At 39.6% G+C, this 262,426-nt stretch overlaps 2 protein-coding genes and 1 long non-coding RNA gene across 11 annotated transcripts; all 3 read left to right on the plus strand.

Moving 5' to 3' along the window:
- The first annotated feature begins 36,277 nt into the window (after positions 1 to 36,277).
- On the plus strand, positions 36,278 to 142,668 carry WWC3 (WWC family member 3). 7 transcript variants are annotated; one of them, XM_054082120.1, is made up of 23 exons: positions 36,278 to 36,678; positions 78,349 to 78,458; positions 83,734 to 83,937; positions 86,844 to 86,920; positions 89,508 to 89,587; positions 95,815 to 95,944; positions 101,439 to 101,588; positions 103,387 to 103,460; positions 112,746 to 112,988; positions 116,166 to 116,255; positions 117,376 to 117,950; positions 123,936 to 124,056; positions 124,815 to 124,889; positions 125,883 to 125,969; positions 128,363 to 128,555; positions 132,573 to 132,740; positions 133,356 to 133,519; positions 134,615 to 134,774; positions 135,907 to 136,071; positions 137,392 to 137,484; positions 138,537 to 138,767; positions 139,487 to 139,614; positions 141,022 to 142,668. In XM_054082120.1, the coding sequence occupies exons 1-23, from the start codon at positions 36,485 to 36,487 to the stop codon at positions 141,086 to 141,088; spliced, it is 3,579 nt and encodes a 1,192-aa protein (XP_053938095.1). In that variant the 5' UTR covers positions 36,278 to 36,484; the 3' UTR covers positions 141,089 to 142,668. The 7 variants fall into 7 exon arrangements, with proteins under 7 accessions (XP_053938095.1, XP_053938181.1, XP_053938423.1 ...); XM_054082206.1 differs by having other exon boundaries at positions 138,540 to 138,767; XM_054082448.1 differs by having other exon boundaries at positions 132,573 to 132,722.
- A 1,498-nt stretch (positions 142,669 to 144,166) lies between these two features.
- On the plus strand, positions 144,167 to 188,685 carry CLCN4 (chloride voltage-gated channel 4). 3 transcript variants are annotated; one of them, XM_054082863.1, is made up of 13 exons: positions 146,897 to 146,960; positions 152,844 to 153,900; positions 160,782 to 160,933; positions 161,244 to 161,343; positions 163,875 to 164,062; positions 169,497 to 169,619; positions 171,172 to 171,378; positions 171,471 to 171,551; positions 172,121 to 172,666; positions 174,955 to 175,141; positions 177,547 to 177,945; positions 183,075 to 183,291; positions 184,745 to 188,685. In XM_054082863.1, exons 3-13 carry the CDS (start codon positions 160,790 to 160,792, stop codon positions 184,833 to 184,835), a joined length of 2,283 nt encoding a protein of 760 aa, XP_053938838.1. In that variant the 5' UTR covers positions 146,897 to 146,960; positions 152,844 to 153,900; positions 160,782 to 160,789; the 3' UTR covers positions 184,836 to 188,685. The 3 variants fall into 3 exon arrangements, with proteins under 3 accessions (XP_053938686.1, XP_009554243.1, XP_053938838.1); XM_054082711.1 differs by lacking the exons at positions 146,897 to 146,960; positions 152,844 to 153,900 and adding an exon at positions 144,167 to 144,232; XM_009555948.2 differs by lacking the exon at positions 152,844 to 153,900 and having other exon boundaries at positions 146,812 to 146,960.
- A 3,415-nt stretch (positions 188,686 to 192,100) lies between these two features.
- LOC128849465 (uncharacterized) lies at positions 192,101 to 219,412 on the plus strand. The gene is made up of 3 exons (XR_008447402.1): positions 192,101 to 192,214; positions 217,010 to 217,073; positions 217,860 to 219,412. It is a non-coding gene; the product is annotated as an uncharacterized LOC128849465 (long non-coding RNA).
- The last annotated feature ends 43,014 nt before the right edge of the window (positions 219,413 to 262,426 follow it).

The following is a 262,426-nucleotide window of genomic DNA, read 5'->3' on the forward strand; positions in this document are numbered from 1 at the left end:
AAGAGCTTTATCTTTAATGCTTCTATTTTTCTTTCAAGCTATTTGCATTTTATGTTGCAACATGTTTGCCTGTGGGCAAGGTGTGCTCTTAGTTCCTCACTTATGCAGAGCCAAAAGTCTGCAAGTCTTTGCTTCTTCATCAGACACTACATCAAATCCAAAGGTATTGCAAAAGATAGAAGCAACTTCTACAAGTCATCACAAAACTGCTGCCAAAATCAGTGCTCTTAGTAATGAGGAATATTTAGTACAACTTTCAGACATCTATACCTAAACCAGTCACTTAGGGTTCCATTTATAGTCAATATAGAGACAAAGACAGTCTTTTTCTAAAACTGATGCCTACAATGGCTGGAAGATGACATTCTCCCTAAAATCCTGTTTATCTTAACCCAGTGTAATGGCTTTAATAACTATAGTTGCTAACTCTGGTGTACACAAGCAAACTTAACCTAAGCTAGATAAGTTAGGTGAAATGAATCTGTCATTTAAGTGGCATTTCACCTGTCAGTTTCATTAAAAAAAATAAATAAATGTCCCAAATGCTGCAATAATGGCAATTAAAAAACCAAAATGCTAGGAGAAACGAAGAAGCCGTTGACAAAATGATGACCTCTTGAAAAGAGATCCCTCAAAAAGTTATTACATTTAAAGAAATGCCTCAGGGATCTAAGTAATTTAGTTTTACTCTTTTAATTTACTTCATTTTCTAAAATACTTGTGGATTCAGAGAAAGAAGAAAAGAAAATGCAACAAAAATGTAACAATTCTTGTACATTACAAGAAGAAGGTAAAATGTCAGCAAACCATTTCTTATTGCTTATGGCTGTTACTACCTCAAGTTGTTCTAGTAGTCCATTTTTTTCTCCACATCTTCCACATGGTCTCAGCTTTGCTGTACCAACCATCTGCACAGAATCCCTACAACACCTTCATTTCCTCTCTTGTCTTCCAGTCTCTTCTGAAACAGCAGTTTATCTCATCATTCGCCATTTTTTCATCTGCTGCAAGGGTTTATCTTTTGACTGTTTACAATGCTGTAAAGCACTTTCAAGTGGTGTTTCAATGAAGGCAAGTGATTTAATAGCTTGTTTATTCTATATTGTTTATAGTTTGATTTCTGCTATACATCCTTTACAAAGTTGGTGGATATAATTTTTAAATGTGCAACTCAATAGAACTATTATCTTTTCCCACAGGGACTACAATATTATTAGATTATATCTTATTGCAGTTGTAAGGAAAAAAAAAAGAGCTATCCACATATTTATGCCAGCATTTCCCCACACTAATAAACCACCAATATTCTCTGGCAAGGAATTTGATCCTTACCAGAAAATAGCCCTCCAGAGGAGGGCTACAAAGATGATCAGAGAGCTGGAGCACCTCTGCCATAAGGATGGGCTGAGAGAGTTTGGGCTCTGCAGCCTGGAGAACAGAAGACTCTGGGGCAACCTTTTAAAGGCATTAAAGAACCTCAAGGGGCTACAAGAAAGCTGAGGAGGGACTTTTTACAAGGGCTTGAAGTGACAGGACAAGGAGGAATGGCTTTAAATTGGAGAGGAAAAGATTTAGACTAGGCATTAGGAAGAAATTCTTCACAAAGAGGGTGGTGAGACCCTGGCACAGGTTGCCCAGGGAAGCTGAGGATGCCCCATCCCTGCTCAAGGCCAGGCTGGATGGGGCCTTGGGCAGCCTGATGTAGTGGGACGTGTCCCTGCCCACGGCAGGGCGGTTGGAACTGATGACCTTTAAGGACCCTTCCAACCCAAACCATTCTATGATTCTATGACTGGTTCTTCAAATTATTTTTAATTCATGTATGCACAGAAGTGTCAGTAAATGCAACTATATTTCTTAGCTATATTTACTAAATGATGAGTTTCAATTTAAATTTATTCTTCTTGCCTAAAAGAAAAAGCAGCAACCAACATCAAACACATACCAGGTTTCTACATTGCTGCCACAGCTGTTTCCACCAGGGATTTTGTTGATCTGTCCTGATGTGTGGCTATAAAACACTGGTGGTGTGTCTGACATAGGCTAGACGGTGAGGAAATTCCCCATCTAAACAGTGGAATAGATCAACTGAGGAGATGTATCAAGTTTTAAAATAACATTTTGCCAGAAATAAGTTTAGAGAAGTAGTGCCATGAAGACTGTAGGCATGAGTGAGGCTGTCTCAGGACAGAGGGGGGATCTAGATGGAGCTTTTGACGTCTTTTCCCACTGTACCTCCTTGGTCTCTAACAAAGAAATCCATCAATAGTCACAAAGTCCAGATTATATGCTGCTATGTGATAAAATGTAATCTATCATCAAATATCAGGCTATGTTAAAACACCCAGTCCTTCCCTGAAGAAAAGATACGAGAAAAAAAATCTTAGCTTAAACCAAGAGAGAGACAAAACTTCCATTGATTTCAATGGAAGTGATCGAGCCTGTCTAATCTTGATCCCTCAGAGTTGTGTGATTCATTAAATTTTAATGTTTCTGTTCGTTCAGATTTTGGTATTGGAGGAAAGCAAAGCTCCTGTGCTTTTACTTTGCCAGGGAGAAGGCATAGTTTCCTTGTGCATATTTTTGCAACATATTTGTTTCAGAGTCTGGGAAGCTGTTACCTTCCAGTAGGTCAGTTTTGTTGCTATTTCAGTCATGCTTGTACAGCTACTTTTAGGGCTGTCTGCAAAATCAGGCAGCTGAAATTATTTCAATGTAAAACTCAAAAATATAAAACCTTTCTGGAAGGCTAATTTAAACCTACATTACTTTAGGAAGCTATGCTATAGCCTAGCCTTGCATTCATTTGTAGTAATACAGTTAAGGACTGGCAGTGAGCTGTAGCGCAAAGACAGGAGTAAGTGGTCAGAGCCTTGAAGTAAAGAGATAAGGGGCAAGAATTTCTTAAGCAAATTTCACCACTGAAAAGATCATATCGCTCAGCTCTGTCTCCAGCTTCATTTAAGACTGGGACCTGCTGCCCCCCTTGTGACAGCACTGCTTGTTTTGTGGGCTCCACCCTGTCTAGGAATGTCTCCACGCTGGCCTCAGTCTACACATAAACCAGTCTTGCTTTACATTTTCTGAACTGACAATAAACAAGTATCTTGTGATTCACTCACATGTCTGAATCCACTGCTAAGGGAATGATCTGAATACCAAGACTCCCTTTGAGTTCTGCTGATTATCTAGGCATAGCGGTAAGACAGTAATCTTTTAACTCCATAACATACTTCTTGACATTAATCTAGCACGTGATGTGTTTTGTTAACCTTATTCATGTGTGTAATCTACCTCACCTGTCCATTCATGGCTGCAGAACAAATTGTGTATGAATATATATCCAATATTCTTCTTAATGATAGAAGCTCAAATAGCAGATGGAACTGAAAAGTGCTTAATGGCAAAACAGGCCAACAACACAAAGTCTTCTGAGATTTTCTTCCCAAGTGAATACACAATTCTGAGCAACAGCATTTGTGACCAAGTAAAGGGAGAGGGAGGAACTGGAAATGTACTGCAGAGCAGGTCACCAAAGTATTAGAGTTAAGTCAGCAAACACTATTTTCATTCAAGTCAGCAGTTTTACATGAAGAGAATCTTAATTGTCAGTTGTAAGTCCTCTAGTTGATTAAAACCAACGCTAGTCTCAGAAAGAAATGTCTTTGTTGTCACATGGCTTATGGTATATTACAATGTTGAGAGGGAGGGTGGTTTTGGGGGATGAACTATTTTTAGATCTTGGACTATTTTTCCCTTAGAATGGAAAAACTGAAATGTCACAGGCAATTTCCTGCTTTTTAGGCCATTAAAATACTTCAGGAAAAAGAGTTTTTGCTAAAAAAAATGTAAGTCTGGCTGGCATAGTGCTTAACAGCAAATTATTTTCTTAAAATAGCAAACCAATGTACGTTAAATTAAAGGTTCCCAGAAGAGACATGTTCTCTGAAAAAAAAAATATACCTTTTTCAAAGCTGAACTGGGATTCCTTTCATTCTTGCCAACATCTGTATTGTCAGATCTGGTAATCGTTCATAAAAAAATATTTTCAACTGATATATTCCCTTTCTACTACTGAAATAATGTACTCTGTTTACTTTGCTTGAGAGAGACAAACTTGTTCAATTGTTAACATGGTGGTTTAGAGTGTATTGGTTCTCAATTATTGTGTCAAAACCAATGAAGCACCAATCAAGAAAATGTAAGTGAATCTCATCTCAGCATTATAAAACCAATAAATACTGGCTCATTTTGGGAATAGGGTACACTACACACTGTTAAGATCCAATTCAGAAAATGTCGTGTCACCCCCTTTCTCTTGGATATATGTGGAAAAGGCTGAGTATGAGGATAATTCCCAGAGAAGCATATGCATTATGGGCAGGATTTTATACCCATCACCATTCAAGGGTTCTGCACATGTAGGCTGGTTTCTGGCAGTTGAATAGGCAGACCCATTATGAATTAAATTGGTAAAGGTAAAAAAAAAGTAAGATCTTGCTGTGAATTAACATTGCTGGAATACTACCAGATACCTGAGATGAGATGATGAGAAGAATTTGTACCTGCCCAACCAGCCTGTGCTACGTGGCCTCAGGAAAGACATTGCAAGTAGGAGAGAAAGCACGTGGGAGCTGGGCAGCTAAAGGCATTGCATCCACTACATAAGCATATCACAGCTGGTGGTTGACTGAAATTGAGGCAGAAAAAAAATCCCTTGCACAACAGAAGTGCTTAAAAAACCTTGAGGGCTACAGAACTATAAATGAAACATTCACAACTTGAACATTCACAACTTGGGGAACAGATTTGAAATATCAGTGCTATTGTAGTTTGAAGGTATGGGAATAAAACGGCCCAATATGGAGATGTTTCAGCTATCTCCTACAGCCGTGGACCAAAAAAAAAAAAAAAGGACTAGACTTTGAGGTGAATTTAAATAACTTAAAACCAGGTTTATAGAGATTTGCCTGTGTAAAGACATAATCATCTACCTACTAGACTTTAAGAAGTCCTCCTGAACGCTTAAAGTGATCGTATGCAGCTTTCAAAATAATTATTGTCAGTGGACCTCACAGCCTTATTTACATCTGAGCTTTCTTATTATAAATATACAAATGTGCAAAGTCTGACTCGTAGTCTTTTCATGTGAGTTTCCCATTTGTAAAATATAATAGCAACTCACAAGAAGTTATGGTAATAAATCCATTAGACGTTAGTGTGATGGGAGCCACAGAAGGCACTGAAATAGAGCTGCTGAACCTCTAGGTTCAGCCATACTGAGGTATGCAGGAGTCCCTTGGGAGTGTGAAGATGCCTTGCTGTTACTAAAAGAATGGAGGCAGAAGAGGAATGGTGCCATTAAAGGGAAAGAGGGAGGGATGGGAAGAGAGACAGCAAGGGAAAAGAAGGAAGAAAAGGAGGGAATGAAAACAAAACAAGAAAAACTCCAGGATGTTACAAAATTATAAAATATTACCAGTATTTGGCATCATGACGATAAATATTTGATAAATAGTTCAACAACAGGCAGAAGAGCTGGCTAAGAAATGATGGGTCAAATATGGAAAAAAAGACAAGAAAGCAGGAATCCTGTGTTTTGAAGAGACGTGAAAGTGAAATGAAGAAAAGAAGAAGAAGAAACAAAAGGTAGATAAAACAGAAGACAATACTGCAAAAGTGTAGGAAGGGAGCCCACCACACTCCCATCTAACTGCATCAGCTACAGCAGAGCACTCTTTGATGGCAGTGACTCAGATGGAAACTGCATCTTTTTGCAGCACTGATGACACCAGGGACCTGAGAGACCAAGCACAGGTAGCAGCTGTGTGCTCTGAACCCCTCTGTGCTGCTCAAGACAGGCATTAAAATAATGTACTGTACTTTTTCTTCTTTTTCTCCCAATGCATCCATCCTGGGTTGTGCTTCCCTATGTCACGGCTGTGAAGATGCTTTGCTGTTACTAAAAGAGTGGAGGCAGAGGAGGAATGGTGTCTGGACTATGCCCTGTCTGGCACTACCTTCAGTTGATCAGCATCAGGTACGCTGGGCTGGATGCACAACCTTCTGAGCAGTGCAGAGCATGGCATACCAACACCTATATCGTCTCCTCCGCACTGTTCAGATGAGAACTGGGAAAGCTGAAGAGTCTGCAGGGACTTTCGAATAAAGGTCTGTCACAAAGTGACAGCGTCTCAGTGAAGACATCCCCCCTCCCCCCGAAACCCTTTTCGCTCAGATGCTTTCACTGGCTTCTATGATCCTGGAAGCACTAGGAAAAACCTACAAGATTTGCTCTAAGAAATATTTATAAGGGCTCAAAATCCGTGTATCAGCTTTTTTCTCAGCTGGGGGGGGGGGGTGGGTGTTGAAAAAGTTCACTGGCATAAGTCCGTTAATCCCTGTGAGCTGCAATTTCTGTTCTGCAGTGTAGAGTCACAGTATCTCATTTCCCTTTCTCCCCATGCCAGCCTGGAGCGCAGGAAGGCGGTGAGGCCTCTCCTACCGGGATCACAGCCCATGTCCTGCCGCTCGTGAGTGGGACCCTTTCTCTTTAACATAAACATACTATTGTGCTGGATGCCAAGGTTACGTCTGATAATACAGGCTTCAGATGCCTGTGAGAAATGTGAGGCTGAGCTAAAGTATAAACATAGCAACCCAGTGACTTCATCTGCTCAAGATGCTCTCTGGGTTCAACTGTGACTCTTCAGCGGCATTCATAATTTGATATCTGAATTCAGAGGAACAGAAATAAACTATGTGACAAATGCTTTTCACCCAAAGAATTATTTCTGTTAACTAACTCCGAAACACAGCTACACCTCAGTTGAGTAGCTGAGTTCACTTCAGAGTTGCTGATGAGTGTTATTTTTAAAGTGACCTTCTGCATAGGTGGACTGCATTTGGTTTGGTTTTCAGAGGTATGTAAATTCAATGTTCACTTAATTGAATTTTGCCTACTGTAATCAAGTGCTGTATCATAGTATCATAGTATAGTTCTTCTTTTCAGGGCTACTCCCAATGGAAGAGACCTTAAAGATCATCTAGTTCCAACACCCCTGCCATGGCCAGGTTCATCCCACTAAAGCAGGCTGCCCAAGGCCCCATCCAACCTGGCCTTGAACATCTCCAGGGATGGGGCATCCACAACCTCCCTGGGCAACCTGGTGTAGGACTCCAGCTCCAAGCAAGCTGCTCATTGATGGACTCCGGCTCCCAGTACTGGTGCTGTTGAAGGACTTCAGCTCTCAGCACACTGTGCGGAAAAGGGTTCCAGTGCAAGCATGCTGTGGGGTGACGCAAGCTCCCATCATGCCATTACATGAAGGGCTCCAGGTCCCAGCAAGGTGCAGGGTGATGTACTCCAGCTCCCAGCATGCTGTGGAGCAAAGAACTCACCTCCTAGCCTACAACTGGTTGAAAGACTCCACCTCCAGTATCTACGGGGTGAAGGACAGCAGCTCCCATCATGCCATGAGATGAAGGACTCCATCTCTCTGGATGCCATGGGTTGAAGGACACCAGCACACAGCCTGCTGTGAGGCAAAGGACTTCAACTCCCAGCATTATGTGAGATGAAGGACTTCTCACAGACGGAATTTGTAGAGATTTTGATTTGGCACCAATTTAGAATTTGTTGAAGTGGATCCAATGTTACAATAGGTAATGTCTACTAGCACTTAATCGCCAGTTGATTAACAAAATGTTTCAAAGTTATTCAACAAGATGTGCTGGAATTGAACCGATGACTCAGTTTCAGAGTCAAACACAACCAGGTTCACGGCTCTGGATCTTGTTCATCCTGCTGCTCAAGCCTTCCTTCTCCTTTGGAACTGCAGGAGCTCCTGCAGCAGATAAAAGAATTCCAGCAGCTTCTGGCATGGGAGTGGACAGGGCATAACCCTCCCTGCATGTGTTGGTGTTGGGCTCTGAGCCAGGGCTGAGGTGAAGAATGACATATTGGAGCAGCCATTCCTGCTTAGCGGTGCCCCATCTGCATCAGGATCCAGTTGTAGATCCATGGGCCATGAATTCTGGCACAGCCTTTCCCCCTGCTGATAAATTTCACCAGCCAGAAGTGGTCAGCATAGGGATCTTTGCAGACGAGGGGACCTCGTCACCTTGTAGCAGAGGAGAGAGGGTTCAGCGGGCGCTGAGGGGCTCCATCAGCATGAAGGCTGGCTCCTGCTCTCTCCCAGCAGCTCCAGAGGTCCACTCCCTGCACAGAAAAGCTCTGCTCCCGCACTGGAGCCAACAGAACCTAGTCTGGGAGAGGGCTGGGGGCCTGTAAGGCAGGGCTCTCTCTCCTCTCTGCCCATTGCCCCCAGATGTGGAGCAAAGGGATGTTCCAGGACTGGTACCTGGACCCACGGGCTGCCGAGAGCATGGGATTGGCTTTCTGGGCAACCTAAAGGATGCTTCTTTTAATAACATCATTTTAGAACTGACCTGTGCGAGTTCACACAGAGATCATAGCCTGCATTATGCAGGAGGACAGATGCAATATTTGCCATGGTTAAGTGTAGCTTTAAATATTTAAATATGTAAAATGGGGTTGTTGAAGGGATTGTACCTTTTAAAGGAAGAGTTTCAAAGTAACTCATATAATACCCCTGTGGCAGGAAGGTGCTCAGCACATGCCAGTCCACCTTATCTTCCTGTGAGCGCAGATCGTGAAAGCATACCCCATGAACCTATCAACGTGATTAGTTGCAATAGTGTTAATAACTTATCTTCTCGCTGCTGTTTCTCAAAAATATTTGTATCTGCTGAGACACCTCTCTATGAATAGCTTCATTTCCCTTGAAAACTCAGGAATTCTGAGACTTACATTAAGCAGCAGTATATAGTAAATGTTCTTGGTTTGCTTATAGTCCAGAACTCCCAGATGGACCTAGTGGTGTTCAAAGCCGATGCAGACAGTCATCAAAGTTGGTGGCAGTCTCCAGTCACTCCAGGGTCCTTGACACACTCAGTCCAGGCCTCTAACGTTGTTGTCAGGTGCTGCTCTTGCCTGTGAAAGGCTGGTCATCAGCCCAGTCAACGAATTCATTGACACCACCCACATTCTATGCCAGAAGGAGTTTTGTCCACATTTTTCACAAGCTTTGACACAAACATTTAAACAACTGTATGTCAAGATTGTAATCCTTGGTCAGAAAGACTTGCTTCTGACAAAAGCACTTCTTTCTTCTCAGAGACCTGGTAGTGCATCAGAAAATCTGTTGTGTTAGTAGAACCTTGTATTTACAGCAGCAAATACAAAGTTCTCTGGAGCAGGTATACCCAAAATAAGCCTGAGTGATAATGCAGGCTTTTAACATGAAAAGTGAGTCTTACAGGAATGTCATCATGAAAGTCAAAAGAAATTTAGCAAAGTACTCAACATCTCACAGGATTTCTCTTTAATTCTAGCCTAAAAAGGCTAAGCTCTGATATGGAATGTAACTGCCTAAGGACATGCTGTCACAACTTCTTGCTTTATGCTAAAGAAATACCACGTAGTTTGAAGAAAACTATCCAAAGTCCATACCACCTAAATTATGCCAGTATTCTATTTGCAAATCATGTTGTTTCTAGAAAATCTGACAAGGAACTCTAATTCTTTTTAAATTACCTAAATTAACCCCACTCTTATCATAAAGACCAGTCCAAAGCTTTGAGATGTAAAATATTTTTTTTTCTTGTCTAAACAACCAGTGCAAGCTAAAGACCAAGAATGAGAAAAAAGAACACACAAGCATATGAACATGAAGGACAAGCCATGGGAGGCAGAGAAGAGCAACACTGGAGAACTATATGAAAAGGGTTGTGAGGAGTAAAGGAGAAGAAAGTTGAGTGAGTCACTGAGAACAAAACAGAGAGGCAGGAAAATGTGAATGAAGAAGAGAGAAGCTGAAAGGGAAAGCAAGTGGAAGGTGATCTAACAAAGAAGGGGAAGAGAAGAGGATAAAATCTGTTTGGAGATTCAGAAAATTTTGCCTGTACAGAATTCAGCCTGGAATGGTCTTCTACTTAGAAAGTGAGAACAGACACTTCTACTTTAGGGATTCAGATGAAAGACAAAAAGAATGTTATACAGAGAAATAACATAACTGGCCTCTGGTTTCATGACTGACTGAAGGCCTAGCACTCAAATGCGGAGAGTTTAGAGTTGGTACATCTGGCAGTGTGGAATGCAAATTACTAAAGATTTATATAGCATATACAAAATACATTTTGCAGCACACATGAGTCTTTGCAGTTCTTCTCAATACTGGTATTCATCTGCCTAAGCCTTTTTCAGGAATTAACTTTTGGAGTTACAGCAGTTTGTAAATGGATGGCCAACATCTTATTTGGGTTGACCAACATCTTCATCCTAAGCAGATATATCCATGTTAGTTTCTCTGAAGTAATAACTTTGTCCATTCACTGCAGTCTGATGAATTATGCTGCAAGAGGAAGATTTAACGCCAAATCCAATTTAATCCACTATTTACATGAAACCTTAGAAATTGTGCTCAGTTATTGGAAAGCCAGCAGAGGAAGCCCATGTTAACATAGCTTTTTATAAATGCTCTCTCTGATGAATTCAGTGCTGGTGGGTAAACAAAGAAGCAGAAAGTCCCAAAGAAAAAGAGCTCTTGGTCTTTTAAAGCAGAAGCAGTTTACAATGGAATGGATAGACTTGATAAGAATAGCTTCGGCTTTCAAGCTTTTACAAACAACAGGAGTTTTTGTATCAGTCTGCTTTGGCAGATTGGTGTTGGTAACCAAAGTCTGGATTAGGAACCACAAAAATGCTGTAACCCAGCCCCTGTGGTAAGTGATCTAATTGCTGTGCGATGGCTAGACGCACCAGTGTTGGGAGATGCATTCATGTCTACAAACTACTCAGAAAATTGTTTGTAATGCTTAAACAACACCTGGACTGCCGAACTAGGGATTAGTGATTTAATACCATTGAGAGTGAGTAGTAAGTAAGTAGCTACAGATATTAGCTTGGTTTTAGGACAGGCTGCCTTTTTGCCAAATCTTCTCTGGGAAAAAGATTATCAGGCAACATCATGAAATGAAATCAATATCGATTGAGAAACTGGATCTTGTCCTATAATAGATGTAAACGAAGGCTAAATACGCTGAAAAACTCTATTAAGCTTAGTTCAGCCTTCTCAAAGTAATCACTTGGCGATAGGATTATGAAAAAAAAACCCCTGTGTTATTTGTGATGTCAGTGTTATTTGTGGTCATTATTTGCATTTCCTTCACTGATCACTTGTCAAATAACTTTTATTTGCATTTTATTTTTTTTTATTATAGATATTTCTGATGAGCTCAATTGTACTTCTTCAGACTGAAAGGCTGGAAGGTTATTATTGAGAGAAATAACTGATTTGAGCCTGGGGACCCTTGCAGAAGGCTATTGTAAAACCTAAAACTAGTTGAACTTTGAGAAACTCTATTCCCACAAAAGGCATGAAAGAAAGTTTCCTTCTTATGGATTTAGGCAAAATCATTAAAAGAGAAAGATTCTTCTTAAAATAATTTGGTCAAGTGTTTTAGATGACAGATGCAATTGCAGTGATGTTGACTTGCAACAGCCATTCATGGCTCCTTGACACATTTCCTTAATGGAAATCTACCTCTTCATACAATTTCAACATTGATTAACTACATTAGTTTATAATTTTCTGCTCAACTATCTACATAAAAATTTTAGGATAGTAATGTGAGGATTTTTTACAGATGCAGCCCACTAGAGCAAAGTCAAGCAATAATTTGTCATTGCTACAAGGTCCTGAAATTACACCATTGGCTTACCTACTGGAGACCTGGGCTGGGATAAGGAATGTGTTGGTGCCAATTCCAAAAAAAGTTTGGATGCTTACATCTTAACAAGTTCAAACACAGGAATTTTAGAAGCCCAGAAACTTCAGGTTTTACAGCTTTGTTCCCAGCTCAGTGAATGAGAATAAAAATATTTTTTTTCAGTCACATTTCAAAAAAAACCTTACCTTTAAACCCCATGCACAGAGCAAAGCATTATACAGAGTTAAATGTCTGGAAACTCTGGGGACACCTTAGTCCTCTATTCCTTCTGCTGAAACTGGGTCACCCAGCTGCAAAAAAAATGCAAGTCTTTGATCATACAGAAAAGCTTGGCTGCACAGCTGGGGGCTCAGCAGTGCTAACCACAGAACCTGTCTTGTTGCTTAAGATAAGGAAGGCCTTGAACCCAGGTCACCCACTTTTAAAAGTAATGTGCTCTTATGATAGAAAATGGTGGTTAAATTACTTGCAGTCATTACTTAAAGTAGCTGTCACTGCATGTTGTGAGGGGCTTGATCCACTTGATGAGAGTCAAATGTGTTACAGGGCTTTCCAGAGGTGTGGATAGATCACGTCCCTAGAGTCTAATGGGGGTTTAGTAGCAGTTACCTGCCTGCCCAGGCAAATCTTGGGCTCTTGCTTAATGCAGAACTTCAGGCATCATTAAAGCTTGGCAGGACACAAAAAGCACAACTTTAACTCTGGCTCAACCCGGAAATCAAGCCTTTCCTTCTGTAAACTCATACTCATCTTGTATGCTGTTTTTTTCCAGCGAATTATTAGTTTTCTTCACAACCAATATCACATGCAACAAAAATGTGACAACAGTGGATCACTTTAGGTTAAAAATTTCTCGTCCTTAATTTTTTACATCACTTAATTGGAATTGCTTTCTGTATGTTAGGGTGGGGACTGTGTATAGGATTTATGCTTCCTACAGAACAGATACTGTAGTATGCTGAGGACGTTACTTTCAGCTCATCTGTGGATGTTTTATGGTTCAGACTCTGGGAAAACACATATAATTTTAAAAAATTAATTATAATCTTTGTCTGGAAAGGGATTGGCTTAGAGTGGTTTTCTGCATTACTACTAAGATGCTGTTGTTTCTGTGGGGTTGCCTTGAACATGTGTGTGCGCAAAGAGGCTGCAGGAGAGGGCACAAGGAACCTTAGGCAGCACTCTTGTGAACCCATTGTACCCACCTTACTTCTTTTTGCAGCAAAGCCACAACCCTGATTTTTATAGTAAAGGAGAAAGAGACAGGTTTAGCAATCCATTCTCTTGCCTTTAACTGAACTTGCAAGCAGAGGTGCACACCTGCCAACAATTCACTGGAGAAAGCCAGCTGGGAGTTCAACAAGTGGGCACCAGGATGCATGAGTAATTACCCAGAACATGACAAACTTCATTGTAAATGTGCAGGTCAGTGCAAAGTCACACACATTGCAAATGACTAATTCCATTGTTTTGTATTGTAGAGAGGTTTTGGTAAGTGTGAACGTTCTTCATTTTTGAGAAAGCTAAATCAGAAAAGTCACTCTAAATATACACCAAATAAACCCAATATTTTCAGAGGCATTGCCTCTCTCTAATGGTATTGTTCTATTGGTGAAGGCTGTTGTGGCTTTTCAAAGGATTCATCCTTGTGGGCAGCCATGGAAAGCAAAAGCATCATGATGCCGCGAGTGTCTCCTCCTCCATTATCTGAACACAGAGCATTTGACTTTGAAACCACAGTTTTGCCTGCACTGACTGGTCACGCTGGTAGATATGGGTGGGGAGTTGCATTTCTCCAAAGGGCATAACTGTGCTTCAGAGCTCCCATCACCGTCTCATTCACTGACTTTTTCACTAGCTTCAAACCCTGTCACTCCAGCTAGCAGCCGGCAGTCTTAGCCATGCACTTCTTCATCTGAAAGTTCTGCACCTCCTCCTGGTTATTGCACATCCCAAGGGCAATGTGGTCCAAACATACTCTGGCGAAAAGCAGTTGCAGAGACAAATGTTTCCCAAAAGTCACTATTTGGGCCTTCCTCCTCAGACAAAAGGATACCTAGGAGAGTCAGTTAATTTCAGACCTCCCTCCAGAGTTTGCCTGGGAGCTCATGGTGGCAGTAAACTCACAGTTCCTTCCCTATGGCACTTCTGTAACTAGATTCAGAGTCACAAAAGGGTGTGGACTGTGCACCACACTCATTTGAGAACAAGCCAAAGAAGAAACAAGGCAGGAGTATCAGCATCAACAGAATTAAAGGTTGCTGACACATGCAAAGATTTACACAAGCAGTGGTGGCAGGAGCAACAATCTGGTAACATGAGTTGGAAAAGGCAGACACAAGGACTACACGGGGTACCCTAGGGCTGAGGAGTCTTCAGTTGAGAAAGCAAAGCTTTCCTTCAAATAGCTTCAAAGGATATATATGGTTAATAATTGGGATAGAATCATAGAATTATAGAATCATAGAACAGTTTGGGTTGGAAGGGACCTTAAGGATCATCTAGTTCCAATACCCCTGCCATGGGCAGGGACATCCCACTAGATCAGGCTGCCCAAGACTCCATCCAGCCTGGCCTTGAATACTTCCAGGGATGAGGCATCCACAACTTCCCTGGGCAACCTGTGCCAGTGCCTCACCACTCTCATGGGGAAGAAATTCTTCCTTAAATCAAGCCTAAATCTGCCCCTCACCAGTTTATACCCATTCCCCTGGGTCCTATCACCACAAACCTTTATGAATAGTCCCTCCCCAGCTTTCTTGTAGCCCCTTCAGACACTAGAAGGTCACTATAAGATCTCCTCGGAGCCTTCTCTTCTCCAGGCTGAACGAACCCAGCTCTCTCAGCCTGTCCTCGTAGGGAAGGTGCTCCAGCCCTCTGATCATCCTTGTAGTCCTCCTCTGGACCCGTTCCAACAGCTCCCTATCCTTCTTATGTTCAGGATTCCAGAACTGGACACAGTATTCCAGGTGGGATTTCACAATCGAGGAACAGAGGGGCAGAATCCCCTCCCTCACCCTGCTAGCCACACTTCTTTTGATGCAGCCCAGGATACAGTTGGCCTTCTGGGCTGCGAGCGCACATTGCCGGCTCGTGTTGAGCTTCTCATCGACCAGCACCCCCAAGTCCTTCTCTGCAGGGCTGCTCTCCATCACATTATCTCCCATCCTGTATCGAAAGCGTGGATTGCCCCGACCCAGGTGTAGAAGCTTGCACTTGGCCTTGAAGTCCAGGAAAAACAGGCAGGTCTGAGATAAAAGCCTACAAAAAATGTTGAAGTGTATGTGTCAGGGCTTCAGGGATGCTTGACACCCTCGGCTTCGATCAACAGTTCTCCTCCTGCCGAGCGCCATGGGCTTGGCGCTCCGACACTGCAGAGCTCTCTGGAGGAAGTACATGGCTTCCTTCCCTCCCCCTCTCCCTCCAGAGAAAGAAAACTGGAGACACGCTGCCCGCAGGATGCACGAGAGCACCGAGGGCGCCCCCGCCGGGAGCAGCGGAGCGGCGGCCGGCAGGGGGCGCGCGGGCGCAGCATCCCCGCCCCGCGGCCTTCGGACGGAACCCTGCGCGGGCAGCGCGCACCGCGGGGCGGGAAAGGGCCGGGCGTCAGCCAGGGGGACCTGAGCAGGCTGTGGAGAGGGGCTTTGCCAGCCTCATGAGGGTCAACAAGGCCAAGTGCAAGTCCTACAGCGGGTCGGGGTAATGCGGAGTTTTGATACAGGATGAGGGATGATGTGATGGAGAGCTGCCGTGCAGAGAAGGACTTGGGGGTGCTGGTCGATGAGAAGCTCGACATGAGCCGGCAATGTGCGCTCGCAGCCCAGAAGGCCAACTGTATCCTGCACTGCGTCGAAAGAAGCATGGCCGGCAGAGTGAGGGAGGGGATTCTGCACCTCTATTCCTCTCTTGTGAGACCTCATCTGGAATACTATGTCCAGTTCTGGAATCCTGAACATAAGAAGGATATGGAGCTGTTGGAATGGGTCCAGAGGAGGGCTACAAGGATGATCAGAGGGCTGGAGCACCTTCCCTACGAGGACAGGCTGAGAGAGCTGGGGTTGTTCAGCCTGGAGAAGAGAAGGCTCCGAGGAGATCTTATAGTGACCTTCTAGTGTCTGAAGGGGCTACAAGAAAGCTGGGGAGGGACTTTTTACAAGGGCTTGTAGTGACAGGATGAGGGGCAATGGCTTTAAATTGGAAGATGGAAGATTTAGATTAGCCATTAGGAAGAAGTTTTTCACTGTGAGAGTGGTGAGGCACTGGAACAGGTTACCCAGGGAAGTTGTGGATGCTCCCTCCTTGGAGGTGTTCAAGGCCAGGCTGGATAGGGCCTTTAGCAGCCTGGTTTGGTGGGAGTTGTCCCTGCCTATGGCAGGGTAGGGGCGTGGAACTGGATGATGTTTAAGGTCCCTCTTAACCCAAACCATTCTATGAATCTGTGATTCTACAATTCCTTTCTTCTGGCCGGCCGGAGAATGATTAAGGGATGCTAAATCCCAACCAGGCATATAGGTGAACTCTCAGCAGGCTCCAGCTGCTGGGGCTGCCTCTGGGTAACAACAGACAGAGCTGCTTCTTCCATAGGGAGAGCTTTGTCTGGAAGTCCTACCCCAAATTGTTTTCCTCAGAAGGCTGCCTCTCTTCACTGCCCACCATGTGGCGGGGGGAGATCAGAGAAGTTAGAATCATTAGGTTGGAAAAGACCGGTAAGATCATCCAGTCCAACCTTTGGCCAAACACCACGCCTACTAAACCATGCCCTGAAGTGCCACATCTACACACTTTTTGAACGCCTCCAGGAATGGAGACTCCACCACTTCCCTGGGCAGCCTGTTCCAGTGCTTGACTGCTCTTTTGATAAAGATTTTTTTTCTAATATCCAACCCATACCTCCCTTGTTCAGCTTGAGGCTTCTTGTCCTATCACTTGTTATTTGAGAGAAGAGACTAGCGCCCAGCTCGTGACAACCTCCTTTAAATTTGTCCAAAGAGATGAGGGTTTTAAGGTGACTAATTTTAACCCCCCACCAGACACTCATGGAGATGACGAGGCAAGGCAGCGTGTGAATGTGAATCACTGGCTGTGTCCAGGAGTGACTTTCAGAAATGTTTCTCAGGAGGTGCCTGGCCAAGGAGCTGGGGAACTGGTTTTGATGTAAGATAGATGTGATAAACCCTCTTCATCCCTTTAATCCCTTTCCTCATAATTCCAGTTATTTAATACTTTTCTTTTAAAAAAAATAAAATTCCTTATCACAGAATCACACAGAATCACAGAATCACAAGGTTGGAAAGGACCCATTGGATCATCGAGTCCAACCATTCCTAACACTCCCTAAACCATGTCCCTCAGCACTTCATCCACCCGTTCCTTAAACACCTCCAGGGAAGGCGACTCCACCACCTCCCTGGGCAGCCTGTTCCAGTACCCAATGACTCTTACTGTGAAGAATTTTTTTCTGATATCCAACCTGAACCTCCCCTGACGGAGCTTCAGGCCATTCCCTCTTGTCCTGTCCCCTGTCACTTGGGAGAAGAGGCCAGCTCCCTCCTCTCCACAACCTCCTTTCAGGTAGTTGTAGAGAGTAATAAGGTCTCTCCTCAGCCTCCTCTTCTCCAGGCTAAACAACCCCAGCTCTCTCAGCCGCTCCTCATAAGACTTGTTCTCCAGCCCCCTCACCAGCTTTGTTGCTCTTCTCTGGACACGCTCCAGAGCCTCAACATCCTTCTTGTGGTGAGGGGTCCAGAACTGAACACAGTATTCGAGGTGCGGTCTCACCAGTGCCGAGTACAGAGGGAGAATAACCTGTTGTTTCATTGAATATTTGCAGTATATGGTGCAAAGTATATTAGTTGTATTCATTCAGTAAAGTTTTTTTTCCCAAAAATAATACATAGTTCAACAAATTTGAGCTGTGTTTTTTCCCCTTGAACACAGTGACATTTTTTACTATTGCTGTTCACAAAGTGTTTCTTGAGGCCAAATTTAGAATTTGTGGGAAGGGGAATAAAGATGCCTCTGCTTCCTTAATATTTTTGTTCTCACCTATCAATACAATTTTGTCCTATTCCACTGACTTTGAAGTTCCAGTACTTCTAGAAAATCAATTTCAGAAATTCATCTGACTCCAGTTTACAGGACTGAGACCATGAAGCTTGTTGAACCATGCAATAGTGGCGTGCTGTATTGAGCTGGAGCCCTCCTAGGGCGCTTGCTCTGTTCCCACACTACACGATGCTACTCTGGTGTGGTAAAAAGATGTTAGTGTTACTTGAAAAATGTACGTTTCCATATTACAAGAGAAGGTACTGCTATGTTTATACCACAGGGCAGAATTAAATTTACATAAAACATTTCCAAGGTTCCACTTAGTTACACTGAGACTGAAGTGTAGAGGCACAGGTCTAGTACAGGAACAGCACTGTACTATAATGCTGGTTTAGTTCTAGAAAATGTGGATGAGTTTGGCAGCATTGCAGAGCACTGTGCCTACTACAGCCTGGGCTGAGACACCCACTTGCATAATAATTTATTGATGTAGCTGCAAAGGATATGTTTATTTTAAAGCAAATTTTTTTTTAATGACTAAACTTTCTTTTTCACTTTTTAAGGCAGGAAGATAATCTTTGTATTCTGAAGACCTCTGTTTCCTCCTGCTAAAGAGGCTTCTCTCCTTTCTCTCTTAATTTTCCTGGTGCTTGACATTGTTTGGTCATCTCCTGCCCATGATGCTGCCACACCACTGACAGTTCAGGAAAGAAGACATTACAGAAAAAGCATCCTGAAAAACACACTGTGTATCACGTGCCAAACTCTTATGAATGTTTCAGGTTGTTCACATTTTAATGTGGTAACTGTAGTGAATCTGGAGGAGGGCCTGGACAGATAGTGGTGCTTGGATTTAGTTTCAAGGCAAACCATCAAATGACACTTCTTATGCCAGTGAAAGGAAACCAACCTGAGAAGCCTTCTGGTAAAGACTTCCTTCCTTTAGAGAACTTATAGAAAGGAAAAAAAAAAAAAAAAAAAAGGTTTTTATTAAAAAATAACTTGTGGTTTTCTCACAGATGCAACTAGAAGGATCCTTGATCAGGTAGGAAATACCTGATTTTCAATATCCTCTCTACTTTTAAGTCTATCATTAAAGTATGTGGGTAGCAGAGTATGACAGCCTCTTTAAAGTATATGATAAATGTTGAGAAAGATTTATATAATTAGATATTGTGGAACTAAGATAACACAGCAGTGCAGAAATCTTACAGCTATTAGAGACAGCTAATAAACTGCCCTTTGCTCTATCATTTAAACACACACTGCTTGAGCTGGTGCCATTCTGCACTGATTTAAGGAAGGAGAGAGAGGAGGCTAGACGCATAGAATACCATATTCACATGCCGTTAGGGCTGGGGTTTTTCAAAAGATTTAAGGATGATTGGTGCTCAGCTGCTGTTGACCGGAAGCTTTCCTTTTTCTTCATCTGGAAGTCGGTATTGGACATCTAAGTTCTGTTCCAGGTTCCTTGGTATTGGACATCTAAGTTCTGTTCCAGGTTTCAGACTTTTATCTATATGAAAATTCATCTGGGATGGAACAGGGAAACTCCTTAGAGGGTAACATTGATAGGCAATAGAAGACTGAAGACAGAAGACAAAAAACTAGCTATGCAAGACTCGTACTGCCCCCAAAAATGAATGATGCTACACCTAATTTAACTCAGATGCTGTTATGACAGTTTTCATTGGATAAGCCTTACCCATAAATTGACTTTCTAATAAAGATCTAGAAAGCTGGAAAGAAATTGCAATATTGTGCAGCAAGAGGGAGTGTTTGCATGCACACAGGTATATATTGTGCCCTGGCTAATAGCGCAAACATTTTTCTGGCTGAAAATTTTCAGGCTTCGTCTGGATTCCAAAATAGATTGATACAGAAAGAAGGAACCTAAAGTATCTTTAATTCTGGGAAAAGATTTTAGACCTATATATAGGCAGCTTTCAGTAAATACAGTTATATGAAAAATGACAAAACATATAACATGAAATAATTAAAACAACAGTCAGAACAATGAAACAGGTAGAACTTATATTCTTTTCTAATAATTTTCAAATATGGGTTGGTCACCAAAATGCGTATGCCCTGCAAGTGAGTAGCTTCATGGATATGAACAAGTTCCTACAGAACAATTTGTAGGACTGTGACCAATATTGCAAACACATTCACAAGATTTTATTTTCTTACAACCAGGAAATAAAAACCCACCATCAATATTAGTAATTAAACTGGTTTGCTTTTAATTGGCATGTATACAGTGATAATAACCAATGCATTGTTTTTTACTTCAGTGCTTCCATAAGGATCTGCTTGGCTATTTAGCTTTCATCAAGACTTCTGAATGTTTCCTTGTAAAACAATTTCCTTTGAAAAGATGGCCTGTTTCTCTCACACCTACTGTGCTGGCTGTTAACCTGCAGTACCATGAGCAGGCAAACTGGAGGCTGTGATTTGTGAATCATACCTTTATCTCTGTCTCTGGCATTGTTTAGGTAGGAATGTGGAAAATCTGCTTCCCTCCAAACTAGAGGTGTCAGTTGAATGTAATGTGCTGCCTTGATTTTCATGTCAATGAAATATTCTTCCCTCTAAAAATGTGTGTTGTTCAGATGCTGTGTTTTGCATGTGTTTCACGGGAAGATTAGGAACAGTTTTCACCTTCTCCTCATGGAAGGTATTTATGGAAACATTTTTCAAAGACCAGTTGGAGGTGAACACGTGAGGCAGGAGGAATGTCATTATGTCTTTTTAGGCCTCTGCGCTTGGTCTGCTGCAAGCTGGAATTTCCATTCTCTTGTAAACAATGGAAGTATCTCCTTTCCTCCTCCTTTCTGCCTGCCCTCCATCTCAGCCAGGCAGGAAACCAGGTTTGCTCCTCCTCTAGGTACCCTGTAAGGCTTTGCATTGCTTACTTACAGCATCTTTCTCCTCTTTCTCCAATAACCTATGAAGTCTTCTGTTGAGATAAATCCTGCGATCACGCCACTTTGGCTATAAATCAATGGGGCACGATGCCAGCAGCTGGTTGCAGGAAGCTCTTTTGCCTCTGATCCTGTACATGCAGGTACTACTTGAGTAAGCTGCAAACAAATAAAGCTGATGGTTGGAAGTCACAGAAAGAAATCGTTTGTTTTTGCTAACCAGCTAACATTTGCAGGGATTTGGCAATGCGATTGCCAGCTGCTACAGCTTGCGATTGATGTCACCTTCTCTTTGTACATAAACATTAGTCATTTACTAAAGAATGTAAAAAACAGGTGTTCGGTGTTCACTAGTAAGCTGTTCTTTTAATGGGATGCTGTAAGAGAGCACCTGACATAGAAGAATTCCTTGTATGCTTGTTGTTATTAACATAAACACACTTGTACTGTTACTTATGCAGTGCCATTGGTATGTATCCTAAAGAAAAGATAAACAAAATGACAGATGCCTAAGCCAGATGAAATTACAATTAACTTAATGCCAGACAAAAATAAAGGAAGTGTGGCAGAAAAATGGGAAAGAACATAAAAATCACTGCAAGCCACACTTGCTAGCTTTTTTTTCCTTCTTTTTTAAAGAGGCAGGTCTGCATTTTGTGGCTAGTACAGGAAGTGAAGGTTGAAGCTGCAAACATTCGGAAGGAAATTTGGCTTCCAGACATGACTCTTTAAAATGATTTTGAAATGCAGGAGTGCTTTTCACACAGTATGAGAGAAGATACTGAAGATATTTGCATAGAAAAAACCACAGTGATTTGTGAGAAAAGGGAATTAAGCTATCACCCGAAAGCTGTGCCCTTCGGAGACCTTTAAACTCAACCTTCCTATCAGCTGTATAATGTAGCAGGACTTCTGATACCAATGCCCTGTCTCAACTCAAATGTGCAGTTTGTTCAAACTGCCAGGAACGGATTTCATTAGGTCATTTCAAATTTATGGGTACACGAGTCCAAAATTAAATTACAAAATCATTTAAATAAAATACAGTTAAATTAGAATGTATTAATAAAAAGTAATGATCCTTCTACAGTAGACTTTAAATTTCTCTAAATGGGGTACATATGAGCATTTACATTTAGCTGCTTTGGCGGAGCTACTAAATGAAATTCAGGCCTCCCTGCATTCAATTCGCAAACCCACCAAGTACCCACTGAGAATGTGGTCCAATGCTACTCCTCAGCTTGCCACTCGGGTCCTGCTCTCATAACCTACATGGAGCTGCCTGACTTTTGGTTCCCCACCTCACTCATGGGGTGCAAGGCAAAGAGAAGGGGGACCATGCAGCAGTGGGGAGTGTCACTTTTCTGCATGGTGTGGGCAGAGGGCTCTTGTTAGCAGGTGCTCCATTCAACGTGGCTTTGCTGGAGCTGGAGGTGAGCCTACTCGCTTTGGTTTGGATATAACAGCTGCGTTGAGGAGTGATTTGTTCAAGTTACATGTTCACATGACATGAAACATGCACATTTCACATCTGTTGACTGTACCCTAAAAACAGGCTGTCCTTTCTCATGGTAATTGTAGTGGAATGGCATGATTTATGTCACCATTGAAAAACAGCATGGCTCTAAACTAGAGACACCGTACCACTATTCTCCAAGGTGTAAAGGGGATGCTAAAAATGAGAATGAAGAAAATGATGTTGCTAATTGTGCTGATTATGGGCTAGCATTTAAGAATTATAGGATCTTGTTCTGCTGAAGGAGCTTGAAAAGTCAAGAAAGACACGTATAAGGGAAGTGCGATAAAGAATTGGTGTAATACTCAAGTCAGAACACTGGCAGTCTAACTGCAGTAAGATTTCTTGCAAATAACATTAAATTGTGTTTTGAGGACTAGTGGGGTAGCTTTGAAGATATTACTGAAGCCCTCCTCCTCAAGACAAGTTACACTGGGACGATACATGTTCAAAAAAACAATGATCCAAAGAGAAAGTAATCTCAATTTTCATTCATATATGGCAGTCACAACTACATTTTAATGCAGAAGATAGACAACTACCTAAAAGTGGCAAATTTTTAAAAAGGTTAAGTTCTTCCAAAAGAGTGCGAAATGCTCAGCTGCGAGTGAATAAGCAAGCAGCACACAGGCACAGCTAAAACATTTTTCTGCACTTGTGACAGCAGCTTTTTCTTTTTCTCACAAATTGTCGTAGCCTCACAGCCAAAATTATTGGAATTTTTTCCATTGTGCATGAAGCATTTTTACACAATAATTCCATCTATTCTTAGCAAGATGTTCTTTGGTCTGAATTCTATCTATTGTTAGAAAGTGCTTTTGCGAAAATATGATTCTATTCTTGTGGCTTTTTGCCTTGATATCAAGAGAGTTACTACCAAATATGCAGTCATATCTTTTGTTAATAAAACCAAGTTACAGGATCTATTAATAGAGTAGTAATAAATAATGGTGATGTTGGGGGGGAGGATTATGTGTCATTTAACTTCTAGTAAAATGATACTCCCAGAGGGTAATGATATGGGGAAAATTAGTGGCTATTAACCTAGTTCATATACAATCTGTCTCATAGAAAAAGAAGTAATGCATTGGAATAACCTCTGTGGAAAGGAAAATGTCATTTATAAGTTTTTCCAGGCAAAATCAAAACTATACTATTTCACCCCTAAAGCACACCACCGACATTTGCTTCAAGGGGCATATTTTGTACAGTGCAGCCCTAAAACTTCATCATAACGTTGACAGCCACAGCACAGGAAGAAACCACAGTCAGGAATCTCACAATGGAAAAGAGAATACCACCTGAAATGGTATTTCATTGCTCATTTTATAGACTTTCTTTTATTCTCAGAGTAGAATATAGGATGTCATAAATATGCTGACAAAAATCTCAGCTGGCCTAGTGGTTATAGAAAAACGCATATTAATAATGTGTGCCAGCTGCATGGCAACAGGAAGATCCAATGGACTATCGTAGTTTTCACGCACTTAATTATCATGTTCTGAATAGCAGTGTAAATTAATGCTTTCTTTCTTCTTTTTTTCCCTATGAGAATTCCTTATCGTTGTATCAGATCTGATCAAGAAATTAAATCAGCATAATTCATACTCTTCAGTTCAGGCATAGATTAAAATTACATTTCACCAGACTTAAGGCACATAGCACATACCGTTCGGTTTCAGGGTTTTTTTTGTTTGATTTTGTTTGTTTTTTGGGGCTGATTCAATTCCATGAAACATTTAATGGCTTGCAGACTTGTTTTCTTCCAGTCGTGCCAGTGACTGGCAGAAGCAGAGACCAACCAAGGGATAATTTAGTAAGCAGATCACCTCTTTAGGACAGCCAGGCCTGGAAGCTGGGCATGGCAGTCCCCTTTCCATCTTTCAACTGGATGTCTGCAGGACACTAGCAACTGCTGAAAGGAAAATGCAGCAGCGCCCCAACTTTCCCCCACAGAAATTTTCCTCTGGCAATCCCAGTGTCAGAGCTTATGAAGGAAACACGCAGCCTTTGGACCCACAAAGCCTAATGTCAGTGCACAGACCAGTGCTGTCCTGGTCATCCAGGAAAGTCTCTTCAGCTGCATACTCAGTGTTGTTTTAAACCTTTCAGCTTTAGTTTTGACAGAACTTTGCATTTTTCACTTTTGTGTCTCAAAAGCTGGAAGTGTTTAGTAAATGAGGCAAGACACTGAGTTAAGAGAAAGTCTGGTGATTTAAATCAGCTGTCTCCCAATCCTGGAGAACTGGGTTGCAGCCCTGCCTTTGCCACAACATTCTTCATTCTCTGTGATAATGGGCAGCCCATTATAGCAGATCTTACTAAAGCGTAGTATCTTCATTATCTGCTTCAGGCAATTCGAAGTGTGTAACTTAGACATAAAAATCCAGAGCTTCCAAAGCAAGATGCCTATATTGCTTGTAAAGACAATAGAGAGGAAGATACACTTACTTTTCTAGAGGGGCATGGAAAGGAATCTTGCTCTGCTTGGAGCTGGACCAAATCTTCAACGTTATATTGGCAGGAAACAAGGAGTAACACAGTACAGATCTCTCCAGCATCAAATTTTCTGAAGGTACTGACCTTGATGTAAGGGATTTTTGGTGCTGATGACGTATTAGATCAAGTAATGAATAAAAAAACTAGTTTTTAAACTTTGTGCCAGATTGTTCTGTTTAGTGACAGGCGCTCACTGCTGGATATGAATCTAATTCATTGAAGTGAGCTCAGCAGATACTTCTTCAACTCTATTATTGCTATACCAAGTATAGCAATATAGTTTTTACAATACTAGGCATTACAGAAACATGCAGATTTTCCTATAGTAAAGGTAAAATAAAGGAAAAGAGACTTCATTTTACAAGTTTGATTTTAAAGGGCTGAGAGATCTTAGAATTATTTTTTTTTATTATATTTACAGGTTTTTAAACACTGGAAAAAATTCTAAGCAGCCAACATGATAATTTAAACTTTCCTTAATGTTATATATGATCCACTGAGAATATTAATCCAATAATATCTAAAAAATAACCTCTTGAAGTCAGCTTAACTGTTAGTGTTAACTTAACAAGAGCTTGAGGATATCTGAACTTTAAAAACTTTCAGCACATAGAAGTCTTCTGCCTAGGTAATTTGTCTAAGTAATTTTGGTGAGACAACATTCACTAAGGGATGATGATGGACAAAAATTATGAAGAACAAGCATTAAACTACTTTTGCTTATTTTTATTTTGCTGTTTTGAACATTAGACATTAAAGAAATTAGACATTCTTTGCCTATACCCTGCTTCTAGCAATGATCTGTCACACCACTATAAATTATTGACTTGATTCTGAGGGTGATCTTAAAAGAACCATATACATCCAGCTGGGTTGGCAGTGCTGTCCAGGATAAATTAAAAAAAATAAAATAAAATAAAACCAAACAAAAAAAGAAAACATTAAAAATCCCTGAACAAATATCAATGACTGCTACAGAGGAACTGATTATGAAAATGATGCTCCTGTAACATTAACGTAATAGCACTAGGGCTGTGTTTTTCTGATCTGGACATACAGGGGAGTTCTGTAATGAATTGTCCTTTCCTGAACTGTTATAGCTTTTGGAGGTCCTGAGATTCAGCACCTCAGCACCAAAGACCAAAATAAACCATTGAATTGTATATTGGCCTTCATTTCAGAAAGGACAGACTAGTGAGGACTATTATCTAACCGTGTTTTCTAATTTGTTGGTCACTCATAGTGAATGAAGGGCAATGACCACTTCAGACCAAACTGAGTGAAATGAAGAGACTTCTTCCTCCATGAGGCTGGGAAGATCACAAAAATCACATCACGCCAAGGATGGAGGGGGAATATGATTCATATGTGTGGAAAAGACAGAGAATAATCACAGTTTCCTTTAGTACAACAGACAGGAGGCATCAACTGGTAATAGCTAATAAAAGGTTCAAAACAGAAGGTAATACTTCTCAAGGTGTATAGATAAAGAACTTTGCCACGTATGTTGAGGATGCTAAAACAGTTGGATGAATTCAATAAAGAAAATCCTTTGGCATCTGTTGAATACAAGGATAGCAGCTCTTGACCAGAATACCTTGAGCTGGAATTCGCTGGAGATGGGAAGATAGTGCTTGAAAAATGTCACTATATGTCTGATCTGTTCTTACAATTCTCTGAGCAGCTGATAGTGGCCACCATTAGAAACACATTGCTGGGCCGGATGGACTTTGTTTTGCCTTGACAGAATCATTCTCATGTTACAGAGGTTTTATAGAATATTTCCAGTATATGAATCACAACATACATTGCCAGTGTTATTCTTGTATTGCTGAATTGGAATGTATGCTTACTGGAACACATGTGAACTGGCATGTTTCTTTAGATTGAGATAAAAAAGGAGGTTGCGGGGGTGGGGGTTTGTTTTGTGTTGTTTCTTTCCCTAAGAGTATGCAGTACTACAGACAATACATCTCTGGATGAAAATGAAAAATGAACTGTAATAACGTGCTTTTGTAAAACAAAACTGGACGTATTCGGCACAGCAAACATCTTGTGTTGGAATAAATATCTCTCTGGTGATGTCAATTTGAGAACAAGCACTACAGTGTTGTTGAACTAATTGGGAGTCACTGACTGAACGTGCTGGGGAATCCTGCAGAAAGCCTATATATGGTAATTTATCTAGAAAGTTCTTTATTTCTCTTTTTTTAAAAAGCTTTATGTAGGAGAGTGAATAAACTGACCATCTTTCAAAGCAACACAAGGCACCTACCAGCGTTCAGGCCTTCTACCTAGCACCCTGTCCTATCAGTCAGCAGCAGCGGCAGCAGGGAGGGGACACCCTTGCTGTAGGTGGCACAGCACACATGCTGGCTCTGAGGGCAGGAGGCAGAACCTATGTCCCACTGGGGCTGAAATGCCGTGGGCTGTGGTCACTGGGCGTATAAAAGCAGGCTGGCATGAGAGGTTTCTCTGTAAAATCTAACAAGACAAATAACTCTCCTTTAGTTTAAGTATAAAATGAAACAAAACTCCGGAAGATAACTTTTTATCTCCAAGATTTAGTTAAATGAAATTTGAAAAAAATCAAGCTAACTTCAACAATTATTTTTTTAGAGAAGTTGCCTTACAGCAAATGACACAAGTAACACAAAGTTGTGATTGCAGTCACTGAAATTAGTATAATACAGGATAAACACAGTACAATAAGCCTTAAATTATAACCTGTCTGTTGAATTGTATTTTTGTATGCTAGTGTTCACAGTTTTCCCTGCTCATATCTCCACATGTTCTCCCCAGCACCCACCATATGGTCCTCCAGCTTTTGGGTACTCTAGGTTAGTTTCACCCTCTCTTCCACTATCCTGGTTTATTTTGGGCATATGACAAGTCTGAGCTCAGATGGAATCTGTTCCTCAACATTATTTTTTTTTCTAAAAATTAATAGCAGCATGAATAATGAGGCAAAAGGAATAATAACGTGCCAGTATACAATCATACTGCAAATGGTTTGAACCATTAAAGCGTTCCAGGTCCTCTGTGGCCAATTGCAAAGATCTGGATGGAGGAGGAAAAAACAATTGTATTCTGCCAGGAGAAGCTGTTAAATTCCTGTGAGTGAATGTGGTCCTGACTTAATTACCACTTCCAAGAGCCTATTTATAGTTGTCTGGGAAAGCACTTAAGTGGAATAGGCTTAAGTTTGCAAATAGAATAAGTGAGTGAGCATTCACAGTAAAGACAGAGATGAGAGAGAGGTGACTGTCAAGAAACCACCCCCCCAACCCTCCAAAGCCCTGTGGAGGGATGTTACAGCAGGAGTTTTATATTGACTGAATTAGCTTGATGACTCATGAGATCCCCACAGAGAATTTAAGAAATCTGAAATTTCAAATGTTGTGCAATTTATGCAGCACTTCATGATGAACTTCAGACTTGAAAGCTGACTGGGACAGAATGTACCACAGGAAGGCCCATGAAAAACTTCTGGTGTCTACATGAGAAATTTTTCTTTAAAAAATGCATAATTATAAACATCCTACTTTTCTTGACAGATAAAATGCTGAATCTGGGTATTTAAATGGTTGGCAAGGTAGAGTGTAGCATGAATAATGGGATTTATCCAAGGGAACATGGTCAGTGAGACTTCCTGAGTATGAGCATTTACACTGTTCTAAGCAAATACTACTGACAGCTGATAAATAAGTAGAGTGAAACATTATATTTGGAATGATAATGAGACATTCACATTGCCTTTACCCCAGGCCTTTTAGAGACAAATGAGTAGGTGCCATGAAACAGAGGATTAGAAAGGGATGTGAAATCTGGATGTAAGGAGGCCTGTGCACTCAGAGGAACTGATCTATATTTAAATGTATTGCTACAGTTATTTAATATCTAACTTCTGTATATTTCATAACTTTCCTGGTTGTAGCAGTCTTACTAAGCTGTGAAGCTTGGAGGAGCATTGTATCTTACTGTTTCTACATAATTTGGTTCCTTTAAAATCTTCTGTTCAATAATTCCACCTATACAGTGTCATAAATCAGTGTCATAAATGAAGATTTTTGGCCTGAAATGGAATTTCAAATGTACATTATAAAAGAAAGTTATATACATATTTCAATGTTTAATGGGCATAATTATATGAGAACAAACAGTTGTGTATTTGTTTCATTGCACTAAGCACTTGATTCACGTTAATTCAAAGGCTAACCACACCCTTAACGCTTGAACTAAAAATACTGTAAGGCAATATTCTCACGTGTCATCTATGTATGCTATGCCCTGTGGCAATGCAACTCTTTATGCCATTTCCCTATCAGGAAGTGAAACATCAAAAGATAGCTTGTTATTATTTCCTTTGCTGGATGTGGACCCAAAGACCTTCCACAGCCCATTTAATTGCAAGTACTATGAGGAAAAGAAGCAGGGGGATAAACATCAATGACTAGAAAAGCTTGTAGGAAGACTCCTTTTCTCAGATGGACTTGTTGCTGCAGAATGAAGAAATCTTCCCCTACGTTGACGCCTCATGAAAAACACCCTTCTTTATGAATTCAATTACACTTCATGTTAGATTCAGATTTCTCTGTTTTTTTTCCCGCTGATTTGGGATTTTCAGTCTATTTTCTGTGTGGATATGTTTTGCCTCAAGAAGAGTATCTTACCAGACCTGCTCAGCATGTAGAGAGAGATTTTCTTCCTTCACCTGTACACAGACACAGTTCCCTCCTCTGTCTCCCACTCTGAAAGCCCTCAGGGATTTTACATTTCTGCTCTCCATCTTGGCACTCCTCACACCTGTAGCTGAGCCAAGGAATGATCATTGACAGAACCCCTATTCCCAGAGTTCTCCTCTTGGCTGCTGACTTGAGGGTTTGCTACTCTACATTCTGTTGAAGTGGGTGTTGATCATGCTTCCTGCTATATACCTTGTCTCTCCGGGTTGCCTATTATGCTGTCCCTGAATCCCTATGTAATCCACAGCCATTGGTGCTCATCTGGTTCCCCTTCCATGTTGTCTTAATTGCTACTTTTATGGAAGGATAAATGTCCTACATTGCTTCATGTATTTAAACTCAAGATCCCAAAGATCTGTTCTTTGCCTACTGAGCCTCTGCAAGAACTTCAGACACCATGCCAGCCTGTGGCTGCAAAAGTGGGTCAGCCATCCCAGTTTCCGTCATGCTGGAGGCTGCTCCGTACAGCAATCCAAGACTAGTTTCTCAGCAGTAAAGCAATTCAACCAGATAACAGGTTGACATATGCAGCATGTAGATTTATTTGGTTTGGAGACACGTGTACATACACATATGTGTGTGCACATCTATCTCTATCTCTATCTCTATCTCTATCTCTATCTCTATCTCTATCTCTATCTCTATCTCATCTTATCTATCTTATATTTGCATTTATATCTATCTACTTATATCTATTCTATCTATATTTGCATTTATATCTATCTACTTATATCTATCTTGTCTATATTTGCATTTATATTTATACTTTTACATCCATGTGTGTGTGTTGAACAGAAGAGACCTGGAGGGGCAGAGCTAGTACAGTCTCTTATGAGTATTTTATTCTGTTGGATATGGGAGAAGTAGCGAGCCTCAGCTTACAGGATGAGTGGGATAACTGGCCATTGGAAGGACAAACATGACGAAGAAGCCTTCACTTGGCCATTCCAGGAGACATTTATGATCACAGAGAAGTGACATTTTTTTAGTTACATGTGAGGACAGTGTAAAGGTCCCACATAAGCTGGAAGATATGGAAAATGGGAAACAAATTGCAAATAAGTGCTCACAAGTAGAAAATGGGGATAGAGTTATTATATGCAATGAGGTAACAGTTCTGACTGGCTGCCATTTTCAAGCACTTGTGACAAAGAAGTGGAGTGCCAAAATAAGGCTGGGATTTTTATGCAGATTTAAGGCCTTTTCCTGTGGACAACAGGAGAATTGGAACTTGTTGTCTAAGTGGAAGTTTCAGTGGGAAATGTTACCCACATTTTCTATAGAATGTTTCTATAGAAAATGTGATATCAATTACAGACCTGGGTATAAGAGCATGTATAACTGAGAATCTGTGATCATAAACACCGAAGATAGCAAGGGAGGGTACATAAAGAAAAGCTACTCATTTAATTTTGAGTTAATGGGAATAGGTGAGGAATGAGTGAATGTGTAAGCAATATTTGTGGGTGGAAAAAAATGGAAGGAAAGGAAAACACGTGTGGAATGAAGATGTGTGAAATACATGAGAACTGAGATCTGTTTTATGTATAAATGGAAAAGACAAATGAGACAAGAGACTGATGTAAATTTACATAGGTGGGACTTACGTAAATTTACATAGATAGACCTTTATATGAAATACAATATATTGGCATTTGTGCAGATTGATTAAAACACGCACTGTATGTATTTAATTTCCTGTCGCAGGCTTCATAGAATCATAGAATGGTTTGGGTTGGAAGGGACCTTAAACAACACTCAGTTCCAAACTTCCCACTAGATCAGGTCGCTCAAAGCCTTGTCGAACCTGGCCTTGAACACTTCCAGGGATGGGGTATCCACAGCTTCCCTGGGCAACTGTGCTAGTACCTCACCACGCTCGTCATGAAGAATTTCTTCCTTATCTCCAATCCAAATCTACCCTCTTTCAATGTAAAGTCATTAACTCTTGTATTTATCACTACATGGTCTTGTAAAAAGTCCCTCTCCAGCTTTCTTGTAGGCCCCCTTTAGGTACTCAAAGCAGCTATAAGGTTTCTCTGGAGCTGTCTCTTCTCCAGGCTGAGTAAGCCCAACTCTCTCAGCCTGTCTTCATAGGAGAGGTGCTCCAGCACTCTGATCAACTTTATGACCCTTCACTTCAGTTTCTTCTAAGTCTATGTCTTTCATGTTACAACCTGTTCCATACTATGCAGATTGTCTTGTTTTGGTGGAGAGGTTTCTTTCTCCAGCTCAAGAGGGACACACTATGCTATGCCAATTTCTCCATCCCTCTCTTTCAATTTAGCCTAATGAAGTATAACAGACATGGAAAAGGAAGGAAAAGAAAAGGGAGGAAGCAGCAAGACAGGCTTGGGAGTGTTTTATTGTACGCTAAGTATGGCACAGAATGTATTGCAAATTAGTGCTTTGGCATGAAAACTACAGTGACTTTCAGGTTCTTCTCTTCTTGCCTTTTCATGTTACTCAAAAATAATCCTTGGCTCCTGAATGCTTTGTTAATTTCCTTCCAAGAAACAGGGAGAAGGATGAGGTAACATCCAAGGAAGGGTACCATTCTGGCCTGAAAAATAATTGAGGGTTCCTGCCTGGCATCTTGGCATGAGCATGCTGCAGACAGAGGGAGTTTCTATTCTTGTAAGGCAATTGCTAGCCTATCATTTCCTACTGGTTCCTGTAGGCAGATCTATGCATGGTCAGCTGGACTCTTGGAATCAGGTTTTTCAACACCTTTATTCATGAGCATTTAAGAACTTTCAGCTCCTAACTGAAGCTAATGACTTTTTCTAAACACAGAGAGTTTAAAAATTAAATCTGAAGTCCAGGACAATTTTAAATCTGACTTGTTTAGGATGTGTTCTCATGTTCAGCCTGCAAACTTTGCCAAGGCAGATCCTAAGGAATTTTTTCATGTTTGTTCAATATTTAGGGAGATGTAACCTATCAGTTCCCGAAGCAGCAATGGTGCACCTGAAAATCTTTGGCCTGTCCTTCAATAGCAGCAATAGGCATCCTCAACTGCATTTATAATGAATCCATGAGATCCAGGCTGCACTGGACATACAGCTCATATTTTACACGGAACATGTGCATCATAATTCTGCTTGAGAAACCACAGCCCAGCCAATTCATTTTCTGGCTCTAACCAGGAGAAATTTGCCAAAGTTGAGAATCGAGTTGAAAGGCTGTGAGCTGAATGAAATGTTCCACATTCAATCCCGTCATTTCCCCTCTTGCCTATTGCTGTGTTGAACTCCCCACTGCCATTTGAAATCTTTTTGCTGCCTCCCTGGTCAGTCCCACACTGTTTCTGCAGCCTCTGTCTGCAGGCTCTTCACTGAAGCTTGACCCTCTCTTGGGACTCTAGGGACCGATGAGGAAGAACCAGCCCGTGATGGAGAGCGATGCTGCACGTATCCTCAGCAGAGTTAATTAGTCTTGGTGGATTATTATAGCAACCTGGCTCTACTGCTTCCAGGTATTATGAACTAGTGCAGTGTCTTGGCATGGTGCTGTGCTGTGCAGACATTGTGCTAAGGTAATTACTGCAAGAATATTAAAAGCCATGAAGGGAGAGTTGTGCTGTGATGCACAGAGGACAGGGTTTTTCCTTTCTTTTCTTTTTTAAACAAGGAAATCCAGTGTCATAAAACAATGTTAACATAGACCTCAGCCATCTGAGAATGCCTGCCTCTTCTAAATAAAACCTCTGAAAATCTGGGAGACATCATTTAAATAACTTAAACTACAACCACTGAGAAATAGAGAGTTTCTACCATGCCTTAGCTCTGCCTTCTTTGAAATACGCCTCAAAAATATCCGTGACATGTGACCAGTCTAATATCTAGTGCTTGCTAAAGCAAAACCTCTGTTGAGATGAGCTGATCCAAACATAAGCTGTAGTGCTTCCACTTGCTAAATTTTACACCTTTACCGCATTTTAAATCTACTTTACCATTGCCCTCAGAGCTACATACACTGCTTTCCTTTCATTGGTAAACACACATATTACTCCCCTATCACACCTCCCTGCTGGCAACAGCCCTGGGAAGAGGACCCCAGACTACTACTGCTAAAATAACCTGTAAAACACAGGTAAAATGCCTGATCTGCCCTGTTATTCCTACTGCTTCTTTCATACACTGCTCTGTTCTTTGGTAACTAATAGTTTGGTGGCTCAAGACAGGGCAAAGGAAAGAGAGGCAGAGAAAGGCCTAAGAAGTCATGAGCAAAGGTCCTCTAATTTCCTGCATTTATAACCACACTGCAGCAATTAATGTTCATAGAGCTGTAACTTAAAACGGTGAATGCAAGTGGAACATAATTGGAATTGCAATATAATCCCTGGCAGGGTATTGCCAATTTCAAGCGGCTGAGTTAAGGTTGTTTGAGAATATATTGTTAACTCCTTTCCTAGTTTTCAGAATCTGAGCCTGCATTATCTTAGCTCTTTATTTCCAGATTTTCAAAGGTTTAGCTGAAGTCGGTGTCCTGGAAAGACATGGAATACCATAGGCCAGCTTTAACTCTGTTTTAAGTTTTGGGGAATTTGATTCTAGGTGCTAGCTGGAATTAAGTGTTGTGGTCCCCAGCAGGCTCAGGTCAAATCAGACATGGCTGCTTTCTGCTCTGTGGGATGAGGTTAAGGGAACAGGTTGAGATGTCAGGTGAGTTGGATGTATAATTTTCCGTCACCCATTGTCCAAGCAATGATACAGCATAGTTGCTGCAACTCATGTGGCCTCCAACATCTCTCCTCCACTGAGAGGAGCCCTGTGGAGAAGGACTTGGGGGTTCTGGTTGATAAGAAGCTCAACATGAGCCAGGAATGTGTGCATGCAGCCCAGAGGGCAAAATGTATTCTGGGCTGTATCAATAGAAGCATGGTCACCAGGTCAAGGGAGGTGATCCTCCCCCTCTGCTCTGCTCCTGTGAGGCCCCACCTGGAGTACTTGTCCCGTTTTGGAATTTCCAACATAAGAAGGATATGGAACTGTTGGAATGGGTCCAGAGGAGGGCCATGAAGATGATTAGAGGGCTGGAGCACCTCTGCTATGAGGACAGGCTGAGAGAGTTGTGGTTGTTCAGCCTGGAGAACAGAAGGCTCAAGGGAGCACCCTTATAGTCCCTGAAAGGGGGCTTACAGGAAAGCTGGGGAGAGACTTTTGATAAGGATGTATAGTGATGAAGGGCAATGTCTTTAAATTGGAAGAGGGAAGACTCAGATCAGACATTAGGAAGAAATTCTTCATGATGAGGCCGGTGTGGCATTGGAACAGGTTGCCCAGGGAAGTTGTGGATGCCCCATCCCTGGAAGTGTTCAAGGCTGGGTTGGATGGAGCCTTGAGCACCCTGGTCTGGTGGGAGGTGTCTCTGCCCATGGTGGGGAGTTTGGAACTGGATGATGTTTAAGGTGCCTTCCAACCCAAACCATTCTATGATTCTATGATCATCTGACCTCTGTCCCTTCCCTGTCCGCATCGAGACTGCTCAGCACCCTTGAGGCTTTTGGGTTGGGCACCATGGAATGCACGACTCAGGGCAGGGCTCTCCTTTCCCTTCACCCCCTGGGTCCCCAACAGGCTGTGTCAGCACACAGACCCTGGGGTGAGACAAGATGAGCCCTGGTGTGGCCTCAACCACCTTCTCTGGGCCCGGGCTGGAGGGTTGCTGCCCTACCTCACTCAAGAAAGACTTCTTGCTGCAAGAAGACATTGAGGTCCTGGAGCATGTTCAGAGAAGGGCAACAAAGCTGGTGAAGGGGTTGGAGCACAAGCCTCATGAGGAGCTGCTGAGGGAACGGGTTGTTTAGCCTGAAGAAGAGGAGCCTGAGAGGAGACCTTATTACTCTCCACAACTACATGAAAGGAGGTGGCAGAGACATGGGTGTTGGTCTCTTTGCCCAATTGATAAGTGATAAGATGAGCAGAAACAGTCTCAAGCTGCGCCAGGGGAGTTTCAGATTGGACATTAGGGGAAAATTCTTCACCAAAATGGCACTGGCAGAGGCTGCCCAAGGAGACGGTAGAGTCACTATACCAGGAGGCGTTTCAAAGATGGGCAGATGTAGTACTTAGGGACATGATGAAGTGCTTAGGGACTATAAAGGCTTGTAGTGACAGGACTAGGGGCAATGGGTATAAACTGGAGAGGGGCAGATTTAGGCTAGACATAAGGAGGAATTTCTTCCCCATGAGAGTGGTGAGGCAGTGGCACAGGTTGCCCAGGGAAGTTGCGGCTGCCCCATCTCTGGAGGTGTTCAAAGGCAGGTTGGATGAGTCCTTGGGCAGCCTGGTCTGGTGGGATGTGTCCCTGCCCATGGCAGAGGGGTTAGAACTGGATGACCTTTAAGGTCCCTTCCAACCCAAACTATTCTATGATTCAATGTTTCAATCTATGATTCTATGATTTAGCAGTGGACAGGTATGGTTTGACACGGTGATCTCAAAGGTCTTTCCCAACCAAGCAGTTCCAAGATTCTAAGGTTCTCATTCCACGATTCTATGATTCCATGACTGTACGACCGTAGGAGTCCATGATTCCCTCCGCAGCCGACGTGTCCGGGTTCGCCATCCGCCGCCTCTCTGCCCGCCGGGCCGGGGCGGGATAAGGAACGGGAGGGGGGGGGGTCTCCTCCAACCCCGTCCCGTCCCCCGTCGGCGTGGGAACGCGGTGCCGGGGCGTGCCGGGGGCGGGCGGCCGCGCGGGGCAGGCGCGGTGCGGGCGGGAGGCCGGGGCGCTGCCGGTCCCGGCTCGGCGCTGGGCAGGGCGGGGCCATCGGGCAGCGCGGCGGGGCCGGTCCCGGCGCGGCGCGGGATGAGCCCGGCGCGGCGCAGCTGCCCGAGTCCCGCTCCTTGCGGGGACGCCTCTTAGCGCTGGAGGAGGAGGAGGAGGAGGAGCGGGTGCCGGCGGGAGCGGGGCGGCGGAGCGCAGCGGCCATGCCGTGGCTGAGCGGCGGGCGGCGGCGGCGGCAGCAGCCCGGGGCGGCGGCGCAGGGCGGCGGGCAGCGGGGACGGGAGAGCTCGGAGCTCCCGCTGCCCGCCGGATGGGAGGAAGCCAGGGATTTCGACGGCAGGGTCTTTTACATCGACCACAACACCCGGCAGACCTCGTGGATCGACCCCCGGGATAGGTAAGGACGGGGGGAAGGAGCGCGGCTCGTCCTGGCCGCCGCCTTTCTCGTCTGCTTCTCCCGAGCTTCCTTCGCTGCTTTCCTTTCATCGCCTAAACGCGCACGTTGCTCGCCTATCGCACCTCCCCGCTGGCAGCAGCCCTGGGGAGAAGAACCCGATCTGCCGCCGCCGAAAGAACCTGGAAAAGGCAGCTAAAATGCCCGATCTGTCGGGCATTGATCCCATTTATCCCTGCCGCCTCGCTCCTTCTTTGATAACTCATGCCTTGGTGGTTCGGGGCGAGGGGAATCGAAGAAAGAGAGAGAAAGGCCTGCAAGAAGTCAGAAGTCCCCTGATTTCCTGCGTTTATAACCACGCTGCAGCGATTAATGTTCATGGAGCTGTGACTTAAAAAGGGCGAATGCGGGTGGAACGTGATTGGAATCGCAGTATATATCCCTGGCAGAGTATTTCCAGTTTCGAGGGGCTGAGTTAATGCTGTTTGAGAATAGAATACGTTGTTAACTTGGAATCAAATGGTTTGGGTTGGAAGGGAAATTAAACATCATCCAGTTCCATCCCCCCCTGCCACGGGCAGGAACACCTCCCACCAGACCAGGGTGCCCGAAGCCCCATCCAGCCTGGTCTTGAACACTTCCAGGGAGGAGAAGGGATCCACAGCTTCCCTGGGCAACCTGTGCCAGTGCCTCCCCACCCTTCCCAGTCCCGCTTTCCCTCTTCCCCCGGGGCCGGGGCTGGAACCGCTGGCGACATTTCCCTTCCCCCGCCCGGGAGGGTGTGGGCGGCGGGGCCGGCGGGGCTCTGCGCTCCCCTCCGAGGGCAGGAGGCGAGCGGGGGTCGGATGGGACCCTGTGGCACCCACTCTCCTCGGCTGAAGCCTGTGGGAGACCCGAGGGGCAGCCTCTGCCCCAGCCTCGGATGTATCCCTCCCTGGTGTTCATCTTAAATTAGGGTGTTTTTTTTCTTAAAAAACTGAAGAATTACGCTTCTTTTGCCCATGGTGGGTACTCAGACCACGCGTTGCCTCTCTGTATGTCGGGGGAGATGGGCAGACAAGGAACATCCCGCCTCTGGTTATCCCCCTCACTCACATTCTCTGCTCGCCCCGCTGTAGCCGGCTTGGCTCGGCCATCCTGATTTATTAGCCCGGCTGAACTAATTGGCAGCAGCAGGCTGGAGGCATGCTGAAGTAATTTGGTAGATTACCTCCTCATAAAAGATAACGCTGCGTGGAGGTAAGCAAACCGGTAAATTCCTGCAGTTAATTTGACAAATACGCGGTCTGCTATAAATTACTTGTCTGCTGCCTTGTTTCGGGATCGCGTTCTTGCGTCTCTCGGGCCTGGTAAGATGGGCTTAGGCCTTTTTATTCTCATTAGAATGAATAAATACAGAAAAGCTTTACATATTTCTATAGAATTGCGTTATAAGCAATATTTAAGTGTCATAGTCCGCGCTTATACCGATTTTCAGCTCTCCGTAGTGGGTACTGCCCGGTCCGTACACCCTCGCTGGAAAGCTTTTGGCTAAAAATTTCCACGCAGAGTTAGTTTGAACACAAGTGTCAGTATTCTAGGTGTCTGTGAAACAAGAAACATATGTCTCTGTGTATGCTTTTCTATATTAAACAATGTTTTTATAGTAAGTGAAAGTTGGACAAGGACAGTTTGAACCTCAGCCAGGGCTACCTTGCCAGAAGTATGCCTGGAATGTTAAGCAGGCCACAGAAACATTTAAACACAGTCTGGGTTAAAGATTGTAGTAATTTGAGCGATTCCTGTCGTCTTGCACAATGATACATAACTGTTTAAGTTGCCTAAATATTTACCTACCAGATCAGGATCTTTTGTCTCGTTATTTAGACATACTTCTGCATGCACATGTTTTTTTGCTGAGGCACTAGGTGTTTGTTAGTCTGCTTTAGATAGCACATTTTTCTACGACATGTACATGCATTATGATGTTGGCTTACGTGCAATACTCCATTTTAAAGGTAACCAGTGACAGAACAATGTGTCTGTGGCTTCTCTGCATGTCATCCTTTCCATTATATTTTGGAGGATATGCGGTTTTGCCTTCTGGAATATCTTGCACACAGACAGTGACAAAAAGTATTAAGCTCTTTACTGCAGTATTTAAGTTTGGTTCCAGTTCAACTCTAAATAGTATGGCTAAAATTATGACAGTGTTTTGAAGAAATAATTGACATGCGACACAATGCTTGAAAACGTATATAAATATTTCACACTAGTATTTAATCTCAGGTTTGTTTTTTGCGGTGTGTAAAAACAGGCCACAGAGCAGGAATCAAGGCATTTACATTGGGGCAGATAGTAAGGATGCAGTGTTTTCATGAGCATATATGAGTAGTTTCTACAGACTTGAAGCAGCAGAAGCTAGTTATGTGACTGCAGAGTTTCACTCTGGTTGAAAACAGACTACTGTTGTTACGTTAGTGAGATATCTGTATTCTTCTGCACGGCAGAAAATGACCCTCTTTTTGGATTTTATTGCAGCTATTCAGATTCCCATGAGCAGCAGCAAAGTAAGGAAGGGATCGGATTAGGTGTGTTCTGCCAAAGTTTGGGAAAGAAAGGTCAGAGCAGCAGGGAAATGGTGCTGAATCTGTGTTTCTGCAAACAGAAGTTAAAAAATGGAGGGCAGAATAATCTACTTGTACCTTAGCATTTTGAATTTGACATTAAGTGACAGAGATCAGCCGTGCATTTCTGTGTTTCAGTGGTTTTCTTTCTGTCCCAGAGGAACTGGAGAAAAACAATGGGACCTCAGGCCATGCTGCGCTTGATCAGGGCTTTTAGAATCAGCACCTCCAAGCTTTCCTGTGGGCAGTAGTCCCGTAAGCATCCCCACAGGCTCCTATTTCCCTGTAGCTAGGACTTAGTAGCTTTTTCTTTTCAGTGTTCCCTGAGATTTCTCACCCTTTTGTATAGTTTGGTTAATGAATTTAATGTGAAGCAGTTATTTGATTCAAGAAAACAAAACAAAATTCTCCTGTCTCCCAGCGTTTTTCACATTGATGCCAAGAGCAGAAGGAACTGCTAATAGAAGAAGTTGAGGAAGGAGAAATGTGCTCTGTAAAGGATTTTGGAGTTTGGGAAAGAGAAGGCGGTGAGGGCAAGGGAGGTAATTCAAAATAATACACAGAGTGAGAGGGGATAAAGTACTTGGAATTGGATAGATAGGGAAGATAGTTGGAAGATGAGATATAAGAGCCATATGTGAAATATGAGGATGGAGGTCAAGAAATGTGAGATGTCCTAGACAGGGACACTGATGAAATATTAGAATTGTAGAGATTGGAAATAAGCAGGAAAGGCTAATGGACTTGAAATAAGGATTCAAGGATATTGTATGATTTTGTATGGCAAGAAAAAAGAGGAATAAGTGAACTAAAAAAGAAGTAGAATTGTGGAAGAGTAATAAAGAGAGCAGATTTAAGAAACATCTTTGGTATCAAATCAATGGACAGGTTGGGGAAGATACTCTATTATGTGGATTGTGTCCAATGAATAGATTGCAGGTGGTTGTCTAGCAGATCCTGTGGATCTCAGAATGGAGACAGTGCGTGTTTTCATCTCGCAGTAGTTGTTGTGTTTTATCTTAACAGATTTTAAGTTTTTCAAGGCAGCAAACTGCCTTTTCATTTTGTGTTTTCACAGTAGTTGCTATATTGAGATTCTGGTCAATAACTGGGAATTGCAAATGATCTTATAAAGGACTGACTATGTTTGTGGTTGAAACTGATGATCCTTGTGGCACCAAGGATCTTATTACGGTTGCTATTTGTTATAAGACTCTGTTTTCAAGTGATTAGAGCTTAGCCAAAAATGCTCGATTTTGGCAAAAGCTTTCCAGGCTGGTGAGTCTTGTTAAGTTTCTTGTATATGGAAACTTCAGCTGAAATACAGTGGTATTTTTTTGGAACAGTGCTAGGGGAGAGGGAGTATTTTGTTCAGCTTCTTAATGTGAGTTGTCTTGTTTGTTTGGAGGTTTAAATAACCTTGTTTTGGAGTGAGGATTTGAAACTTCTAAGATGTAGCAGTGCTTTTGCGTGGAGAAATCATCCATATGAGCCAGTTTGGGAGGCACTGAAAAATTGGTATGGGCTGGGCAAATGCTTAGATTTTAACAGCTGTGTTTGCAGAAACTTCCTGCAGGCTGGATTGCTGGCACGCTAGTTGAAATCAGGGAGTTTTTCCATGCCGTGTCCTCATCAGCATCTTAATTCTGAGACCTAAAGCTGCTTCATTTGAGCACAGGAGAGGAACCCTGGCCTTGTAGAGGTGGTGGGTTTGAACAAGGAATAGAGGAACATGTAGAGTTGGCCTTGGAATTTATCAGGGTCAGGGAGAGGAAATTTCAGTAGGTTGTGGAAAGCAAAGCTATGGGGAGTTGAGGGTAGGGAGAAGGAGGATGGCACCTGAAGCCTGGGAAGAAAAAAGTTGAGGAACTGGACTGAAAACCAGTAGCGCAGGGAAAAACAGGCAGGAAGAAACCGGTCTGGTGAGGGTTCAGGGTGTGAGGGTGTCAGCTCTTTTCTTGGCTATACAGTGAACCCCGAGGGAAAAGGAGGACTGAGTTTGGATAAGGAATCTTCAGAGTCAGAAAATATGTATCCAAGGTAGGAGGCAAAGTCTAGGTGAAGAAGGGAAGATAGTTTGGAGATGAGATATAAGAGCCTTATGTGAAATACAAGGATGGAGGTCAAGAAATGGGAGATGTCCTAGTCAAGGAGACTGATGAAATGTCAGAATTGTAGAGATTGGAAATAAGCAGGAAAGGCTAATGGGCTTGAAACAAGGAGTCAACTTGAGGAAGTCACTAGGCAGGTGTTTGTGATAAGCGGCACAGAGCAGAAATGCTCAAGTGTGTAATGAGCAGAAAAGTACAGAAGTGCTGGCTGTTATTTTGCTGAACTATTTCAGGACTTCTCTTTCTCATCTTTTATTTGCTTTTAGCAAATGTCTGTATTACCCAGTTTGCTTCTTCTCTCCGTGGGGTGGGGCAGAGACAGTCCATTACCACTGTTAGTTCCTCTGTTATGGCAAGTGGCAAAGTGAGTGTCCAAACCTATGTGCCAGTGTGATGCTGCACAATGCAATCTCTCTTTCCCCAGTTTGATTTTATAAAGAAATAGGAGATTGCAAGTAAGGAGTTTAAATCAAGAGAATGTTCATGCCAGATATCTAAAGCTAGAAAATTCCAGACTTGACACAAAACAAATAGTTAAGCAACTTAAGAGAGCATTTTAGTCACAAACTGCTTTTTCATATCTTTTCTTGTCTTATTTGATAACATGGAGAGAAGCAGCTCTGAGATCAGATCAGAGGGCTGTGAAGTCGATGAGAACTGCTTCTGAAGCTTTTTGACAAAGTTGAAAGATGTGCCTCTCTCTAGAGAGGAGAAGGATCTTTTGGCATACCAGTGCGTGAAACAGAAAGGTAGTGGCCTCTTTGTCAAGGCAAGAGACTATTTCCCCCAGTACTGGAATGTATCTGTCCAGCTGATACTACTCAGGAGCACAAAGACTATCAGAAGAAGCACTTAAATAAAGATTTTTCACAAGTAGCATTTCTCTGGGCCTGATTTATGCTCCTGCACTGAGTGTTGCAGTTAGTGTCATTCAGTATTAGAATTCAGATACTTCAATTTCAAAGCATCAGAAAGATGGAGGCGATGGAACAGTTAGGACCACTGCCATTTTTGCAAGTTTTCTTCAAGTTCTTATGTGTTTTTAGACTTCTTGTGCCTACTTCCTTTTTGTTGTATTTTGATTATCAACTGTGCTAACTCACAGTTCTGTTTTGAACTAATGCTATTTGTGGAATGGAAAGAAAACAAAGTGGTTGTTGATTGTTATTGTAATGTTCTCTCTGAAAACATGATTATGACTGGACAGATTTAAATCACATGCCTTATTTGACTGTGATGCAAACTGTTAATGTGAAACATAAAATGTAGCCTGTAGGGTACAAAAATATGTTTTGGAAGTTATCCTTTGAAAATGTTTAAAGAGGAGCAGAACTACTGAAATATTAATTTGGTTCTGCTTTTATAAATTGGCTGTTTAGTCTGTCAGTGCCAAGCTCACCAGAGATGGAGATAATTGTAAAGGGAAAAAAAAAAATTGAATGAGTATAGATCTGGAAAATATGCTCTCTCATGAAAGCAAAAGAGCTGAATTTATTCAGCTGAAGAGGTGTTTAAGAAGTGGTTTGAGTACTGTTCATAAGAAGAGATAATACCAGAGACTTCAGAGCTCCTTTGTTTAGTAGATTTACAATAACATCTGATAGTCAGAAGTTGAAACCAGAAATACGATATGTTTTTAATAGTAAGAGATATTAAATGTCAGAGTATTAAATATCCACTCCCTTAGCCCTCTAGTTAAAATTGTCTAGTGCAATTTTTTTTTTCCTGAGTTAAGGCGAATCTAGTGCTTGAAGACCCATTGCCTCTGACCATCTATTTTTACTGTCTCCACTGCACGATATATTTGACTTTGTATATAATATATATAACTAAGTATATCTCTTAAAGATTGGCAGAGAAGCCGTCCTTTCATTAGAAAATGGAGAGTTTCTCCTATCTGATTGTTTCTCTCAACTCGGCAAGGAAGAGACAGTTTATCCCCATCGCTTGAGGCATCTGTGTCACTGCAGTTGCATCATTTGATTACCTGAAGTTAGCAGTAAATACAGTGGACTTGATAGAATTTATATAAAAACATTACATATAAGGTAATACTTGTAGTCCAGATGTTTTGAATTTTCTGTGTGAATGTCAAGCCTAGATGCAGCCACAGCGTGAATGGGAAAGCTGTGCAGCTGTGTGACTGTTCTCTTGGCATGTGACTGGAATACATGCTATAGCACATGGTATTGAGAAAGGACTGTGGTGCCCTAAGCCTCCCTGGTCAATCTGCGCATATTTGTACTTCAGTTCTTGTTCAGAATAATTCAGTAACATCATTAAAGGCATGCTGTAGCTGACCCTTGTTCTGAAAGTTACACATGACACATGCACACACTGTGATAAATCTGCTTTTCAGCCTTTCAGGAGGGAGATAGATTAATATTTTTTTTCATCCTGGCTGATAGGTCTTCAAACAGGCAGACATTTAACTTTATATTGTGAGTGATTTCCATGAAAGTGTTTATGAGTAAATATTAATGTAAGCACAAGCATCCTAGAATTAGTGTTAGTTGGTATTACATACCCTCTTCAAACCGAGTCTTTTGTTTGATTGGTAGATTCTGATAACAGGTGAATGTTAATCAGCTTATTCATGGTAAATGATTTAAAATTATTCCCCCCCCCCCTTGATCTCAGCTTTCTGGTTTAAATGTTTTAAAGTAGCTTTTAATTTCTTTTCAGAGTTATGCTGTTTGGGGAAAAAGGGATGCCTTTATGAAGTGAGCATTTGTGGTTTTTTGTAATTCGATGTTGCTAAAAATGAGCGCTACATCTCCAGCCATCGAGCATTATAAGTGTTTTTAGTAGCTTTTCAGTGTCTCAGCAAGTAGTGGTGGAAGGCAACTGCTTTTTCTTCCTAAAGGTGAAAGGTTTTCCTTGTAGTACAATAGTAGTGAATTCTGATTTATTTAATGGCTTTTCACTAGTCAAAATACTACTTTGAAAATCTAGCCTAGCAAGCATAAAACCACAAGACCTATTTCATGTGTACTAAAGCATCAAAACCCCTATCAAGCCACCTTAACCTCATTAACAAAAAGGTGCTCTTAAGTTTCTTAACTTTTTGTTAAAGGTGAAGGTTTTTTTGTGTGCCTGTGTAGTTTTTACCTCTAAATGGATGTATTGTCAGCAATTGGATAAAGAATGCAGACACCTGCCTTATTGTATTTGTGTGCATGCTAGAAAGTACTAAATTAGCACTTGTGACTTCAGTGTGTTACAGCAACGCGATGACAGATGTTATGAGGGCTTTTCTTTGAAGGGTTCTGTGAGATGGTATTGACTGCCTCACAAATGAGTTGGATCATATAAACTGGGAAGCTATGATCTGTGGGGTGTTGCTAGGGCTCAAAACTGTTGGAGAAGGAGCTTTCCTATTTCTTGTATGTATAAATCAACATATGCCTGAGTCCGTACAAGCATAATGGTCCTATTTGTTGTCATTAAACAGCACTGAGCATTGTTAAAAGAAATCTGGGTATTTGCATTAACATGTCTTCTAAAGGGTGTGGGGGGGAAGTGTCTGCTTTTCAGGATCTATAATCTGCCCATGTGAGAATGCAAGATTTGAAATGTCACAAGGCTAGGGCTGGGTTATAAGTTCTGTTATCTGGAGGAAAAAAAGAAAATTCCTATTAAGGCTTGGATTCTAGTGATAAGTTTAGTTTGAGTGATAACAACTTGGTGTTTCTAGTGAATGTAAATATAGTGACAGCACTGTGCAAACATAAGAACTAATGACTTGTAGGCAATAAAAAAAATCAGAAACTTATCTATGGCAAAGTCTTGTTAACAAGCTTCATGGAGGTGCCTGTTGAATGTAATGTTGGTTTATCTTTTTTTTTTATTTTTTTAACGGAAGGTAGAGCTTTGTAAAGTTGTGTGTGAGGCCAAACAGAATTATTTAGTTAAAATTTTGGTGGAACAAAGTAAAACTAATACTTTTTCTGCCTATGGTTAAAAATAGAACTTCCTGAATATCTTATCTGCTGCAGATGTGACAGTTCACATTCACCAGCAAAGCCAGCCAGTATCACAGCTTTTAAGTAATCTTCAACTTGTTTCTGCTTGAAAGAAGCTAGCTAAAGAAAACATGCTCTAGGTACTTTTTCCTACCTCTGCTTGCTGTGGCAGAGCAGTGTGCATGCTCAGCAAGCTTTTGCAATACAGCACCCTTGAGCTACTGGTTAGCTGCTGCCAAAAGCAGCAGTGTCCTTCTGGCTAGCCACATGGTCTCACCCCTCTCTTGCACTGGTACCCATGCTTATCTGACTACAGTAAGACGAATTAGGGAAAAATACCCCAGTGTGGTATTTCATTTGTCTCTTTTTGGGGAGTGTAATTTTCAGCCAGTTTAGTTCCCTAAGCTGACTTAACCTTCAGGGCAGATGGGTATTTAAGTGGCTTATGTCAATTAAGTTTCATTCAAAAAGAAATTGGCTTAGGCAAAAGTGATGAGTCAGGTTAAAACCTTCTTTGAGTGAATCCTCTTTGTGAATGGCAGTCCTGACTACTAATTTCTAAAATACCCCCGTAGTAAGACAACACATCTCCAAACAAGCTTTAAGTTATGTTTCAAAGGAAGGATTCACTTTTCAGATGCATGATGGATGTATAAAAGCCAACAGAATTCAATTAAATAGATGTCAGAGTCAGGTTTTTCTAGTCAAGTAGCAGCATTGAAATGCCTCCTCAGAAGTGAGAGGCCTACAAGGAGCAGAACTGATTTGGGGAGTTTGGGTTATCGGCGGCAGCTTGGAAACATTCCTGAATGTTTTGGTGAAGTCCCTGGTGAGCGTTGCCCTTGATGGCAGGGACTGAAGTTGGTGTGTGAGAGAATTGGATGTAGGACCAGATGGGTGTCTGAAGAAGTTATCAGCAGCGCAGTACCTTGAAGATGTGTGTGAGAGGAAGTTTGGTATAAGATCAGCTAGAAGCAGGGGGGATGTTGACAGTGGAGCGGCTCCAAGGAGGATCTTACTGTGGTGTGGAAGCATAGGGAGTAACCGGGGCAGGGTGGAATGTGAAAAGGTGTGTTAATAACAAAAACAACAGAGCAGCTATTGAGGGGCTTAGAAGGTGGCTTTATCATCAGCGTTTTGAGCTGTAATTCATCAAAAGATTGTGATAATGTGACTGGGGAATTTTTAAGGGACCTGGATGGGTCAGGACTGAAGTTGCCAGGTCACAGAGGAGGAGTTGTAATATTTGAACTGGTTGAACAAGGCTTTTGTCCCTCTGGTTATGGAGAGCAGCAGGGATGCTGATGTTGTCATTTTGCTTGCTTGCTACGACTCCTGAGCCTATTAAACGAAGATAAATCCCTTGGTTCTTAACTAACTAGTCGTTGATGGCAAGGGGGTGGGGTTGTAGGCTGTAGTCTGCCATGCTGCAAGGGTCGTGATTGTTTCTGGATTTTATTCCAGATAGGGAAATAAATTTGGGCTTAGTGCAATTAGGGTGTGCTAAAAGCATGGCGAGACATGATCTGTTGCTTTTAATGGCCCATTGAATCGTTTGAGTCAGTCATTTAATACAGCTGGCCGCCTAGCGAGGTTTGTTTTAGCTATACGTTGTGTGGTCAAGTAAGCTGGAGTATTTATTGGTTTGTTTCTCTCCCGGCCTTTTTGTGGGTGTTTGCTGGAGCAGGAAAGGCTCTTGCATCCAGTGATGAGCTTGGTCTCCCTGTGTTTTGCAGGATGGAGGTGGTTCTGTGCTGTACTGTTAGAACTCTTGCTTGGAGGAGTTGATTGCCATCAAAGGCTGAATTGGTGAATATCAAAAACTGAAGCGACTAATTTTTGTTTTCAGAGGCTTTTCTATTTCAGTATATATAATTGGCAATGGGACAAAAATGAAGTACAGTGGTATCAACACCCTTGAACCAGCAACAGAAACTCAAAGGCTATCTTTCATAGCTTTCTGAAAGAGTTATTTTCAAGATGAAATATCTATGGAGAATCTTGTTGAAATTATTTTGATTTATATTTAGCCCTGCTTAAGCTGAAGCTTTTTCACACACAGTCATGAGTATTCTTCATGGCAAAATGCAAAGTTTGGTATCAAACCTGAAAATGCATAATATTTCCAAATTGATTTATTTAATCTCAGGATATAGTTTAAATATCTAAAAAAGGACTTATTGAAAACCTTCATATACAACATGTTCTTAGAAAGAGTGGCTTATCCATGTTTGGGAAGGCAGCTGAAGTACAGCATAATTATCTAATTCTATAGCATAAACAAACTGTGACACTCCTCGAAGGAGGATACAGTCCAAAGTTACTTGACTTGAACAGCAATTCCATGCATGTTTAAAAGGCAATTTTGGAATAAAAAGTAAACTACCATTGGTAGTGTTTGTGGTTTTGGGGTTTTTTTTTTGGCAATATAGAGATAATTAGTAGATGGAGAGAGTATTGCATGTGTTTGGAAATTAGTGTTCAAATACTTTTGTGTCTTCTGCTTGCCCCAAATTAAATAGGGGTGAGGGTGAAGGTGAAGACCTTCCAGGACCTGAAGAGGGTCTACAAGAAAGCTGTGGAAGGACTTTTTACAAAGGCATATAGTGATAGGATAAGGGGGAATGACTTTAAATTGGAAGGCAGAAGGTTTATATTAGATATTAGGAAGGAGTTTTTCAGATGAGGGTGGTGAGGCACTGGCACAGGCTGCCCAGGGGAGCTGTGGCTGCCCCACCCCTGGAAGTGTTCAAGGCCAGGCTGGATGGGGCCTTGGGCAGCCTCATCTAGTCGGAGGTGTCCCTGCCTGTGACGGGGTGGTTGGAACTAGGTGATGTTTAAGGTCCCTTCTAACCCAAACCATTTGCTGATTCTGTGATCTTTTGGGTAAGACTAAGACTCACACTGTTAAAGATACGATACAGCACATAGGTGAAAATCCCCGAACCCGAAACTTCAGAATAAGTTAACCAAAAAACCCAAGAAAAATTAATTTAAAGACTATCATGGCTGTTGGATAATACATCATACTTGCTATTTTAGAGAAAGCATAATTGATCTCTCCTTTAAATAGTAAAAAAAAATCAGAAATGCATGTGAAAACTGGGAATGCAATAGATAATTTGTCAAAATTCAGTTAAAGAACATGTATGTTCATATTGCTTATTCCAACTGTGCAGTGTAGCCAAGGATGGCATTTAAAAAAATGTGTACTCTACTTTGTCTTGGTTTGAATGGTCTTATCTTTTTTTCAGTTTTTTTTGTGGTTTATTTTTGTGTGTTTTATTTTTTTTTGCCAGCTCATAGTTTATTAAGAGAAAAACGTAGCAGTGCTCTTGTGGTTATGCATATTGAGATGTGCGATAAATAGGCACCATGTGCTCAAGAATTCTGTGTTGAATGTCGCTGCTCAATTTAATGGGCCAATTAAATTATAGAACTATTTGTTTAGAAAAATGTTTACTGGTACCAGCTTGCAGAGCAGAAGATTAAAAATGCGGTCTAATTTCTCGCATGTCCCGAGATTCCTGTCAAATACAGTCTTTCTCTGAATACACCTGCACATGTGAGCTTCCAGTTTCTTCATTTGAGAGTGCTTCAGACAGTGAATTCTTTTAGAAGTACTTTGATAATCCATTGTAGCCTACTTCTTAGTGACAGTTTGATTTTGGTGCCTCTGTCTTGTCTGTATAGCAGAAGACCTTGTTCTGACTATATCTCCATGTTTCACATAGGTTTTTAAAATTTCTACCCAAAGGAAAAAGCAAAATAGTTTTAACTAAAAATGGTCAGGTGTTTTTAGATCAGCTTTATTTTGCATCTGAACTGTTTAGCCACAAATTTGTGTTGGCTCTAGGGGGACTTCAGGAGTAAATCTCATGTCATGAAGAGAAAAAACTGTCGTTGGAACGTCTTTTTTATTTCACTCAGTTCTCAATCCTTTGGAACTGTATCTCGATGCACACGTGGTCTAGCATTCTAATGTACTAGCCTTGACTTCAGAAAGAAGTAACTCTGCGGTTACCTGTATGAATCAGAAGTAGTTGCAAAATAAGTTATCTAGGAGTCCAAGAAATAACAGGTTTCTTAAGCCTTTTGCCTTAGTCAAGGGGAGCATGCACAGAGGCAGAGCAAGACATCCTAGGGCTCAGCCTGATCCTTCCTTTCACGTTGCTTATATGTAATAGTTTTCTACACTCTGAGATGCCTGTGTACCAGTGTTGATTTCTCATAATAGCATGTAGGGCACTGAATTTAAGAAGTACTGTTTTTGTCTTGATGAATAGGTAGCTTTAGGTAAGACCCATCAAATTGATCTGTGGCATGGAGCATGATTGCTGTTCTTGAAGTGTTAAATGTGTTCTGTTCGGGAACATGACGATATTGAGGGGAAAAAAATAACTGCTGAACCCTGCATACTTGACCTAAGCAGTGATAAAGTGGTTGTTTGGGATTTTTTTTTTGTTTGGGTTGTTTTTGTTGTGTGTTTTGGTTTGTTGTTTTTTAGTAGGCTATAGCTACATATTTTTTCCCAAGAAATTGTGAAAGAAACCTTTTAATTTTTGCTTTTAAAATAAATCTTTCCCTTTAGCCTGTTTTTTGGAGTAAAATGTCAAGGTATTTATGATCAGGCTGACTCTGGGGTTCTTGTTTGATTGATGGTACTAAGAAGATAGTGTATTTCGAGTTCCAGGAAATATTTTCCCATTGTAAAATAAGCTGCCTTGTAAATTCCTGGTTATCTTTTAAAATAGTTTTTGTTATGTGCTTATGTGAAGTTTTGGAGAAAAGTTACTAATTTCTTCAGTTAAACATGATAGAGGGCTTCCAGAGCAAAAAGCTCTTTTAGTCCATAGGCAGGTATCCCAACACAAATATATGGGAAGGAATATGTGGATGTTTTGTGCAATGTCATTTAATCATCTGAAATTCCAGGGAACTTAGCATCTACAAGTTTTCATACAGCAATAGCCTTGGTGCTTCTTTTGGTAGACATTACTCTGACTTTACAGTCGGGAAAGTTAGAGTTGAAAAATCTTAGTGGGAAGTGATCTGTGGAAGATCTGCTGAGCCATGATCAGGTTGGTTTTGTTTTTCCTTTTTTAAAAGGAAAAGTGCATTAGTATTGCCTTTCAGTGACTGTGAATGCCACTCAGAACCTCCTAATTCTTTGTGATGTTCTTAGTGTTTCAAGGGTGTCTTAGGGAATTACCGATTACCCTCATTTTTAAGGCACTTTCAGAAACAGCTTGTGGCACAAAATTTCATATCCTGACTTCTTCTCTTCTAGGAGTGTGTCATGCTTTAAAAAAGTCTTAAGTTTTCCCAGGAGGGCATTAAAAAAAACTTGAGTGTTTCATTGAGCTTAAATGTAAACCTGCTAAGCCAGGTTATAGGATGTCTTTATATGACTTTATAAAAGGCAATACACCAGATGGATAAAGATATATATATATATATATGCGCACACCTATATAAAATAAACGTTCATAAAATTTGTCACAATGTTCTGGAAATCTGACAGACCAGATAAAGATCCGCTGATTATGGAAAATAATCCATTTTTGTAAAGTCCTCCCTTCCACTTAAATATTAAGTGCTTTGTAAGTAGTGTTTGCTACAGGTCCAGAGTGAGCTTATTTGTACCAGAGTACACTGTAATATAGTGTTAGGCAAATTTCTTCTGGGAGTAATCTTGTAGATCTCTTCATGCCTGTTCAGAGCTTCTGTTCGGTAACAGGATGATGTAGCTGCTCTTGTTCTCTGGACATCTGCCTCTTCTGTTCTGTTTCGCAATATCTGCCAAACAGCTCTAAGGTGATAATACACTTTCACTATTATTGACTAGGACTTGGTTCACATCCTTGAGTTCAAGACACTCTTCTGCTAGTTTCTGTCTTGTACGAAGCTTTTTGGCCATTACCTGGTTCTTTTGGTAACAGTAACTGAAAGGCTATTATGATGTTTTTTCTTCTAACTCCTTACATGTAAGGAGTTCAGAATTTTTTAAAAGTTTTCTTTTCTTGTTTTAAAATACAGCTGCATCATTTTATTGGTAAAACTTACTGTAATAAATTTCTGGAATATCTCCTGTGTGTAATTATGTACGGTATGTGAACATCTGGGATTTTTGAAGTTTTGCACATATGACTCTTTGTCCACGCTGTTCTCCAGATACTTGTTTAGATCTTCCTGAGTACAGTTCATAAAGAAAATAATGTTTATTTTTTAACTTTATCACAACCCTAAGTTTCTTTTCTTTACATTTGGAATCTGGAACATTTTTATAAAAAACTTTTCTGTTCTCTTTGAAAAATAAATTACTCTGAGTTCTGAACTCTGGTTTCAATAGGAACACCTCAAAACCATGGATAGTATCCTGGCTGTGAATGTTCTCCCTGCCCTCCGATCCATGAATAGTGTTCTTTAAAATGAAAGTATTTTGAGATTGCACATTCATTTTTCTGTCTTTGGCCTCTGGAGCACATTAACTCCAAATAGTTGTCAGAGCACTTCAGTTAAAGAATTTCTGAGTGTTTTAAGGTAATATACCTGATAGAATTTAAAATACATGAATTTTGGTTCAGAGGCTTAAGGTTTTGGGTTGGTGTGTTTCTGGTTTGTTGGGTTTTATGTTTTTTTTTTTTTTTTTTTTTTAGGACAGAAATAGGTGCTATGATTAGAGTGCTAATACAGTAGATTTTCCTCAAGTCCGTGTTTTACCCATTTTATATACTCTGAGTATGCTAGCAAGTGTGGCTTTAAAATGTTGGGGTTTTTTTAGGGGTAAAAATAACTTGCAGCTTATTAAAAAACAAGGCAGACCTGTGCCTCAAAATCCAAATGAAACTGCTGCTTAGATGAGGCTCTAAAGAGGGCATTTATATGTTGTGGAATGAATGGCATGCCTGCACTAACTCCCGCAGGCCGGATATTTCCAAGGTATCAGACAGAGCTGTATATACTGCTCTCTTCCCCCTTCGGATCCAAAGGTTTCTCCCTTGGCAAGGTCCAAAGGACCCCTGGTCGCTGTTGGGAGGACAGGGTGAGGAACAGTGGGGGTAGATTAAAAAATGAGCATGGTAACTATATGTGTGCTTGATTTCTTGTTTTATTTTCCACCCAAACTGTCCTGTATTAGCTTGAAGGTTCCTTGTACTTCGTGAGCTAGCGTTGTTTTTCTAATCATTGTTCTTTGAACAGTGTAGTTAGGAATTTCCTGTTCACGTTTTACTACAATGGTTTGTTTAAAATGATAGACCGCAGTCTTCTTCCTGACCTAAAACTAGATTAGCCTTGAATGTTGAAGAGAAGTCGGACAAATAAAGAGGATAAACTGTATTTGCTTATGTCATGGAGAGAGGCCTTTTAACCATGGGCTCAGTTATATCAAATACCACAAGTCATGTTTCTTAAATATTTATTAAGACAAATAAACATAGTTATTGTATGAACTGGCATGTCTCCAAATTCCTCTCCCTTTGATTCTCATGGGTGGGTCGCTTTTAATCAGGAGAAGTATTTTTAATCAAGACTCTGAGATCTACGATTACTGAATCTAGCGTTAGCTAAAGTGTCTATCCCTCCACCCTCCCCATTTCTTATATTTATAAAATGCAACAAAATAAACCTCAGCAAAGTTCAAGTTATAAAATGTGGCAACAAACAGCCAGGAAGTACTCAAGTTGGGAACAATCCTGGCTTTTCTCAATACATTTAGTGCCTGCGTTAAGGAAACAGTGGCATAGTCTTATTAGGTATTGCCTTTGCTTTCAAATTTTGGAAAAAAAACCCTACCTCTTCCAAGCCCAGCAGTGCTCAGTGCAGAAGGAATTACAGCATCCTTGTACAATTTATGTTTATTTAGGACAAATTCCTTGTGTGATACTGCTAATCTGTGTAAATAGTGCACAGTTGTATTGATGGAGCAGTACAGGCTGTTGATCTTTATCTGGAAAGAGAAAAAAAGTCAGTGTTTAAAAACAGTGTATGATCTGTAACAGAAACTACTGTAACAGAAATTGTATTATGGTGTGGCACAAAAGTTCTAGTCAGTTTTGTAGGGATGGTGCATTGACCTGCCTGAGTTGGCTACAGAGATTGTTACTGACAAGCATTAAACTTGTGAATATACACATTAATACAATGCTCTTGGGTATTTTTAATGCAAGAATGTCTGTGAAAATGTGCATGTGCATTTCTGATAAACCTGCTAAATTGATTTTTCAAGCTGAGATATTTCAGATTTGTAAGGTTGCAGAGTCTATAGTTGATATGACACGCAGGCATGTCATTACAAGGGTGTTGCCAGTTAAAATACTCAGCTGTTATGGTATTTCCAGCTTAGCATCTAACTTTGTTCCACCCAGCAAATAGGACTAGCTGTGGATTTTTAAAGGAAATATTTAATGTAATTTTAAAGAAAATAACATTTGGAAGGGAAAATATTTGGGTAGCTTGCGTGTGAATGTCTAGGGTAGGGCAGGGAGATGCCTTGCAGGGTACCAAGCTTGATGTGCCAAAGAAGCTCACAGTAGATGTTATGTGGAACATGCTACCATTTATAGAAATTGGGTATTTCCATGAGTAACGGAAATAATCAAGTCTGGGTTTCTGTGGGTTAGTGTCTTGTGGCTGATTGACTTTGGTGTTTGGGAAGGTAAAAGTTCTCTCCTGGATGCTTTTTGCTTTGCATTTGGGGTATTGCATCCACATGCTCCTGAGCAGATTTTCTGATACCTGATTAGGTGTAAACATGGGCTTCTTGCTTTCTACTAGGTCACCTGTTTGAATAACTCAAATACCTATAGAAGTTTATATAGGGAGCTTCCTTAAAATTTGAAGGTCATCGTGGAATAAAGCCCAAATAGACTTATATGTATTAATTAATATTATTATTAATAAAAATCACATATCTATTTTTATAGGAGGTGAGACTACAAGCCCTTTGGTTTTTTTATGCCTCTGTTTGTGTGCTAGCTTTTAGCAGCTAGGGCACTGAAGCAGGAGCCAATTCCTAAAAACAAAGTCATGTTTTTACTTTATGAGCCATAGAAATATGTTTTGAGATTAGTGTGCCAGATCTTACGGTGCAGGTTTGGACTATAATTCTGTGGTGTGTGTGCAATGGGTGAGCTATTTCTCCACAAGTTAAACAAAGTGCTAGACAGATAGAAGTTAGCAGTGTGGCTGTATGGCTGTGTGTTACCTGTGGTGCGCTGCCTGGCATTTAAGTTTGATTTCCTACATGCATGAACAAATAGTGCAATCTTGAGTAGAGATCCAGAGTCCTGCAGAAGTTTTATCAGTGAGATACCTGCTATTAATGTACCTCTTGGAGCTGTTAGCAGTTGTTTGTTGTTCATACCGATCAGAGCTGTACATTGTGTGAAATACTGTTGAGGGTAGTGAGTGCCATTGGTTTCGCTTTCAGCAAATATTGTTCACTTGAGTTTTGATCTTCATTAGGCAGGTATTTTTCTGCCTGAAAAAGCTTAAGCTCATTAAGCTTGGGTGAGAATAAACAGGGCCTTCGATCTTCCATGTGAATGCTTTTTGTGTAGCAATACAGGTGAGTAGTTTATTCCACTAGATGAAGTAAGTGAGGTGAATAAGGTAAGTAAGCAATTTCATTATGAGACACTCTCAGTTGTGTCTAAATGCTATGTTGCAAATTGGGCTTGTGCTTTGAGCTGGTTAGGAGCCAGGTGGCTGTGGTTAATTCATCAGTGAACCTGAGCTAACAAGCCCTGTGTAGGCTAGGTTATATTAGACAGAGCTCCATGCCCCACTGAAGTAGGTGGAAGCTGTATGCTTGAGAGCCAGGGCAGAGCTGCTTTGGATCTACTGGAAACATCCTCTGCAGGCAAACTGTAGAGGTGTTTGTGTGGAGTAATTTATTTACTATATGTATTTACAGAACCTTTACTGTAATATTACTTTTTCTATGGAGATCAGTAAATGTTCTTTTTGTACAAGTTGCAGGCACTAATTATTTCTTATAGGGTTCTACTTGTAAAGCATACATAATGCGTATTATCATAGGATGTATCACCCATCACCAATGTTAGTTAAGTGGATTCATTACTTTCTTACCTGTTCTGTTGCAGTAGTAGAGCATTTTGTATATAATAAAGTTATCTTAACAAAGATCTTTGAAATAAAGCCATGACTTCAGGAAGATTTCTAATGTAATCCAGTCACAATAGCTACTTGGAAGGATAAGTTGAATCCTCAAAGCAGACAATTAAATTCCTCTTTTCAAATACTCTATAGAAAAATGCCTTTTAAGTTTTTCTTCCCAGTCTTCCAAAATCCTGCTTTAGATGCATTGCCCTGTCTCACAGCTGCAATGCCTTTTCTGACCTCCTCTTCTAGTTGTTATGTACTGCCAATTCTAAAACATTCTTTCCCTCTTTTATTCATGCCTTTCCAAAGCAAGAGAGAGTATATGGTTCTGTGATATTGGTTTGGGATTTGGGAGATAAGGGTTCAGTTCTCTGCTGCATATTTTTTTGTGTGATGTTATTTTTTGAACTCCTTGAATCTGGTGTTCAGGTGGGTACTAGTTATGGTATTTAACTTCATGTTTGTGTTATGATTATAAATGAGTAATATGATTGTGTTAATACAAATAAAACAAGAGTAATGTAAAGATTTAATTTTTTTTTTTTTTTTTTTTTGCTTTGTTTGCTTTCACGCTTTTCCTTTGCAAAGCACTTTCTAAAATGGCTATAAACTGGAGAGGAAAAGATTTAGACTAGACATTAGAAGGAAACTCTTCTCAATGAGGATGGTGAGGCACTGGAACAAGTTGCTCTGGATGCCCCATCCTTGGAACTGCTAAAGGCCAGGTTGGATGGGGCCTTGAGCAGCCTGATTTAGTGGGGGGGTGTCCCTGCCCATGGCAGGGGGGTTGGAACTGGATGGTGTTTAGGTCTCTTCCAACCCAAACCATTCTATGATTCTATGAAAATTGGTGATACTTCGACACTCTCAGTTATGGCTTTCCAAAGGCAGAACACATTGGTTCCTGAGTCTTGTGTTACTTTGCCTAGATATTTGAAGTTAAGTTTTGCTGATGATAGTACAAAGAAATGTAGCAGTGAGCAAGCTTGGTTTGAGGATGCAGTGGTGTGGTCTCTCTCTCCCTCTTTCCCCAGCTCCTTTCTGCCTTGCTATCAAAGACAGTAGGTGTAATGTTTTTTTAAGGAGCATTAAAAATTGTTCATTTATTGATCTTCATAGTCATATGACAGTTGTGCTTGCCAAGCTCAATAAAATAAATGCAGATGGTTCTTGATTTCTGCAAGTGTACTTTCTCTCATGTTAAGCTGTGTCTTTAGGCTATTTAGCTTGAGGTAAAAGTTTTCCTTGTATTAGGTTGATTGGGGCAAGTAGTAGGTGTCTGCCACAGTACAGAAGGGTTGGCAGCTTAACCTGTAGCAGTTTTGTTCTGGGAAAGCAGTAGCCATAAAGTTATCAGAATGTTTTGGAAATTAAGATGCATACGACTGTTGACAGCATGTGATAGGAAAGACTTTAATTGTAATGAGTGTCGAGTAACCCTCCAGTTTCTCCTCTGCAACACTGCATCATGCAGCTGTCAGTGTTTGCTGCTCCTGTGCTAGCTCCTGGAGCTGCATCCAACTTTTGCACTGCAACAAGCTTGAGGAGCATGTGCCGTGAGGCAACGCGGTGATGCTTGTTTGGTGCTCGTGCAAACACTGCTGGTGCAGGCCATCCTCAGCTCTGGAAGGCTGAGATGGCTCCCAGTACTTTGAGACAGTGTTTGTGTGCTTTCAGGGAGGAAATGTGGAGACTTAAGAAAGGAGTATTTTTGTTGTTTAGTTAGCTATGTATTTTGTACAGTCAAAATTTATGCTTATAAAAAGCTTGTGATTAACAGCAATCTAAAGGGAACAGAGTAATTTGTGCCATTAATATATATGTATGTGTGTGTAAGCATGTCTGATCTGGAAGGTGTGTTTGAAAATGCTTTTGTAGTTCTCTTGTTTTGGAAATTGGAGAGCAAAGTGGTGTAGGTTCAGAACAATAGAAGAATGTTCTGGGCTTAGTTGTACAAAATACATGAAGGTGACCTGCTTGCTGAGGACAAGGTGAGTTTGTTTTCATGGCTGCTTATGAAGGAAGCAAGAAACAAAAATAAAATTGATGTTGGATCTCTGAAGACAATGATTTTGTTTTCTATTCTTCTTAACATTAAAGTTCGATCGATGTTAAAAGTTGCCAGAAGAGCTTGTCCATGCTTACAGTATCTTACAATTTCTTTAATATCTGTTAATTTAAACCGTGTCTTAGACAAGCTTCTATTGAAAATGGCATTTAGGTAATTTGTTTTTTTTAAAAAAGCAATTAGAGTCCGTATACAAGAGCTCTTTAAAGATTTTTGTGTACTTTTCAACTGTTCTTGGATCACATAAAATGTTACATTGTGAAATTGTTTTGGCTCAGCTGTCAATAAATTGTGTGTTATCCTTTTAAGTATTCTGGATTTATATTATGGCAACAACGATGCCATCCTGTCCTTTGCTGCTGTCAGCATTCATTTTCTGGGAAGAAGTGAGTGCTGAATAGTGCTCCTTTTATGTCTTTGCTGGAACTTTGAAAAGTACAGATTATTCCATCAGTAGAAATGTGCTTGCATCCATGGATGTGCGCCCTCAGTGTTGCTGTACTGCCACCTCAGAAAGCAGGGTGGTTTGGAGATAATCTTAGATATTCTGCCTTGCACATTGCCCTTTGTTTTAGAGAGGTTGGGGTTGGTTTGGTTTTTTTTTGGGGTGGGGCGGGTTTGGTGTTCTTCCCCAAATCAGCAGTCCACTTGAAACCTGACCAGTGTAATTTTAAAATCAGTGTATTTATTACTGCTCCTTTGTTGAAAGGAGTTAGGGAAAATTAATTGTTTCCATAAAACTAAATTTTGCAGGGATTATAAGCATTAACTCCTTGTGAGTAAGATGCATTGCTCAATATATTGCCAGAGGAAAGGAAGAGGTCTAGACCAGTCACAGCTGTAAAACTCAGACTTCCATTAAAATGTATTATAGCACTGCACCAGGGTTTAACTGGGTGTGCAGTGAGGCTCCTTGCGTCAGGGGGCTGTTCCGAAAAGAGACTGAAGATGATCAGATAGGCTGAAAAGCAGTGCTGCTGAATGGCAATTAAAAATAGCTTGTTAATTTGGAGAGTGGAAGTAGATTTCATGGAATAAAATTTATTTAACTGATGGTATCTTTGTTTTATTCTAACTAGAATTTGAGGGCAAAATTGTCAAGATTAACTTCTTGAGGACATTAAACACTTAGGATCAGACTTTCAACTATGATGATGAGTAGGGAAGGGATGGACTGAAGACCTTTGCTCTTCTGACAGCTTCCATCTTCAGAAGTTCCTTGCCATCATGCTGTGGCAGTATGAAATCAGAAAATCCAAATCCTGTGAATGAGTGCTGTGGATTTAATGCTGAGAAGAGCTGAGAGTAGCAATGTATGTAAACATCTGAGTTCACTTGTGGGGAAGTAAGACCTGCAAAACAAAGCTAGAGGAAGGGTGATGGCAGAAGACAGGCTTTCCTGGCAGCAATGGCAGTCTAGGAAACGGTGAGAAAATTTGTTCTTCAAATTAGTTGTTCAGTTGTGGCGTAAGTGCAAGATGGGGGAGGAAAGAGGGAGTACTCCTGTATTTCCGCAGCTGCCTTATGTAAGGGTGTCGTCTTGCTTGGTGGGTAATAGTAAAAGGTTTTTAGAAAGTGTTACTACATGAAAATGTGTGGAGCAGAGTGAGTGCCTAAGAGTCATTACCACATTTTTCTGGGAATTTCCTGTCATGCTTGTATGCTCTCCTGCCTTCCTGTACGCCATCATTTCCCTTTCAGTTCACTTGGGTTTCCTAATAGCCTTTGAGGAGCTGGTGGTAATTTTTTAAGTCCTGGTTTCTTAAACAGACTTTAGTCACAAAGTTTTCAGCACACATTAGGCATCTGCTGTCTGGAATAGTAATTGTGGTTCAGTCTGCTTCATGCCCTCCTTCTACTGGATCTCCTGAAGCATTGCTCATCAACCCAACTAAGCAGGCAGACTTACAACACTTCTCAACACTGTGGAATTTTTCAAGCTACTAACGGATTGAATCAGTAGATGTTTCAATATTTGGAAATAGCTGGTATTGTTAGGAAAAGTTTACCGCCTGTCTCAAATTTTGCTGATCAGCTCCTATGTCCGTGAGATTCTTCTGCCTATCATCCTCGCTTCAAAGATCAAGAGGGTCTCATTGATGGTTAAGTCTTAGCCATGAACAATTTTGAAGAAAGGTAAATTGGGAGTTAAAGAAACTGGAAGTTTAGATGCTTCCTCTGCTAGTAATACAAAATGTGAAATGCGGAAAACAGTTAGAATCATAGAATCACTAGGTTGGAAGGGGCCCACTAGGTCATCGAGTCCAACCATTCCTAACACTCCTTAAACCATGCCCCTCAGCACCCTGTCCACCCATCCCTTAAACACCTCCAGGGAAGATGACTCAATCACCTCCCTGGGCAGCCTATTCCAGTGCCCGATGACCCTTTCCATGAAAAATTTTGAAAATGAAAAGATCACCTGTTCCATGACTTTCCCCAGCACTGAGGTCAGACTGACAGGCCTGTAGTTCCCTGGATCCTCCCTGCAACCCTTCTTGTAGATGGGCACAACATCAGCCAGCCTCCAGTCCAGTGGAACTTCCCCAGTCGGCCAGGACTGCTGGAAGCTGATGGAAAGGGGTTTGGAAAGCACATCCACCAGCTCCTTCAATACTCTTGGGTGAACCCCATCCGGCCCCATAGACTTGTGGGTGTCTAGCTGGGCAAGCAGGTCTCTAACCACCTCCTTTTGGATCACGAGAGCCTCATTCTGCTCCTTTAGGGAATAGCTTCCCTTACTATTAAAGACTGAAGCAAAGAAGACATTAAATACTTCAGCCTTGTCTTCATCCCTTGTCACTGTTGTTCCTTCTGCATCCAATAGGGACTGAATATTCTCCCTAGTCCTCCTTTTCTTGTTAATGGAATTGTAGAAAGATTTTTTTATTATCTTTCACAGACTTAGCCAATTTGATTTCTAGTTGGGCCTGAGCCCTTCTGATTTTTTTCCCTGCACGATCTCACTTCCTCCCTGTAGTCCACCCAAGACGCCTGTCCCTTCTTCCAAAGCTCACAGACATTCCTCTTCTTTTTGATGCATCTCAAGATCTCCCTACTCAGCCAAGCTGTTTTTTTTTTTCTCCCCCGCCGGCTCCTTTTCCGGAACATGGGGATGGCTTGTTCCTGAGCTGCTAGGATTTTGTTTTTGAAGAGTACCCAGCCCTTGTGGGCTCCCTTGCCCTTAAGGACTGTCTCCCATGGGAGTTTGCTAACCAGCCTTCTGAACAATCCAAAGTCTGCCCTCTGGAAGTTTAATGTGACTGTTTTGCTAATCCCCTTCTTCATCTCACCTAGAACTGAAAACCCTATCATCTCATGATCGCTTTGTCCCAGGCATCCTCCAACCGTCACATCCCCCACGAGGCCTTCTCTGGTCACAAACAGCAGTTCCAGGAGGGCACCCTCCCTTGTCGGCTCACTCACCAGTTGTGTGAGGGAGTTGTTTTCCACACACTCCAGGAACCTCCTAGACTGCTTCTTTTCTGCTGTATCGTACTTCCAGCAGATATCAGAAAGATTGAAGTCTCCCATGAGGACAAGAGGTAGTGATCTAGAGACTATCCCCAGCTGTTTATAGAAGAGCTCATCAGCTGCTTCTTCTTGGCTGGGTGGTCTGTAACAGACTCCCACCACAATATCTGCCTTCTTGTGGGCTCCTGTGATTTTAACGCACAGGCACTCAGTCCCTTCCTCACCGTAATTGAGCTCTAGGGTATCAAAGCACTCTCTAACATAGAGGGCTACACCACCTCCCCTCCTAACTTTCCTGTCCCGCCTGAAGAGTTTATACCCCTCCACGGCTGCACTCCAGTTATATGAGTCGTCCAACCACATTTCTGTGATGGCAACAACATCGTAGTCTCCTTGCCCTACAACAGCTTCCAACTCTTCCTTCTTATTGCCCATGCTGCGTGCATTGGTGTAAGTGCACTTCAGCTGAGCTGGCAACCGTCAGCCCTCATAAAGGGAACAGAGTTCATTCCCGATTGGACTGGTCCTTGGAATAGTTTAACTCCACAGTGCCAATTTCATCCTTACTGTTCCCAGGTATAATCACCCCCACTTGCTCTGTGGTGATATACTGGCGGTCCTCTCCAGCACGCCATCTCTCAGTTACTGGAGTCCCACTTCCAGGCTCACTCCCAACTAGTCTGGTCTTGTCCCCCTCCCCCTTCACATCTAGTTTAAAGCCCTATTTAAGAGCCTAGCTGGATTTTTAGTAAGGACTTCAGTCCCCCAGGAGACAAGTGTGTCCCATCCCTAGTAAGAAAGCCTGACGAGGCTTCTTAGCATCATTAATCTGACAAGGCTTCATAGCATTTCTGTGGGCAAGTAATTTTCTGTATTTTAAGGAAAGGAAACTTTATGTTCTTTCTGCTGGCATTAAGAAGAGCTTAAATTTCTGCTGTGTCATACATAAACCCGCATTTCTCTTCTGAATGCATCTGTCCAACCTGCTTGTTACTCAGTACCAGACAGGGCTCTTGGAAATGCAGATTTTTTTCCCCTTCTTGATCCACTTATTCTCCTGCAGTTCATTTAATCTGCATTTCTGATGTCTTTGTGGCTTTTCTGTTGTTGCGTGTAAGTGCTCTCTACGTTAAAGACAGACTTGATCTTATTTGAGGAAAAAAACCAGAAGCTGGGTGGAGAGATTTTAATCACGGTTACTCTGAAAAAAATACATTTTGGTGAGCATGTTGTTGAGGCTGTCTCTCAAAACACAGTAGCTCTCTCTTTGCACACCTTTTAACGGTTGTTTGGTCAATCAATCTGTATGCGTGTTTAGTAGTTCATTTCCTTCATGAATATCCTACTGACTTCTGAGTAACTCCCAGTGTGTGCTGTTTTTCTTAACGAGTCTTAACAGATAAATGGATTAATTAGGTGGTTTCCAAACATGTTATCCATGTCAAGTTCCGATGTTGTTAATGAGCGGTGAAGGAGGTGTTCATATCTGGGATTACTGTTCCTAGGGACAGCAGTACCAATGCTTAGCAGTAGATATTCAAGGGTGCTTTTGAGGTTTTAGGTTTTGATTTACTATATACTTGACTTTCTCAGAAAAGAATCAGACTTTTAAAATAGACTGTGTTCTTCCCGCGAACTTTATAAGGCTCCTTGAGATACAGATCCTGGTGCCTGAATATATTCTCGGTAACTTAGATACTTTTGTGATGTATATTTAAGTTTTTTTCATATTTATTGAAGTGCTGTAGGCAAACATAGACACATTTTAAAATGTCAGGATTAGAGGTCTGCATTGGTAGTGTTTGAGTGGGTTTGTTTGGTGCAACCCTCCCCAAAGAGTGAGGCTTAGTATACTGTTAGGATACAGCAAGTTGGACTAACAGCTTTTTCAGAACAGTAGGAGATCTTGCTCCCTGCTTTGTCCTCTACATTGCTGTTTTGGTCATCTGATAATGAAATAAACTGATGCCATTCAGGAACTGTGGGGGGAAAAACCCCAACAAATCGCTACTTTCCCTGTCACATTTTTTTTGTGAGTTGAAGCATACTACTGTATGAGCAGATGGATGTTGCAACTAGTAGTGCTATGAAATGATGGGATTGTGTGTGGGCAGCAGAGGGGACTGCATTTGAAGGCAATAGGGCAATGGGAATCGCTTCATTTTGCTAGTACCAAGCTGTTAATCCAATTTTCATAGAAAACTGAAGGTGGAGTGTATGGTGTACTTGGAATGGAGCGCACAGGGGAGAACAGAGCTGTATTCGGAGTCTTGGAGAAGAGGGATGTAGAGGGCAGCATCATTGGCTAGTCCCGTCTTTCCCCATCCTGCTGGTCAGGCTGTGGCGTGTTCATGCTGCTCCCAGCCAGTCCGATCTGTTCCATCTTGACTGTTAGTCCTTCCTGTGCTGCTTCTTCTCTGTGTGTGCCTCCCTGCAGCATTTATTGCTTTCTGATTGTCATCTCCTCTTCTTCTAGCGTGTTGTTCCCATGCTTCTCATCCTTCTGTATCACAGTGTGCCTGCTTCTTTGTTTTCCTCCATGGCGTTTAGGTGCTACCAGGGACTGCATTGAGACTAGAAGGAGAAACTGGCCTTTTAGTCTCTGTTGCCAGAATACAAGGAGTAGGGAGCAGAGTTGTACTGGAAATGTTTTTCTGGAGCTGCTCCATGCAGCTGGAGCAAGCCTTGCGATGTCCTGGCACACTGGGGTTGGATGGGTGTGTAGCAAGGAGAGGTCCTGAGAAGCTGGCACAGGTTCAGTAGAGATTAAATCTGCAAAGAACAGGGCTTCCGTACTTCACAGAGTTATGTTGAGGATGTGCAACAGTGCTCTCCCTCTTCCACTCCCTGATGCCCTGACCAAACTTGAATGTTTTTCCGTGGGGATAGTAGGAGACTTAAAAAATTCAGTATTACTAGTGCTGAGATTATCTGGGAGACTGCTGTAGGAATTCTAGCTAGGTGGTGGGGAGGGACAGCATTTTTTCCTCTGCCTCATTGTTTCAGAAGGCTGAGCTGTTAATTAAGTTCTCACAAGAGATGAGAATGAGGCACACCCTCGGGAGGGAGAACTTAAGCCAGGAAGGCTTCAGTCTGGCAAAATCCAAACCAATCAAAAAATTGCCCAATGAGGCAGTGCCTAACGAAGCATACCAGACTTCCTGATAAATGGGTGGCACTGTAGTAATGTGTAGATGATACAACTTTATAGTACGGCAGTATTTGAGTACCTGCTACTTTTTGTTTGTTGGTATGCAGTACTTCTAGATAAACCCTTTAGATACTTAGATTCAGAGATATACATCTTTTTCATTATAAACAAACACTACTCTTACCACTATGGAAAATATGCTCTAGGTCAACCACGAGATGTTGGGCTAGATGCAGGAACTACCAGCTAAAGTTTTGTGGCCTAAAATTATGCAGGAGGTCAATTATATGATGACAGTGGTTCCTTCTGACCTTAAAATATGGACTTGGACATCTGGGGCCGTTCCGTGCAGCCAGAGTGGAAGGGGTCCCTGCAGCTCTGACTTAGTTGAAGGCTCAAGACTAGGACAGAGAGCTGGCTTTCTGCGGCTTTTAAGCTCTCCTTACCAGTAGTGGAGCTGCTCTTGGGTATGGGGAATTGAACACTGTACACTGAAAATATCTGCATTTACTAACTGTGAAGGAATGTATAAATATAGAAAAATATGCAAGTGCAAAAGATTAGCCCCCCAGATATGCTGCTGTGTGGCGGTGCAAGGGAGGGTTGGATGAGGAATATCCAAAGGGAACCTTTGGAAGAGACTGCTACAACTTCTAGAGGGGCTTGTCATTTACAAATGATAATAATAATAATGCAAACAACAGAAGTCATCTTCCTGAGTTGCTGTAAATGGAAGCGTGTTTTTAACACTCCTTCTTTTCTAACACAAATGTAGGAAGCTGGCAAAGTAGCTAATTCCAGTGCTCTAGAAAAGTTTAAAGTGAAATAATCTAAGGAAACGGAAGCCTCTATTTTTAACCTTCTCAGTCATGGGAGACAGGGAGGAAGAAGAGGAGGCCATCTACTGTCGAAGTCTTTTTAGTATGCTACTGTATAAATTAATCTAATTACCACTGCAGTTTTAGCGAAGACATACCTGTTACTTGTGGGTGTTCAGCTGTGTTCGAATTCAGATCACTGTAGGTTTGATGGCATGTTGTCTTGTGTAATTGTGCTTTATCTCCTGTTGATTGATATTTGAAATTTATTTTTTTTTTTTTTTACATTCCCATTTTTGGTAGATAAAAAAATTTATACTGTAAAGAAATCCCAAACCATTAGTTGTGCTGTCTGACTCTTTGATTTAGTTTCTTATACTGAAAATGGGTTTTTCTAATAGTTCTAAATAGTTTGTATATGGGGTTTGTGCAGATTGTCTTAAGGTTTTTTTTTTTCCTTATTGCACTATTACTATTCATAAAAAGTACATTATGTGGCTGGATTTCTCTGTATTTTTCACAGAATATTTTTTATTCCTGTATTTTAGCAAAAGCATGACAGTGAAATGATGAGTAATTCCTCTTATTGCTTATTTGGAAGTACTTTATTGGTCTGGCTTAAAGACTAAATATAATATATTGCAGAACTTCTGGCAACCATAGAAGTAATAGCATCAAACTTCATAACTTCAACCTTGTAAAAAAAAAATTCAGATAAACATAAACCTGTAAAACTGTCTTTTTCTTTAGGATATATTACTAAATTGCTAATAGTTATTGGGGAATACACTGCATTAGTTTGCAAGGTTAGCATTAAGGAGAACCATAGGAGGAAAGTGTATTTGGGAAGTAGCAGTAGTACTGGGATAGTTAAATATTGGGGAAATAGGGGCTATATTTTCCTGAAAGCTTGAAAATTACCATATGACAACAGGGTCGACCTGGTCTCTGGAAGCAGTTGTAAGATTTTAAATACATGATTTTTAAAGAATCTTCTCCCCTGCATCTACATTACTGTTATGTATTTGTAGTTTACATGAATTTGTATTCATGACTAGTAGGTTGAGAATGTTAAGAATCAAAAGCTTAGAAATGATATAAACTAGCTTGTCATAAAGCATAAATAATTTGGCAGCTAGATCTGTTATTTTAAAGTAAAGGCAAACAGTGAGCTGTGGAGAAGAAAATGTAGCAAGGCTGCAAATCATTGCAGGAGCATTGCTTTATTCCTTAGGTAGTTACTGGGCCTTAAAGAAATAATTGTACTTAGCAGGGGAATTATTGCTCCAGCATTATAAATGAAGGAAAGATTTTAGAGAGATGTGCTTTCGTTTGTTAGATCTGATTGGAAAATCTGTGCTTAAAATGTTTCTTTTTTTCTTTAGTGGGTTTATTTTTAGACCACTTTTAATACCTTAAAGCTAACTGTTAACTGCTTTTGTAATGGTAGTTAAAATATGGAGCTTTTAAATGAATTGGTTAATTGAGGATATCTGTACGTGTATGCTAATGTATACAATATTCACTGATGGCCATCTGTTGCCACTTCTAGGGACCTGAAATATGTGCCTGTGTGTGCTTGATTAAGGGTATTGAACTCCTAGAAGAGCAGAAAAACCTTAAATAATGAGGTGGCTGCCGTAGATCACCACTTGCAAGAAATGGAGTCCGAAACCACAAGCATCAAAGATCCTGTCGAAGTATTTCCACTTCAGTTGCTTAGAGCTAAGTCAAGCTTAATAGCTCTTCAGGCAAGTGATTGAAACTGTGCCCTTGGAATCGCGTGTGTGTGTCACATGAGTTGCACTCTTTCACCCCAACATAAAGTATTGCTTTATGAACATCGTCCAGAAACCTAAGAAGAAGCAGTCTGGAAAGCCTGCGTTAGAGATCTGTGCTGTGGTTTGGGCAAGGGTCTGCTGGAGTGCAGCCTCTCACTGGTCGCAGGTTTCCCTGTGTGCCCATGGGCACCCACTCCACTGAGGGTTTCTTGGGGCCAGGACTGTGGGCTTTCACAAGGCAGAATTTCTCAGCTTTACAGGCAGATTCAGTGCATGAGATTGCAGTAGAACAGAAATGGTACAGAAATCCATAAAACTTCCAGGAATGTGGTAATTAAACATGTTTGAGAAATGTCATAGGTGGTACTTTTAGGAAAAATACAGGGCAAGTGTAATACTGTTTTCAAGCAGGTTGGAGGAGGAGGAGAAGGAGAAAAGCTTTTCTGAAAGGTTAGATGAGAAACTTCTGTCTTGAATTTGTAATACTAGCATACATTGTAGACTTTTCTGGGTGTGAGGCGTTTGTTTACTGTTTTACCTTGCAATTTGTTTTCAGTAGAATGTATGTGAAGTCATGGTATGCATATTCTTTTGGCACTTATCTACACATCGCTTTGTTCTGAGACTTGAAAAGAATGGTCTCTTGAATATATATTTTTCCAACCATTGTTTTATACTCAGTCCAGTTGCATTTACTTTTTCCTCCCATTGTTTGTCATTTGCTGCTTCATTTCTCTGGAAACGGTTTCTGGTAACTTTTAGCATGTGTTTTCTCTTTTATTAGTATTGTTGAGTAAAACTTATTCGTGCAAATAGTTTCCTGAAGTTAATTTAAGTAAAAAAGAATTGAATATACTCCAAGTATAGTAAGATCTTTAAGATCGGAGCTTAAAATGTTTTAAAACATCAAATTACGTAAATTTTCACTGATAATAGCGCTGAAATTGTTTGTGCACATAGACATGAGATGTCTGTTTCTAATCTCAATGAATCTCAGTTTGCCTCTTGAGGAACCCTAGTACTTAAGTACAGTTTGGCTATAGCCTGTTCTTAAACATTGCTTCTCCCAGACTACAGAAGTATAAAATCTCTTTAGCAGCATGTTTTTTGGCATGTGTTCTAGCGTGATGGTCCTTCACTGTGTATGAGAAGAATTTTCTTCAGTTACTAAGCAGTTGTAGACCGTATCACACTGTTACTGCATGTGTACCTCAAGATTCTGGTGTTAAGCTCTTTGTATCTTCAACTACTTGTCTTCTAGTCAGCCCAAAGATTACCAGTTAACATAAGATTCTCAATTTTGCTGACTGAGGCTTGTCTAAAGTAATTCAAAGTGTTTTACAGTGCTTGCTTTATTGAAGAATGTTTAAGTTAAGCCTTTTTAATTTGATTCTCTAATGGTATTTGGACAAATCAATAAATTGCACGTGTGTGTGTGTGTGTGTGTGTATACACACAGATACATACACATATAGGTATTTAGCTATTTCTGATCTGGCTAGTTGGTAAAGAAAGAAAGATAAATCTAAGGGAGTGGGGAAAGCTTCAGTAGTGCATAGCTAACCATGACAAATGTACAGAAACTTGAATTACCGATGGCTGTCAAAATGTTTTAGAAAAATCTCTGCCCTTTTGTTCGGGATAATCAAATAGACTTCAAAATTATGAAGACCAGTTAAGTTTAGCAACATCCGACTTAAGTGTAACAAGCTGATCAGCAAATGCCATAATTTTTCTGGATACAGGATGTGTGAAGTTAGTGAGTGAACATAGATGGGAAGACAGATTTGAAAAACTTTACTAGTTTGCTTCTGTACTGGACTAGAGAGAGCCAAGATACCTTAATGAACCAGAAACGAAAGAGGCAATGTAACAGTGAGGATGTGCTAATCTTTTTTGATATATAAACTTGGAGTGATCCTGCAAGAGTCTGCAGGGAGTGCAGATAGTGTCTTGTAGCATTTAAGCCATTTTAGTTAGTTGTTACTGAGATGTAAAGCTTATTTTGGTGCCCCTTTTTCTTCTAACACAGTACTTCATGGACTTGAATTTAGAGTTTTATGTCCCATTTTTGTTCTTCCTTGTCTGCTGGAGACTTGCCTTTTCTTATCTTCTTAATTTTCTTCCTGCTTTGAATTCCTCCTGTTATTCTTGTTCATGTGTGAAGTGCTGATTACTAAGAACTTGCTGCTAAAGTCTCACAGATGTACCTTTTCATGCTTGCTCAGATGCCTATCGGGAAATGGCAGGAAGATGCGCTGAGTGGTTTAGGTTGAATGTTAGGAAAACTTCCTTTACCCAGAGAGTAGTGGAGCAATGGAACAGGCTTGTCAGGGAAGTGGTTGTGGCGCCAAGCCTGACAATATTCCAAGAAGCATTTGGACAATGCCCTCAGACACGTGTGAATTCTGGGGTTGTCCTATGCAGGAACAGGAATTGGACTAGATGGTCCTTGTTAGTCCCTTCAGGTCCCAACTCAGGTCATTCTATGATTCTGTAACTTCCATTAGGGAAGTACAGGTGTTTGCTCCTCATCTGATAGTTGTCTACAGAAGTTGTGACCAGCAGTCAGAAGAGAACAATTTTGTGTATGCACAGAAGCATGTATACTGACTGTCCTCTGCTTAAGGGTCTAGCAACTCTTCTGTGATGGTTTAGTTAACTGGTGGGCAGGATTGCAGCCGAGGAAGCAAGTCAGAAATTTGAGTACTCAAACCAGAAGACTCACTGCAAAACTAAGGATACAACTGCAAGCAATTTGTTAAACTAAACTGAACATAGAAATAGGTCTTAATACATTCTGAGGAAATGGAATTAGGACAGCTGTGTTACTTGCTCTTCTCCAGCAGAAAGTTGCAGGGATATGGTTTGCAGGCTGGAAGAAATAAAGAGATAACTGCAGGGCTGGCCTACACTAACTAGGACCTTAATTACCAATAGTGTGTAGTTGGGGAACACTGTTATTCACAGAAGTTGGTGAAAAAATTATAAAAGTTGATTCATAATAGGTGAAACTAGAACACTACTTGTCCACTTTAAAACTGTGCTGTGTCTAGATAGGTGTAGTGTTGGGTGTCTTGCACAGGTGGATGAATTAAGCTTGCTTCTGATATTCTGAAATTTCCCATTAAATTTTCCTTAACTTTGAGTTTCAGCTTTTGATTTTAATCTGTTTGGTTTTTTTCTCAGTCTCTCTCAATACGCAAGTCCTTGAGAAGATCTTATAAATGTTTAGATATTTGGAGTACAAGTCGTATCTTGCATGTTACTTTTCTAGCTAAGAACATATTCAATACTAAGGTCCAATTTGACATCAGTTTAGTAGAAGCATAGTCTCCTAGTTTCCCTCCCTTAACTGTCTTATCTGCTGCATATCCCTGCTGTCCTCCTCTTATGGCTCATTCCTAGCTGCCATACGCAGTTTTGTCTCTTCTCTGGTACAGATGTCAAGTCACCTGCTGCCCTGACTATCTTCAGCCAGTCCCGCCAGCGACTGTCTCTGCCCTGTCACTTGTGTCAGGTTCTGACTGGTGGCTTTGTAGAGTTGCCTGTAACTTCAGGCTATTTTTGCATGCACAAATAAAACATGTTTTAAAGTGCTCATGGGCAGTCTTACTTAACCCTTCTGCCTGCAGTTGTTTTATTGTTTACCCTCTGTAAAAAAAAAAAAAAAAAAGTAGAAACAAAAGCAGTTTTCTTAAAAGCACTGACTTTTAACGTGGCTGTAATTTTTGAAAGAGGAATTTCAGTAATCTTGATTAAATATGGGAGAAGAGAAGGCTCAGGGAAGATCTTATAGCGGCCTTCTGGTACCTGAAAGGGACCTACAGGAAAGCTGGAGAAGGGCTATTCCTAAAGGCTTTTGGGGATAGGGCCAGGGGGAATGGGTATATACTGGAGAGGGGCAGATTTAGACTGGACATTAGGAAGAATTTCTTCACCATGAGAGTGGCGAGACACTGGAACAGGTTGCCCAGGGAGGTTGTGGATGCCCCATCCCTGGAGGTGTTCAAGGCCAGGTTGGATGGGGCCTTGGGCAGCCTGATCCAGTGGGAGGTGTTCCTGCCCATGGCTGGGGGGGTGGGTTGGAACTAGATGATCTTTAAGGTCCCTTCCAACCCTTACTATACTATGATACTATGATATTTTCAGCAACAATAGTCCGTAGTATTTGTGTTCTGAATTTGGATGTGGATCGTGGCTGCTGTTGAGAAATGGATAGCTGCTTGGAAGGCTTGACTGCTTGTGTGGAACTATTTCACCAGTTCATGAGCAACTGGACAAGTTATGCGAAAGCTGCAGTTGGACATTTTATTTTATTTTATTTTATTTTATTTTATTTTATTTTATTTTATTTTATTTTATTTTATTTTATTTTATTTTGTTTTATTTTGTTTTATTTTGTTTTATTTTATTTTATTTTATTTTATGTTTCAAAATACTTAGCCAGTATTTCTTAGCTGTTATGGTTTTGAGCAGTATGATGAAGGCTAATAACAAAAGTATATTCTCTGTTATTGCTCGTTAGTAGATGTTTATTGTTTCTAAAGTAGTGAAAGGAGGTTAGAGGGTGCCAGGTATGTTTCTCGTAGGTGTTTGTAGACAGTATAAACTTCTGTTACTTCTTCATTCTAAGTCAACATATTGTACAGATTATCTTGCTCATAGATGCAGCTTCACATATGTTTTGCAGCACAAAATCTAATTGTTGAGGGTTTTAATGGCCACCTGCCCTATTATCATTACATGTAGCAGTGAATATGTTGCATGAGATTAGCAGTTTTCATCAATACGTGTATAATAGCCTATCCATCAGAAAAGTTTTAGTAGATTTAAAGAAATGTAAAGGGACTGCCTGCCATGAAGGAGTGAATCCTTCTTGGTTTGGAGTTCATTGATTCAATGTAGTGCACAACACAGGATGTGATGAACTGAAATGCTGTAGGAAAGAAATCATTCCATCTAGGTTTTGGGTGCCAAAACAGAGAGTGCTCATACAGTCTCATCAATTCAATGAGTTTTTAGAGCATTATTTCAATTTTTCCTGAACGTTTTCCTTCAGCATGTGATAGATAGGTGATACCACTTTTCCTGACCTACGTAAGCTCAGGTGGCTCTAAGACAAAGGCCGTTATGGTCTGAGGAGTATGATGGCTGGTGAAGTTACTGCACTGTCCAGTTGCATAGGTGTTAGACTTGCTTTTTAACCAGCTCCTGAAGCACTGTAGCTTTACAGAGTGGAGTTAAAAGGAACTGCCACCAGCTTGTTTGCCATGCTGTAAGCAGTGGCAAACCATGGCTTGGGAGGTGGTAATCAACAAATTACTCAAATATTTGTGGGAGTGACATGCTTGTCAGCTGTCTCAGCATAGGTTGTCAAGGTTTGTAACACCATGTGCTAAAGGCAGTTAACGCTTGTTTCCATTTTAAAAAAAAAAATTAAAAAAATCTTCTAATAATGAATGCACATTTTTCTCTACACTTAAATATGTTTATTCATTAGTGTAGCTGGCTAATGCCATCCTATGCCTTCAGGTTTTTGCACATTGATGTACGCTGTGTTGCCTGATGTTACTGTAAGATTGAGGCAAATATACCGATCTGACATTATTAGCACTCTTTCATATTAAAAAAAAAAAAAGAAAACTACTGAAAAATATGGTGTGGTCTTGAAAAGATTGAATTTCAAGTGACCTTCAGAAGAGCTGGTGGTGTTATTTCCTTGCTGTAGGGTAGCATTTATTGCTAAGGGAAATGTATTCCAGCGATGACTGAATACAAGTTACCTTCTTTAAGTCTTTGTCCTGAACACAGAATCTCGTTTGTGCAAGTTTCTCTCTGGTCATCTGTATTTTGGATTTATTTTAATGATGGATTGAGTAGAAGTCCATTAAGTTATTTCATTCAGAATTCAAAGTTAAATTAAGCAGATATGTAATTTGGGTTAAGAAATAGAATTTATAAAGGATTTTTTTATCTGGATGCTATACATACAGTTTGGTGAACTTTGATGTACTTTTCGCTAAGCAGTCAGTATGGAAATTGCCAAACCTTATTTCAAAATCCAACTCATTTTTATGACTTGGCTACTTGAGAAGAGCGGAGTCCGTAGTAGCAGATAGACTGAGGAAAACTATGCTGTACTCCTGAGTGCTGTAACGGGGGTCCGGAGTTCACAGATACGTTTGCTGCAAAACAAACCAGTCTGTGCTACCCCGAGCTGAGGCTGTGTGGGTCAAGCTGGTGTGCAGCTGTTTCTGAAAGTGTAGGAAGCATCTTGCTTCAGCAGCGTGTGAGACATGTCCCTGCCCTGCTTGCTTGGTGGAGCAGGAGGCAGTGGCTGCTGAGGAGGGGCATGCTTTCTTCAGGGCAGCCTGCTTGGAGGAGCAGGGTGGGTTCATGGCACAGCTGGATGACCACAAGCCCTTTGTGTGTCTCACAGAGAAGGTCCTGTGGGCCTGAAGAGCACTGCTGCCCAGGCCTGTGCCTTAGTGGTGGAGGATGTCCATGAAATGCCTCCAGGACTGCAGTGTGACTTTTAAAAACAAAATAACAACCATCCTCCCCTAGAGAGTAAACAGCTCTTCTTGCCCCTGAAACAACAAAAAACACGTCTGCCATTCCTTCTCAGTTTCTTGGTTTTTTTTTTTTTTTCTCCCTCTGTGGTTAGAGGGAATAACAGCTGTAAAGACAAGACAAGAGGATTAGCTGAATTTTACAACAGTGGTGGCTATAACGTAAATTCATGTTTGAAGGGAGGTAAGAATAAAAATGCCTAGCTGAAGGCTTTTGAGTGTGTGTATGATTTCTCATTTTCCCTTCTCTCTTTCTTGTCTTGTGACATTTCAGTAATAGCGTAATAACTTTGGATAAACTATTGCTAGGTTTATCAGAATGTGTAGTTCTTTTCTAGTTACACTGTTACTAATTTTTGAATTGCCTGGTATTTTTCAGATCCCTAATGTGGATTAGTAAATTTTCCTAGCCTGCAATTCCCATTTGTCAGACAAACCTGTCTATCCCATTAGGTGGCTATTGAAACTGAGATCAGATTTAAGAGAATGTTTCTCCTAGTTGTCTATTGAGGAGTATCAAATTATATTAGACATTTTCTGCCTCTGTTGTTGGTCTTCCCCAAAAATCAGGTACAGAAATAAAAGCACTGTTGACAGTTGCTGTCCTCGCATCCTTCTCTCAGTCTCCTCTGCAGATGGTGGCTTTTCTTCAGAACTTGATGGTTTTTCGTAGTTAGCCCTCATGATTAAGGTTTCCTCTTAATCCAGACCCACTTTGAAAGATAAGGTGACCCCGGATGTAGTTTAGGCATCTAAATGCTGTCTGAGAGATGGCAGCTAGTTTGCAGTGGTGTTTTAGCTTTAGAAACACATTTTCAGTTTCTTGTTCAAGGGCTTGCAAAAACAGGCTCTGTCGTAATTTAGTTCCTCCCAGGGAAATTTTGCTCTATTAGACCTAGAGATTTCAAGCAGTTGTGGACCTCTGATATGGTATCAGGGCCACAGGAAGACTGAGGATCTTGTCTAATATTTTCTGATTCCTTATGTATTTCGTGATCTGGTTCCGTTTTTGAAAATCTGTGACAAAGAAGTTGCTGCCCTGTGCTAGTGGTCAGACTGTGTTTTGGAGAGCTGAAGTGTACCTTTTCTTTGAACCCAGAACTGTTCCTTTATTATTTAAAGGAGGGGAGTTGAAATAAGACTCTGTTAATGAGTTACAGTAAAGCTGAGAGCAGTTTTGCAGGAATGTATCTAAAATGGTATTTAGCCATTGCCTTTTGAGTCTTCTTTCCTTCCCACTCTCTCCCTGCTGTTAACTGATGCGTTCAAGAAATATCTGTTGATGGTGCATATTCAGAAAGCTGTAGTAACCTTCTGTGTATAGGTAATGGACATGAAATAAGTACACGAGGAGGATGAACACCTCTTAGTCAAAAACAGTTTCATTGAACTGTTCACTTTTATTTTGTAATTTGATTTCTGTATTCTAACTGTTTAATTAGATGTTTGATGAAGAGAAAATATTAATAAAAACTGGCTTCTCAGGTATGTCTGTTTTACTGCAGACAAATACCTGACTTCCATTTCTTCTTAACCAAAATAATTAATTTGAGCAGAGTTAGGGGTGACAAATCCAAGGTGCATGACAACGCCCAAAGATTTTTCTCTGAGCTTGGCGTGCAAGATTTGGGTTATGGAAGCTTTCTTATGTGTTTCTGTATTTGCTTTTGGAGGGTTTCAGTGTTGCAAAAGATTGGGTGCCTAATGGCTGGATAGAGTCTTTACTTTTGGAAAGGATAAATGTTTCAAGATAATAAAGAATCAGCAAATCAATTAATCTGATATTATGATTGGGTCTTTGATATATGCACAATTGGCCCTCAGATGACTGTCACTTGTACCTCGGCCATAGATATAGTGACTGCAACCGGTTAGTGTTGTAAACTACTTCTGGAGGGATTCTGTCTTCAGCTGGAAGTTCAGAACCTTCTTATTAGTATCTGTCAGTTGTCAGGCGCAGGGATGGAACAGGGTGGGATTCACTGATAGAACATGAAAAGAGATGATCGCTTGTGACGGATAAAATGCCTTAATTTGTTTCTTTACTACTGAGGATTGCATAGTTCAGGGCAGCCCTAGTTATTTTTTTTTATTTGAATAAAGAAGACAGCATTTTTGTTCACTCTTTGTTTGTCTTTATAATGCTTTGAAAATTATAACAGGTGTACTTGTAGCTTGTCTTTTCTGCTTCTGAATAAACAATTGTACCTGTTCTGTTTTACAGTGCTTAAGCTAATTAAAAAAAAACAAACCAGAGGGTAAAGCAGTATTTCCAGGAGATAGTTAATTTCAGCAGACTAGTGCTGTCATATGTGGCTGACCTCCAATATCTGTATCTCCACCTGTTCCATTTTGTTTTTATTGTTCTGGAAGCCCTTAGTTTCCCTAAATGGAGGAAAAAAAAAAAATTATCTTCAGAGTTGTGCTGGTTAAACCACAAATGTAATTTTTCTGTTGACTTAGTTAAACCAGTGCAAAACATAGGGAGAAACTTCTGATTTTTAGTTTACACTTTGCATGTTTTGACCTAGATGAACTGAATGAAGAAGGTTCAAGCTGCATAGACATAAATGGGACTGAATTAAGAATCAAAGTAATGTTATGCTTTGTCTAAAGAGAATCCAGTTTGGAGCAACTTTGAATTTAGTTTAAAGTAAGCAACATTGAATTAATAATAGTTCAGATAGCTGAAAGACAGATTTTTATGTATTCTTTTTTGTACAAGGTTTTCCTCAATACCCTTAATCAAACTGTTTATGCATGCTATGTTACACTGGAATGAAAACTGGTTAGACCAGTATTGGCTTTCTTCAGACTCCCTTTTCCAGAAAGTTAGTATTGTCCTTGTCCTGGAAGTCTTAGTCCTGGTGGGATGGTGGAGAATGATGAATTAAAGTTCTTGTACTGTGGAAAACTGTTGTGTAGAGCACGTATCGTGCCGGTTTTATTTCTGAATAAAGGGTGACGATATGTTTATATAATGGGCAAGCACGTCTCATAACTAATTCCAAAGAAAATGTTGTCTGTAGTGTGGTGATGTAGAAGCTGATGTCTAGACTACTTTGAGATATTGTAAACGTGATGTCTTCAGAACAAAACCATGAGAGTTTAAGAAAAAAAATGTTGCATGTTATATTTTTAATATTTGACTGAATTCCAGGGAGATGAGAATTATTTTGGCAATATTTTGATCTGCCTGAGTGTTAAATGATTTACTGAAAGAATGCATATGCTAGTCTATACTAACATCTTTTGAGTACCGCAGCATGATTACCTGATGTGAACAATGTATTTGTCAGTAATGGAAAACTTTTTCTTAAATAGTGGTGTGCAAGCTTATGTACACTTCATCTTATTAAACTATGTATACACGTTTGAGAATCCATGGTGTAGTATGATCAAGATCTTTTATTATTTGACCTAAATAACTTGATCTTTGTAGTGTTGTACAGAGCTGTTCAACACAGTACACTTATGATAGTACGATAATTTTTTTGTTATTCTACTGCAGTTAATTTCAAACACTTCAATCTCAAAAATACTGAAATAGATTTAGGAGGCAGGTGAATGCAGTTTTACCATTTGCTATGTGCAAAGCCATGTGCTTTCTGTAGTGGTTGAATGCCACGCTTAGTGCACATATGAGTATAGCTGTGGTAGTGTCTCCGTCATTCAAAGTCTTTACCATTTGATTCTTGTGGTTGGTTTTGTTTCAGAGTGGGGAAGGACTTTAGTTCAAAGACAGATATATTCTAGTTCATACAAAGTTATTGTTTTATATAAGTGTTATCAGCTGAAGTACAAATACCTATGTCCCAATGATACCTATTCCGCAGTGTATTTGTAAGCATAGTCCAAATGTGGTATCAGGAAACCTTAATTGGATATTAGAACATACAAGTGAAATTTACATTTTACACCGAATAGTATTATGCCATGGGTTATGCTGAACTTAAGTCAGTCCCTAAATTAATGCAAATGTTTAGTGTTTGCTAAGCTGTCGTCCTTGTAGGGATTAGAAATGCCTCAACGAATAAATGTTGAAAGTGTTGGATCTGTGTGCTGCGTCTATTTGAAATGACTATATTAGTAGCTTTTCTGTAAAGAAATTTTATAGCAGATTTTTCTTGGGGGTTAAGTAACAATTAAAATGATGATTTGGAAAATAAATGTGCTGAACCTTAAAGACTTTATATTTGCATCATTTGTTCGTTTGAGCTTTATTTATATACCTTGATATTCTAAAACAGTGGTGGTTTAGAGACTTTCTGCAGAATTGTAACCCAGTAATTGCTACATTTCTGTCAATACTGAAATTGATGTTTTGGTTTTCTATTACCCATGGGTCTATCAAGAGATTTCCTAGCAAGGGGTGTGATATTTTAAGCTGCTAGATAGTAATGCAGTTACTTGGTAGTTGCTATTTCTGCTCCAATGGCTTCAGAATTCCTTAGAGTTACTTGCTTGCCTCTCTTCTTTTTGAGAGAAAGGAAGTAATTTGGATGGATATGAACCAAGAGAATATCATTAATATTTGGAAATGTATAATTGAAAAGAGAAGAAATCCATTATATAGTGCTTTTTTAAAATTTTACTTCATTTTTTTAAGGACAAACAATTATATTGCTTTGACACCTTAAAGAAGTTAAAGCTTATAAGGCCTCTAGTAATTTTTAACAGCAATGAACTCCAGCTTCACGTTTGTTCTTTGCAGTATGGGAGAAAAACTGGCAGGACTGCATGCCATTGTAATTAAACTGTTAAACATAGAAACTTGAAGGGAGAAGCTTGTCTTACCTGTTTTGAGGGTATCTGTCAGCATATTTAAATGAAATTTTATTTTGAAACTGTATGTTTGTAATTGTTAGCACATTCCTAAGCAGCACAACTAGTTTCTGATCAAATAATGGAGTTATCTTCAAAACAGGCAATAGCATTCATTGCACTGTAAACTCTGCACATTTTGTATTTATTTGTGTTATTTTTATTTTTATAGGATTACAAAGCCATTGACATTTGCTGACTGTGTCGGTGATGAGCTTCCTTTAGGATGGGAAACTGTTTACGATCAACAGATTGGAGTTTATTATATGGACCACATAAATCGTGAGTAGATGTATGATTACTTTGAGGAATCCTAGCAACCTGATGTTAACTGATGGCGCTAACTTGATTTCCAACACCATTTATGCACCTCATGCTACTGTGAGAAAACATATGCAAGTGATTTTCTTGCAGTATGTATTTCCTCATCTTTCAAATGGGGGCACAGTCCTTCCATTTGTAAAGAATTTTACGAAGTATGATTGAGTTATGGCATATAAAACTATTTTGTTTTGCTTTGTCACACAGTGGAGTGTCAGTGGTTTTGTTGTTGACTTTTGTCATGTGTCAGTTCAGAAGATTTTTCATGCTATACTCTTGTATTTCTTATTTTTCCAGTCATCCATAGTTCACTCTTCTATATTGAAAAACAAAATACATTCTGAGAGATAAGTGCTGATTTTTAGCTAGAAGCACTGTGAAATACAATAGTTTCATCCTCTCTTAAGCAATGTATGTTTGTGCTTTAATACAGTACAAAGTGCTATCAAAAAGGCAACCAATGTCCCTTTTGGAAACTAAGAGGCAGAAATTTTCAACATTTTCCCTTTGGGACTATTGCTGAGCTTTGCATCACCACTGTCTGACACATTTGCCTGTTTTGCTTTTAAAAACCTGTCTTATCTTTACAGCTTTGTACTACTGCTGCTGTTACTGTTGTGCTGCTATCATTAAGCTTCTTATCACCAATGAGTGAATGCTTTCAATGTTGTGGGAATTAGCTCTTGGTGGGAGGGAGTAAAGAAGAAAGTAGTTATATTGAGTTATCACAGCAATGGTAAATAGTATAATCTGCAAAACCAACCTCAATACTATCTACTTGAAATCTAGTAAATTAAAACATAAAAGTGTAGGAATAGCTTTTGGCTTCTTTCCGTCATTGGAATTGCTTGTGTATTGTGGTTTCGCAATTCCTTATTTAAAAAAAGCCCAACTTAACAGAATAACAAATATTCCCATGATATTGTTTGACCCACACAGGCACTTATTTGTTGTGAAATTAACAAAGATCACAAATCAAATAATAAACTTTAAAGAGCTCTTAATGCACTGATCACAAGGATAGATAGCCAAGACAATTGAAAGTCAATAAATACAGACTGTTAGGTAATTCTTACAATGACCCTGTTAAAAGACGTAGTAGCTTAATGATTGCTGCTTAAACTGTTATGGTAACTTTACTTAATGTTAAAGCTGGATAAAAAGTGAGATTTACATCAGATTTTGGTAATGGAGTGCACTTGCACCAACATATAGAATCCTAGAATGGTTTGGGTTGGAAGGGACTGTAAAGATAATCTAATTCCAACCCTCCTGCGATGGGCAGGGACATCCCTCTAGACCACGCTGCCCAAGGCCCATTCCAACCTGACCTGAACACCTCCAGGGGTGGGGCAGCCAGAGCTTCCCTGAGCAACCTGTGCCGGTGCCTCACCACTCTCATTGTGATGAATTTCTTTCTAATGTCTAGTCTAAATCTTCTCTAATTTATAACCATTCCCTCTCATCCTGTCACTACAAGCCATTGTACGAAGTCCCTCCCCAGCTTTCCTGTAGCCCCTTCAGGTGCTGGAAGGCCACTGTATGGTCTTCCTGGAGCCTTCTCTTCTCCAGGCTGAACAACCCCAACTCTCTCAACCTGTCCTCGTACGGGAGGTGCTCCAGCCCTCTGATCGTCTTCATAGCCCTCCTCTGGACCCATTCCAACAGTTCCTTATCCTTCTTATATTGAGGATTCCAGAACTGGACACAGTACTCCAGGTGGGCTCTCACAAGAACAGAATAGAGAGGCAAAATGACCTCCCTTGACCTGCTGGCCTCGCTTCTTTTGATGCAGCCCAGGATACAGTTGGTCTTCTGGGTTGGGAGTGTCTGTTGCTGGCTCATGTTGAGTTTCTCATCAATAAGCAAGTATAAGTATGTACAAGTGCATGAGTGCACATCTTAAAGAAAAATACAAATGAAGATATTGCCAACTCTTCATTTGTTTTGAGTTTGTGAAAGGACTTAGGACTCCCTATAAGTAATGAGTAGAACATGAACTCCCATTGCAATGCTGTGACTAAAGAAGCTACTGAAGCATCCTACCAATAGGCATCTTTGATAGGAATAACAATCGCCATTGCTTGCAAAAGAAATCACTCCCTTTTTTCTTTCAGGCTTTGTTAGTAGCCGTTTTACCACAGACATCAAGTTCAAACGTAGAGAAAGGGTATTAATCATTGTAGACATGTCAGGTCTGGCTTGCATTTTTTTTTTTTGAGAGCAAAAACTGTAGAATGTCTTTCCAGAGAGAAATTGAATTCCCAGATACTCAATGGGAAGGCACAGAAAGAGAGAATTAATATAAATGAATCTGGCAGAGTAAAGCTAATCGTATTAGGCATTAAATGAAGGTGATATATGAACAGAGGGATAAAAACTTTTTTTAAGGCCAGTGCTGAACTGAGTGAAAGGAATCATTCTGCAATTAACAAGGTTGCAAAATTTGTCTGTTTCATGATAACTAATTACTTGCAGCCCACAGATATTATCCTAAATAGTAATTCAACCATCACAGCAAAATGGGTTTGTCACCCTTAGGCTAATATAATGCTTGCATATACAAGCAAGATTTATATTCAGAAGAAGGACAGAGTTGGTATTATAGCTGGATAAGCATTATTCAAAAATTAGTAGGATACTCTGTCCAGTTTTAAGCTATGGACAACAAAGGCACCAATCAAAGCTGCAGTAGCCTCCTTTGTGGTAGTGAGAGCTAAGGAATAGACAATCACGTGCATCATGAGATGGTGTCAGGCAAGAGGCTAAGATGGTGAAGGAAGTGAAGAATTTTCTTCTGAAATGAGTCCCTTACATTGTGTTCTGAACTACGTCAAAAATACTTTGAATAGCAACTTCCACATGAAAACATTCAGATTGCCTTTTGTGGCTGACCGGGTTAAATGCTTTATGCAGCATTGGAATTGTGTGATAATTGACAAAACAGCTAGAAGTGCTTCAGTTCCAAGAAATACTGTGAGAAAATGCAAGGGATAATTGAAAAAGAGTCTTTCTAAAGTTGTGCTTACCAGGGACGCCACACGCCTTGTGCACCATTTCAAGCTTTTTGCCTTTGCACCTTTTAAAAGAAAAACTGTAATACATATGATTTTTTCAAGCCTCTTGCTATGTGTGTTTACTCAGAAAATAATAAAAAGACTTCTAAGCAGTAACCTTTCATTTGTATTGAAAAACCACAGAAACAGAGGAATCTTCTGTAAATCTCAATGGTGCTTCCAACCCCAATCTCCATCTTGTTCTGTAAATTCACTACTTTGTTGACACCCTTGCTAATCTGCTCTTGGCTCTTTTCCAGCCATTGCTTAAAAACCTTGGCAGCTGCCAGCCACAGAATTCCTTTCTTTCCTCCTCAGAGTCTTGGAAGCCTTTGAAGTCTCCTTTAACCAGTTGGGCATTCCCCAGTGAGCGAATAATATATTCTCTGCATTTGTCTGTGGCTGTTCTTGAATTACTGTATTTTTATTTTTTTATAAATTGCTTATGAAGAAATGCACAAAGTGAATTTTATCATACAGTTCAGTTTTAGTTTTGTTGTTACATGGCAAAATTGAGTAGAAATCCACGGCAAAATGAAGCTTCTGTACTTTCCAAATCATAAGATAAAGTCATTACTGTACGGAAGAAGTTTTCTGCCTCAGAAGAATGTTGTTAGCTTTTGAAAAGGCTCCTGAATGTGTTACACCACATAACATTTTATCCTTGGCTGTTTATTGAGATTATGACTATTAATTTCCTATTCAAGAAGAGACATTGGGATCCAGGTGTCCTGTCTTGTAAATATTTTTTAATTTCAGCATTTTCCATAGGGGATTAGTAGTTTTAGGAATATTAAATTGGCACAGATTTCAGTCTTCCTTATAGACAGATGAGATAATAGTTCAAATGATTCTGCCCTCAATGAAGTATGGACAGCAATGTGAATTCTTGTTTTCTTCTGCTTGTCCTGCATGCAGAGAAAGATTTTTCGAGACTGGAACAAGAACAAGCTACAGCACAACCTTTCCTGGCTCCAGAGGTAGTTTGGGGACATTTGAGCCAGAAGGTGCTGCTGGGAATTGAGAGTCCCTTGGATTTTTGCAGGAACTTGCAGAGGAGAAATTGCAGAACTACAGGCATGCTCTTCATACTATTGCAATGTGAGGAGTTGTGAGGAGAGAAATGTTACAGCTGTTCAGAGGAAAGGTTATTAGGAACCTAATACACAAATCTGTTGGAAGTACTGTTCATTGATGAGCTTCATGTTTTTGTTTATGTACTTTTCAGGTGGCTCTCAAGTGGTAGAGCTGCTAGTGTGACCTTGACACCATTAAAATTCTTGATGTGTTTGGCTCAATATTTTATAGTTTCTTATTTCATCACTGACACCAATATACTGAATTATGTATGCAAGATTAATACAAAACATAACTGGCTTTCATCTCTTGTGAGAAACAGAGTTTGGAAAAAATGAGTAGGTGCTTACCTCCTGACTGTGCTGCAGGTTCTACCACTGCTTTGAACGCTGACATTGCATCTGCAGTGAATTCTTACCCATAGAGTCATCAGTCATCAGAAATTAACATTCAGTTAGACACGAGACTTTACATGGATATCTTCATGTAGAAAATAGTTGCTAGATTGAGCATCACCACAAGCGCAACTGGTTTTGATTTGTGTTTGAATATGAACTGTTCTAAACTGTGGAAAGGGAAAGCATGAGGGTGCTGTTTCTTGTGGCAAAACCAGAACAGAAGCAATTTGGATGCTTTTATAATATTGAAATTAAAATGATAACTTTTTTGTTGAATGACTTCATTCTTAATTACACAGGTGTATAGTCACCTTTCTGGACACTAAACTTATGAAGTTGTATGTAGTATCATAAGGATGTTCTAACTATTTATAGAGTTATGGGTGGAGTATTAAGATACATTTTGCTCTCTTACGTGGTTCTGGGTTTTTCAGTTGTCCTGGGAATTTTCAAGTTGGCTATGAGGGAAAGTTAAGGCAAAACCAGTTTCCTTTGGGTTTGCTCTAGTTGGTAAAGAAAAAAAAATCAAATGCCTTTTATATTTGAAAGGGCTCTTCCTGTTCTTCCACTCTGCATCCTTCCTTCTTGTCCAGGCTGGAGCAATTTTCAGCACTGTAGTGTTGGGCGTGCTTGTTGAGAACAGACCTTAACAGAATGATTTGTACTTAAGTGTCTTACAAGGTTTTATTATGCTTTTCTCCTTAGAGCTCACACAAATTGAGGACCCACGGGAGCAATGGAGAAGGGAGCAGGAACGTATGCTAAAGGAATATTTAATAGTTGCCCAGGAGGCACTCAATGCCAAGAAAGAGATTTACCAAATAAAGCAGCAGCGTTTTGAACTAGCCCAAGAAGAATATCAGCAATTGCACAAAATGTGTGAGGATGACAGCCGTTCTTATGCCAGCTGTGAGTTTACTAGTCTTTTTTTTATTTACCCACCTACCTTTCACAATATGGTTTGAGAAATAATGTGAAGTGTTTCCATCACCTGGTTCGCCTCTGAATGAAGATCCTGACTACAGAACTGAGGTGCTATCTTTAGGCCCTGCTGTTTAGGGGCTTCCATTTCTGTTATGTCTACTAGAATATAGCTTTAAAACATTGGACAGTGATATATTCCAGTCAGCATCACTAGCAATCTCGGAGCCAGCTGAAGTGATGCTTTGTTTGAGGCAACAAAGATGAGACTGAATTTTGCTAGACCAGCCACCTACTAGCACTCCTAAATTCATAGATTATTCCACCCTTGACGTGGGGGCAGGGAGGTGCATCAGCTTAGGGGTAGCCTTCTATGGATTCATAGTCAGTTTATCAGCTTTATACAGAATTAAGGATAAGGTGTTGTGGTTAAAAGTACCTCTGACCACAAAGAAGGAAGTGGTGTTTCATTAGCGTGCCTCACTCTTGAATGCCAGCCTCTGATCCTAATGCTGGTAGTGTAGGTACTAGAGCCTTGATTTCCTGCCCTTTTCATTCTTCAGATATTGCTGGTAGCTTGGAGGAGGTGTTATGCTTTTTCTGAAATCTGAAGGAAAAGGTGTCTTTACTGAAGAGTCAAAGAAGTGCGTCAAATGGATATACCCCCTAGCTGTGTGGAAATACAGTGGAGTTTCACTAGCGGCTTTTGAGTGACTGCTGTGTGTACAGTGGTGGGATTTGCTGGTAAATACCAAATACTTGATAAGTAAGGGAAGCTCTACTTAGCCGTTTCTGAAAATGTTAAAGAAACGTGACTGGGGCAGCACATTTGAAGCAGGCATCTGGATAGTAGTGTTTAGCAACAGATCAGTGGTATTTATTAATCCAAGGTAATTCATTTGTATGCCAAAGTCCTGAATAAAAGGTGTTCTAGTGCTGTCTTGGCCAAGTATTCTTTCTATTGAACTTGGATTATCTCATATTTTTGATTAGTTTTAGATGTAAGTGTTCTGTCATTTAGTTTGTGACATAACTGAACAGCTGTGACTAGTTTCCTTTCTCCCTGTTATTTTGAAATTTCTTAAGAATTATTAAGAGAGATTATTTTTTTATTAAGGAATAATTTTTTATAAAGAAATTATTATTTTAAGAATGTTTAACTACATTTAGAGACTTGGAACAGGGTAAAAGACAATATCAGTATTTTTTTTAGGTTATGAAATCAAAATTTCCATTTATTACAATATTTTTCTAGAAGCACAGACCTTTTTTTAAAATTTGCAGTAGTTCTATGGGATACTTTGAATTACTTCACATGTATGTACAGAAAAATGTCTGTTTTTCATGTTTTTAGAGCTCTTGGAAAAACAGGTCCCTTGAATCAGTAAAAAATATGACTGAAAAAGATAACCTCCCAATTTTGTCAATAGCGTGAATGCAAATGTTATGTCAGTTAACTTATGTTTCTGGATCTTCTGATAGTTTGGTTTTTTTTTAAGGTATGTCTGTGCTGTAAAATCATTTAAATAAAACCTTTCACTTGTTTTGAGGTGAAAAATATTTTAATTTTCTACACATGTCTTAATATATTTTATATTGCATCCGTGTTGAGAAATAGGACTGGCTGGTTAGTCAGATGATATATTTAAAATAAAAAAGTATCCCTTTGGAGATTAATCATGCTGTCAACTCAAGATTCTCCAAGGCTCCTCCACTTGTTTTCCATAATTTGACTCCTCCGTCCCACTCTGGGATTCTAATTCAACTGCAGTTAGATGGACAAAATTGAGTGGTTACACTGTGAATATTCCTGCCTCTACCAGCACTTGTCTCAATCTGTTTCATTAAAAGAACGAAAACTTCACAATCTGTTTTCCTTCTCTTTATTTGTGGGTGCTGCCATTGACTCAGTGTCGTGTGCTCGTGAGTGGGAGGTGATGTGAGCTCAGCGGTTGTGGGTTGGCAGGGAGGTGTCCATGCAGCAGTTTTGTGACTCAGTTGTGATCAGCACTGTTTTAAAAAAAAAACAACAACAAACAAACCCAAAATCCATAGAAAATCCTGGATTTAGAGAATTAGTCCAGGCCTGGCAACTCATTTTGGCAAGTTCCTGCATGCTTGATGTGACCTTGGTGTTGCAGTATTCTTTCGAGAGTCGAAAGGCTCAGCACAACACATTGATATGGGTTTCAAAGCAGCAGCCTGCAGCTCTACAAAAAGATGGTAGGGCTAACAGTGCAACCCCATCTACTCACATACCAGGCATTTTTCAGTGGGCCAGTGCTGCTGTGAATGGCTCACTCAATAAATCATGGTTGATCCTGCCCAGCCTATCCTTTAGGACCTTTACTTCATCTGTCTAGGCTTTAGCCTGTAATGCCACAGCTTGAAATCATTGCCTGACTCTAGATACACAGTGTTAAGAGCTCACTTGCCAGAAGCTGGTCTGTATGTTGTTCCCTAGGCTATTGCTTTAGGAGGCAACTTCTCTCTGTAGCTGATTGAATTTTTTTCTGATGATAGGTTTGGTTTGTTTTTTTTTTACTTTAGTCCCTATCATACTGTTAATTCAACATACCTAGGAAGCAGTTAGCAATGAATATTACACAAACGGCTTGCACCAGTTAATGCCACCATCCTGTCATGGAAGCTGGTTGATTTTCAGAAATATGCAGTGCTGCTATATACAGTTTCCGTTGTTGTTCAATACAAAAAAAAAATTCAATCAGGCCGAAGTTAATTCTTCAGTTATACATTAGCACAGAGAATTATTTTAAAACCTAGTGACTTCTAACATACAGAGTTAATGCAACGGTCTGTTAAATAGTACCACAGCTTAACAAGTGTATTAAATAAGACAAAATAATGTAAAATGCTGTTTTCCATCTGTTTAGCATTCTCTGGATTTTCAACTAATACCAAATATGACCCATATCAGATTAAAGCAGAAATAGCCAGCCGCCGTGACAGAGTGAGTAATCTTTTTTTCATTTTTTAAAAATATGAATTAGGCGTGGGAAGGGAGGGGGCCTATGTGTTTTCCTTTTACCTTAACATTTACACCGAGTGTTGCATACATTTTAGAAATATAATATTAAAAACTGCTTTTGTACTCTGACCTTGTGCTCTATTAAAATGAGTTGGTGCTTACTGCATTTCACTGACTTGCAGAGTAATGCTTTTTCCATGTTAACAGGGGTAAAGATTTTTGTCACGGATGTTAGCCAGCCATTTAGAAATTGCTTTCTGTGTGCAAACTGCCATAAGTAGTAAATACTCTGCAGCCAAATTCTTTAAGTGCAGTTCAAACCCACTGTCTTAATGTTTTACCCATTTACCTGTTTTCAGTAGGGTTCTAAGGATGTCATTGAACTCCAGATTTAGGTATTTATTTGGAAATCTGTCTGCGTTTCAATAGGCATATTGGCCAAATAGAATGTTTTAACTGATTTGGCCAGAGCTCCCCTATGAAAGGAAGGAAGTTAAAGCATTCTGACAGTGATAGGCAGTTCTGTAATAAAAACGTTCCATTTTAAATTATTTTTAAAAAACCAGAGTAGTGCTTTTGGTACTGTCTTTGCTGAAGGAAGAATAGTTGACTTGAATTTCTCCCACGTGGCTTTAGCAAAGACTTGAAGTCTGCATGTTGGTTTCAAGCAAATTGATATAGCAGTTGTAAACAATTATAAAAAGCGGTTCATAATATTAAGCTGTAGAAACTATTTATAGATTGTATGTTTCTCTTTGTTGGTGGATAAAATGGAATTTAGCATGCCAGGCCCTCAGCTCACAAAATAAATAAAAAAATACTTATCTTTGCTTGTTAGTATTTCATTTTTATTGTAGTGACCAGTTTTCACATGAATCCCTCTGAAAATAAATCCTGTTCACTGCCCTTCAAAGGCATTTATTCTATCCATATATGCTTACCACAAGCCGACTAGTGTTTGCTAATTTTACGTACTCTGTAAGTCAGTGTATTCTAAACTAGAAAATAAGCCTTGTTTGTTTAAATAATGTTTGAAGAAAATAAACAAGGTGTTCACTTATATGACTATTTATCTCTGCTTTTGCATCTTAAAGCAAAATGGTCTCCTAAGTGTATAAGATAGTCTGTTCAACTGAATATGTGCATAGGCCTTGAGCTGTTTGAGGTAATAGAACAAAATATAAAGTGTTTGTGTTAATTAGATTAAACAATAGGAAGAAATTCTTCACGATCAGGGTGGTGAGGCACTGTTGTAGGTTGCCCAGGGAAGTTGTGAATGCCCCATCCCTGGAGGTGTTCAAGGCTGGGCTGGATGGGGCCTTGAGCAGCCTAGTCCAGTGGAGAGAGTCCCTGCCCATTGCAGTGGGATTGGAACTGGATGATCTTTAAGGTCCCTTCCAACCCAAACCATTTGATGATCCTAGTGGTGCATTATTTCAGTTTATTTTTTTTAAGTGTTGAAAAAGTTGGTGAGGGTATAGGAGACTTGTGGGAGCTGATGCAATGAATTTTGAGGAAGGAGCAAGAACACTTGGGGAAAGGAGGGCCATGCACGATGGTGGGACTCTGGCAGTCCTTGTTTGCATCCTGGAATTGTTGTGAAGCCCCTCACTCTTGGAGCAGAGCTGAAAAAGTAAGCCTGTGTCTGGACATGTAGGAATTTTCTTTTACTCTTTTTTTTCTTTCAGTAGTAGTTTTATCAAATATTGACACACATGCAAGAAGCAAGAGTGGTTCAGGTAAATTTTAGAAATAGAACCAAGTTTGATAGCTTGAGAAGAGAGCTTTTTTCCTTCCGTGCTTGCCCCTCTTTGGGCCCTCTGTTCAGTCTTATGCCTCACCACCAGACGCTGAAGCACTTCTACCCATTTGTCTGTAGTCCGTTGAACCTTCCCCCCTCCATTACCTTAAGGTATCTATCAACTTTGGAAGGCGAGAAGCTATTCCATTGCAGATAGCACTCTTCTAACCTATTCAGGTAGCTGTTTTCATAAAACAACAAAAATATGGTTTTGGAGGCATCTTTGTGGCACTTTTGATTTATGGTTGCTAATTGGATCATGGTAATTGGTGGGGGGTCTGAGAGGGCAGGATGATATGAAAATAAATATAAAAAATCATGCGGCCATTTCTGGGAGAGACACCAGTTCTGTTGTCAGTGATCTTGTTTTCCCAGATTGAAACATTAACAGCATTGAATGCTCAGTCGATTTTTTTAAGTCGATTAAAGAGTTGAAGACAGTTGAGAGGTGTCTATCTGCTACAAGGGAAGAAGGAGAATAGTATGGATTGAAGCTTGCTAGCTGTAAGCATAAGCTACCGGAGATACACTAATAGAATAGATGAGGAAATTGATACTTTGAAAGTTGAATGTTGTGACTGGTCTTTGGGTTTTATGATATTTCAGAAAGTCTTGTGTTAGTTTAATGTAAATTTTAAAGCAAAAAAAAAGAGAATTTAAAAAGATTGGAAATGATAAATCTAACATAACATTTTGTATTTGAAAACTGTTAACTATTTATTATGAAAGTTTGTTACATATTACTTTAAATTCTGTTGTTATATTTAGCTTTCTAGGCTAAAACGAGAATTGGCACAGATGAAGCAGGAGCTGCAATATAAGGAAAAAGGAGTGGAAACTCTGCAAGAGTAAGTTAAGAGTTTGTGAGAGGATATTTTTTTCTTTATTCGACTTGGAATGACTTTCTTAGAAATCCTTTGCCAAAAAAAACCCCAAAACGTTGAAACCTCTTAATTGCTTTGCTTCAAAGTTTCTGCTGTGATAGTGGTGTGGGGTGAGAACAGTGTGAAATGATGGAAGAGGGGTTGGACAGAATAGATTGAAATGGTGATTTCATAGATCCTCATGCAAAAACAGTTTTATAGGCCCTGTTCTTTAACTCTTCCTGAAAATGTTGTCAAGGTGGAAGTAGATATTTGAAATATTTTCCAATTATTTTCTGGAGATACCTGCTCTCTAGAGCACAGCCAGAAGCATCATGCAGTACATTAGTTTTCCTGTGAACAGTACTGGGGCTTTCTGGCTGGGCACAAAACCTCTCCTGGGGCAGAGGTTGTACACCACACTGCTTGTTCATTTTACCTCACGGTAGGGCCATCTCATTCTGCACAGTATAGCTTACCTGTGTTTGTACTGTAAATCTGATGGTCTGTGGGACTTTGGATTTTGTTGCATGTATGCAGAATGCAACGTAAACGTGACTCCTTGCTCCCTCCCTGTGAGGAAATGTAGCTCAGGGCAATTTGCCACTGCTCCCAGGGCTATTAGGCAGCCTGTATTCTGTTTCCTTTGTGCTCCGTGGTGGCAAAGGTTGTGAACTGTTTTGGTGATCCTCTCCTTGTCACTCTTCCTGCAGGCAATCAGATAGGAACTGAGTGACTTCCATCTCTGTGCTGCTTAGTCATCTACACACGTAGCTCATAGGTGGGATGCCCAGTGGGATAGGCAGAGAGGTTGCCAGGCCATGCAAAGACAGCAGGTAAACACAGGTAGTTGCGACTTCAAGATCTGTTCAACAAAGCCAGGGGATCAACTGCTTGTTGAACGGCTCTTGGATTTGCCTTGGACATTTGGCCATGCATTTAGAAATCTTGGCCATTTTTTCAGCATGCCTGTGAACGAACTGCCTGATGCAGGCACTTCCTGAAAAAGTTGGAACCGTTGCGTGTCTAATGTATTTTACAGTGTATGTATGGTATCTGTGGAAATATTTTTGAAGCTTTGGATTTGTGGTGCCACAGAGCATGGGCGCACACTTTTCCTTCAGGAACCCTGGCAAAGTTCCAGGAATCCCAAGCAATTAGGTTATTTATTTTCCAACTTTGATTTTGATTAGCGTTACATTAACAAAATGATATAAAGGGAAATACTCAGCTTCTACTTTGCAAGGAGAGGGAGTAGCTGATGTACTTCATATTGGTTTGTTTGTTTTGGTTTTATTTAAGCTTAAAAGGTTCTTTTGTTTTATAATACATTTTAAAAGCTTTAGAGAAGCCAACTTATTCAACTGAACTCCTTTGGCAGATAGAATCTAATCATTTTCAGACACAAATATATATTTTTATTGACTACATGAAGCATTTAGAGATAGTTAAGGGAATTGTCAATGTTAGATATTAACTGAAAACTAGTCAGGTAAAGCACTCACTGTATTGAAACAACAAATATTTTAAGGGTTATTTTAAGTGTAGTCAACACTTTAGGATAGTGGCCTAGATACGTAAGCAGTGACAGAATGAAGCAATTTTGTCTTAAGATTCTTAATCATATTTTCTTTAAGTGAGTAAGAATTACCTTCCCTTTTCTACTTTATTTGTTTTCCTTTTCATGATTATTCGGTTATTTTAAGGGTATAGGTTCAATTGCTTTATAAAAGGATTAACTACTTGACTAGGATGATGAAAGTATTTGAAGGCCATGTGAAACTCAAGATTGTTTTAATTAATATAATTCATTTAAGATAGTCCAGCAAAGTAGTGCAATTTCTTGAAAAGTAAAGTCTGCAAATGATTAAGAATATAAATGTTAGTCTTGGATTTTAGCCCAAGTGAATTTGCCTATACTCCAGGATGTGGGTATAGGAGAGATATTCAAGAGAGGAATTGTTTTAAAGCATATCTGAATAGTCAGTGGTCACTCTAATCACCCAGTTCAAGTGTGACAATGCAGTGCTTTGGTGCTGCTCCTTACTGCTGTTGCTACAATCACTCTCTGATGTGCTGAGGGGTATTTGTTGTTACTAGCTGAGGCTGGGGAGAATGTTTCGCCTGTGCATTATCTGGGATTGCAATGAATTTCTGTCACTATTTGTGCCCTTCTGTGCTCTGTTCTCTACAGTGACTTCTTCACTTGTGAACCAGGAGCTTGTGGGTTTTGTTTTGTTTTGATTTTAAGTAATTTTATGATTGCCATCCTGGTAAGATGCGTGCTTTCTTTTGAGTATTTTGCTTCTAGTAGGAAGTGAGCCAATTTGTACTTGCACTGTCTAACAACTGAAGAGAGAAGTTTCTTCAGCCTTCTTGTGTAGTCAGCAGACAGATCAGGCTAAAACAGTAACTGCTCTGGGTTGTCCCTGGGTGATCTCTCCCCTGCTGCTTGTATTTGTTGGGAGAAAAGAGTCACTCAAGTCAAGCGCCAAAGCTGTAGTTTTTTACTTTTTGCATATCCACAAAGTGAGTGTACTGTCTGAAAAGAAATCAAGCATTCCTTCTTTGAAACAAAAATTCTGGGATTTCCCCCTCCCCACTTTTTTTTTTTTTTAAATAAAAAAACTTTCTTATATCTTAGATTTTCCCTTTTTGTTACCTTTTCTAAATTTTTGGTCTGCTTAACTTTTTTTTTCCTTTCTATGCTAGATCAAATCTTTCATTAACTGCCAAACTAGAACGGCATGCTTCCCGTTCAGCTCTTTTAAAGCCATATTCTTCACTTTATTTCAAGTACAAGCCAAGAGCAATACCAGGAGCTGTCACTTTGGGCTTTACATCTGGCTGATTGTTTGCTTTCAAAGTCTGACTGGAATGGCATTATGAGCAGGTATCAAAACCTGGCTTCATGCGACTCCTTCTGCAACCTCTGCTGGGTATAACTTTCAGAGAAGAGACAAATTTTATGGTGAAGGTGATTAGGTTCCTCATTATTTCCATCATTTTATGTTGCCGTTTGACTCGGATGCCTTTGTCAAATGTAAATCTCTTACATTGACAATTTCCACATACAGTGTCTGCCTTGGACTGTGTTTTGTTTTCTGATATTTTTTAATTTTAATGAAATGACTTAGCCATCTTTGAGGAGAATAAACAAAGAAACAAACCCACAAAGCAACTAGAGTGAAGTGGAGTTTTGTGTGTGGGAGAGAGGATTGAAGGGTTTTTTAATAGCTCTACAACTCCACCACAGTCAGAATTCCAAATTTTGTAGTGCTGCAGCTTTTTCTTAGGGCTGTATTTTCGACAGCAATTCAGCAGTTGTGTGGTAAGCTTTTGGACATCAGAATCTGCCTTTGCCTGCTGGAGACTTTCTAGAGCTCACCGTTTAAAACCTACGAAGATCCTCCGCTGCGTGACATGGTGTTCCTCGCCACCACTGGAACCTTTGCCCTGGAGTGCAGCTGATATTGTTGTAGTCCAGAATTACAGGGTTAAAGATGAGTCTTTCCTGGAACAAAATCCTTCCTCTGACAAGCTGCAGGGACTGAGAATAAGGAGCAGTTCCTCCTCCCCTGTGTTTTCAGTGACCCTTCCACAGGCAGGAATTTTGGAGGAAGAAGGCGTTTAGCAACAAAGGAAATGAAAACTCAGCCAGTTGGCTGTGAGAGCAGAGTGAACACCGAGAGAAGTCGGGAAAGACAAGGAATTAGGACTGACTAAACTATTTGTAGCTACGGACTAGTTTTGAGGATATGAGACCTGACCAAAGCTTTGAAACTAGATTTTAACTCGACTGCAGACATGTGCTTTGGTGAGGATGAGGGGGAGGGACAGGGGGAGTCTTGCGTATTTGAAAGCACGTGAAGGAAAATAGAGGAACAGGGAAACTGCCCTGCAGGACTGAAGCTGTTGCAAGTGTATTAAAAGCCTGTGTACCCTAGAAACATCTCCCTCAGAAAATGTGTACTTTATTCATAGTTTTGTGTATTAGTTGAATGTTCCTTGTATTCATACAAAGGTCGAATCCGTATTTGTATCATGCTATTTTCCATTAATAAAATGGAAGATTCCTGTTAACTTTGTGGCTTTCAAAAGTAGAGCTTTATGAAAGGAGGAAAAAAAATTAACAGACAATAAATAACAAGTAATTTTGTAAGATGCTTAAGGCAGTTTGGGTTGACAGCAATACTGATTTAAGCTCAAATATTTCTGGCAGTAGAAACTTTTTTTCTTTCCTTAAACAAATATCAGTTCATAAGTTGGGCTCCAAAGTGACGTCCAGGAACATAAATATGTGGGTAACTGGACAAAAATGTGGTTAAAATTAAATTATTTCCTTTTCCTGAAATGCCACCTTGGACCTGGCAAACAATATAATGAGCAGTTGTGTAGGAGACACTTTCTGGTCTAATACTTGGGTGGAATCTATGTTCGTAACATTAATGTAACCTTCAGATAAAACCACGTTATCTTTTTTAAAAAACTGCTAGTGAATTGCATTAGTTGTTTTACCATGATTTTACCTAATCTTTTCAGATTTTTAACTAAAAATTAGTGAAGTCTCAAGTAAACACCTAAAGGGAATCAAAACCAAACAAACAAAAACCTCCAACTTTAATCCACGTGACATTTAAGTTCTTTCTGGTTCTTGAACTAAAAATCATAATATATATAAATGCATATATATATATATGCAACGTGGGGAAGGTTGTGTTTTAAGTAGAAAAGTGAGGTTCAGACTTATTTTGTGTTGTCTCCTAAAGCAGGAACCATCAGAAAAAAACCCAAACAAACCAAAATCGTAGAAACCCAACCTGCTTTTTTTTTTTCCTAAATATTGTGAGTGTCACAATAAAACCACAGGATTGTCATTCAAGCCTTTTAATTTTTCATGTTATTAATTCAGTTTTCAAGCAAGTAATCTGCTACAAGTAGAATTTCACTGACTTTATTTAACTGGCAGAACACACTGAGTGTTGCTGACACTCTTAGCTTAAAACTTTTTAAACTTTTAGTTATTCTTAATATTTTAAATAGTTTGATTATTCTTGTCATATATGTATAGCATAACCTCTCTTCCTACATCTTTTTATAAACTGATATCCTGTCTAATGACTAGTATGTGTTTTATCTTTAATTCTGTTAAACAGAGACACCTTATCCTGGAGATATTTGTCCTTAGCATTGCCTTAGGGATCATTACACATACCATGTTTTTTCTACATACTCACTTTCTGTGCCAGATTAATGGGAAAATGGAAGTTTTCGTATTTTAACAGGGATTTAACACAGTTTTCACTAGTTGCTGTAGGTAGCCTTTTAAAATCTCATAGCTATTTGTTCTAAACCCAAGACTGAATGGTTCTTGTAGTAAGTTCTGCAGAGCCTCTGGTGTTGTTCTTTATCTAGAAATCCCGGCAAACTACCAAGACTATATACTGGACAAGGCTTATGCGTCCTGATCTGTTGTCTATTACTCTTGCAAAGTATTGGAAAAAAAGTTGAAAACTCAGACAGTGGATGTCCCACTTAAGAGAAGATGAGAAGTTTTTATGTCAAGATTGAAATGTTAGTAGTACTTCAGCCTGATGTAGTGAGTAGTACACCTGCTCCTTGCTGAGTTTGCATTTGAAATCTTCTGAGATGATCCCATGTGATGTTCCTCAGAGTGGGACAATGATGTCTTCTAGAAAAGATACTCAGAGATGTCCATAATGGCAGGAAAGCACTTGCAATAAAATGGAAGGAATTAGAAGTTTCTTCCCCAGAAAATGAAATGCCTGTATTAGAAACTTCTAACACGTGACCAGATAGAAGTCCTGGAAGAGATGCTGCAGTGTGTAGTGTTGCATGGAATGTGACAGCTAGAATGCTAGTATCTTTATCTTTTGCGTTATTACTGTCTGTGTAGGTTAGTTTTATATTGATTTTGCTTTTGTGGTGGGAACTAGCCCACAGACATTTCCTATAAGTAAGCTCTGTACTCAGACATTAAAAAGAGGAAAAACTGTTGATTCTGCAGAACCTGGGTAGATAATTACATTGCTTTGTCTTTAGAGCATATTAGGTGCTGTGTTAATTCTACGTAGGGTATCATTTTATTTCTGGAAATAAAGTGGTACATGCATGAACAAGAAGTCTTAAAATGCGTATGCCTTTTCTAGTTGTGTGAAAATTTCCTGAACTTGTCTTAATCTTTTCAACAGGATTGATCGTAAGATGTCAAGTGCTCATACGAATTATAGACTGGATGAAGCACAGGCTATAATGAGTGAGCTTCGAACCATAAGGAAAGCTATATGCACAGGGGAAAAAGAAAGACAGGACCTTATGCAGGTAAAAGATACACTACTGAAAAAGTAGCTGCTAAATGATAATAACCTACCTCTTTTTTCTTGTTTGTATTGGGGTCACTGAGTTCAAATAAGGAAATGGGGTGGCCTAAGCAGAAAAATCAGTTTGATAACTGCCAGTGGCAGGCAGTGTGAAAGAGGTGAGTAGTCATTGTCTGTGCTGTGAATGTAAGACTTCAAATATTTCAATATTTTTTTTGTCTTAGATAAGGTACTGTCCTTACATTTAGATGAACATCTTCATTGAATATAGTTTTCCATTGCTGCTGACTGTATCAAAGACTGCTGTGGAGTAATTATGCAGCATTTTAAAAAAGCTCTTTACGTTTTATGGTACTTGTTTTTCATATTGTTTAATGTCGTCTTGTGTTACCTATAATGAAGTAAGACTGAGAAATTAATGTGCTGGAGTGTTTACTGGTTTGTCTGCTATGTATTTCCTTTTATGAGAATTTCACAGAGATGGATCTTTGTGCCATTATGCCATAGTACCCGTATCAAGACACGAGTTAGTTTAAAATGGTCTTACAAAACCTTCAAAGAGTATGAATAAATACAATGTATACAGAAACCATCTTGCAAGCTTTAGATTATTTTATGAATCAGAGCGCAAGGATTGAGGGGGGAGCTACATGCCTGAGTAGTGATCTAACTTTTGAATGGATTCTCTATCCTGCTCCAAGCTCTCAGTTGCTCTGTCCGCGTTGTCAATTTGATGGAAGTTTGATCAGAGAGCCGTGAACCTCTGCCACCACAGGGACTTCAGCATAGACTTGCCCAAATAAGCTGCAGGTACAGAGGTATCAAGGAGAATTCTCTTCACCCGCCCTTTATGCTGCTATATGGAAAGGCATCTCTGTTACTGAAGATTTTGGGACCATACTAAAGAAATGTTGCCATTCAAACATTTTCTTTCAGTTTTCTCTGCAGTAGTTTCCTTGGTATTTTTTTCAATTGTTACATGGTATGAATAGCTGGTAATCTACATATAATGAATTTCCATAGTTATACAATTATTCAGGCTCTAACGCATTACCTGGAGGTCAGCTGATGGACCACAAATCCTTGTTTGAGTAGACAGAATGCTTAAGTGACTATGAAAAGTTTCTGCCTTGGTAATTTTTAACATACTTGATACTTTGTGTTGGCCAAGTATTAAAGTGATTCTCAGTCTTCCACATGCCTGGCTAGCAAGAAATGATTAGAAAGACAGTTCTTTGTGGCTGCAGTGACACATGTTTTAGGAAACTGAATGGTAATTTAAATACTTGTGTGTGTAATCTTGTAGCAGCTTAACTACCAGACTTGTTTTGACTCCCCCACTAGATCTCCCCCCTCTGCCCATTTCCTTATGTTTTCAGTCCTCAGTAACACTAAATCCAGCTATAAACATTGAGATACCTTGTACATCATGCCTGCTAAATCAACTTTAAATGCACTTACAGCTTCTTCAAATACAGTGTCGACGGAGTTAGAAGTCTAGGACCAAGGTTAGCATCAAGGATTGGGCAATGCTGGCAGCACCTGAACATAGAGATTGCACAAGACAGAAGTGAAAATGAAAAGTGTTGCTATCCTTCCTCATGGGTCTACCAGACAGACAGTAAATATCAGTCTAGGAGGTACCACTTTTGCAATTAATGACAATCTGTTGTGATAGCATCCAATAATAGACATATAGTCCAGGAGAATCTAGGCCTGTTCCACACAGGCCTACCCTGCAAAACAGTTATGCATCTTTTGTTGCAATTGTAAAAAAAGATTAAATGCTGCAGTTTAAAAGATCTACGGTTGTAAAAATTGTGTAATTCTGCCAGCTTATTGTGCTCTGCAAAAACATTCAGCTTTCTGTCTGATATTTTTTTAATTTTGACCAAAAATGTTATTTTTGCTGTTGCCAAACAGTCCTGTGCTTTGCCATTTTATGATTAGTTGAAGATGATTATTGTGGATTTATTTAGCTTTGTCAAGCAAGTCTGTTTTAAGTATCTTCCTAATGAATTCAGAATTTGATTTTTAATTTCTTGTCAATTTTGAAATTGATTTTTTCTTGAAAATGCTGCATTTTAAAGCTGTCATTGGAAGGACAAGCTTTCTTATGAAAAGTTCTTGTTTTGAAAACTGTTTATAAAGGAGTTGGAAGTATTGTGTAAACAGCTGGGGATTTGTTTCAGAGAAACGGAATAGACAATTTCTTTCTATTTCTTAATTTAAATCTGTCCAGTGTAAGCAACAGAACTAAACATAGTAGAAGTGACTCAGCCTTGTGTAGGTGCTTGGAAAATTGTAGCTGTCATAGAAATATGATAATTGGATTGGGTTGTGTGGGAGAGAAGGCTGACAAGGGAAGGAGAAGGTGGTCAGATTTAAACTGGGTGCTGTGGTTACGAATAAAGCCAAATACGCAGTGTCAGTGTTCCAAAAAAGTGGGCAAACTTTTTATATAAGATTGAGTAATTAAGGTGCCTGGTTAGATTCCTGAAAGCAGTGTGTGTCTACTCCGCCACCTCCATCCCTTTCAAACTTTTGTTTCCGTTCCAGTATGTGCATATGCTTTTAAAATGTTGTTCTTTATCCTTAAGAAGCATTGGAGTTTGTCTTTTAATGTTTTTTTTTCTTTCTTTTATTTTTTCCTTTCTTTTCTTTACCAGTTAGATAGTCTAAATAAGTTAGATGTAAACTTCCAGTGCAGTTCCTGTGGTAGAGAGCTCCCAAATCACATAGCAACAGATCAATGATGAAATGACAATGCTCATTTCTCTCTTTTTAGGTAGGCTTGGGCTGGTGTGCCTGTAATGACATCCATACGATAACCTGATCTGGCAGTTTCTGTGGGATTGCCATAAACAATTCATAAACTCCCTATGAAAGATGGATTCCTCCACATAGCTAGGGAAGATATTACGCTTAGCAGCTTATGTAAATTGTTTCTATCTAAAAGTATGCTAACTCTGGTTGTAATTTTCCATATGAGGATTGTTGGAAGCTGTGCTTTCACTTATCCAACTAGAAGGACTCAGTGTATGCTTACCCTAGAGCATTGTCACCTATACACGTAGATGTAATTTAAGGTGATGCTGCTTGTTGTTTGCCACCCGCCATGTGCTGTGTAATGCAGCCTTAAGCACCTACGCCTGGGTTGAAAGCCTGACCAGAGCAAGGCAGCCTGTCATTACCTGCCAGAGAGATGCTGAAATGCATCAGGAGCATAGCCAGAATGTGTGAAGGAGCTGAAATACTGGCAAAATATTTAGATCTAAGTTTTGATGTCAGGACCTTTGATGTTACATGTGCCTATAACATAATACACATTAACCTAAGGTGCCAGATGAGATGTAACTTGCTCAGGAGAAACCTCAGGGTTTCTGAACGTTCATGTCATTTACTCTGCTGTTCTGGGAAGAGGGCCTGATAAATATTTGATATTTGTGTAGCTATGACTTTAAATCATTATTTCCATGTCAAAAAATCAATTAGAGATTTATCCTGATCCTTCATATGGCAAGAGACTGTCCAGGTCCCTCTGGATTACATCCCATCCTTCTGGTATGGCGACTGCAGCACTTCAGCTCAGTGTCATCTGCTGCAGCCTTGCTGAGAGTGCACTCAGTCTTGCTATCTGTGTCATTGATGGAGATATTAAACAGCAGTGGTCCTAGTACGGACCCCTGAGGGACACCACTTGTCACAGATCTCCATCTGGACTGTGAGCTATTGACCACTACTCTCCGAATACAACCATCCAACCAGTTTCTTATTCACCAAACAGTCCACCCATCAAATCCATATCTCTCCAGTTTAGAGAGAAAGATGTTGTGAGGGACCTTCTGCTTTACAGAAGTCCAGATAGATCGTATACATTGTTTTTCCCATGTCCACTCCTGTGGTTACCCCATTGTAGAAAGCCAGTAGGTTAGTCATACAGGATTTGCCCCTGGTAAAGCCATGCTGGCTGCCATTAGTCACCTCTCCATCCTCCATGTGTTTTAGAGGGGCCAGTATATAATGAGAATGAAGGGGTGGGTCATGCATGATGTAAATGGAGACCACCAGAAAAAGCTACTTTTTCTGGCTAGTTTGAGGCCTGCTGCAATCCCTGCAGATGCTTCCTAGGCTCTGAAACCGGATGCCTTTGTCTTCAAGGTGGTCTTGCTGTTCCTGTGAGCAGTAACCGCTTGTTACACATGTTCATCTTCTTGACTCCATTAGTTGAGTTTGTGGTGAGAAAAGGCAGCATTGATGTGTTATCCTTTTTAAACTGCACTTTGAAGATAGAAATCTCCTGGTAAGTGGATATGCACAATAACTTGGGCTTGTTGTAAATCACCAGTTGTCAGAGCCACTGAGATTCCTGAGGGCCAGCCTTTTCCCAAAGCAGTGCTTCAGGCTTGTCTCCAATTCTGTAGTTTGATGCTGGAGTAAGCAGTTCAGACAAGTTTTGTATTTTTAGAACCAAGTGGTTTGATTATGTTTATGATTTATAAATTTATACATCTCTTCAAGTTTCTGATAATTTTTTTCACATAATTTGATTGTCATTTATCTTCTGGTGAGGCGACACTTTAATTTTTTAATTTTTTTTTAATGTTCTTTTGATGCATAATGCTTAGGATCTCTTTCATGAATGACAATATGAACAGTGCTTTTGTTATTTGATACTATTTTACCTGTATTTGATGAAGTGCTTAGGGACATGGTTTAGGGAGTGTTAGGAATGGTTGGACTCGATGATCCAATGGGTCCTTTCCAACCTTGTGATTCTGTGATTCTGTGATTCTGTAATTTTTGAAAAAAAGAGAATGCACGAGCAGAACGATTTGATCTATCTCTAAAAGCAATTTTAAGAGCTTGCAAACCGAGCTTGTATTGTCAAACAAGTTGTTATTTTGTGTGGTTCTTACTTCTCTTTCCTTGAGGTCTGTGCTTTGTCCTCGTAGTTTGTGTCGTTGTCTAGACATTTCAAATATGTCCCTTGCTTAACCCAAAGTATAAACTCTCTTAACTATGTGAACCTTGGGTAAGAGAGCAGAAGGGTGAGATCAGTTGTCATAAAAATACAATCAGTAGAAGGTATTCATCAAGTTGGATGTGATAGCAGTAGTGGCTAAGGAATGTAACCTGTGCAGAAGATGGCAAAAGGCCAGGTGAATCACATTTGTCTTCCCTATCAGTTAACCTGAAAGTTGACAGCTGCTAGGTTTAAAGAACTGTAAGCCATATGCAAGCTAAAACATACGTGGATATTAAACAAATAGTTTAAAATCTGTTTACTATTAGCTGTGTACTTTAAAAGGAGTTCATTTCAAAGCAAAGCTTCTGCATGTTAGTAACACTATAATGAAATTTACCTTCTGTAAATAGCTCTTTATAGAGAAGCTTAAATAGAATTTTTAAATAGAATTTTTTTATTTTCTGTTAATAACAGAATTACAAAAATCAGTTTTTCTAATTTTTTTTTTTAATCTCTTCCCTTGTAGAGCCTAGCCAAGTTAACAGATGGATTCAGGAATAGCTGTTGTATTACAGATTCCTTGCAGGATCTCCAGCACAATTCTAGTTTGCTCAGCGACTCCTGTTTACCTCAACAACACTGCGATGCTTGTTCTCAGACTGACATCACTGGAGAGGTATGTGTTCCTACGTGAGACATTTGCTGTAGAAAATAAGCTACTTTTGTGCTATAGTGATGAATCATTATTTCCTGTTTTAATTTAAAAAGTATTGGCTGTAGCAGAACAAAAAATTCAAAGCGATATTGGTGGCAAGGGAGTTACATTTGCTTATTGTTTCCAGAGTGTATGAGTGGTGTTCATGAGTGTTGGGCTTCGCGGTTCTGCTGTGTGAGCGTGAGTAAGGTGTGTAGCGATGTGCTTGCAGGTCAGTGCCAGGTAAAATCAACTCCAGGACTTAGGTAGCCTCACCTCACAGACCACTTCTTGCATCATCGCTTTGGTGACCACAAGTTCATCTTGGAGTAACAGCCCTTGCTGAGGTGCCCACAGACCACTTCTGTTCTTGTCACCAGCTCTGACTTACTCGTAGTTATAATGATGCAGGAAGGAAAAAACCACTTCAGCCAGCTTGAAGCTGCAGTAGAGACCTGTCACAGTTTAGCCCTGGCCTGGCCCATTTTGGCAGCTAAAACCAAGCAGTTGGGCTCCCAATTACCTTCCCCTCTACTCCTGGGGAAAGGGAAATGAGAGGAAATGACTTGCGAGTTGGAAAAATAGAAACTAAACCAGCTTTAATGAAATAATAATGAAGAAAATAATAAAATATATTGTGCCACAGTGTGCCGTGTTAGCATTTTGGTGTAGTAATGGATGGTTTCTAGTTGCTTTTAATATTTTTTTATCATTCTTATCATCATTGATCATGTATATCAAAGATATAAGGCCCAAAAGAGGGCCTCTGTGGAAGAGGATATCTGTGTTTTTTAAGATGTACTTCTAAAGCCCCTAAGAAGACTTAGCTAAGGCTAGGCTGTAGTTCAGTGTGTTAGGTAGATGATGCCTTTGGGATGTCATTTTTTCTGACTGGTGATGGATGTGATTATTGAATTCCATAACAAATTACCAGAAGGAAAAAATCACTGTGTTCTTCTGTTCACAATATGCATCGAGTGTTATCCAAGACAAGTCAAGTGCAGTCTGAAAATTGTGTATATCAGGTATAGAGTTTATTGTTAGGGAAATAAAAAATACATGACGTTGTCAGTTTTTTTACCTGAGTTATTAATAGTGGATTGTGAGTAAAAAAGAGATGGATTTTTTTTTACACATTTGATGATGAGGAGAGCAAAAGCATTAGTTAGATGGGAAATCCAGAGGTGCAGCAATGCACTTAAGTAGGGACTTGGGTTTTAACTATTAGGCTGTATGCAAATTTCTGAAGAGAGGAACTACCAATGCCCTAAGATGGAAGGAAGTTGCTGTAGAAGCTGGGCTGTATACCATAGGAGTTGTATCACGAATGACCGGTTCAAGGATCAAGTGATGTGTTTGTAATAGTGTTTAAAATGCGCTAATGATTTAAGTAGCCACAGTACAGGGAATGTGATCTGAATTACTTCTACTTATCCATAAAACGGCTGTATCAAATAGTAAACTATTTCAATTAAAAATACTCTTTGCAGTTTCAGCTTGGATAAAGTTGAAACTAAGCAATTTTATTTGCTAACCTTTGATTTCCAGGTTAATAATTTATTGAAAGGGCTCATGTACCTTATGTATTTTAGCAATAAACCAGTTTTGTATTTCTAAAGCATATAATTGATTGTGATTATGTTGTTACTTAAAGCATTGATATTTTTAGTGAGTCCAGTACAAGAAACTAATTTGTCCCTTTTTTATTGTGAGAGTGTTTTTCAAATCTCATTTCTCCCTTTCTTTTCCCCTATTCCTTTGTTCTTCAACTCTGCAAAAGTTTGGTTTTGATGACAAAACAAGACTTGTAGACAAAGTGAGACTGAACTGGCAATATGAAGAGGCCAAGAAAAGGTAATTAAAAATAAATTCGGGTGGTTTTGCTTTACTCTTATATTTAAAGTTTTCAGAGTCCAGCTGGAACCAGCCTCGTAGCTGAACTGTCTTTAGGAAGTCTAATTTGCTTACTGTTGGTTAGCTCACAGGTAATAAAAACTTAGGTAAGTGTAAGACTTTATCATAAGATTATATTTGTTTGCAGAGATAAAGCTAAATGTCAACCCTGTTCTACACTTCTATAAACACAGAATTGTAGTAGTTTAATTGGACTGTTTTACATTTTTCCCCCTTCTTCTGAAAGTTCAGTGTAAATAGTCTTTTAATCTATGTTTGGATTCTATCAGCGTGGCTTTGTCAGTTGAGAGCTTTGCATACCTGTGTTGCAAGTTCAGTATACTGAAGTCACGAATTCAGTGTGAACAAAAAATGCAGGAATTCCTGTAAGATAAATAAAGAAGTTCAGAGCTGAACAAAAGGGTACATAAAAAGTAAATATTGAGACTGACAGAGAAATCTCTGGTAAAAAAAATGTTTAATGTCATATCTGTCCCCGTGTCCGTCCCTGTTTTCGTGCCCCCTAAATAGAGTAATTCTTCATGAAATCTTTCAATCTGTTTGCTTGTTGTAAGTATTTCTTTTGTGAAGGTCAGTCTTGCAGTGTTTTTCTTAGCTTTGGAAAAGCAGTCTATTGTTATTTAGTACTATTTAAAAAATACTGTCAACTAGTATGGCTTAGAAGGTCCTCATTTAACCTCATTGTTTTAAAACTGTTTGCCGCGTATTCAGGACAATAGTGCAGGTATAGGTGGTGACTTGAACACAGTAATTTTATGCACTTAAGATCACTTTAATTTGTGCTGATAGAATATTCTCTTATTAAAATTAACTGACAAAAGATTCTGTGTAGTTAGCTCTGAAAACCTTAGTTTTTAGATTTTTTTGTAAGTTAAGATTTTTCTTTTTACTTTTCAATTTTGTCTATTTTGCCAGAACATCTCTCAAAACAAGGATTAGAGAAAAAAATTTCACTACTTCTGCCTCTTTTTTTTTCCCCATATTATAGTGACTTTTTCTTTGAGGGAAACTGCAGTGCTGTCATATGTCTTGGCAGGGATCGGAAGCTTTATAGGTGATTTGGGTTTTGTTGTTCTTGGAAAATTTACCTGCATTTGGATGCAATACAGGCTTTTAAGAAAAATGAAATTGTTGCAAGCATATTAGATACACAGCTAAATCTTCAGGAGTTGTAACTGGAATGAAAGTCTACATTGTAAAATATGGCATTTGAATACCAGTGGCTATTACCCAATAAATGTTAAAAAGTTGGACAAAACCAGGGCAAAACAAAACCCTCTCAGTGTCCTCTTTAGGTTTAACCCTTAACACTTAATAGTTCAGTGATCATTTAGGTGTTCATAACAGTTGCTGAAAGGAGTAGGAGAGCATTTACTTCTATACAGTTTAGTTTAGCAGAGCCACTGGTGCTGTGAAGGCTGTATGAAATGTTACTAGTTTGGTTTTCTGACATACCTTTTCATGTTTTTCAAAACAATTCTCTTCTTTGTGTTTTATTGCAGGGAAAAGATATAGTGGTGGTGAGGTTTCTGTTTGGTGGGGTTTTTTTTAGTAGCAGAAGCATTTCCCAGCTGAAAATGCTGAACTTCTGTTTATGCATGAAATGCAGTATTTCTGAACATCACAAGTGAGCTGGGGTTTGATGTTAATTATGCGTAGAAAATCTGGGTAACTAACCTCCCAACCAGAGAACATTAATTGCAATAAGGGTAGTCCTACTGTCCCAGGGTAGCAGCTCTGACAAGGGTCCGTTATTTAGCAAAAGCATGTTAGTTGTGTTAAAATAATAGCCTTATTCTGCCCAGTATGTTGTACGGAAGTAATCAGCTTTCAGCTTTTGAGTGGAACTGAACAGAGCTCATTGCCCCAGCCAGTTATCTCTGTGGTTGCATTCTTCATTTATCATGCATTCCTTCCCCTTAGCTTGCTGGCATTTCTGTGGGACTTTTGTCTCTACTAAATATCTTTGTGTTCATTCTGCCTTGGCTGGTGAAATATCTACTGTTACTGCACAGTGTGGGTGACAGAATGTGCTGCGATGGATTAAAATCTACAAAGTAGAAAATTAAGCTGCTACAGTATGTCACAACTTTTTTAAAAGTGTATTATGACTACTTGCTCATTGAATGGGGTGTGGAAACATAGCAAATATATAGCCATAGCCCCACAAACTGATGGGCACTGTGTTGTATTTTGGTCACTCTTCTGAATCTAGCCAGAAGATCGTACAGCCCTAGTTCTGAGCAGAAGATTTGCAATATGTAGTAAAGTTTTATAAATAAAAATATGTTATCTGTATATGGTGTCTCATCAAAGAAATGCAATGTTGGGATTTCTGAATGAACTGTCTTGAAGAATTTGGGAGGTAAAACTCACAAATAGTAGAAAACTTGGCTTCTACTCCTGAAATATCTCTCCTCCCTCGTAAAAGACAATTTGATTTTAATTCCTCCTTTAAAAATACCTCTTAACAACTGACAGGTTTGGGCTCTACATAGATTAAGACGTTCACATAGCTCCCCCCCACCCCCACCCCCTTAGGTTTCCACTGGAAGAAATTGGATAATTTGCAATTTAATTTTTCCCAGGGCATTTCAGATGTTGTGAGCTGTGGATTCTGACATCTTCAGCACACAGGGGAAGAGGTCCTCTCTCCTCTGTCTGATCCAGGCTCTGGGAGGAGGCGTGTAAATTCTACTTTTTAACTCACCAGTCATGCTGAAGAGAAGCTCAATCGCTGTTCTTCTGCTCTTTTCTCCACACCACACCACCCCCCCCCCCCCCGCATTACTTTTAAATAAACTGTACCTTATTTCCATGAAATTTCTCCTCTCAGATCTGTCAGTGTGGCCTTCCAGAGAAGCAGGAGGGAGGGAGGATGGTCTTTTTGAACAGAAGGCCCCAAGCTGCCTGGATAAATACTGTTTTTAGTTTCAGTTGCTATTTCAGTGAGACCACCTCTCATGAAGGCATTTGCACACTGGAAAGTGAACCCCTCGAGCACTTCTCTGAATAGACTGTTTCATAGAAAGAGAAATCAAAAGCAAATTGTTTTTCTTTGATAACTCTGGAATTATGCAGTTCGGTGTAATGACCACGTGAAGTATATTAGCAAATGATTGTGAAATGTCATTGCTGCAGAGCCTTGTATCTTGTGAAGTGTGTTAATTCATATATGAAAAATGATCCCTCTAATAAGAAACAACATTTTTTAAACTTATTTTTTAACTTATTTTTTATTTTTTGGGTTTTTTTAAAAATCCAGTGTGATGGTAGCTGACTTTAATGAACAAGCATCTTCAACGAGCTTATCTAATTTGTGTGGAGAGACAGTATTTTTTTATGCCTTATGTAAAGTTGAATTCAAATGTGTTATTTTTCAATTCTATTGTTTAACTCATACAGTGGCCATCACAGATTTGCTTTAGCCTTGAAAAAGCCGTCTCCTCAGCTATGATTAATATCTCCGTGTTCCCTTTAAGAATGTTACTTCTTTTTTTTTCAGTATAGTTGCTAAATAGTTACTTAGTTGCAAAATTGTCTCATTATGCAAATGAATTTTCAGTTGAGCTTTTAAAAGGTCGAGTGGGAGAAGTATGTTAGTACGAATTTTGTTTGTACTGACAAAATACGTGTTGGTTGGATATTGATAGCAACATTCCAGTACTGATACAATAACACACTGAAGTATTTTCCTGTTGAAATTCATTTTGTGTAGGCACATTTCGAGGTGTAATTGCCTAATTTCTTGTGAATTTCAGTTAAGTTGTATGCTTTATTTGGCTAAACTAATCTGATTTAGGGATGAAGTAATTTGTCTGATAGTGCATAAGTATCTAGCTTACGTATGTCAGCTAAGTCTAAATCTCCTAGTGTCAGTGTTTTAACATAAGACTTTTTTCTTTGTGTTATAAAGGAAGCTGGGCCGTGCTCTTAAACTGTCTTTGAAGTTTTCGTTATACCAGTTTACCAGTGTGAATTGGGAAAAACTCTAATCCCTCTCCTTCATTGGTTTTAGCAGGCTTTGCAGTTTTCCTTGAGGTGAATATCTAATTTTGTCTGCAAAATGCCAGTGGACTCTAAAGGTTTCATGAGTGTCTTAAGCCAGTTTAAGACCTCCTTGTTATTGAATCAGGCTGCCAGGAAAGCTGGATATTCTACAAAGCATACTCGGGTTGTCCGCCAAAGCCACAGTGGCACATACTTGCAGGAACAGCCAAAGTAGACACAGTGGAGAAACTTTGTGAGCATTTGGCTGGGTTCCCCAGCTTCTTGTTCTTTCCATTTCTTTCTTCCCCTTTCTCTAGCCTTTCCCTCTTTGGATATAAATCATAATCCACTCTCAAGAGAGCCTGTAAATACCAGAAATTACCAAGTTCTTACACCCTTCATTATGTATCTTCAGTCCCACAGCCACCTCCTCTGGGTATTGCATGTGGGAGAAGTTCCCTGTTAACCAAAGAGGCAGAGAACTGGGTCCAATTATGAGCCTAAGGAAAGGAGTAAGCTGGGCTGATTTATGTTGCTCATCTTGGCATTTTTGTGAGATCTTAGCCACCGTTCTCCTCTAAATAATATTTGCTTTTTTTTTTCTTTATTTTATTGCCACTCATCTTCCCATTCCACAGGTAAGAAAGGCCTCAGCTGTAGAGTGGTCTGATATGTCACCCAGAGTCTAGACATTTGAATGTAGGGGAGTAGTGGGGCTTTTTCCCCGTAATGTGTCCCCGTAAAGCATAAGTTAGGACCTTCATGTTCCTTCAGAGTATTTCCCTCCCCAAGACACCTGCCTTGTTCATAATCTGAGTAATTGTCTAAGCAAGAGGTCAATTGTAATTGTAAATCAGACTCTTTCATGTCACAAAAAGCGATTTTTATTTAAATCTCATGTCACATGCTATATTTTAATCATAGAATCACTAGGTTGGAAAGGACCCACTGGATCATCAAGTCCAACCATTCCTATCAATCCCTAAACCACATCCCTCAGCCCCTCATCCACCTGTCCCTTAAACACCTCCAGGGAAGTTGACTCAACCACCTCCCTGGGCAGCCTGTGCCAGTGCCCAATGACCCTTTCAGTGAAAATTTTTTTCCTGATGCCCAGCTTGAACGTCCCCTGGCGCAGCTTGATGCCATTCCCTCTTGTCCTGTCCCCTGTCACTTGGGAGAAGAGGCCAGCTCCCTCCTCTCCACAACCTCCTTTCAGGTAGTTGTAGAGAGCAATAAGGTCTCCTCTCAGCCTCCTCTTGTCCAGGCTAAAGGCTTAATAAATAACCTCTTCTAAGCTGAAAGGATATCAAGCTCAGTAGTATAATTTCAGGAGTGCTGGGTTCAAGTAGCGGCCTTGAAAATGAGATCCTAGATGTTTACAAAATCTTTTAGGTTCCCCAGATACTTCCAATGACAGAAGAGTTGCCCTGTTTTTTCTAGAGGGGTCTGTGTAGATGTCTATTCAGACATTCTGTAAATTCTGAAAAGACTAGCTTTTTTTGCTCCCATGACGTAGTTTGTGTAGTGAACTACTGGCTGTACTGATCTCCACTGTCATGCTGGGTCTACATGATTTTGGGCTAGGCACCATGCTAGAAACATTAGGATGACCGTTTCAGGGCAAATTTGCCATTTAGAATCAGTGTTTACTGAAGATCACCAGGTTAAAGCCTTGTCATCCTATCCGTGCCCCGCCTGCTTTTCTGCTTAACAGGAGCTGTTATATTCATCTCCATTTGAAATTTTTAAACACTGAAATAAGCAGCAAGTTGGTCTGCCTACCTAGGAAACCAGTCATTTGATACCACCTACTCCAGCATAGAATGCAAGTTCCATAGCACTTGTTATGCAAGGATAGGAATGGGCAAAATGCCTGGAATGTTGATAGCAAAATTAACCATGTTTTCCCCAGGAATATGTTAAATTGCTGTATCAGTAGGGCCCTCAGTATCTGGTATTAGGCCAGGTAAAAGCACTATCACAGTGACCGTACTTAACAAGTAGTATCTTAAAAAGTACCTGGTAGGAAGGAAGAATGTGTTTGGAAAGCAGAGGCTTCATAAAGGATCCTAAATATTTTTTTTTCCTTTAAATTGCAGTGTATTTCAAGTCATTGATTTATTTAAGTGGGTGTTTAAGGTAGATAAGTATTTGCACTGAGTCTGAAAATGCGAACCAGCCACTTCTTGCAGCGTACCAGTAGTGAGAATGGCTAGTGTAATGTAGGTAAAAAATCCGTCATGGACCAGCACCATGAAGTTGCTTATTTATGCATTTATTGTGTTTGGAGAAAATCTTATGTTGGGAAGAGACAAATTGCAATTATGGAACATGCGTAAGAGAATTTTTCATTGTTTTTAGCAGAACTGAACATAACTCTTCAGGTATTTTTCTTAGTGATTGGGGCCATAAAGGCCTTAGGGGTGTTTTCTAGCCAAGGACGTACATTTTAAAAAGTTTATCACTGGTAGCTTTTTAGAATAGCTTACTATGCAGAACGTCTTCAGTGGAAAGCAAGCCAAAAATTCTCTGAAAACTTTGGTTCATTTGCAGGAAATACAGGTTACAGAAAGCTGGCTTGCTGGTGCTGAAGTTCCCCTCCCAACAGATTCCTACATTATGTAGTGCTTTGCAAGTGCTTTTATTTTGTTGCTTAGAGGGAAAGTGTCGAGACAAGAAGAGTTATCTGAAATGCTAGGATTGGCAAGGGAATCAAAGTAAATACCGAATCAGATTTTAGAACTCTTCAATGATTCAAAACATTGCCCTTTAAAAGCAGTATAACCTAAGTTACCGTGGGACAGCTCTGAGTTTCAAAGCATCATCGTGACAGAAATTGAGGAGGATAACCAAACTTTAAACTAGAACGTCATGCGCAGAGTTACATAGTCTCGACAAGCTCAGGAGTCTAAATTAAAAAATCATGTACTGAGGATGGTGTTCTACCCCACAGCCAAGCAGGGTCAGTGGTTAACTGGTGCTGAAAGAGGGGAATCCCTCCTTCCTTTCTTGCTTGCTGGTACTTCTGTCTTTCTTGTTACCTGTATTAGCATTTATTTGCGCCTATCTTCAGCGTCTTAACCAGCTCACCCTGCATTAGAAAAATAGCAAGCAAAACAGTTGTCAGTGTTAAAATGGAGAAAACCAGTCCTTCAGCTATTTTGAAGAATGACCCAGAGACTTCAGCAAACATGTCTCATCATCTTTCCTCGTCAAGCTGTGTGAGAGCTTATGAACACGGTCACTCATGTACATTGCCAGGGCTCCTCTAATTCACTCTTGCTTGCCAGACTGTGACAACCCAGTTGTACCTGAATTGTGTAATTCTTTTGGAAGCACCTCGAGTTCCTGTTTGTTTCATTTGGCACCAAACACTTGACAGTCAAGTTGTATATGCCTTCAGGAGTGTTTACTGAATCTTTAACAGCGTAGCAGCCTGGGTAGCGTAGAGGAGTGGTCCTGACTCTGCTTACTGTTCCTGGCGCTGACATTTGGTCGATGGGGTGAGGTGTTCTTCAGGAAGCTGCATCTGGAATTCATGCACAATAGCTGAGGCATGAAATATGTAGAGTATATTTATTGATTCACAATGGTGCTTTCAGTAGCTATTGGCAGGAAGTTGGTTATTAATGTGAGGAGAAGGAAATGGTATTGAAGGGCTTGAGAAGGTATTCTACTTTAGACTGAAATACAACATAATACTCAAGTTCTTTACTTGCTACAAATGAAATCTAAGGCGGGGGGAGGAAATCTACTTGACAGAATTCACAGTGAAATTCCTATTGATGTATGAATGCAGTCATTGTGAAATGACTTATGTCGATATTTTATTTCCCTTCCCCTGATAATAAGATGGCCAAATACTTTCCAGATGTCAGTCTGAAATAAACATTGCATGAGGTTTTGTTTTTAGACGGGGAAAACCTTGCCTTTGTAATGTCTATTCCTTTTCTTTTATTCTTAGACTCATGTTATCACACTGTGGATCTTCTATTTCCTTGTTATGTGATTTTCCCTTGCTTTGTTTGTTATAACCTTTTCTTTCCTACCAGATATTTTGAAAAACAGATTACTTTAAAAGCTAACCTACCAAAAGAATGAACGCATATCTCACTTTTTTGGCTAGCTTTAAATGTGGTTTTATTTATTTAAAGGAGGATCATATTTTCTGGTGCACTGAACTCTGAATGCTACCATTTCAAAGTGGAAGGTGAAACTGCATATACAATTGCATGACTCTTTTACAGTTCTTTAGTTTCAAATTTTCAAAAATCAGAAAGCTAGATTTTCTCTTATTTGCTTTTCATTTTAACTGTACTATTCTGAAGTGCCTAAATGGATCATTGTCCGGTATTTGTTTGTCTTAGAGGACATATGCTTATATACCTTTTGATTTTTCCAAACAACACATTTGTGAAATTTCTGTCTTTAGGGATTTATGAAATACCTGTAAGAGTTAAAAATTTGGGTTTAGTACAACGTTTTCTTAAAATATCAACTGTGGAATTGCTCTTGTAACAGTTGAGCATCTTAAGATATGCTCAGTGTATTGAGATGGAGGAAACTACTTTTGGCTATAAAGCCTACTGCAAAAAAGCAATCATGTTAGCTTGTTTGATGATGGATCTATCGAAAGCCACTTGTGTTTTTTAACCAGGAAATCTTTTTTCCAGACCTATGTTTTTGTTTTACTGTTTGTTTATTCTTAAAATTTTGTTATTGGTCAGAACTACCTGATACTTTCAGCCCCATGAACTGTTCCCTTACTTGACAATTTGGACCTATTGTCAGTTGCTAAGTATCTCCCCTTCATCCTCTTCAACTTTTCACTGCATTTTCACTGGAGGAGTGAGGAATGAATGTTCATCTTTATCAGCTGCATAGGCAGCAAACTCAAGAGCTCTAAAATATGATTTTGTTTGCTACATAATGAGAAAGCCATGAAGACAGATATTGTCTCTGTGATAGGTAAATGTACTTTTAGTTCTCGTACAGCTACAAATGGCAACATACTTGCAGTTCTGTAGTGTTTAAAAAACCCACAGCACAAAATAGAGAACGAACCCAAACAAAAAGAAACAAATAATTCTTCCAAACTCCCCTACATTTTTTTTTATTTGGAAGAAAAAGAGTCACAGAAGTCAATAGGCTTCACCTTTTTTTGTTTTGCCTCTTAATTGCCTTCGTCTTTGTCTCTTCTGCATTTTGAAACATATTTATTCTCTTTTAAAGAGTTTCAAATATACAACAGCAGCTGGCCTTGCTAGAAAACGAATCTTGGCCAGGAATGGCTGAAGCAGACAGGGACCGTCTTCAGCTCATTAAAGAGAAGGAGGCTCTTCTTCAGGAGCTGCAGCTTATCAGTCAACAGAGACGATCCCCAGAAGACATTGCACGTTTGGAGGAAGAAAAAAGACGCTTGGAGGATGAAATTCAGCGGGCACGAGCAACCTCTGCTCATGGGGCCACTGAAAGGTTTGGGAACTTGTTTCTTATCCACTGTAAGATCCATATAGGTAATTTCAAAAGGAGAATAGGGAATTTCCCTTTGTGTTTAAGGAAAAGAAGATATATTACTAGAATAATTTGCTTTCAGAAAAGGAGGAGCCTACTCCCGACTGCCATTATTTGATTCTGTCTGTCTGGAAGTTTTCTGAAGGAGAGTTGGAGTGATGTTGACTAGTTAACTTTCCTTTAGTTTGTCTGAAAAGTCTGAATAGGAAGAAGAGATCAAAGCAGAGTCACAAGAGATGCTTGGAATGAGCTTGAGTAATATTGTCCAGTAATAGAGACCTGAACAACAGTACCTGGATAGTGAAAGATTTTTGTTATTTTTTCAGTGAAGTAATACTCATCTCCAAAAGCAGCTGAACAGAAGTCCTTTTCCATGTTTTCTTTCTGCCTTATAAAAAGAAAATTAAATGATTCACTTATTGCCTTTTGTATACAGTTTTTCCTTCTATTTTGCAGTCTCAGCAGTGGGAGCACATCCCAGTTCTGGCATTCAGAGAGCATAGTAAACAGTCTCATTCTTGAAAACTTAAATATCAAGTTAAATGTAAAAACAAACATCTCTCCCCAAAATATTAATGGAACACACCATTCTTCCCGCAGCCAAAGAAGTGGACAAAAACTCTTAGCAGTTTCTACTGCAAGCGAGAAAGTACTTGCTCATTTCCCAGACTTATTTCTCTTACGTAGATAAGTGGACAATATCCAGAAAGGCAGCTTTAACATTTATAGAGAAGCGAATTGGTAGTAAAAAGACAGGTTTGACCCTTGAGGAAAACTACATGAAGCAGCTTTAATGTGATCTCTGTGCAGGTTAATATTTACCTAATTAAGATACGTCTAAAATATTGGAGGTGCCTTCTGTATACACATTTAGAGAAGTTCAGTACCTTTGGAAGGGCTTACTTCAGGCAGTAAATTCAGGCAATAAACAGAAAATTCACAGCCAACTTACGGTTCAATATTACATATTTTACAATTTTTGCAATATTGTTACATTGGTTTTCTAGCTTAAACTGACAGAAAAGGGAGTTCACTTTACACTGCAGCATAGTAAGTTTTATGTGTTGTTTTTGGGCTCTCATGTTAGGTAGTGCATACTATGTTGGCAAGAAGGCCAAGCCTTTTTTCCATGTAGTTCACACTGTGGAAACCAGCGTTCCGATGTGATACTTGATATTTCAAATACTAGCAAAAAAATTGCGTAGAAGTTAGAATAATACTGAAGGGCATTCTGTTTTTTTATAACTGTTTGGTGGAAAGCTTAACTATTAGTAGCCCTAATTTATTTATTTTTTTTTGTTTTAGGCTCAGCATAACCAAAACCATTCCTAGTTCTGTTTTTCCATTTTCACTTTCTCCTAATTGTGAAATGCAAATAAGCTTCCTCTTTAATAACCATTTCCGTTCTCTTACTGAGTTTCAAAGGCTCAGTTATGACAGAGATGGGGTATTTATTAATTAGTTGGTTTTGTTTAGTTCGGGTTTTCTAGGTAGGATGGAGGTTTAGTGGCCTTAGTTGGAGGCATCTCTGGCCCTTTAACGCAGGTACCTACCTTACAGCATTGATGACTGTGGATTGTAGGTCCCTAAGTTTGTTTTTTAAAGTAGATGGTGTGGATAACCTGTATTTCCTCTCTAAGGTTCTGAATCAGTTAAGTTTCTTACATCCTTTTGTCTTTTTCTTTTGGTTCCTGGGTGCAGTGCCTTTATCATGTAAGTTTACATAGCTGAGCTGCAGCCCTCCTTGCACCACTTGGTTAACCTGGTCTGGGGTCCCCAGAAGCAGGAGAAAAGCTTCAGCATTGCACGTGTTCGGGTGTGCAGCCTTTGCCATGTGGTTGTAATGAAGGGAGTTTCCCCAGAGGGCGGTGGGGTTGCTGGAGTGTAGTGCTACAGCCCCTTGCCAGCGTATGAATTAATGAAGTTGGAGGCCAAAGAAGTTGAGAGATTTATGTTTTTTTGCTGCTAACAAAGGCATATTTTATTCATATCTTAACCATCAAAAGTTTATTGACACTAATGCTGCCATTTTGGGTTTTTTTCCAGAAGGGCTCCCTTTTTGTTAGTATTTTTTTTTTATCCTACATGTTAACTTGTTGAATTCTAGCAGACGTCTTTGCAGCTGAGGAAGGTCTGAAGCGCTGAAATAAATTTGATCTGCTTTCTGCAAATCATCTGTCAGAATACCAATTTATAACCAACTTGTGAACACAGGGCTAGAGCAGCAAGTTTCCTGGACATACAAATATACAACACAAAACAGTTGCCACACTGTTTTGAACTATTTTGAAGTTCAGTGAAAAATATAAAATAAAATACCAGGCATGCTTGTAATTATGGCTTCTGGAAAATAATAAGTGTGATATCAGTAGATAAAATCTATTTTTTTATGTTTTAATAATCTCAAAATATGAAATTTCATATGAGACTGACAGCATTGTAGGTACATTCAGTTTGTGTTGTGGCAGTGACACTGAGTAGTTCAGCTGCTTGTTTTTAGAATGAGCAAAAAATAAGTCACTGCCAGAGATTTTTGGCATAGCTTAGTATTCAAAATGCTTTATCACTTGCTTAAGTATAATGATATATAAATACTTGGAACACCTAAAATTAGAGCTTAAAGCTGAGTTTTATGGTTACTGCTTAACAGAAGTCCTCCAAAAATTCTTTTTATCTTTGAAATTTGACACTAATTAGCTTGGATAATAAGGCTATTTGGAATACTTTTTTTTCCTGCCAAGGCGACAAAAGTCATAGTAGTTCTCTGTATTTTACTGGCACAGTCAGGTTGGTGCAAGGGAAAAAACCCTTTTGTAGAGCTTGATGTTTTTACCTAGGACTTTTTATTACTTTGGTAATTGCTGTAATGTATTTGAAACATCATAACTCTTGCATTGTGCCTCAATTACTTTTCTTGTCTGGGAATTCTGCTGGAGTCTTGATTCTTGTGTTCTTGCTGGAATTTCCATTGCCTACTTACAGGCTGCTTAAATTAAAACTTTTCATTAAACAGTGAAATGCCTTTTTATATTCCAAACTGCAATGCAATGACATTTTTCTGTACTTGGAAAGCTCCTAGCACTTCTTGAGCACTGCTGTCATGAAGAAAAATATTAATATATATCTGCTTAATTATAGGATACTGTTACAGGAAAAGAGAAATTGTTTGCTTATGCAACTAGAAGAAGCTACACGTTTAACCTCATATTTACACTCCCAGTTAAAAAGGTGAGTTATGTAAAACCAGCAGGTTTTGAAGTTGAACTGCAGCAGAGAAGAATATTAAAAATCTATGAAGTTTAATACTTTTTCATATGTGTGCCAAGTAAATTAATTTACTAAATTTATGCAGTTTAGTGTATGGAATGTGATGATTTGGATTGAGTTTTATAAATAGTATTAGGAATGGCTATTTGGGCTAGGTTATTATGTGTATTGGGGTTTTTTTATGTATTATCTTCTTTTCTGAAAGGAAGATGTACTTAAAACCTGTTGCAACGTTGTTGTAATTTTACTAATACGAAAGTAACATTCTTTTAAGTTCTGTGAGGTTTAATATTCTGATGCCTTCTCCAAAAGGAAAGAGAGGGTTTTGATCTGTGATGAGATGACAGAATTTTGCCATTTAAATACAGTGATGTGCTAAGACCCACACAGAAGCCCAAATGTTTTGCATATTCAGACTGCCTGTTTAGATGCAACTCTTGGGAATTCATTAGGTCACCACTACGCCAACATCAAAAGCTCAGTTCCTGCTTTGTCTTGCTTCATCTCTCTCTGTCGTTTATATTCTTCTCTCCCTAACTGTCTGACAGTGGTAAGAGGATCTGGAAATAGGATTAATCCTAAAGTCTTCTTTATGTTTCTCTGAATAAACCTGTAAGGGTGGGGCTTACACAGCAGTTTGTTAGAGCTTTCTGAATCCCTTCTCGCATCTTCTCCCTGATATGTTTATGACCCATCATTTTAATGTGAATTCAAGCTAGATCATCTTTCTGGCTTTACATTGAGTCCACTGATCCAGATCCTGCTCTGGCCTCTTTCTGACACAAGTTATGGCTGCTTACACACTGGAGGAAAGAGAAAGCTTATCCCTTTGTCTTCAGGCTTCAGGCACATGGTCCTGATTGGTTGTCACTTGTGCTGTTCCAGTTATGATTGTGCTTCAGACCAGGGCAAAAGACACCAGCTAGACCTTAAAATGCCAAATCATCTCTCTGTGTCACTGTACTGAATAGATGTGAAATTGCTTGTGTAATGTAGATTGACGTTTCTAATTTCTATGCTGGTGTTTCTGACTGTATTTGAAAGAACCTTTTTTTGTTTTCTCTTTGTTTGCCTGCTGTAGTCTGTCAGCTAGCACCCTCACAATGTCCTCTGGCAGCAGCAGGGGATCCCTAGCCTCCAGTCGAGGATCCTTGGCATCCAGCAGAGGCTCCCTCAGCTCGATCAGCTTTACAGACATCTACGGCCTTCCACAGTATGACAAATCAGACAGCATTACAGACTATGGGCAGCATTTACGCTTTGACATAATTCCCTTCGAGTCTCTTACAAAGGATGTACCATACATTGATCCTGTTGGACACTCAAATTTCAATAAGCAGCGAAGGTCTCTGGATACCCCACAGTCCTTGGCATCCCTGTCATCACGATCTTCCTTGTCATCGTTGTCCCCTCCAAGCTCACCTCTGGACACCCCATTTCTCTCTGCATCTCGAGATTCTCCCTTGGCTCAGATGTCAGAAGGTTTTGAGGAGATGGCAAGCATAGGAGCCCTAGAAGTTCTCAGGGCTCAGACTACAGCATTGGGTGACGATGATATGCAAGGAGCGAGCTCATCTCAGACATCCACTTACCCCGTGGACAATGAAGGGCTGCGTGAAATGGGACCACAGCTGACTTCTGTCCAGACTGGTGGAGGTTAGTTTGTGGGCATTATTGTTTTATCACTTTATCATAGAACACGTTACATAAACCTAAGCATACTAGCGCAGGAGATTGTTCCTCAGTTTGGCTTATTTTAATTCCATCAGTTAAACATTACATGCTAGATGTTAGCTGTTAAAAAAAAAAAAAAACCAAACTGAAAAACTCAACCCCCCAAAATTTAGAGTCAGGGCAAAGAGGTGAAAGAGTAGAGGTATCAATGTAAATAGATCTTAAAGGAGCGGTGAATTGGGTGGAAGAAATTAAATGGAATATGTACTTTCTTTGGATTGCATCAGGGAATAAATATTTTGGTCTTTGATCAAGAATTAGTTTAGTTATGTCTGAGACATGCGGTTGTGCCTATTTTGCCGTTACTCTGATAATTTAAAGCCACACAAACCCAGAGTAGATAGGAAAAAAACCCCAAACGTGAGGTGATGCTGCCAGCAGTGCTTGAAGGCTGTCTGACTGTTGAATTCACACACACACGGACGAGGTTCCCGTGTCTGAGTTCTGTGATGGAGGAGAAGCCATGGTGCCCTTTCTCATAAGTAGAGTTCTTTCTCGGCCAAGGAGCATGTTTTGCTGGGGGTGTGTGAAAAGTTAAGCATCCACTTTGAGTGGTTGTCTCAGACAACCTGCGCTCTGTAAGTGCAGAGGAGTGATGTGTTCAGTTACCACAGCATGCGTTCTGTAGAATTTTCTTTTCCTGCTTGACTGTAAAGTTGATCGACTTGCTTTAGCTTGTGTTGGTGGAAGCTTCTGAGGCACTGCAGGTGAGAAACATAAATTGGAGACATCAAAGGAGAAAACAGAAACCTTTTTGGAAATCAAACTGAACAAATTTAGACATATGAGCATATAGGCACATGAGAAACTTCCTGTTTTAATTGATCAAATGAAGAACTATTAAAAAGAACATTTCTTCATTATGATCTTTTTTTTGTGTTAGCTCAATCATGTTGCTAATAAAGCCGTACTAGCAGAGAAAGGCTTTTAGAAAATATTTTTAATTTAAAAATAGTCATTTCCATCCTATTTCTGTATTCAGAATTCTGCATTAGCAGTTGTGTAGAATGTTGCATTCAGACTTATGACAACAGGAGTAATTTGAAATATAAGGAGAGAATGTATCATATTATCACTTGACAAATAAGATTTCAGTAGGATAACAAGAAAGAACACTGACAATATCTGAGGAAAAGCTTTCAGCTTTTTATTTTTAAAAAGAAAATGTCACCACTATGGAAAGCCTGTATTGTTCAAACAGCATTTTAGTCTAGACTCACCTACTTTCCTTAATGCAGCTAGCATTGCCAGAAGATACTGCTGCAGAATTTACATTACTAGATGTAAACATTTCTAGTGCCCATATTGTAGCAGTCAGACCAAAATAAACAGAATTCCAAAGACCAGCATGTAAGCTTTTGCTTAAATTGGTGCCATGGAGAGGCTTCCTGAGGCTTTCTTTAAGCCTCAGATCAGACCACAGCATGTCTTCAGCCATTGTGATAAGTGAAACTATGTTAGTAGTTCATTTATAGTTTGTATGTGTTTCCTAGAAGTGAAGGCCTGGTCCTAGGGCCTAGGGAGCAATAGGATGAGTGTCAGGTTCCTGCTCTGGTTTTCATTTTCACCCTTCTCTGTCATGTTTCTACACACTTTACTATTTTCTGAAAACCTCTGGCAAAACATGCCTGTGCTACCTACTGTCACTGCTGCAGTGCTCAGCTCCAACTCTTAAACCAGTAGTTTTCTGAGAACAACACAGTACTTTATCTTGCTTTCTCCAGAAGAATATATGGTTAGAGTATAGCCAGTCTGTCTTTTTTTTAAATATATATATTTATTTTTTAAACATTTGAATTTGAAAATTGCTTAAAAAATTGTGTTTAACCTTTCTGATATTTGGCTGGAGTCATGAGTACTTTGAACTCTGCACTTACTAACTGGTGGGTTTGCAATTGTAATGCAGTTGTTTGCAAGTAGCAGCTGGAAGTTTTGAAATTATTTTGGATTTTTACTAGTACCTTGAAGAACTGATGGAGCATCAGGCTCTCACACCACAATTTGGGAACACCCAGATGTTGGGGGGCTTTGGTTTTCAGTGAGGTACTATGCATTGTGCTTTGCTGCTGCCACCCAATGGTCCGGTAGCATAATGCGATGCTGGAAAAACAGTAAGTATCAGCTTGGGACAAATCTTTGGCCTATTCTTTCACTGGACAAAACATGAGGTAATTTTTGCCAATTCTAATATCCATGAGGGTCGACACCGAATAAACAGCACATGCTTTGCACTGAAGCGGTGCTTTAGCAAGTTCAAGGAGTTCTTTAGGAACTGCAGTTTTGATGTTCTATAGCTGATCTGCTGTTTTATTGTTCTGCATCTATCACAGAGACATACGATGAGATATGCCAGCGTGTGTGAATGGAGGAATGCACATGATAGGTTAAATCCATTGTATTTATAAAGCAGGGAGTGGGAGGAAACATGTTAATATAATACTGGAGTTCAGTATCTTCACTATCTCTTCCTTTTTATTCTAAAATGTTCTTTCAAGTTTTCTTTAATGCCTAAATAATCTCTCAAAATATTGTCATAGGTCTAAAAGATGATTTATCATTGTGTGCTTTTTATTTTGTCTTGTTTCTCATGCTGCACAACAGAAAAATTCACTGTAAGTGAACCTGAAGTTACTTATTGTGCTGGTTTTGCTTGTAATTCCCAGTGTGATTTTTTTGTGTGTGTGAAGTGTGGTTGGTTTTTTCTTTTTCTTTTCTTTTTAAATGTTGCATGTGAAGAAACAAGATTTTGCTACATTTGGGTTTGTTTGATATTGTGCTGTATCTGTTTAATCATTGTGGCATACTTAATTTTTTGCTATGTCAACTAAACCGTATATTCATGGCTGTAGTTAAATTCCTGGAAAAAGCGTTCTGCGAGTTTCAGCATTATTATACCGTAGTAATGCCTGACAGCATCATGGTAGGTAAGGTCTGTTTCTGACTCTGATTTAGTTTTATGAGAGTGTTTGACTTTTTTATTAGTGCATTTTGATCTGACGTGGTATTTGTAGTCTCTTAAGCTTGTGAAACATGCTTTGGATTTATTTATGCATTTTTTAGCTAATGAAATCTTGGATACCAGAATTCCCCTTTGAAGTTCGCTTTTTCAGCTAATGACACCTGAGAATATTCTTTTAATCAGGGTTCTCATGTTTATCAAGCTTTGGCACCCAGTAGTTATGGAAATTCATACATTTTGTTCACTGATTTCGCTAGTGATCTATCTTAGAAACTTTATTTTCAAACAGTTCTTTAGCTTCCAGCATTGGAAGGACCTGTGCTAAACCTTGTTCTTTTTAAACAAAAATCTATCTTTCTTCTTGATCAATTTTTCCTGCTTTTTTTTCTTTCTTTATTTTTTATTCCTTTTCTTTTCCCGTAGTCAAGAGCATGTTTTGACGTTTGCATCTCTCCTAAGTTCTCTGGGATTATCCAGGTATTATCGGGTGCCTGCAGGCTTCCACGGCCTGCAGGCAAATCGTTGTCAAGTTACAACATTGTTTGAACATGTCAATTTTTCATGATGTTATATATATGAGTGCGAAAGACCAATTTCTCCTTTCTGACAGATAGGGAACATGAAGCTCCAAAGGAGGGAGCCCAGGAGGTCTTTTGTCTCCTACATCTATACTGAATGCTCACGTAAAAGGGTGAGCGAAAGGCTTTTTTGCAAAAAGAACTCATTCTAGTGTAACTTGTTGAAATTAGTACAGAAATTATAGAAGCAATATTGTATAAAAAATTATACATTTCTGTGAAGTTTGTGCTCTTTCGAGTGACGTCAAATTATTGGGAACTTTTAATACTGAAAATGTCCCTACAGACTGTTTTGATTCTGCGTAAATACTCAGTGACAGGGCTCACGGAGGTGGGCTTGTGAAATAAAAAGTTCTTAAAAACCAAACCAAACCAAAATGAAACAAACCCACCGTTTTTTACAAGTGTTATGGAAGAAACCGTTGTTCAAACACAGTTTCTTTGCTTTCTTTGGGTGTACTAGAGCTTTGATCTCATTTTGTGTGATGAACAGTAAAGACAGGGTGCTGTAATTTGGGTAGAAAAGGGAGCTACATTTGCTACATAGCTGAGGATGGCTAAATCCTTCAGTGAAATTTGGAGAGGAGGTCTGTAGGGCTACTTATGGATCCAAAAGGACGAAAACTAGCTTTGTCCAGTTTATGGGACATCTTTTTTTGTTGGGGGGGAGGGGTGGGTGTGGGTGTGTGGTTTGATGCATTCTGGGACAGAACCAGTGAATTTTAGCTCCGAACAGGACCCCGTGGTGGGGGTTTTTTTAATATCTTTTGGGATTTTGTTTTGTTGGTGCCCTGATAAAAGGAATATTTCTCAGGCTAGCACAGGACTGCTGAGCTCAGTGCATCCTGTCTGCCAGTCCCAGAGCAGGTTAAAGCTAACATTAGCCAGACACTTCTGTTGACAGCAGCAGTGTGGTTGTATTAATTTTGGGGGATTTTTAATCAAGCCTCAGGTCCTGATGTTCTGTGCTGGTGGTGCTTGGGTGGGAGCTGAGGTGGTTCCCATGCAAAGGAGTGGTGCACTTGTGTGTACCTCAGCCTGGGTTCTACAGGTGGAGCTGCAGGTCGAGCTCAGACTGTTGGCTGGCTCTCTGCTGAAGGAAACTTTGTGATTTTAGGTATCAGTATTTTACTTCTGGTGCCTTAAGATAACGTGTAACAGAGATACTTAATGCGTTGTTACTTTGAGTGAGACGTTTCATCCTCACTCAGGGATAGTAAGTAGTAAATGTTAGCTGGTGCTTACCTCCAGTGTGATGTGCACTGTGCTACTGCAAGTGCTGTCTGCTAAAACTAGGAATACTTCCATGCTGTCTGTTTCAAGTTTCTGAGCATAGGTAGAAGCAAATAACGTGCTTCCCCTTCCTCTGAAGCGGCATCTCTTTGCTGTTGCTTTTCTGCTTTAAGGAGAGTCATTGGGTCTTAAGCAAAAGAGAGGAAAGTTGGCAAAAGTTCTTCACTGCACAGTGAAGAAACTGCATTTCCACAAGTCTGTTTAATGGTTCTCTCTAGGAAAGAAAACAACTTCAGGTTAGAAGCTGTCATTGAAGTGTCAAAACCTTACCTATACAATTGTTGATCATTACCACTTGTGCACGTGCCTTGAAGGGTTGGTAGCTGCTTTACCTGCTTACCTGTGCAAATCCTGGTGTATAACAACACTATTGTTGATACACTTAGAACTAAATAGTGACTCAGCAATCATTTTCGTGGTGTTGCTGGTGATTTGAGGAAGGGTGGAAGAGGGTTGTTGAATGTTGCTTCCTCCTCCTTCGATTGGTGTTCAAAGTCATTTGCCAAGAATTTGAAAAAACAGCGGTCAGAGAGTTGGAAAGCGATGTTTTGGGTTTTTGTATAATGCCTCTCAGACTGGAAATAAAAGCTGCTATTATGTCATGGTATAAACAGTATGCTTTGAAACTTTGTATTAGGAAACAAATGAGAACAAAACCCCCCATTGTGTTATCAGATAACTTCTTAAAAGAATTAGTCTCTGTGTGTGTTTTCAAACAATTGTATATTCAGTAGGTAAATCTTAGAAGTTGAGGATATCGTGTGTACCTATGCTGAATTAATGCAAGCCTTCCTCCAGGAGAGGTTATCCCACCAGAAAAGCACTGTAATAACAATGCAGTCAGCTTATGCCTTGTCTTGTAATAGAGAAATTAGCCACAAACTTCCTTCCTTAATTCTCCCACAGAAAGTCTCCTATTAATTGTATTCTAGGTTTTTAAATTAGTTAGATGAAAAAGTAATGAACTGCATTTGTGCCAACTGTTTTGCTGCTAGTTTTGATACGATAAATTTTTCTTGTTTGATTTTTAAGAGATTGCCTTGAGCTGACATTGTCTTCGCTTTTTCTCCATGATAGCTGTAACTCTGCGAGGAGACAGTGGTAGAAGATCGGAGAGGAGAGCCAGGCGAGTTTCAGCATGTCTCTCAGATCATTCACTGGCTAGTGACAGTGGCGTGTTTGAAGCTTTAAGCAAAAGGTCAGATGTATAAATGCATAGTAAGCTGGAAATATTCCTGTTCTACCACATGGCCTGAAAAAAATTCGTTGTGAATTTCTGAATACGCTTTCAAAACTGCTAATTGTTAGTGGTGTTAGACTGTAGGTTGCATGTTTTAGAGGAAAGAAGTTTTTTACATCCTGTTCCACTTCTTCAGAAGTGCCCAGTACCTTTTGCTTTATTATCTCTAACATTTCAACAACATATACTTTCCCTTGAAAAATAATTTTCTCAGCTTACTAATTGTAAATCACTAATTTTATTTCAACCATCAATTTTAAAAAGATTATAAAGAGTGTGACTTAAAATTTGTAGTAGCATATGGTAAAAGTATAACTGCAAGGAAGAATGTATATGAACTGCTGAAAATATAGAAGTGTGTAAGTGAACCAAGTGATTGAAGGATGGGTAAAGATGTGTTATTTTATACAATTGTTTTAACACAATAAACAGTAGCTGAGAAGAAGATAAGATTTGAGAGTGTTAAAGAGAAGTGGAACACAATTATTAAACTATGATAAAAATCTTGGAAATAGTATTCTAAAAATTAATATTTAAAAACTTTGAATTACTACTTCTGTGTGGGTTTAGATATCTCAGGTTTTTTCTGTATTACCAGTACCTCCTCTATTACAAAACAATTGCTTATATTCATAAATCAGAAAATAAATGTTCATTTCATTGTGTTTTAACAGCTTAGGTCAGTATGTAGTTTACAGTACTTTCTGTTCCTGCAGGAATGAGGATCTGGAAGAGCCAGTTTATGGTGATGCTGCCAACAGTGAAGAACCGCAAATACACGTTGGTTTTCTGTGAGTAGTCTTACTCCTCTTTCTCCCTGTCAACTCCACAGGAATGACTTACTAGTTTTCTTGGCTTTGGCTTTTAACTTTTAATAAACTTAACTGCAATGGATAGTTTGAAGAAGTTTCTGGACTGAAAGCCGAAGTTTAGGGGATGTATGGATTAGTTGTCACATCCCACTTGCTGCTGGGAATTTGCCTTAACTGTGGTTCATTTGTTATCCTTTCAGTGCTGGCTGATAGACTGTTCTTTCATAGCATTTTCATTGTCTGTGTCATTAGGTAGTGTATGGATATAGAGGTATGTCTTTGTGTGTGAGATCTGACTTTTTATTATGGATAGAGGAAGATTACTTTAGGAGAGTCCCAGGTGACAAGAAACAAATACAGCTGCTGAATACAGCTTTGAAATCCTGTGCTTAGGGCATGCTATTGTTAGTGAGAGTGGTGTGAGGAAGGGCAGATTATAGCAGTGCAAGGCAGGATGTCATACCAGCCCTCCAGAATTGTCTCTGCCCCTTGGAAAATTAATTCCCAAGGTTGAGCGTTTTCAAATTTCAACCAGATTTGTTAGTTTATTTCAAAAGTCATGCTTATGCAGAAGAGTAGAATCTTGTATTTATTTTCATTAACCCATGAAAAAAATCAGACTGATTTTTCTGATGTAACTCATGTTATACACACATGCATGCGATGTAAATGTTTAAACCAAGGAGTGTATTTTATAAAACCTGTTCACTATCACAGTAAGGAATATTATTCTTTTCAACGTGAATATTCTTTAAAACTCTTAGTTGTGATAACCTTGTAACTGTAGCTAATATTAGTGATGCTCTGTTATCAGTGTTATATCTGCAATTGCTTTTGATTCAAACTTATTTAAAAGATTTATTTAACAGCAAAAGATGCTTTTACATTCTTAAAGTCTTTGTAGTCTTTCATCTCTATCTCTTAAGCAAAGTGTTGATGTTTGGTGACTAACACAGGAAATTTATGTTACAGGCATGACAGTGGAAGTGAATGTCTGTTAGTGCACGTAGTACAGCTGAAGAACTTCACTAATCTAGTTGTTAAAGAAAACTGCAAAATGTAAGCTTAAATTTCACCCGAAATTGATCATTGCTTGTCTGTGCCACAATTGTAAATGCTGTAAATGTGTTTGCTTTCATGCAGGGTTAAAGCATTTCTGAAGAGGATGATATCCCTTAGTTTACCTAAGGAAATAATGGTCAGGTAGCAAGCATAGGCTGTAATGCTATGCCATATTCTTCCATGTTTAATATGCACAGAAAAGTTATTTCAGAAATGTCAAAGTCATGTGTCTGTCACCTGTGCCTTCTGGCCCCAAAGATGTCTACATTGTCTGCAGTGTTCCAAAAATATTATTTCTTGTATGATTTCTCTACAGCTTATCTGCGATGTATCCCAGGATAAGCTTAGTGTAATTTTCTCAGATTCCCTCTGCATCATCTATATTAAATAGTAAGATAGAAGTCTTGCCTTTTATCTTAACCAAAAAAAAAAAAAAAAAAAAATAAAGACACAGGGCATTTGCAGGGCTTTGTGGCCATTACTGCTCTCCTTGAATGTCTGTGAAACACCTTTCAAAGATAAGTTTAACACAAATGCTAGCTGAGAATCAGTACAAGCAATTGGTTTTTTTTAAACTCTGTTGGCCTATGCTGCTTTTTTCAAATTCTGTATCGCATTATATTGAGCACAGCTTAGTTTATTCCAATAAATGCTTTTTAAATAATGGCATTGTTGCCATAAAACACAATCTTATCTAGTGGTATATATCCTAACGTATTTTAAAGACATTTGACCTGTGAAGATCATTGATATTTATCTCTGTGAGAGATTGTTTAAATACTGGAAAATGGAGGAATGATAACATTGTTGTGTTGTAATATATCATTCCATGGCAATTTTTAAACTTACTTGCTTCTTGCTGAATGAGTTGGTCTTTGTTAAGAACACTTGGTCTTGCTAACTCTGCAAACCTCTAGAGGAAAATCTTCATATCAGTGTCAATCTTATGCTTTGTTTTCAGTGTGAGTGCAAGAGGATGCTATAGGGAGAAAATGTGCTGCTCGGCCATGTTGCCTTGTAATTAGAGAAATACATAAGTGTAATCTGAAGAAAGTCAAGTAGAGTCAGAAAGTAAAAAAAGACCCTAGAAGGTTTGTTTGGCACAGTCATCAAGGCAATCAGGTGTCTAAAGGGCTCTCAAAAGGCACTTCTGTTCCTCATCCCTCTCTGCTAACTGCTTGCACTGGTACCAGTTGCATGGCTGTGGGGTCAATTGATTGGTTTGGTCAAAATGAAGTTTATCTTACCAAAAGCTTTTAGCCAGTTTTTAGTTAATTTCTTCATTTAACTGTAAGTTCACTGAATCAGAGTTACTGGAGAGTGAAGTCGCCTGCAGCAGCTAATGAATGGAGGAACTGGAGTGCTCTCTTTTTGAAGCGTGTGAGGCTGTTTAGGTAACTTATGTTCCACGTGGCAGCATTGCAGTTCCACCATAGCTATCTCTTCCAGTTCTTCTCTAACCATTTACTTGTCTGTCTGTTTCAGCCCCTTCTGGGTGATGGCATAAGAGCTCATGCAGCTGTGTAGTCAATTTGAGGAAGCCTCTGAGCTGTGTTGTTTTAATCCTTAAGCCTTATTTTTGCAAAGTTAGCTTTTTAACCCAGTTTAGTTTTATAGTTCACGAGACCATGAGATGAAGCTGTTTGCTGGCACAAAGCAAAAAGTATGGCAAAAAAATAGGACATTGCAGGGCCTGGACAAGCGGTGAGGACAAGGAGAACACAAACACTTCTCTAGTGTTTCCTTCTCTAGAAGGCTCTGCTGCCTTCTGTCAGGTTATAATGGTTGTGGATTGTAATTTTGGCTGTGAGTCTCAAATGCAATAGTGTCAGATATTTAAACCTGTTTTTCTAGATGGCAGGTAGATGCAATGATTTTAGTTGTCTTTTACTGTCATTTTGTGCTGAGTTTCCAGCAGGGGGCAAAGGGAAGTATGCTTAGTAGGTGGAAGGAAAAAATGGATCAGTAACATTGGGCAGTTCAGTTGCCTAAACAGAGGCATGTGTTTCCATTTGAAATAGCTTAGTATAGCACCTGGCCTCCAGCTGCTGCTGCTCAGGAGGGCTGTAGGTCTCCCATAGATCCTATGTCATATTTGCTAGCCCCGTGTAGATGCCTTGGATACCTCAGGACATCTCAAGTGCCACTCGGTGACTCTGCTTAAGCACCAAGTTCAAATAAAATCAGTATTAATTAGAAAAAGGACAGGTTTCCGAATCAGCTTTGCAGTTCTTCCGTCTTAAGACTACAAAGTAAATTCCTGTAACAAGGTGATTCCAGAGGAGGTTATTAATGCAAGAGTTACACTGATGTTTTTGCCTAGCTTGATTTTGATAAATGCAAAATATCTTTATCTCATTTGTGCTATTTGTCTGTTTTGCTGTTTCCAGTCATGTGAGAGTTTATTTGCCACCACTTGAGTCAGGCACGCCAACCACTTACTGTTCTAAAGCTTTGGAGTTCCAAACTCCGTTAATATTTAATGAAGTTTTCCGAATTCCTGTGCATTCAAGTGTTTTGAAATTAAAATCACTACAACTCTATATCTGTTCAGTTGACCATCAGCAACAAGAGGAACTCTTGGTAAGTGATAGTTTTTTTTTTAAAACCACTGTGATGTGAGAAACTAAAGTTGTTTTGAGGAATCATTTTTAAGATTGAAAAGAGAAGGTGAAGACTGTTTTTCCATAAGAAATGCTGATAGAGTCATATGTTAATGTGTCTGTTAACATATGTAGTTGTTTTTGTGTTAATAAAAAAGTACATAAATATTTGTGAAAGATTTTTTTTTTTAAAAGTTGAAGTATGCGCAGTTTAGGTTACTTTCAACGCTGCTCAAAATGCTTCAATTCTCAACCTCTGCTAATGTCACTAATTATTTCCAAGATTCTATGTAATGTTATGTGTACTGTTACTTAACTCATATTGCAGAAGCATATTAAAAACGGATTTAATAGTTGCATTCATTGCTATGGGATTTAGTAGATAAACAGTTAATTCTTTTTTTTTTCATTTAATGAATTGCTTTCAAATGTCTACTTTGGGGAAAGCTGAAAAATCTGCTGTTGCTAAATTTCGGTGCAAGAGGGAAAGCATTGTGTAAAAATGTAACTTTTCCCCATAGACTTCACGTAAGAGCTTTTAGACTACAGTGTGCTCAAGACTTCTGTTTCTGCACAGCACTGTAATGTGTGTGTGATGAATCAGTATCAGTAAAATAGTTTCCAAATAAAAAGACAACTAATGTGAACCCCTTGTTGCTAACTAACAGTTGTCCAAGAAAACTACTGGTAGATCGATCTTAACTTTGTGGCTGGTAACAGTGGTCCACAACTGTTTCTGCTGCACCTTTTACTTTAAGCTGATTTAGATATCTGATATAGATGCGTTCAAATAAATGTAGCAGTTGTTAAAATAGGTTACATGTGTTAACACTGTTAACTTTAGATGTGTTAAATGTTAATTTAATTTAGCTATCTTCAAATTTAAATATATTTATTTAAATCTGCCTGCTGTCTTGGCTGTTCTGAAGGCAGTACCCTGGCTTTTTGGTAAGGGGGTTAAATGGGTTAGTGAAACTTTGTTTTAAGCCTGTCAAAGGAGTTAAGTGATACAGGCATCTCTGTGTCCTACCAGAATATAGATAAGAGGTGTTTCTTTGAGCAAATCTAGTCAAGAATCTGTTTGTAAGTCCACCTTTAAAACTAGGTAGACTCTTATATAAACAGTGGTCTTGATGTTGACAGAAGCTGACCCAAAGTCTTGTCTGCAGTGGGAAGTTCTGTTGTTTTTGCACTACAACCTCATGAAAGAGAAATCATCTCAAGAACAGGTTGTATGTATTTGTGTAAGATGCTGTATTCTGGTATAGCCTATTACTCTGGGAAGCTAAATGCCTTTTTCAGTATAAAGCATCTTTATATTGACACAAGTGCATCTAAGTATAGGTTTACTATTACTGAATTAGCAAAAAAATAAGTGTTCAGGTTATGTTGATGGGAATTTTTTTTTTCATAGTGTAGCTTTGTTTAGAAGTATTTGTCCACAGTAGTTGACAACATATTTTAGGGTAAGTTAACAATACCATTCAAAAGGAGAGATAAAATATCATGGTTTCTTAAGGTAGGTTCATTGAAGTATGTATTTAAATGCTGTGATCATTGCCCTGTTTTGCTGTGAATTGAAAATAAGCATTTTCTCAAACTGGAAAACCGTTTTCTGCCTCTCTTTGGAACTGCTGTGATGGCCTCTATAACTGTCTTCCAAATCTTTTCCACTGAGATTACAGGTTTTTCCATTGATTTGACTGTATATTTGTGAAGTTTTTGATGACTGCTTCCCTTTGATTTAGATTATGCCAGTTAAATGCTTCCCTAAATGCAGAAGCCAGGCTGGAGTTTATCCTGGGTTAAACACATTTTTGTCCATATCAGGGAATGAAGAAACCCTACCATCACATTCAGGCAAATAGTTCTACACTTCACTTACATAAAGAAGTAAACCTACTAAACTCATGGGATGGTCTTTCCATTTCCATAGTCTTTTACTCAAATGCCCTGCCTTCCCGAAAGATCTTTTTTTGCTTTCCTACAACTTTTGAAACTGCTTCTTTAAGTTGGCTTATTTCTTCCCTGGTAGCCTTATCAATGCTGAGATAAGGGAGTTTTTATTTTTCAGAGTTAGCATATATAGCTCCTGTTAAAGCATCAAAGAAATGTGATTGTCTCTCTTGCAATCACATAGCATTGCTGTTGCACTCCTAATTTCTGAGCTTTTACAGTCCTAACCAAACAATTATTCCCCGTGTCTTAATTTATTTGAATTCTTCTTGAGTGTAACGTTTGTCTTTATTTCAGAACATCCATCCCATTTTTTAAAAATAATTTTATATTTTGATCCAGTTCTCAGAATTTTACAATCCCTCTGTTTGACATCACCAAGAGATTCATAAATGCTTTCACTGTTCATCCAAGTTGTTAACAAATGCGTCAGAGCAGGCACGTGACAGACTGCTAGCAATTCCACCTTGGTTTCCTCATCCTTTCGAGCAAGCTCCGATTTTTGAGGTGGAGATGAAATATTAACTGGTCTTTTCAGTACCGATAGTTATTAATTGAGTTTAATAGTGATTTTATACCCAATTAGTCATTGACTTTGTAGTAAGAGCTTCTTTGGCATTCTTTCTTAACCACTTAATAAATGTGGTACATAGGGCAGCATTGGACCTTTTAAAGAGTCAACGTGTTTTTTCCAGTGTTGGTGACAGGAAAACAGCTTTCCTCTCTACTCTGAAACCAAATCCAGCATGTCTTAAACATTTTCCAACTCTAATGCAAAGGTGTGAGTATTAGATACATGTTTCTTTCCTAGGCTGTGTCAGAACAAGTAGATAATTAGGAGACATATAATTCTTTTTTATATAAAAGAGAAGGCATCTCTGTAGCATCCAATATACTGACGTAAAATGACTTCTAAGTAACATATTGTATCCCAATATGACATTCTTTTGTTAGTCTCAAGAACTTTTCTCCATTGTCCTTTACACACCTGTTTAAGCCAAGCCCTGGAGAACAGTCATCTTGGAAAAACAATACAATGCTTTTTAAAAAATATTGTTTTCTAATTAACTGTTTCTTTAACTTCCAAAGGTGGCATACAGTTTCTGTACACATTTCCTACTGCCTTTACAACTGAAATCATTGCATCCAGCTATTTGTTTCGTGAAGGATGAAAACAATTTTTATATGATTTTCCCAGTGGTATAAATGAATGCATTCTTAGCATGTGGTCCATTAGCATGGAAATGAACAGGTTGTAGAGATAGCCAGATAAAGCCAAAAGCAGTAATTAAAGTATTAAAGCTAATATAAAGTCATTTCAGCTAGTGATCTGGTTAAAAAAATAGACAAGGATTTGCTAACAGCTGTTTTTTATTTAAGTCAACACCACTTGTAAGTTTCTTACGTGACCCTTGGCTAATACAACAGAGCTATTTTAAAGTTGGGAATACTTGTAGTGAGAAGCCTCCATTAAACCTGCTTTCACGGGAATTTGTGAAATGTAAGGAGGGCTTGGAAAGTAGAAAAAGGCTTTAAGGCTACCTTATCATATAAATAGGCAGAAAAAAAAGAAATTGTTTTACACAGCTTTTTTGTTTCTTCTTTGGAACATGCCTCTGAAGACCAGAGAAAGAAATGGTATCTTAGAATATATTTATCTCAAACTAAACCAGATGAAAGTAATATTGTTAAAGTCCTATTAATTTAAGCAAATGTAGAAATCGGGTAAGTTGGTTTTTTTAAATAAAATATTAAGAGTTCTCAGCTGTGACAATCGTACCTACATCAGTCATACAGATTTCATTTTTCAGCTTAAAAAAAGTGAATATTTGCTCTGATCCTTTCTGGAGGTGAGCAAGAGGTGAGAAATTTGTTATCTTGGCCATCACAACACAACAGAACGAAACTGTCTCTTTTTAGGAGACACTATTAATATTTGATAAAGTGAGGTTTTTATGTTCTAATTACTCTTTAAATGAGAAGGTGTCTGTCCCACAATGTATGTTTAATTATTGTGGTCATTACTTTTTGTTGTTTGCAGGGCATTGCTCAGATAAACCTGACTGACGCAGAGAATTCTGGTGAGATGCAGCTTCACTGGTATTCAGTTCAGATGTTTACTGGCTCAGACCCTCAGAGAGTAAAGAGTAAAAGCCAGTGTGAAGAAAGTATTCCCCGGTCTTCTGGAAATGTAACTACAGTTAAAACAGTATGACTCTGTAAAAATGATTTGTATACTTTATTTGACCTGCTGGGTGGTTGTGATCTTATCTAGGGTGTAGCTTTTCTTTTAAAAAAATAATTAAAAGCTAGATCATGCCTAGACAGAGGCTTGAAATAGCGTTCTGTGTATGTTTCTACACACGCTTCTGGTAGAACTTACTAAAACTCATTAAAAATGTCTGCCACTATCTTTGAAAGTGTTGTCAAGAAAGGCTGAGCAATTTTCATCCTTGGGGATCTTTCAGCTCTTGACTGAGCCCTGGGCAATGTGATGTGGCTATGAAGCTGTCCCTTCTTTGGGCAGGACATCAGAATAGGTGACCTCCATAGGTCTTTTCTGACATAACTTGGTGGATGATGCATCACAGTGAGATAAAGTCTGTTTGGTTTATGTGAGAAGTTGCATTAGTGGAACAGCACGTACTTTTTCAACATGATGATTCAAGACAGATATTTTGGGTTTGTGAGGTTTTTGTAGGATTTTGTGTTTGTTTGATTTGTTTTAGTAACATAAAGTGGCATTTGTTTTTTCAATTTATTTTCTCTGAATATTATACCTTAAACACAACTGCTTGTTCAGGTGGTTTTATTTGAGGTCTAGTTTGCCTTTCAGGATGCAGTGACAGCCCTGTTAGCACGGACAACTGCCCAGCTGGAAGCAGTTGAGAGGGAGTTGGCAGAAGAGAGGGTGAAACTGGAGTACACAGAGGAGGAAATCCTGGAGATGGAAAGAAAGGAAGATCAGGCAGAAGCCATATCAGAAAGGTAAAAATAAGTAGTTTAAATACTTCATCAAACAGGGGAGTGGTATTTACGCTGTGGGTATAGTCTGGGTATACAGCAGAAGAAACAGCGGGTCCTTATTCTAAGATCTGTTAAGAGTATAAAATTCTGTTGTTATGTGATGATGTGCAAACAGAAGAAAACTTTATTTGAGGAGCTGGATGAGTTTAGAGGATTTGGGAAATGGAATACCCTACACAGAACAAACTTCGCTAGGGAGGCAACTGTAGTGGGCAAATGTACAGCAGCACAGTAAAATAGTGTGGTGACATGGGAAACTGGCCAAGAAAGATATCTATTGCAATGCTTGTGGAGTGAACACGTAACATGACTTTTACTTATTTATATTTACCTTATAGTAGTCTTCCAGTACCCGAAGGGGGCCTACAAGAAAGCTGGAGAGGGACTTTTTACGAAGGCATATAGTGATAGGACAAGGAGGAATGGCTTTAAATTAGAAGAGGGAAGATATAGAGAAGACATTAGGAAGAAATTCTTAAGGATGAGGTTGGTGAGGCACTGGCATGGGTTGACCAGGGAAGTTGTGGACGCCTCCTCCCTGGAAGTGTTCAGGGCCAGGTTGTATGCGGCCTTCAGCAGCCTGGTCTGGTGGGAGGTGTCCTTGCCCATGGCAGGGGTGTAGAACTGAATGATGATTAAGGTCCCTTCCAACCCAAACCATTTTATAATTCTATGAATCTTAAGATTCTATTTTAGGGTTTATTACAATACTATTTCATCATTAATAATACTTCTAGTTTGTTACATGAGTTACATCTTTCTATTGGTTATTGTTTTCTTAGTACTGTTACAAAGACCAGACCATGCACTTTTAAGAAAATTGGGGAAGGTAATTTTGTATTTTTTTTGGTCTGGAATGTGTTTGCTTGTCTTTGCATCCGCAGAGATGCAAGTGGGATATGTTCTACCTTTAGAAATGATGTATTTTTATTGGAGAAATAGTAGTCTAAAATGACAAAGTGATCTGGATGATTAAAAATATAAACGTGATGCATAACTGCATGAGTTTGAGGTTTTTTTTAATGCCAAAATATTCTTGTGATGTTCTGACTTTAGGAGCTGGCAAGCAGAATCTGTTGACAGTGGATGCAGTAATTGCACCCAGACTAGTCCTCCTTATCCCGAGCCATTTTGTGGGGATTCGTTAGCTGGGCGCATGTTTGCAACTCAAGCAGGCCAGTACAGTTCTGGAAAAATGCAGCCTCCACCAATAAAGGTAATGAGAGAAGACACTGCAGTACAGAAACTGCCATGCTGCCTGGCGCACACAGCGTGCTCCTGCTGCTTGTTGAGTCCCAATTGATAAGGAGAGAAAAGGATCAGAAACAACATTAACAATCCTGCAATGAGCATTGCCTTCAAGACAGTCACGTGCCTTTTGAGTCATTAAAAATGCCTTCTCTAGGGCTGGGGTGGGTGGTTGCTTGCTAGTTATTTCTGGGCAGAATTATTTTTTTTAGATCAAAAGGCAAGCTGTTTTTACTGTGGCCTTTTATCTAATCTGTAAATATACATTAGTATCAATATCTGTGTCGACCTAAAATTGTAAAAGAAAAGATCATGACCAAATTCTTAGAAAGGAGAATTTTTAAGGGAATTGGGAAGAAGGAAGCTTAATGTTTTAAGGCTTAACATTACTGATTTGGTGTTATGATAAATACAGCTGATATTTTCAGAACAACTGTGCTGAAACAGATGAATTTAAAATCTTTTATTTTCAATATATAATCCTGAATGAGCTGAAATCGGCACACTTCCAGTAAAGCAGAGGAACATGAGCCATTTGTGTTGCCTTTAGGGAAGATCTTGCCTCCTGTTGAGGAGTGAGTGATCTTAAAATTTTGAAACTTTACTAGAGTAGCACATGTTTTCAGTATTTCCAAATACTCTAGTATTCTCGTATCATTATTTTAACAATTTTTCAATTCCATTTTGTTCAGTTCCTTCTCTTCATTTGAATTGCTCCAGTTTTAAGGCAGTTGTGTATTGAAAGGTTACTCAGGTTTCTCTTGTTGAGGCTGGAGATCAGGTGGTAACTTGGTTAATGCCCAATTGCCAATGCTGAATGCAGTCTTTGTGCTCTGCAGCTATGATTCATGTTGTAACTGCATCTCAAAATTGTTACTGTTCCAGCAAAGGCTTCTGAAAGCTAATCTTATAATTTTGAATGAGCTGGTTTTAAAACTTTTTAAAAAGATGGCGATTCATCCTCTGTTCTCAGTGCTTATTAAAAGTTTACCTAGCTAGCCAGGGAAATTGTTTACTTTTGATAGTGTTGAAATCTCTGCTTGTTTTTTGATGAGAGAGAAAAGGGAAAAATAAACATTTTTCCTTCACTGAAATTTTAGGTGGATAAGGAAACTAACACTGAGGATCTGTTTCCTGAAGAAGTTCCTATTCTTCCAAAAGAGAGAACTAGCCGCAGGCCACGTGGTTCTGCTTTTGTTCGCAGTAGCACTATTGTTCGTTCCCAGACCTTCTCGCCTGGAGCACGAAGTCAATATGTTTGCAGAGTGAGTAAGGCTTAAAAAGAAAGGGGGGAAAGGGCTTCTATGCAAATATTTTGCACATTTTTGATAATTCCTTCGTTAAGTCTTTATTTCATGTATAAGAAACATATGCTGCTTTTGAATGAATGAATAATAATGACTAATGTATTGTTGAATTTAAATGTTGCAGTGGGGATAAGGTCCCCTGGTTCTTTTCTTTGTAAGAGTTTAAACTTGAGTTTATTTCATATTAAAATATTTCATATTTAGATATTAAGCTCTCTTCCCCTGGCAACCTTAAATGTTAGTCCAGGGTAATTGATTTTACAGAGGGACAGTGGTGTCTGATAAGGTGTATAAATATCTTAGAAGCTCTGTTTAACCTTCAGGTACCTAAAAGTTTGGGAAAGGGGACTAAATGCATAATCTTAGGGTTATTGCATAAATATTCATATGACTCTGGTTGCTGTCACAAATGTCAGTCGTAGGATGGCCTGTTATGGTGGGACCTAGAGTTTCTGGGTGTGCTGGTGCAAGTAATTGAGGATTGGCACAACAGTTTTCAAGCTCCTGTAAGCTGGTTGCTATGTTTGACAGCAAAGGGCTTATAAGCAATTAGCTCATAGTATTGCAGGTCAATACATGGGTATTGGGGTATTGATTTTGCAGTATTGGTGAAATGCACATAGCTTTAATTGTACTCTTTCATGAGGTTTTGAGAGCTTCAGTTTGAAAATACAATAATGGCTTTTAACTTCCATGCTTTTTCATAAACTAAGGATCTTCTGGAGCTAGTTCTATTATTTACATTGCATGCAGTGCATCTATGGACCCCTTTGAATTCTTCAGTTTGATTTCTGGATTCCTTATCTGTTTATGATATAGGCAATTTGAGCTAAAACACCCTCACACACCAGAAAAAAAGATGGTTAAACATCTGCACTTAAGCTGCATTTACTTAAAATCAGAGGGGGGAAAGAAGTGTGAGACTATTGTTTGTAATTATGACAGTAAGTGCTTTAGGTATTAATATTATTTCCTTTAACTGCACCTTCCTCCTTTTTTAGGCTATATTGTCCTGGTTATTTAGTAGAATGCTTGATGAAACTTCACTGTAAAACTCTGATGGGTTTTCCATTTTTCTTCAATTATTCTAGCTAGACAGTATGCACACTGTTATATATAAATTCTTATAAACAACTAAAACTGAAAAAAACGGGTGCTTACAGCGAGAGTTTCAGTTCATTTTTAAAGATAAATCTCAAAAGCACAAGAGAAATTCCAGATTTCTTAAGGCAGACGACCCTGTAAGCAACTTATACTTTCAATCTCTTTTCTAATCAGCTGTATCGCAGTGACAGTGACAGTTCAACACTTCCAAGGAAGTCTCCTTTTGTCCGGAATACCTTGGAGAGACGTACTCTACGGTATAAGCAGGTATACCTAGGAAACTGGGTTTTACTTTTCACTAAGTTACTCGCTCACTGGTGCTTTGATACCTAAGCTTTAGATGTCTACAGGTACATTCTGGTGGTTTTAGGAAACATATAAGGCTTCTGTAATGTAGTTAGGGGAGGGATATGTGTTTTGGGTTTGGTTTGAGGGTTTTATTTAATCTGACAGACATAGAGAAGTGAAATATAGTTCTAAAGTGTGAGCAATTATTGAGGGGAAAAAAAGAAATGCGGCAGACAATAATTAGTTTAATAGGGACTGAATATGTATTGATTTAGATGTAAACATTGTTAAGACTTTTTAAAATCTAGTTTATGCTGCAGGGCGCAGGCCCAGAGGAGTTTGTGTGAATGCAACAGTAAAACACCCATACCCCTCCCATACAGCCTAGCAAACTATAGTATTTGAGGCCCAGGTATTCAGGAATGAATAGGCTTAAGCTCTCCTTTTGCTTCTGTGCCACCCCACATGCTGCAGAACAAGTGGACAGAGAAGGGTGAGTAAGGTGTTAATTCATTGTGTAGAAATTGCATACAGTTTACCCTGGTCAGCAGAAGTTAATTTTTCAATGGTGTAGGCAAGCACACAGCCATGCCTCGCGTTTTGATTCAGAATGTATCTTAAAACGAGTTTTGAATAAAGCCCTTTAAGGGGAACCTTGCTCAGTACGATATTTTCTGACATCATGACTCTGAGTCATGATTTTTCCTATTGCATCCCTTTTGTTGTCATCTTAACATGAAATTTTAGTCCATAGAACTTAAATCAGTTAAATATTTATAAGCCAAAAGGAGGTTGTACAGGGAGGCGGCAGAAACCATTAACTGGGAAAGTTTATGTATAGTACAGGAAACCATTACAGCTGCTTAGCTTTTCTCTGTGGGATATAAATAATCTCTCCAAAACTTTGTGTCAAGAAAGCATTGTGTGTGAATTAAGTACAGAAAATGTATGTTCCGTATAGCTAAAGACAGAGAAGTATACCACGTTGAGAGTAATATATTGTATATTTTGTTTGAATCCTAATAACTCAGCAGTCCTGCAGATCATCTTTGGCTGAGCTTATGGCAAGGACGTCCTTAGACCTGGAGCTGGATCTCCAGGCATCCAGAACTAGACAGAGACAGCTGAACGAGGAGATATGTGTTTTAAGAGAGTTGAGACAGCGTCTGGAAGATGCCCAACTCAGGGGGCAGACAGATCTGCCCCACTGGGTCCTTCGGGATGATCGATTCCGAAACTTATTGAAGGAAGCAGAAAGGCAGGTATGGTAACATGACATGTTCAGAAACTTCTGATTTCAAAATGTCTTCATTGTAACAAGACCTCAAGCTGCTTTTACAGAGCCTCAGACAATGAATATTGCCTCTATATTTTCAAGTTATCAATACAATAATTTTTATTGTGCTTGCTACCAAACTGTATTTATTGGAGGATGAATACTGGAGAATGGCACTATTTGCCAGTGGCACTTCTTGTTTTGGTTTGAAGCTTGTTTTCTTTCTGGATTTTTTGTTTTAGATACTTATTATTGGAAGTTTAATGATTTCGTTACTTCTGATCTTTGAAAGAAGCTTTGTTGATTTGATATTTCATTTTCTATAAGTATTTGGATCATTTGGATGTGTGTTTTTTTCCTGTTGTTGGGAAAGGAAGTTATAGGCAAAAATGACACAACAAACAAAATAATCATTGGATTATCAGAGAGGAAGAGTGAGCTTAAATTTAAAGTCTTGTTTGACCAATCTATGTGCAGTAACTTCCATGGATTTAGTACATATCTGTCTGAAGAGCGTTAAGAAATGAAGCTACAATTGTCAGTGTTTTGTATTTATAGTTCTTAGATTATAAGCTATTTCAGACAATGTACTTGTGTGGTTTTACAGCGGTGAGTGGGGAAAAAAAAAAAATCTGTTGTCTTTACCTGGGTGTTCTTGTGTTTTATTTATTCACATGGTGAATTATTTTATATTCTTGTTTTCAGACCAGGCAGACCAAATTTGAACATCACCAAGAGCAAGCAGCTGAAAAGATGCTGAAGAAAGCATCAAAAGAAATATATCAGTTGCGTGGGCAAAATCAGAAGGAGCCTATTCAGGTGCAGACTTTTAGGTGAGTGGTAATGTGTACTGAAATAGCATAGCAACAGTTCATCAGTGAGGTTAAAGCTCTCTGAAACATTTAGCTTAAATTCTGTCTTTTATATAGCCTGTAATTTTTAACTGTGTATTGATTTGGACAGATGAGTGTCCTTTGAATTGTTTGTAGTGCAAAGAGCCAAAGGTGAAATTGCAGCGCTACAGTTTTGAAACATGTGGAATCTAAATAAATAAATAAATAAAGTTAGTCTTCAAGTGCAAATTTAACTTAGGTGATTCTTTCAACTTAGCCTACTCACTGTTAAGTTTAAATGATTTGTCTGTTCCTCAGTGCAACCCTGCAGGCATAAATCATTTCTTTAATAGTAATACATATACATCACCAGTAACACTCACTTCTTAAAAAATATTCAATAAAATTCCACCTTTCACTCATGAAGCTTTTTCTTTGGATTTTTTCCCCCATTTCATCTGTGTCCACATGGTATCTGTCCTCTCTTAGCTTATCTTTTTTTTCCTGATGATTTATTTTGTGTACAAGTGGCATTGATAAACAATGTGCATTTCACAGGAAAAATTTATAACTTCAACATTAATTATATTTTTTTGCATTTATTGGGAGAGTAAGAAAATGGTAGATGTGGTGGACTACTCAGTTACAGTGTTGCATTATATTATTTCATCCATTTGTAGAACTTTCTTGCAGGGGATACTTAAGTGAAATAGAAAAGCCCTCTGTCCTTTAATGTAATTTTTTTTGCTTGAATTATATTGGGAAGCTCTTTTCACAAAGGTGGGGAGGAAGTAAGAAGAATAGAAATTTTAGGGCTGTTTTAACATCTTATGTTTCTGGTAATGAGAGGGTAGATTTTTGCGCTTTGTATACAGAGATATATAAAAATAAGGAGAATGGAATAAAATATGCTGTAGAAAATAAAGCAAAAGCTGTCTTCCTTGCATAAATTTTTACCCTTTTAATGTACACATCCATTTTTTATTACGCTTAGTTTACAGCATGTACTGTTTGCTCAATAAAAAAGCACGTGGATGACCGAACACCATATTTTTTCTCCTTTTGTAGACATTACTGCAAAATGTACAAGGGTGAACTTTGCATTGCAGAAGCAACTTAGGCAGGGCTTTTGCTGTGAAATCTTCTTACAGTCACCTATGGCTGATGTTCAATAAGTTGTAGAAAAGGTTCCACCTGAACTTTCAAAAATACTAATTGTGCTTAAAGGAATGTTACCAAAAGTATATGGTGAGCTGCAGTAGTTTCTGTAAGTTTCTTGTACTCAAATAAGCCATCAGTTCAGTACGGAAGTAACAAATACTAACCATAGTAAAGAAACCATGTTCTCTGGGGGTAAAAAAACGCAGGTATCTGATTGACTTCCTTTTTGTCTTGTTTTGATTACAGAGAGAAGATAGCTTTTTTTACAAGACCAAGGATTAACATACCTCCTCTGCCAGCTGATGATGTATGACATGTTGCATTGTAAACATGAAGTATTTATCGCTTTTATTTTAATGAAGTTACTAGAATAGCCAAGTTTCTTTAAAAAAAATTGTGCAAAAGCTAATATACATGTTTTGTAAAAAATAAAAAAAAGTAAAAAAAGTAAAAGTAAACAAAAACATATATATAAATATATATACATATATATTTTATAATAGCGACTGCAACAAGGCTTGGGTTTTCCTTGTTGTGAAACTGACATCTCTGAAGACAACTTATTTTATAAAAGATCGACTATCCTTTTAAGAGCGTGTACAGTTTTTATGCTGTTTTATTTGACTTAAAGGCTGGAAGACAGAAACAAAGTGAGTTCAGGCAAATTCACTGTAGTGTAATTTATTTATAGTGCCTTTTTTCCTTGAAGGAAAATACCTACTTTAAGATGTATTTTAAGACTGAAATTTTGTTCTTCAGTATTTGTCATACAGTAGAATGGAACCATTGAGCTGGTTTTGTTTCTGATACCTGAAATGAAAATACTATGTTCCAAAATTGTCACTTTTTTCAGCTTTATTATCTGTAGCTTATTATGTACATTGTATCCTTTAGCACTGTCTGTGTTATAGCAAAATATTATCACCTGCAATGTGTTTAACACTGATTAGAAATGATGTTAAACATTGCAAAATTCATTTGCATGTTCTTACTGTGCACTAATAGATTGTTTTCATTTCAGTTGTGTCTAAAGTATCTTTATATTCTTAACTAGATTCTCAGTTTAAACGGAGGAAGGAAAAGAGTGACAAGTCTTTGTTTTGCCATTTAATTAAAAGGGAGTTAAAAGAGCAATGTGAGGTACCTGTGTGGAAGGACTGTTAAAGGAATGTTTTGGTCATTTCTACAGTTACAAAGATTCAATCTGATTCAGGAAAGTCTGTACATGTTGATTTCAGGAAGCAGCTGTGTTAAGTAATGGTGCTTAGGCGCATGTTCATCCTAGAGGATGTGCTTTGAGTTTCATGCATGCAAGTTCTGTTGAACAGTGACACTTCCCAGGAGGAAGGTGTATAATTCTGGAAGGTACAGCTCACTTGCTTGCTAGTTGGACCAGCTAAAATCAAGCAAGAAATAATTTTACTTGTGCCATTCGTTTTAGTGAAAGACTGTCACCCTAAATTCCCGAGTATGCCAGTTTTGTGTCCTTGCATCCTGCAAATATGTAAAAAATACTTCTTTACTAAGCTACTATAATAGTTTCTCATATTTTTCTAATTATACGTTACCTACAAAGAGAGGTGCCCAACACAAGACTGACTTTGCAAATTGCTGTTAATCTCCTAGGAGCAAGATCATGCCGTCTCTTAATTAAAGTAAGGGTCAAATTGGTTCCAGATTTTTCAGGAAATCAAAACAGCAATAGCCAAAACTTTGATGTACTTATCAGAACCAATCAGAATATTTTCAAATATTTTGTAAGTAAGTTTGTGAGTTTCAAGAGTTTATACTCTGTTACCTTGTCAAAGATATGGAAGACCTGAAACTGAATTGCTTTTACCTGTCCAAGTTAAGAGTAAAAGTAGTGGGTAAAAAAGGTGGTAACCTAAATCATTAATCAATGAAGGTGATTAATGCGGACATTTAAATTTAAGGTAGTATTCCTGGTTTCATGGGAATGGCCTATAACCATTGATGCCATGACCAGCATCAAGTGATTTGATCTTACAGCAATATATGGTTTTGCCTGTAAGCTTCAGTGGGTGTATATTGGATTCCTTGGGTGCAACTAGACTTATTCAGAAACTATGCAGACAAAAACCAAATTGTGTAAGAAATTTTTAGTGTTTGGGTAAAGGTCTAGGGACAGCAAGCTTTTCAGTGCTCATTACTTGAAAAGACCAGTTAGTCAGAATTTCACGTCACATTTTCAGTGGAGGCCCTTGAATACGAAGGTCTATGAAAAATTACCATGCAGTGACACCAGAAGTACTTGATGTGTACTAAGAACAGATAACACCATGTTCCCATGAGAGTGGTCAGTTACTGGAAGTGGTGGCCCATAGAGGTGTAGTCTTCTGACTATGGAGTAGAGAACTTGACAGGACAGGACACGGCACCCCAGATCACGCTGATCACGTTGGACCTGCTTTGAGCAGGGATCAGGATAGGGACATCCCTTCTACCTTAAATTGTTTTGTGTCTGTATAACGAAGGGGCAGTGGCTGGTGGCCTCTCTGTCATTAGGTTCAAGTTGGTGTTTTTAAACAGCGACCGCTGTGAGACGTTATCAGCATATCTTGTTGGATCTGTGATTCTGACTGCTGTAATGAGTTCCGTTTTGATGTGATAACGAGTTATCATATTCAGTATTCATCTCTCTTGTTTTTGTCAGTTCTGTATGATTGTGTCATTTTTGTATTATTTGAAAGTATTTCTTCTACAAAATAAAATAATTTGCCATAAACAGAAATAGAGTTTTGTTATATGTCAAAGTACAAGATATCTTTTGAATGGTTGATATTTGCCACATTCAGGTTGCTTTCATAAAGGAATTTTGATTTTTGAATAATACTTGTCATTTGGGCGAATGTAATGAATTTTCAAATAAATATAAGAGGGGAAATCTGTGAAATCAGAGATTCTAAAGAGTTTACACTGAAGACCGGAAGGGGATGCAGAGTTAAGGAATGGCAGGTATATTCTCCCTTGTGGTTATTGCTCATGATAAGCTGACAGCTGTACCAGAGGCTCATAGTTGAATATTCCCAGAATTCATGGGTAGCTCCGCTTACAACACATTGAGCTGCTTATAGAGTTATACCAGAACTAAGTTGACATTATTAGTTCTGTAATATCTTACTTAGGGTTGATTCCAAGGTGGAAGCCACTCAAAAGAATACGAGTTAACTTACTTAGGCTGAACTTTGCTGCTGTTTTCATAAAGGAAACGTTAAACCTGCAGAAGGCCTGTTTCTCAGTTTCTTTCTGTAACCTCAAGCTGCAGGAGCGCAGGCAAAATCGTAATGCTGACATATGACTCCTTTCTCTGTCCAGAAGGCGTTAAGGGTATGACGGAGTTTCAGTTATTTTTAAACAGTCTGCTAGGCATAGTCACTTGGAATATCAACTGTCTCTGTCTCTCGACCATTAGGATCAACAACAAAAGCTATGATGGGTATGTCAGTATGGGTTTTCTGTTATAAGAATGAGGTCTTACATGTATTTCTTGCTGCGGTTCTTGTAAGCAGTTTACAAGACTTAAAGGTAAGTGCTGCATAAAAAGAGCTTTTTTTTTTTAGGAATTAGATGAGCTGTGTGTTGTGTTGTGTGTTGTTTCCAGCAGATATAAAACTGAAGGTTGACTTTTTAGGGAAGAGGGCACTTGGTAGCTTCTTTTGCATCCACTTTTAAACTATAGTCATATATCTTTGAGAGAAGGGAAAATGTATTTGCAGAGAGACTTGAGAAACTGCAGGCTAGCAAAAGCAAGAACAATCTTTTCCAAAATATCATGTGAAGAGTATTTTCTTTCTCCTGGGACCACTCAATAGAATCATTGGAAGAAAATGGCAGAGGGGAAAGTTCATTTGTTTTTGGAGTCTGTGAATGTCAGTTAAGTGATTTGCTTGCACTTTGGAAAAACTCAGTATTGAGGTTAAAAGCTGCTTAGGAGCTATTTCTGAGTTCTTATGATTTCTATTAATCTCTTAAATTTGTATATAAATATCTAGGTTCTAGAATCACATATTCTATCAAGAATCATATATTCTATCCCTTTAGTGTGTTTGCAGTTAGGCCATCCAACTAACTACACACATTCAGAGTCTTGATAAGTTTGGCTGAGGTAATAGAGAAGAGAAAATTAGGAATTGAATGTAGGAAAATCTGTTCAGGAAAAAATGGGAGATTGAGACGCTTGTGTCCATTTGGTTAGTGCACAAAATTACTATTCTCTGTCTAGGGTGTGGTGTTTATGTTACAGGGTGTGTTTTGTGGCACAGAAGGTCCCAGGTATAGATGTTTGTATCTGACTGACTGAATGCTTCTTTGTTGTTTTCATATTCATAAACTGAGTAAGGAAAATTGCAGATAACACTGTCAAGAAAAAAAAGTTCAGTGCTCAGTGTTTGTTTAACTTCCTTCGCAGAATTCAATTGGCCTTAATACTGATTTTAATGGGTGCAAAGAGGAGACGCTATTGGGAAGCTAGGACCTCTATCACTTTTCCACTCTTCACTATGGTTATTGTTGGCCTGGGGCTGTTACTGATCTGTGAATGATGGAGAACTGTGACCTGCAGTGCTGTATATGAATGGCATAATCTAATCTCTTTCTGTAGAAAGGTATGGAAACACCAGGAGAAGCAAGTGAAGTCTTCAAATTTCACAATAAAATCCAAAATCTGTGATTCCTGTATGGGAGTCCATAGCAGAAATAAGGCGTACAGAAACTTTCTTCAGCTTGTTGGAGGATTGAAGTAGGTTTGGAGAAGTTGTGCAGCCGTTCTGAAAACAGGATTTGTATACCCTGCATCAGCTGGCTTGTTTTGTGGGGCTGGGCTGCCTGCTTAGTGCATACCTGCTCAAACACTGGGACAAGAACGTCTTCCAGAACTGCAGTCCATTTCCTTTGAAGTCAGGGAAAGTCAAAGCATGCACCTCCAGTCACCGATGGATATTTTCATGTGTACTTGTGCAAGATCTCCCTCTGCCTTGCTGTTGCATTACGAAGCACGTCCCTGGATATCCTTAAGGATAAAACCAGTCTGCACAATATTCAAATATGGCAAAATGAGCAGTAAGGTGAATGTTTTGAAATATAACACATTGCACATGTCCAAGTATGTACACAATCTTCACAAAGAATGTTTATAACCTTTCTTTTCTGGAACGTGATCTCAGTGGTTTATATAAAATTCTATAGAATTTTGGAAATTAGTCTTTTATTGTAGAACACCAATAGTTGTAGAGTATAATCAAATTCTAAAAACCAAACCCCAAAAAACACCAACAAAAAAAAAAAAATCCCCCCCCCCCAACATGGTTCTGAGGTGTAATAGTTAACAAAAATGTGAAAGTCAGTTGTTTGGGCTTTTTCTGTCAAGTAAAACATTTTAGGATGTTGCAATTTTTAAATATTTGCTGGGGAAACTTAAGCAGAAATTTTGAAACACAAAAGTAGTCTGGAATCTGGGAGGGGATCTTTCAAGCAGTGACAGTTGCATTGAAGAAAAGGCAGAAGGCTGCAAATGGAGTGATGGATAGATGGTGAAGAGAATGGAAAAGTGAAGGTAACAGGGATGAAGTCTTTGAGGGCAGCTTGCAAAGCTTGTATATGACACAAAAGGTGGAGGGAAGTCAGTCTGGTTAAGCTTGAAATGGAGCACCGGGAGAAGGAAAAATGCAAGGGATGGTGCAGTTGCGGTTTGTCTCATTTCCAAGCTGCTGTGATTATGTATTTCAAAAAGGTGAAAGCAAATACGACACAGGCATTGCTGCAAAGTCAACAGGAATAATTATTGGTTTGCATGCAGCTTGCTCAATATACTTTTTCTTTGTGAAACATGATGGTTATTGCTATTGCAAAGAAATCCACAAACCCTTTTAAAAACAATTAGCTCAGGCCGGAGGGGGCAGAGGGGAAACAGCATGTGTTCTAATGGTGACCGAATAAATAGGTGGGGTAGGGTAGGGCAAAGAGGCTTGCAGTTTAATCCTACGGGATTACAGCCTGGTCCATCTCCCTCTGGCCACGTCGCCTATCAGATATGCTACAGACGGAGGATGCGGTCACATGATTGTTACTGCTTCCTCCCCATGACATCACTGCTTTTGCAGCCATACCACCCAAGAAAGGATGCTATTAAAATCTTTGGGACTGGGCTAAATGATGTTGCATTGCAGGTAAGCAACATAATTCTTCAAAAAAAATTATTTGCCGATTGCTCTCGTGCTGCCGTCCTAGAGCTGCAGCTCTTGTTGCGCAGAGTTTCTGCTGGGAAATAAAGCAGCGCAGTTTCCCTGCAAGCAAAGGGTTCGCAGCTGCAGAAGCTCCTGCTGGCTCTGTGCTGATCTCCTGGCTAACATCTCCGGTAGAAACGCTGCCAAATGGAGCTTTCAGGCTGAAGGTGGTCCTTTGCCCCTGTGTTGCGCTATGACTCCTTCGGGTGTCTGAATTCTATATTTACAAGAGCAGCCATCATCGTCCAGTCATGCAGAGAAGCGCACGGCGATACTGTTTTGCTTCCATTCCCTGCTTTTTTTTTTTTTCTCCTGGATGCCTAAAGGAAATTCTAGTACAGGTAGATGTGTCTGAGCTTAGGAAGGAATGAGGAAATAAATTTGTTTAGGGGGATATTAGGTGTGTTTGGGAAAAGAGGCTTTTCCTTTATTGTTAATTTTTGCTGATGTGGTTTGAAAGCGCCCAGCCCGGCAGGTTTCCTGCATGATTTGCTGGAGTGTAAGGGAGGTTTCACTTGTCACCCAACATAAGCATGAAAAATTATTTTCCAGAATCAACAGACAAGATGAGAAGCAGATTTTTGCTTCATAAACAAAATGCCAATCACCGAAAGATGGCAAAATCCACACTAAACTGCTTTTTTGGACTGCTGATGTTTATATAAGTGAAGTCCAGAGTCTGTTTTATTTTCCTGGTGTGGGTGTATAGTTATGCACTCTATACAAACATATGAAGACAGGTATTTGTGGAGAAAAATGGTGTACTGTGTTGAGATTTTTTTCTCTTTTTTAATATATTTCAGGCGTTTTAAATATATTTTATTGCTTTTAAAAATTATTTTAATGCAAATGTTAGAATGAAAGAAGCTAAATTAATTTTTGAGCTGACACTATCGGAAAAAATCCCTTTTTTCTTTTGCCTTTTTAAAGAATTCTGATAAATAATTCTGTGTCTTTGCCTGAGAATGGAGGATGACTCCGCTGCAGCTTCATCAGGGAGAGCAGCAGGTGACTTTTCACTCCTAGTCTGCAGGAAGTTTCCTTATTCGTGAAAATCCTGTTCTTTGTTCCAATAAATTTTTCCCATTATTGGAAAAAAATGTAAATTGGGCAGGCTTAGGGTCTCTGTTTGCTCACCCAAACGGTCGAGGGGGGAGATTTTGGATCTGCTGTGCTGAAGGAGGTTGTACATCCTGGGGAAAGGTGAGTTCTGGTTTCCAGTGATCAGATATGTGGTAATGTCAGCATCAAAAAATAAAGGAGAAAAAGAAGTATATAATGAATTATTGAAATAAGAAAGGGCAACAGTTCTTCAAAGCTGAAAAGAAATATAACTTTCAATTTTATCTTTCTCCAACAGAATTAATTGAAATACAAACACAAACCTGGTACTGTAGGAGGTGGCAGGGGCGTTGCATCCTCGCAGTACCCGTGCTGCGTTTGTTCTCCTGACTCACTCCATGAAGTCGAGGCTGGGTTAATTATATCCCACGCTAGGCACCAGGTCTTGGCTCTTTGCCCATGTGAAGTGTGCAGCAAGGCTGTCACATGTGAGTTTTACAAACACAGTGGGTTCCTGTCCACCAGATAGGACCATATTTGAATACCCTATGCAAATAAGTGCAGGGTGGTGGTTATCTTGTTCTTCCAGGTTAACTCAGGCATCTTTTGTGCAACTAAAAGCAAAGTGTCAGCCTTAAATGTATGCTGGGGCAACTTGGAAATTAAGGACTTGCATCCTTTAACAGTTATTTAGTATAAAAAGGTGACCTTGGAACCATCCCCAGCTCTCTGCCAGGCAGCACTGGGATGCCATGTTCTGGCTCAAACATTTGGATGCACAGGTGCTCGTTATGCACATTGAGGTAATGGTAGTGCTTTTTCAAAGGTAGTGGCTGGTGGCTTTTAAACCAGGACTAGAGAAGAAGGGGATGGTTTTAGATGGGAGTGTTTGACCTAGGACTGGGTCCTTCCTGTCTGCTTGGAGCAAACGGGCCCCCTGGAGTGCCACAACTGCTTTGGTCTGGGACCTCCTTCATCACGAAGCTGTTGTTTGTTGTGCTGGAAGGGAAGGGGAGCAGGATTGTGACTGTAGCCCAGCACTTGTGCAGGGGGAAAAAGGATCCTTCCACCCCCCACTTTGCCCACAGCTCAGGACCATCTTGTGTGTATTGGTAGTCGGTGTTGTGTAGTGTGAGCCTCTCACAGGTCTGACCTTCTGTCAGCTTGGCATGGTGCGCAATCCTCAAACAGTGATGTTGGCAGGTACCAATCCTTTTCCCATTTGTTTTTACCAACAGGCTGCAGTTTGCACGTTGCTCAAGGGGTGGGTGCATATGTTGATTTTTTTTCTGTCTACTGAAATGGAATCAGGTTGTAGATGAGGAGTCTAATTCATTCGTGTGTGTGTGCATACATACATGCCAGGTATCGGGTTTTGTCAGAATTCTTCATTTCTAATCCAGTAGAACCGAAAAAATCACACATGATCATTAATGCCGAAAGAGAAACTGTCAGTAGGCTGCTATTCCTAAAACATTTTTAACATGTTTCTCTCAAACATCACCCCAAGGAAAAGTTTCCCCATCTTTCAGGTGGGGGAGCTTCTTCTCAGTGGTATGAAGTAACTTGTCTGTAACTGCACAGCTCGTCGGCATCAAACGCAGCAGTGAAAAACAGCACCGTGCAAACAGAACATTATCCTCCGGATGTGTGAAAATGACTCACTGTCTCCACTCAGATCATGAGAAGTGACAAGGTAGAACAGATTAATGGCTTTTATGCTGCAGTTTTATCAGCTTTATTTCAAGCTGAAGGCTTAAAAAGGTTTTCAGTAAGAGGTACGTTTAATGCTATTGAACACCCTAATTCAGATGACACCGAGTCACGTGGGAGTGTTGATCTGCTCAAGGGTGGGAAGGCCTCATAGAGGGGTCTGGGCAGTTGAACCAACAGGCCAAGGCCAGGTGGATGAGGTTCAACAAGGCTAAGTGCCAGGTCCTGCATTTCCATCACAACAACCCTAAGCAGTGCTACCAGCATCCTGGCTTGTATCAGGAATAGTATAGCCAACAGGACTAGTGAAGTGATTGTCCATCCCCCTTTACTTGTTGCTGGTGAGGCTGCACCTTGGATACTGTGTTCAGTTTTGGGCTCCTCACTACAAGGATGTTGAGGCTCTGGAGCGTGTGCAGAGAGAGGCAGAAAAGCTGGTGAAGGGGCTGGAGTGCAAGTCTTATAGGGAGAGGATGAGGAAGCTGGGGTTGTTTGGTCTGAAGAAAAGAAGGCTGAGGGGACACCTCACTGCTCTTTACAACTAGCTAAAAGGAAGTTGTAGTGAAAAGGATATTGGTCTCTTCTCCCAAGCAGCGGGTGATAGGATGAGAGGACATGGCCTCAAGTTGCACCAGGGGAGGATTAGACTGGAGATTAGGAAAAATTTCTTCATTCAAAGGTTTGTCAAGCACTGGAACAGGCCATCCTGGGAAGTGTCTGAGTTACCATCCCTGGAGGTACGTATAAGATGTGTTGATATGGTGCTTAGAGACATGGTTTAGTAGTGGACTTGGCTGGGTTAAAGACTGGACTCTATCTTAAAAGTCTCTTCCAATGTAAATGATTCTGTGATTCTACAGTTTAGGGTAGAGCTTCTTGGGAGTAACTGTATATCAGGGCATTTGTTTTCTGACAGCGCAGCTCTGTTCTCTCAGAATGTATTTGTTTTTTTTGCATTCCAAGAACTACTCCCCTCACCTTCCCCCTTAATGCTATCATTTTCTGAGTGAGGAGACAAAGAGCAGCACTGGAAAAACCAAACCTGTTCCTGCAAAGCTCAGACACATGTGGCATGAGGAGGAATACTGAACAGTACCCCGAGATCTTCAGCCCTGGCTTTGAGCTGTGTAGCAGTAAAACACCTGCTCTAGGAGGAAAATTCCCCTTCCTTTTCATAAGGAAAGGAACTTGAAGGGAAATCAAGAATAGAAACTATGCATGCTGCTACATTGGTAGATGATTTCCGCTTTGTGCTCTCTTCTGAAGTTTAGTTTCTTGCCATAGATGCTGAAGGTTTTCTGAATTTTATCTAATCATATCTTGTTTCCTTTGATAAGCAAGGTCATGTGGGGCTGATGCAGGCCCACAGGGCTCATCTGCCCAAGCTGATAGGCTGTTAGCAGAGGGGCATCCTTTAATAGACATGTTTCACCTCAGTTTGGAAATGCAAATGGATGTTTCAGAGCCAGCTATGTTTCCCTTCTGCTTTTTCCACAGCCCTAACATCTACACTACCAACTAAATTTGCTGGAGAGACCTTTAAGTCTCACTGGAAACAGAGATGTGAGTGTAGCATTTTTTTACACGGAGCCGATTTTGAGTTATATGAATGCAAACATTCCACTTGGAGCTTGTGGGGAAAGAGCTGGGATTTTTTTTCTCCCAATCCCTTTCTGGCATAAGTCAGCAACTGAACTAATTTTACTCAGACTTTCCAAGAAAACTCAGATGAGACACACAATATTTCATACCAAAACAAATTGGCTTCTAAAGGGAGAGTTGTCCTAGGAAGGAGTGGGAAGCCGAACACCAGGGTGAGGTTTGCCCCGAGGGTAAAAGAATTATGGTGACCCAGGGGCCTCCCAGGAGGGAGTGAGGCTGTCATCAAAGGGGTAGGAGGCCCTGGCAGTTGGTTATCAGCTCCTGGGGTCTGCTGGTCCTTCCCACGTTCCTTGTGCCTCCCTTCACCTGTACTCCCAGCCCAGGTTTCTCCTCTGTGATCACCCCATGAGCACATGTGGTGGTTGAGGAAGGGAGGTCAGAGGCTGTGGTTTGGTCTGGAGGAGACTTTTGTGCCTCATTTTTCTGCCATTTATCCCAAATTTTCCTTCCTGCCTTCCCCTTCTTTCCTGGGCCCTCTTCCCTGTGATCTGGTGCCTTGTTTTTCTGAGCTCTGCTTCATAATTTATTTATGGCTTCATAATTTATTTCTTTCTGTAAAGGTTACTCAGGGTAAAGCTGCGCATCAAAGATGGGACTGTATTTAGTTTGCCCACACTATCATAGCTGGAAACTCCTTAGTATGTGGTGGTGTGGCCATATAGTAAAACGCTGCAATATTTTACATTTTCTAATACTGCAGCCTTCCTGCACTTGTGTGGCAGGAGGTGAGGGCCTCCAGTGTGGTTTTCTCATATACGAAGGCTGCACAATTAGTTATTGAAGTGTAGAAAAGGCATTTGCCAATTTTAATGTCCCATCTTCTGTCTGTGTTTTCCTAATTTAGCTATTCTCTGCTTTTTATGTTCTATATTATGTTTCCAAAAAAGACTTGTCACTGGGTTCAGCATTTACTTGTTTTTCCAGGAGTCAGAACCTTGCTCTGATCCAAGGCCATTTTAAAATTTTTTGAAACACCATCATTAAGACGGAAGTTCAATGAATCTATCGGCTTGTTCAGTCTGAGGCTTCTAAGGTGAATAGTCTTAAATTGCCTAAGGGTAATTTTCAACCTGCAGAAAACAGCCCTTTCACTTACTGGCGAATCAGCCTGCTTGCTTTAGCTGAAGACATCTTTGTTGTGAAATCACCACCTGACAGCGTCTTACTTCTTGTTTAGAATAAAGTTTTATAACCCATCCTTTTACCCGTGTTCTACGTGTGATGTCATATTGTCCTTTCTACTTCACCTTGTCTTCTTTGTGGCAAGTGGTGAAGAGAAATTGCATCCACCTGCCTTGGCCTTCCTGGCTCCAGGCTATCAGACCTCATTCCCCAAGCCCTCCCAAAAGGCGTACACCCCTAATCATCTCTCTATACTTTTCTTTTCAGGTGACTTCATTAATAATCTTACTTGGTGACTTCCTGAGCTATCAGGCCTATTTCCTTTGGTCAGGTCGTACTGAAGACCCGTGGTGTAACTGTGCTCAGCTCTTGGAAATTTCTCCCTCAGCCTTATTCTCGTATGGCTCTTTCTGAACTCTGACTTCTTCAGCTCTGCGTGCAGGCAGCACTGACCTCCTTAATGCCTGGATTTGAGGCCTGAGTGGAGAGTGCTCTATATCCATCTCTGCAACTAGATCTAAATTCCTTGGGAATGGGGGTTGATGAATGCTGACAGAGCGCTCAGCTCTCACAATGAAGTGCCTTTGCTTGACAGACTATGCCGAGCAGTTAATGGCTGTGAGGCTGGGGCACCGTGTTTGGCCATTTTCAGCGTACGATGCCAGGTGTGGTCAATGCAAATATTAAGGGTATAGAGATTTGCAAATCATCCATCAGCACGAAGGGGTCTTGGGATGATTGCCAGTTGGTAAACGAGGAAGATTGCATTCTTCATTTTTGGGTACTATGAAAAATAAATCCCAGGGATTATCACAGCCTCCACGCTCCTTAGTCTTTGCAGCACCTGCTGTCATGTTGTACCGTATAAGCACAGCTAACGTGACAAACCATTCAGATCAGTGGGGTGCTCAACTCTGATGGAGTCATGATTGAAATGACCATGAATCACAACGAAAGCATTGTGTCTGGAGTAGGATCTCCCATTTATCGTTGTACGTATTTTGGTACCAGAACATGAAAAAGCCCTGAAATGCACTGTATTCTGGTTTTGTATGTTGGCTAACTCATGCCACATTTGAAAGAAATGGAACAGATAATGTGTTGGATACCTTGGAAGTCACTCCAAACAAATGTGAATTGAGAAAGTTCCTACTGGTGTTTGGGCTTCCGCTTTTTTCCCCAGTTTCTTGCCAGGTTCACTTCTTCCTTATGCTACGATAGAAGAGTCACTGAAGAGAGGTATACTTTGCTGCTTGCATGCTGTTATGCCTCACATAGCAATCCCCTCACTACTGACTTCAAGGAAAACAGCACACAGATGAAAGTATGTAGGTGAATATTCATCTGCTAGGAACATTTGAAGTGTTAAAATACTGAATAACTGTGATCTGTTGAAAGTAACTTGAAACTTGTTGGAATTGCATTAAAAAATGTATTGCCTGCCTCAGTGCAATGCGTCCAATTAAAACAGAAAACAGGATGAAAAGAACATAGCACGCAACTAGCATGTCTAGTAGCAATAGGCCAGGGCCAAGACTTTTCCTTTGATGACTGTTCAGCTAGTTGTTTCCCATCAGTATACTTTTCAGCTTCTTTGAATCATGGGATGTTTTGGCCTGTGCTTGCCATGTCAAATACATTTCAGATCCAATCAGTCAGTCAACATAATACCTAGAATGTCAGTTCACTGATAGAGCTCTTCTAGCTCTGGCTTTTACATTTGCGCATGCTGTAACAGTGCTATAAATCTGAGATGTTGTCGGCATTTCTGTTGTAAATGTCACTTATCGCTCAGCTGTAAAACTCAGCTTTAAGCTGCAGTATATCATACAGCTGTTCCCAATCACATGATGAGTTTACTCACTGTGAGACCTGCAGAAAAACCAGGATGTTAAATATGATAATGATACTTATCTTTTGGTTAAAGAAGGTGAGTAAATAAAACAGGAGAGACCTGCAGTCCATGCAATACCTTCTGTACTTGTTGGTGTGTCCCAGCCCATCGGGCAGCTCACCGTGTTCACACACCAGCTTCTGCAGGTTGTTTGCATTGATCTTTTCTCTGCTTTCTTTATGTAGGAGGCTTTAGTTATTACTTCAGTTATTACTTACTTAATTACTATAAGAATTACCTGGTATCCTACAGCCATTAAGCCTTTGGACTTGCTCTTTTAACCCTCACCTTCAGCTTCTCTCATGCAGCACCTCTGATGTTTGTACGGCAATATCTCTCTCTGGCATCAGAATATCATGCACAAAGCATAGCTACTAGCTGGCCAATCAGGGACTGAACAGCAGTTTGACCTTCCCCAAGGTTTCTGGAAGATATCTAGGGTTATGTGGCAGTTGGGAGAGCCTCTGTCAAGAGGCACAATTGCCATTCTAATATCGTGACCTCTCTTGATTTGCGGATCCCTGACAGGACCTTACTCCATCTACAGGACTGCAATAGTCTGGCATGGGTCTAGATCCAGGGAAGTCTGCTAACCAGAATCCTCTGAGTTCAGGAGTTATGTGGTTCAGTCAGATTTCTTTGTTTCCCTATTCAATTTTTAGCAAGAACCTGTTCACAATTATTAAAGCAGAGCATTGACTTTTATGTTTGGCTGTACATATACTAAGCTTGTCAGTAAAAACAAGAGCTCACTGTTCAGAGCTGAAAAATGCTCTCTGCTGTATTGGAGGTAGTGAAATGGCAGATGTAATTCAAAGTCCCTAAAGGCAGAGCAAAGGGGAAAATGTCCCTAAGAGACCACAGACTGATGGGCTCCAAACTGGCTGCTGACTCTCATGAAGGATAGCTTGGAGTCACAGCAAACAGCTCAGTGAAAGTGTTGGATGTCTGCTAGTGGAATGCCAGGGAGTATTAGGAAAAGAATAAGGGACTAAACAGGAAATGTTTGGCCTTGCCTAAACTATGTTGCATCAGCATCTGGAAAAGTAGCAGAAGGGACAGCAAGGATGTCTAAAACATAGAACAACAAAGGAACAAAATACATGTACCAAGCAGTTACACAGAAAGGCTCAACATGTTTCAGTATATAAAAGCTCTCTCAGAGTATCCAAAAGTCTTAGATGCTCAGGTGTTAGGACTGGCTATGAGTTGCATTTGTTACTAATTTCGCATGTAACTGTATTGCAATGTTTTCTTTGAATTGATACTTTTGGAGTATTTGATGAGATGTGGATGTCTACCTCTGACATCTATTTTTGTATTTAGTAAACAGAAATTAAAAATTCTGGGAAGCAATCTACCTCATTCTAATGTAAATATCCAAAATACATCAGATAAAATACATCTGAATAGAATTTATTCCCCCTCATCATCCATGAAAAGAGGCTAGATTTTAGTGCCCAGACTCTAGTGCAGATTTGTCATGCTAAATGAAACTTGCATCACTAATGCTCAATCTTTTGCCATCATCAGAGTGGATAGCTGTAGTACACCTGGCTACAATTCAGGTGTCTGCATAAGATTAATTTGACCTAAATTGATGTGTATATCTATAACTAAGTTATTATTTTGGCTGTCAGAACTGGAAGCATCTGTACAAGATTCTTAAGAGGGCAAGTTAGCTTATCCTGAAATAAACTTTCGAGATCATTTCAGATGCCCAGTTAAGGTGAGATAAATAAAAGCAAAATAAAGGGAAAGAAAGTGATATTTATGGTGTTTAGTGCTAGGACATAAGATGGGAACTCTGTAGTACTCAGTTCAAAAGTGCTGTAGTCAGGTTTTATTTACTAAAACAGGGTTTTGCATAATCTTATACTGCATCTCTGCTTTCAAAAGCATTGTACCTAACATGAACTTTAAGGCTGATAATCACCCAGCTACTTGCAATTTTCAGATATTGGTATGCTACCCAGAGTTCAAAGTTTGTTTGTTTTCTTAGTCTTCCACAGCCCTGTGGTCTCTAGCACATTTTTCTCTCCCTGGATGTGTTGTGTAGCACGTATTTTTGGGGTAGATTCAGGCTGAGATTGTAATTATCATACATACTTGTGGTCTGGCCTGATATTATCCATCACAATATGGTCATGTGCTGGGCACTGACAACATGCTTAAAAAGCTATTTTTTAATGTGATATAACTAGCATATTTGGTAGTTTTCTTGTAGCATTAAAGAAAACTTGCCAACCCTTTCAGCACAAGAGTCCCTGGAAGTTTCTTTATGTAGCTGGCGGGGGTGGTTTGTGAGGGCAAGCACTCTGAACTGCATGTTCTTTACAGGTCCTTCTTCACTGTATAGGAAGTATAGGTTGAATCATAGAATCACTAGGTTGGAACAGACCCACTGGATCATCAAGTCCAACTATTCCTAACAATCCCTAAACCATGCCCCTCAGCACCTCATTCACTCATCCTTTAAACACCTCCAGGGAAGGTGACTCAACCACCTCCCTGGGCAGCCTCTGCCAGTGCCCAATGACCCTTTCCGTGAAAAATTTTTTCCTGATGTCCAGCCTGAACCTCTCCTGGCAGAGCCTGAGGCCATTCCCTCTTGTCCTGTTCTCTGTCACTTGGGAGAAGAGGCCAGCTCCCTCCTCTCCACAACCTCCTTTTAGGTAGTTGTAGAGAGCAATAAGGTCTCCCCTCAGCCTCCTCTTCTCAAGGCTAAACAACCCCAGCTCTATCAGCCGCTCCTCATAAGACTTGTTCTCCAGCCCCCTCACCAGCTTCGTTTATCTTCTCTGAACACGATCCAGAGCCTCAACATCCTTCTTGTGGTGAGGGGCCCAGAACTGAACACAGGATTTGAAGTGCGGTCTCACCAGTGCCGAGCACAGAGGGAGAATAACTTCCCTGGACCTGCTGGTGACCCCATTTCTGATACAAGCCAAGATGCCATTGGCCTTCTTGGCCACCTGGGCACACTGCTGGCTCATGTTCGGTCAGCTGTCAACCAACACCCCCAGGTCCTTCTCCTCCAGGCAGCTTTCTAGCCAGACTTCTCCTAGTCTGTAGCACTGCATAGGGTTGTGCCCCAAGTGCCTCCAGCCTGTTCAGATCCCTTTTCAGAGCCTCCCTACCCTCCAGCAGATCCACACTTCCACCCAGGTTAGTGTCATCTGCAAACTTGCTAAGGACGCACTCAGTGCCTTCATCCAGGTCATTGATAAAGACGTTGAGCAGGGCTGGACCCAGTACCGAGCCCTGAGGAATCCCACTTGTAACTGGCCTCCAGCTGGAGTTAACTCCATTTACCACCACTCTCTGGGCCTGGCCAGAGAGTTGAAGTAAACAATCTGCAGAATATCACAGTGTTAGAAAATAATAGCACGGTCTATTTCTTTCACCTCATTTCAGCTTCCTGTTCCAGTCCTTGGTCATGGTTTTCATACCACTGAACTTAAAGTCCACTTGCAACTTCAGCTCCCTGGTGTCAGCCACGGCATCCCACCTTCAGATTCTAGTTTCCCTTAGCAAATGTAGGAGCGTGCTCTCATCTGTTTGGCTAAGCATTACTATTCTCAATTGCCTCTCCTCTTAACTGCTGCTTTTTAAATTGCCTCAATCCTGTGGCAGCTTATTTTGTGCTCAGCAATGTTGTGTGGGACACTTGCTCTGCATTTGGTTTCCTTTTCTGGGTTGATACTCCCTTGCTTGATTTTCTTTCAGAGAAACATGCCGTGGTGCTTGGAGATTACTTGATTTCTGCACTTAAAAGTGCTTCTTTAGAATTATAATGGTGGCCTGCTGGTTGCCTGTAAGATAATGCTTTTCTCAGCTGCTTGTGCTGAGCATATTGTCTTTGTCATCCAAAAAGTACTACCTGCTGGAGTGCAAAGAGCAGACACTGACAAAGCTGTGTATTCACACTTGTTACATCCCAAAAGTCACCACTGGGTAAAAAATTAAATGAAGAGGATTCAAGCAAAACAAATGAAACTGGAGAGCGGAGGAAAAAAGGCGGTAAATGAAGCAGGCCAAGCAGAGCAGCATGGTGTATGGGCAGTAGAATAAAGCTTATCTGCCACGTTGTTGCCCATTCCAGTTATAGAATTGGGACATCTCCTCACAGATTCAAAGCTCCAGATTCTTTAGTTAGAAGTCCATACCTCGATAGAGGAAAGTGGTAGCAGTTGTTAGTAGCATGCTAGCCTCATCAGCAACCTGCAAAAGCAGTCTTGTATCTATAAAGGACCTACAGGCACTACAGGATCATTTCTGCAAAACCCCTAATGTCTGTATCTGCCTTATTTTTTCTTATGCGTTTTCTTATGCGTTTTCTTGTGTTTTCTCTCTTGTGCAGTAACACTAACCTAAGTCTGTTAGCTGTTTTCTTAAGCTTGATATTTCAGATTACAAACCCTAAGTCTGGAAGACCTTTTTTTCTCCCAGCCACCTATTTTAGGATGAATGGGATTAATTACACTTTGGAGCAACACTTTGTTGAGTGTGTGGCCACGTCCTCCAGCCCCGCTGCTGGACCCCAGCCTGTGGACCCAGGGTCTTTGCCCAGGCTAGGGCACACAGCTGGCACTTTCCCATGTATAGTAGCAAAGCTGAGAATGTGTCCCGGATGCACACATACAATTAATAGCCATTAAATTAATTTGAGTGGTGATGTTTGTTTCTTAACACTGCCTCCATATTTGCTTTGTCAGGCCTCTGTCTCCATGTATCTTGTTTCTGCTTTCCCGTTTTGTTCCCACAGTTTCCCAGTTGACATAGTCCCTGATCAGACAGCCTTGCTGGAATAGACATTCGCACACTCCCACGTGTCGTCATCAATTGCGTGTGACTGACCGGGTTTGGTTCCCACTACCACCCCCTTATCATTTGCAGCAGTTTTGCATCCCTGTATGTTCTTATTTAGGCTTCCTCCTTTGTTTATTGATCCCGTGTTGCATTGAAAAAGGTTCTTGACCAGATACCTTTAAAGAAGCAGGCACTCTCCAGCCACGCACTTCTACACATCCTTTTCTGTCTCTAGAGATAGCCTAGGTGGTTCTTTACAGTCCAGACATCAAACTTATGGATGGCTGAAGTTACATTGGATAAATCCAACTCGATGTGCCTCAACTACCTCATTTAATGGATTCTCATACTGCTAAATGCTCCTCTCATTGGGGATGATGTCAGCCATTTCTAGAAGTTGTCGCATTAGTGACTACTTTGGGACCTGACCTTTTAAGGAGATAACAGTCATTTTTGCACCTAGCCAGATGTTGCTGAGCTCTCTGTGCAGAAGAGCGGTAAGGTGACTATGATTTAACTTCCTCATGCTTTGTTTACATAGGGCATATGAACAAGGTATTGTTTCCAAGGCTTCAGAGCGATGGGCACGGTTGTTTTTCCACTTTCATATCTGTAGTCTATAAACTAAGAGAGCACTTCCCTCAGAATTATTGTGCTGAAAAGGTCCACTTAGTCTGTGCACCACACTCTACACTGTATGTTATTTCACAGCCTACTTTTATCTCCTTTTTAACTACCAAATGCCTCTAATGACTGTTTTTGATAGTTTGAGGATAGGTATCTTTGTATTTCCTCTTGTGCTCTAGCAGGAGATGTGGCAACTGTTTCTTCCCCACTTTCTTATTTGGAGACTTTGGAGAATTTGTCTATGGGTCAAAAAGGTAATTACCCAAGTTCTCTTAAGAACGTTTTATTCTTAGCACTTGAGAAGCAAACTTGAAGAAAATACTGCATTTCTACACCTGATGTAAAGTAGAGGTGTTGTGATATCGAGCTTTTCCTTCTGAGCTGTGGAAGGAAAATGCATCAGCACAGGGAACTTTAAGCATGCAAAAGCAGACAACGCTGCAGTGTTAGGACTGATGGTGCAATGTAACATCTGTGGTTCACGATGAATAGTAAATTCTATTTTGTTGTCATTTGTCTTCTGAGTCGGTGACGTTGCTTACACGATGCACCATGTGTGGTAAGGATCACTGCAGAAGTCCAGAAACATCCTGGGTTTTGGGGCTCCTTTTTTCAGGAATGATGGTATTTCTGTACTTGAACACTGTACTTCTTGTATGTGGGTTTTAGGGTTTGCTAAGCTGTCGAAGTAGTCTAAAGCAAAAAACATTTTCTAGTGGCAATGCATAGATTTCAGTAAGTGTCCACCAGGACTGCTGACTCATATTCTCTTGGCTTTGTGGTTTGTGGAGCTATTTTGGAAAGCTTGATTCTGAAACATCTGGCAAAACTGCATGAATTTATTGACATACTTGGTTTTCCTCTACATACAGACCCTAATATGGTCAATGCAGGAGACATGAACGGTTCTGGCAACCTGATGGATTTTCTGGATGAGCCTTTCCCTGATGTTGGAACTTATGAAGATTTCCACACCATTGACTGGCTGCGGGAGAAATCACGCGACACCGACCGCCATAGAAAGGTAAAGGTGTCTGACTTTGAAGTACTTGCAGTCCCTGGGTTACTGGTATCTTGGTGGTAAGGAAAACAAGCAGTTTCCTGAAGTTATTGCTTCCTACCTTTTTGTGTCACTTGAAGAGGACTTCTAAAAATATGTATGTATTATATCTTAATTCTGTAAATTTGAAAGGACTTCCAGCAGCTTAATTGGCAGGAGGAGAGTAGAGAAATTATATACACCTTCTAGAAAGTTAAGTGTTTTTTATTTTAAACATTATATGCTAAAACTGTGTTGGCCTGACTCAGCATCACGCCTATATGTTTAATTTCAGATTACAAGCAAAAGTAAGGAATCCATATGGGAGTTCATAAAGAGTTTGCTGGATGCCTGGTCAGGATGGGTTGTAATGCTTCTCATAGGATTAATGGCAGGTAAGTGTGTGTCAGCATTATTCCTGAAATTATCTTACCCAAGTTTGCTGCAGTGCCATCTGTTTCTCTTCTTGCTCCATTGTCTCTCCCCTGATGCTACAGGCTAAAAAGACAGCTATGCATCCATGCAGTTATAAACCTTAATAAAAATATCCTCTTGCAAAGGCTCCTGTTGAGTGCTGACCTAGAAAATACATTGTTCACTGGTAGAAGGATTTTTCTGTTTGTTTTGGGAATACACATCTGAATGCTTTACATTCGATGGGCTACTTTGAATTTCTGAATCTTTGATTCACAGAAGTAAATTTTACAGGTAGGGTATTTTCTTCTTGTCTTCACTCACTTTAATTGTGCAAGTAGATACTATGATGTGAGAAAATTGTTGGTTGTGAACACTAGGAGAGAAGCTTTGTAAATTGCTATATCCACTGAATTATCTTCTTTATATATGCAGGAACAGAAAATAGTCTTTGACTCAGTTTCAGATCTGCTTCCAGGTCAAACAGGCATTAAACATTTAACAGTCTGCTCAAACTCAGATGGCAAATAAATTAATTTCTTGACCTGCTCTTATGTTCTGCTAAGTTCAGCACATCTTCCAAATTGGAAAGCTGCACTTCTCTTACCAAGTTGAAAAAGTTGTCATTTTTTATGCTTTTTCAGTGATGTCAAAGTGGTCTTGTATAATGCATGTAAAGTTTCACAGTTTCCAGTTGGTGTGAATTTCCTGATTACCAACTGTCAAGTTAATAGGCTTATTACAGTCACTCAGGAGGCTCAGAAGTACTGAGACAAAATGTTGCTGGTGTGATGTTGTTGGCAAATTATGTTATTTTGTAGAGGTACACTTTTTTCCACAAAACCTTTGATTGGAGGTGACATGGGAAGAGAGTCTGATAGACTGTGTTCTCCCAGGGCTGTTGAACTCTGTCTGAAGGCAAGGGTTGACCTCATCTGGGATGGAGAATTCTGTTTGCAAATAAAATTAGAGTAAGGCCTACAGGGTTCTAGTGACCTCCCACAGCTGGTCAGTAATCCCCTCACTCATACAGAGAATGTGGTATACTCTCACACACTCCCATTGTAGTAAAAACATCCCAGAAGATTTGTTTCAACTTCGGTTTGCAGTGAAACCTCATGCTGAAACCCTCAAGGCTGTTGAAAGCCAGAGCTGCTGCCTCTGTTAAGTTCTAATGCTGGTACACCCAGCTTGGGAACAGAAGTTGAGGGTAAGCTACAGTCGAGATGTGATGCGTTTTGCAACCTTTTCAATGACAAGGATGCAGAGCAACACGTTTTACCTCAAAGAGTTAAATCAAATTAGTTTGTCTTTAAACAGAGACAAGGACTTGTGAATCAATTTAAGAACAAAAATTACCTGCCTGCTCATGATCTGGGCTGAGCCCCGTAGGCTTTTTCTGCCTGCCTTTGAAACGACACGTATGCTCTGTGCCTCCAGTATTTCTGGGACGAGGCAAAGATGAAGAGATCACCATCTCAGTCTTTCAGGTTTCCTGAAAATATATTAATGATTACCAGTAAACATATAGTTGACTTCTACTTTTCATTGTATGTAAGAGGGGTTTGGAAAACACTAAATGCTTTTTCTGTCAGTTGGTGTTTAATTAATGTTTTCCAGAAGCTACGGGCATAGGTTTTGAACGCAGGTCTGCCTTTGGGTGTTCTGGCTGCTCCCAGCCCCCTTGTTCTGCTGGTGTTGCGTTAGTGAAGACACGTCTGTTCTGAGGGTGCTGGTGTTTGGACAGGTTATTACTGCTGATCATCAAATGACCTAGAAAAAAAAGGAGGATTGTTTCCCCTGGGGTCTAACCATATCATTTGCCCGTATCTGTGTCCAGTGGCCACCGGGTGTCACTGTAGCTCTGTGTAATTACTAGGTGAAAGCTGAAATAAGGGTTTCTTTGGTACTGAGAAGGTTCGAAGGATGATTTTATTCTGCATGTTTGGATTGCTAATGAAGAGCCCAATTCTGTTAAGCTCATGAATCAGAATCTGGCATCTACATTGCACTGAAATCATCCTTCTAAAAGATTGATGTGTTGGGACCGGTAAGCTTATAGGAAAACAGATGTATCCTCTTCCTCCCCTACCCCTGAAATCATAGACCTGTGTTTAGCATGCATATAGAGACCTCACGTGAAGTCCTGCTTATCTCAGTCAAATGGTGCACCATCCTGGGACAGGCTGTGGAATCAGGTCCTACACCAGTTATGCCTTCTCTACTAGGAAATCAGCCAATAGGAAAATTATAATCCGTAAAATAAAAGCTTAAGAAAGAGAGAGCATTGAAGGTCAGGCAACATGCTGATATGACTGTTTCTTTGCAAACCCATTGTTGCCCCCAGTTCTTTGGTGTAGTCATGTTTACATTGCAGCTGCTTTCCTAAATGTTTTTTTGGTGTTTTTTGGTTGTTTGGTTTTTTTTTCTGTTGTTATAATTAGATATATTTTCCTTGCAAACTGGTATTTTTTTAATGCCACCTTTTCTTTTTCTGCATTTCTTTTCCTAGGCACGTTAGCCGGAGTGATAGATTTAGCTGTGGATTGGATGACAGATCTGAAAGAGGGAGTCTGCCTGTCTGCCTTCTGGTACAGCCACGAGCAGTGCTGCTGGACGTCTAGTGAAACTACATTCAATGACAGGGACAAATGTCCTCAGTGGCAGAAATGGTCTGAACTTCTTGTAGGCCAGTCTGAGGTATGGGAGACCTGATTAGATCAGAGTCACAGCAGGTCAGGGAATGCACTTTTTCATACTTGCTGATGTTCCCTCCAGAGAGTTCCTCTGAAAGAGAAAGTAATGAACTGACAGCGTTGCAAAAAAAAAAAAAAGGACATTACCACCAGCAATATCTGCTTAACTTGGGAGAGATTCTATTGTTTCAGTGTCATATATGATGGAAATTGGAAAACTGCAAGATCACTCTCTCCTTTTATCAGTATTAAACAAAAAGTATTTCATAACACTTAAAAAAGATAATCACCAGGGCACCTCAGCTGCAATCCTTTTTTTTTTTTTTTTTCTATTAAACACAATTTTATGGGACAAAAAAGATGACCCCTGAAAAACTTAAGAGGAAATTTTTGGGATTGCATGTGGTTTTCAGGTATTCAAATGCTGCAAGGAGTAGTGACAGCTGTGTAAGAACTGCTTGTTATGCCCTTGCAATGAGTTTCTCTATCAGACAGCACAATATTTAGCTAGCGGCAAAAGTTGGGGAAATAATGGGCTCCCTGGGAGACAGCCAAACTGAAAAATTTGCAGGAGGAGAGGACAGGAAGGGAAAAAGCTGATTTGGACTGAAATTAAACTTATCTTATAAGAACGTTTTTCCTTTTTTTTTTTTTATTTATGCAGTAATTTTAAATAGAAGGAATGTTGTTTCAGAGCAAAGCAGCTGAAGCTTTTGTTTTGAAGACATCAGAAGTCGTTTTAACAGTTGGTAGATGCTTTTATAAAAAATACAAAAAGGACAGTTTATTTTCAACCTAAGCTACTTGTATTGAATAATATTCATCCCTTCACAACTTGATTTTTTTGGCAGAATTATTTTCTTGAGTTCCTCCTGCCCCCCTATTTATACAGGTGACTTGAATATGACAAAAATTGAATATGACATGGAGGTGGGATGAATGTGGCTTTGAAGAGAACTGGGTTAAAAATGTAAAGGGACTTATAAAAAATATCTGGTAATGCAGTTTGGTCAATAATAGTGGAAGAAATGATATACTTGTACAGGAGAAATAATGTCCATCTAGGCAATTAAAAAGGGTAACTTGGAGAGAACGTCTTGCATCTTCCTCTGATATGGGGTGATCAGGTCCTGCAGAAAGTGTTTGAGGGCTCCTTCATCCCCTTTTTTTGTCATTCCCTTTACCTTCAATGCCACCTTAGGTTTGTCATTCATGTAGTACTAGATGAGAGCATCTGCGAATATGGATAGCCCAATTTTCCATAGTTCTAATTAACCACAGTGAAAGTAGTGGGGTGCTCACTATTCCTGAATATTCCCATCATCTGATAGCATGCAGAAATCTCTCTGCATAGTTTCTGGTCCACAATGCCGTGCTTCCCTTTGCTAGAGGTTTGCTAGGTTCATGCTGGTCTTTATCAACAGATGGTTTCAGTGGTTATATCTTTGGAACAGTGAAGAAATATTACCCTGGTATAAAGCTGCAGGACTGGGGATGATGTTGTAATTTAAGAGAACAAAAAAAATGTGGGAAGGGAAAAAAGAGGAGAATGTTACAATTGTTAAGGGATTTAGAAATCTTGTGCATATGTTTGACATGCTTTTACTCTGAAAGGCTGGGATGTATGAACAGAACATATTCTTGAAAAAATTTATTGCTTTCACCTGCTACTCAAAATCGGCAGTCATGGCTGTTGTGTGCTGGGGCCAATAAGAAAGGTATGAGATATATGGGCACTGTGAAACTCTACTCACTTTATATTCAAATTGGGCTTCTTACTCTCTAGTATACTGTCACGGTGGAAAAAAAAAAGCTTAATCTTGGCTTAGTTTTAGGCTCTTTCTCAAAACGAATGGGCCTCTAAGATCTGTGGGTTTTCTGCCTGCCATGGCCTGATGGATGCTGTAAAAATTAATAACAGACCTGTCTATTACTGTTACATTGAAATCCCAGGCAAAGCCCAAAGCAAATGTGAACACAAAAAGTAAAAATTCTGTTTTGCAGCAAAAGGCTTATGATATGGGCTAGCTTTGCATGGTTCCTGTAGCTCTAGAGGACTCCAGAGGGATCAAAATTTGACTGTGGTTCAGGATAATTTTGCCTGTTTTATGTTTTATTTTGCTTCACTTTATGTCTGACATTTGGGTGACAGCCCTATAAAATGCACAGTGTACTAAAGGACTAATTTGGAGCACATTTTAGACAAAAAGTACTTGGAATAGTTTCCCTAAAGCTACTTCAGTCAGACGTTTTCTTTTTTATGCATGACTGTGACTCTTTTCTCATTACAGCCAACTAAATTTGACATTTTGAGGTCTAAGATTCAGATCAGTTCTTCCTTGTGGTTTTGCCGATTTATGGCTGTGATAAACCCTGTACATATGTTCTTACTGAGAATTGTAACATTTCCTGTGGCATCTCCTGAAAAATGTTTTCATTCTAGTCCTCCTATAAAATAAGCCCAAAGCACAGCCTTGATATAAATTATTATGGAAAACATAATAGCACAGCAGACACATACCAGGCTATGTTTTCTTTCCTAATCAGTGTTTTGTAGGCCAATGATATCCTTCATCCTCTGGTCCTGAAATGTTTCCAAAGAGCAGGTGAATAGTTTTTTTTTAATGCGAGAGAGTTTCAAAACCTCAAATTCACTGGAAGAGTGAATGTGCTAAAGCACATCAGATGTCACCCACTTCAGCTAGTTCTCTAGCCAGTATCTGGTGACTCAGATCTTCCCTGTTCTGCAAATCTAACTTATTCTCAACCTCAGTTTCACTGAAGATGGGGACTCCATTTCTGGTGCCTTACACCTATCAAGGGTAGAGGATTGGACCCTGTGTCTTCCATGGCTTGTGACACTAGATCCAGCAGTGGACTGGATTCTCACCCAAACCTCCTGTCCTGAAGCTGAGACTTACATAACAAAACTTTATACAAACAACCCACTTCCCAGTTTCACAGCCTTATATCTGTCAGCCTTGAGGAGACAACATGCTGTAACATCCACAGGAGGGAGTCTGCAAACTGTAAGATCCCAAATAGAGTCAGAGTAGAGCTCTCAGCCTCTGGAGGAAACAACCATTGGTTAGGCATGGATAGCATCCTGAGACATGTGTTTTGTTTCCATATTCTGAGGTTTTGGCAGTCGTTTTCAGTTGTGCTCCATTGGTACCTAAGTTGGACTGACACCAGGTCTGAAATACTGCTAGGTCTTGCAAACTAAAATACAAAGTTTTCCTCAGTTCCCGTGCACAATTCATTACTATTGCTGCCAGGGTGAGTCCTATGAGTCACTAGTGAAAAAGTTCTTGGCAGAATCATCTCTGCTGATGAGCGGTTTTGGTCTGATTTTAGTGCACTCACTTAAGACTTGTACTAATTCAGGGCCCTAGTAATGGCATGTAATAAAAGAGAAATGAGCTATTTGCTGTACTGTGTTACCACTTCACTTCCCAAAGATTTTCTTATTATCAATCATTAGAAACTCTTGCAATTGAACCTGCAGAATGCCAGATATCTGGAAAATGTAACAATGAGAGTTGTCCCGATGGATAAGATTGAACTGGCTATATAGACCTTCTGGGGACCTGCCATGCTGTATGTGTGATTGCAGTAATGAGATGACATAGTTTTCATGTGACTGCTGAGATATAAAAGAAGAGGAAGTAAAAAGAAACAAAGCTAATTTGACTCAAGTGAATTTAGAAGAAAAACTGCAGCTTTTGCTGAACATTTTAAGGCCAAATTGCTGTAATGGCATTGGTCTTCTTTGGAGTTACTTCAGGTTCACGCCGACAGGAGAATTTTGCTCTAGGGCAACATATCCATAGTTTTCTCTAGAGGAAGAGTAAATATTGCCATATATGTTTGTAATTGGAAGCACTAGGAAAAGACATTCATGAGGAAATGAGACCATCTTCAGGTGTAGCAACAAAGATCTATGGTTACTACAGATGGATGTCAATCACTGTAAGTGTGGGATTCATGACTGCTTCGTCTTAGGGCATTGGGGGATGGCATCATATTGCTCTTCTGCCGTTATCAGCAAAGCCATCTGCTAACAGCAAGCACAAGAGAACCTTAACAGATTGCCCTGCATCCAAATATATGCGTAAGGACAAGGGCAGTGGCTCCCTTACTGTCTTTTCAGTTGGACAGAGACCTGGGAAATTAGGCTAGCAAGCATTTGCACTGGTTAAACCTTAATACATTGCAGACTTGCAAACACAGAGACTTCCCAGCTCTAGATTTTTTATGACCAGGAACTGGGCCTGGACAGCTCTCTGAAGACACGATATAACTGATTAATGCCTGTTTTCATACTTGATTTATCATAATGTTGATGTCCAGGCTGCTGTCCTGCAGAGGAAAGACGGAGGCCCCGGTATTCTTGAGCAGCTGGGATTGCACCCAGTAGGAAGAGTTCATATAGAGGTGAAGGATTCATACCAATTCATGCACTGAGGTTCATCTCATTTTTCCTTCTGTCGTATCATGTTTCTAGAGGAGATTGTGTGAAGGCTTAAGCTCCTTGTATCAATTGGATGCCTCTGACAAGATCCTCTTTTGTCTGTACGTGTGGGATTCTTGAAATTAATCTGAAAAATTACACTTGTAAAGAGGGAGGGGTATTCTAAAGCAGATTTTAACAACAGTTTTAACTTGATCATTGAACATAAGTAGAAAGTTTAAAGGTCACTACTGATTATGCTTTCATTATGGTACTGTATGGTCAACCATTGCAAATGTTCATTAGCATTTCCATTCTGTCAGTAAAGAAAAGATATTCTGTCTGAAGATAGGTTTTATTATTGACTGGAATCCTTCTAAAATATCAGGGTAAAAATGATTGAGATGTGTCTAAGAGGGATCTGCCAAGCTATTGCTTTTTTCAACTTATTTTCAACCCAATCATAAATTGCATCATATAGAAAGAAATTATTTATGGGTTTACTTTCTGTTTCTGAAGGGAACTGGCTTCTGATATACTCAGGGATGGCATTTGGAAATATCAGCATATGCATGGAGAGCTGGTCTTTGAATACCAGCCCTGAGAAAAAGATGTATCAGAGTGTCATCCAGTGTGGGATGAAACAGCAGATTACTTCATAAGGTGCTTTTTTATCACCAAGTACTTTTGCCCTTGTGACAAATTTGTTTGATGTTTTAGAACTTTTGTGTTTGGCTTAAGTTTTTAGTGCTTGAAAGATGGTCTGTTTTAGGTGTTTGGGTCCTTTGCAAACAGACTGTATGGACTGTGTTAGGTATATATTAGTATGTTGGAGTAGATGAAGCCATTTGTCCTTCCTGAAGAAAAGCAGCAGCCAGCAAGCAAATGAAAAGACAAGACTCCATACCATCATGATCCCTAGTAGAAGCGTGATATCTACCAACCTGCATTTGTCTAACAATATTTGTTACTGTTATTTTTCTAGGGTGCAAGTGCATATATTCTAAACTATTTTCTATACATTATGTGGGCTCTATGCTTTGCTTTCCTGGCAGTCTCCCTGGTCAGAGTGTTTGCTCCCTACGCCTGTGGTTCTGGAATCCCAGAGGTGAGTTTTTCTTTGTAGATGAATATTGAAAAAACAAATAAAACAAAGAAAAGATAATTCGTGACTTTTCCCCATTCCAGTACTGTACCATGAGAAAGCATAGGAACAAGAAGACTGTCTTTCCATCTATATCTGCCTTCATTTCTCTGTCTAACACACCTTTATGGTGCCCATCTAAATTTTTCATATAAGAAAATATTTAAATGCCACTGTGACAGGTTAATGTCTTCATTGCCAAAGCTTGAATTAAAAACCGGTGGCTCCCAGTCATTATTTTGTGGACTCCAACTTTTTATGGCTGAGGAACATACTAGAAGATTACATAGATTTTTCCTTGGATTAAATTACTTGGGTCTTTTACAAAACCAGTAATTTTCTAGGCTAGGTTTTAAAGAAAACCAAAGTAAAATAAAGAGGGAGAGCTACAAAGCTAAGATTTCCTAAGCTACTGAAGATGCAAGATGCCTATCGTTTGCAATGCCTGAAAATTGTCTGGCTATCCATCTTCCACAGGTGGTGTCCTTTTACAGCATGTCATGCTTGCATGACAGCATTATGACAGTCAAAATCTCTGCTTGTTCTCAATATTTTACATGTTGAGCCTCACTCCTTGTGTAAGCTGTTAAAATGAGGAATCTTGTAATTCAAACACTGTAGCTACTCAAATTTTTTTTTAAAATCAATGCAGTCTGTGGTTAAAACTGCTATAGAACCACTGGGATTATTCCTTAGGAATCTGGCAGACAGAATCAACAGCCCAAATTTTAGATATCTTGGCATACTTTTTTTCTTCACCTCTAGGAGAAGCATCAAATATTTCATAGCCAATCAGGCAAAAGAACCCACCACAAATAATTCCAAGTATCTAAATAATTTCCATGTTTCAAAGGAGTCACATGGGTGTGTTTGTTACATATTTGATATATGTGTAAATGAGTGGTAAATCTGTCATATGAGGTGACGCTCAGCTCCAGTCAATTTCCAGGGCTAGAGTCCAAACCCAAATCCCACCCTGCAGCCTGCATGTCATGCATACACACTGTGCTCTATTCTAGCTACTTACATGCAAAACTAAGAGGAAATGTGTAAGAATAAGATCTCTTGGGCTTTCTCATTTCATAACACTTGCATGCTTTCATAGCATGGTCATTCCAAATATTTAGAACTTTTTTTTTCTTGTTTTAACTGGGAAAAGTCTGTGGTTGTTTATTTGCTTTTTTATGCTTTGTTAAAGATGAGTCTAGTTTAACTCTGATCCTGTAAGCTGAGGATATATGTAAAAGTTTCATATTTCTATTGATCTCTGTAAGACTTCATACTAACACAGGGGACCACCCATAAGAACAGTAAAAGTATGGTCTGCTTAACCCCTGCTCAGCTATCACTCTAGGAAAGTTGCCTTACCTATGGTTTCATTCTATTACCATCTCTTTTCAAGTAGTATGCAATTTATTATTTTTTTCTTTGACTCTGCTGGGGTTTTAACTCCATTTGAAAGTTCAGAGTAGAAAAGGTTTCTTCAGCTCTTCAACATGTTCTTCCTGCTTTCCAGATAAAAACCATCTTGAGTGGGTTCATTATTAGGGGCTACCTGGGAAAGTGGACACTTTTAATCAAAACAGTCACCTTGGTTCTGGTGGTATCTTCAGGCCTCAGTCTTGGGAAAGAGGGTCCCTTAGTCCATGTGGCCTGTTGCTGTGGAAACTTCTTCAGCAGCCTCTTCTCCAAGTACAGCAAGAACGAAGGAAAGAGGAGAGAGGTGAGGTTCGCTCAAAACATCTCTAATTTCCCTGTCCAGACACTCAGTGTTTCAAAGGACTCATGCCTTATATGTAAATACTTGCTTTGAAGGTGCTCTCGGCTGCAGCAGCTGCAGGAGTTTCTGTTGCCTTTGGGGCTCCGATTGGAGGTGTGCTTTTTAGCCTGGAAGAGGTGAGTGAGACCTGGCAGTTCACTTGCTTCAAAAAAAGTATTTTCACTTGATGTCTTTTTCTAATATTCCTCTTTATTTTTCAAATATTTATATGTTTATTTTTCTTCTGAGACAAAAATAATGTTTGATTTCCAGTAATAAGAAATAACCAGGTATTTTAGCATAATTTGAATAAAAGAAGAGCACTAGCTTTCTCAAAACAAATAGAATTATTTAAACTGGAAATGTATCACTGTGCTGAGCTTTCTGCACCTTTCAGTTTTCTGCTGAATGGGCCAAGCTTCTGAGCACCTGTCTTATCATCTCTAGCCAGCTGCTTTGGATTTAGATTTATCGATATTTTCATGGACTGATGGTCTCTATCTGATGTCTGAACATGCCTTTTCTGGTATCTTTGTGAACACATTCTGGCTGTGGTAAGGACTGGTACTCCCAGCAAAGCCAGACATAAGAGTCAGAGATGAAGCGCACAGTGATGGCTTTCTCTGCACTGTGCTTCAGTGAGTAATTAAAGCAAACACCCTTTTTCATGCTCAGTGAAGTGTTTAAGTTCTCTGCTTCCTTTTAGGTTAGCTACTACTTTCCTCTAAAAACCCTCTGGAGATCATTTTTTGCTGCTCTCGTGGCTGCTTTCACACTGAGGTCCATCAATCCTTTTGGAAACAGCCGGCTAGTCCTGTTCTACGTGGAGTACCACACCCCCTGGTACATGGCTGAGCTCTTCCCCTTCATCCTGCTTGGTGTCTTTGGCGGCCTCTGGGGAACCCTCTTTATCCGATGCAACATCGCCTGGTGCAGGAGGCGAAAAACCACCAGACTTGGGAAATACCCAGTCCTGGAGGTTATAGTGATAACAGCTATCACCGCCATCATTGCCTACCCCAACCCCTACACCCGGCGAAGCACCAGTGAGCTGATCTCGGAGCTCTTCAATGACTGCGGTGCCCTGGAGTCCTCACAGCTCTGTGACTATATCAATGACCCAAACATGACCCGGCCAGTGGATGACATTCCTGACAGACCTGCAGGCCCCGGAGTCTACACTGCCATGTGGCAGCTCGCCTTGGCTTTGGTGTTTAAAATTGTCATCACAATATTCACTTTTGGCATGAAGGTAAATCAGGGACAGGTGCGGAAGCTGTGTCACCAGCACAGGCACAGATGCGTTACCATCGGCAGCTGTGGTCTGTCTGGCAGGACTTGTGTGCCGCCGACTTACACCAAGACACACGGGTGTAGTTGAGATGTCTGCTGGTTCACTTGTTCATCAGCATTTTGCTCTGCGGGCCCCTGTCACAGCAAAGGGATGAGCCCTGCTTTTCTACCTTCTAGCCACCTGCAGTTTTATTAAGTGAAAAAGAAATCTAGGTGTCAGTTTAAATTCTTTCCAATAAGCAAATTCCAGATGATTCCCACTGCAGCTGTCCTTCAGCCCTAACAGCGATATGGGCTATTTACATTTTTGTTTGTCTTGTTGGATTAATGTCCTAATGTGCCTCAAGGTACAATGCTCAGGGAAGTAACAGCTTTGAATTTACTGATTTTAACATTTGAAACATAACAAAAAAATAGAGAAGTAGTTGAAAAGTTCTATTTTTTAATCTTTATAAGCACTGTATCTTGGGAAGAAAAAAAGAAGGAGTGAGTGGGAAGACTGACAGATATATCATTTGATTATTCTGGACTTGCAAATTTTTCCTTCCATTTCTCCTTCTCCTTATAAATAGATGATGAAAACCCTGAGAATTATTTCCAAGCTTTCAATACATACAAAGCTGTTTATGGTCAGCTTTATATATCTGATTGCTAGATCCCATATAGAACACATCTGTCTATCTACAGCTCCCATTATCTGGGCATTTAGTTCTGGATCTGATAGCAGCAGATGATGGGAAGATTTTCTGAGTTATGCATTTTATATTATGCCACACTCAAAGCTAAAGCACATCGTCTTTATCTTAAAAACTGAGCTGAAACTGAGGATCCATCTTTCAGAAGGCCTGTTACCCCCAAAATAGTAGGAAGTTGTTAGAGTTTTGCTTTTCTTTCATGTTTTCTCCTTTCTTGCCATTCTGATGGCAAGAAGTACTGAGTGGCAGAAGGTCACTTAGGACCAACGACTAAATCCTGCTGATTTCCTGAGCAGGGAGAAAGAGTGGGAGTTTAAAAGCTCAGGTGTAATGTTTCTGAAGGAAGATTTGAAATGAGATGCCCTTCTCTGCAGAAAATGATTTGTGCTGGAGCTGGCAGCCATTTTTTCATTTGTTTAAAGACTTCCAACTTCACTCTTTTTTTTGCTATGTAGTTCTTTTATTATTCTCTGTGTGTACAATTTGTTAGCATCAATTGACAGTTTCAACTCTTCTGGAAAATAACAGACAAAATAGCTCTACCCATCAAATCTAGAAGACCCAATCTGACTGTATCGACAAAATTAATGCTGTGTAATGGGGAAGATAGCTCCTACTGTTACCAGCCCTGATGCCCTTGGCCCAGACTTTGTCTAGGAAGCTCAAAGTATGTTTTCAGAATCAAAAAGATGTAACAACCTTTCCTCTAAAACCAGCAAAAACTACATGCAAGCCCTTGTAACAAATCTGAGTTGTCTTCTCCAACAGGAGATTTGTCTCCAACTTAACAGGTACACTGGACATCTAAGGGGAAATACGCTTAGCCAAGGCAAAGTGCATTTTCATTTTCTTTTTTTTTATTTTTTCATTTCAGTACTGGTTTTTAATGTTTGTGACTTGTCTATATAGCAGACACAAGGTAATAATTCACAGAAGTTCACGGAAAATATATAGCAAACTGAGATGAAGAAATAACTGCTTCTGAGCAGTGAGCCTCCTTTCTCTAAATTTGTATTCTGTGTTTCACACTTAATTTAAAATCAGGTCTGATTTAGCCTGAAAGAGTAGCAATAAAACTGTAAAGTAATCCGTGTGACAGAGGTTGAAATCAAGATGTTATTTTCAGTTAAGCTTATTCTCAAGCTTATGACAAAACCATCAGCAGCTCCTGATTTCCTGCTGAGAAAGCAATACAGGCAAATCCAGGAGTGTCTTGACTTTAAAAAAAGACTGTTATTGAGAAACACCATTTATCTGTCCATGTCAGTATGATGCAGCAGGTAGGATTCAAAATTACTTAAAAAAAAAAACATTAAGATTTTATGAAGAAATTAATACACATGTAACCACAAAAACGCAGTCACTACAGAAGCCTACCTATCTCAGACCACAAAGAAAACATCACTGTAGGCTGCCAGAAGGCTATGGCTTTCTGAGCTATCATTTAATGAGGAAATTGGATTCTGTTACCACTAATAACAAATTGTTTGTTTAGCGAGTTTATTACTGGTCATTTTTGTCACAGTACTCATGTGTCCATATTTTATTCCAGATCCCTTCAGGTCTTTTCATTCCCAGCATGGCTGTTGGCGCCATCGCTGGCAGGATGGTTGGGATTGGAGTAGAGCAGCTGGCATATCACCACCATGACTGGATCATCTTCAGGAACTGGTGCAGACCTGGAGCAGATTGTGTCACTCCAGGACTTTATGCTATGGTGGGAGCGGCAGCATGCTTGGGTATAGTAACTGCTGTTCATTTGCTTCTTGTGTGGATAACGCCGATGGTTGGCCACCTACAAATTGTTTATCAGGGCTTTGTGTTTGTGCTAGGTGTTATGCTGGCATTTCTGGACATAATAGATGTGATGGGCTAAAGTATGGGCAGCTTCCTTAAATAGTCCCTCCAGTGATCTGCCAGTCAACAAAAGAGAAGTTTGCAGTCATCAATGCCTACTCCTTGTAACTGGGCAGAAGCACATCAAGGGAAAGAAAAAAAATAAAGTTAGGCTACAGGTTTCAAAGGAAAAGTGGGGTTTGCTTGTTTTTTTTCTTCTCTTTTGATGTAATGAAATCCACTCTAGCTGGATAAATGCTAATTCCTTATTTAGACTGTGCTCTTTGTCAGCACAGGGAACAAACTTCCCAGTTCACAGAGGTAAAAGTACTGGGTGCTATTCTGGATGTGTGTCACACTATGATCGACTGTGCTGACTTTTAGTTTTTCTTTTGACCATAGGGCAATATCTGATTACATTAAATCAATAGGATTTATTGGATGTAACAGAAATGATCTGTTAACTATTAAAGCAAGTTCATTCAATAATACCTCACATATCAAATTTCTAGTCATAGATGGAACAAGAATGTTACAAGCATACCATCTGAACACATTTTTACCTGATTTTATCTTTCCCCTTCTGTACTTGTATGTTCTACGTCTTCTTGTTGTTGTTAATACTGTCATTAGATGATGAAATTATAGTGGGGAGGCATAACACATGATTAATGTAATTGGGTAGATTTGAAATGAAAGACATACTCAGAGAAGAGATGGAAAAATTTCAGTTTTGGAGTCTCATGCTAGAGAAGTAGGATCATTTGAGTGATCAGTTATAGAGAAAGGAAGGGTGGGATTTTCTTGTCTAAATTTTACATCAGTAACGTGGACATCAATATCAGAGTTGGTTGTGCTGATACCTTACACAGTAAAAACAGAAAAATGAGAGAGGTCAGTCTTATCTGGCAATAGACCAGGCAAATGAACAGGTGAATTTGGCCTCAGAAGTTCTTGTTTTTCTCTAGAGATTATAAAGAGAGTCAGGATCCCCCCTTTCGATGTGAATGCCTACAGCAGTGTAGACATAGAAATAGCTAGGATGACAAAAACAGTGAAGCACTTCCTCTTGTCCACGAATGATCTGTAGACAATGTTCATAAAAGACATTATACACAAAAATTTTGCTTTGATATTCCAGTTTACCTTCTAGTCAGCAATCAATTCCTCTTTTGGAAGGTCCAGATCAAGGTGTAGTGATTTTAATAGTATCGTGAGACATACAGCAGAATGGTTACTGCTAGTTCATAAGCCCATGACCTCTTACTCTTGCTTAGAGTAAGAGATGTAGGGTAAGTATCAAATGATCCTTACTCTGGCATGCACGCAGCTTTTCAGAGTCAGAAGTTCAATGCATTCCTCAAATGAAAGTCATATCTGGATCATTGTGTTAAATAATCAGCAATTTAATTTTTCTGTATGCTGCTAGATTAAAAGCGTTTTTTAATGATCTGTTTCTGATTTCTCTCATCTGAAATGATGCTGTATTTCGAAGCCTAAAAATAGCAGATTTATTACATTTACCTTTTGAACAGAGCCAAAGAAATGTTACCTAATAATTCAATGATACATACACACTTGTCTGCAGTTACGTGATTATTTTTATCCTTTAATATAAACTGAATGAGTAAGGAGATTGCTTATGAAATTAATACAGAAACACTAGCTTGAGAAATATGCTATAACCCTGTCTGCAGCTGCATGCCTACATAGCCTTGAAACAAGTCATGTATAGTTCAAACTATATGTTATAGTGATACCAAAAGCTAGGGTTTAAGATGTAACGTAGCTCTTGCAGTGGCCGTAAACTATCCTTACATAGGATTTTGTGATCATGGCATGACCAAAGATAGTGCTTAGCTTTTTCTTCAGTATGAACATGACAGGTAGACCAATGTGAAGGCCAGTTCCCAATGTTCCTACCTGTCCCAGTCATAGTACATAGCTGATTCTTTGAGTCATTTTAGAGGACTATTGGCAGGATTCAGTTTTATTTTCTCGAGTATCCAGTACAGCTGATTTCTTTGGCATGTTTTCTGGTTTGATAGCTCAGTCTTTCATATTCCTTATTTGCTTTTCAATATTAGCTTCTTTGGATGGAGCAAGTTCACTCAATCTTTCTGATGAAGCTTGTAGTAAATGAAAAATCTCTTTCTTCATTAAAATAAGCCCAAAAATACATTATAAAGTTCTCAGCATGAATAATCTTATGCCTTTTTAAGTGTAAGATTAAAAAATATAAATGAGTTGCTTTGTATGTGTATCTAAAGTACCTTGAGAGAAACTTGACTGCTTTCCTTGTTGGCAGGTGGTGTTACCCGAATGACGGTCTCTCTGGTGGTCATTATGTTTGAGCTAACTGGAGGCTTGGAGTACATTGTACCTCTTATGGCTGCAGCTGTCACAAGCAAGTGGGTGGCAGATGCCTTTGGGAAAGAGGGGATCTATGAAGCTCACATTCATCTGAATGGCTACCCCTTTCTGGATGTGAAGGATGAATTCACCCACCGAACCCTAGCAACAGATGTCATGAGACCAAGGCGTGGTGAAGCTCCTCTCTCTGTTCTGACGCAGGACAGTATGACGGTGGAGGATGTCGAGACACTAATCAAGGAGACTGACTACAATGGTTTTCCAGTAGTGGTTTCAAAAGACTCAGAGAGACTTATTGGATTTGCACAGAGACGGGAGCTGATTCTTGCAATAAGTGAGTAGAGTGTCAGTGTACACATTTGATTTTGATAGGAATTTTGATAGGATATGTACCAGTGCTGTTCACCATAAAGAATGAGTAAATAAGAACCAAACCTAACTTTTCCCCCCAAGTCTGGCTTTTACTATTTGCTGGAAGCTTTTCTACTGTAGCATACTATCTGGTAGACTTCTGTGAACTTGACTTTCGTGGGCTTGTTTTGTCACCACACACAATACAATTCTGCTGGAGATAACAGAGATAAACACAACTCAAATGCCCAGAAGTTTCTTCAGAACAAGATGAAAAGCCACTGCAGTTCTGAGATTCCTGTAGTATCCGTGGGGGACTGGTAGCATCTGGGACAGTTGTGAATCTTTGTCATCCTGTGATGAAGTGAAAGTCCCTGTGCTTCTTTCTGTTGCACTATTACACTTTTTCTCACCTGCAAGCCTTTTGTGCTACAGGTGGAAGTCTTTTCAGTGGAGGATGTTTGGTAAAGACGGCTGAGTTTTGTCAAGCATCCGGTAGATAGCTGGCTGGTTGCCGGAGAGCCATATGCCGGTCATTACTGGTTTTGATCCATCAGGTCCTTCCCTGGTTGACCTGATGGCTAGGTGGGGATTGGAAAGATGGATATATTGGATGAAAGCAAGTGTTCCCACCTTCTCCATACCCAAGGCACAGAGACCTGTGGAGGTCTGTGAGTCTGGCAAACCAGCCCCACACTCTGTGCCCAGTTTTGACAGTCCTGTGGTGCTGAGTGTCAGCTGGGCAGGAAGGCTGCTGGCTGGGCATGGTTGCCTTATACTTTGTAGGGGAGTGGAATGTCTGTCATGTCCAAATCTCCTTGTCGTGGAATAATTCCTCTCTGTGTAGACTGTTTTTATCCCTGCATTTTAGGCACCTTTAAAAAGCTGTTGTGTCAGATAGAAACTGCCATATTCTTCAGAAGAGAAAATCCATAAATGGAAAACCAGGGCTATTTTAGAGCACCATTTTAGTGCTAACTTCTTGTAAAGTTAAAATAAGATTGGAAATAGTGCCCTTTAAAGCACATGTTTTTTAATATGTATTTATTTTTGGCCTTCTGGATGTATAAAGACTCTAAGTGATTAGACCTAAAATTTGTATTCATTTATTTAAGGACATTCCCTTCATCTCATTCTACAGCAGAAAGTCACCAATGCTGCATCAATACTACATGCAGAAGAAGAAAAGAAATGACAGAATCTAGTTTTTTGCCTGTAAAATATAGTGCAGAACTCTTTTCAGTAAAAAATTATTCTTATTTTTTCTCCTCTGTGATGTAAGTGTAATTTCAGTTAGATACAATACTTTATGAACTGAATTAATTTTGCATTTAGTTATGCCACTAATTTCTCAAAACACAGAAAAACAGAACAGGCCTTACTGCCAATTCTATACTCCCCTAATTGTACAATTGTAATTTAACTTCCAAGGAGTGTGGGAATCTAACTTTTTCATTAAAATCCACTGTCACAGGCTGATCCTTCCTCCCTCCTCCAAAAACAAGCAAGTAAAAAGAAAATCTCCATGAAGTTATAATCTTGTACACCAGTCTCAGTATAAGAGGATTTTAAAGACACTAAGATTAAGTCCAAGGCTGCTAGCTGCAATACCTCTTTGGAAAAACCCTGATTTTCTCAGAGGGCTAATCTTCCTTTGGTAGTAAGAAAAGACAGCTCGTATGGCCGAGATAGGAAAGTAAATATGTGTCTGAAGTTTCACCAAATGGGTAAATGCTAAGAGCTGATACAATTTATAAAATAGTTTGTATTTTATCCTGCTTTTGCTAAAGATTTTCAAATGTCATCTTCATTCCCCTGTGAGAATGAAAAAAAAACTTAGATGTATTTGGCCTACTCTGTGTCTGGTTTTACACTGTACCATGTCATGGCTGTAAACACTTGCTGCCACACTAACTTTATAGCCTTTTGTGTCTCCTTTGCAGGGAGGTATGTGAGTGGGAAAATTGCATGAAGTGAAGATACAGATCTTTAAAAGTAGAAACATCAGACGCTGTCTGAAGCAAGTCAGAAAAGTTTGAGGAACTGAGTCTTTTGATTCAGGTCATAAATGGCAACGTAGTTGAATGGACTTGCTAGGAGATGTGTAAAAATGTCTGGCTAGGCAACGACAACAAAGAAATCAGGTAAAAATAAGCTCAGCAAGCAGTTTAGATCAAAATGCTTTCCTCTTCAAAAACTGTTTCTTTGACGTCAACATTTTCCAGAGGAAGAGGTACTCTTTCCTGACTAGCTCTAATTAAAAGCATCTTTCATAGGATCTGAGGCTGAACTGAGATTTAAAATGAAAAATTTCTCTGCATAGATAAGTTTTCCTAAAATCCTCAGCTGTCAGGGACCTTTGGTGACCCTTTATCTCTTGGGTTGAGTATGACAGCTCCTGAGGTCATTCTATGATGACTCTATGATAAGTGGTTGATACCTCCATTCTGGTTTTGTCTTCATGACTTAAAACTTGGGTTTGTTTTCGCTTTTCCAAGACATAGTATATGTTTTCAGTACAGGGCAGGGCAAAACACTGCTTTTGCACCATGACAGCAACTTTTTGATTGCTGATCCTTTTTCATTGAAGGCCAAAGTTGCTTTGCATTTATTGCAGAAGAAGTCATTGTTCATGATTACCAGAGTAGTTAATGTGTTACAAACCTTCACCTCAGCTTTCTTCATAGTTTTGCTCATGGGGCTGTACGCTAAGTCTCCTTAAATCACAAAATTACTTGCCAAGAAACAAACCTTACATGTGGTGAAACATCTTTTATTCTGCTGTTTAGGTTCTTATCTCTTGGCCAGCCCGACAGCTTCCAGAGACACTGGAGTTATGTCTGAGAACATTATAAGACCCATCTGCGCAGCACTGCAGCCAGAGAATGAGGTCTTCTGTAAAACAGAGTCAGACCCACACCACACTATGTCTTCTTTCACTGCATTGTGCCCTGCAGAATGCCTTCTCAGTTTAAACTAGCTTTGGTGCCTTTATATGACTATGCTTTCAGTACGCAGAGACATGCTTTCAACCAAGAATCTTCAGTTTCTTTCTCTGGCCCAATAAATTGTGCATCAGCAGTGTTGTGACCCTGGTAATTCTCTGGGGAAGTACTCCACTTCCTGAACTCTTGGATGAAGACAATAGCTGTTGAGGCCTGCATCAAATACTTATTTACACACAGCTCATGATCTACCTGTACATCATTTATTTCTCACAAAGTGGAGCAGTAAACATGCTCTAGAAATGCATCCAGTCTCTGTAAAGTGAATAGCAATTCCTCTTCCAATTACTCAGAAGCACCTTCAGGACTGTATCCTTCTACTGATCCTTATGGAATGGGTAGGCAGGTCAAGTGGGCAAACTCATCCTCTTGGAATTTGTGTCTACATTTTAGATGGTACCTACTTTACAACCTTATGGAAGGGAGTGTATTTGACCTTGTAAAGCTTTTCTTAGATTTGGCCAGCTTAAGAGCCTTCATAGAAAAGGCAGAGTCTTGAACACAATCCAGATGGCCTGTGTAATATATTTTTCCCAGTGTGGAGTTGAGAGAGCAACATAGTTAATATAGGCTGTGAACTGTGAACTCTTGAATATGGGAGGCTGTTTCACACTTGAAAGAACTAATTCTGTCTGACTACAACAAGAGTCTTCTGCATAGATTACTCCATAAAACTAGACATCATCATCCATTTGCTTTGCTCTTTCTGTTAAGCTACATCTGTTTTTCTTACTCACTGACTGCAAAAACGATCTGTTCTTCTGTTTTACCTTAACAACTCCCCTATACATTAAGACTGCATAAAAAATCCACCATTTTTCTGATGCCACTGAATTGGCTCAATCATTCAAATTTCTCAAGAGAGATGTTTGACTTTGAAGAGTGTGGTCATGACTTTCGGTAACGGCTGTTGTCCAGGGTCATTAATGCCTTGGGGCTAGCAATGTGGTAAAAGAAGTTCTCGGGCCTATTGCTTCGGGTGTGGCTTCCTGAAGGTAATGCCTAGCTGTAAAAGGGTTTTATCAAAGGGAGGGAGTTACCTTCAGTTTGATTAATGTTACCTCTTTCTGCAGATCATATATCAAAGAGCTGTGCAGCTATATTCACACTTGAAATTAGATGTATGTATGAAAACAAGATGAGACAAGGTTAGCATCAGTCCTCTAAACTGCAATAGGGCTTGTAATATGTGGAGTGAGAAGGTTGAAAAAATCATATACTAAGCTGATATTAGCCAGCACAGCTCCAATTCCAGAAATATTACAAGACAATGATTGTTAACTGGAAAAAAAAAATGCAGCTCGCACTGATCGTGTACTGTCCAGAGGTAATGTAAAGTTCAATTCATAGTTCAATCACAGTATGAATGATAGCTTTTGAAATTTTGAAAGCGGTTAAATAAGTTCTGTTGAGAAAAATCTGTCAAACTCTTTTGCTAATATATGTTGGCTTTCCCTTCATTATTTTCCCATAATTAGGATTTTTTTCCTGCCCTTCTAAAATCTAGATATTCAAACCCTATTTAAGGAAAGAAGGGCAAACCCTGCAAAATTCACGCTGTGTGCCAGAGAGGTGTGCTGCCCCTGGGTCCCTGGGATGTGAATTTGTCTTTTCCTAGCTTTGTGTTCATAAAACCGTTCACCATGCCCAGATTTCCCCACTCTACCGAGAAGTCTTGGAACAAACATACTGCTCCAAGACAACTGGGACTGTACACAGGCTGTTGAATTCTCTCCTTTGGGTGTACAGTAGTAGTTTCTGTTGTGATTCTTACAATGGAGAATAGGACATATCATGATTTGAAATCAACAAGAACTGTATTAGTGGTGTTTGTGAATACAATGAGCCATGTATTTATTCAGAAAAGCATTATCCCAACAAAGAAAAATTACGTGTTTGTAAAAATATCACATTTGCATCTAGGGAACAATGTCTTGAGGAAATTCAAGTTTGAGATCTGTAATCTCAGCTTCCAGGACCTCAATATGTTGAAGTAGTTTTTAGCTACTACTACGTTTTCTTTCCAAAGAAGGAATTTTTTTTTCATTTTCTTTTGTTTTGTTATCAAGCCTAACTCATTGTCTACCCTGATCTTTCTCTTGTACAGAGAATGCGCGACAGCGTCAGGATGGAGTGGTGAGCAACTCCATAGTGTATTTCACTGAAGACCCCCCAGAACTGCCACCCAACAGTCCCCATCCGCTGAAGCTGCGGCGTATTCTCAACCTGAGCCCCTTTACCGTCACTGATCACACACCAATGGAGACTGTGGTAGATATTTTCCGGAAACTTGGACTCCGGCAGTGTCTTGTCACTCGCAGTGGGTGAGTAGATGTTGAGTTAAGCAGGCTCGGAGAATCTAAGGAGATTTTCTTCAGCGTTAACAAAACCACTGTTCTTCCTGTTTAAAGCAAAGTATAGATGGTAGCTAATTACTCAGCATCTCTGAGACAGTCAAGTGAACATTTTGATTTTTGTCTGTTTTGTGTATGGAAGAATAAGGGAAACTCGCCCACTGCCTCTCCAGGGCAGCAAAAGAAGTTAGACTCAGAACAAAAGTGGCCCTTGCTGGATGTCGCGTTTCAGTCTGTTCTCTCAAATTGTCATTTAGATTAGGTAAAGATAACTACAAAATAAACCGTTCTGACACCCACTATCATTCGGTTTTCAATGGAGGTAGATTTGGCATGCAGTATTGCCTGCAAAGGATGTGCCTGTTACTACACATCCAGCTAGATGAAATGCTTGTGAAGACTGATAAAAATGTCAGTGGAAGAAAATTAACCTGCTCAGCTTTCTTTAAAGGAAAACTATGTGCGTTAGAAATAACATCTCATAACTCAAACGGGATCTGAGCTATTTTGGGACTATTGCTCATCCCAGGATCCAGTGGTAAAAAGAAACTTTATAACAGGATAGGAAAACCAAAGCCATCATTTTCAAATGTGGGAGACAAAAATATAGTCTCGTACAAAAAAACTTTTAGTTATTTAAATTGCAGGTGTTAATTATATTGCAGGTGTTACTATCAGTGCAGTGTCCTCAGCATTAAGAAAATAAAGACCATGATCAGGACACAGATTTAGGTCCTGATTTTAAGTGCTTGGATTTGGAAATGTTGATTTTCAGTTCCAGCACTTACAAGACATGAAAGGTAGAAAAACTGTAACAAAACCATAGTTTTGAAATTCAGTGCCTTGTGGCCCTCAAGGACTAGAAATAAAAGCCCTTGAATACTGAGGGTTAGGAAATTTTTACTCGTGGTGCCAGACATCCCAAAAGGCTCATCTTTCTTGACAGATATAATTCTTTTAGGTTCACATAAATGAGAAATTATCACTTAAATTTGAAGGAATTATGTGTTGGACAGTGAGAGTTTTGGAAATTCTGTGCTTTATCTTTTTTCATGTACTACTAAACCCCATACTCTAGCTCAGGGCACTGGCGTCTTAGATTTGTGCTGCTGATCCTTTGCAGCTTGAGCCTAAGGAAACTCATTACTTTGTTGTATAAAGTGTCAGTGGCTTTAGCTCTTCATTCAGCCATGTACCCAACAAAAAGAGATAACAACACAAAGTTATTTCATTTAATGATCATGCCAGGGTAGTAAAAATACACAAAGTGAGGATACTTTTTATACAAGGTAATCTCTGGGGAATGGACAAAATGGACAGTGCTGTATGGAGGCTCTCACAAAATGTGCCTGCAGCTAAACAGGGGGAAAAGTGGATGATATATGAGATGATTTTTGACCTTCCCTTTCTTTTTCTCTTGTAGGAGGCTGCTGGGTATTATAACTAAAAAGGATGTATTAAGACATATGGCTCAAATGGCAAACCAGGACCCTGAATCTATCATGTTTAACTAGACTGGTAAAGGAAGAAGGAAGTAACCCCAAAGGAATCCCTTCTAGATTAACACAAAGGCTATGTTTGGTGTTTAATTTTATTTAAAGGGAAAATGTGATGTGTATGAGGAATGGCCCAATATGCCTCTGACAGAGGAGTGTATGCAGGATGGCACTTATTTGATGAGGAAGGTAGTTTAGCAGCTCTGAGCAGCTGCAGACATCAAGCTGTGTTTCCTTAATGAGATTCCCAACAGCTCAATTGGATCGTTCATGGGTGTAAGTGATGTGCTTAGAGACAAAAGAGTCAGGAGTGTCAGTGGGATGCATCAATGTTCACAGTAACTCTCAAAGCAGGTGTGAAGACTAGAAGATACTGTTTATGTATAAGCTGTTAACAGATGTAAAGATTTGTGTTCCAAACTAGAGATTGTGTTTGAGTGATGTCAGTTAATTTTGTTACTGTAATCATCACTATTTATTTGCAACTGAATTATACCATTTTCATGACGGAAAAAAAAAATCATTGTATTTTAAAATGAAAAAAATTTTCATATTCGTTTATTTTTGTAATATTTAAGTGAATCAGGACTGGAGTTAAAGGAGCAAGAATACACTTCAACTGACTTCAAAACTTAATGTCCCCTGCTCCCTGCTTTAGCCCTTTGATTTTTATGCAGCTTAGCATTACTGTCAATCAGCTTCCACTTATTAATGTTGAAATGTGACTTATTTGTAGGGATTTATTATTTCACTATGCAATTTTGCATCCTGGTACTGTAATATTTAGTATTTGTGGTTTGCTGTGACAACAGGAAAAAATACAGAAGCCTGTGGTGGAATTTTCAAAGGCACTAAAGGGACACTGGTATCCAGCTCTCATCAATGTTAGTAACAAGAAACTGAATCCCTCACCTGTCTCCGCTTGTGTACATCATCATTTTTCACAAACTAATGAAGCTGTGCATTGACAGCTGATTCTTTATTTAGTTCATCATTGCTATTTCTTGGCTTTGGCCTGCACTTGCCAAGAAATTGCTGAAGTTAAATTAACAGTAACAGACATATTTTGTAGCAGATCTACTCTTCATGCACCTACCAGTCATAGGACTATGGAACCCCCACCCCCACACCACTGTGGCTGGACAAGATCAAAGGGTCTGAGAATGCAAACAACAATAACAAAGTTTTATTTATTTATCTGTTTGTAGCAAGAACACATTTCAACAGCCCCTGGTGGGGTCCTCCAAGTCAGACAGGTAAAACTGCTAAGTTTTCCTATTTCTAGAAGCATTTTTCTAGTCCTACATAAGATGCACAATATCGAGATGGTCTGTGTTAATATACTAGCACTTTAGTCAATACTGCTATCAGTAACAGAAGACCAAATTTTACTCTCAGTAACATATAACCCACTTTGCTTTATACCTATAAGCCTAAAGACTGGAGAAAGGTTGCATCTCAATTCAGATGTCCTCAATCCCCTTCAGACCCTCTGAGACCCTTCATTTAGGCATCCAAGACCTCTGGGAATTTTGTTCAAATTCATACAGAAACCAGTAGCTCAAGTCCATTGTGTCCAGATGTCCTTCATGGACAGAGATGAGAGGAGTCCTTTCATACCAGAAGAGCTTGTTGCTTACTCCAGACAAAAGCCTAACAGTTGATTCAACTTGTAGGCAATGTGCACCAGTATTGTGTCCCTCAACTGAGAAAACAAGCCAGGTGCACCTTCAATTAGATGCCCAAAGTTATGTGTCACAATTTCCTCCTCTTATCTCCAGTGACCCTGCTACCTTCTGGCATTGTATTCACTGCCACTGCACGCACACAAAGTATGGCCCAAATTGTTTAAGTAAAAGAAACGGAAGCAAATGGATAATTTTAATCTGCAAAGTACTTCATTTAACATCAGTGTTTGCAACAGACTGACATAAAGATATGCAGCTCTGGCCAAAGCCCATAAATATTTCTGTGTATACTTTTTGCTAACTGAACATCTGCAGTACAATGTATTATTAAAGGGGTATTGTTAAAACTACGTAAACTACAGAACAGAGCAAACTTTTCCTTCTGAAAACAGGAAATATAACATTATATTGTTGTTTCTTATGGTTTTTTGTGAAGCTGTCATGAGCCAAAGTCATAAAAAAACCTACCAAGTCAACAACCAGGCTCATACAGGTTCGATTGCCTCATTTGAACAGAGATGCCATTGTAAAATCAGTACATTCCCACAACTAAATCCAAATGCGGTTTAGTACCAATGTCAGTTCATACCCATAACCAGAACCTTAAGGATTCGGACTGAGATGAATAGGCTGACTTTTGAAGGCAACCTTGTTCTGAATCTAAGAACCAAACTGAAGGTCTGTGTTCTGCTTTTCACTTTTATAGCTCAGTGTTAATACATACATGTTTGATGAACACTTTCTCCATCTTTCTTTATATTAACAGAGGAAACAAGTGAGCGTAATCCCCCCTCTTGAGCACTGAAATACCTCTTCCACTCCTAAAACAAGAGAAATAGGCTGAGAAGTGAATTTATCTGCTATTTGAAATCAAACTCAAGGCATCATGTGTGTCAGTGAAAAGTAGAAATCTAAAGCCTTCTCTTTTAGCCCATGAAATTTCAGTCTATGCTGCATTAGCATGAAGTCCGTGGTAGAGCTAACTCTGAAGAGCTTTGATAGTACTGAGGGCAATGTTTTCTAACAGGAACCAGGATGGTGTATGAACACCGGAAAATTTGTCATTTCCTGAAAAAAAGACATGATGTCACCTAACTGAGGTTAAACTGGCCATGAATACAAACTAACTTATCAGCTTAAACGAAATCCATAAAACCAGCGTGATAGTTTGTAAAAAACAGCAACAGAAGGAATTGAGATTTATGCACTTGCTTTGTGTGCATTTTGACCTGTGACTACTCCTTAAGCAGATGGCAGGTAAGTGAGGGTCCAACTTTTTCTATCAAACACATTCCTCTTTAGACAGAATGGTTTAAACATCTAAGAGGTTTTGAAACTGGACGGACTTGGCTAATTAGAAAACGTAGCACTTTAAACACTTCCAGAGATGGGTAATTGGCTGTAAGTTTTCTGTTTAATTTCCTCCATGATACAGTCTTCACTGATGATTTAGCTTGAATGGCTGGATGGGGAACAATCTTAATATAAATTAATAACGTGCTTTTCTCAAAAAATGCAGTTCTAATGCAATAATTTAATGTATTTCCCTGTAACAAGCCCATTATCAGTCACTGTTCTCCATCTGTATTCCTAAATATGTTGCAGAAGTTACTGAATAGACTCCAAGAGGCATAGATCTCAGCCTGAAGAATTTATTTGAATTTTTAGAGTTCAAAGTAGTCACGTAGCCTGATCAAACTGAGAGTTACATAAGTGCTTCAGTATATAGTGCTCACTTTATGCAACCTCAGTTCAATCATGTTCAAGCAGTTGGACTTCAAAGATGCCAAACTAAACAAGCGAACAAAAATCTTTGGATCATGCTAGTTAAGTACTGTACCTTTGTTTTGCATGAACTGTGTTCAACATTCAGCTTCTGACGTATATTTGAAGCAATGTCTACCACAAAGTTTATTAGTGAAATACAGAAAACGGATTACATTAGACAGGCCCTTTGGCTGTCAGAATGTTAATAATTATTAATTCTTATGCTTTGATGAAATGGGAAAAGAATGTTTAAGAATTACATGAGTATCACTGGAGTATCACTGATTCCGTGTTGGAATGACACTATAATTATGAATATAGTTTTGCTTTGGATTATTTTTTTTTAATTGTAGGAAACAGTATATATGTTGCATCTTAAAAAAACCCCAATGTTTGGACTCTATTTTTTAAATAAAACTGATATACAGTACTGAAAACATTTCTTGAACTTTTTATTTATTGGAGAAGTATTCACTTAATGTCTCTATATAATTTTGATGTTCCCTTTTCCCACCTATAGGAATAACTGAATTCTCATGAATGATATAGAATATCTAATTCAGTTGTTGGTTAGCTAATATTAAGTAGTAAGGAGTTGGTAAAGTTTGTGCAGTGGACTTCAAAGAATCATCTTTGATTGCTGGCTGTCTTATTTTCAGAAAGAAATGTTTTTTACTTCAGCATCATAAATCTTTTACTAAAAAAATCTAAAAAGAGAAGAAAAAAGATTTCTCCTATCACATTGTTCTGTTTACAAAAATAATGAAAATCCTTTTAAAACCAGATGCTACAAAACCCTTATGATTTCAGGTTTTATATATATTTTTCAGTTTCACTTTAATTCAGAGCTAAGCTTAAAGACTGAAAATGGCAGGTTCAATCATGCCAATTTAATTGGATGAAACATCCTTTAAATCTCTCATCAGAAGCTAACTTTTAGGTAGCAGCGAAGAATATGGGCTTCATCCTGATTAGCACGCTAACCAAGCAAGTAGAAAAGCAGTATGGTTTAACACAAATGTGACATTAATCAATGGTTTATCCAAAAGAAGCATTACAGATTTCAAGACGTGCTACAGAGAACAAGTTTGATAAAATTGATACATCAGCAATATCCTAGTTTGAGTTAAATTACTCCTTTCAGAAGCTGGTGCTGGAGCCCCAGGGCATCCAGGTTTCTCCATGGATTGTTGTGGCCCTAACATGGCCCAATGCACACACCACAAAGCCAGGAGGAATCAGGTGTGCAGTAACTTAAATAAGTAGTAATAGTTTCTGCAGTTTGTAGTTGGTCATGAGGGACTGAGCCTTAGACCTACCTGTCATCGCTTGTGATGGCATAGCTGGGAAATGAGAAAATGTTGAGAGGAATTCAGCTCTGTCCTGTTACAGCTGTATACCATGTATCGTGGCCTGGGTGTTCATTTCATGTAAACCAAATAGCTTATCTCCATCTATGTGCCTTTTTACATTTTTAGGTGACCCTTCTTTCCCATGTGTTTCTGACAAGCAACATTAATTTTCCCATGTATTTCTGACAAGTGTGCTGTCGCTCTACTCCAAATGTGATCTTGCTTCCAGCTCCTCTCCACTGTGGTGGCCCAGATGCCCATCAAGCACAGTCACTGTATCTCACACAAGACAGTTGCACCTGTGGTGGATGGGCCTCTCTCATGGCATATGGGAATATATATTGCTGCTGCTGGAGGACAGGACAAACACAATTTTACTGGCATGAAGTTTTTTGATTGTTTTTTGGCTTGCTATCTTAAAGGAATACCAAAAAAGGTGGACTTTACAGAGCAATAGCTGCTGCATTTGCACAAATCATCTATACTAGTTCACCAACTCCAACAGTAACTAGGGACTTCATAGTGAAGCCAACCAGGAGCTGGCACATGACTCTAAGAACTGTATCCTGAAGCAGTTATGAGCTCTTAGGCAGAAGGAGTCAGGAATTGCTGAGCCGTAGCTGCAGCATTTGGACAACTCTTCATCCTTCCCTTTCTTTCTTGCATTCTGAACATAGTTAATATGCTCAGTTTGAGCACATTATAAGCACAGTTTCAGCACAGTCAACTATTTCAGCCCTTGCTGTCTTCAGAATTATCTTGTATAGTCAGGGTCAAAACAACCTGAGTGTTCCTAAGAATATGATGACTTCCCCAGCCACAGCAGTTAACTGGTTAGGAAGACACTACCATATGTAACAGCCAGATTGGGGAGGGCTGGTATTTGGCACTTCTTCAGCTTTGTTTCATTTGAGAAATGATTGTGCAGCCTGAACAATGAGCACACAGCTCTTTGTGGGGATTTGCAAAGCCCCTGTTGTCCATTCCTGGCTTGCATAGCATTTGGAGCAATGTCTGCATGGGCCAGCCATTATTATAGAGCACATACCCTACAGATTAACCAGCCTTTCATAATCCTCAAGTATTCAGTAAGGGGCACACAGAAAAATGTACAGATTGCTTAGGAAACTAGACAGTCAACTATTTCAGCTATGAAAACTTGCTTTGTTGTCTCAGTGTTATGTCCACAGAGGCATCTAACTCTCAGAAGGACGATTCGTTGTGAAGTGTTCTCTGGCTAGTTTCATCGCTAGGAAGGAAAAATGCCTAAAATAAAGCTAAAATAGTGTGCGTTTCTATCTATTACAACCAAGGTTATTGTTTTGTATTCCTAATGTATTCTGAAACACAACTTTTTCACCCTCTGAAGTAAACTTAGTTTTTCAACAGCTGCTAGTGAGAACTGCACCGTGACCATGACGCTGTCACAGCTTAGATCAATCACCATTTGGATTATTTTAGTACTTTTGATTTTTAATCTCTAGCCCACTTCTAAGAGCCTATGTCTCAATATTTATTTATTTATTTTATTCAAATAGTACTGTAATTAGAGGCAGAACAATCAGCCTGTCTGAAGGTTTTCCATATCACAGATAATCAACATTGACCCAAAGTTATGCTTTGGTCACATCTGAACTTTTAAGGAACACTGCCACAAAGCACAGGAGCACGAAGAGTAAATCATACTTTCGATCGCATCGCTCCTTTCCAAGCCTGTGGGAACAAATGCATGTGAAACCTTTCCTTCTCTCTCTGCCAAGCTGGGTTTGGGCAGCAGAAATCCCTGCACTTCCAACAGCTATAGCAGCTTCTGTTTAGTAAATCTTACTGTGCCAGACTACCTTCTTCCAGATACCCAGAGAGTTACAAGTGTAACAGTTTTTCCTCTGCCGAAGGAAAACTAGATAGGGCAGGTAAGGAATTCCCCCATCTCCCTCCTCCTTTTCTCAATTCCCTGCTCTGCCTCAAACACTCGTGCCTTCGTCCTCGACTAGCCTCCCCCAGTCCCAGCCTACTCTGCCTCCCTGCTGCAGCTTTTCTGTAATATCCCCCAAACCCCAAACAAATCAACACATCTGTTCTTTCTGTTGAAGTGGGACTACTGTACAGAATTTGCCAGGAACAAAGTCATTAACTAAGCAATAGTCTAGTTCCCAGCATTATTTTCACTGAATAAACATCCAGTGCTCGTGAATTGTAAAAGACAAGCTGTTGAGGGACCAGGACCAGAAGCCAGCATGTTCATCTGATGTCCTCATACATACAGACCATAGGAAAAGATTCATTCTCATTTGCTTTTCTTCTAGTTCCATGTTATAACTCTGGCTTCTCGATGCTGAAGCTTCAACACTATGGGGAAGAGGGGGAATTATTCCTTTGCCTATATCCCTTTCTCTGGGGAAAATTTCCCATTCATGAAGTATTTTTCCTCTCTTATTGAAGCTCTTTCATCCTTCATGAAGATATCCATAAGGAAGAAACCAGCTTTCTTAGCAGAGGTTACATTCACTCACTGAGTGGAGAGGCAAGAACTGAACTGCAGGCTCTTGCCCCCCAGTGCCGGAACCATCTAGATGTTTGTGTTTGAGAGGTAAGTCTGTGTGTGCAGGGAAACAAGGGAACTGTGAGAAGTCGCTGGTGTAAGTGCCAAACCCTGACACTGTAAAATAGAGCTGGACATTCACTCTGGAATGAGATCTGTGAAGGGGCAGGGCTTAACATACATCCATCCTCCATATTCCTAACAGGCAGCACCCCACTGAGAAGTCCAGCTTCTGCAGTTCTAGTATAGATGCCCTGAGTTATTGCATAGGATACATGAGCCCTTCACATCAGCCTCTTAAATACTCACTATACTTTTGAGTGCAGAAACCTGGTAGACATGGAGGGAGAAAGGGGCAAGGCTAAAGGGCTTTGCTAGAGCAAAGGGTCATGCTAGAGCAGAATTATCAGCTAGCCTCTCACAGAGAAGTACAAGACCTGCTCTTCTGTGGATTAGACAATGAGGCTCTGTGAATGAGTGAGTCCCCTCTTCCTACCCCCTTATGGAAATTTACTCTTTCAAAGAGGGAGAATAGCAACTCACTATTGACACAAGGTGAGGGACAAGAAACAAATGGTTGACCTTTTCCACGCCTGGCCCTTCCAGAGCAGTGCCTTCATCCGTTATGCTTCCTCAACAATATATTTATATATTTATTCCCTTGGTTCCTTGTACAAAGATCCCCCAGCAAATCCTGGCCTGCACCGTTCTGTTCCCTTGAACTGGTGGCACACTGAGCTCCATGCACAGAAACACCAGGCACTTTTCTCCACCTAGAGTGATCTGTGGCAGAAGTTAGAGCAGCAGCATGGACACCCCCTCCCCCTCACTGCCAGCTGCCACTGCTGCCACCATCTCCTCCCGTCTCCATTGTCCTGGTGCTGTAGGGCTCTGGGAACGGAGGAAGAGGTGGAGAACTGTGGTCGATCTTTCCTGGTAGGACTGACCATTTAGCTGGTCCTTAGAAGGTCTGGCTGGCCATTTCCTTCCCACCATTTCCTTCCTTCTAAGCTCCCAGCTTATCAGGGTAGTATTCAGTTAGTAATTACTTGCATGGCACTACAAGCTATACTGCAGTTAGGCTTATTTTCTTACAGATACACATCAATGCAGTTATGTTGTCATACAGGGGATGCAATGATGATTCTGTTGAGCGAAGAACAGGGCTTCTTTACAAAGACAATTTAAAATGAGTCACAGATAGCGAGTAATTGCTGTGGAATACAATTAATCGTGCTAGAATTTATAGGATACAATTGAAAAAGAAGTTAAAGACGGCAGCAGTTCTACCTTTTTGGCATGATTGGCACTAACAGAACTTTACTGACTGTCACACCTATTGAACTGTGTCTGCTCAGCCACAGACAATGAGCTATTGGGCTTGGAGCACCCCGATCCAGTGGGAGGTGTCCCTGCCCATGGCTGGGGGTTGGAACAGGATGGGCTTTGAGGTCCCTTCTGACCCAAACCACTCCATGATTCTGTGACAGCGACATTTAGGCTTTGATCCCAAAACCACTGACATATATGCTAGTGAGTGGTCCCACTGACTGCAAGACAATTCCTTACGTGGGTGAAGTCAAATACATTTGCATGTATTTTCTAGGTTAGGTCTAAGAAGAGATGTCACTGTTCACTCCAACCTGGAGGTGTTCCAGGCCAGGTTGGATGGGCCTTGGGCAGCCTGATCCCGTGGGATGTCCCTGCCCATGGCAGGGGGGGTTGGAACTGGATGATCTTTAAGGTCCCTTCCAACCCGAACTATTCTATGAAAATCTATGAAACTGCCTTTCCCAGATCAATGGAAAACCCAGTCTACCACAACTTCTACCACAGCTCCTTCTGCACAACAGGCCGACAAGTTATCACAGCACCCAGATGCCATCTATTCTCACATCTTTCCTGCAGCACCAAAAGGACCCCACAATTGTCTTCACATTTCGATTCTATGAGCTTCAAAGAGAAGATCTACCAGTTATCAGGGTGTTCAGGTCCCAGAGGACACTTGAGAGAGGCCAGAGTCCGCGGCTGGACGCCTCTGAACCAGCAGATGACATTTAAGGCACCCCCCTGCCACACGCCCCCCTCCGAGGATGACTCGGCACTTTTTGCCATCCACTGGCTCTAGATCCAGCCACGATCTTTATCCAGGGGCTCCAGGGATTCGATGTAAAGGCTTCCCCTGACCAGGTGGCGGGGAGGTGTCGCTAGGTGTCGCTCCAGCCCTCGGCAAAGCTCGTCGGGGCGTCCTCGCTACCCGCTGGGTTCCGCGGATCGGAGCCGCTCAGTTGTTTCCTCTAAATGTGCCGTTTGCCTCGTTAGTTTTATTAGATGTACCAGACAAAAGCTAATAGTTATTGGAGGGGGTTAGCTTGGAATACCTGATATCTGGAGGGGAAGGGAAGGAGAGAGAGAAGGGGAAAGAGAAGGAGAGAGGGAGAAAAGGAGGTAGAGAAGGGGAGAGGGGCAGAAGGAGAGAAACAGAGAAGGAGAGAGAGAAGGAGATAGAGGAGAGAGAGAGAAAACGGGAGAGAGAGAGAACGAGAGTGGGAGAAGAAGGGAAAGAGAGAGAGAGGGAGAAGGAGGGAAAGAGAAGGAGAGAGAGAAGGAGCTAGAGAAGGAGCTAGAGAAGGAGATAGAGAAGTGGAGAGAGAGAAGGAGACAGGAAAAAGGAGGGAAAGAGGAAGAGAGACAGAGAAAGAAGGAGACAGAGAAGGAGAGAGAAAAGAAAACAGGGAGAGAGAAGGAGAGAGGGAGGAGGGAGAGAGAAGGGGAGAGAGAAGGAGAGAGAGAAGGAGGGGGAGAGAGAAGGAGAGAAGGAAAGAGAGCGAAGGGGAGAGAAAGAGAGATCTTTTTCTTTGTTTGGACTGTTTGGCAGGGCTAAAGGATGACTGTCTGCTTTGGCTTCTTAAACCACATATCACATCTGTAAAAACATAGTGGCAAAAGGAGGAAAAAATAATCTGCAGTGCTTTCCCAGTGGTTTCTGTGAGGCTTTCATGTAACCAATACATCTTCAATTATGCATTTAGGTCACAGGAAGAGTTGGAAGGAATTCCTTTGCCATTTCAAAGTTGCTGTTAGGAACAAAATACAGTAAAGCTGATGGAGCTAGAAGGAATGCAATTTTGTTCTTCTGTCTCAATATTTTTCTTCTCCTCTTTCCTTTACCATCACTCCTATTTGCAGAAGTATTTCCCCTGGCATAGCAAAGTCAGTGCCGAGAATGCACAGAAGCCTTTAGAGCATGGAAATCTCTTCTTTTGCAATTGCAATTCTAAAACATATGTAAACATAATTAGATAATTGAGTAAAAGTCCTTCTTTGTAAAGCATCTGGTCAGATCTAGAAAACAGCAGAGGCTCCTTGGTAGGTGGCATTACCATCTGCAACCTTTAGGCTACTGTGCAATTTACAACCTCAAGTGAGGCACTTAAATATCCTTTAAAAAGTATAATGAGAATTAAGTGCTAAGGACTGTGTTTCACTGTAGCCAGCACATAGAGCAGGCAAAAGCTGGTGTTAGCTACTAAAGAAATACCAGAGAAGACTTTAAAATCTCAGAGATCACAGAAGTCTCCTTTGGATCATATGCCTATGCCCAAGCAAAGTCTCAGAACACTTGCTCACTTTTGCGAAAAATTGGAACCTGTGGAAATATTTCTGGTGCTGCAGCCCATATCTTACATGTTCTCAGGACTTTGGCCAGGAAGCAGAAAATAAAGGCTCAGGGCTTCCTGCCATGCCCCACTTCTTTTCAGGAGGCTGACCCTCTCCCATCTCATCACTCCCTCAAGAAAAAATAATGTGGAAGAGGCAGGAGGAAGAAGAGGTATTAGCACAGTTAGTAGAAGGAAGCTTTGCATTCCCAACCTGTCTTCCAACTCTGCTTTTGTACTTTACTTGTCAAGTAAAGTACAAAATTTATCACCAGGCTTGGAAACAAAGATGGAGTTGAAGTCTTCCACCTCCAAATTAAAAGCCACAGCAATCAGGCTAGAGAGTTCAGCTTTGTACATCACACATTCCTGTGACCCAGCTTCAGCAGGCAAAGACTACTTTTCACTCTGGTCTTTCCTAGCCTGAAGGTCAGGGCAGTCTCTCTCGAGATCAGGCTGATGATAGCTCCAGGCTGAGGAGAATCTTACAGCCAGGTGCTGCTCTTCTGGTGCATTACTTCTTCCTTGGGTCATGTATAGAACCTGAAAGTAAGTATGTTGTGACATTCAGCTATGCCAGAGAACCAGCTTAGGCTGGGGAGACGTCAGCTTGGATAGCCCAAAAGCAGGAGACGGGTGTCAGGAGTCTTTCTTAGCTAAGACAGACCAAGTTCTTCCATGTGCTAGAGGCTGTCTCCAAAAGCTTAGTGGATCATGGCAAAACACAGCACACTTATTTAGAGATCTATAGGTGGCTCTGAAAGATACAGATCCAGAACAGGAGGCAACACAACTTGTTGCTTGGGCTAGCCAGCATACTCAGAGGTTGAAGAATCCCTTCTAGGAAGGGTGGAGAAGAGTAGTGGAGACCTACAGTTGTACCTACAGAGGTAGTCACCAAAGACCAGTGTGAGTGTGTTGGCGTAGCACAAATTGCCCTGTACCAGCTTGTTTGGATCGGTGTGGTTGACTGTGAGTACGTTGACTCCTACTGACCCTGAGTGATCTGGAAGACGTGATGGAGATTTTGTGAAACCTCATTTGAAGTCAGGGAACAAAGCTCTATATTACAAAACAGATACCTTTACTGACTTGGAAGGAGGTCTCTCTCTGTCAAGAGTGAAATACAGCATTTGCCTCTAATCCAGAGCGATTTTTATTCAGTTGATTTCATTTTGGAAGAGAAAGAGCTAGGAACTACTTCAAAGGTTAAATTTAGCATACTTGTAAAATTTATATACAATCATTTAGAATATTTAAATTGATTCTTAAAATGTTCTCCCCAGTAAGCAGAAAAATCTCCTAATTGACTCAAAATAATAATAAAAATAAAACAGTTAAATTCTGCTATAATTAAGGTTACATATGCAAAAGTTAGCAGTTTTCTTATGTTTATGAAACAAGTCTGTCCTGTGAGACAGGGCATTTGGAAGGAAGGCTTTTTCATGCGTTCCTCTTGGAGGTGTCCTACTTTCCATAAATACTAAATATGCATTTCATAGGATGCGAGTGACTTTGTGGAACAACACCTAGGACTTTTACCTAAGGCTTGAGGTTCTGCTTTCTTTAGTAAGTAATTTATTATTTAGTCAATTTTGACCCATAAGTCTAGAAAAAAATTTAGTTTTCTCTGATACCATCTGCTCGTCCTCGTGTTCTCTTGAGAATGACACCTAAATCACTGGGCTGCTAACTGGTATTAAAAAGTTAAAATGGCATATCCAAGAGTAAAATTCTTTGTTTCCTTGACTGTTCTTGCAAATACAATGAAGTGGACCATGCTGAAAGAAAATCTTTTTGTGACCTTTTTTTAAGGGAAAGGCACTCAAAAATATTGCAGTCTCCCCTCACCCAAGAATTCAGTTTTATTGCTTAGGTAAAAGCATTAGTCATTTCTACAGCCCCTCTCAATCTCTTCCAGGCACTTAGATTCCGATCTTACTATTTCTTCCATGGCTATGTCTTACTAAACAGGGGGAATAAAATCTTGTCCTTTGTTAGACTAAGTACTAAACCATCCATTTACATTCTGGGACGTAAGATTTACAGCCTATTTATGGAAGATAAGAAAAATCGCTCTACAAGTTCCTGTTAACAAATTTTGAAGCAGTGGAAGTATTATCTATTTTGAAATGTTCTGATTTACCTTAAACTAAACTCTGTTTACTTTCTGTTTTCCAGCATTACTATCAGCAAGAAATTTCCTTTCACCCCAGAACTATATTTTTTACTATTTCTGTAATAGTATGTATTTCTTCAATAGTATGTATTGAAGTGTGTTAAGTGCGTTTAAGCCATAGACTGGCAGGCGCTTTATAAATATTTATCTTTATTATGATTGCTTAAAGAAGAAGGCTCAGAGGTATGTGAAAGAAAAAAAAAAGTAGCCCCACCTTCTGCCCTTGGTTTTCATATGTATTTCATAATCAGTTCAGTAAGAGAAATCCCTTACAGAAAAAAAAAAATCAAACTGCCTTGCACCAAAAAGCAAGGATAATTTTAATCCAAGTTAAATTCATGGTTTACAGTCACAGTTGATTCAGTTTTGAAATAACCTGCGAAACTCTTTATCCCAGAAAAATGTAACTAACTGAAGAGTTTCGTGGCAAAAAAAAAAAACCAACAACCTTTTTTATTCTCTCCTTTGCAATCAATATGGATTCTTTTCTGTTTTCATTGAAGTGGAGGTTATTCATAATATACCAGCTAATAGGATCCTGGAAATGGGACGGAAGTCTTTCTTTGGGGAAAAAGACTGTGTGACATTCAGCAGAATATGTGTTTTCTGGACTGTTCTTGTGCTATTATTCTAGGACCACTAAGGTTTACTTAAAAACCCAAAAGTTTCAGAGAAGCCAGGTGCCTTATATTATATGCAAGTGTTCTTTCCTGACCAAGCTGCTTTTCCCATTAGAGTTTCTTCCCAATCTGCATTTGAGATTTGTTTCCTGTTCCTTTTCATTTCACCTTAGCTTTTCACTCACTGACATCTAAATAGAAAGAGACAGTCGTTGGTATGGTTTTCACTCCAAAACTGAACTTCCTGGCTTTTATGTCTTGTAATCAGTCCTGTAATGTCCTGTGATTTCTACATTTGAGTGTCAAGATGTAAAAGGGAGTTCAATTTTGCGTGTATGCAGACAGGCCAAATTTCACACATTCGGAGCAGCAACTAATCACCCACAACATTTCCTAAAGTTTATATTGCTGGCAGACAGCAGCTTTTGTTCTGATATGATGGTTTCTTTGCGGACTCCTGCTGCCAGCAGTGTCTCAAACACTACTAGTGCACCATTCACTGCACATCCTGAGCTACAGCTTTAAAAATCCTTTCCAATTTATGCACACAAAAGCAAACCAGGCTGCCAACAAATAGGAAGGAGACAGACATATTGTTAAGATAGATATCTACTGTACCAAAGAGGGATTTCAGTTACCAAGGCCTAGAACTAAAAGAAGAAAATGACAACGTGTAAATGTCCCAGGTCCCTCAATACAAGCTTTTAACCTTACTTTTTGGTTCGATTTTTTTTTTTATTCCCGTTTTAAATCTTGGCTCTTGAAGGGGTAAAAATGCATTAACTCAACAGTTTATGATATAAGAATTAAAAAAAAATTACTGTATATACATACATCCTACATAGGCTATAAATGTATAGAATTTTGGGCCTTGCCTAAGTAATCACTGACAACAATATTTAACAGCAATTTTTGTATTTGACTTGATTAACATGGAGCTTAAAAGACTGGGGAAATCACTCACTCCCTTAAGCTCTGCAGTGCTGGCTACGCAGCTTTGTCTGCCATTTCCTACCTGCAAACTTGTTTCAATGCTTCTTGTCTTCAAAGACTTCAGAAGTATGAACTTGAAGCCAAGAACATACCCCACTGCCAACCAATAGTCCAAGTGTTTGTCTTTATTCAGAGCTACTGCTGGAGGAATGGTGTCTTATGCTATGGATAGAATGATGCTGAGTTTACAGAGAGCAGTGTGAAGTACCCATAAATATACACTTTAAGCAGTTCAGCATGATGATTGGCAGCCCAAAGACAAAATCTAAGAATATAACGTGGGAAAACCTCAAAAAATTCTGCAGATCTCTGAACAACCATCAATTGTTGCACACAGGAGGAGAAACAAGTGGATTAGGAGACAGGGAAGAGTTCCCTTTAATCCGTTCCTTAAACAAATACTTATGATCTCTGAGTAATGAGGTATTAAAATCTGAACATTTGAAGTATATTAATTTTCTTTCTCTCCCGCTGATACAGACACATTTGTAATTATGCATATTTGCTCAGTACAGTCATGCTGCTTTTAACTTCCATCTAATTACTATTTATACGATTATAGTTACTAGAGGCCCAGTCACAGACCAGAAGGCTACTGTGCTCAGTACAGAAGACAAGCAAATAATGTCTTGAACTCCAAAGAATGTAGGAAAGCCACCCATGAACTTCAGTGTTAATTTCCAATTGGTTTTATCATGCTTCTAGTCAATATGCTGTGCACAAAGACAGCAGCAAGCATAACATACTAAAAATCAGCACAATCAGATATTAAACATGGCATGATTTGCCAAAGCATTTAAATCTCTATACTGCTCTGGCAGTATAATGCAAGTTACATTTTAAAATTTATTGAAAATCTTGAGGTATTTTGTTAGAAACCTTACAAACACAGGTTCAGTAAGGAATGTGTGAAAGCCCTATTTTATTTGTCTTTTATGTGAACACTTGTGCTTATATGAAGAAAAGAGCGAGTCCCTAATGCAGAAATTAGAGTGAAATTCTGCGGAACCTCCATTATACAAGAGCTCAGACTTGTCAGTTGTAATGGCCCTATCTTCTGTTACATAAGGCACATAGATTTAAAGAAGCTGAAATAAATGAATAAATAATGGTTCTTTTTTTGCAAAGTGCCTAATGCACAAAAGGGAACGTTGTCCCAAAAGACACAAAAGAACACTTTTCCCAAGCAGCAAAGAGCTGCCTGGCTCTTGCAGAACTGCTAGGAAGGATTGTCAGAGCCTACTTAACTAGATGTCAGGAGATATCCTCCCTTCAGATGACTTCTACAGTGACTCAAAGGCATTGCCATAGCTCCTGCTATGCTTCTTTCCACAACAATGATGGAGTTATCTTGACTGGGCCATATCCATAGCCACAGCTGGAGACCAGCCTTCAGTCTCTATGCTATCTAGTGCAATAGAATGTTATTGTGAGGGTGGGTTTGATAGTCAGGTAGGAAGGAGAAAAGCGTGCTATCTATCAGCCTAAAGCTAACACTTGAGAGGCAAGTATTTGCACCTTCATATTAGGCAGATAGCCTCCACATCTGAGATCCTCTTGCAACCAAAAAGACCATAAGCTTCTCCTCTGATCTGTCTGCTGGATGCACATGCCATTTCTGCACCGGCTACCTGGGGAACCAGCTTCCCTCATCCGGAAACATGAAGTAGAGGGTGCGAGTGACTCCCTCCTCTCTGGCACCTCGTCAGTGGATTGGCAATTGAAGGCAATGCACACAGGTGAGAGAACAAAGGAAAACGCCTTTATTTCTGGAAGAAGAAAAAGAATGTTCTATTTTTCTTTTAATGTACGCAGGATTACTGATTCATTTATTCATAGTAATTGGTTTTTAATCTGTCAGGGAATAATGACCCATTATTTTATACTTATGGGAAATGACACTTTCTAGTACCTGGTATTTGCAGCTGTCAAATTATATATGTCAGCATCTGTCACTCTGCAGCAGCGCTTAATGAACAAGTTTTGCGTACCCCAATGAGCTTCTAGTAGAATTGAGAAAAATATTAACACCTTTTCTGGCAACTGGAGCAGTTGACTGCTTTTTTGGCATATTCATTTCTGCCTCACATAGCCTTACCTTATACAGCCTGGACTTCACACTCAATGGTTGTAACAGACCCGATTTAAATATGCTAATGTTCAGATTTCTGCCCGTAAACTGTAGAATGGAATATCTTCCTTCCCTAATTCAAATGACTTAATGAAAAATGAAAATAACAGCATGAAAATGAAAGTATGGAATCTATAACAGCATGAGCTATCAATAAAAATTTAAAACTTTTAGGGCTTTATCCAGTTAGTTTGGAGTACAGTCAAAGCGCTCCATGAGTCTGTGTTATCCAACTTGGCCTCAAAACTTTCCAGGGGAAAAAGCAATGAGTCACTGATCACATCACAAAACCAAATGGGAAAACAGCAGATGATCACGTATTTGCATATTTAATTTTGCTATCCTAAGAAACTAGGAAGTTATTCAATTATTGCAAAGAAATCACCAAAATCCTATCCTAGGTAAGTATGGCAATGCGATGTCTACAGCATCAAACATCTCTACATATTTCTTAATTTCTCTAACTCTAAAGAGCTTAATCACTTTCAAGGATATTGTGTCCAACTTATTGCAGATCCTTACACAGAGACAAGACCTTTCCCTGATAGAAATTCTTTACAAAAGCTCACAGGAAGAACCTTTTCGGTTTTTTGTCACAAATTCTTCATCTTTCTCTACATTGCTAACTGATACCTATTTTATAACAAATTATGTGCTGCAGAATACAACAGTTTACCTAGGCATTATTTAACACCACCAGGTGGGCAAGCACGTTATTAGCATGTAGGAACAACTTTGCATATTAGGCTCATTGCATCACTGTGATTTACACAGAGAAAAAGACAGAAGCCAGACAAGTTGGACAGCAAGAAATAAGTAATACTGCTCCAGGGAGGAAGTATATTGTTCTCCCACTCAAAGGCATATTAGCCTTTTTTTTGTTTTCCTTCCTTTTCTATTTTTTTTTTTAAACATGAGAAGGGCTCGTATGGTAACTCATATTCTTCACTAATGAGCTTTCCAGGATTGCTAAGGCTTCTGGGCTCTTCATGTGGTCCATGGGCAGGACCTTGGACCTGTCATAGAGACACAAATCTGTACTCAGACTAGAAACTCTGAAACTTCGTCCCTTTTGAAAGGGATGACATATGTGACTTTGGTCTAGACCCTTTGCTATAGGGTGGGCCGTAACATGACCTCTTGATTTTAGTGAGGACAATCATGGTATATTAAAGCAGCTGTATTTTTCAGTATTGGGTTCTGTGTGTTCTAAGCTGGCATGTTAACTTTTCTCACTGGAAATTTGGCTGGGGAGAAGAATTATTTCCTGAAGTGTGTCATGTGAGTCAATTCATGCTGAACCTATATGACCAGACAGAGCTGCTCCTCATATTAGATATAAAACCTAAGTATTCCAGAATCAGAACCTCTGTATTTTCAAGAAGATCCTCTTTGCTGGGATACCCTGTCTCTGATGCATGGCAGTTGCGAAATCCCTGTATACCATGAGTACGTAACAAGTCTGCGAGGCTTTAAGCTTTCCATGGCTGATGGAGGAGTGAGCAAGAAGTAGGAATGATCTCCTAGGAGCCTATTTTCATCTTGTTTCTTGCTTGGACCTCCTTTTCTATGGTTCAACAGGCACCACAAAGGAATGTAAGTTACTGATTCTTTGCTTATACTGAATAGAAACTGTTATCAGCACAGTTGAGTTCTGGAGATTACATGAAGCTTTCTGTTGATGAAACTGGTGGATGCCACCCACAGGCAAGACAAATCCATGTGCTACAGATCCTATGTACAGGGATCTGAGAGCTGAAGGATAAAGGCAGTGAGATTCATTATCCTGCACAGTCCTAGAAACTTGAGCTGACTCCTAGGTCCAACTTACTCGTACTCACAAATATCTGTATAGTTACACAATACATTTAATCACAGAAATAATTTAAGTTGTTCTCTCAGTCATACCATTATAATAATTGAGCACAAAATCAGGCCCAACATCTTTCTTTCCCTGTAGTATTATGTATGAAACAGTATATATCAATGAGCTAATAACCAAAGTGGAAAGCGAAGCTGAAGATATAGAAATGCTACAAAGGAAAATAAATCAGTGATGTCATGAGTTCACCAAGCACTGCTGCTAAAAAAGAAAAATGATCTTTTGAAATTTTCCTTCCATAGTTTCTCTAGCCAAAATTTTTATCAGATTCAAACTGGATATAAGAGATTAATTTATTTTCTGAAAGTTGTTCTTTTTTAGCTATTCTTAAATAGCAATTCTTGGCCTATTTAAAACTTCCTAGTATTAAATATAATACACTGTAGTAGCATTGATTCAAGTTATTAGTTTTGGAGGTTGATTTATAGAAAATTTTATCCCAAGCTCTTCGTTTATGCTTGTATTGACGATACGAAGTACCAATATTCACTGTGATTGGGATAGACCTTAGCAATAGTTCAGATATTAGCCATGGAATTAATCTGACTAAGCTGATTTCAGCATCTAAACTAATAAGCTTTGGCTTCCTTTACATGGAAAGGAATAGAGCACAACCCACCTCATCCTAAAGACTGCATCTAAAATAACATATGCAGTGAATCTCACCATGTATCTAATTTTCTCTGTTAATGAAGGAAGAAAACATGAAATAACTAGAAGAGCTGTAAGCTATAGGACAGAAATCTAAAGTGACAGGAATTCCAATATCAGAAAATATTAAAGTGAATCAGGCTATATTCAGACTTATGGTGATCAGCTCTGTGCTTACACAGAAAAGTGAGTAACTGCTGTTCCTTCCTATCAAATACTGTGTGTGGCAGGGACCATCTGAGCTGTGTGTTCAATGAGAAATAATAGAGTTTGCTCAGTCAATTAAAATAAGTAACAAGAAAACTCAACAGAAAAAATGAGTGGGTGGAAAGTTGAGCTCAGTTGGCAAAGCTTCAAACTAAAGCCCTTCAGTGAAATCACTGATAGTAACCCACAAAATTAGAGCCACTGACCTGAAGCACGGGCTAGACCTAACATCACAGTATTTTTACCCTTCTAAAATGCTTAAAGACAGTCTTTCCTGTTTTAACTATTTGGACACTAACTCACCTTATTTTAGTGCACTCACAAAGCCTTATCAAATCAGGCAGATCACTGAAGTAGAATATAAACCAGCAGTGAACTAATGTAGTTTGTGTGGCATTAAAGAACACGTGTGATAAATTTTGGGTTTTAAATACAATAAATCAGTCATTTAAATTTAATATAAGCTGCATAATTTCATTCTGCTTCATTAGCCTATATAAACACAATAAAATCTGTCAAATGCAAACAAAGGGCCTCCTAGAGGTGATATTTTAATTGTAATAAAACTGTCATCTAGATTAGGAGACCAGCTGAACAATTCATTTCTTCATAGAATTTAATGCTGTTGTATAAAATGAGCATTAGATTTTATTTCATCTGATGCTCAGGAAACAAGAACTTTTGTTTATACTGTACTGCAATCAATCCACTCCGTGGCCTCAGCATCACATCAGAAGCAAAATGGGGAGAAAACATGGGGAGCTAGGCTGCAAAATGAAGCTCTGCTTCTACTGTTTTCTTCTTCAGAAAAGAAGCCTTTCACATCAGTGGGAGCTTAGCTTGGAGATGGGATGCAGGGCAAGGCCAAACAGCCTCCAATGTGCTTTAGTCAGGTAGGAAGTGTTTTTGCCCTGATGCCTCCTGTGGAGGCACATGGGTGCATATCCACCTTCCCCTGGAGTATTGCCACCCTCTGGAGTCCCTGAGCTGTTTCCCTGGCTGGCTTATTCTCTACAATTACTGCTCAGCAGCACACATTCACTTACAAAATTGTATCTGCGTTTCCTTCCTGCCACCAACAGGATCAAGTATATTGTTTTTCTTGGTTTTCTTTGTAACATGTTAATACAACTCATGTCTTATTTTACCTGGCTGAGAAACAAAATACTCACATCTTCCACTAATTGGCCTTAATTGCTTGACTAGATGCCTTTCAGCTGGTAACTATGAAATATTGACAAGTGACATAATCTAATAATATCTGGGATAATTGATGTTAAAAAAATTTTTCTGGCTTTCTCTCCCTCCACCCTCTCCACCATATACACTCATGCTGCCCCTCTATGTTTTGTCACTTCCTCTGATAACGCTGCTTATCCTCTACAGGGAAAAAAAAAAGCAGCCAGGGCCTCTTTCATTGGCATGTTATAAAAGCACTAATCTGCGCTGAAGGGAAAAATAATCTTTTGTGGTAAAGAGTTATGTGCAATTGTTTACCTTATCCTTTGAATTTTAGTCTATAAAATTACATCCTCCTTAGAAATAGAGCTGTATACTTTCTGAGACAGCCACTTAGCCACCAAACAGAAAAGCCACCAATGTGCCTTTGACTCTGATTTCCTAATACCATATTTTAAAAAGAAATATCTCAGCAGGTCCTCTCAGTGAAAAAAACAATAGAAAGCTTTAAGTGGGGACCTCGAATACTGTGTTGAGTTCTGGACCCCTCACCACAAGAAGGATGTTGAGGCTCTGGAGCGTGTCCAGAGAAGAGCAACAAAGCTGGTGAAGGGGCTGGAGAACAAGTCTTATGAGGAGCGGCTGAGAGAGCTGGGGTTGTTTAGCCTGGAGAAGAGGAGGCTGAGGGGAGACCTTATTACCCTCTACAACTACCTGAAAGGAGGTTGTGGAGAGGAGGGAGCTGGCCTCTTCTCCCAAGTGACAGGGGACAGGACAAGGGGGAATGGCCTGAAGCTCAGCCAGGGGAGGTTCAGGCTGGACATCAGGAAAAAATTCTTCACAGAAAGAGTCATTGGGCACTGGCAGAGGCTGCCCAGGGAGGTGGTCGAGTCACCTTCCCTGGAGGTGTTTAAGGAACGGGTGGATGAAGTGCTTGGGGACATGGTTTAGGGAGTGTTAGGAATGATTGGACTCGATGATCCAGTGGGTCCTTTCCAACCTGGTGATTCTGTGAAAAGGCATCTTCATTTCTTCACTGGAGAATCTGCCAGCAACTTTATGGTTTTTTTTACATTTCTTCTTGACTGCTTCTTAAAACCATGTCAGTCCCTCAGAATTCTTCATCACTCATCTGAGCATCTCTGCTGCATGCAGGGCCGGCAGCCACTCTTTCATTTAATGAGTTGAGTACTTGCTTCTGCCAAAGCCAGGAGTAGAAGACTTTGTAGCTGAGGAGTAACAGTTACATCTTTAATGTCTGAAGGCAGCGATTTCTAACACTGGAACAGTCCCAGCATTTCTGAGGCATCCGCCTTGCAGCACCCCTGGAGCCTGCACGCTTGCCTGCTGGCTGCAGGGATGCTTGAAGCAGAAATACCTCCCATGGGAACCAAGGCTGCCCTGGGGCAAGCACCACTCCCTGTGCTTGAGGGGTCGGGAAAGGCATTTGCACAATTTCCCATGGAGCAGGTTAGATACACCCTGACAATTGCTGCTGAACCCCAGCATTTTCACTTCCTCATGCAGTGCAGAGCACTCCCTGCAAAGTATTGAGTCTTGGAGCAGAGAGATCATTCATCTTCTTATGACTCAGATGGATGCTTTTAACTGAAGAAAAGTCTCAGATCAAACCCTCTTCCAGGATACAATGTGCCATAGTTGCCTTACTAGAAAAACTAGTAAAGAAATCTTTCACACACATAGGATATTTAATGAATCCAAACCAAAACATTTCCATGTCCATTTGAATTTCACTGTTAAGGTTTTCTTGGCCCCCAGAGGACTCTCTAATCTTCAGAAGTGAAAGGCCAGTGTATTAAAATAAATATCTTGAGGAGTTACCAGATTGCTGGATATCACCCTTGTTTTGTAGATGAAGGAAGAGTAAACACAGTTTGTTTCTGCAATGAGGAAAAAAAAGGAAAAAAAGCCCTAGGAGTTGAGAACAATTTTAATGAGTTCAAGATGATGCTTATCGGTTTCTGAGGAGAACACTCAGGCAGCCGGAACGCATCATGGGAGGGAGAGGAGGAGAGCTCTCCACCCCAGCATGCCGTCCCACTGCCCTGAATACACCTCCTTGGACTTACCTCCTGGTAACTTGTCTGTGCTCATTTCTTTGCACAACACCAGCTCAGGACACTTTGGGCTGGTAGGATGGGAGAGGGAAGGGGGGGGGGGGTCAGGTATCCCTCCCCCCGCATGGCCCTGCTCCACCAGCAGGCACCAGAACCACTCCAGCACCGCCTCTGCCACAGCCCTGATGATTCCCAAATGTTTAAGTGTTTACAGAATGCAGCCTAAACCTTTAAGCCATTACAGCTAACTTCAGACTCCAGTGAAAATGTTAAGGCTATTCCTAAACTCGTGTCACCCCAGCTTCAGCTGGGAGTGGTGTGCAGGAGAACACGCCACCCCACGTCCCTTCCTGCTCCAGCCTGGCTATCTGCCTAGAGACACAAAACCCCGATACACAGCAAAGAGCTGAGATACCTCCAAGCAGCTCTTCATGCAGCCCTGAGGCACATCTGTGCAGGGAAGTGGAGCGAAGACCAAGGCTCCCCTGTTCTGAGGCAGGTGAGCCACTGAAACCAGCTTGGATCCAAAAAGCCCATGAAGTGCTTTGCCTGACATAGTCCACCCAGAATCTTTCCACATTGACATGATCGTATAGCTTTAGGAAGGGAGTTTGGGTCAGCTAGCTGCTTCAGACAGGAACCTGTATAAACACAGCCCCGTGCAAATATATATAGACTCTGCAAATATTAGCATATCATGCATGCAAACACTGTATCATTTAGTTCTCTTCAAAGTCAAAGGTCCCTGGAGCAAACACTGATAAGTGCCTATGGAGAACATGATGTCATTTTTCCAGTTGAATTTAAAGGCAGTATCGAGTAGCGGTAAAACTTACCTTCCAAAGATTTCATTTCAAAATGTATCATCACAGAGGCTGTCAAACTGTGGCCATATTATGTGGAGCTGATAGTGGTTTACTACAATAGAACAGACATCAATACAATCAGATAATGTCTTTGGACTTTACAAGGGTACTATCAGCTGAAACAATTTGGTTTAAGTCATTCATGAAAGGACTACGATCAGAAATTATTTTTTCCTTTCTTTGTGCTGCCTTTTGTTTTCCTGGAGTTTATAATTACCCTTCCTTTCATCCAGGAAGACAGAGATGAAATAACCTCTGCGCCCTTTTATAGCAGGAGGTAATACTGAAAATAAATGCAGTTATAAATCCATCACAACGGTTTGAAATTTGTTGCAGAAAATTCTTCCTAAAATAGCTGGGAGTCATTCATGTTCCCTTTGTCATACTACAATTTTTACCCACTGGGAATCTTCAAACACTCACTCACATACCTTTTGTTTCAATGCTAGAATCCAACCAAAACAACAAGGCAGCAAACAGCCATTTCCAACTGGTTGAAATTCAGCAAGTTTTTACTCTGGTTTCTTAAGATAACTGCAAGTCAGTTGAGGAACCCATATAATTAATAGTATGCTTGGCAAATGTTAGGTAGAGTACCAGCAATGATACCTTTAAGCTTCAATACTGATATTCATATCTTCTTTGGCTTTTGAGATGTAACAAGGTCTCTTAAATGTGTAGTAAAATTCATTCAGCTGCAGACAAATCCATGTAGCTCTGCAGTTCAGCAGCATCAAGGACACTGGATTTGTTCTGCAGTTCGGAAGAAATATCTCTGGCAACAGCACTCTGGCTATTACATATCTAACAGAGAAGAGGTTTTTCCTCTTGTAGAGCTCCAGAAAGAAGTTAAAATAGATTAGATATCTAGATTAATACTAACAAGTAAACTCTCTCATTTTTTGGTTGTACAGAAACATGTTTTCAGATATTCAGCAGATATAAGATATGATGTAAAAGCAGTTCCTGTTAAAATCAGTTGAAATTTTTTGTGCAGATATCATTGGATCAAGATTTCACCAATATGTCAAATGTAATGGTTAGCAACAGAATTGAGTGTCTTTGCCAATCATCTGGCTATTAGTGAAATTTTGGGTTGTTTTCCATAAAAAGAAACCAGAGAATCAACTTTTCTAAAATTTCCATTGTCCAGCAGCCCAAAGTGCTTTTCTCCAGGCAGAGAGGTAAGAAGAAAAGGGGGGAAAAGGAGGATTAATAAAATGGAAATAAAATGGACCAGATGTACTGGCACAAATGTAAAAAGGCAAGGCATGTTTTCACTGAACCACAGCATGGGAGTTAGAAGAGACCTTTAAAGATCATCTAGTTCCAACCTCCTTGCCATGGGCAGAGACATCTTTCCTGGATCACGTTGCTCAAAGCCCCATCCAACTTGACCTTGAACACTTCCAGTGATGGGGCACCCACAAGTTCTCTGGGCAACCTGTTCCAGTGTCTCACCACATTTATCATAAGTTAAAAGTCTTCATTATAGCTAATCTAAATCTACATTCATTTAGTTTAAAACCATTACCCCTTGTCTTATTGCAACAGCCCTACTAAAAAGTTTGTCCCATCTTTCTTATAAACCCCCTTTAAATACTGAAAAACAGCAATAAGTTGTCCTCAGAGCCCTCTGTTCTCCGGGCTGAACAACTCCAACTCTCTCAGCCTTTCTTCACAGGGCAGGTGTTCAAATCTTCTGACCCTTTTCATGGCCCTCCTCTGGACTCATTCTAACAAACCCCATTGGGGCCCTAGAGCTGGATGCAGCTCTGCTTTCTGACAAAATGTCTTGTTATTCATTAACTGCATGAGAGTGCACCTATAGGAACGACAGAAGGGAGAGCTAATGTCAAGGCCAACGTTTCCTCCCTGGACTCTTTCTAACCTTTCCCAGCATCATATATGTGATACAGTGTATTTTGTTCTCTCAGTGGGGTTGGTTCTGTCTACCTATTCTTAAGACACAGATTTTAACACTGAAATACATTCATAGATATATTCAACTTCGGCTGAATTTAGTATGTTTCACTGGCTGCATGTGAGAATGGAATTTAATGGCAAAACTTTTATACATACAATGGAAGTACGAGAAGCAAACTTAAGTCAAAACCAACAAGACCTAGCTGAGATTTCTCCTGTTTTGTTTCACCCCCACCTTTTCATGGCATAGTGCGGGGGAAAACTCCTGGACTCAAACCAATCCTCATCCATCATCTAGGAAATGCAGAAGCAGAAGTGTTGTGGGAAAATTCAAAGGTCTTTTTTTTTTTTCAGTTGTACTTGGATCTAAAAACAGCTGAGATTCTCCTCACAGATAAGCCAGTAGGATAAAAATATGCAGGGGGAACTTGGAGCAGATACACTGGAAAAAATGACTAAAGACCACAGATCCATTAAATATTGGATATGTTTACATTAAAAGAAAATGCAGTTTTACAGCTTGAAAGGTAGGATTTTCATAATTTCTGCAGAAGCGATTTATGCTGACTTAAATTACTTTTTAATTAATTCATCTATTTTACCACAGAAGGGTTAGAAAATCCTTAAAAATGTTTATAAAGGTATATTCAGAGATTTCCAGTTGTTAGATTTTCTTCTTAATCCAAAATGGGACATCTCATACTTCACAAAAAAAATGAATTGAAGGCAGGTCATGCCTACAGTAGTCAAATATATGTCCAAAAGAAAAAAAGAGTACTTAAAGAAAAAATACCTTTTTGCTGAAGAAAATTAAGGCTCATAAGTCACTGAAGGTTACTAAAGGTAGGCTCAATGCCATGTTTTGCCTTGAACCTTCAGATTCCAGTAAGATTGATTTTTTCCCCAACAATTAAACTCCCCTGCTTTCTTACAGTTGGGCAGAATGACACCAGTTAGAGTAGTAATAAATTGCTTACATTTTTCTGAGCATGAGGTCTGTTGATTTTGTAATACTAAGCATTTTCTTTCTTTCCTCTGTCATGCATTATTGGCCATGATAAGCCATACAGAGCATGTCATGTATTTGCTATATGACAAATTCGCTATTTTTAAGGAAAACCATGTTAACTAATTGGAGGTAGAATATGTGGACAGGGACCACATTTCTATGATTTTACCTTCAACTTTTTCTAGTTGTTGCTCACAAGGACAAAAAAATTTGCAGACAAAGCTATTTCTCTGAAAAACTGAAGTATTTTTCTTTAGATGGAGGATAGAACAAAGCCCCAAGCAGAAAAAACAGCAGTGCTTTGTAGGAAGCAGTTGTATGTGACTAAATGAATGGATGCACAGTTTATTTTTCCATCTGTGAAACACTCGTTGTCATAACCCTTTTACTCTTTGGCTTTATGCCCACTGCTCTTGGCTATCTCTTCCATACCTCTTTTTGTGGTTTTCTCCAAGTAGTTCATTGGAGCCCTTGGAAAAGCTGCCTCTTCTGACATGGCTTCTTAGAAGTTGCCTACGGTCAATGCAAGAGGGAAACACGGAGAGCAGCAACTCAAGAGGGCAGTTCAGCAGGTTCTAAAATAGGTGTCCAAGAGAGGTGGCTCAATTGCCCTCTAAAGGCTTCTAGCATTTTTTTAAGCAGAGCCTGGAAGGTTAAACTAGCCCAGCTTTTAGGCAAGTGAAGATGGTTCCCACTTGGAATAGGCAGTGTGGGTATAAATAACCTGTCCTGAACTGATAGAGCCTGCAACAGTAATTCATCTGGGCTTCAGAGAAGCTGAGTTATACAGATCTGGCTGTCATAGCACATGAGATTTAGAAGGGCTTCAAAGCAGCTCTTTCCCACTTAGACTTTAGCACAAATTCAGTCTAAGTAAGAAGGTTTGCAAATTAATAATTCCCAGATGGCGTGAGAGGAGCTGCTAACAATTTTTTTTCTTTTCCTTTACCTTTGTAGTTATAAGTAGACCATGTACAACCTGCTCGGAGAGAGCATCTAACCTTTAAACTGATGTTGTGTCAATTTTTCATCCATATTTCTGGTTGTAAGAGAGCCTATCAATCGATTTGGTGAGTCTCATATGTGGAATGACTGATATATCAGATCTGACCATATCTCTCTCAGACAAAGTCCACAGTGGTCCAAGAAAGCCATGGTAGGAGTCAGAGATCAACTGTGTGGAGAATTCAATGTTTTTTCAACATTTCTTTTCAGGCCTTAGTGTAGCCCAGTCCTATTAGCCTTTGTCCCACTTCTCGGCAGTTAAGAAATTTCGTACCACCTGGTAGTTGCTGGACTGGCTGCCTTCTTCTCTTGCTTTTCTCTGCAGCACCTTACATGTGTTGAAAAGTATGGCTGTACATTGGGAAATCATTGCTGTTCACACAGCTTGCTGTCTGGCTGCTTTCTTCTGGTTAGTCTAGCTGTAAATGTCTTCATTATCTCTATACACATATAGAAACCTCAGTAAAGAAATTCCTTCACAAACTAAATAGTGGGGGCCCACGGGTGAAAGAGTTAGCTGCTTTGTCTCATGTGTTTTCAGAGATGGAGGTACTTGAACTGTGTGATCTTGAGCTGCAGAAATCATCTTGGAGATAAACTTCTGATCTTACACAGGTTGGGATTGCTGGCTGAGAGACAACAGATGTCTCTGGCTGGAAATTGCTCTCCTAAAGACTATTTCAGCACCTCAGGTTATTGCAGACCTTCTACTCATATTTTCTGCCTACAGAGACTTGAAACTTCTAAGCCTTGTGTTAGTAAAGCTGACCTGGGTAAAGACTCAGTGCTGAAATTTGCATCCAGGATATGCGTTGCTTGTGTTTTTTTTCAATAGCTCATTTACCAGAAAAGGTGGAGATATCAGCTGAATTACCATTTTTCCTCTTTATTGCACAATTCAGGTGGCTCCAAGACAACTAAAAGATGATAGACAGAAACCGACAAATGTTAACATTACAGCAAAAGCTGATACAGTCTTTAGTGAGTTGAACCACAAACCTCTTCTATGCGGATGCATATTCCTTTCTTAAAATGCATGTGTGAAAATGTGTATGTATTCTTTCTCTCCTTACTCAAGATATTCACAGTGTTGCTGCTTGCATTAAAAATTCTCTTCCTTTGACTGTTTTTTGACATATTCCTCATGAAGTGAAAAAATGAGAAAAAAAAAGAGGGAAAGAATTTTGGTAAGAGCTCCTCTTCTGTCATCTGGGGATTATTAGTTTACAAACCCTCGACCTTTGACCTCATATTTTTGCTGAAGTCTGAGTGAAGAACAAGTTCCCTTTGAAGCTCTCCACAACATGTACCAAGGAATGCAGGATTGCCAGCACTTTGACTGTTTAAAGCCTGGATGAGTTATTGCTGCAGCTTTCACTCACTCAGGATGGGGGTAGGACTCTTTCCCCTCATGATCAATCAGGAGGCATCCAACTCATTTAATTTTTTTTTCCTCTGTAAAAACTGTTTATCTATTCTCAGTATTCATCAAAGCACCCTCTGTGGAGACACGTAGGCACTCAAAGAGGGCATTTCAGCTGACATGATAGGATGTGCCTTGGAGATGATTATTTCTCTCTGCTGAATGTAGAGAGAGACCGGACAGATAAAGACTGATGAGACAAAATCAGCTGAGCAAAGACTCCAGTTTACAGACTCCATTGAAGGAAGGCCAAAATCTTATTTCTTCAATGACTACAAAAACTGTCTACCCAGCACTGCCACACTCTGCCATCCAGACAAAGGATTTGAGAATAAAAACTATTAGTCCCAAAGAAATAACTTTATCGAAACATTTTTAAACAAGTTTGGTATAAATCATTGGGAAAAAAAGGTGAGTTTGTTTGCTTCTTCTTGTTCCAAAAAAACACAGGTGTCTAAGGGAGTCTTATTACTTATAATTTGCAAAAATTAGTCAATTTTTGATACTCTAAACAGCCAACTCTCACAGTTTCTGAGAGACCTTACAGTATTTCGCACTGCTTAAATATATCCTGAAATCATCCATTATGCAAGACTATTTAAAAAAAGAGAAAATAATTTTTAGCTATTATAATTGCAGAGAAAAGCTAAAATATCAAGATGACTGAAGTGCAATTTAAAAAGTAGTAAGTGCTAGAATATCCTATATTAATTACTTTGACATGTTCGTTTTGTGCTATTTTATTCTGCTCGGCTTTATTCAATTCTACGAATTTAAATTAAGACTCATCCAGGTGGCAATGTCTACATGTTTTCTGAACAGGGAATAAATTAATTAGAACAAAATCAAGTTCACAAGCAGTGCATATAAAAGCAATCGGGCATGAGGAAGTAAATGGATTCCAGAGGAAATATGCAAGACTAGTAGCAGTCTCTGTTGCTTCACTGTGTATCCTAAAGATACTACTTCAAGGACCTATATTTTCACACAAATACTTAAATCAGTAAGTATATTTTCCAGAGATATGAACTTTATTCCTTTGAGTTAGTGCAAAGGGAGGGAAAAGGATTGCGTGAAAAGAATTAGAGCTGTTGTTTGGAACAGCGTTATGTCTATAGCCGTATTACTATCCTGGCAAATTAAGAATTTCTACTTGTATTACTTAATTCCTACTGTGAAAAAGGACAAAATGATTTCCCTATAACAAGGACGTAGCAAGTGAATCATGGTGTTAAAAACTAGGGCTCACTGAGTTTGAAAGATAGGTGTTTTCTTGAAAACAGCCCAGAATGCTTTGCGCTTCTCCCTGCTTTGTTTGAAAGGCAGTTCTAATTTATTGCATTACGATACATGAAGTTAAAGGGCACAGGGGCAGTGGGCACAGGAGCTCTGTGCAGTGGGACTGCTGCAACACTGGAGATGCCTAGAGTGGTGTGCAGCCACGCATGAACAACTGGCCCCTGGGTCACTCTCTCCAGCACGAGCCAGCCTGGGACACCAGGCAGCTCTTCCCTCCTCCCAGCTTCCCTCTTCAACAGCTGTCAGGCATAATAAGGTTCCCAATTTGCAGCACAGCCTGAATGACAAATCATCATATGTTTTACCCAGGAAACATCCCCAAATCAGAGAGAAATTCACTGTATTGCACAAGACAACCTCGCTAATGCACTGAGGCTGAAATGGAGACAGTGCTGTCAAATGTGGTAAAAGAGGGAAAAAGCTTAAAAGGCAGCACACTTGGGAATACTAACAGAAAGGATGCAGACATGCCAATAAGTGCAGCTGAACACCTTTTATCCAAGAGGGAGCCAGGAATAGTAACAATGTTCCAGAAGGCGAAAAAACCTCTTATCTGCTAGGATTTCTTTGATACTAACTTGTCTTTAATGCAACAGATAACTGAAAACTGAACTAAATGTTAGTCAATTTTGTTTGAGCGTATTGGTCAAATACGCAGTTGCATGAGCATAATGTCACTGCTTTGTCTGAAAGGGGGGAAAAATAAAGACCATATCTTCTAAGACCAAAAGTTTGATATTAGGTAACTACAATGTATTGATTTTTCTTATTCTAGGCCCTGTGGCACAGTAGGCAGGAGAACGCTTGAGAGGGTCAAGAAGGCTTTTCTATTTGGAAGAAAGTCTGCTTTTACTTTCCAGCCTGCAGAACTCTGTTTTGTTTGAAGGAGATTTGTTGACTTGGGTACAATCTCTGTCATTGGGATTCAACTTGGATTCATTCTACTTGACTTGAGATGTCTGCCACAAAAATGTTTATAACTGGGTTCTCAAGCATGCCTCTTTTCACAGCTGAAGAAAAGAATGAAGCACTCCTAGGATTTGGCTCTTGTACTACGTATACAATCATATATCGTGAAGTTAGGTACCAAGTTCCAGATGAATTTCACCTGCTAAGTCCTCACTAAGTAATGCAGCCAGATGTTTATATGCCCAACTTGGATGTAACATCTACATCTGGTCAGATAAATCACATATGAGTGTCCTGTTGACTGAACTCCTGGTGTAGTGTGGAAAAAATGCATTGATGTCTGCAAAAAGATGAAAGGGTTTAGAAAGTAACAGGAATTTTAAAATATGCCAACCTCATTTAGAGGTACAAAGTCAAATACTGTAAACAAGTCTTCCTTCATGGTATAAGAGACTTCCAACACTTTTCCAAATGTCTTATTTTATCTTTGATATTTGATTACGTATATAAACAAGTTGCCCTTTTCTGGAAGCCCTTAGAAAGAAATCTGTTGTTGAAGTAAAAATGATTACAGCAAGAAGAAATAAATCTGTGGCTCTTGTGCTCCTGAAATTGTTTGCAATTTCTCTTTTCAAACATCTATCTATTCTCCTGCAGGTTTGTTTCATTCTTCACTTGTTGCTTAATAACCTTGATTCCTGATTACCATCTCATTTTAAAACCCATGATCCAAATGCAATAGACGAATGGCTGGTGTAACTGATAAGTCAGTGTTGTGTGTATTAGATACAGTGTCTGAGTGTGGAATATTTTTTTCTGACACTTAGAATGAAGTTTGGCTGGTCTGCCTGCCCTGAAACTACTGGAAGCAAATCCTGATGTTTCAAAAACGTAAGTAAATCCTTATTCTGATCACATTTGTTGCTGAACTTGCTACAGCAGTGCACTGCTTTAGAACGTAACATTTGTTCCTAAAACCTGCATGTACCTTACACATTTCTAAAGCGAGTCCAAAGAGATTTAGGCTACATTTTTTTTTCTCATATCAAACCATTTTTGTTCACATCTTCCAAACAATTTTTTATGCTATTTATTGCTTTATTCGACTGTATTAAGAAGCAGAGAAAAATCAAGATGGATCAGTTAGAGCATGACATTTAAATTAGTGATGTTGAAGAGTTAAAAGGAATGCACAGAGAGGAAACCATTTAAATGAAACAGACCAGGTGAAAAAGAAATACTGTGCATCGTATATAGAGGATGTGTTTTTTGGAGTAGTCCCAGTTCCAGATCAAAGATATTGAAGTAATGGCTGGAATCCATCAAGTGTTTTCAGTGCCAGTAAATGTTTCACAAAACCATGCAGGTCTAGGTTGTTCTTTTGCAGTATTGTATTAAAAGAGGAAAAGAAACCCTCCAGCCAAACAACCCAGACCAGAAGTCTGATTAAGATTTCCTCTATTCTACAATGTAGAACTGGAAGAGAGTTCTTTAAAATACAAATACCAATGTGAAAGACAAAAAGAAAAAGAAGTTTGATTGAATGTTGTCTGATGAGCCGCAGCCAAAAATTGCAACAGGAGACTTGGTATCAGAACCATGAGCCATCTGACATGGATGCACAGCAGAAGTGAGACCCTGTGTGTGTTTACCGTAACTTGGAGTTCTTTTTTACAGATACAAAAAAGGAGTCCAAAACAAGAACCTGGGCATACTGAAAAGGCATCTAGAACAGCGCATGGATAAAGCCTTATCAGCTGTGTTGACTTTGGGGGGGGGGGTGTATGTGATAGCTAGAACTTATAAACCTGTCAAAGAAAGGATGTGGAAGGTGAACAGGTTGTCCTGTGCTGAGGTTTCTACTAAGTTGACAAAGTAATTTTGATCCTCTGGAATTGAATGTTAGGAAATGGAGATTTATTTCTGAAATATTTCTTCTTTTCAAGGGGCAAAATCATGGACAAATAATCCACATATATAGAAAAGACATGATCAATTACAGCAAAGCATGAGAACCTGCACATAGAGAAGATTGTTCCCATTCAGCAATATCTAATTCTACTCCCTGGTATCTCCAGCATGGCCACAGCTTATAGCACAGTTATGGAAAATTAATTTTTGAACCTATCTTGCAAATAATCATGTTAAATACCACTTTCCCCAGATGAACATCACTGACAGCCTGAAGGAATGCAAGCATAACTAATATGCTTTTACTATGTTTTTGCAAAGTAACTTTCCCATTTACCCTACTCTCCTGGTCTTTGATCATTTGCTCTTGCTCTTTACATCGGAGTCAAAATATCTTTGCTTGGGAATTTTATTAAGTTTTGGTCCGAAAATTAATTCTTGGCCCAAACCTCCCTGTGGCCCTTGGGGACTACTGAAAGACAGAGAATAATGTGACTGAAATAAGAAGAGTGAAGTCTAGGCTAGATATATTATTACACAGTGCTAGATTTAATTAGATTGAATGTAACATTTTCAGTTTGCAAACTATTGCTATGTTGCATTTTAGATTTCAGTTCATCTCATCTTGCTTGAGAGAAAGAGACTTCCAGGGGCAGTTTATCACTTCCGAAAGTAGTATTTAATACAGGTAGGACTGCTTTGCGATAGAAAAAGACAGACTTGGGTAGCTCATCAATAGGATATAGAGTAAGTATAGTAAAAAAGGTCAAAACTTGATTTTTTTCTCTTTAATTCACCTAGGGTGAAATGTATCACCCATAATTGCCTAGCTACATCCCCCCCATGAGGATTTTTCAGCAGGTCCTTCCAGTTGCTCTTTGCAGATGAAAAATATTCTGTACATCAAATTATGTGGAAACATTCCCATAAAAAGAAAAAATTATTTGAAAATGCAGTATGTTGAGGTCAATGACTTTTGTCTGAATGTCTTTGGATTGGATGAGTATTTGAAAATAAATACAAGGTTTCTGGGGTATCTTGGACAAGATTTCTAAGTGGTCAATCACCAAGAGTTGAATTTTTCAGATCAGGTACCCCCTTGGCACACATGGTAGCGCTGTGACCAAACAGGAATGGACTGAGACCAGATGCAATAACACCAAAACACCACAAGAAGAAAAAAAAAACATTCTTACATGAAATTCAGAGACAACTAACGTCAGGAAATCTTACAGGAAGCTTTGTTAAATGAAGATACTTGATAAGACTCTCCAGCCAAAGAAGACTGAATTAGTATAATGCAACACAACCAAGCAAAACTGTACCTTGTGCCCTTCGGAAGCTATAACTTCTGCATCTCCTAGGCTTTAAGAAAAGGAAGTTACACATAGTTTACTTTTTGTACTAGTTTTGTAATTCTTCTAATAATTAACAATTTCTCATTAAAAGAAAATCTTAATTGTGTTTTGAATTGTTGGTTAACCATGTAGCTCTCAACCTGCTAAGATTCAGCCTGAAGATGTGGGGCTCTGAAAAAGAATCATTTAGGTAGTAATATCAATGAAAGATATTTTTGTCCTCTATTTCTTTCAATGCCTTCTTTGCTTTTGGGGAGGCAAACCTATTGGCCAAAACAAAAGTCATAGCCTTGTCACTGAAGGTTTCTCTGGATTCAACCAGCTCTTTTCTGTGGAGCTTGTATGAAAAGTTGGTGTTTAGAAGTACTGTTTTTTTCTCCATCAACTTGGTCTATTTCCAGCAGAGATCTGTGACTGGGGAACCACGTTAGGGACTGCACTTACATGTTTCCCCATGTGGTGTTTAAACAGATTATCAGGTTTGACTACAAATAATGTCTAAATACAAGAACACATTCCTTGACTCTGTGCCTTTCCATTAACAAAAGCAGAGCATCCTCACAACTACAGTACCTTTCAGTGAAATCCATCTCTCCAGATAGTAACAATGAAGATGTCTGCACCTGAGATTACTGAACTGTAGTAAGCTTCATTTACAGTCAACAGAGAAAAACTCTAGGGTGTGATTCATTTAGCTTATTTGAGATTTTACAAGATGATTAATTGCACTTAGAAGAACATCTTTTTCCCTAATGACCGCAAAGTGAACCTGGGATGTTTACCTGAGCTGTAGTTATCTAGCGTTACAGCTTGTATCATAAAGAGAGAAAGAAGGAAAGACATGTCTTTGTTGGAATAATCCCTCACAATATCAAGGCCAATACTGATACTTCAGGCCTCATAACTAATACTTGACTATGATCTTTATATATAGGACTCACTATCTCTACTGACTCCTTTTAACTTGTTTATTGGGTCACTTATAACAGCTTATTAATTGTACTTCTACCTCTTCTGACAACTGCTGGCCCAATTGTCCAAAACTAGTAGGATCTGATCTACAGCCTTTCTTGAACTCTCATAGATTACAGCTGGGCTTCAGTTTATCAGCAACAGTCTGAAACAATTTTAATCAGGGTTCACCCCCAAAGCCAAGCAAGCAACCCTGTTATATTTAATGAGATGGCAACCCAGTAACAGTGGGCAAGATTGACTGATGGGGACGCTACCTGGCAGCAGCAGAGTCTCTTGACAAATCAGACACACTCAGGTGTCTTGTCAACTTCACACTCACTTTATTTTCCTGCATGAATCACCAGAAATAGACACTTCTGCTTCATTCCACCTAGCACTCACTTCCTCAGGGTGAACAACTGCCCAGAGCAATCCAGTCATATTACACTCAAAGGATCATATAGGAATTATGCAGCTACATTGTGGCCATGTAATTCCGACAATATGAATGAACGATTTGTAGAAGAATGAGATGAAAAGAAAATGCTACAAGAGAAGATGGAAGTTTCCTTAAAAAGCTATTATTCCATGAGAAAGAAAGATGGACTACATTTTTAATTTGTACATTTTTAAAAGTAGAATGTTGATTGTTCATGTGTGTTGAAAGTTTATATTTATATTTATATCTGGTACTGAAGAATGTTCGAAAAATATCTGAGGTAGCTGGGGTGTCTCCAGAGAATTACATTTGAGCATTTCCTGTTCATCTATGCCTCAACTCATCAAGGTCATCTTTCTTCAAAACACATCACAGCAAAGGATTCCTTTTCTACTGAGAAGTAAGAAAATGAAGTATCATGGAAAATATGTCAGATAAAGAGGAAAAATTAGAGTGAAAATTGTTCAGATTCTCATAGGTGCTGTTCTGAATTAAAGCAGTTTTTTGTTGTTGTTGTTGTTTTTTTTTTTTTTTAAATATATTTAAATGAAAGGTCTCTTCCTTTTCCTGAAAAGGGGAGCCCTGTCCTCACATAGGTCTTTTTGGCTACTCTTTGCAAACATTATGGAGTGGCCTACAGATCCCATGCCCATACAGCCATGATTTGCCATCCAATCTCTTGTCTTCCATGGCTGGGTATCCTGTCCCACAAGGTGTCACACCAGACAAGTGAGGTCATATTCAAAGGAGTCTGCTAAAGACTTGAGTCCATCAACTCTTAGACTAAGGTTGGATTAACTCCACTGAAACTAGCAGTAAATGCCTCATGTATTAATAGGGTCTAATTCTGAACCCTTAGTATATAAGACTCCAGTGCATATTGGGTACTGGAAGTTCACGTTTCTTGGCTGATAAGTGCTGCTGATTGGAGAATTCCTCTGGTTAGCATCAAGGACAAAACTGATGGTGTCTGGGTTTCTTCAGCTTTAATCCTTTAGCTGGTCGGGAAAGCTATTTCAGACCAGAAAGTAAGAATACATGGAAAGGGGACAAAGGCCTCAACGTTATGCAAATCTCCATATATCTCAAATCTCCAAAATAACAAACAGATAAGCTGCAGGGGACCTCGGAAAGGATGCAATTTATGGCAAAATTGTGAAACCTTTAATGAAGGGAGCCTGACTCCATGGAAAACTTGTGGAGAGATGGAGAAGTAGCTCAGAGCAAAATCATCTTACATTTCCTATCAAACACTCCAAAGCTATCACAAACAGCCTCACACATTTGTGCCACGGGGCTCCATTAAGTGAGATTCCTTCCCCAACAACTCACTCCCTACAAGTTTCTTTCAAAAGCTTTTTGTCTGACCTTCCGGGTAATTGCACATGACCTATAATTGCAGAGTTTGTTTTTTTCTTTATTTTAATGCAGTGAACAAAATTGTAAGCCTTAGGTTTTTGAGACTCAGTACCTTATCTTCAGGGTCTGACGTTAATATTTAAATACTCTGGAGATTGGATTACATTTATGTTTTGTACATAGGCAATCTAAAATAAAAATGAAGATGGGAAGGCAAAAAAGCAGAGACCATGGGGTTGTTTTCAATTTTTAAATAAGCTGGAGCATATTTAGACATTAGTACTTTTTGCAATTGTATTAAAAAGAAACTTTCTTAGGTATTGTACTGGATTTTATATCATTTTTGCAAACTATAAAGAAAAATACCCAAGAACTTTGATGGATGAAGCAACCATGCAATTTCCCATGCAACTAAAACAAAGGCAGCTCCACCACCAGTGAAATAATATCCTTCAGTATTTCAGACTGAATATTTATGGAGGTTCAGTGGAGTGTCACATTAGAAATTCTGCAGCTCCATTTGTTAATGATCCAGGGAGCGAGTTGGAGCTACCAAGCTCAACCTTGACTGCAGAAAGAAAGACAGGATGGTAAAAGTCATTCCAGAGCATAACAGTCAGGGAAATTCTGTACAAGCAGCCAGGAAGGAAGCAAAGACATGTTTCTGCAATCAGGAAAGATTAGAGGAAGACTTAAGATGAACATGAAGGACCCAGGCAGTGCTCTGCGACATCTAGTAATAGTTTGTTCCCTACACCTGGAGAAAACAGGATTGTTTTATTCTGTGTGTGTGAGGCACGGAAGGGATGGAAGGTAAAGGGTGAATGAAGACAGCTTGTTTTACAGTTTATAAAATCTCCTTCTTCTCTTTCTTCCAAATCTGAGGTACTGCAGTTTGCTTCCTTCAGACAATGTGGGACAATCACCATATCACCCACAGGTTCTCCTTCCCAAAATTAAGCAAGAAAAAAAAAAGATAGGAACAAATCCCTGATCACTGAAGATGGGAAAAAGAGTGAGGTCCTCTTCTCTGTAAAGGGTCTTGGCTTTGCATAGGACCTTTTTCCAGCCATCTCAAGACCAAGGTACTAACACTTCCTAGAAGCGTGAGTTCTCTAATGTTGGAGACTGAGGAAGCCGCTTTGAGAAGGAAAGTCAGCAAACAGCACTGGTGAGTATTTTCATTGAGATGAGCATGAAGATGGAGAGCGTTATTGCACTGTGGGTGGGCCAAGGGACTGTGAGTGACTCCGGAGCCACATGGCAGCAGTACATTCCTCCTATGTCACTTTCCCACCTTCATTTAGTAAAGCCATCACTCAGGTGTAAAGAAAAGACACTGCCATAAAGAGACAAAAAAGAAAGCAGGATTGTAAGAGCAAAGAGCATATAAAACATACTTGCCTATTTTAAACTAGTGATGGACCAGAAAAAATCAGCGAGACAGCTCATGCCTCGTTATTTTGTTTCTTCAGCAAAACCTGGCAACAAGGTCTTTTAACCAACAGGATTCACAGCACAGCTGACACCGGGAGAAAATATATGTGAATTTGACAGGGTGCACTCAAAGAACTGTGGGAGCCATGGGAAGCTTGTGACAAGCTCCTTTCTGACAGCACTAAAGTTTCAGCACTGCAGCTCCGAGACACACACTTTGACAAAAGAGAGAGAAGAGTCCCACGGTCATCCCATTAATGCCTTTCAAAGCCAGGGCAAGACAGCTGAGATGTTGTCAGCATCAGTTGCAGTGACTGCAGGAGAATTTAATGCCTTCTGTCTGACAATAAGAATTAAATTTATTAGGGATTTATCTAAAATTAAAAAAAAAAAAGTAGATTTCTGTTGGTGTCCAGTATGAGACTAGGATCCCTTAGGATATAGGAAAAGGAGAAAGAAAGCACAAAGCAGTTTAAGATCATAACATCATTCTGGCTACTTGATTCTAGGCTAGGAAGAGAGTGGGTGGAGAAATGAGGGAAGGAGAAGATGATAATCAACACTCTGGCACTAGTAGTTATTACTAGAGGAAAAACAGAATATTGGCCTTGATTTTTATGATCATCTCTTACTCCCTGCTTGCAATGACCAATTTCCTGGGAATTTAATGTTCCTGAAGCCTGGGATAATTCACTCTGACCTTTCAGAATAATCTTAAGAGTGGAGGGAATGCATAAAAACAGTCTGTGGATTTGTAATGTCATAAAGCCTTGCTACCTTTCAACGTCTTTGTTAGGAAAAACTGTCAGTACAAAATATTAAAAGTAGTTTGTTTGGGTTTGGGCCAGAGTTGGTTTCTTTTCTTCTTTCCTTTTTTTTTTTTTTTTTTCATTTTTGAGTGCGCCAAGTTGAATTGTACCATTTATCTCACTGAAGTCTAGTTCTCCTTTACGGTGACACTGATTTTGAAGGCAATATAGTTAGCCTGTTTGCAATCTCAGCTGTAAAGAGAATTTAAACGTTTTAGATCAGAACTTGAACTAAACATTTTATGTTAGGAAATATTTATTTTTATTTCAGCATTTTGGCCTGACCATGGGTGTTGGATATTTAATCAGAACACTTTTCCCTTAGTACTTCTCTTTAACTCTTCCTATGCCTCTTACGTAATACAAATTCTGTAGGTTTTCCAAGCAGGTTTTAAGCCATCAAAGGTAGCTGCTGTTCAGCTAAGACAAACATCTCTTAGCAATGATTTCTTAAAATAGTTAATATTAACTAGTTAAATGACTGATGAAGTTATGCATTGTGCCTTAGGTGCTTAAACTCAAGGAGTGAAATATTTTCCTTTTATTTATTTAGAAGAAAAAAATTCAGAGAAGTGGTACTAGTCTGTTTATCAGGAAAGCTAGGGCTTTTATGTAAGTACCAAAAGCCTGGCTGCCTATTTAGTCCATTACACTCCGTGGCTTTGTTCAACTTCAGGCAACGTGTAGATGTTATGACGCAAATAAAGGAAATCAGTGGGTCATAACAGTAGATGATCAGCATTTTCTGAAAAAAACCTGACAGCAGATCCATAGTAACTCATCTGCATGCTTGGCCAAAGAACTACTAGCCTGACTCGAAACAGTGTTAGCCAACGTATACATGATTCTCAGTACCTTTCATTTTCCTCTCTCACCCATGATTTCCCTTCAGACTGGTTCCTTTTCAGCTCCCTTATTTCTTCCTCTTTTTATTGTGCATCCCTTTATCTTTATCTTCTTTACTATGGGAATATGGTAACTACTTAGTATGTTTCTTTAAAAATATATGCATTTATATCTATCTGGATTTAATTCTTTTCTCCAGCTTCTGGCAAAGGAACACTCTATTAGATTGCAGACTTCACGTTAGAAGCAGTTTCCAGCAAGTCATAAGGGCTCAGAAAGCGAACTCTCCAAAGCAGCTTTGCTTATAATTTGTTCCACTTCCTCTTTGTAGGACTGCTTAACAAAAAACATGCAGACAGTCCATTCCAATGAGTTGCTGGCGCTCTGCCCAATGCAAACCCACCGTGCCTAATCAAACAGCTGGGTTCTTGCACATCTTGCAAGACATTTCTCAACTATTCTGCATCCACATTTGCTCATTTGTTACCTACACAGATGTCTTTAGCAGACGAGACAAACACACTTGGTATTCCCTTCTCTCTGTCCTCCTAAATGGTGACCTAATTGTAAAAGGGTAATTAGATGCCCACTCTGAACTGCAGCCATGCGTAACTTCTTCACCTGAGATTGGCACCTACTCCCTCCATGCAACATATCCTCTTTTACTGCAGCCCTGGTGTAGAATTACATTTCAAAAGCTTCTTTTTCACATCACTAAATCATTCCTTTCTTTTTGCTTTTTTATAGTTTAGCTTCTTTAATGCATTTCGACATCTTCTTATTTTGTCACCATCATTCATTAGAGAGCACAGGTTTGCCATGAAAATGTAGGGACAAGTATTCCGTTCTTTCCACTCCCAGCATGCCCTAACCCACACCATAGCCTGGAAAGGCCCATAGCCATACATGTTTGAGAAGGCAGTGATCTTCAGGGTCACTCTTTACAGGCAGGCAGGCAATAGCTGTAGAAAAGGAAGGATTGCTTGAAAAGACACTCTGAGCTTGTTATCTGGGTAGAACTTTGTGGAAGGCGCTTTTCTTTTTGAAATCAAAAGCTTGTTTTACTTTGGTTTCTTTGGATGGAAGGAGACGCAGAGAGATTCAACCCAACAGGTCACGAGTAAGTTCCTTCCCTGTGATGATCGTGCCTTGCTGCTTCTGATCATAATAAAGATCCCTCCTAGCCAGCCAGCACAGTGGGACAGCTTCCTGAGGACCTGTGGGAGTGCTTCATGCCTACACTCACATCGTATTCAAAACTCTTAATCGAAGCGGAATTTTTCTTGATTAAAAACAAGTGTTATGAATCATAGAAAGTTGCAAATGACTAAAACTCTGTTGTTTGAGGCCTGGAGCTAGGATAGAATGGAAATGGAAAGAAAAAAAAACAACAGTGAAGAAAAGAGTTTATGGGCTCTTGTACTCTTTCTTCTATTATTTGGCTGCTTAATTTAAAAGACCATACTTTTTCTTAAAGAAAAAGGATTTTAGCGTATTAGGACAGTGTTTACTCTGAGCATACAAAGCCTTTTACGAAAGATTTGTGTGCATTTCTCTGAAGCCTGAAGAAAGGAAAACCAATTTGAACAGGAGTAACCCACCAAAGCTTTCGCAGTCTCCTTTTTCTGTGTCAGGTCATTATTTAAATTCATTTTTCACATTAAAAAACAAAGTTCCTCATAGTTTTAAGTCAATTTAGCACTGTTTAATAATAATTTAGTGCCATCTACAGCTAAATTCAGAGACAAAGGAACGGGTTTTTAGTGTTAAAGAACTCACATTTTGAAAAGATACGATCTGAAATGTGTTCTGCTTCAAAAAGATGTCTTTAATAGCAACGACTGACAATAACACCTCATATTTCATATTGAGAGCTGTAAAATACATTACATAAATGACCTTGTCCCTATAAGATTGGTAGGGATTATGGTCCCAAGTTTGATAGATAGGACAACTATAGAACAGAGATGGTAATGACTCATTCAATGATATATACTATACAAACATAAAGTCTGCCAATAGATTTTCTAATGCTCTAAGCTTGAAGGATAAAGTGTACTAAAGGTATCTAAGTACTTAATATTTAGATTCACCTAAAAAGAGCTAAGAAACTGGTCTCACTTCCCATTTTAAATATTAAACAGTGTTTGTTTGTAAATTATTAGATCAACCTGCAAAACAAATAGAAGAAAAACATGGTGTGGAAAACAGAACAGTAAGAATGGAAGATGGAAAGACCCATGAGGCATAAGATATGGAATGATACCGAATTCCATCTAGTACAGAAAGTGCTCATGAGATTCATAGGAAAGAATCAATCCTGAATACACTCCCTGTCAATGAGGCATCTTAGGTCTGAACATGTTTTTTCGAGTAAAGTATTGCAGCTTTCCTGATTCTAGTAGTCTACCACAAAAAACTTCCTGTTGAACACCCACAATGTTTATAGCTATCTATTTTGAGGATTATTTCACAGTCATAATTGAAACAGTAGCTGAAATACACTCTTGGAAAGCATGTTCTTTAAAATAGTGTTGCACATATGGATATTTAAAATGAGAAAATAGAATAATTACCAATATAGCAGTACATGCAATAAATTAATGTTAAAACTGTAACAAAAATAGTTTGCATTAAGTGATGCAGGCAAAGCACAGGAAGAAGTACAAACTCAGTGTCCCCAATGTACTAAGGTTTTCCAGATGTTGACACCATGTCTTGGATGACTAGACAAATGCTAATTCCAACACAAATGGCCAACCAATGAAAGAATACGGAAGCCATCCTATTACAGCCAGCCAAACCATAGATGCAGTGCTGACAAGAATGTATTTGCTCAGAAAGAACGAAAAAACCACAGAGGAAGAGCCAGGAGTTATGTCTCCCTTGTGGTAGACACTGTATACCCTTGTAATAAGAAGACTGTCTGCAACTCAGCGGGCTTACATTTCATGCAGTTTGGCTTTAGGCAGTGAAAAATAGGTTACTTCAGCCTTGTGAGAGTCGAATATTGTGCAATTCTTGGAGATTTTGGGAAAAATCAGTGCACAAAGAATTTTTCATTTGATGAATTCTGAGGAAGCAACAGAGAATTTATGTAATTTAGGCTTTAAGTTTTGAAGACAGGTCATGTGCATACCTTCTCAAATGGGATACTTATCTGTAAGGGTAAAAAAGCACTGTAATGCATAGAGGACCATAGTCTAGTGGCCAATTTTCACCATTTTGCCAAGGTGAAAATTTTAAGAGCAAAAGAGTTATTTACTTCACACAGTATTTAAAAAGAAAAATGGAACTTATTGCCACAGGAAACCAGAATCAAATATGACTACAAAGAGACTCAAAAAATGAATGAAGGATAAGACCATGGTTGACCATGAACACAGGGTAGGTCAAGATGGAAAGAAGATGTCTGTTACAGGAAAAAGGTTCAGGCCACTTTTGAGAAGATGGTTTTACATGTCTGCTTACATGCAATTCAGAATACATTATGTTAAGGCATTCATTCCCGTTTAATCACTGGAGAGAGTTAGGTGACTTCTGAAGGTTGTTCAGGTGCCTGAAGGTAAAATGTGCAAAGCTACTGGGATAGGTTTCATTACCACAGAAGATCAGTGTTTTTAATGCTCTGTGCCCATGTGGATAGATGGAAAGGTAACAATTGAAAGGTCTTGATAAGAAAAACCCTTTACATTTTTTGTTTCATCTGCCATGTACCTTACTCTCTAATAAGAAAGTGATATAAAGGTAGCCTTTATCTTGCTTCTCAAAGTGTATGTGCTAGTGTTTTCATTATGCAGCACAATGAGCACCCTCCCTCCCCCTGCAAACACCAGTCTCTCAAAATATCATGTTCACAGTGTACAGACCTACATGCACACAGAGATTTTTGTAACTGCATCACATCCCTTTGCTAAGAAATGTACTTTCATATCCAGTGCAGGAATACCCAGTCATAACAATCTGTTTTCTGTAATAATTAATCCTTTAGGCAAACAGTGATATTGCCATGTGTTTCAGTTTAAAATATTCTTGCTTTATCTTTCTTTTTCTGTAAAACATTAAGAATGGTTTATTCTTTCTGTGAATGATCAAAGTTTACAACTAGGTTTTAAGAAAGTTCCCAATTTCTTTGATAAACACCTGCTTTTCCATTTAAAGAGCTCAAACTGTAGTCCAGGTTAATCAACTTGGACTTCCAGATGTAGGACATGTTAAATCACTGTGGCTTTTACGTATACAGGAAATCCTTTTGCAAACGCTTAGCGCATATGGTACTTTTGAAGTTGTTCAACTTACTTTTCTCTCTCCTCCTTCCCTCTCTTGCAAAATTTCTCCTGTGCTCTTAGTTTGTATTTTAAATGCCCCTTAGACAGTAATGTCATGGACCTTTGAAGGTCTGATATCTAGACTGAAGCACATTTTTTCTCTGAAGGCAAGGAAACTGTTTTGTTGCCTAAATACAGGCATACAACCATGTGTCAGGAGACATAGTTTATCCAAGATACGTGCATGGAAACAGCAGACATGACACGGGCCTGTTGGGAAGCTTGCATCTTGCTGGAATAGCAGGAGATAGGTGAAACACTCAACAGTGCCTGAAATAACACTGCCTATGCTCAGGACCCTGAATCCTGTTCTAAATGCTGGCAACATACCACAACGTACTTCTACCTCTGAGCTCAGTGTTCAATCTTATGTTATAGACATAACATATAGACTCTTTCCACTCTAAAGCTGGCATCTAAAATGCTGTGATTCGTACTCAGAAGATCTATTTCTCTCTACTGACTGTGAAAGGCTATCTCACCTAAAGCTAGGTGAGATTAGTTACACCTTAACGTCCACATAAACTGATGCAATACAGGAAATTCATGGCCAAAGCAAGTGTTCATTTGTATAAACACAGAAAAAAACCTGGCCCTGTGTTAACCAATTTTTATTTAAAATATTTTTATGATTAATTGCAGTAATTAAATTCCTTTACTTTCCATTAATGAAGGGAAAGAAAAGGGTTTCTCCTTTTCCACTAAGATTTTCATTTGCTTAAATGCATTTTTCAGGAGTGAACAAGTAGTCCATTTTAATTTGTGAATTACATAAATATTCAGGTTTATTTAACTGCACAGGCTCTAAAAAGCAGTAGCTCACTCTGCTCACAGCCAGTACTCTACTTCCCCTCTGCTCTACTGTAACGGTAGATGACTTGGAGTGCTGTGTTCAGCTCTGGAGCCCCCAGCATAAGAACAAGACGGACCTGTTGGGTTGAGTCCAGAGAAAAGACGATCAGAAGTCTGGAGCACCGCTCCTATGAAGACAGGCTGAGAGAGTTGGGGTTTTTCATCCTGGAGAAGAGAAGGCTCTGGGGAGACATTATAGCAGCCTTCTAGTACCTAAAGGGGCCTACAAGAAAGCTGGAGAGGGTCTTTTTACAAGATCATGTAGTGATAGGGTAAGGGATGTTGACTTTAAACTGAAAAAGAGTAGCTTTGGATTAGATGTAAGGAAGACATTCTTCACCATTAGAGTGTTGAGGCACTGGAAGAGGTTGCCTAGAGAAGTTGTAGATGCCCCATCCTCAGAACTGTTCAAGCCCAGGTTGGATGAGTCTTTGAGCAACCTGGTCTAGTGGAAGAAGTCCCTGCCTATGGCAGAGGGATGGGGCTATCTGATTTTTAAGGTCCCTTCCAACCCAAGTAATTCTATGATTCTATGATAAATTAATTCTAGGTTGCCACTACTAGAATTTTCAGATAATTAATATGTTTATGTGGCATGATGTGGATTGGTTGCTTCATGCTCTTTACTGGGGAGTATATACTGCATTTCATATAGAACTATAGATTCATTTGGGTAGGAAAAGACCTTTAAAATCACCAAGCCTAACCGTAAACCTAATACTGCCAAGTTGACCACTAAGTCATGTCTGTAAGCACCACATCCACATGCATTTTAAATACCTCCAGGGACGAGGACTCAACAACTTCCCTGAGCTGCTGTTCCAATGATTGACAACACTTTCAGTGTTCAATTTCTTCTTCCAGTGAAGAAATTTTTCCTAATATCCAATCTAAACCTCCCCTTGAGGCCAATTCCCCTTGTCCTATCACTGTGTTATTTGGGAGAAGAGATCAGCACCTGACTCACTACAACTTCCTTTCAGATAGTTGTAGAGAGCAATAAAGTCTGCCCTCAGCCTCTTCTTCTCCAGATTAAAGAGCTCCAGTTCCTTCAGGCGTTCCTCATAAGATTTGTGCTCTAGACCATTCACCATCTTTGTTGCTCTTCTTTCCACACCCTTCAGCATTTCAATGTCCTTCTTGTAGTGAGAGGCCCAAAACTGAGCACGGTATTCAAGGTGTGGCCTCGCTAGCACTATGTATATGGGAACAATCACTTCCCTCGTCCTGCTGGCAACACTACTTCTGATACAAGTCAGGATGCTGTTGGCCTTCTCAGCCACCTGGGCACACTGCTGGCTCATATTCAGCCAGCTCTGGACAAATACCCTCAGGTCCTTTTCTGACAGGGAGCTTTCCAGCTATTCATCTCCAAGTCTGTCACATTGCATGGGGTCTCTGTGACCCAAGTGCAGAACCTGATGCCTAGCCTTGTTGCACATCATACAACTGGCCTTGGCCCAACTATTCAGCCTGCCCAGATCCCTCTGTAGAGATTTTCTATCCTCAAGTACATCAACACTCCTGCCTAACTTGTTGTCACCTGCAATCTTACTGAAGGTGCACTCAATCCCCTCCTCCAGATCATTGATAAAGGTATTCAATAGAACGGGGCCCAGCACTAAACCTTGGGCAACACCACTTGTAACTGGCTGCCACCTGGATTTAACTCCATTAACCACTACTCTTTGTGCCAGGTCATCCGGCCATTGTTTTTACCCAGCAAAGAGTACACCCATATGGTACATGTATTTTCATAAACATATTCATTGCAAATGTTTCACAGATTGAATGTGTATGAGATCATAGAGTAACTCATTAAATGAAAGACGCTTTAATACACTGCAGTCTGCAGTGTTACTATATGAAATATGACACACACTTTATGTACTGTATGTGAAACATATGCCTGTCCCATATAAGAATTGTGTGCAACTCTTTCACAATAAACACCTGTTGCCAGTCTATCTAAAATATGTCTAACGTTATCACGAAATCTGAAACTCTTTATTCTCATGGTGACTCTGTGCCAAGCTGATCCCCATTTTAGTGAATATGGAGACAGCACAACACAGGCTGACAAGTGACACCCCCAAGGCCACCGGTAAAATTTAAGATAATGTGGGCACTGGAAACATCATTGCCCATCTTAGCTTATATATTCCATGCTCTTCGATTCCAGAAATACGCATTATTAACTTGTATCTCTTCCTTTTGTGAGTTATGAGGTAATTTCTTTATCAAGAGTTTTATTAAGTATTCTGCTCAAATCTTATAATATTATAAAAATGCTAACCTTTGGTGCATGTATTACATGTAAGAAAATGCTTAGTACATAAACTTTACGATCTGTATAATGTATACATAACTGATAAATTTAAAAATACTTATTTTTTTAAAAAAGTTTGCTTTGTATTAGTGACTCATTTGTGGTGAATCTAAGAGGATATTGAAGTCAGTTAATAATGCTGACAAAAAATTCACTGTTTTGCGCCAAACTAGTTTAGACAGAAAATCAACAGTGCTGTGATGTCCTCCCTTTAGGACTGACGGGAGAAAAAGCTCACCTAGTTTGAGGGTGGTTGCTCAGTTTACCAGAAAGATTGTTAGAAATGGCAGAGGGTCAGACTCAGTGACCCAGGAAGTCTTTTCCAAGCCTTTACTTCTCATTTAAACTTTCATATTTTCTGTTGTTTGATTACTTTCTTTTTTTAAAACTTCTTACAGGAGAGCTTCAACATTTTCCTTGCTAGCTCTTTATTTTTTTTAAAAAAGAAATAAAGATGGTATTTAAAGGTTGAACGTGGGCTTCACTGAATTCTGTTCTCTGAATTCTTGCCTTACTCTCTTTTGAGCCCTTTGTTTTCCTGTTGGTATTTGTCTATTTCCCAATAATTCACTCAATCCCCCTGAGTAACTTTTCCTTTTAATTCACTGCATTACTCATTCTGTCAAGGCACTATATATCTATATATCTGTAGGAGATGAAATATAATGCAGTTGTCTTCTTCTACTCATCTACCTGATGTATGTGCACGCAGCACCAGCAGGAGATTTGTGGAGGAGTTTGCAAAACCAAGCGAGCCACATTCATAAAGAAAATTCAAGAGAGGATAAGCCACCTTTATTAAAACCAAGCCTCTGGGATTTTCTTTTTTAATCCAGGAAAGACAAGGATTCCTGGTAAAAATCAGAAGTTGAAGGTTATGATTTATTCATCTTTGTAAAGTCTAAAGTAAACAAAACACTCCTGGAGAGAATCTTAAGTATTAGAATCTTATCCATCAGTGTAGCTTTTCAGCCCCACGTGCCATGAAGCCTAGCAGAGGCTCTAGAGCAAGACGTCCCATGACAATCCCCAAACCTCCTGTTCTTGCTAAGGTAGAGATAGAGGACAGGGGAGCTGAACAATTTGAATGAGGCTGTTCCAGATTCTGCTTCTCATTTACAGTAATTCACTACTGAAGTGGTGAAACGTGGGCAAGAGCTTCTTAATACAATGGGCTAGATGCCAATTTGGAAGACTCTTTTTAGATCAATCTCCAGGATCATTGAACAGCAACCTCTTTTCTAATGTGAACCAAAGGAAAGAGGCCAGCTGCAATAAAAGCACAGTCCAGGTTAAGTCTGAAAAGCATCAACTGGATTATTATGCGCTACTCAAATCCTGGAAAACGCTCTTCTCACAGCAGTTATGTGTAGTTCTGATTCTCTGATGACAGCACAGATCTGGCCCATAATGATGCAGAATTTCCGCAGAAAATGTGTGAAGGTAAGGCCTGATGCAACAAAGTGCTGAGCAAAATCCATTCCTTGTGACACCTATTCAACAGGAGTACAAATAGGGCCCCCATTATGTATCAGGGGGCAATTCAAAGGGAAATAATGAGAAACCTATGTGCTAGACTTAGGGAGCAAAAATTGAAAGTTATTGTATGAGCATGGAAAAGAAAACCTTCAAATTTGGTAGCTTTCACCTGTTTTTTTAAGGAAAAAAAGTAGCAGAAGTGGTTTTAACAAAAGATATTCTAAACAAACAAAAAAAAAGAATATTTAGAGAATATTTAGCCCCCTCATACAATATAAGGTAGTATTCATTTCAAGATTAGGACATCTAAAAAGAGATATAATTAGCAACAAGCTTGCAGTTGCATGATAGAGGTTTAAACATTTTAGATGCTGTAGGGCCTTCTGCTTGGACCTGCTTCTCCAGAAGCTCTCTCATGACTTCTCTATCATGCCTGCTGGTCCTTTGTGGATATGTTGGATGTCCCAGCACGTGTTGGTTTACTTGAGGCACCTACATTCAGGCTGAGTTTAGCAATAGATTTTCTCACGTAGCTCAAACACAGACATCTCAATTCACATGTCTTAGTCCCTGGCTGAATCTTGCCTCCATACTGTCCAGTACCTCACTGGAAAAGAGCCATGGTGACATTACATGTGGAGTTGTAACAAAAAAATAAATCAAGTAAAAGGCAAAAGCATTACTTAATAACTGGAGTAATGACTGACAATGATTCAACTGGAGCAACTGCACTGACCTAGAAGAAAAGAACTGATGAGAGGCCAGTAAGACAGAAAAGACATGAAGCAGAAAGAGCATTTTGCTGACTTTTTCCCCAAACCACATGATTGCACAAAGGAAACTTTCTCTTAAATGATAAAATACATGAAATAAAGACCAGGCGGCTTTCTGTCATATTTTTGGTGTTTGGTATATCATATCTACCATTTAGGTATGAGGACAGCTCTGATGACCAGGTGGCACTCGTGATAAAGCTTCACAGAGCACAAAGTCCCCAGTTATTCATAAAAGAAAGGTCATAGAAACAAAGGTAGGTTGATTGAAGGAAAGTAATAGAGACATTCACATTAAGAAAGTGTGCAGGACAGATGCATGAATATTATTAGAAAAATTCACAATGAGTCCCCATGGTGAAATGAGCAGCAGGTGCTGGGCTGCTGCAGGGGAAATTAAGCAGGCAGTTTGAAAGGGCAGATAGATACCATAGCCCTGGGACACATTCATTATGGCAGAGGAGATGTGAATGCTCCCTTAGCACAAGCAATTACACTCCGCTGATTTGAAAACAACCGGTTTTATTGTTAAAAATGAAGTCATGAGTGGCCAAAAAGCCAAAGAACTGTTGATATTTTCTGTGGGCAACACTGTTTCTATGAAATGGAAGCACCAGACAAGTCTGGAGCTATTAAAGGAGGGCTTCAGGACAGGCATTATTCTCAGGTTTCAGGACAGGAGCAGTGGAGAGAGCTGGTCAGAAAAATTCCCTGAACCCAGAGAAAGGGTATTTTTTCTTCATAAAAGACAGGCATTGAAAAGGAATAAGATGATTTTAGTAACACCAGTACCTCTACAGAATGAATAATTCAGTTTAGATTTTTCTTAAATGTCTCCAACTTGTTTACCTTATAAGGTGTCAAATGAAATATTGTTCTAGCGAAGGACAAATACTGCTCCCAAGGAGATAAACTGAGAATAAATTCACTGACCTCAGCAGAGCTAGTGTGGATTATGCTATCGTGTCATGAAATAGAAGTACAAGTTGGCTCTTGATCTGCTAATCGAGGGAACTGTCAACTTTATAAATTAAACCAGCCACATAGCAACACCCTGGTTTCCCTCATCCAGCACAGACTCTGCTTTTAATTTTCATTTGTACTAAGGAAGGTCTATTTGGGTCATTTAGCATTTCTGTATTAGCATATCTGCCTTTGACTATAGAAACCAGAGATATGGCTTCCAAAGCTAGCAGGCATATCAGCACAGAAGGGAGAAAAGGGAAGATCTAGGAGAACAGCTTTAAAATGTTGTAAAATGTGATAGTTATAACCGATTATTTTAATCCATATATTAATTGAATAAAAATACAAGATGAGCTGCAAGATTTTAGAAATACATCAAAGCCTTCTGGTTACATCAAAACACATTCTCATTCTTTATCTGCTATGGACTTTATTTATTATAGGACTTAGGGTTTCCTATTCAAATCAGTTGTTATTTTTTCCTTTGAAGAGTGGAAGCTCTAAAAGAGCATTGATACTTCAAAAGAATGTGTCTTGTACTTAGGCTAGCACTTAGTAAAAATCTTGTCTCATGCTTCTCTCACCCCATTTTGCAGAAGAGAAACATGGACCTAGTTACTACTTACTGTCAAAAAATCTGTGACTATTATCTTAAAAAGAAAATTCTTTATGTTTTGCCCACTTCCAGCCTGTTCCATACTTTTTTGAGTATGAGAAATGGCCTAGATTCATACCTACTTGAACGGAGGGATGAAGTCATTACCCTTGCAATAATTTATGTTACTAAACATCATGTTCTATGTGGGGAAGCTTATTGCTCAGCAGTCTTATTGTGCTTTTAGTTCTGGATTGGTCAATACATTGAAGAAGGTCAGAATGGCTCACTGAAGCTGAAATCAAATGAACGTTTTTGAAGACCTTTCCCTCAAGATTTCAGTGAACTTTGAGTCGATCCCTCAAATGCTTCTTAAGTCAAGTGTAATTGAGAATTACATCATAGAAACATCACAAGGTAATGGGAAACGCAATGCTTTGCTCCATTAGAGAATACCAAGAGGGACATAGAATTTGGAATATAGAGGTAACAAGTAAGGTAAACGAGTGGGAGGCAATAAAGATGTAGAGAGAGTTATATGATGGTAAGTGAAGAGCAAATCAAGTCAAAAATTGCCAAAGGTGCAATCTTGCTAGGAAAGGTTGCTACAAAGGTAGAAGAGGCAAGCCTTCTCAATTTAAATAAAAGCAGAGGGCAATGCTCATAAAGTGGGAGTTCAGTTTGGATGTTAGGAAACTCTAGAAGTCAGGACATATGAAAAATGTAGGAAGGCAGTGCAGTGCTGTAACAGGTGCCCAGAGACATTGTGGGATCTCCCTTTAGTTAGAGTATTTCAAGACATGGCAAGATAATGCTGGGGTTGACCACCTGCAGTAGCCCAGCTTTTTTAACTAGATGAATCCTGAATCTTCCTCCAAACAGCATTTCTACAACGGTATGTTTTGATGACTGAAGTGCGGCATCTGCTTAGTATCACCATGTATTTTCTTGGAATTAATCTTTTTTACAGTACGGCAATACTTTGTTCATGCTGAACATGAAAGAGCAGCGCTGGTGTACGTGTTTGTACCCAATATAAGCCTGTCACATTATTGGCATTTTGTCTGAAATTCCTGTAGTAGACATATTCCAGTCAGTTTCTCCCAGTGTTCATAACACCTATAGAAAGATTTCACAAGGAGTCTCAATTCCAGTAATCGTTCCTTTAAGCACAATCAGGAACTGGGCTTGCAAGTCTTACTGCTTCCCCTAACCACCGATTACAAAGAATACCTTACCTATGGCATTCATTATTCCAGAGAAATTGCTAAACTTAACAGAAATCAGTCTTTAAAGGAAGTATAACTCTTTCATGTTTCTGTATAAGCTTTTTTTTTGCTGCCATTCCAGCTTTTTATTAGAGTAGGCAGCTACCTGCTCTCTGCAGTTGAGCCACCTCAGTTTATACACCTCTAGCTTAAAACAGTTTGAATAATCCTACAATACATACAATGATTTAAAAAAAATGGTTTTATTGACAGACAGGATTACTATTATCAGTGTAACTTTAATACTTCACTAATTTTATTTCTTCTCTAAGATAATGCATACATTTTAGAAAAGCATGCAGTCTCGATTTTAAAATTGCTGCTGCTGTAGAAACTCCCATTCTTCCCAAGTTCACCTCTTGTGGTTATTGTATATTTGTATTGTACTTCTAATTTGATTTTGTTTCATTTTAGATTACATTCACTGTTTTAGGTTATACTGAAGGTTGCCTCTATGTAAATAATGTTTAAACAGTGCCACTTAGGTTACTTTTCAAAGAATTCATAAAGGCCCCCATTGACAATATAATATTGTCTCTTATGTGTTTGAAATCATACAACCACTTTAAACACTGAGTAGGAAAACCAGTTCAGGTTTCCTTTCCTTCTATTATTACAAGTAAAAGAAGATCAAACAAATGAGAATGAGAAAAGAAATTGATGAGAGAAAACATAGTACATTTATGAAAGCTCATTCCCATGAGTTTATAATGACAGGAGCATCAGCTGGCTAATTTTTAATTTATATCAAAGACAATATTTAGGCATCTAATGCAGTTCAGTGAACTGGAGATCAGAGTTTTGTCTGAAAATTTAAGTCTTCTACAAGTTTATAAAGGAGGATCCCAGAGGTGCTTCTATTCTGAGTGACAAGCAGAGGTTTAACCCTCTGACTCATATCAAGTTTAAAGCAGATTATGTCCCCAGATTGCTACCTCTCCCTCTCCTACTTAAGGACAGCATGTGTAAATAGTAAGAAAACAACTGACTTGGTTTATTTAGGTTTTCATTAATGTGTAAAAGGGGTTATGGTTGTTTTTCAAAACTATATTAACAAAGGAAATCTCACGGTGGAGAAAGCATTATTTAGGTTAAGGGACTAATGTAACCTGGCTGTAAAGAAGCGTATACTGATAATTAGAAGACTTTTAGACATTATTGCAGTGAAGATCTGGAATAGCTTTCTACTTGGAGGCATTAAGAAAAAAAAATCTAATTAGCTGTAAAATAGAATTTGATCAAGTATAAACCTGTGGGGTTACATGATGTGACTGCCAGAAATGACAAGGGACCGAAGTCATAGAAGTTCCTCTACTACTTTGATTCTTACTGGAGTGTTTCAGCCCCTCTCAGCTGTTCTGCTGCCTGGCCAGAATTCTTCATGAGGGACGCTGACTGTATTTGTAATGTGAGAAAGAAGAAACAAGACTGATAATTTCATAAGACATTTCAGTTTATTACATCGTGTTCCTCTCTGATCCAGGACCTCCAAACTGGTAGCTTCATCATCTTTTTACTCAGCGAAGCATATGCTTCTCCAGTGCTGGTGTGTCTTTCTAGATGTTCACTAGTTAAGTGTAAGTGTAGGTACACAGAACCCAGTTTCTGTCACATGTCACAATGTGATCTAGAAATGGATCATTTTTGTTGTGCAAAAGAAGTACAGAGCAGACTTCTTAACAATGTTTTTTTAAATTTTCATTCAGCTGGTGAAGCCATCATTTGCCAAGGTTTTTTTTGGTTTTTAAATTTAGTGCAAATGTCAAACAACTGTTGAACGGTCAATGTTTAGTTCTTCTGGAACTTCTTCAGTTGTTTTGTGTAGGTCTACTTCAATACTGGCCCTCAACTAGTTGTCATCTATTGCAAAAGGATGTCCTTGACCCTCCTAATTTTCAAGGTTCTTGTTTCCATTAAGAAATTTTTTGACAAATGTCAAGCTGTACATTCATGATGGTCCTCTGACCAAATACTTGGTTGATATTGCTAGCAGTTTCCACTGTTTTACATCCTATTTTGAACTCATAGAATCAAATCACTGAAATTTGCTTTTTTCCCACTTTAATTTGACAGTATAATATAAAAAAGAATAAACAGTGCAAACAAACCCGTTAGCATAAATAAGTAGAGCGAATTTAAAATGTTATGCCACATGAGCACAGTTTAATCCAAAAGAGGCATCACCATTTACTATGACAAAAACATCAATTAAGAATAGACACGTAGATGTGGTTCTTAGGTACATGGTGTAGTGGTGGACTTGGCAGTGTTAGGTTTATGGTTGGACTCAATGATCTTAAAGGTCCTTTCCAACATAAATGATTCTATGATTGTATGATTTCTACTCTGCCTGACCTCTTCCTCTGCTAATGACATTGCCAGTTCAAGACTTCCATAGATTTCTTTCAGCAATGATTTCCCACACAATTTCGTGTGGGAAAGGGAAGTTTTGCCTTGTTTCACTGCCATGGGTACACATGCCCCGTTTTGGCACACTTAAGAGTATGACATCCCATCACCTGTTCCTCTTACCTGAGGCAGCAGGGCCAGCTGCACCCTTACTGGATCACATGTCCTCTTCCACTAGAGAGCACATCTGAACCTCAAGGATCCCGAGGGAACCTGTGACCATGAGTATTGTCCTCCACAGGGCTTATCAAGCATGTTAATGGTAATGCCAAAGACAGCTCTCCAGCAGCATCTGTGTGTCCAGCTGAAGACAAAGGAGGCATATGCTTCATGAGACTGCAATCATTTAGGTACTTTGGGATTTCCCATAAAAGATAAAACCTTCCAACTTGATAAAGCTTTCAACAAAAGACAGAGACAGAAAACATCCTGTGCCTTTTCTAAGTTTACATAACAATGTAGCCTGTGGCACTTTTAATAGTTTATTTTTACCCTCTCTCCTACCTTATTCTATGGAGTCATATCTACTAACCTTCATGAAAATAAGTGTGTGCTTTAAAGGAACGGCTGGTAAGAAATTTTATCCTTCATACTTTTTCTAATTTGAAGACCCTTTACATCTCAGGAATTTTGAAATAGGACAGAAGAGGAACTTTTTCTTATTATATCTTGATGTATTTTAAATTTGGATGGACACAATTACCCTAGAAATTGCTCTGGGCATGGTATCCTTCAAACCTGTTGCAAACAGGACCAGATAACTAGATAGAAAAAATTACCTGCATTCAGTAAAGACTTTTCTGTAGGCACTTATAGTATTTGACCCCATGAAATAATGAGGCAGATCACCAAAACTGTAGAACAAATGGATAAAATAAAAGAGTAACTTCTCTTTAGCTATTTGTACTTTCTTTTACTGCACACTTCTTGGTTTGGTTTTTTTTTTTTCTCTGTTAGCCAACTCTAATTTCCTCCTCCCAGCTTGCAGAATCCATTCATTTTAACAGGACATAAACCACCCTAGAGCCATGAAGTTGAAGAGGTTACAGAATTTAATCAGCTTGTTTACATTATTCATATTTTCAATTTTTAACAGCCTACATTTTCTCCGCCATTCTCCCAGGGCATTATGGCAGCGGCAAAGCTTTTCCAGAGAAAGCTGCCAAGCCTGAGCTTTCAAAAGTTCTTCCTTCACAGCTTAGGGTGAATGTCACTGTGGTCTTACTGGAGGAGGCCACACATTAAAACAGGAACACTTTCAAGCTATAAGGTCTGTAAGGGAAAAAAGCTTGAACTCACTGTGGAATCAGAATACATCCTTGTTTTCTGGTCAGTCTTCATGGGACATATCCCAGGCACTTCTCTTCTGGTACTTAGAGTTCCACTTTTGTGAATGCTTCTGCCTCTGATGGAGGATCTCCCCATGGGCCACTTGCCTTTCTCATCTGTTCTACTACAGCTCTCCTGGGCAAGCAGTAAATGTTACTACCATGCAGAATTTCACCTGGGGTCAAGGAACCCAGGGGATATTATTATTCTTTATCCTCCACTTGTAACACAGGTAATTGCTATGACAGAGAAGTTTTTGGGAGGAGAGAATGCACTCTCAGGAGAGCCGTGTAAGGAGCTCATGGGAAGGCACGAAGAGCCTCTTTTTGGCTCCAGAAAGTATAAAAGTATACTAAGAAAAATGAAACAAGAAAGCTTTGGAGAAAGTCAGAATTATTCTCTGAAAGAAGAATTCCAGTCTCCAATGCAGAGATTTGGGAATTTGCATGACTGTCAAAAATCAGGGCTGTTTGTGAAGTAACAACCATCTCAGGAGCAACTAGCGCTTCAAGCTATAAAAGCTGCAGATGTCAGGAGTATCTTAAAGCAGAATAGCTTTAAGAATGAAGTGTTTGAAGAAATCTTGTTGAGACATACCACACTGAAGATAAATCAATGCAATCATTTCTGGAAAGCTTGGCTGACAAATTTCCCTATCACATAGTTTCTGGGGATAGCATAAAAACTTTCCTGCCTTACTCATGCAAACATTCCTGGTAATTTCAGTAAGACCCAGACAAAGTCTTGGAATAAGGAAAACAAGGTTCCGCCAAGAGTTTTCTAGTGCTTGTGACTCACTAGGAGTCAGAAGGAAAACTATAGCTATGTTAAGGTAGCCTAGAATATAAGGGGTAGTGCTTGCTATGGATTTTTCAGGGGAATTTCAAATTTGATAGAAAAGGTGTCATTCTAGTTAGATTCACTAGCTGCAGAGTGCAATTTCTACAATACCGCAGTGATTTTGGTTGGATAGGTACTCCCTCATGTGATGAAAACAGCTTTCTGTAAGACAAAAATTACACATACAAGAATATTGCATATAGTAATTGAAAAATTATGTGTCTCAGTCTCACATGCATTAAGCTGCTAGGACTAGACTCTTATTTACAAATCATTTAAGATCTTCAATGAGAGTTAATACAGTTTTATACTGAAGACAATAGATAAATGTACTGGGGTAGAGCTTAGGTTCAGCTGCACTAACCTTCTCAGCAGTCAGCATAGTCCTGCATAGTTTCTGTCCCTTCCAATAAGTGGTGAACCAAAGCAATGTTTAAACAAATGGGTCAGGTACCATTTATCCCATTTAGGGAATATGAGTACTCGTGCATACTGGAAATATATTTTTACTGCTGAAAGTATCACTCTTTCAGGACAAAGAAAATTCAATTCACAAAGAGTTATGAGTTCTGTAGCAGCCTGGTGCCTCTAAAAAGCAAGTTGCCAGCAGCTCCCAGCAGTGAGCTGGATATGGGGAAGGCTGGGAGGAGCTGGGGTCCAAAGACACAGCAGGGAGAAAGAGTATCTGGCAGCAGGGAACTGTGGCCCCAGCCACTGGAAACCACACAGAGGGAGACATTTCCCAGCACTTGCTATCACACCCTTTCCAAGGAGGTCAGCAGTTCTTATCATGAACTTCCTTCCGGATTTTAGTAGACATGGACACTTTTCTCCCCATCCACTGTTGAATCAACCGCAGAAACAGAAAACTGTCTCAGGATCCCTTGGGAATGCTTGTTGGCTATCTAAGCAGAGACACGGGATTATATAGCTGTGCATATTGAGTCCTTTCTTGGGTCAATTTTATTTTTTTTATTCATATATGAAGTTGTATCATGCTGGTTGTTTGCCTTAAGCCACAAAATAAGAATTAAAAAAAAGGAAAGAAAAAAACCCACAGCATTCAGGGTACAATTTCTGGAGGTAATTATTTTGGTCCAGTCAAAACATTATATTATTTTCTAACATATAATTTTTAAAAAAGATGACAGATTTCCCTGTGGCATCTTTCCCTGCTTCCGCTGCAACAATTAAGTAAATATGTCACATCTGCAACACATCCGAGTGAGGGATAACAGTCTGAACCCAATTCACACAACACCAAAAGATCTGAAATGCTTACTTCTACAACCCTAGAAGCAAAGTCAACGTTAGGACTCGGGTATGTGACTGCTACTTACATCCTAGACCTTTTCTGTGTTCCTATAAGCAGTTCATACAACTTATTTTTCTCATTTTCCCATTCCAATATCTATAATAATCTTTTTTTCATAGGACTGCTAACCTAGTAGCAAAAGTTGACATACTACATAGGCATATGTACATATATGTAAGGCATCATTAATTAAGGAAGCATAACTCGAATCAGAAATTAGTCAATAAAATGAAAAAAGGGTCTCAAGTTGGCAGAACTGTTTCTGATAAGTGATAATAATTTGCATTTTTATACTTTCAGACTAATAGCTTTGGCTTTTGAAAAAATAGAACCTATCTCACCCAGTAGTTTACACTTAGGTGGAAAAAATTTTTTTGTCTCAGTCCAGATCACAACTTCTAAAAGGATCGTTCAGTGTAATCCTGACTTCAGGAAGAACTAAAACTCAGATGCTAAATTTCTGTTTCTAGGCTAAATTGCAATATACAGCACGCCAAACGTGTGTCTAGAAGAACTAATCTGCCTGAGGTTAAAATGTTTTCCTTGATTGGTTAAAAATTTATTTAGGCCAATGACAAGCAAAACAGGGTGTAATTTAATTCTAAGAGAAATTACTGTAATGCTCTAAAACTCACTGAGAAAAGTCAGATTTGTAAAGGGTAAAGGGAAATGCTGACAAACCGTAACTGTCACTGTGCTGCCCAGGGAGGTGGTTGAGTCACAATCCAAGGAGGTATGTAAAGAAGTGATAGATGAAGTGCTTAGGTTTATAATTTAGAAAAAGAAAGGTACAGTTGGGTTTGATGATCTCAAACGTCCTTTCTAACCTAATGATTCTATGATTCCATGATTTTATGATTTTATGCTAGAGAGTGAAATGGCACTAAATAACGTGCATATTTTGTGAGGTATTCTTTTCACAACTGGCGATAGAAACATGCATACTTTGCAAATTCTAATCATGGTAATCAGTGCCAGAGCAGCAAAGGTTTATATATAACTTCATTTGCATAAAGCAACTGTAGTAGGCTTCATCCCATCTGAAATTAATAAATTTACAGATCAAGCCCAATATTCAAACAACTGTATTTAGGTGTCTACCCTACAATCGGCATGAGAGTGAGGTGTTACAGCCACTTGAACTGAGTATCTACAACTACTTTTCAACAGTTGAGTAGCTCTTTAGACACGAGGAGGGGAAAATTCAGTTCTGTGAACAGGCCATTCAGGATGGTAAATGTTCTCTGTTTAGGTGCTTTCAATTATTCTACATAATTTCTGTAGCTGCTGCTACAGAAAGTCATAGACTGGATCTGCCAGCCTAGAGCAATGAATACCTCGAGTGCCCCAGGGCATCTCATTTGGCACTAGCTGCCAAAATTTAGGTAACTGAATCTGAACATTTTTGCTGTGGTTACTAGAGGCTCAATTCAGTTGCTTAAATAAGGCAAAAACATTTCCAAGGACTGAAGAGACCAGAAATATATATTCAGGTATGGCAAATATGGGTCAAGCCTTACGGTAGACCTGTGCTGTTACAGCAGGCAGCCAGTAGGCAGATAATATATCTTACCTAGAACATCTCAGAAGTCCCTAGGTGCCAAGTTGGGTCAACTAAATGAAGTGCCAATTTTAATTGATTGTAACTGGAGCAGAAGAGTCTGAATCTAGAGCTGAATTTCTGGATTTCTGTGTTTAAGCTGGCTATCTCAACTCCCTCTTTACTAACACAGAGAGAAAATTCCAGGGTCCCTTGCCTTTGACATTTATTTCAGAGTGAAAGGAACCTTTCTGCAGAAAAAAATGCATGCACTCTGTGTTGATTAGAGAAGGAATCTATATGCTTACAGGGAAACAACAAAGGGGAGATGAGAAAAAGGCTATCTATATCGTGTATTATTACTTCAACACATCAGAGTCTTCCCTTTGTATTCGTTGGGTAAGATCTACTGAGACCAAAGGAAAATCTTTAATTTTTAATGAGAATAAATGTAGGTCCAAAGAGACTTCAATTTACTGAACTTAAAAGGAGTTCTGTGTAATAATACGCCAGGTTGCTCTGCTTTTATAGCCCACCCTTTTTAAGTTAAATACTCAGTGGGCTTTTATTGGCAGTGCATTGAATTTCGGGTCAATATAACAGAATCACATCTCAGTATCAAATCCTTTTGCCTTTATATTCTTATACAGACTACTTGGAAATTAAACTGGCCAGTCATGTGCCTCTGCAATCCTTTGTGTCATTTTGAGAAAAATCCCTGTAGAAAGATGAAAATTCTCCTGCACAAGCACATCTCACTCCAGAAGCTGCCCAAAGGTCCAGGGGCACAACCCTGCCTCTTTTTTTTGCTGTTGTCAAACTTCAATAATCTATTCTTAAAGCATGCACGTTTCTGCCTTGTAAAGCAATTTCAGGTCAAGAAATCTTTTATCATCTTCTGAAATTTGTTGTGGAGGGTGTTGTGGTTTGTTTCTTGGCTGTTTTAAACAGAGACACCTGAGCTAATTTTGTGAGCTAATTACATGCCTCACTTAGAAGTAGAGGCAACAGCAGAAAAATTAAAACGTTGCTTTGTTTCGTGTTCTTTTTACACAAAACATCAAATGAAAACTCTGCTTCCTGAAGAAAATACCATCTCTGCCTCTCTACTCAAGATCCAGATTTTAAAATCATTTATTCTATCTCTCTGGTATTTTAGCAGCTGGACAGGTTAGACAGAGTACTGTGTCTTTGCTTATCTAAAATATACAGTTTCTAGTTGCCAGAAAGCAAATCAAAGAAATTAGCATATACTACTGTACTTAGAACAAATAAATTACTGTTCTTATTAAGTTTCCTCTGTACTTGAGATTAAATTTCTATGGATTTTACTGTAAAAATATAGAATGTCATCTGTATTTTAGTACTAATCCAGACTCAACCTGACTCAGTTGTGAAGTACTTTGCTGTCAGGAGGATTTCACACTGAACATCTTCATCTTTCACTGAAGATGTTTTCAAATCAGCAGTTTGTCAAGTGACTTCTAACCATGCTAGGTAAGAAGCACACATGGTTGATATCAGATACACACATTTTTAATGCTGTTTACCAGAAAAAAGTTATGACATAAGGCATGGAGCAGGGCCTTTCAGTGATGTTTAATAAAATCGGTGCTGGAATTTACGGTGAAATTCAAACAGAGCTTTGTGCCAAGGGCACAATCAATATGAGAATAAGATTGTGATTTGCTAAAATATGAGCTTGAGGGAATAAAATGTAAAGGGAGTTAGCAGTAGGATCTGGCTGAAATAGGCATCTTAGCTTTAGCTTTCAGGAAAAAGAGAACACCTAGTTTTGATTCAGGGCAGATTAATGATTCAGCTAAAACTTCAGACCATAGATCTCCTTTTGACCTATTCGAATATGACAAAGGTCTGCACTGGGGTGACACAGCAGCTGAAATAAAAACTTCTTTATCATTTACTTTCCCACAGTGATCACCCGTTAATGAAAGAAAGTGCCCTTGTGTGCTGTACCACATGCAAAAAGAAAGAGCAAGCCCCCTCCACAACCGTCCTCCAGAAGAGGAGTCATGGGAGCAGAACATTCTACCCTGAGAAAATGGTGAGATGCTTTTCATCTCAGTTGCTACATTCTTCTCACTCACAGCTGAGCAAGAACTTGATAACAGATGGCATTTAATGGCCTAATGTGGAAAAAAATCTGCAGCAGTGCACCGCTACTCAGTCATGTCCCCTCTATGAGATGTTCCTGTATCGGCTCATTTCTGAAAACTCACAGTTTGAGTTTATGATGCAAAAGCTGAAACCAAACTAAATTGTGCTATGCCAGGACGAAGAGCCACAGTGTATGTTCGTCAGACTGCTCCGCGCTACCTCAGCTTTTCCCCCAGAAAGAATGATTTCATTACGTTCATCAAAATAGCCTCTAAGTTGGTTTTAAACCCATATTTTTTGCAAACAATGGCATTATGTAATTCTTTACATTTTGCAAAATATGCATTAACTGTGTTACAGCCCCAAATGCTACATTTTTGTCCTTGAAGGTTTGATTTTCAACATTTGAAGCAGTGAAGTCCCACCTCCACACACCAAGCATTTCACTTTCATCCCTCTGTTTTCCATTTGCCAATGCATACAAATGAAGACCTAGGTAAACCTTTTCAGGATGCTAATGGCAAACTCTCCTGTTCCCACGACAGTGCTAGCTGGGTGCAAGAGCATGAGGAGAAAAGGAGGAAATTAACCTGTCACTCTGGGAAAGCAATGCCTACTGATATGAGTAGCAATCTAATGTCAGTAGCCATTCCAAACAGTTTACATGAAAAAAACAACAAACAGAGGGAAGGAAGGAAGGAAGGAAGGAAGAAAAGGATTTCTGTTGTGAATTGACAGGAATGGCCGTATTGGGTTTCTGCTGATGAAATCTCTCCACAGCAAAGGGTTGGCAGAAATAAAGGAGGCTTTATGTCTGATTAGGACTAGAGAAAACAAGACGCAATGATGAAGCTGAATATGTAAGCAAGCTTCTCAAACCTTATGTGAGTATTAGGGATTTACACTTTATGTTTCTGGATGAGCAAGACATTCATCAGGGGTTTTTTTTTGTAATTTTGTTGAATTATTTTCTGTACATGGCTCAGTTATCTATGAGCATCCAAACCAGAGAATACGCACTAATGTCAGAAATGATGGTAACTCACCAGGCTGTTCTAAACACAAATTAAAAATTATTGAATGCTAACAGGATTCTGCATAATCATGCCAGAAGTGTGATAGTAAGATGAAGTTATTTTAACATAGGCTATTCAAATAATATTTATGTATGCAATCCAAAAATTTAGTTTTTACTACACCAGCCGTGTGCAAAACAAAATGCATTTTGTAAATCCCAGGAAAATAAGAGAATGTATTTATTACCAATACACTGCAGAGAGGAGAGATAAACTCCTATATGACCTTTTGAATGGGCGATAATATTCAATGGGGAGTTTTAAAAAAGACAGATATAAAATTCCTTACATCATTCTGCAACCATGCACTTCAGAGATGCATTAAAATGTCAGTATTGGAGCAGTAACACTTATAGAAATGCTAAATCGATGAAGAAGTGATTGTGATTTAATGAACTGGATAACTAGCAACAGACAAAGTATAAGAGCTTAATTCTTGAATATTATTTCCTAAAGCAGCAAGGATACTGAAGAAAGTAAGAAGAGAAAACTTAAAGCTTTCAGTAAGGAACATAATCATCCAGGGTACATCAGATAGGTGTTCAGCCCTCAAGAACATGCAAGATCTGTGGCTTCGCAATGTGAAGTCTCTAGCAGCAATACCGGCTGCAGGTATTCCCATTGATACCTTTTCCAGAGTTCACCTCCACATTTTCTTGAATGGATAGACTGTGAATTGTACTGGGGAACCACTCAGTTTAAAATAAACTCTGGTTTTTAGGTTTTGCTTGATTTGGGGGTTTTTAGCTCCAAACAGCTGCACAAAGACTTGCGCTAGAGCATGTGTCAGAATTTCCCTCAGCCACTACTGCTGATTCACACTTTGTATTATGATATCTACTAGCCTGTGTGTAAAAGGTTAATACAGCAAAACTGGTGTCTTGCTTGATGGTAACAAAGACATTGCATGAAATAAACATATTAAAACTGGTAAATTATAGTTACTTAGTAGCATTCTAAACACTTGAATGCCATCTTTGCCTCTTACCCTCAGTCAACCACCTAACACCCTTAAATATGCCATTTCAGTTGGGACTTGCTCATTATTTACTGATTAGAGCTCTCGCTGAGTTTGAAAAGCTGAGTTAATTTTAAAAGGTAAGTCTTACATTCCTTATAACTCTAATGATTTGTGTGGGAACTTCAAAAGCTAATTTTACAAATTTCAACAAAATTTCTGTGACATAGGTGTCTTCTTTGCATACCAGATATATTTCAGTCATCGGAAATATTTTCTCTATGCTGCTACCCTACATAATCAAACTGACCCCTTGCATCTCAGAGCTTGTTGCTGCCCAGTCTTCTGGGGGGGCTTAGGCACAACAAGAATGGACTGATAAACTGTTTAGAAATGCTCCTTTGGAGAACAAATTTCCTCAGGTTTAGCTAGCCATCATAAAGTAATATTTTACATGAGGAAAATGTAACATAAGTAATTTTATAATAATTGAAAGGATTAAAAAGTAATTATTATGTTTAAAGACAGATGCACACAGGTAAAAACCACACCTGGGGACTCTAGATTTTGCTAAGTGCTATAAGGCTTTCCTACTGCTATTTCAACTAAAAAGCTGTGAGCTGGCAGAGGGAATGCTTTTCTTCTAACAGGATAATGCACAGCAGCAAAAGTCAGTTCCGTACAGAGTGATCCATTACTAAAGAACTCTTCCCAAATAGTGCTTTGTATGATAATAAGCTTTATAAAGGTTTCAGTTTTGACATATCTTACAGCTGCTGGGGGACCGTTGCAATCTAACTTCTCTTCTGTGTTGAGATATTTTTAAAATTTGCTGTGTCAAAGGTAAGCAGAAGTCTGGCCTGTAAACACAGCTATTTACTGGAGATAAATAAAACGTCCCGCTTGTTAGCTGGTGCTTCTGAGTGCTACTCGCAATTTTCAGTGAACTACTAGCTTTCTAGAGGTAAGTTGAGTACTAACTTGTCTATATTTATTTTGCAGTAAATAAATGGAGGCCTATAGTCTTTCCAAGATTCTTTGTTTGTCATACCTATGTATTAATGCTATCCTAAGTGTCTAAATCAATCACCACCTTTCAAGCACCCATTATCTTATGAAGTCTGTTAAGGTCAGGAATAGCTTTTTGCAAGGAGTTTCAAATATGAGTTTAGAGGTGCACTGAAGTGAACATTTTGATGCATTATTTACTATTTATTATGTTAATTAACTCAGACAAATGGAAAAGACAATCTGCAAATGCAGAAATTATGATAAATAGGTGGTACAGCAAATAAGAGGTACAAATTCAAACCCTCTGAATCACAATGTGATACAGATGTGAAATAAAGCACAGCCAATGCTAGTAAGAAGCAGATGGAATTCCTGCATCACGGAACAAATTGCCATAGGAAACATCTGGAAATTATCAGGAAAAAACAAACAAACAGAGAGATGATCTTGATCTAGAGCTTGCTAATCACAAACCATTGGTTAAAAGAAGCTGGAAAACAGAGATACAGCAGGTACTGTGAACAGGAATTAGTATAATTTGAAAAAGAAAGAATGCAATAATATTTAATTGTAGCCACATTTTGGATGGTATATAACGTCCTTAAGGGGAGGCTGAGACATGTCAAGGTGATGTCGTATCTCCAAGGCGCGTGTGAAAATGGCAAAAGGCTGGTGTTTGCAAGGGTCAATTGAACATATTCTAACATATGAAAAAACACACAGCAGACAAGGCCGTTCAGGGTTTAAAAAGGGTTGAACTCTTCTGGCTGGATACCTGGGCATCATACTCATCTGTATACAGCAAACTAAAACTTTGTAGATGAGAGTGCGTCTAATCCATACACAGTGCAGGAACCATGCCCACTCCTGTCTAGGTACTTTGCAGGGGCAAGGTGCTGTGCTTGCTGAGGAATGAATGCCCTCTTCCAGTCCTCTGTTTCAAGGCTCTGCTGCTTAGTAAGGTTGTGCCCGCTGTAATACTTCTTGTATGGACACCTAGCCAAAGTCAGCCACTTCACAAAGACCTGTTGCGTAGATGAAATCTCTGTTTCCGTTAGATTGGAGGAGAATATTCAGCTTTCTTAATGACAAGTCGGAGCACCTCTTCACTCATTGCATTGGTTTCTCTAGAAAGCTCTGGGGCACAACAACCCCATGCAGCACAACAGACTAGGAGAAGAGTGGCTAGAAAACTGCCCGAGAGTCTTGGTTGACAGCCAACTGAACATGAGCCAGCAGTGTGCCCAGGTGGCCAAGAAGGCCACTGGCATCTTGGCTGGTATCAGAAACAGCGTGGCCAACAGGTCCAGGGAGGTTATCCTGCCCCTGCATTTGGCCCTGGTGAGACTGCACCTTGAATCCTGTGTTCAGTTCTGGGCCCCTCACCACAAGAAGGATGTTGAGGCTCTGGAGCATGTCCAGAGAAGAGCAACGAAGCTGATGAGGGGGCTGGAGAACAAGTCTTATGAGGAGCAGCTGAGAGAGCTGGGGTTGTTTAGCCTGGAGAAGAGGAGGCTGAGGGGAGACCTTATTGCTCTCTACAACTACCTGAAAGGAGGTTGTGGAGAGGACGGAGCTGGCCTCTTCTCCCAGGTGACAGGGGACAGGACAAGGGGGAATGTCCTCAAGCTGCACCAGGGGAGGTTCAGACTAGATATCAGAAAAAAAAAATTTAATGGAAAGGGTCATTGGGCACTGGCAGAGGCTGCCCAGGGAAGTGGTTGAGTCACCATCCCTGGAGGCATTTAAAAGACAGGTAGATGAGGTGCTCAGGAACATGCTTTTGCTGCAGATAGGAATGGTTGATCTCGATGATCCAGATGGTTGGGCTCGATGATCCAAGAGGTCTTTTCCAACCTGGTGATTCTAATGCTCCTCTGGAGTATCTCACTTGACCCAGGCACTGATAAGAAGGCTCTAGGTCCTAACTCTACATCTCAAATCATGGTCTGAAAGCCAAACTTCTAATATACATGCAACATCTTACACAACTTGCATAAGCTGTAGGTCTTGACTAATACTGATATTGACCCTACATAATCTGGAGTTCAGATACAAAGATTTACAAAGATTTTCTAAATAGTCCTGGAATGTACACAAAACCTGTCTTCTTCCCTTTCCTCCACCCCCCTCTCCACTTTCAGTTGCATGTCATGTTCTGTTGAAATTCTGTATATTTTTAGAATCTGCCCCTGTCTAGGTCAAAGGTGCTGAAGGAATATATCCAAAACAAGAGCTTTGGCCATAAACTTTTTAAAGAAACATTACGGTAGTCCAAGTGGGGAAAATGTAGTTCTCATTTATATGGTCAAGTCAAGTAAAACGAATTAGGTCTCAGTCCTTCATTTCTTCACCAAATTTATAGTTCCCATATGTAAAATTTCTTAGGCTTATGAAAGTCGCCAAACTAATCCTAACTACCTCTGTTTTAACTTGAATTTAAATGGTCTTATGTGTCTATTTTTACAGAAACAAAATCTCTTCAGGGTTAACTTATTGTTTTTCTAACTTGACATTTTTTAGATGTGTGACATTTTAGAGTATACATTCAGTTTTCTTTTTCTAATTTAGCTTTAGAAAAGTAGAATTTAGCTTTAGCAAAGTGGCAAGAATTAACTCTATAAAACTCTGCTGGAAGAAAAAATCTAAGAAAAATAAAATCAGAAGCAAAGAAATGTGAAGAGTTTTAGATATAAACCACAGTCTGGGCCATACGTTGTTCTCTTCAGCAAAAATTTGTTGTAATAGGAATGACATTTTAGATTGCATCAATATTCATATGACCAGAATTCCTTTCAGTTTGCTTTGTAAGCTTATTGTGATGCTCAAAGTTACATATCTGTCCGTGATGCATTGTGATGCAATGAAGATAGTAAAAATCCAACGAATACTACTATCCTGTCTTCAGCAGTTTGTTACAAGGATCTTGTGCTGGTATACCCTTTACAACACTGTAAGAATCACATTTATTAGCACAGAGCGCTGAGAGGCACTACACAGCATGCAAGAGGAATATGTCTTTACTTTCTCTATCAGAGTGTTGTTCAAAACCTCTAGGGATTTGGAGCAGATAGGGCAACTGTACATAGTTAATGTAGAAAGTAGAAGCTGTATAAGCTCACATTTGACACAGACAGCTCTTTCACAGGACAATAGGGTAACACATTTGGTTCTATATTTTTATATGTTTTTACTTATATTCTAGTGTTTTGCTTATCTTCTTTAAAGCTTTATTGGCTGTAATGAGAAATGGGACTGGGATTAGGAGATTCTCAACTGTATTTCAAGAACTTTCTCAACAAATAGCTTCAAACCACTCTGTTCCAGGAAGAGTTTGGAGATGCATTTATTTCCAGATAGTCTGCAGGAACTGTTTGCTCTTGCTCTTACTACATATCCTCAACAGGGAATGACCGTAAAAAGGAAGAGATGCAAAAATTATTTATAGGAGTTCAGGGCAAGTGTCTTAATATTCTGACAAAGAGAACTGTGATAGAAATTTTTGTAAACAGAGTCTAAGCAGGGAAAGGCCTCCTAGGATTCAAGCTAATAGGTGTGTCCAGCACTGAGGTGCTAGCAGCACCTTCATCAGTGAAATAAGCAGCAGATGGTAAGCAAATAAATGGGAAGAATTGGTTTTATTCATACATTCATTCACTGGAACTGTTCTTATTATGTCTTGATATGAACTTCCTACTTGCTGAATTAGGGAAAAAAAAGATAACTGTACCAGCCATTGAAAACGTCTATAAATGAGGTAAAGTCATTTCAATTCAGAGGAAGTTTTTTATGTGGTAAGCAATTTCATACTCAGGGTTGAATGTTTTTCTCTGTCCTTTTATTTTTCTACAGTTTGCAGCTATAAGAAATGCTATGAAGTTAGAAAATAAACCTCTTATCTTTACCTGTTCATTCAATAACTGTCAATTAAACTTCCCACACAATTCTCCCAAATCTTTCTCCTGCTCCCTCAGGAATTATTTGGCTTGTTAAAATTTATTTTTCCCTGCAGCATAATACTGTTAAAAATACGTCTGTTTCCGTTCCTTCAGCTTGTAATGACTTTCATTTCATTTGCAGGTCATGTTGAAACAGCCTTTTTCAGATGACAATTCATGATGTCATTTGCCATCCTTGCAGTGAAGAAATCAAAATTATTTCCAACTAAATAAGACTTTATTACAATAGAAGAGAAAAAAACATCATGTTTTTCTTTTCCATCTTTATCCGCAAAGTATTTCACTGAATAGAGAATCCTGCGTTAACTTCTTTTGATTCCCAGTTGTTTAAGAATAAACATGTAAAAAGTGAAACATTTCTTAGTGCAATAAAGTGGAATATTTATTTTTATGCTTTTTCTTGATTCTAAATGTCAGAATTATTTCCTGTTCACTGAGCAGAGGAAAGCATTAAAAAAAAAGACTTATCACTGCCTGGTGGGCAAGACGCTTTTATCATAATGCTTCATGGGATAATGACTGCTTATAACAAATGCTTAGCTGTAATTGGAGAAATTTATCTCTGTATAACATAGAGGGTGGGGCACTCTGGTGACACAGCAAGGTTCAGATCACAATTCCAAATCAAGCAGAGAACTCTTGTTATCAGGTTGTCAGGAAAGTAATGTATGTGAAAGTGAAAAACCCCGGCACTGCAATTACCCTGGAGTTTATCTGAGAAAGAAATGACCTGCCTTATGCTTCAGGTGAGGGTGCCTGGCAGCAGCCCTGAACATGCAAAAAGTGTCCATTCTCTCAGTAGGAAGGAGCAAATATGCACAACCAAACCTTCCTGAGGGTATTTCGCACTGATTGCCCTCCTCCTGGTGGGTAGCGCTACTGGGTCCCACACTCTGTGAAATGAAAAGGCAGCAGGTCACCTGTGTGGAAGGTCCTGATACCGATAGGCAGCAGAGAGCCCAGCAGTACGTACGGTGTGGCAGTCCCAATGCACTCAAATGTAACACAAGCCAATCTTTCAGAAAATAGTTCAAGCACTGATTTTTGTTATGCATTTCTGACATAAATCTTCAGGCACTACTCTGTGACCTGCTTAACTCAGGGCTAGCATTTGTGCCTATGTAAGATCACTGCTCTTGGAACATATCCAGACTTTCTGTTTTTCTTTATTGCCTGTTGGGAAGCTTCTTGGAGACGGACAATGCTGAGTTATGAGCTGACCTCTCTTTTCTTACACAGCTAAATAGGTGCAAAGCAGCACAATATTGACTGTAAATGAACTTACTGTGTCCATTACCATGACTAATTTCTTTCCTGTGTCTCTCACCATTGTAAAGGACATTGCACAAGTTGTGCAATACCAAAAAATTCACGTACCATTTACCTGATATTCGCCGTTATTCTCGGGTGCCTGATTACATACAGAGATACACTCAATCTCCAGACCTTCAAGCCTCTGAAGCCTTTGTAGTTTGTTGATTTTTCTTTCGTTATAGGCTGCAGGTAATATTTCTATTGCTCCTGCTTTAAAGTGAAAAAAAGTAAAAGCTGGCCCCTGCCCAGAGGAGGATAATATTTTAACTCCGACGAATTAACCGGTGTCTGTGTAAAACTGAGCACAAACAGAAAACAAAACCCATCTCTGTCACTTCTTAATAGCCACCAAATAAAAGACTTATTTTTTTTTTTTTAACCTTTGATACAGGAAAACCACATGTGTATTCCCTCCATTAATCTGTTCGAACAGAAACTTTCTACTTGTCTGATTGCTGTCACTCAGGAGAGGAGCCACTCATCAGACACAACAGTATTCCTCTAATCATTTCAAGGGCCATCAGAGAATGACTATATTGTTTTATTTAATAACCTGCTTGAGAGCAAAAGCCCACAGTGAGAAGCAGGGAGGCAGATCATACACGCTTCTTTTATGCCCACAGAGACAATTTTGTTAAATTACATTTGTCTCTGACTGGCTCCTTTGCCCACACTCCAGGCCGACCAAAGATTCTCCAGCCCAGAATACAAGTGGCCAGTGCACTAGGGAGGCACCATGCACAAACTCATATACATTGTCACTAAGCATGTACTACCTACTGGTCTTGGCAGATCCAATATAAGGAGAGATGCCATCAGTACTGGGATAGATGCTACAAGCAGAAAAGTATGCATATGTTGACATGACAAATATGTTTTTGATTAAAGGCCAAATCTAAACACAAAGCCACAAGCATACAGACAGATGTTTTTATTGATGTCATGATTAAGTACAGGCAAATTTATGAGATGTTAAGTAACAACACGTTTTTTTGTTGGAAAAAAACAGTGGTAAATGACAAGTTATTTTCAGGAATAAGATTCAAGTTCCCTGCTAAAGGTACTGAGCAGATTTCATGAAATGCAGACCAAAAGAAGAATAGAAACTGTCAGACCCAATTAACAGTATCCTACTGCCTGCCTTTAATGTAAAAAATTATGAGACACCCACAGGGAGACAGCTGTTAGACGCTCAGAGATACTGTTACTGACCTCAGTAGGAAAGGTTAACGTAAACCACAAATCTGAATATCATCATCGTGCTTATGATAATGAAAGCCATATGACACAATCAATGCTTCAAGGAGATTTAAATTTAATGAAAGATCTGAAAGGCTTGGGACAGAGCCTCGAGGTTTGCTGGTGTTCACAGAGCTTAGGACTGTGAAAATCTTGATCAGCACATGGCATTGAAATGATGGTTATAGGATAAGACCCAAATCTCATCCCAACCCAAGGAGTTTTTTGGATGACAACTGTTGAAACAATGCCAGAGGTAGATGCTTAGCTGAATGAACGTGAAGAAAATCCACAGAATGTCACTCAAGATCCTTGTTTCCCCATAAAATCTGTTCTAAAAATATAATACAAATCCACCTGGTTATACACTAAACAAATGGACAGTTTGAGACATATGCAGAATGATGACCATAAAAAAAAGTGCAAGTTCTACTACACTATAGGAGATGGTAAAGGCTTTGTTCTAGCCATAATGGGAGCTTCATAGCAGACTTAGTGAAAAACCTGAAACTGGTATGAATCCAGAATGAGTCACCAAAATAATAAAAATGAGAATTTTAAACGTGGTTCCCTTCACTGACAGTTCAAAAAAGCTTAAATTAGGCCCATCACGGCATGGCTAAACAATCTTTCCCCATTCTAACATTTATTTCCCTAGTTGTTAGTCCCTTTACGTGACCAAAGGTTACTGGAAAACATTATGTTACTGGAATACAATAAATATATAGACAGAAGGGAAACTTAAAGTATGTTTAATTATATGTAAAGTTTCATATAACTTAAATCATGCATTGTGGCATTGCATACCTGAACATTCAAAAGGTCAATACACTATTTTTTGTCTTGAGACGTTTCTATGACTGCCCTGCTTGGCTCTGTCACCAAGATTTTTTAGAGATTCTGAGGTAATTTGAAAGCTAGGCTGAGATACATGATTTAAAAAGGGGCATATAGGGAACAGTCATTCACAGGCAAGGAAATGACTAACTGGACTAGACTTTAACTTCAGTTCAGTGCTATCTCTCAGAGATATAATTTCCTGTTAATGACTTCGAAGGATACAGAAATGCTGACAGAAATTTGCTTCAGAAATACAATTTCAGTTTCTCTGAGAGAATACAGACATCTCTGAAAATCTCAGAATCCCAAAATAGAAACAAATTTAACACAAAGAGCCCCTGGAATATACTATTCAGCAATTTACACCCATCCTGTCCTGGAAAACATGATAGACCATTACCAATTCTGTGTTTGATTTGCTATATATTTTTTTTCACAGATAAACTTCATAGGTAACATTTTTGCAGCACATTGGCCTGGCTGTGCCTCCATTTATTTTGTTCTCTTGCTAATGCAGGGTGGGCTTTTTCCCCAAAATCACCTCAGAAAACACTTGTGAGATATTTTTCTTGTATTTGTAAACAGTAAGGAGTTTTCTAATAAAAGTCTTCAAATAAAAAGAACCAGTCACAGCATATTAATGTAAACTGAAATTCCTAGAGTGTTTTCAGGAATATTTCATTGGTGATCAGATTGATCCAATCACACCTATTGTCCCACCTACTGTCCCACCATTACACGACTTGTACACCATTATAGTGTATAACAAGAAACAAGCAACTACCAGTCCTGCCAAACTTCTAGCCTAGTCCCACTCGCAAAAGTCACGCACCCCTCCTTATTGGTAAAGTAAATAGTCTCTAGTTGCATTTTCTTCTCTTTAAGCTCTTGTTCTTCTCTGTCTGTGAGAATGGTAATGCTCATTGCACTGGAAGTAATTTACCATCCAGAAATATTTTGATTGAAAAAATATTGATTTTCCACTCTTCTGTGTGCAGAAATTCTCCTGATTCACTTTCTTTTTACTTACAAACAAATGATCGTTTTGGCTTTCCTGGCTGCGTGCCAGCATAATTTCAATAGGAAAAGTGGTTTGGGCTCTTCTACTCCCTAGAACTCAGTGGGTAGGACACTAACCTGACATGCCAAGCTGGCCAGCTGCTCCACTGGAGGACACCTGTAATTGCAGAGCCTTCCATCTGCTGTAGAAGTATTACATCCACTATTCTAGTCATCCAGATGAATCAAATTATTTCAGGCACTAAATCCCATTTTCCCAGAACAGCTACTACAGAGTTAACTCCCAATGCAAATACAGAAAGTAATGCTAGGATAGCCAGGCATGAAACTCTGACCTGTCTTTGGTATAGCTGGCCTGGCAGTAACAAATCCCTGCCTGAAAGCCTAATGTGTCCCCAGAGAGGGTCTAGAACTCTTCAAGACCCTAAATAAGACTGGAAATTTTGGCTTCTGGGCTTACAGGTGTTGTGGCAACACCTGTCACACCACCACAGGCCCTGTGCTGAATGCCTGATGTGTTGGATGTTTCCTCAGGGGCACAGGGACACACGTATGCATGTGCTTGCATTTATTTAATCATTTATTTATATGCGAAAGTGTCTTAAATATAACTAAATTATTCACCTGTCCTTTATACATTATTTCTAGACAGAAGAGCAAGGACAAGACTATAAGCAACAGTTGAAGAGGTTGACTTGATTCCATTTCTCTGTAAGCATGCACGAAACATGTGATGATGTGCTATATATAGACTTTGGAATTTTTATGGAGAGGAGTTCGTCAGATGACCTGAATGAGGACTGAGCAGTCTATGAAGAACACACGCATCTTGCAGAGGCAGCCAACAGGCACAGCACTTGGTGCAGCAGTTTGTGCAGAAGGGTGTGCAAGAGGGGGACCGAAACCTTGTGCATGTTCTTGGCAATGGTGACATGCTGCAAGGCACGGTCCCCAACACCCTCTGGAGCAATTCCCCCTGGCACAGCAGGGACCTTGACCCAAAGCGAGCTACCCCAGGAGGATGCAGGTGCAAGGCCCTGAGGGGTGCCCTGTGCCCGTCATTCTGCAGGCCAGAGCAGAGGGGCTTCTCACCTGCAGCCCATGTGTGCGGAGGAAGGCTCTGCGTTGCCAGGGGAAGGAGTTCGGAGCAGAGGTCAGCAGGTTGCGTGTCCTTAGGCATGAGGAAAAGGAGAGCAACCCAGATTGCTCTGTGGCTACAAAAGAAGCTTCAGGGACAGGTAGGTTCTGTGCCTATCAGTTTAGGAAATGGAGATGCAATGGCAGAGCTCTTAACTTCAGGGATCAGGGGAATAACTGCTTCTCTGCCTGCAGTTCTGCACCTACCAAGCCGGTTCAGTGCTCTCCTCAGCTTATCACTACGGTAACTGGGCGTGAGCCATGGACATACTGGAGTGAGTCCAGCAAAAGGCAACAAAGGTGATTAAGAGACTGGAGGATCATCCGTATGAGGAGATTTAGAGAGAGCTGGGACCATTCAGCTTGGAGATGAGAAAGCTCAGGGGAATCTTGTCCATGTATATAAATACATCGTGAGGGGTAAGGAAGAAGGAGCCAGACTCTGCTTGGTGGTGCACAGTGACAGGACAAGAGGCAGTGGACACAAACTGAAACACAGGAAATTCTATTTAAACATAAGAAAACCTTTTTTTTCCTCTGGGGGTGATAGGACACTGGCACAGTTTCCCCAGAGAGACTGTGGACGCTGTCTGTAGAGAGATGGAAAACCTGACTAGATGTGGTCCTGGGCAGCCTGCTCCAGCTGACCCTGCTCTGAATGGTTGCATGAGGTGATCTCCAGAGCTCCCTTTCAAACTCCACTACTCTGTGTTATGCCTATTTAAGTAAAAAGATTCTTGGTTTTTAGAAATACGGTTATTCAAAAAATGTTTGTAATAAAGCCTCATGCCACTGATATTATTTTGCTCTCATACTCATGTGTACTGATGTATGTGTACTTTTTTTATGCATATGTGTAAGCACCCATGCAGAAATCTCAGGCAAAGGGAAAGACTGATATGCTCATGACTAATGCAAACACAAGTTTCGTTAGATATTTTAATAACTCATTTCTTATCCTGAGCTTTTACACTTTCTAAGACAATGGAGCTCAAACCTTGTTTGTCATCTGTGTCCAATGATAAATAAAAATATGTATTAGCTATCATGAAAGGTTAGACAACAACAGATACCTACAAATTACCTGTGGGTTTCAGACCAAATACGTTTCTTTGATACACTAATGTAGCAGACTTTATTTTGCTAAAATTGACAGTGATATTAAAAGGTACATTTTTTTGCATAAATTATTCCATGACACTGTTCTTGTTCCTTCAGTGAGAATTTCCAGTTAACACCCATACAGGAGTCAGGAAATAAGAAATTGTCTCATATAATTTTTAAAGAATACCAAGCAATACAGTCTCACTTGGCAGGGATTTTTCTACCAGCTGAGAAAGTATCCATTTCTAGGTCAGCTATGTATGGCTTGTTTGCAGCAGGGGGCTTTTAATTTTTCAGCTGAGTTCACCAGGCAGTGTATTACTACACTCCTTGAAAATTTTTTGAATGCAGAAGCTGTCAAGGCATCTGTTTTCCAGCACTTGCAAGTGTGGAGGCTTTCTAAAAAAACACAAATACTTGAAGCCCTGAACACTTACTGTGGTACCAAGGATAGGGAAGCAAAGTCCACGGTTTTCTTTCCTAGTCGTACCCCATTCACTATTTATTTGCGATTTCACTTCTTTTATACTGTTTTCAGTTACATTCCACGGTCAGCTCCTTTTATTTTCTTCTCCTAGTTAGAAGTGCTATTTTATTTTTCGTTTCTCTCCTTCTTCCCATTGTATAAACCTGCTTTTAAACTGGGACTCTGCTAAAATCCTGATTTTTATTTGGATCCCCTCTGGCCATGAAGCAACATCCATAGCTTTTTAACCGTGATTTTTAAACCCCTCTGTGAGCCTTCTCATCCTACTGTGAGGGGATGATCCAGGAGCAAATTGAGAGCTGATATCAGCCCTGCTCTTTGCTCATGGTCTCTGCATGATGCTGAGATGGTGGTTGTGTGTGGAAAGCCCTAGCGTAAGGCACACCATGGTAAAAAATGTCCTATAAGACCATTTAGGGAATGAAAAAACAAGTGGGGACTTCAATACTTATGGAAAAGGGATTCCTGTGAGATTACGGGAAAAAAAGACAGCAGGACAATGAACAAAAAATGTCTGTGGGGAGCAGAGGTCCCTGTGAGGACAAATTTTGAGGAGGAAGGGAGATGTGAGCAGAGTGGGAACTAAAAAAAAGAATTATTCCTGCCTGCCTTTCATCTGGTATTGAAAAAAGGTCCGTGATATACTGTTAGCCATGTTGTCAGATGAAACATAATTCAGAATTAGATGGGGAAATGATGACAGATTTACAACACAGTTATTAGAAATCCCAACCAAAGCTGAGAGGAGCCACAGGGTAACAATGAAGAGTAGCCATTGCTGACAGTAGCTAGATTTAGATTTGATACCCTGTAGAGAGAAATGCCTCTTGATCCTTAGCACAAGG

The sequence above is a fragment of the Cuculus canorus genome, chromosome 1 (assembly GCF_017976375.1).
Source record: "Cuculus canorus isolate bCucCan1 chromosome 1, bCucCan1.pri, whole genome shotgun sequence".
In the NCBI taxonomy this organism is placed as follows: Eukaryota; Metazoa; Chordata; class Aves; order Cuculiformes; family Cuculidae; genus Cuculus; species Cuculus canorus.

What these genes read in the sequence shown, in the direction of transcription:
- WWC3 (XM_054082120.1), top strand. Translation starts at nt 36,485, where the DNA reads ATGCCGTGGCTGAGCGGCGGGCGGCGGCGGCGGCAGCAGCCCGGGGCG. An exon ending in AGACTGACATCACTGGAGAG is followed by an intron (nt 101,589 to 103,386) that starts GTATGTGTTCCT and finishes ACTCTGCAAAAG; the next exon opens with TTTGGTTTTGATGACAAAAC. An exon ending in GCAGAAGCCATATCAGAAAG is followed by an intron (nt 133,520 to 134,614) that starts GTAAAAATAAGT and finishes TTCTGACTTTAG; the next exon opens with GAGCTGGCAAGCAGAATCTG.
- CLCN4 (XM_054082711.1), top strand. An exon ending in TTCTTGTAGGCCAGTCTGAG is followed by an intron (nt 164,063 to 169,496) that starts GTATGGGAGACC and finishes TTATTTTTCTAG; the next exon opens with GGTGCAAGTGCATATATTCT. An exon ending in GTGGTTCTGGAATCCCAGAG is followed by an intron (nt 169,620 to 171,171) that starts GTGAGTTTTTCT and finishes CCTGCTTTCCAG; the next exon opens with ATAAAAACCATCTTGAGTGG.